This window comes from Sander vitreus, chromosome 10 (assembly GCF_031162955.1).
Source record: "Sander vitreus isolate 19-12246 chromosome 10, sanVit1, whole genome shotgun sequence".
Taxonomy (NCBI): domain Eukaryota; kingdom Metazoa; phylum Chordata; class Actinopteri; order Perciformes; family Percidae; genus Sander; species Sander vitreus.
The window spans coordinates 11,275,457-11,563,814 of record NC_135864.1 but is presented as its reverse complement, the minus strand read 5'-3'; the positions used below and the strand labels follow the sequence as shown (position 1 = coordinate 11,563,814).

At 40.2% G+C, this 288,358-nt stretch overlaps 4 protein-coding genes across 5 annotated transcripts; 1 reads left to right on the top strand and 3 right to left on the bottom strand.

Moving 5' to 3' along the window:
• The first annotated feature begins 55,028 nt into the window (after positions 1 to 55,028).
• Positions 55,029 to 239,386, top strand: LOC144524170 (ecto-NOX disulfide-thiol exchanger 2-like). The gene is made up of 16 exons (XM_078260239.1): positions 55,029 to 55,196; positions 57,421 to 57,483; positions 106,318 to 106,464; positions 153,636 to 153,767; positions 187,127 to 187,282; positions 196,236 to 196,442; positions 201,248 to 201,481; positions 204,431 to 204,643; positions 209,510 to 209,616; positions 214,404 to 214,524; positions 220,127 to 220,314; positions 226,943 to 227,083; positions 229,327 to 229,383; positions 230,193 to 230,298; positions 236,620 to 236,705; positions 238,694 to 239,386. Exons 1-16 carry the CDS (start codon positions 55,175 to 55,177, stop codon positions 238,823 to 238,825), a joined length of 2,112 nt encoding a protein of 703 aa, XP_078116365.1. The 5' UTR covers positions 55,029 to 55,174; the 3' UTR covers positions 238,826 to 239,386.
• Positions 115,241 to 118,828, bottom strand: LOC144524167 (zinc-binding protein A33-like). The gene is made up of 2 exons (XM_078260235.1): positions 118,730 to 118,828; positions 115,241 to 118,580 (listed from the first exon to the last, which is right to left on the bottom strand). The coding sequence occupies exon 2, from the start codon at positions 118,576 to 118,578 to the stop codon at positions 116,947 to 116,949; it is 1,632 nt and encodes a 543-aa protein (XP_078116361.1). The 5' UTR covers positions 118,579 to 118,580; positions 118,730 to 118,828; the 3' UTR covers positions 115,241 to 116,946.
• Positions 163,755 to 165,893, bottom strand: LOC144524169 (uncharacterized). 2 transcript variants are annotated; one of them, XM_078260237.1, is made up of 2 exons: positions 165,803 to 165,893; positions 163,755 to 165,639 (listed from the first exon to the last, which is right to left on the bottom strand). In XM_078260237.1, the coding sequence occupies exon 2, from the start codon at positions 165,407 to 165,409 to the stop codon at positions 164,168 to 164,170; it is 1,242 nt and encodes a 413-aa protein (XP_078116363.1). In that variant the 5' UTR covers positions 165,410 to 165,639; positions 165,803 to 165,893; the 3' UTR covers positions 163,755 to 164,167. The 2 variants fall into 2 exon arrangements, with proteins under 2 accessions (XP_078116363.1, XP_078116364.1); XM_078260238.1 differs by having other exon boundaries at positions 163,755 to 165,636.
• A 441-nt stretch (positions 239,387 to 239,827) lies between the features above and the next one.
• On the bottom strand, positions 239,828 to 262,864 carry LOC144524168 (solute carrier family 4 member 11-like). The gene is made up of 20 exons (XM_078260236.1): positions 262,828 to 262,864; positions 256,753 to 256,803; positions 255,880 to 255,975; positions 255,451 to 255,494; positions 254,934 to 255,153; positions 254,734 to 254,815; positions 254,376 to 254,499; positions 253,773 to 253,982; positions 250,158 to 250,242; positions 249,859 to 249,984; positions 249,642 to 249,755; positions 249,275 to 249,407; positions 248,898 to 248,971; positions 244,759 to 245,038; positions 244,277 to 244,383; positions 243,788 to 243,953; positions 243,491 to 243,664; positions 242,393 to 242,588; positions 241,789 to 241,958; positions 239,828 to 240,978 (listed from the first exon to the last, which is right to left on the bottom strand). Exons 1-20 carry the CDS (start codon positions 262,862 to 262,864, stop codon positions 240,912 to 240,914), a joined length of 2,556 nt encoding a protein of 851 aa, XP_078116362.1. The 3' UTR covers positions 239,828 to 240,911.
• Between the last annotated feature and the right edge of the window lie 25,494 nt (positions 262,865 to 288,358).

Here is a 288,358-nt window from a genome sequence, read left to right as displayed (position 1 = left end):
AAAACTGTTCTGAAATATAGAAATAAATAAATAATAAACTATAGAAATTCTGCGATTAATCGCCATTAAAAAAAATTATCGTTTGACAGCCCTAGACTATATTCATGAATTTTTTGTTAGCTAATCATTAAATGGAAAATAGTTTGTAAATAATAATTAATTATATATAATTAATAAATAATTTGTTCCTTACTTGTTTCTTAGAAGTATTCAGAATGTTGTCTACCTTATAAAACTTTACAGCAGGCATTAAAAAGCCCAAGTCCAATTAAAAAAACCCCAATAACGGCTAAATTAAATTTAGATTAGCCAGTTCCAGGCTGTGTCTGAAATCACTCCCTATTTACTATATCTTGCACTTTAGTTTACATTTTATTCGATTGTCTGAATTCTGAGCACATTACTGTATGTAGTGTGCTCAAAAAGTGTCAATTATATGACATGTAGTGTGAATAAGGGAGTGATTTTGGACACAGTATTAGTGTTCTGGTATCTGGTTAATGACCCCTTTTCATTGAAGACATTTTGACATGTCACAGAAGGAAATGCCCTGGAGTAAATAATACAATTAATAATGGCTGAATTCTTCATTTAGCCATTATTAAGGCTATTAGTAACACCTGAGCTTTAAACTATGAGAAGTATGAGTTAAAGCTGTGAAGAAAGCCTATTGTTAGGTGGTATACTGTGCATACTGTAATGTTATGACCTTTTGTCTAAGCCCCCTTTGACCAAGCCTATTAGAAATGACAGGATAATTAGAGCAATAGAGACAAAATCAGTGAAACAAGAAGAACTTTTATTATACTTCAGACTAAAATTATAATGTGGGGTAATGTGCAAAAAGCTTCTTTTGGCAACCACATTCATACATTTCCATCTGGCATTCTGCAGTACAGGGGATAAGTAATTGATCCATAACATATGTGTTTAGGTGATGTCGATGCAGGCAGTATGTTCCATGCACAGCCCCAGGGTTTATTTACCAGCTAAACAGTTGAAAAGACAGCAGACAACAGGTCCGGCCCAGCTAGTTTCAGCCATGACCTCCAGCAAATACAGTCAAAAGCTCAGATACAGTTAGTTCCTAACTTTTAAAATTATACATCTGCTTCTAACACTACATTTCAAAAAGGTATTTGTGAAATATAATCTTAAATCATAAGTAATCTACACCAACTGGTATCTATTAGTAATGACTTCAAAATGTCAATGTTAAATTATGCAGAACACATGTTGATTTACGTGCTGGCTTTTACTCCTCATTTGTTTAAGTTTGACACACTGTCTAAGCTTTCAAAGATAATCGGGACAGACATATTATCCTCCTTATATCAAGAGACAGAGTTTGGGCTGATCATCCAGTGAGGCATCTAAATTTCATATTTCCCCAATCCTCATTTCAGTCAGTATGATAAGCAAAGACTCAGAGGAGGGGCTTGCGAAATGTCAGAGAATGACAATGAGGCTTTTAAAATTGTGGCCAGCTATCTGGATTATTGTGCAAAAGGAATCGACCTGTTTTTCTCCCCTCTTCGACGGAGGAATGTTGAGACTACAGCAGAGAGATTGACACATCACTGACTGTCATCTGCCTCTCGTCCATAGTTAAAAGGAGGAACATGTGTGGCTGTCATGACCTACAGGACACTCTAAATGTTCACCTCTGTCTGTGTCAACACTGTGTTGCCTGATGCAAACTGAGAAGACATTAGACACAGTTGAATGTCCTTCAGGTCAGTGGCCCAGCATGCCAACAAACAACCCCCCCTGCAGAGAAGGAGACACAAAACATTTGAATGAGGATCAATGGGACACATACTGTCTAGGTTATGTATGCATGCACATTGTTCATCAAGTTGACAGTGTCATTACTGATGCTTTAGTTGCTTTGTCTTTTCTCTGCCCATATAAACCCTGCTCCACCATAGTTACCGTTGCTACACCTGTGAACCTTTCAATTCTTGCGTGACACATATGCAGTTTACAATGATAACGGTGGCAGATTTCCCACTCAAGTAGATCCTTGATTTCAGACTGAGGTCGGCAAATATAGGCTTCTCATTTATAGCCGGCAACTGTTGATTTTTGTCGGCTGAAATGACAACTAATGCTGGCCAATTGCGGAGTGTATCTACAGTACGTCCCCAGGGTTATATGTTCCCCAACTCAATATCTTCTTAATATCACTCATTAGGTTTTTCCCCCAGGTTTAATGTACAATGTATGTTTACCTCGGTCAGTTATGTTGAAATCACCCACCTATAGCTTGTCGTCTGTATTGATGTTATACTCCTTGAAACATAGGCTTTCAAATTTGCGGAACAGACCGTTTTCTTGACTTTAGAGATTGATATTTCCACAGTAGCAGAATGAATTTTCACCATTCAAACTGCATTTGAAATGTCCATCTCCCTTGATTGTTTGCAATTTGAACTGTGAAGATAGCACTTACCAATCTCTTACAATGAGGACCCTGGGAACATAGTGATGACCCCACAGATCAGCTGTACCTATAATTAAGCTAACGTTAGCTCCATGAGGTTGGTGGAACACATGGTCTCTGGCTGACATTTTAATGTTTCTCCCTGACTCTGAGAAAGTCTTAAATATGCACTTGATATACATGACACTATACAGTATACTAAAATACTAAGGCTAAAGCTGCATATCCAAGCCAAAAAGCCTGATCAAGGACCCCAGTGGTTAAAAAGTTACAACTAATTTTGATTGAGACTTCCGTTGTAAACGTGATTAGTGTTTTATGGCCTTATTTTGCCTCCCTTCAAAGCATTTTTCTACCTCTCACCAGCCATGAAGAGCAGTGCTTTCCATGTCTGTCCATTTCCTATATCCTCCTTCATCTGGACCCTAAACCTTTGCTTAGCAATGAACTGCCATGATTGCTCCTGACCTCAGTTACCAGTAGCATAATTGACAGCTGTTGGAGTGAGGACATGGAGTGACACAGTGAATTAGACAGCTGAATCCAATCTGGTCTGACCTTCTGATCAATGCACTGCCATTTGGAGCTGGCGGAGTGAAGACCTGCTCTGTTCACAAACTTTGAAAGGTAACACAGCGAGGTGCTTCTTGGCTGGACTATCAGTACCTTTTATACCCACATCAATTCTTCTTATAGAGGTTTGAAGTCTTCACTTTAACCCGCTGCTTTGGTGCAGCAGAGGCACAAACTGAGATTTGGAGAGGGGCTTTATGTATAGCACTGCACTGTTGAAAGCAGGATGTCTCTTGGCTTCTGCGTATATACTTTAAAATGCAACGGGCCATGCTCCTGGAGGCTACCTACATAACTGGGGTTCCACACAAGAAGCGAAGCATTTGTGTGGCCAGGTTTGCTCAGTTGGTAGAGCAGGCGCACATATATAGAGGTTTACTCCTCGATGCAGCGGCCGCAGGTTCGACTCCGACCTGCGGCCCTTTGCTGCATGTCATTCCCCCTCTCTCTCCCCTTTCATGTCTTCGTCTGTCCTGTGAAATTAAAGGCCTAAAATGCCCCCAAAAAAAAAGAAGCTAAGCATTTGCCAGAGGTTATCATGCTCGGAATAATGAGGAAGCAGCCTGGATTTGCATATTTGTAGGATTATCCAAACAAATCCTTCACCACCCCCTTCAGATATGTTGCCAATATATGCTAACTAAAAGGAAAATGAAAGTGAGCCACACCCTCTTTTTAATCCACTGAAACTACCCCCCCTGCAGTGATTTGTAATATGCTGTTGTTCTCCCTCTCTCTTACTGCTGTACAGTAATAAATAGCTGTGCATATTTCACTGGGCTGTGGAACTGAGTGTTACATTCCCCCCTTTGGCTGTAATTAGTGAGCAGTTGAGTGAGTACTACACAGTTACTTTGGGGGCACGTTGTACTTTTGTTGTTGAGTATAGGGAGGATAATTCTCAGTTGCCATCACTAGGTCTCACTTCTTTGTGTCATAGTCCTAGGATCAGAGCATCATCTCTAATTCAAGGCTGCAGTGCTGAGGACATAGGTGTACTGTACTGATGAGTGACGTGTTTGCTGAAAGGATCTGGTTGATTGATGGTTGCCGTGCTGTTCTTTGTTTTGTACAGGATCATGAAGTGTACTGGGAGGAAATAGTTTTTCAAAGGGTTAGGCTATCTCTGTTCTTATGTTTGTCTACGGGCTGCCTAAAAGTTCCAGCTCTGTCTGGGTGGAGGCCCGTCGGTCTTGCCTTTTGACTGTCTTGACTCCTAAATATACATTTACATACAAATGTACTAATATGACATGGTTAACATTTTTCTGGTTATGTTCAGGGCACTTCTTGAAGGTTAGGGAAAGATCGTTGTCTTAGTCAAAGACGACACAAGACAGGGTGTTGATTTTTCAATATTTAAAGGTGCACATCACCGATTTTACACGTGAAGTTAAATGTACTTGTCATTGGCATTACTACCCAGTTTAATCTGTGGCTCTGTAGGAAACTGTCTAAACTATGAAGAAGAAAAAAAAAGAATCCTGATAATGACATCAGAGTTATCTCAGCAGACTAAAAGTATTTAGCAAACTATGTTATAAACTGGAGCTTGGAGTTTGAAAGATGTGGGCGTTTACCAGGCAGGGTAAGAGAGGACGCTATTAAGTTCTGGAGCTTGATTTATAGTAGGGACTAAATGTCAGGACATTTCTGTCTCCACTGTATTCATTTTGACCATTCTTTTTTAAAGGTATCTCTTGCACACTTCCCAACTTTGTGGAAGTGCAATACTAGTCTGGAGCACTCCCTCAACAAAAAAAACTATCTATATCATTTTCCTAACCAAACTGTTATTGTGGGCTAAAACCAATCACACATATACTAGTGAATAATCATGGTTAGTTTTTTATACATCTTTATCATGTATACACAGAAATCACAAAAAGTCATCGAAATCTATTGGCCAAAATGTGTATGAACCCTGTAGTAAATATAAATGTAATTTAATCGTTTGAATAATTTAATCTTAACTTAATCACCAAAAAGTCTATGGTATTTGACTCCTTTAAAGCTTCATCTTGTAAAATGTTCTTTTATTATTTCCATTTATATATGTCTTCGCATCAAAATAAAACCTCTAGTGATACTGTATGTTGTCATTGCATTATTTCCTCTGCATTAGAAAATTTGTCCCAAAAAACCCTTCTGACAACACGAAACTGAAAAAACAAAATGTCAAAACTGCAATAGAGAAAAAAACAAAACAGACGGTTATGTTGTAAAAATGTCACAGATTATTACTGCAGTTAAATTGAAGGCTTGCTGTGTGTTTCACCACAGTACAGTACATCTAGGCAAAGGTTTCCTCCACTGACAACATTCCTGATGCAACTGCTGCCACCCTTGCAGGATATCATCAGGTACATGAGTCGATGCGATTGCCTCTCAGGATGCTGTAACTGGATCTTATTTCCAAGTGATCCAGCTGAAACTCAGGCAGCACTATCTCCACTAATTTCCCCTGTGCCACGAACCGCACTGCAAATGATGCCAGTCATGCCAAACTGTGTCCTTAAACTCTGCATTACCTTTCATCCCTTCCATAAAAATCTTCCCAGTGTTAATAGATTTTATGCAAACCGTATTCCTGTTGCAATTTGCATTTCATCACCTCACAGATTGGGTCTTTTTTCTTAATTCCTTTTCATATTACCTTCCTGTCCTCACGCACTGTTACTAGTTGCAGATGTTGGGTACTCAGTCTTCCACAATGACCTGTGCTCATTACATCGAACCCACATCAATAAGCTAATAATTCAACCTCTGTCCTGATGGGTGCTGATGTATGTACTAATCATCTTTGTCCTGATGAGGAACCTATTGAACATCAGTAGGCATAATGTATTCATTAATGTAATTGTACAGAAAGTGCAATATGTACAACCTTGAGTATGATCAATTATCACTCAAATCTAATTCATTTTCTCTTTAGTCTATTGAATAACTGATATCGGTTGCATGAGGGGGATATATGTGGCTTGACTGTCATGTTACATTTTTTATTGAACAAGCACTACAGCAAGTTCAATTGGAGTCACTTGACCTTGCACTTTATACTCTGGGAAGTTCCAGTCCAAAACGATGTCTACTCTGAACAATTTTTTGAGTTTTGATTGCTTTTTACACTATTTGATTTATTGGCTACAGAGTATACTGAAACATCATGGAAACATGTTTCTAATGTTTTAGGGTTACTGTGTGATTGTTACTGTGTGAGTTTTGATCAAATGATAAATTTACTGTATATCCTAACACCTCCACATCATAAAAACAAAGCGAAACTGATCGAAATGACAAACTGTTGTCATACAAGTGAACACTAAGCCTTCTTGCTAGACAGGATGTTGATGGACGATTCTGAAAAAATCTCGGATTCCTTTAATGTTCAATGCCAATGTCTTTAAAATTCTTTATTTCTACAGTTGGGAAAATTAGCTTTGTAAGATAAATAAAGAAGTGGATACAGTGTTAAAGCACTAAGGTTTTAACTGTGAATTTAACCTGTGCCCATATTTAACTCTCTGTGTGTCGTCCAATCCTCTACAGGTTTCAACCCTTCACATTGATTCATACAAAAGCAAGTCATCTAACCATCTGATAGGGGATGCCAGTTTAACAAATACACAATAACTTTCAACCTGAGACCGTTGCAAAGTGAGTTAATCAGTATAACAAACCCTTTACAATAATTACCAGGGCTTTTGGACAAATGTATTGATACAAATGCAATAAAATGTAAAAGACACCTGTAGAATTGGTTTGCAGCGTAATTCTAAACCTGTGGAGATATAATGGTATATAATCATTAGTTACTCTTGTGTGTGTGTGTGTGTGTGTGTGTGTGTGTGTGTGTGTGTGTGTGTGTGTGTGTGTCACGGCTCAATGTGTGGTGAAACCCACTTAATCTTGCTCTTTTGCGCTTTTGGTACGGATGGTTATCTGTTCTTGAAATTTTTATACAGTATGTGATTATTTATTTATTTATTCCTGTCCATGTTCGTTATGACAGATTTACCTGTGTACTGTCCAATTGGATTCTGTCATTGGTTTTGGGGGAAGCAGTGTCTCCATTGATGTATTGATGTCCTGTGTTGTGTTTACAATGTTGTTGGCATCTGGTGGTGCTTTTTTTCTGTGTATGTGTTTTAGACATATGTGTTTAGGTATTAAATTAAATTTTCTAAGGGACAGTTCGTTATTTATTTCAGGGGCCACCAGAGGAGTTTTGGGATCTTTAGTCAAAACAGACCTGACCCTCCGCACACCAGCAATACATTTTGGTTGACCCTCCAAAATGATGTGGAAAAAAGGGATGACCCTCTCCAGCAATTCATTGATGCCTTCTGTACTGTTTGCACTTGGCAAAGACATACAGCTAGCCATTGTTTTTTTATAGCCATGACATACGTGACTAAATCTCTGCATTCTCATCTTACGCATCACACTCCTCTGTTATGGTGTGGTGGCCATTTCAGTAGATTTACTCACTAACATTGTTGTGGAAACACAATAAGCATGGAAACTAAATGCATACTTCCTGCATTACTGCATTACTTCAAATACTAAGTTACTCATCTAGTAAACTCTCACATGTTGTGAATGACTTGCCGCTCTTCGTATACAAACGTGAGAAGAATCTCAGAGATCTTCTAGTTCACGCTGACTTTGCGAGATATAAACCAAGGAGAGCTTCGCAAAGATTATTAAGCCCATTACCTACTGGCAACTACCGTTGTGGAGGATGCGCACAGTGCAACAACACCTACTAAAATCTTGTTATTGTGATAATAACAAGATTTTTTCAATTAAGAGGGTCATCACTTGTGCCTCCACTCATGTAGTGTACATTTTAACGTGTCCATGTGGCCTGGTGTATGTAGGTAAGATCATAAGTCAGTTAAAACAACACATGAGCGAACATAAGAGCTCTATTCGCAGAAATGATCGGGATTACCCGGTCGCGGTACACTTTAATGACTATAAGCATGACATCTCATCATTGCACTTTTGTGGCATTGAACAAGTCAGTCTTCCAAAAAGGGGGTGGAACCACGACTTGCTACTAAAAGGACGCGAGGCATATTGGATATTTACTTTGCAGACACTATCGCCAAAAGGCCTTAATGATTAATTTAATCTCAATATCATGTTACGCTAATTTGATGTTTTTTCCTTCTTTTTTCCTTATTAGTTTATCCTCAGGAACTGTTCATTGTACAGGTGCATATGGACTGCTACAATGTAATTTAACCAATGTAATGATCCACTTTTGAATGGACTGTGTCCTCTCTGATTAAGTGTAGAAAAATATTGGGCTAATGACAATGCATTGATTATGAGCCTATAACATAACTGGTCTGATTATCCATTGTTTTTAAATGTACTGAGTGGCATTTTTTCTGCCTTTTCCTGTTCACAGTCCGTGATGGGAGTGCCACTTTGTGAATGAATGACGTCATTCAAGAGCCAGACCTGATTGGTCCTGGTCAGTCAACCAAACTATTTAAGGCTATGGTTGAGGTGAATGTGTGAATTTACCTGATGAAGGTCTAGGACCGAAACGTTGTATTTTTCTAAATAAATTATTGCTTGTGTAATGGTCAGTGTGCGGGACTTTCTCTAAGCTTCTGATCTGCTACTTTTGATCATATCCTACACACCTGCCCGACAAAAGAGGTGTGCAAAAAAAGCTTTCCTACGTAACCATAAATTCCTTATAATTTACATACATGTTCATATGTTGTTGCTTGCAGCATAAATACAGAAAAATGAAAGGAGAAAAAAAGAAATGTAACTACTCGAAGAGGCACAAAGACAATTTAATTGTGGCTGTAAAAAAGATGGAGGTCTGAGGCACCAATCAGTGTGATCTAGGTGTTTTTTTATAGTGTTGTTGTTGTGGGACTGTTCCTGAAAGCCCACCTGTCGCCTCTTCATCCACTCATCCTCCATCCCTGCTGACTGATGCTGCTACCGAGGTGACAGAGACGAGTAGGCCTCTCTGTGATGAGAGAGGTACAGAGAGGCTGTTTGCAACCTCAGCAGGGTGCGCAAGTGCATGGCGCATTGTCATTACTGCTGCAACAGCTCAGGTGGCCATGCTGTGATCATTTAGAAGTCAATCCCCGAGCAGCCAGCAGGGCTAAGTCGTTCCTCTGCGGTTGGTCAATATGGCTTGTCAGTCAACAAACCAATTTAGAGTTGAGGAGCGTGCTCTGACATCATATATCTAAAACCAGAAAATGTTAAGTGACACCTAGTTCTACGAAATGATTGATCACACAAATTCAATTGAAGAAAGATTCAATTTAACAGACATTTTAAGTGCTGTATAAAAACAAGTTATACAGCGTAGTTTCTCCTTTTAGGAATATCAATTAAAAAAAAAATCTTGTTGTCATTTGTCAAAGTGACATTGGTTTGGTAGTAGTGGGGTTCTAATTATTTCTACATATTCAGTTGTAAAAAGAAAAACACTAAATAAGGAAAATTAAAGGAATGGTTTGACGTTTTTGGGAAATATGTACAGTAAGAGTTAGATGTGAAGATTGATACCAGTCTCATAACCCCAAAATGTTGTTTTCACAGATAATTTTTTTGTACAAAATTAACATACAAAAAGATGTGATGAGTGAGCTTACCCTTACAAAAACAGTACTCGCACAAACTACAGGTGTACTGTGTTGATGTATTACTAGGCTAGATGTTTCCTCTAAGCTGAGCCAATTGGCTGCTTACTATAGCTTCACATTTGTTGTATACACATGAGAGTGGTATTCATCTTCTCATCTAACTCTCAGAAAGAAAGCAAATAATTGTATTTCCCAAAATGTCAAACTATTCCTTTAACAATGCAATTAACTGAATGGTAAACCGAGCACTATAAGAAGGTCATTTTGGCAGGGTGACTGTCGAGGATGGCTTCACCTAGAGGGGCTTAGTTAATCTTAGTAAAGCCGATCATCCGTTGATGTTAAAAAAAAAGAAAGAAAAGAGGAGATGTGAGGAATTGGATGTACTGTCCTCTATCAGATCTCTAGAGCCCATTTTGGAGCCTAACACGACACAACATATTACTTCTCTCACATAATATGTGTCACATACACATACAGTGGCATACTCCTTGTAAAAATCAGTTAAGGAATGAGATATTAACTGAGCACGGCTGCAAAACTATGTTTTTTGATGAGGGCTCAATGAAATTGAAATAGCCTTCAATAATGAATTATCGCCATCTTATAGCATGGTTTCACTCCTCTATTTTAGCAGTTCTATATACTAATTGTGATTCATACATGAGATGTGCAAGGTTTCAGCAGTTATACTCAAGAGTTCATAAGAATAAATAATAAAGCACGTGAATTAAAAATGGATCGGATGAAAGTTCATCACTTGCATTTTTGAGTAATAATCTGAAGTGTAAAGCTTCCATCTCTGTGTTTCTCAGTGGGCAAACACTGACCTGTGTCTCCAGTAAGATAAATCACAGAGGCAACAGCTAACAGAAAGAAGCAAGAAACTGAGTGGAGGTCGTGCTTGGCTGATTGCAACATGGAATGTCCAATTGAAATGATTCCCAAAGGCATTTTTTATTATTTATAAATGTAAACAAGCATTACGTTTTTTAAATTAAAAAAAGCACCAGCTTTTTGTGATTAACGGAGTGGATCAAATTGCTGAGAGCTGTTACTGTGATTTTACGACTGCTTCTGTACCATCGGGTGATATCTTGACCACACGAACATGTAAACTGTACGAATCAAAAGAAATTAATAGAAATGGTTGATTTAAAGATAGAAAACTGGCAAACTTGTTTAGAACTGAATGAATGTTATTCAAGCACACCCAAGACACAAACGGTGCATTTTAGCTGCAGAGCAGGGAAATAGGATTTAAGCAGGAAAAAAATATTTTAGATTAAAAACAGTAGAGCACAAATCAAGATTTACACAGTAATGAAAAACAGGATTATAGATTTGTTCAAAAGCTTTTTGCATGTCACATAAGTAACCAGCAGTACAGTCTGTATCTGGTGAAACGGTGTGCAAATACTAAATGCACACTATCAGTTGATGTTTCCATAAGTGCATGTTTGTAGCCCCTTTTGTTCTATCTCAGGGAGGTTTTCCCACTGATTCCCCAAAGTCCTACCTTCAGTCAAAAATTGGCCACCAAAACATCCATCTCTCGCTCACAGGCTTCCTCCTGCACCTCAACTTCCTCCTTATGTGCCAAGATTTCATTGTTGTTGATTTAACGTTTTCATGTTCACGCATTAAGAGATTATTTGTCTACAGCTTCGATAGCTCCTTCAAAGAGCAGAGCCTTTTCCACCACATTTAACTGTATAAACATATAATTAAAAAGTAAATTCTTTGACATGAGTGTCTCTGATTGATCTAATGTAATATATTACTGGTGTTCCTACAAGGCTAGAAATGGGCTTTAATCATCTTGAATAATGCATGAACTCTCCCGAGTCTGAATGACAGGAGGTTTTCCTCTTTTTCCAATTTTGCCAACATCGCACGGATGCTGCAGTAACATCCAGAGAAAACTGAACAGTGTGACATCAAGATATGCTAAAAACAAAGTAATAAAGTATAGTACTGTGTAAAATTTGCTGACAGTGTAAGTGCAAGCTTGAAGTGCTTATTATATAAGATGAGTCTAGAGCGAAGTGCGATCACTATAGGTCCACGGCTCCCTCGAGCTCCATCAGTGGCTGAAGAGAGATAGAGGAGAGCTCGTCATTCAAGACCCAGCCATCCATCTCTCCCTCCCTCCTATCTCTATCTGATTCCGTCTATATCTGCCTCTTTCTGGTTCTCTCTCTTTCTATCTCTTTCTCTCTGCATTGCCAGGCCCTGCCGAGGCCAGAGACAGCCATGTGGATTTGGGGGCTTTGAGCCAAGCAGCCTCCCAGGGAAATTAGCCCGAGCTTGCTGGGCATTTAATGAGGTTCACAATGATTTATCTTGCCGTATGCACAGAAAATAGAATCAGGGGCCTGCATATTGGCTTGTTACTGATTAATTCCACACTCTAATTTCACCCTGGATACATTTCAATATCATATTGACAACGCTGGGATGTCCCATACTTATTGCTTTACAAGGAGGGAAATTAAAGTTCTACTAAATTAAGCACTTGAATTACTGTCTGCGTGTTATTTTGCAGTGGTTTACTCAGTTCTTCTTTTGTTTTGGAGAATTTCAAGGTGAAAAGGTCATCTGTGCCAACCTCAACTCAAATCTCCCTCCCTTTCTGGCTATTTTTCTCATGTAGTCGATGCAGCCTCTCGAACACTGCTTTGACCACATACACAAACATACATGCATGCTGAGTCACACACGACGGTAAGATATTCATCTTATTTGACATTGAGAAGAGAGAGACACACTACTGTCTGTAACTGAGCAGATATTATTTACTGTCAAGATACCACTGGGCATTTATTCCTCAGGACCCTGCATGAGTTGCTGTCAATTTTTAGTTTAGCTGTCAAGTTATTAGTGTTGAACACTTTGAGCTGTCTCTAGGAGCATTTTTATTTCTACCTGTTATCTGGTTCAGCCAGGTGATACCAAGCCTGCTGGCTATCTTCTAGCTACAGATGAAGCCAAGCAGCCAGTCTTGTGTCCAGGGGGAACAATGGATTATCTAGCATCAGGTCTACTCCTTTCCCTTTCAATTTAAAAACCAACAAGTCTATCTACAGATCAGTTCATAACGTGGTACTTCTCCCTCGGCTAGATCTTCTGGTCCGTTTCAATTAGAGTTCCTCTGATTGACCTGAGATTTGAAAAGGACCCTTCTCTTGCGACAAGTCCAAGCCAATATGCCTTTCACAGCAGGAGATGGTGTGTTGACTGAAATTAGAAGTAACCTCTGTTCTGTCATGGGCTGAAATGAAAGCGCCAAGTCACAAAATTAGAAGAATTTCAAGTCATTTTTTTTTAGTTCAAGTCACATATCACAAACACAAACATTTGTCTTTGGAAAAAAGCAAGAGTGGCTCTCTGAAGATTATCTTTTCACTTCATCAGGATTTTGTGCCTTTTCCAATATCCTTTTCTCCAAATCCTCTTTTCTCCTGGGATAAACAGACAGATCTCAGTCTGGTCTGTCCAAATATTCTCTCAAGCTATTGTAAGCAAAATGTTTGAGGTTGATTCTATTTTAGCTCATACCAACAGTGAGTATTGTTACTGTAAGTTCATAAAAAAAGAATCTACTGTAATATATCCAACAGCTCAGCTTTAATGTGTGAATGTGTGAATTTGAATCAGTCTTTCCCCAAGCTCAATAGCAGAGAGACAGACAGTGGTAAATGATGTCATTTACAACTAAACCACCGACAGTGAGTAATGGAGCAACTGCTGGGAAACTATGACTGTATTTGGAGTAATAAAGCTCAGATGAGTGTTATATCTTAAAAGTACCACTTTCTAACAAGTCACTCTAGGGGTTTACAAGTTGTAAGTTTGTTAATAGTTAACAAATAATGTACTTTATGGAACAGTTTGAGAACAACCTTTTGGGTTGCGGGTATGACATTTTATTTGTCTTTTCACCTCCTTAATTCATCATGAAGAACACTAATGAACTGGTTTAACTTGTGACTGTCTGGAAAATATGGAGCAAAATCCATTTATTAACAACTCAACATTATGACTTGATGGCAACCAGCCAACTTTTTTTTTCTTTTTTACAACCTGGCACTCCAAAAGCTCTTCTTGTTCAAATCTATATTGCCTTAGTAAATGATGTATTAACCATTAATATAGGCATTAGTTACAACTTACAAGTCCTTATACTTATAAAAGGGCCTTATTACTCTGGTTCAGATTTAGTTAGGTTTAGGCATAACATGATTTGGTTAGGTTTAAAGGAAAGCTCAGTGTTTGGGTTAAAATGACTACTTGCCCTAACTTAAGGTCAGGGGAGCTTCGTCATCATGCATGGTCACAGTAAGGTTAAGCTTAGGGAACAATTATCACCATGCTTAAAAAAAAAGCAATGTCAAAGCTATAGTGCGTAGTTTCTGTCGCAACCATGAGGAATTCTAAGTAATGACAACAAAACTGTCGGCGCGTCCACATGATATAAGCTTTCTGTGATCGCGAAAAGATCCCACCCCCCCTCCTCCACAAAGTTGCTAGTAGCCAAGGAGGACACGAAGGATTAAAAAAACATGATGCACTCTTCAGAAGAGGTAATTCTCTTCACTTGAGTTTCTGCACGCGAAAGTCGCCGGACGACACAATCTTCTGAAAATAGCCATACTGAGAAATACAGAGAGAGTTCTGTGGAGCTGATAGTCTTAATTAGCTTGGTAGGAACTCATTTGGCAATGGCTTGAATGTAATGGACGTTCATTAATATTAAAAAGTCACGCACTAATGCTTTAACTGACAGTTGGAAACGGGAAACGAACAGTCGTATTCCGTGAAAGAGTATAATGTAAATCCAGTTTTAGGATGGTCCAGCATGAGACTGTCTATAAATACTGCCTCTGCTGTTCTTCCCTATGATCACTGTCCAACACTGAGCCAAAGGGGAAACAGAAACTTTACAAGTGTCCAAGCATCAGGCATTAGACATATCCAATCTGCCAACACTGCATATTCCTCTCCTTTGCACTTGTGCACCTTTGGGACTAGCAGACAAATTCATCCACATGCACGGACACACACAACCTGAATGCATATTTTTATGTTGCACCTGTGAATGTGCGCGCATGCACACACAGATACAAGCCTCCCACCTGTTCTCACTGTGCTCAACAACATTGAGCTCTCTCTCACCTCTCTGCATTACAAATGTGGCTGCCAAAATGTTCCCATAGCCACATTGCTACTTCACTCTGTGCAATATTGCTGGTATTTTGATAATTTTAGCTGAACATATGTTGCTATTTTACTTTTACTTGGCTGTAAAATAGAAAGGTCTCTTTACACCAGCACAAAACTATTGATGTATTATCACAAAGGTTTTATTGATCTTAAGGTTAAGCTCTGTTTTCTCCATTTGGACTTGTGAATGTTGTTGATAGACAGCCAAAGCCAGACAGCTTGACACTATCTAAAACTGCCATGGGTGTCTTGAGAGGTGACAGAAAAGCAAATAGACTAATGTCACCCACCCAGTGAATCTCTCATGTTACACTGGCTGACATTGTCCACTGCAGCAGGCACCTACTCCACTCAATAACTAATTACAATGTATTTAGCCTCCTCTGCCTCCTCCCTACAAACCAGCCTTTCCTCTTTTCAAAGGAGAGCCAAAGGACAGGATGTCTATTAATTAAAAGGCTGACTAATTGTAGCTCCAGCAAATACCTCCCTTTTCTCTCTCTCTCTCTCTCTCTCTCTCTCTCTCTCTCTCTCTCTCTCTGACACATTAAGTAACATAAAGTATGTGTTTGTTTTTTGCAGCAAATGAACTGAAGTACCGATCCTATGCAGCAGGATGTGGTGCTAACACTATTAAAAGGTTGATGGTTAAAATTATTTTTGTAGATTTTGCTTGGATTGAAAAACAAGGAATAGTGTTTTTCTCCTAAATTTACCATCAGAACATAATGTTTCAACTATCCCTTGACATATTACTTTTACTTTGTGCTTTAATATTATATGGTGCCATATACTGTTTCATACACCCGGTTTAAGCATTTGATTTAATGTACTGGGTTATAGGAAAAGACTGTCCTTACCAGACCTCACGTACAAATAATCAAACTTTGGAAATTGGAAGCCACTGTTGGAATCTTGTTTAGTCAACATTGTATTCTTGTAACCATGATCACAATATTTTCCTAACCTTAAGCAAACAGTTTTTTCCCTTAATTTAACCAAACCTCTGTGGTGGCACATCAGAAAAGAGTCATACATGATGATGTTGAATCACTGAACGGTTTTAAATCTCTTCTTTGAGACCCATTTTTATAGACTTTCTTTTATGTAATGTTATCTTTTTCAAAGAACAAAGATTCAGAGGGAGACAGGGATGACATTAAACAGATGTCATTCTTACATGACACAGTAATGTAGACCATTCTGCCATGGGAATGAGACAAACACACATGTAACCACAGTCATGTCACTGTATCTTTCTTTTTGGACAAACAAATGTGAGTGACATGTCAGCCAAATTTCTGTGCATATTAGTTTTAACCAGATATCTATCGAAGATCATGTTCAAACATCATCAATGTCTCCCCGGTGTTTCTGGTAGGAAGGTGACAGCAGATGGAGGAGAACACTGTCACTGGTTTACTCCTCTGGGAAAACCTCATAGGGAAAAAGACGGCAGAAGGTCATGTGAATCTATATTAGATCATTTATTTCCTCACCATGGTAACTTCACAGAGCCCCCCTTAGCCCTCCCTTCTGGATCTCCTTGTCAATGGCACCGAGCATTCCTAGTGCAAATTATTGTCCTGGGTATAAATAGGCTGACAGTCTGGCAGGGCCAGGTGGTCTTATCTGCCAGTCTGCTGTCCTCCTCGCTGCCTGGTGCAGGTGGATGTTTTTTCCACATTCACAGTGACCTCACATTGTCCACAGATGGCACCGTTCCCTGGCAAACTGTCACGATGCAGCTCTTTTGATGAGTAGATGATGTCTAAAACAATTCATTTCCTCTCAAAAAAATTTGTTTTGTAACATGGGCATCAAATGTAATAACTTGATGTCAAAGTTAATACATTTAAAATCAGTTCATACATTGGTTTTGCAATACTATTTTTGAATGAATTCCTTTAAATTAGCATACCTGTGACAATAATTTTATGCAACAACTCAGTGGAGCTCAAAGATTGTTGACAAACCTGACCTTTTAATAGATTTCCTTGCTGATTGTGATCTCACCTATTAGATAGTTTGCAGTCTACGCGTATAAACGACGTTACTCTTCCGGGATTGGTGCGTTGCCGCAGGAAATTCTGCCGGAAGACACTCTTTTCGGCCGGATGTCCATTACCTTCCGCTTTCTTTGTATTGGAATTTATGAAGTTTATGAAGACTATGGTTAACTGCTCCCACAGCTAGCTAGACTATCCACCAAAACAAGTTCCTTCTCGAGGCTATTTTGCAGTGGGACCGGTGCTCCGTCCAACACTTGTGATGATTGGCGATTGTGATTGGTTAAAAGAAATGCCTATAAACCAGAGCACGTATTTCTCCCATCCCAGAGTGCTATGTGCAATAGCCAGACCCTCCTCCGCTGCGCTGGGAGGGTAGGTTTGGCAAAGCGAGACTAGATAGTTTGTAATCTAAAAAGATCACAATGTTGTTAAAAGTACCCTCAATATCTGTTTTGTCGTCCGACGCTACACCTTGAAACCTATTCAATAAGATTAGTTGTTGATTTGCTTTTGTTTGTTTGTCTCCAAAGTGACATTCATTTTTGCCCACATTTGAATTTCTGACAAGCCGTCAATTGAACCACCAATCCTCATGTAATGGGGCAACACCACACTCGAGGTCAGCCGTCCAGATCTTACATGTTTGGTCTACAGGATCATTGATGATGATTTTCTGTTTTTCGCATCACTCAGTAAATCCTTGAAATAGTTGTGTGAAAAGCTCAAAAACAAAGCTGTTGCATGGAACTGAAAGTTCTCATTTGTTTGATTAATACAACTCACAGAAGGCTTGTGTTGGACTTGTTGTATAATTAATGTGAAGGTGGAGCCAACAAACTGACAGCTCAGTGTGTTGCTGCAGGGACGATACATTTGAAATGAGTCTCATGAAAGACGTTGATTAGGATTACTCTACTGTCCCTTCCTCCATCCTGAACTCTAGGGGTTCCCTCTATCGTCCCTCTCTTTTCTCTATCTCACCTCAGTGTCTGTCTGTCTTTCTTTATTACATTAAAGAAAGTTATCTGTTATAACATGCTGTCAACTGGTATTGAGTCTTAAGATATTTTCACAAATTAAAGGGAAAAACCAACATAAAGTGTGTTAGTAAGTTGTTGGGCTACCAAAAACATCAGAACAGCTTCAAGTCACTGTACCTCTAGTGGAGTGATGAACACCATTCAGGCCATAGCATGATTCACATTCACATCATTTTCATACTCATTAAACCATTTTAGTGACCCCTTTTGCCCTGTGTGGAAGCATCTGAATTTGTTATCTTTCTTTATTTACTCATTCAGTTGCTGGTGCACATCTGCACCAAATATACCTGAATTTAAAATAACATTTAGGTAAGTGAGCACAGCTTTGAAGCAACATTATTGATATATATTTTTTAAAACTCTTAGGGGCAGTGGAACAAGCTGAATACAACACATTATCACTGTATAAAGCAAATAGTATAAAGCAAGTTGCATATTTACACATTCAGCAGACAAAGCACCATTGTCATTTATTTGGAGTTGTGTTTCTGATCATCTGATGAATGCAAGTCCAATATTCACTCTCCTTTTAGCACCAACTCTTGACGGAAATATCCGGTTCAATTAGGATTATCTTAAATAATCTGATATGTTATATATTTATGTAAAACATAGTCACAGTAACCCTCGCAACTATACCTACAATGCCAAATGTGCAGAAATGTTACAGAAAGTTTTGGGGCTGATCAACGAATTGACTTTTGGTAGCTGCTGTCTAAAACTAATAGGATTTTTAGACTCAATACTAAACTAAATTACTTGGTAACATGCCTTTTTTTCATTGTGCCTCCATGAATTTTAAATTCCTTTGTCCTCACTCCCCCCCCCCCTTCCTCTGCCATCTGTGTACCTGTTTACTTGCTAACTTCCATTTCTCCTCTCACGTCATCCTTTATCTTCTCCAGTCATGTAGGCCCACTTGTCACCATTCGACATGTTGATGTCTAATGGTTGTGGGACTATTTACTAAGACGTCTGCAGCAAACAGGAAGCCTGGCGGGCTGCAGTAAGAACAGAGGGAGGGTTTATCTCGGAAGGCAGGCCTTCCCTCCATCACCATGCCAATAGAAACAGCTTCACAGAGCCCGGCGCCAGATAAGGCCCCCAGGCAGCTAGACCCCACTCACTACAATGGAGGGGACAGACCAGAGAGAGTATGTGACCCACAGTCTTTTCCAGTTCTCGCCCTCCTGCTAAATCGTTCTCAATTCCACCAAAGACCCGAGCTATTTGACAAAGTGTTGAGATATTCATTAATATAAGATTATGCAGTGGTGGAAAACATATTGATCAGATTTCTTAATATGGATTGTTTGTGTCCTCTGTGGATGAACATCATAGAACTTACTTATTTACGAACCAAAGAGGTTGAATGAATGTGTTCAGTAACCTATGTTACCTCTAATGGCCCTGACACACCAACCCGATAATCGGCCGTCGGACAGTGCGGCGAGATCAGTGACTCGAGTCTGTTCGGTGTGGCCTGACTTGCTGGGTCGGTGGGCGGGCAGTCGGACTCACTCCACCAATCTGATAGGTGGAGTGCTAACCTAGAAATAACGAGTGGGATGAGTGACGAATGCCTCTCAAAATCTGATGAAAATCTTTTAAACTGACCGTTGTCGATCTGAAATGAAGACAGATTCAGCAACTGTATGGACTATTTCTCGCTTAAAATGTTTTCAGAAACACTTTTCAGTGAACTATTTTCGTAAAATACGAGATTGTGTTTCGAACAAGCCGCCATTACTATCGGCTGGAAAAGCCAGACCCACGTGACGCGTTGTCATTTCCGGTTTTCATTTTTTGTATTACGGCTTGCGCACGCACAGAACGTACGCTCAAGACGGCATTGCTTCAGTGTGTTCCAAGGCACTTTTTGGACCTCGGGGAGCAGACTGATCAAACTGACTGCCTTTTCTGCCAACGGTCAGCCGTCGGGTTGGTGTGTCAGGGGCTTAAGGGAGTAAGATTTTGACAGGTTACTGATTAAGTTAAACAATTCCCAAATATCTTTATTCACTGAGCACATAACACACAAGAGAGATTGAACTTCAACTTCATGTGAATTGTATTTTGACCTTTAACCATTGGGTTCTCGGTGCTTTAAATGAATGAGATATTAATTAAATAATTAATTAATTCAATTAAAATGCAAAAAATATAGCTCATTGTTTTGGTTTTATGGTCCACAACTTTACTGTTTTGGTTCTCACTGCTCTTATCAACCTTGTTTTTAGACATAGAAGGCTGTTTTTAGTGAATCATTTAGTGTAGTGCATCGTACAGAATACATGTACTAGAATTTTGCTTCGCCAAATACAATACTGTTCACTGGCAACATTTTTTGTTTTTTGCAATCCAGGAAGCGTGACATCCAGAGACAACAGAGACCAAGCTGTCGGAACATAATTTTTAGGAGTTGACAAAAAAAATCACTATCATCCTTTGAATGTTGTCATGTACTATCGGCCTATATCTTTTTTATTATGTAACATACAGTAGATCATTTCTGTAAAAGATCTTCCAATCATCTGAATTTCACTATTTCTACAGGCTCCTTGTTGAACATACTGTATTTCAAAGAAGAAAGCAAGTTGTTGCAATCTTTGCTGCGAGTCCCTTATGTGTGTACAAGGTCCTACTCAAGGTTACTCTGAGAAGCTCCAACGCCAGTTTTCAGCGAACGACTCTGCGCCTGTCTGGAAAGGACTTAGGCAGATCACCACCTATAAGCCTAAAACCCACCACTCCTTCAATGACCGACACCTAGCCAACGACCTGAACGAGTTCTACTGTCGATTTAAAAGACAAAAGGACAGTCCTGACACCATCCCCCACGACACCTCCCTACAGTTACAGCCACTGTGCTTCACCTCCACCTCCCCCACCTCAGCAGGGTCCTGGGCCTCCCCACCAATGCCCTCCATAAAGGTCCCCCCCTCCACCCTCCCATCCACCTCAGTGACGACTCTCTCCATCCATGAGAGGGACGTCAACAGACTCTTTAGGCGACAGAACCCCAGGAAAGCTGCTGGAACGGATGCTGTCTCCCCATCCAGCTTGAAGCACTTTGCTGATCAGCTGTCTCCAGTGTTCACAGACATTTTTAACACCTCACTGGAGACATGCCACGTGCCAGCCTGTTTCAAGACCTCAACCATAATCTCTGTCCCCAAGAAGCCAAGGACCACAGGACTTAATGACTTCAGACCCGTCGCCCTGACCTCTGTGGTTATGAAGTCCTTTGAGCGCCTTGTGCTTTCACACCTCAAAGACATCACCGACCCCCTCCTGGACCCCCTGCAGTTTGCCTACAGAGCCAATAGGTCTGTAGACGATGCAGTCAACCTGGCCCTCCACTACATCCTCCGGCACCTGGACTCCGCAGGAACCTATGCCAGGATCCTGTTTGTGTACTTCAGCTCTGCCTTTAACACTATCATCCCGGCTCTGCTCCAGGAGAAACTCTCCCAGCTAGGCATGCCTGACTCCACCTGCAAGTGGATCACTGACTTCCTGTCTGACAGGAAGCAGCATGTGAAGCTGGGGAAACACGTTTCTGACTCACAGACCATCAGCACCGGATCCCCTCAGGGCTGTATTCTTTCCCCCCTGCTCTTCTCCCTGTACACCAACAGCTGCACCTCCAGTCACCAGTCCACAAGCTTCTGAAGTTTGCGGACGACACCTCCCTCATCGGACTCATCTCTGATGTTGACAAGTCCGCCTACAGGTGGGTGGCTGACCACCTGGTGACCTGGTGCAAGCAAAACAATCTAGAGCTCAACGCTCTAAAGACAGTGGAGATGGTTGTGGACTTCAGGAAGAACCAAGCCCCATCTGCCCCCATCACCCTCTGTGGCTCCACAATTGACACTGTGGAGTCTTTCCGCTTCCTGGGAACTACCATCTCCCAAGATCTCAAGTGGGAGCTGAACATCAGCTCCCTCGTGAAGAAAGCACAACACAGGATGTACTTCCTGCGGCAGCTGAAGAAATTCAACCTGCCAAAGACAATGATGGTGCACTTCTACACAGCCATCATTGAGTCCATCCTCACATCCTCCATCACCATCTGGTACGCTGCTAGCACAGCCAAGGACAAGGGCAGACTTCAGCATGTCATTCGGTCAGTAGAGAAGGTGATTGGCTGCAATCTGCCACCGCTCCAGGACCTATACGCCACCAGGACTCTGAAGTGTGCGGGAAAGATTGTGGCCGACCCCTCCCAACCCGGACACAAACTCTTTGAGACACTCCCTTCTGGCAGGAGGCTGAGGTCCATAAGGACCTCAACCACACGCCACATGAACAGTTTTTTCCCCTCCGCCACTAGCCTTATTAACAAGGCCCGGAAACCACCCTGACTCTCCACCCCTGGCTCTTCATGCCACTGTTCTCTCTCTGCTGTAATGCTCTTTGCTCTTTATTTTTTATTTATATCTTTATTTATTCTTTATTTTTAACTTAATACATACTGTGTAAATATACTTATACTTATATTGTTTGTACCTATACTTATATTGTTTAATATTCCATCTAGAGAATGTGTGACGTGCACCAACAACACCAAAACAAATTCCTTGTATGTGTTAAAAAACGTACTTGGCAACAAAACCCTTTCTGAATCTGATTTTGATTCTATGGGAAATAACTGCATTCAGTTTGTTCTGTGTTTGGCCAACCATGTCAGGCAGTTATACCACAGAGGGCCTGAATTCCTCAGGGCCAATCCAGTCTGTCACCATGAATGTAAAGACAGGCTTTATCTTCTAAGACCTAAATATGACAATGAATAATGTAGGCAGGAAGAGCAAGTATTGAAGAGGGATCAAAGGGGCGTAACTTTTTCCATACCTCTTTGATATTAAGTCAGTGGTAGGATGTCACTGAATCATCAAATTGGATTTACTGCTATAATCTTAAAGTAGAATACAGTAATCAAAAAATCAACAAGAAAAAACCCCATGAGCTCTGAGATTTCAAACACATGATGGATGACGCCTGTAGCAGATTCATAATATAAAAGAAGCTGTTACAGCATAAAACATACAGCCAAAGACAAAAGGCTTTTCTGCGGGAAATTCATTCGGTTTGGGTCACCTCTGAAACCTTCCGTTTGAATTCTGTGCTGATAATGAAGGGAAACAAAAGAGGTTGTTAGAAATGGGATTCACTGTATTTCTTGCTTGTTATTTGTTGTGTGTGTCAGCATATACGCGGTGTGCTTGTCTGGCAAGAAATTAACTTAGTCACAGAGGTCTGGGACAATAGCAGGCAGGAATTGCTGATACAATTGCAGCACCTCGGCAACGGTAAAGCCATTTCGCTCCAGCAGACCACTTAATAGCTTTGGCTGATGCAGAGTTTGGAAATCCATCAGTCAATTGGGCCAGACTAAGATGAGAAGCCTGCTCAGCTACACAAACAGTGGGGGAGGAAACAATAGACTAGTCCTCATCATGATTTCAGGTCATTCAATGTCAGGACCTCTCTTTCAAAATTTGATTTCTGAGGTTGCACGAAACAGATTGCAGCAGAATCCTTACACTTTGCATAAATTAGCACTAACTCTGTAATTCACAGTTTGTGCTGCTATCACATTGGAATATGTGATAACAGCACATATTTGCTAAGCTTTGTGACATTGTGGGAGAAGAGGCTGACCATTTCTGTGAGTTAACATTGCAATTTGTTCTGAAGACTAAGAACACGTAGCTTTATAAAGTAGTTTTACAGCAAATTAGTACAATACTTCCATTAAAGTTTAGGGGCTTGAAAGAGACAGAATTTATGTGAAATGTGAAATGGCCCAAATCCTGTTTGGGTCAAGCTCCATATTCACCTGATCTTACACTTCCCACAATGCAACTTGATAGAGCTCATCATTACACTGCATTCACGCATGTCGGCAGAATGGGTAGAAAAATGCTGCATTCATGTGGTCTTGAAATAATTGAAAGAATGTGTTTCCGACTGGGAAAATTCACATGAACGACCCGACCCCTCTTGTTGGAACAACTCGGCGAAGATTTTGGTTCAGGACGTGCCGAGTTGACGTCATATTACGCAGAAATATGGCAGATGAAAGTAAATGTTTGGTTGATGGTAAGACACTTTTTATTAATTCATGTGTTGGGCTGTAACTGTTAGTTGCTGTCCATGTAAAGTGACCTGGAATAGTTCGAAAAGTTATTTGTTTATTTATTTATTAGCATTAACCCTGATAAAAAGTCAGGTAAAGCAATATTTCAGTGGTTTTAGGACAAGCAACAAGTCTGGGACAAAATCCCTGATATAAAGCTTCATACTGAAAATAAATACTGGAAACAGCTATTAAAGTGTTATTTGAAAAGAGGAATACATTGTTTATATCTGGTTTTAACTTATTAACTGTTATTTAATTGCTGCAAATATGTAAGAGTATAACGCAACCACTTTAGGCTGCTTAAATGATGTTTCTTCAAGACTAGCAGAGGGAATAACAGCAACTATTGGTGCATTCATGTGCTCCTCGGATGGTCCCATTTCCTGAGTTGGGAAGTCTTCCGACATTTTTCATGAGCTTCAAGTTGTTAAATTAGCTGAATGATTATGTAAGCGTTAATATTGGATTTTATTTAGCTGCTAGCCGCAATTGTTTTGTTGTAAATTTGTTGACACCTCTGTAGTTCTTTTTCACCAAGTAGAAGAAATTCCCAGTATCTCAAACTCGGCTGCTCGTGATTACGGCCTTTACGATATGACCTGACCGCGGCAACAGACCACCCCTACCTGGTGAAGACACTTATCTTTCACTCCAAGACTCTTAGACCCTTTTGACACTTTGGGATCTCCACTAGAATTTAAATTTAAGTTATATGGGTTTTGATGCACCTGAGTTTGTAACAAGGTGCCAGTGGGGTTTCAAGAGGCTAAAGGATATCTTCAGTCATTTCATATGACCTTTTGACCTTCTGCATGAACCCGTGCCGCTCCAGGACCACTGCAGTGCCGGGACGTGGACACCTGTTGTTCCTTCTGCTGACAGAGCTACTGCCTGAGGGTGTGCATTTTATTTTGTTTTTGTGAAAGTGTGTCTCCGTCTGTGTGAGAGCATTTTGTGCTGATGCAGGAAGAAATTCATATTGCACGAGGGAGAGCAGGATCTGTGTTATTGTATCCTGCTGGTATTGAGTTATGTCTGAGTAGTCTGTCATGTCAACATGTTGCAAATATAGGTTATTATCTTGTCAGGATATAGATACCACAGACATGCAAAAAACATCTTAATGTTTACCCAAATGACAAATGACTTTCTTTGCTTCCATTCATAACATGTTGAGAGTGCAGTTTTTGTTGCACAACTAAAGACGGCCATAACTCTGTGAATTTAGTGTTACTTTGTGAAATAAGGAATCTTCATACTATTGTTGTGTAATAAAGAAATAAATTAATGTTTTCAGTAGAAAATCAGTATCATCAGCACAAACAGTAAATCTAACATGAATAAAATTAAAAAGGAAAATCTACAATATAATACTTGGAGGCATATTTCAGTGCCATCTGCACAATCACATTTTGAAACCACTCATTTCACGAAGTAAAAACAAACCAGTCCCAATGTCAGTCAAAATAAGTTTCAGATGTGCAGCAGTTAAGATACAGCTTTGCCTCTTTCAGTTGGCAGGAATCGGTTATTAGTCATGCTTTGTCTTTTAAACTGGCAATTGAATGCAGGCGTTTTGAGGTTTTTCAAATTTATTGTGAGGTTACTGGAGGCCGGGGAACTTCGAAGTCTGAATAACAGACTTTACATGTCATTCTGCATATTCCAAGTCATGAATGTTTTGTTCTTTGGCCCAGTCTTCAACATTTTTGCAAAAAATATGAAAAAAAGTGTTGCCTCTGCTTTAAGATTCAACATGTCAATAATTGCTTTGGTTTGAGTTTCTGGATGGAGGCTCCCATCTGTTACTCTATATCCCTGACGTTCCACTCCCAGGATTGCTCCATTGCCGCCGGATATTCCGCTGTTTTTGGCCGGATGTCCGTTACCTTCCGTTTTCTTTGTGTTGGAATTTTAAAGTCTGGTCGATTTATGAGGTTAACTGCTCCTCAGATCTCTGCAGGGTAAATCCAGACAGCTAGCTAGACTATCTGTCCAATCTGAGTTTTCTGTTGCACGACTAAAACAACTTTTGCACGTACACGTTCCACCAAAACAAGTTCCTTCCAGAGGCTATTTTGCAGCGGTGCTGTGGCTCTGCCCGCTGCTAAGCGCCACCTATGACGATGATGTGATTGGTTTAAAGAAATGCCAAAAAAACAGAGCACGTTTTTCTCCCATCCTGGACTTTTGTGTGGACTAGCCAGACCCTCCTCTGCAGCGCTGTGGAGGAAGGTCTGTAGATGCAATTCAGTAAAATAACACCGCTTGGTGTGATGCCACAGATTGTATGCAGGTTTCAGTTGTACTGATATTCAGTGAATTTAAGAATTGTCTGAGAGTCAAATATCAAGGGAGGTCACAGAGATGCTGACTAAATGAAGATGATATGGTCTTTTGATGGTAAGCAGAGTGGAAAGTGCCTTTTGCATGTGTTACAAATGATACTTTCTATTATATACTGTGTGCAAAAAGACCAAATATAGTATACTGAAAGTGATTTCTGCATCAAAGATCATATTGTTCCAACAAGACATCTTTGTTTTTTCAAGTTTTTCTGTAAAACAGGAAAAGATCCAAGTAACAGAAAATTGCAGGTCAGTTTCATTAACCTTTTATGTAGGTATGGCGAGAATGATAAAACAAAGATTAACATATTATTTCAAGACTAAAAAGTCGTATACAGCAATATCAAGGTAGCCTGACGTCGTCATACTCAGATTCTAGTCAGAATCTGAGTCTGATACTGTTCTATTGGGCTGTGATTATGAGGTGTGTTTCAACCGAACCAGGAAAGAAAATGCCTCTGCACTCAATTGGATAGACCTACAACCAATCAGAGCAACGGAACGCAATTCAACTGTCAACAGAACTCAGACGGTGTATCGTCTCCATAGCACGGTCCGCTCTTCCTAACTTCCAACTTTTAGACTTTTTTTGTAGCTGAATATATCATTTGTTTTGTGTAAATATGAACGTGGATAACGTTAGTGATAGTGAGGTGCTTGCTACAGTTGCATTTCTAGTGATGACTCAGCAAAAACACGTTTTATTTCTCTGACTCACGGCTTTGTTCTAACGCTTCTCTAGCTCGCTCCACCATATAACGTTACCGTGCTTTCGGGCGGTCGTTGAGCCTCCGTCTAAAACTCTGCCATTTCGACCAGCTGTTTGTAACATAAAAATAAAAATAAAATGGATTATGGATCATTTCATTTCTATAGTTTATAGCTGACTTTACCAGCTGACTTCTCTGTCTCTTACGTTCTAAAATCAGCCTCTGTGACTTGAACAGCTGAGTCGCAGCGACACCATCAGCTGGTTTGAGTTGAGCTGAGACGGGCCGGTTGAGGATTTCAAAATGAATGCGCTGTCGATATCTTCTATAACAGAGGTGATGGCGGAATCTACACATCTCAATTCTCCAGCGGAAGCCACCTTTGTTGTAAACGAATTCAACCAAGGGCTCTTTGGTGACGTGGTTGATTACGTTACTGTTGATCACCTGTCCATCATCGTATAAAGCCCGCCTTGACAATTTGATTGGTCCGAACAGCTCTGGTTCGAGCATAGTTGCTCCACAATGGATCAAGTCCAGACCGAACTTCCCGACCTCAAATGTTGTGGGCGGGGCTATGTTTGGCTGGCATCCAGGCTAATATCAAGGCATTTCAGAAGAGAAACATGTCCTGTTTATCCTGCAGTACTGTATGTTCAGATAACAAAAAAGGAGAGCTAAGGTAAACAGAGAAAAAGACTTTGACATTTTTAGAAATATGCTTCCTTGCAGATTGTTAGATGAGAAGATTGATACCACTCTCATGTCTGTACAGTAAATATGTAGCTGGAGCTTGTAGCCGGCTAGCTAAGCTTAGATGGAAACAGGAGGAAACAGCTAGCCTGTGTGTTCGCTTAATACCAATTAAATAATTTTATTTATTTATTAACTATTTCTTAGCTGGGACCAGTAACTTCCTAGAATCTCTGCTGGTTGACTCAGATTGTGAACATAGTGCCACATTTAGCAGCTAAAGATGCAGATATTTCCCTCAGGAGTTGGTGGAGACCAAAACAGAACACCAACGAAAGAGAATAATCGACTTACTTTCTTTGGGTAGCCAGAAACACAACTCCAAAATGAATGCTAATGTTGCTTTGTGTCAGGTGGATGTGTTATTGGCTATTATATATATTATATATATATATATAACTATTGCAAACACATTCTGTGTTTCAACCTTATAAGGTGATAATGTTGTCATGTTGTGTTTACAGCCGATTGCACCACCCACCCAGCTATTCTGACACACACACTTCAGTGCAAAGGGTCAGAGGGTGGCACTTACGCACCTAAAGCAGTTTGTTAACCACCATAAAAAAGACAGCAGAAGTGGCCGGGTTGGTTCAGTGGGTAGAGCAGGTGCACATATACTGTCAAGTCTCTTCTGATTTTTGTGCAGATTCCCCACTTGAAAGGGATTTGATGCATCCACCCCGGAATAAAGAGGCTTATGCCTCGACGCAGAGGTCCAGGGTTCAAATCTGACCTGTGACGATTTCCTGCATGTCTTCACCCCCTCTCTCTCCCCTTTCTCACCTAGCTGTCCTGTCAAATAAAGGCGGAAAAGCCCAAAAATAATCTTAAAAAAAAAAAAAAAACAGCAGAGAAGAAAAAGAACAACATTTATTGTAAAGCTTTTTTCATTGGTTGTTAGGGAATAGGATTGTGCCCAGGTGTAAATTGTGAAAAGAGTTCGCCACAGAGAACTATGACTTCTAACGGTCCCCATTGTTAGAAGTTTTTTATTTAAGAGTTGTAGCCATCTTTTTATTGTTTAAAATGAATTACTTTCCAAAGACTGAGCTAATAATTTCAAGCATGGAGGAGCTCCATGTTGAGAACAGGTGTTCATGACTGTTGAGTTAACTGAGTTGATTTAAAGAGCCTGTTCCTTATTTACAAATCCAGCAGCCAATGTAAATTGTGTCCACACATGCCCAGTTGCCCTGAAGTTCCCTCATGCAACTTGCTAGAGTTCCAACTTTCCAATACCACTGCATGGTTCAGGGTTAGTACCAAGTCTATTTTTATGCTTGTACCAGTGGTTGATGCCAATCTAGCCACTGATCTCAAATTCACTTCTGGCAGAGAGTCTGCAGTTTGAAAAAAATTTAACCATCAGCAAATAATTTCTTCCTATTTTTATTTGTCCGGCTTGTCAGTAAGCAGACAGGCAGACAGATAAATTGACTCTCCCACAATAGATTCATCATGTCACTCCCAATCATATACTAAAACCAATGTGTTTCCAGTAGGTCTCTGGGTAACCTTGGTGTCAACAGTACAAAGTGAACGCTTGGTATTGCAACATATTGCCACCAATAACGTTAATGTTCTCAGGTTGAGCAATCTTCCTTGATGATGGTGCTGGGCAATATGAGAGAATTGGTATTCATTGTGTCCATTTCAAACAATGAATTATTTATGGGGTGCTTGAAGCTACTGCTGGGGTGGTGTGGAGATGAATGACTGCAGCACAGTAAAGTGGTGAGAGGAGAATCACAAGAATGTTAAAGGCAAAAAACACGTTATCTCTTATTCTAATGGCAGCAGTGTTGAACAAAGAATGGAACAATTCCGACGTCAATAATGGCTTAGGGTCATCTCTATTACTGTTCTTGTTAAATGATGTTGGCCAGATTAATATATTTATCAGCATCAGATATTTTAGTGCGATATAGTATGTGTGTCTTAAGCTGTAAGATAATCTAAAAAACTATACAACACTGATTTTACCAATGTAACTTTTACATTTGTAATTGTTTTGTGACCACATACAACATTTCTTTTATTTTGTGAGATAAGTTGTACGCAGTTATCTTACTAAAAGATACAGTGCATTTGTGCCTAAAAGCTACAAACCCAATATCCTTACATTGCCATACCCGACACATTAAAACTGAGCAAAAGCAAGGCTGAAAGAGTTTCTAGGCTCTCATCAGGCAGCTTGCACCGCAGGTTAGAAGCCCTGATAGTGATGCCAGCAACGCGTTACTTAGTAACACGTTACTCTAATCTGACCACTTTTTTCAGTAACGAGTAATCTAACGCGTTACTATTTCCAAATCAGTAATCAGATTAAAGTTACTTATCCAAGTCACTGTGCGTTACTATTTTTGTCATTTTCCTTAGTAAAAATATAGATTTTTTGCTTTCTTCTTGAGTCTCGGGGAGTGAAGTCACGTATGCGACAAGTCACGTTTTCAGCATGAGGACAGGTCACGTGTACCACGCAGCGACACAAACGTAAACAACAATGGAGGGAGGAGAGAGATGGAAATACAGTCACTATTTTGAGTTTGTGTCAGCTAAAGACGGCAATATTAAGGTTCGTTGTACACTCTGTGCTGGTGGCGACAAAGTGCTATCTAGCTACAAAAACACTATGTCAAATTTGAAGAAACATTTGGAGTTGCAGCACTGCAGTCGAACTTACAGAGCAAGTCCCACCAGGTGGTGCGAAGCAGAGAGCGGAAATGCTGCCCTTAAACACGGTTGACTCGCTCTCTTTCGTGCCATAATAAACAAGATCCCTACTACTGGCCATGCCGAGCTGCCTCACAGTAAACCGGTTGTCATTTTTATGTTGAGGCTGTGGGGGTGTTGTCGGCAGTTGCTGAATGTAACTGATAAAGTAACTTGTAATTTAACTTCGTTACTTTTAAAATCAAGTAATCTGTAAAGTAACTAAGTTACTTTTTCAAAGTAACTGTGGCAACACTGCTGATAGATTACCGGCCCACAGAGAGAAGCGATCTCACATGATTGGCCACTCGTGTGTCTTTCATGTAACACTGGTCATTCACATCCATGGTCTTTGGCTGACCGGTCCACAGACAGGAGAGAGATCACATGATTGGATCACTGGTTTGTCTCTCATCTGAACATTGGCCAATCACATCCTACTATTGCCCTCTTCCAACCTACCATAGAGAGAGAGAGAGCACATTAAAGTCCTGCCCCACCGGAGGTGAAAAAAAGTGCCGGTAGCTAGCCAAGGGGGTAAACGAGCCTCCACAAAGCGTACCTCCTATGGAGCCATTTTGATGCTATCAAGCCATCACCTGCCGTCAGCATTCCATTGACTGCCATTCATTTTGGCGTCACTTTGACAGCGAAATATAACTTTACATCTGAAGCGTTTAAAGACTCTATTTGCCCATTGTTTATTTCTAAAGAAACATGATAATGTATAAAAGGCTCCATTACCTTGTATCTCACGTTATGGCTCCGTAGCAGGCGTTTTTGTAAAAATAGGCTAATGATTGTGTCATAACCACGCAACTTACTGTTGCATAGTAGACAAATTACCATACAGGCAGGAGAAGCTCACAGGCAGTTTCGATTTACATTCTAAATGAGACAAAGCTTAGTGAAGTGGCTGTACGCTGCTCTACATCGAAGTTGGAAAACCGAAACTTCTGCAGAAATATAAAAGAGTACAAACGCGTCACATCTGCCGCAGCATGTTGACAGCAGAGCGCATCCATAAACCTGAAGCTGTGCAGCTTTTTACAGCGAGAGTGGACACTAAATGACACACAGGTCTGCTTCAGAGCTCTGTGTGTTTAAGTCTGAACCATGGACTGGAAACGTCACGTCACAGGAACTTCAAACTAAATCATTAGTATTGCGCTCCTAAACTTTATGTTAATGGAATCAATGTATTAGACTGATTTGGCTATGATTCCTCCGAAAATTAAACCTTTCACAGAGCTTTCTTCACGTAAAGACGGTTGCTAGGTGATAGCAACAAATACAGCATGGTCGGACTCCGCACATAGCTGCCTGTTCTATTCGCCTCGGAAAAATAAACTGGACAAAGTTACAATCAAGGGGGTAAGCTTCTCCTCACAACGCATAGATCCTATGATGCTAACAAGCACTCACCCCCCGTTAGCATCCCATTGACTGCCATTCATTTTGACGTCACTTTGACAGCGAATAACTTTACATCTGAAGCATTTAAAGACTTTATTTTTCCATTGTTTATTTCTAAAGAAACACGACAATGTATAAAAGGCTCCATTACCTTGTATCTCACGTTATGGCTCCATAGTAGACATTTTTGTAAAAATAGGCTAACAATCGTGTCATAACCACGGGACTTACTGTCGCATAGTAGAGGAATTACCATATAGTACAGGAGAAGCTCGCGGGCATTAGCTGTTTAATTACTAATGTTAACTAGCATTTTAGTTAGCAATAATTAGCCTGTGCCTATGTTATCTCCTTACATATACCTACGCTCTCCGTCTCTGCAATATTTGGATTGAAAGACTTACAACTTTGAGACAGGTTGCTCACGTCACATTTACATCGTCTCTCTCAGTTGAAGGCTGCGCAGTAACGCTCAGCGCTCACCGGAAAAGTGCTTCTAATATCCTTCACTGGTCTCCGTCCAGAGCAACGGGATCTGTTGGTCCATTCTATATACAGTCTATGGTTACAATTCTACCATGAGTTCTACACACACAAACAATGCAAGAACTGCGAGTGCGTTGGAAAATATGTGCCATTCTGGGGCTTTTTTCATTCTATTATAGGCTACTTATTTTTGTCAAAAAATAAATAAATAAAAAAATTTAAAAAAAAAAGAGAGAGAGAGAGAGAGCGAGAGATCCAGAGCTATTCATAAAACATTTGGGGCTGTAGCCCCGGCAAAATCAGCTGAAGCCGCCCCTGCTGGTGAGTCAAGCAAATCTACCAGCCACTTGCATATTTTAAATATATATTTATAGTTTAAATGGTGCTAATTTTTAACCCTGCTGGTAGCTATGTACATGTGTTGAAGGGGACTGCAAGGATGGTTGATGTCCGGCGGATTGTGGTGGGCGGGTCTGGATCTCAAAAGTCTAGGGCTGATTTTTTATTCCAGTCCAGCCTGAAGTTAGTCTGAAACCTCTTATTTCCTGTTTCCTTTTTTCTGCCATAGACCAAAATGCCTCTGAAATCGATTGGATAGACCTTTTAATAAATCAAAGCATTGAAACTTTTGACAGTCCGCAGCTCCACAAGTTGTTAGTCATCTTCTCAAACACGCCCCATATTAGATAAACGGTTCTAACTTGCCCGACCTGGGTCTGGTCGGCTGGAAATCTGTCTAAACGGGAGGGGGACCAGGCGTATCTGCCAGAGCAAATAAAACATGAGTGTGCAGATTCCTGTGGTTCCCAGGCTCAACTTAAGACTGTACTGACTTGAATATAAAAGTTTATTTTCTGTAAATTAAAGAAATGTATTCACAACAGCAGACGTCCCATTTGTATGGAGAGCAAGGATTGGCTCCTGTGTTACAGATTGAGCCTGAGATAGTTTGCACAGTAGCCTTTATGTTGCTAGGCTAGTGTCTAGTATGTCTGTTGAATGAACTGTGAATGTCAGCCAGCCTCAAAGTGTTTCTACAGTTAATGATTCATCTTAAATGTTTTGCTGCCATGTAGAACATAAATTCCTAATAATTCTCTAACACTATATCCTGCCACAATGTATTGTCGGTGTATCGGAGCAGACTAAATGCTACACCATAGACAAGATAGTAGAACCCGAGTGAGTCTTAAAGAGTCCATTATCTGTCATAACATTTAGAATTCAGAATGCCACACTGCTTAACTTTAAAAGTGGCTTTAAAGTTGAAGACTTCGTGATGAGAATAAACAAATGTATTTGAGGTAACATCCACAACTCTAATGTAAGAGCAGGATAAAGCAGCTAGCCTTAATGCAGTAAGCATGGTGTCAGTCCTGAATGATGATTCTCATTAAATCCACGTGACCTTTTTCTCCACAAAGAGGATTTATAAATATAGTCTGCCTAACTCATTTTTCAGTTAACATATTAATTGGGTATTTATCCAAAAGCAGGTACAGTATATGAAAAGGGAGTGGGGCGATGTTCGTTTTGTATTCATGGTTTCTTGTTTGGGAGCTAAAATGGTAAGTATGGCACAAAGCTTGGCCATTGGGAACTTTGCATGCATTGGAGGTATCTCATAAATATTGAGTCAATTCGATATTGTTTAAGGTCCCCCAAGAAACATCATGTAATAGCCTTGATTTCTTTTTTTTTTTCAAACCTGAGAGCATAAAACCTCTCGAACCATAACTTTCACTGAACATATGTTCCTAACTAGCCTCCCTTTGGGTTTTCTCCTTCAATTTTAGGAATAGACCAAACTGCAATGTCTTTTAGATAATCCTCCAGTGTGTCCCCAGACTTAGTTTTGAGCCTTGACTGCAGAATAACTAGAGCTTTGTCTGAAAATCTCAAGAGAGCCGAAAGAAGCAGTGTTTGCTGAAAACCGAACTTCACTTCCCTCTCACCTCGCTATGAAAATAGGTCCGTTGTTGTTCTCACTGACAGCTTGATACCGTTTTATATTTTATGAGTTTCAGAAAAAACTTCAGGGATTTTCTGCATTTCCCAAAAATATTTGACAGCTCTGAGTAAACAGGCATGGATATGTTGAAAACACCTTAACAAGTTAATTGGGTGCAAGAACAAGAGAGGAGAATATTTTTGTCGGTAAAAGTAATAGTTCAGTTCATGAAGAAATTGCTGCCTCTTTAATGGCAGATTTCTCTCCGTAAGCTTGTGAGTGGGAAGTGGTTAGCTTTGAAAGAAGCCTTGCTCACACTCAGCGACACACTCTGACAATGTTTTATTTATTTTTGACATTTATTGATTTTCTGAATAGCTTGCTTTGCAATTCAATTCCATTGTCACTGTGCTGCAGATAACTTGATGTAAGGTGATATCTTCATTTGAAGTAATGAGGAAAATAAATCTCAACAAAGAATCCGTGGCTATTTTTAAGCTTTACTTTGCCTTCTTTCCTCGTCATTCCTACTCGGTATTGTCACTCTTTTGGATCAGGACTGTGTTCTGTCAGTGCCGGAGTCTGTGGCATAATTGGCAGGCACAGGTGTGAGCAGTTAACATGATTCAGTATCAACAGCCGGCTGCTTGCAGCTCTCTGCTATCCACTGCCCAAAGTAGCATCTATTGTGGTGGAACCCGGCGAACAATCGCTCACTTGGTAATGTCGATTTATCAAAGTAGTCGCAGCCCCTGATGCACCTCCTTGCAACAATATTATTGACTTACACTGCCAGTTAGATGGGAAGTAGGTTTTTGTGCGTAATAAAAGTAGGTAATGATTCATGTGCCATTTTTCCATTACATGGTACCTGCTCGACTCGCCTCGACTCTACTCGCCTTCGTTTTTCCATTATGAAAAAAAGTACCTGGTACGAGCTAACAGGTACTTTTTTTAGAATCACCTCCGTCGAGGTTCCAAGCAAGCTGAGGCAATACCAAAAGGTGACGTGAAAACCTGCAGACTACTGATTGGTCGGAGAGAATCGTCATTAATCACTGCGTCATCATTGCTAGCGACAGACGGGGGTGTCCTGAACAAACCCGACATTTTTAAATAGTTTAGCCAGCGGTGTTTTTTTTTTTGCTTCCTCCAGCTTCTTTTGAAACTAAATTTGTTTCAACCCCCCCTTCGACGTTCTGCGTGTGTGTGTCGCGTTAGGTCACGGCAGTTTCCTGCAGCGTCGCTATGACGACCAGCCATGCTCGCCTCACGCATGAGGCGGTACTAAATCTGCAATGTGAAGAACGGTCAATGACTGAGAAGGCTAATTGCTTATCAAACTGATGGCAGTATTCAGGTAGGAATCCTGAATGAAAGAACACATTTAGAACTGGTTAAAGGAACATTCCCCATTGACTCTCTTGACTCTGATATCAAGACAGAAAGGTCCTTCACTTTTGTGCAAATTCTGTTGGCAAGTGTTGTCTTTAATAGTAATGCTGTGATGCTGTATGAAGAGGAATCCGCTGACACTGATCTCGATTATGAAAAGGTTTATTACAATCAAAGATTCAGCATCAGTTTTACAAGCTTCTGCAGGAGCTCGGAGAGGCGACCAACCCAATCTTCAAATATTGTCGCTCTCCTGTTCTGCTGTTAAAACATGGTATTTTTCTGTGCATTTTGTAACCTAAAGTGGGGGTGTGAGTATATACTTGGAGTAGGGAACTGACCAATCGATGCCTTTTATCTGGCATAACTCCAAAAAAGGACTCTTCTGTCTTGGGAGGGCCCTCTGCTCATGTTAACAGTTTCCAGATGTTTTCAATAAAAGTGGGGTAAAGTGCATGCATCTCCTTATACCAAATCTTAAGTCAAAGTTTATAGAAAGTTACAGAATGTTCATATACTACACAAGGAACTACCTGTACACAAAAAAAGATAATATTTAACGTTTTATTGTTTCTGAGCAATCAAACTGAAACTCTGCACCGTGGATACTTATGGTCCTAAAGCTGCCAAGCAGTGCTTCATTCTTCCTTACTACTTCAACGCTGTTGTCAGGAATGATTTAAACTGTTTTGGCAGTTTCGTTTTTCTTCTTAAGTTTGTAACATTTATTTATTTCCTGCTCTTTTTGTAAGAGAAAGTAAGGCAGGTGCTGCCAAATTGCATCCTTTTCTGTGATGCTCTGTGATGTATGTTTATGTGAAAATGAGAAAAGGCTTGGCATGATTTCCCTATCTTACCTACTTGAAATGGATACAAAGAGAACATGTGGCTGTAGACTGTTAAACAAGGTGCACTGGCTCCCAGCACTCTCATAAATAACATTGGGAAAGCTCTTTTCCAAGCCTGACTTCAGGGGAGCTGTTTGGGCAAGCACGCAGCGTTCTGCTGCCAAGGCAACGACTGCCACCTGTCTCTGTAGCACAAAATATTAACTCTATCTTGACAAATTACCACAAGGGGTTTGGTTATTTTAAATCACATATTCATTTTTTTTTTATATTCCTCATGAAATATTATTGACATGATCTGGAGATGATCTAGAAAATTATGTAATTTACGTGTATCCTAAGACGACTAGAATTATTTTCTCATGAATGCCAACTTAAATGCCTCACAATAATGATTTACAAAACATTTCACAAAGATCACCTGTTTCAGATAAAAATCATCTTGTCAAGCATGAGTTATTTGTAAATTAAATGAGTTACAGATGGACATGACATGTTCAGTTGAGCAGCTATGGTGCTACTCAAGTATTCTTTTATGAATCTTGCTCCCTTAGCCAACACTTTTCAAACAAACACATTTCTTGTGGGACTCTGTTCTTCCTCTTTGTGTTACTTAGCATGTAAATGAGGAGTCAGTTTTCACTTTGGAATGATTTTCTGCTTATAAACAATGAGATTCCTACCCATTAAAGGAACACGCCGGCTTATTAGGACTTTAGCTTATTCACCGTAACCCCCAGAGTAAGACAAGTCGATACATACCCTTCTCGTGTCTGTGCGTGTTGTAACGCTGTCTGACGGTTCCACCGGTAGCTTAGCCTAGCACAGAACCTGCAGGTAACTGGTTCCAACTAGCTGCTCCGAATAAGTGACAAAATAACGCCAACATGTTCCTATTTACACGTGATTTGTAGAGTCACAGCGTGTACAAAAAACAACGTAACATGAGACACAGCCATCTTCTAACCGTAAACAAACCGGGAACTGTATTCTCAGAAAGGCTTGCTGCAAAGCAAATCACTCCGCCCAAGTAGCAGAAGTAGCAGAGCTTCGCCTTTCTGAGAATATAGATCCCAGTTTGATTACGGTTAGAAGATGGCTGTGTCTCATGTTACGTTGTTTTTTGTACATGATGTGACTCTACAAATCACAACATGTAAATAGGAACATGTTGGCATATTTTTTTGTCACTTATTCGGAGCAGTAGGCTAGTTGGAACCAGTTACCTGCAGGTTTTGTGCTAGGCTAAGCTACCGGTGGAACCGTCAGACAGCGTTACAACACGTACCGACACGAGAAGGGTATGTATCGACTTGTCTTACTCTGGGGGTTATGGTGAATAAGCTAAAGTCCCAATAAGTCGGCGTGTTCCTTTAAATACTGCAGTCGCTGTTGTCAAATCCAGATTTGTTTCCTCAAACCAACTCAGCCTTTGTTATTCTGTTTCTGATGGGATCCATTTGTTATGTCTGGGCATCTGCTTTGCAGCGTGGAGCCTCTGTCAGCTTCCAAGCAGACGTCTGCTTCTGGCACTGGCTTGTTGGTTCCTTGAGCGAATGAAAGCATGACAGTGCCTGTCATGTCTTAAATGTGTCAGCGGGGACTCATTAACTAAACAAATCTGTGCCATCACCCTGCAATCCAAAAAGAGTTCCAACCGCAGTGAGCAAGAGGAATTGTAAACAAAAGACCAACTGGTCTCACAAACAGCCCTTCTCTAAAGATAGATTAAAAATCACCTTCTTCACCTTTTTATTTTGGCGAAGTAAGAGTTGATCACTTTCCAGATGCTAGATGTGATGTGAGTGTCCACCGAGGAAAACAGCAACTTAACTTTGGGTACATTTACACATACACTGTTTGGCTCAGTTCAAAATAATTCAGTTGTGTTCCCCCCCTTTTGGTTTAATTCCTTTAATTTAACTGGTATTAAAGCTTTCAAACTATAGTACTATGGGGCTAATTAAACAACCAGACCATAACCATCTGAAAGCGTGGGTCTGAATTCAAAAGTTTAACCACTATTAAATGATATAGGGAACTGTTAGGGAAGCAATCTTGTGAGTGATCTGTATAATTAGTCAATGTATTCATGCCAGATCATTTGGTATATATATATATATATATATATATATATATATATATATATATATATATATATATATATAAATTTCAAAATGTGAGTGCAGGGATGACCAAAACTGTTGAGTGAATGAGATACCTGTTAGCCCATATGACTTAGATTCATTCCTTCTGGTTTGTTTAAAGGCCTATGTAAGATTTAGCCCCTCTAATCAGTTGTGGAAAGTAACTAAGTTAATTTACTCAAGTACTGTACTTGAGTACAATACTTGAGGTTCATGTACTTTAGTAATTCAGAGGCAAATATTGTTTGTTGTACTTTTTACTCCATTACTTATATTTTTCTAAAATACCACTAGAAGGGCACTCAGAGACCGCAGACCTCATCCAAGTCATGCCCAGTTGGGAACTGTTTTTTCCGAGTATACGGACTCCATATGAATCCAGCACCCTCTCGCCAAAAAATACTTTGTGTATCTGCCCCGTGATTTGGATTTGCTCCAAAATGTAATGGGCTCCTCCTTGGCTCTTCTGCCAAGTGTCATTAAAATGGGGCCAGTACTTTGTCAATAACCCTGCTGACCAACAAACCAACAAACACACAAACTGAACCTAAAATTTAACCTCCTTGGCAGAAATAGTAAACCCATGCTTTCATTTGAATAACTGTTCAAATTATCCAATATTGCATAGAAAATAAACCCTTTTTTTTTTAGCAGGAATTTGCTTTCTTGCTCACTTCTATCATAATCATATACTACTGTTTATCCTAATACAAAACAATTTGGTAAGGAGAGAAGACATCAGAGATGAACATTTTGTACAAACATGCTTTTCCACTACCTATAATAATCCTCTGCACTCAGGAGGAAGTAAATAAGAAGTTCCTTCTTACTTCCCAGTGAAAAGGATGAGGTAATTCATCACACAGATAAGCATGCAGACTGAGGCACCACTACAGAAAAGAAAAGGAACCAGAGTTTAGCTTGAAGTGAAGTATGGATTAGTTCTGGTAAAGTTAGTATAATTTATCCAATGGCGGGGAGCCGCTGCGGAGTAAGTTGCTTTGCGCCTCACTGCGCTGCTGCTTTCCTGCTGTTCAACCAGGCAAGATGAATGGACTGTGGCGTGGTGTTGTATCTCCCTCCTCCGTTACAGCGTGCATATTTTGACATTGTCTGGTCACTTTGTGTTCATGGAGGGGGTCCTCTGATCAGTGCTTGAAACAGATTCCTAGCTTCTGCACTTTAATATTCATGACTCATCTGGGATTCATCTGTGTGATTACATGGAATGATTGAAGAGAGGGGGAGAAAAAAAATTGTGCACTCTCCACAATTCAATGACGCTGCGCTAAGCTAAACACTAAAGGGGGGAAAGTTGCCGATTTTCAACACTTCTGAAGTGAGTCATCCATTGGAGATTTACCGGAGGCTAAACGCGGACTTCCGGATACTGCCGCCATTCATCTGCATGTACGACAGTACAGAAAATCTGCAAACTTTTATTTGTTTGTATTTGCCCCACTTTTATGTATGTGCTTAAATCTGAGCATGCACTCTTTAGCCAGAGACAGATTACAGACAAAACCATGCTGGAATGTGCTTTTCCTATACCCCATACCATTACTTGTTACTTCAGGCTTGTTAGAAGTCCTTTAAAGGAATGCTTGTACATAAGACGGAATGAAAAATCTCTGTGGCATACTGTATATACAGTATATACGAAGAAAACTGGCAGTTTGGCTGTGATGAATGGATGCTGCTGTTTTTGTTTTATGTGGGCTTCTTTCATCCTGCACTGTCTTTAGTAAAGTGCCTTTGCATTTGCCAATTTAGCATGGAGAACTGTGATTTACAGAAGATTGCCCATGCAGCTTTGTATTGTTTTCATCCCCTTTTCCACATAATTGAAGCTGCTGTGAACGGTTGTGTCCGAGGATAACATGCCTTTAACAAAACCTTTCAAACATCATCTTGTGTGTTTGGATTCCAAAGAACTCCAGCATCCTCCTGAATTGTGCTCATACTTTAGATGTCACAGTATCAACAGCTCAGCACATGTATAGCAACCAAACAGATGAAGGACATGCCAATACTGTAACAACTGAACTGTATAACTGTAATCTGAACACAAATAGGCCTATCTGTAGTAGTTGCATATGACAACAGAAAAGACTGCAGCTCACTGAGGAATGCTAAGGCTTCTGTAAATGGACGGCTACAGTGAAGATAATGTGTTATGTGAGCAACTTGTGCATTACCACCAACAGTAAGAACAACAAATGTGTACAATTTTACGCGTATGTAAAAGTGGACCTTATATAATAAGCATAACATTAGGTTAACAGCAGATATCTGCAATATTATCTGAATTATGGCATCCCAGTTTTTAAAATAAGCTGAAAAAAACTTATATTTTAGGTCATTTTCCAACACCACTGACGGATAGCTGACTTCAATAACTTTATAATCCACAAATCGCAACAAGCACTGTTTTCTTTAATTGCAATGTGTTGACTACCATAACTAAACTTAGCAGAAAAAGTAAGGAAATTTGTGTTTGAGATTATTTCTCTGTGGTAACAATGCTTTTTGGCAATAAATCTTATACCGTTGGAAAGCCTGTTTAGTTCCCTTTCAAATGGTGCCCCATTTGTAAGGAATGCATTTGTGGGATGAGCAGCAGCGCTGAGTATGTGGGTTGCGGCCATGAAAAATTTGCCAAATCTTCTCTGCCATTGCCAAAACAGGTTATTTTGCTGTTGCTACTGACACTTGTTTTGAAATTCTGGTTGGCAGCACCTGTGAGCATGGGCCCATCTACTGTAAGTACAGCTACAGTCAGTAAGTGTCTGCTCCAAGAATCGGCATGCCGCGTTTGACTGATCTGGATAGGGCCCTTGTGATAGGGCAACTTCAAGCTGGTGTTCCGCAAAACCAAGTTGCGGCATTATTTGGAGTGAGCTCTAGTACCATCTCCAAACTGAAGGCCAAGTTCCATATAACTGGGGATGTCAAAGACAGGCCGCGAAGTGGGCGTCCCAAGAAGACTGCACCCCAAGAAGACCATTTCCTCACCCTGTCAGCACTTAGGTGCCGTAGGCTGTCTTCTACAGATTTGCAGTCAAGGTTTGCAGGACGATATGGCTGACGACTCTCTGCCCAGACAATCCGGAACAGACTGCACGCAGCCAATCTCTGACCTCATAGGGCTGCCAGGATTCCTGCCATGACTGCCTTTCACAGTCAGGCCCATTTGTGCTGGTGTCAGCAACACGTGCACTGGAACCTGAACATGTGGAGGAACGTTATGTTCAGTGATGAGTCTAGATTCTGCCTACGGCAGTTGGATCATAGGGTCAAAGTGTGGAGAAGACGCAGAGAATGCTATGCTGATTGCTGCACCGATAGAGTAACACCTTTTGGTGGAGGCAGTGTGATGGTGTGGGGCGGCATCTCCCTCACTGGAAAAACGAGGCTTGTCATCATTGGAGGTAATCTCAATGCAGAGAGATATAGAGATGAGATTCTGCAACCAGTGGCAATCCCATATCTCCACAGTCTGGGACCAAACTCTATCCTCCAAGATGACAACGCTCGCCCCCACAGGGTGGGGTTTATCAGAGACTACCTCCAGAATGTGGGAGTGGAGAGGATGGAATGGCCTGCCAGCAGTCCTGACCTCAACCCCATTAAACACTTGTGGGATCAGTTTGGGCGTGCTGTTTGTGCCAGAGTGACCAACACAACCACGTTGGCTGACTTGCAACAAATGCTGGTTGAAGAATGGGATGTCATCCCACAGCAGTGTATGACCAGGCTGGTGACAAGCGTGAGGAGGAGGTGCCAGGCTGTTGTGGCTGTGTATGGTTCTTCCATACGCTACTGAGGCTCCTGTATGTGAAATGAATAAATTGTTAAATTGCCAATATGTCTTGTTTCTTCAAACTTCAATCATCCAATCCACCAAACACCAAACGAGTCAATGGCAGAATAAGCTGTTTGGCATTGGCAGAGAACATTTGACAAATTTTTCATGGGCGCAACCCACATACTCTGCGCTGCTGCTCATCCCACAAATGCATGTTCCTTACAAATAGGGCACCATTTGAAAGGGAACTAAACAGGCTTTCCAACGATATAAGACGTATTGCCAAAAAGCATTGTTACCACAGAGAAATAATCTACCAAACACAAATTTCCTTACTTTTTGTGCTATGTTTATGTGCTACTCTGGGCCAACATCATAGAACACCTTGTAGAAGTTGCCAAACTAGTTAATGTAATGTTTTTATCGCAATGTCACAAGGCTTCCCAGATACGTGTTGACTATCTTCCACTATGATGCCCATCACGGGATAAAATGTCACGACAGATGCTCAGTTTTGTTCCCAAAACCACACGGGTACCGGCCATTGTTAGACTGATATCATGCAATCTCGGTATTATCCTTCATTACCTTTGTGTGTCTAGCTAGCATCTCTTCCACTGCCCAGTTTAAATGTGTTTCTTTGGCAAAGATTGCCTCCTATACCTCCTAAAAACAATAATAGACTGTACTGAAGGGCATGCAAGGGTGCATGTCAGAGGTTGTAACCAAGTTATTAGAGCGTAAAATTACAGAACTGGTAGAGAATCTGAACATCAAGCAACAAACAGGAAGTCAGACTTTCATATTTGTAATATACAAGTAATTGTACAGCTGCCTAAAAATTCATCAGAAAATCCTTTATTCCACTATAAATGTTTCCCCCTTTTAAGAGAAGTGGTTTACATTTTTTCTATTATAATTAAAAAGCTCATGGGTCCTCCTCTTAACTGAAACAAAAGCATTAAAGTCCTCTCTTCTCCCACGATGATCAGATTTTTGCAGTTCCCTCTCATTAAATTAAATGGGCTCTGGCGCAATATGTTTCTCAGAGCAACAGAAACAGTGAAATGCTTTGATGTTTCCTCATGATATGTCTAGCAATGAAAAAACTCTGGGAAGACACTGTCAATCTCACTGCTTATACTTTTGACCAGTTACTCACACAAAGGAAACTTGTTTGGAGTCAGGACTTTGACAACACTGCTTGTGTTCCTGCCTTGTTGGCCATTATTCACCGTGACAACTAAGCTACATGTAATGAACAACTTTGGCCTTGTGTTGGAGCTGAGGCTAGGCCTGTCCTAATTTGAGATAAAGATAGGTTATTGATCAATGGTCCTAAACCCTTAGCTTTCTGCCTGGATTTCTGGTATGCAACAAATGCGATGGGCAGGGTGCTGAGCTTGTGAGTAGAAAGGCAGAGAGAACGAGGACGCTGTGGATAAATTGGAAAGGTCTGTTGGTCAGCCGAAGCAAAAAGTTAAGTATTTTTACACATTTAAGATTGCTGTGCTTTACAAAGCAACATTACAAAAGGGATCAAGGGGAGGTAAATAGAAAGATTAAGACTCTCAGTTAGTTACATTTGAATCACAGAGGTAAGCATTTACCTGCCAATGCATGAAAAACCTAATCCTAATTCATTAAAGCTTTAGTGTGTAACTTTTTGATATTAATAAACGTCCGTTACATTCAAGCCATTGCCAAATGAGTTGCTACAAAGCTATTTAAGACTATCAGCTCCACACAACTCTTTCTGTATTTCTCAGTATCGCTATGTTCAGAAGATTGTGTCGTCTGGTGACTTTCCCACGCAGGAGTGAAGATAATTACCTCTTCTGAAGAATCCATCATGTTTTTTTTAATCCTCCGTGTGTCGTCCTTAGCTGATAGCAACTGCATCGAGGAGGGGTGGGGGCGCGTGCACGAACACGTAAGGCTTGTATCATGTGGACGCAACGACAGTGTTGTTGTCATTACTTAGAATTCCTCATGGGGGCGACAGAAACTACACACTATAGCTTTAAAGGAAAAAAAACAGGGATAATTCCATGCTAGCAACTCTAGATACACACAGCGGTGATTTGAACTAAGGTCTAATGTCAGAAAGCTACTATGCTCACAATGGCAATGCTAACATGCTGATGATTAGCAGGTACAGTATAATATTTACCAGGTTAACCATATTAGTTTATTATGTAACATGGTCATATTTTCAAATTAGTTGATTGGATTGTTTTAGTAGATATTTTTTGCAGATATTTAGCAATAGTAAAATGCATCTTATTTATTATTTCCTATTTATGTAGGCCTTTATGTACATCATTCTTGTAATTCTGTATTTACCTCTCTCTGACTTTTAACTTAAAGTTTAACTTGACTTTTTCTCTGCATCATCACCAAGTCCAATGCCTGTGTACATTGTACATTTGGCGAATAAAGCGATTCTGATTTTGATTTAGTCATAAACAAAAGTTTTGGACAAATTCAGTTTTTGAACTTTTGATTTTTAATGCTTAACGCTTAATGCTTAGGGAAAGTCGAAAGTCAGGGGATCACTAAACCATGAATGTGTGTTCAAAATATTGCGGCACTCCATCTAATAGCTGTTGGGATATGTCACTAGAGCAAAGCGGTGGATCGACCATACCTGCAAAACAAAAAGGAACTAAAAATCATTTTCAGAACTTAATTCAATAAATTAATTCTTCGCCTTAATCAAGACTCATCAACTAAAGATGGAATCTACCAGATTAAAAAAACCAAAAGCCAAAGAACGTAAATGCCATTCATCAATCAGATTGCATTGTTTTCTTACTGTGAGGTCACATTTGATTGACGGGCAACATCTCACTGTACAATAAACTCAATAGTTTTACTGAAAACAAAAAAGCACTTCTGATGAGACATCAGTCTTCTTTGGCTGTTGAAATGGCAGAGACAACTTCCTTCTCGTACAGGAGAACAGTGCTTTAGAATGTGTCATTTCTTAAAGTAGGATGTGATTTCTCGTATGAGGATAGTGGTAGGAGCTTTGTAAAACTTGTGACCATTTATTGTGTGCTGGAATATACTAGCAGCAAATTAATAACGCAAATTATAATAACTGTGAAAATCTAGTAATTGTGGACATCACAAGACCCACAGGGTTCTTCATGCTAATCACACTCTCCTTTCAATCTGCTGGTAGCTTTTTCATGTCTTCCAGGTCATTTTTACCGTTTGAATGCTAATTATAAAGTCACAGATCTCTCCCAGGCCTTGGAGCTTCCTCTGGCTTACTTGAGCTTCTGCAGCACTCAGCAAAAAGGTTGAACTTGGCGGTGCAGTAGATGAAATAAAAAAAAAAATCCTTTCTTTTTCTTTTGACTGGTTAAGACAAAACGATGACCCTTTTTAACCACTTGTCTCTGTGTCCTTGATCTAGTGGCTGTGTAGATAAATTGGTATTCCAGGGTTATTATATCTTGGAGATGGGTTCAAGAGGAAGCTAAAGAGACACAAGAAGAGTGTGTATGGTTGTATATGTGTGTGTTTACCGCTTGGGGGTTAGGTTCCACCACACCAGAGGCAGGGTCTCCAAAGACCCGTGGATAGTCCAGATTTTACAGCACAAAGAGGATTAAGCTGGTAACATTTCTGCTTCACACCTGATAACGGTGTCACTATCCCCTGTGAGGAGGTCTTTCCTTAGATCTGAGAAGAGCTGCTTCTCATCTGTGTTAACCCCCAGAGCTCCATCTCCCCATACCATTCCTCCGTCTGACTCCATATCTTGTAGAGCTTTAATCAGTTTTTCTAGGTAGACTATGTAGGACCTGCTGATGCATCTGTGTGTCCATCTAAAACAAACTGCTGATGTGGGTTCATCAAAATGTACCAACTCCATGCCTCCTCTGTGACTCTGAGACTCAGATAAAAGTGACAGCCCTTTGCATTTTGATAAAGACAGCTATGTAATTACATGCAATCTTTTTTTTGAAGGCCAGCAGTCCAGAGATCAAAAACTGAAAGCATAAGCTGGGACTGTCTTTACTTTATTGCTCCACAACTGCAGCCTTTTAGAAGTGTTTTGGAAAGTTACAGGGTGTTAAGAGCGTGAACTTTCACTTGGAAAAACATATGACATGCTCCGGAACAAAAGCATACTCACATGCGTGGCCACAGCAGAGATTGCAAGAGAGAGGGGGAGATGGTGAGAGACAAAAAAGGCAGAGAGAGAGAGGGGATGAGAATTATTTGGTGAGAGAGGGGGGCGGAAATAAAGATCAAACGCGAAGTGGTGATAAAACAGGGATAGATAAAGGGAGAATCAAACGAAGAGTTCCTTGAGAGTGATTACAGCACATGCCAACTGATGATGTTGATTTATTTTAGCTACATTTAGCCTGATCTGATTTGATATCTGTCATCTCTTTTTAGTCAGCTCTGATCCCTCCCATCCTTCACCCCTCTCCCCCTTATCCTCACCCTTCTGTAGATGAGCTTTTTCATTCGCCACCAAACTCAACTGCCTCTTTCTAATGGATTCTGGCTTGTGTGAGCGTGACGTCATCCACTGCCCTCTCTCTGTCTGTCGACTAATTGGACCCTGTCCTCTCTGTGACCTTCAGGGACTCAGACATAATTAAAGCAGAGAAACAGGAAGTGTCAAGTTCAGGGCTGCTAACCACACCCTCTTAATTGGTGAGAGTGAGAGGTAGAGGGCAGGGCAGAGGGTTGCAGGATCGGTCGGATTTGGATGCCTCGTGGTTTCCTCTATCAGTTGTGACTGGCACTTGAATGTTGCGTGTGAAAGAAAGTGATGGTAATGAACCTGGAGTGTGTCTGATGCATAATTAACAGAGAATGAGCATGCTGAACCACAAGCAAAGAGATGATGTGGGTTTAGATTAGTTCATGTTCAGGAGGGTTATATTTGTGCACATTTAAAGGATAATTCCATTTTATTAAAACAGAATGTCTTATTTTCATAGTTTTGGCCATTATTTCTATCAGTTATGATAACATTGTATACTCAATAAAAGGCCCTGATTTTTACATTACATGTCACTTAGCTGACTTACAATTGCTACATATGTCAGAGGCCACACACCTCTGGAGCAACTAGGGGTTAAGTGTCTCGCTCAGGGACACATTGGTTGATGTATCACAGTGGGAATTGAACCCAGATCTCCCACACCAAAGGAATGTGTCATATCCACTGCGCCATCACCACCCACTTTATTGTTATGGGCTATACTCTTGAACAAACGATTTTCTGCCAAAGTTAGAAAAGTCTTTGTTATTTTACATTACTGTAGCAACTTCTGTCTGCGCCGTTTTGTGTGCGCTCTTCTCACTGGTTTAAAGCTGAAAAAAGCTGATGCCATATCAGGATTATGCAACATTTGGTTCAGAAACTGATGACTTTTGTTTTTGGCTTTTTGCTAAAATTGCCAGCCACACTCACTGTCCTTATAAAGCAGATTACCTTTGGTTATAAGCAGCCCCACAATCATGCAGGTTATAAACAAGCCAACAGATTAGCCAGATGATTTATTTGGTAGTAAAACCAAAAGTAAGCACATCAGAAATGTCACTAATAATCTTTCATTGCAAACAAAAACTGTGTCAAACCCTCGATTTGAAAGAAACGTGAGTCAACTTGAGTCCCTCCATACCAAATGGAAGAACTCATGTCGGTACAACACATAACAACACGATGCCTTTATAAATGCAGATAGCGACAGTGGAGAGCTGACAGTTGACAGTTTAGGTCATACTTTTATTGTTTACCTTGTTATGAACCAGAATTACCCTTTAAACACAAGTATTCTCGCCTGATCTCTTTGGCTAACATGCCAGGTTATTTTTTTCAGCCTTAAACTTAGCATGGATAACACTGGATCTGTCAGCCTTGTGGTAATGTTGTCAAAGGGCCAATGTATGTGATGGTTATCTGCACAGATGGCACATTTGGGGCCAGATATCATGACCAGCTAGCTGCACAACACAGCTGCCAAAATGCAATAGAGTACCCACTCACTGTCATGGACCTGTTGTGTTGTAGAACAGGATCCTTGTGGCATTTTAATGGGAATTGGTCCCCCTTGTGATGAAAACAAATCATTTAGCCTGCCCTCATCGCTATATTGATGATGTTTTACGTTCAAGTGACCTCCAGACAGAGTGATGGTTTGAGGCCCTTGCCGTTGACAGGGACTCAGCGACAGAGAGAGGTTAAGTCTGTTATTATGTGCCCTGCATGAAACCCTTGCATCAATATTCATGCTGTTGGGAAACCCTCTAGAGACCAACTGGCCTCTGTGTGGATTTAATCCAATTTACTGAATGCTGCCACTGACAAAACGCCAATCTCTTTCCTCCCCCTAAATAAGTGACCTCAACACAAGGTTCCTGGAATATAAAACACCTCAGCCACACTTTCTCTTTCTTGTTATCACTTTTTTTTATTTTCCCCCAGTACATTGCATCACTCAAACTGGTATTTGCCAACCCGTTCACTAGAATAGGGGGGTGCTCGGTTAATGAGGTGTGGCTGTGATGGGCTGGACAATCGCCTCAACCTTCCCCGTCCAAATGATCACTTGGTAATCGCTAATGAACAGGAAGGTATGTAGAGGAGTCAGAGAACAGACAATGGGAAATAATGAGAATAATGATGATGAGGCCTGAAGGGCAGATAACACAAAGAGACAGAATAGAGAGTGTGAGAGAAAATAGGAAAGATGACCATAAAACTGGTTGTTTTTACGTAAAATACCATACCTTCAGTGGGCCAGAATCTTGAAACCCCTCATGTGATTGGAAAGAGTATTAAAGTACATCATGCTACACTATTTACATTGCAAGGTGCTATATATGGCATCACACATTTCTTACTAAATACAGAAGCATAGAACGTACGTTTTCTGCTCAGAAAAGGATGTGAAAAGGATGTGAAGACCCTGCGAAAGGAGTGGAACCCAACTATGATTTAAAGCTTGCGCTGTGTGTCTGCACAACATTCAGAGAGGATATCTACAAATCCAAGATCTTCAACTTTAATATATATTTCCATTTTCAAAATCAGGTTATCTTTTATAATTAATCGGTTGTGACAATGGTGAGAGCACACCGAGAGTGTTTGATAAAGAGAGTTGTATATCAACGGGTTGCTTCTGTGTAACAGAGTAAGTTTCCTTTTAATAATGAGAGTTTCCTATCTTAATTAAATTTAAAATCAGAATAAGGTTTATTACCAAGTAGGTTTTCATTTGTCTTGGTGTTTGGTGCATACTATTGACATATGAAGGGGAATAAAAATAAAGGCATTTAGATGCAGGAATGACCTGCTAATCCGTTAATTGTGCCTTTATGTTGGAATGAGCAGGGTCAAAGTCATGCCTCTTTGACTGAAGAAATGGCTACTGTGACGTTTTCTGTGATGGTAAAGATTTTTTCTCATTTCTAAAAGAAGTGAAAATGTTCTGACAGGAATTATTTTGATTTATTACACCACCACTTTCAAGCTACCCAGTTCACTTTGCCACAGAGGACTGTGGTGTTCTTAATGCACAGTGCAATCTATAAAAGCTACTGAAGGTCCTCTGTTAGGTATTATGTCAAATTAGCATTTGATTAAATGAATTTTCTGACTAAGCAAACCATGGAGAGCAAACCATAGTCTGAAAATTGAAGAGATGCAAACATCATCCCCCAGGGACATGCAAATAGAATAAGAAAGCACATACTGGCTTTTATTCATTTCTATTGGGTGACAAAGGAAATTGAATTCACTCTGGAAACCATTAAGATTATTTATGACTGCCGTCTTCAGAGGAAACATGATGGTAAAAGAAAGCCCCGTTTGGCTGTACATTTCTGCGCGACCACTAAAGGCCAACGCAGCCAACGCATGAAGCACATCTTGCACACACAGCAGATGATTTTAAATCTCTTTTTCTTCTTGTTTAGTATAAAAATAGATTGTCTTCAGAGCACCATACAGAAAAGACGACTGTGATCTGCTTAGCGCATGCATTCAACCACTGTGTGAGTCAAGGCAGCCAAATCCCAACTGGCCTTGCTCAGTGACATCAGCATCAAATTATCAATACCGCTGTTTAAATTTGGCACTTTCAACACTTTTACAGCACGCTGCTTAATTGATATCTCACTTACATTAAAGCACAGAGACAATGCTGGCAGTGGTGGAAAATGATATGTATATTTACTCAATCATCCATTATCCAGTAATCACAGTTCATGTTGAGTGGGGGGACACAGTCCAAGTGTGGGGTATGTATGTGTGGGGGGAGGGGGGACTTTGATCATCTCCTTGCGCTCCTCTTTGATTGGTTGAGTGTTTTAGAGTGAGGAACAAATGAGTGCTTGTACTGTTGTATTGTACAATGTACTATAATGTATTATAAAACACTCACAGGTGCCATTTTTTTCTACATTACTTCTAATTCCTTTTTTGGTAAAGACCCTAACGACTTGGTTTCATGTCTTTAATATTTCTCAAAAAATGTAATATTCATGACTAAATAAGCAACAAAGGTAAAGTTCAGAAGAAAACATTCTTACTGATAATGCAACACTGAAAAACGCAGCTATTGCGCTTTACCCATTAGAAGCTGATTTAGGAATGCAATTACCTTTTTGTAAATTTCTTAAAGTGCTCATATTATGCTTTTTCCCTTTCCTTTATTGTGTTATTTATCTTTTTTGTGCATGTTATAGGTTTACAAAGTGAAAAAGCCCAAAGTCCACCCCAAAGGGACTTACCATCTTTCAGAGACAACACTGTTCTGGGGAGCTTATTCCCCGGAGTCCTTATGTTTTTTTTCACCCAGCATGTTTCCTTGGATTAAGGTGGCACCAAAATCATGGTTGCAGCTATCACCGTGGTCCTGCTGCACGCTCTGCTATGGCCTGTTACACCCTGCTCAATCTGCGGTGCCCTGCAATGCCCTGCTACGTCCTGCTACGCCCTGCTATGCTCTGCTGTACCCTGCTACGTCCGGCTACGCCCTGCTATGCTCTGCTGTACCCTGCTACGTCCTGTAACTCCCTGCAGTGCCTTGCTATGCCATGAACTACAACAACTACTATTTCTAGTCATAGTTCCTTTATCTTTATTGTGACTAGTATTGCCACTATTCATCACACCCCCAACCGGCACCTTCAGACACCGCCTACCAAAAGCCTGGGTCTGTCCGAGGTTTCTTCCTAAAAGAGAGTTCTTCCTCGCTTGTTGGGTCCTTGTATATTATAGAGTGTGGTCTAGACCTACTAGATCTGTAAAGTGTCTTGAAATAACTCTTGTTATGATTCAATACTATAAAAATGTAATTGTTCACAAACTGCTCCATTGTAGTCCAGCCTTTATTTCCGTGACGAACGTGTGTCACTTTGTAACACACATTATAATGCTTGCCTAGCTGTTATCATGGACAATGCACATTAATCAACATTTCTGTAAATGCGCCAGTGTTAGCCAGTCAGCTAATTTTCATCTGTAGTCCTAGTTACCTAGCATGCATGTCTTTATGGTGGGAGGAAACTGGAGCACCTGAAGGAAACACAGGGAGAACACGCAAACTCCACACAGACAGGCCCTGCCCGGACTGGGGATTGAACTCTGCCCAGACCAGTGATTGAACTCTGCAGTGCCAACTTGCTGTGAGGCAGGAGTGCTACCAACTGAGCCACTGTGCATGCCCTCATATTTTGCAACTGACTAGCTAGCAGTGCTTATCTAGGTACTGCGCATGTGCGACTCCCAACAAAGATGGTACAGAGGTGAGATGTTTCACTCTGTAGCTAAAACAGAGAGCTCAACACACAGGGTGAAAAGAGGAGCTGCAGCAATGTGTTTTTTGAAAATTAAACCATGTAAACCTATTCTAGTACAACCTTTAAATACAATTATGAACCCGAAAATGAGTATAATATGAGCACTTTAATAAAGGCCCTTACCTCATATGCGTACACTTATCTCCTACAAATTTCAACTGCTCTTCATTAGCTCTTTGAAGCCCAAAAGATTCTGAGCCAGCACGGTCTACTAGTTGATCTAAACATTAAATTTACAAACATGAAAAGGTCAACAAGTTCTAATACAGCTTAGAAAAATACCAGTTAAGCCCTGTTCTTATTTTATTTTACCCTTTATGCACTGTGTATAGCACACAAAAGGGCTATGGTAAAGCATAGACTTTTAATGTATTCATACATCAGGTCTTTTTTTTTTTTTTACTTTAATGTATTTTATATGCAGTGTTGCTCTGACATATAATCAGACTGGCTCTAAACATATCATTTCCATATCCAGAAAATGGATGTGCAGATAGAGAAATCAACATTAGTGCTCCGTGAACAGCGTATGCCTCATTTGTTTTCGCAATTACGTCAAAGTTGTTTCAAAATCAATGCTGAGAACACTTTGCTGGGAATGATGGATGCCTTGTGTGCCTAATTATTTTCCACTTTAGGATATGTCTGGCATTCTTTTTATCTCTGACCTTTTTTGTAGTTCCAGGGTGAAGAGACAGCATTTCAAAATCATTTTTCAATGAGACATTTGTGTCATCACTTTGGAACAAAACACCATTTCAGACCGGGTAAAGAGAAAACTGCGGGTCATACGTTGCCCAAGCAGTCATCTAACTTTTTACTTTGAAAGGCTTTCACATTATGTCACCCACCCTGCAGGGTTTGTAAATGGTGTGTAATTTGGCAGGGCACATATCAACCAACACAACCCCTTCACTGCCTTCAGAAATATAACTATCACCCCCGCCAAAACAACTTTGATCTGAGAATAATTGTCAGACTAAATTGCTGTTCCTTTCCTGCTGCTATTTTGGTGATGGAACAATCCACAAAAGCTTCTCCCAAAAACCAAAACTGATGGTGCATAATGGCCACAAGCAAATATACAGTACATGCAATGGGACACTGAGGAAAGATGATGTTAAACTAACTGGAAGGAGATAACATATTTGGTTAACATGTGTTGCTCAGGTGCTCAGAGAACCGTTTCCCACGTCTCAGTGATATTAGGCAAAGAGCCAGCCAGACGTTGATGGTGGAGCACAGGGACAGTTTGGGTGCAGGAGGAGCACTTTCACCAGCCAGAATCTGACTTCAATGGAGGCTGTAATGTTAATCATGTGAAATAAAAATCCTCAACGTAGGAAAGTGTAAACTTTAAGTTCAGATACCAAAATACCAAGTAGACAAAAGGTAACATAATGAACACATATTCACCTATTGAAAATACAGTTTTCATGGCCCCCATTCCTCATGCTTCACAAACATAGATGCCTACATCTCCTCCAATCTTGGTCTGAACTAGGTTAATGAGTGCTAATGAGGACAGAGACAAACAACCCAATTATCCTATGTACCATAGTGTCTTCAGACTATGTCTTGCAAATTATCACACCCTTAGAAAACACAATAAATATTATTTTCTTCAGAAAAATAGTAACTGATGTATTTTCTCTATATTTATGTCAGATATTTAGGGACTCTGTGATTTTTTTTTCCAGTTTTATTGTTTGATGGCATTAAGTATGGTCTCTTCTTAAGTAGTAGTTAGTAGTTAATGTGAAATTCTTCCACTTACTAGCTTTTTCAGGAGATTTCTACCACATGACAACTGGGTATACGCCATCCACTGAGGAATACTGTGAGGTGTGTCTGAAAGCTCCAGAAAAACCTCGTGAGTGGACCTTGAGTCAAACAACTTTTACTCATTGCCAATTTTTGAGGAACATTTCAAATTTTGAATTATTTGTTTGTTTATTAGGGCTACTGTGATCTTTTGGGTCTGGTGTTCACAGACGACTGCTGTTATCCGTTTTCCGGTGTTCATTCAGTCTCTCTCTCTCACACACACACACACACACACACACACACACACAGTTTTAGTCATTGTATTCATTAAAGCCTATCAAGTGTGAAGAACTGCACTCTGCAATTCACTTCACTCCATGGTACATTGCACCCATGGGAATATTTACACCTACTACAATCTGCAACACAGGAAATGATGTGCATCTGCCTTCAATTTAAAAGTACAGTCTATTTAAAGATGAAGAAAAGTAAGTAAGCATTCAAGTCAGGTTAATATAGCGGAACTCCCTGAAGAAACAATGCTTGTTGTAGTTATTAACAAACCCCTATTGTCATTTACGCTTCAAAATCAGATAAGCGTGTTGCAGTCTGAATAAAACGCAGTGGGATTTGTTTTGAAAGTAACAACCGGAAATTATTTTATACCGTTTGCCAACTTGACAGTAGGCTAGCATAGAGCATGCTGTGACTGTTGGGGCAGGTGACAACCACTCATCGTTGGCTGGCAGACGTTCGGTACAGTACGAGAGCAGCGTCTTTTCTACCGCAGCGCAACGTAACAGCCGAGAAAAGTCCCCGATTTGAAGGATTTATTTCAGACTGAAAGACTTTATCTTCGGTGGGATTGTTTAATCTTAAAAATCAGCGACAGAGGACAATGTTTCTCCTGCAGTACACCGGTAGGCTGGTCTAACTAACCTCACAGCATCACACGTTAACGTTACACAGAAAGATACATTGTAGCCTATTTCTATGTCGATATCCGGTAAATACTGACTTTATAGAAACTTCGTCGCTTTATATGGCATTTTTCCTCTGTTCCCCGGGAAGGAACCCAACAGTTTATTTTGTTATAACGTGACGGTTGTATTTTAGCAAGCATTGTAATAAAATTTCTGTTTCATAAATAATTTATTGTTGTAAAGTTGGACAGTATCCGTTGTTGCACTGTTGTTCTCAATAATCTCTTAATTCAGCGCACTTAAAATCATCCCTATTGACTATAATATTAGCCTACAATACTGACATTTCTACAGTCATTTACCATGTGTTTTAATAAATCTTGAGTAGCCAAACACCACCTTACCCTGACTTAATTCGTGATATTTAAAATGCGATTTTTCTCTGGTAAAGGCTATATTTAAACTTGCTCCATGAACCCTCTAAAACTTTATGACAGGATTAGTTTACTAATGAAATCCATCCTGCTCATTTGACTTTATAATGTCGATTCCCTTATCTCTTTTCACATCCTGTGAGCAACCGGGGAACATGGGGAAGTGTGAACTGTTGAAAAACCATTTGATTTGGCTTGGATATGGATAAATAAGTTAACTTTATCAGACTCTCCAGCCACAAATCTGATAGGCGTGCATGGCTGAGTGATCCCCAGCTTTCCCTTTTTTTTTTGGGACACTCCAATTTCTTGAAAACAAGTATCCTACAAGATAATTCTTTCACTACGTAGGCTAGCAATGGGCATTGAGAAACAATTATTTCTGGGGAGGAACACTGTTGGCCTCCAGAGCACACTTTGGAAACTACTGAGCTCAGCATTTAGATGCCTGCTGGATTAAAGTAATCTAGGTTTTAAGTGGAGTGCCACTGACTTTGTATTTTCCTTGCATTTATTTTCTAATTTCTTTGTAATCCTTTAACTGTAGTCAAATTAAAGAGTTTACCACGGTCACTGAGCAATTGGAGAATCATACAATCCAAAAACACTTTGCTCACCGTTTAAGCTGCCTCCAGTTTATTTAGCTATGATTCATTAAGTACTTACTCCATGTCTCTTACAGCCAGTCTAATGATGGATAAGTGTTCATAATTTTATGATTATTTCCCCCAGTAACTAGCAAGCGTAAGTGTTGAGAATAGTATGCAAGCAAACATTTTCTGAGGGAAAAGCTCTGTACACACAGCTGTGCAGTTAAGTCAGTCATCCTGCTGACCTGTTGTATGCTATGCTGTATTTTTACAAGATTATATTTTTAGGGCTTTTATTGCCTTCATTAGAGCAGCTGAAGAATGACAGGACAGAGGGGAGAGAGAGGGGATTACAGGGGTTGGATTTGATCCCAGGCCACTGCCAAAGACTGAGCCTACATGGGGCTCTACCAGGTGAGCTAGAGGTCGCCCCTTTGATACTGTATTTAGCAGATACATGTTTCATTATGATAAGGATGATAAGTTCTACTAAGCCTGGGGAAACAATATAGTGTCTTCTGTGGCTCTGGGGGAGCTTTGTCAAATCAGGGATAGCTCACCTTTGGCTTGGACTGGAGACTATGTTTTTATCAGAAAGCCTGCATTACTAACTGGGGGAATGGAGTATGAAAGACACTGTCCTTTACCAGGCAGGTAGCGTGTTATGAAAATATGCTACCGATTGCATTATGGGAAATGTATGATCCAGTATCTGTACTAACGACTAAAAGTCGGGCTATATCGGCCTATGCTGCTTTGATTTAGATCTTTTTATGTGTCTTTTGCAAGTCATCCAACTTTAGAGGTGCACTACTACATTGGTGGAGTAGCTGTTTAATTGTGTAGTCTATAAAGTGTCAGAAAATGGTGGAAAAGGCCCAGCCCCCATGGTGACAATTGTCTGACAAACTGTCCAGAACCCAAAGATGTTCACTATAATATCAAACAAAGAAAAGAAGTCATTTATTTGGGCATATTTTTTTTATTTTTTATTGTTGCCTATTAATTTTCTGTAGATTGGCTACAAGATTAATTGACTAATCATTTTAGCTACATTCAGATTGAAAAATAAATGCTGAATACATCAAAGCAAAGTTGTGTTTAACTTCAACCCTGTCATCAGTTCACATCAGGGAAAAGCAGTTCAAGTAATTTCTAAAACCGTTGTCTTATGTTAATGTTTCCTGACTCCTCTAGCGATGGAACAAAGTCTTCCCCACTCCCCAGAATGTGATGGGCGACATCCTGGCATCCATCACTGTAAGTGGAGGCTGAGTGGCCTCAGGAGTGACCATGGTTGAGTTAAGGTCTATCATTCCCTGTGACAGCCATTTACCTCCACCCTGCACCGATCCTCTCTCTGATCAATGAGCAGGACATTGTTGAATTGCCTTTAGAAGGGAGGGGTTTACAGAAATACAGAGAGAGAGCGAGAGATTGAAAGAGAGAGAGAGAGAGAGAGAGAGAGAGAGAGAGAGAGACAAACTACTGGATCTGCTTTGTTTTGCTTTTGCAGTGGCCCCAGGATAATGGTGCTAGTATAGCTAAATTGAAGCACAACTGAAGCAGAGTGAGATATTGTAGTGTGGAGAGAGATGTCAGCTTTAAGTAAATCTCACTTTTAAATGAGTAAAACGTAAGCTCAGTTTTGCTAACAATTCAGCAGTAAGTGTGCATCTAGTAAAACATGGCTATGAGGAAAAGAGGCAGCACAATGAAATGTGAAAATATGAGTCAGAGATAAAGGAAGCTCCCCTTCTGTGAGTACCGCTGGCAATATCACTTTTTGAGAATGGAGGATTCAGGAGAGTGCGCCGCTGAAAGGCAGAGAGTCTTTCTGTGGGCCAGTCTATGAGGAGTTTTGCCAGTGCTGTTATCAAGAGCCAAAGGGTGAAGCTAAATAAATGATGCTTTCAGATGGTGTGCTTTAGACCGTATTACTTTTTCTTATGGTCTCCAATGAGTTTCTTAAAGACACAGATAAGCCACGTCTTGTCACTGTGTATGACTATTGTAGCAATTTGTTTGTTTTAGCTTCAACATAGTAGAGCTGGTATAAAGATGTGTTCAAGATCTCTGTCAAATTACCCCCCCCCCCCCACACACACACACACACACACACACACACACACACACACTCTGAGTTTCATGTGGGGCATTCGTACGGGATAAGCGAAACCTGCTTTTACTCGAATTTACTAACATATCTGTACCTGAGAGTTGGGTACCTGGAAGCGTGCGGAGGACGGCCAGGACGAGGCTGCTGCACCGCACTTAGGTCAGGGTTCCGTATCTTTTGGGGCCAGGTCAGGGAGAGGTTACCAAAGGCGCATACCCTTTCCCTGCCATGATGGCACCCACACAGCATCACAGTCAGCCCTCGGACGAAGCCGTGTGGAGCGTTTTGACTCGGCGACAGAGGTCTCCGGTCGAGCAGTGGTCCAGAGTAGGTTGGCCATGAAAGGCGGCGTCTGCAGCCCCCCGCAATCCCATATCCGTCTTCGCAAGAGGGATAAAAAGGCGCACAGGAAACAAAAACCTTGAAAAAATGACCCCGCCAAATCCCAGACATGTCGATTCACACGGGACTAATATTATCACAGAACCTCAGTGTTTGGCGAAATATGGTAGGTCGTTTGCAGGGGAATTTTAACTTGACAAATTACGGACATGGCCAATTTGCACGCGATTAAGATCACAGACAACCTCTATGATTATTACAAATGACTAGAGGTCACCAGGTAATAAATCCCATGTGAATAGGGCTTTGGTCAACCTGAAATGTTGACTGGTGTATGGTCACCATACGGTTATTGCTTTTCTCTTACTTTCTATTACTTTCTATGCTCTCTCAGTGGGTTTCCCCCTCAAGGCGGAGGGTAATTATTTAAAGCAGTATCTGAGGAATACTGTATCTCAGAACCTTCATCAAATTTGCTTCTCGAGAATACATTTTCATAATGCATTTTATACATGTGAAGCCAGCATTGATACATGCAGTTTGAACCCCTTTTGCATCCAAAGACATACTTCTCTTTTGAGCAGGCAACCTGACAAGGAGCTTATGAGAGTCCCTAAACAGCTTCTTATCCAAGTCTTCGTTTCAGAAAGACAATGATAGATGTGCCTTCCTGCAAAAACAGGTGAAAGAAAACATGTTTATTTTGGTTGAGGCAGTAAAGCATGTTCATGGCTTGTTTGGCACTAAATGAGTTTTTAATCTTCACTCTGCACCACTTGTATTTGCGCACCTCATGCACGTCTGTTGTTACACCCACAAAAGCAATTGTTTGGAAAATTGTGTTTTTTTTTTTTTCAACTTGTAGGGTAGTGTAATGTCCTTGTTACACTGAGAGAGACACGTTTACATCATAATTTGGTGCATAATGTTGCTTTTCCACAAGTACTACCACTGCAGTAAACAGCTGTGCTATTGAGCGCTGTCATTGTGCATTCACACTGCTGGCAACATTGTTGATGGGTTGCTCTTTCCTGGCTGACTGTGGGCGGTGTGAGAGGCTTTGATTGCATCTATGTTGTGGTCTCATGTAGTTTCAAAGTTTTCAACAAGTACTGTAAATCATGTAGTTGTCCTTGTTTTCGCTTTAACCCACATGGTACATTGTGGTAGGGTGCCATAGATAATGGTGCTAATTAGTTTGGAAATTAACTGACATGCTCAATTATTAATGAAGGCAAGTTGGCAACCGTTCTCTAGACATTGTATTGTAGTCATTGCCACCTGTATTCTTGCAGTCTAGAAATAACGGGCTAGCAGAAAGCTGTAGGAAAGCGCTGTAATCAACTTCATGAAAAAAGTCACCACAGAAGGAAGCACAGACATCTGCTGATTGCAGATACACATTTAAAAGGTAGCTGTGGACAAGATTTCTGGGCTAACACGCTGATTTTGACCAGGTTTCTGAGCTCTGCCTAATCATGTGAAGGCAATGTAACTGCCACCATCACAAAGTCTCAAAATGTAACCAATTATAATGAATGAATGGAGCTTTTTTACTTTGTACTAGTTGAGCATGTGGAAGCCTTTTTTTTTTTTAGCCTGTCTAAAGCCTTTTTAAGGATGCTATGAAAAAGAATAATGTCTATACTTCACCAATTGTCACGCTTTCCCAGTGGAAATTATATGCAAATATGGAGACACTAAAGTAAATAGACGCAATATATTATGCTGCAGCAATTGCTTTTGTGAAGTGTGATTTGACAGTCCTTTGGAGCATCAATAAATGGTAGAATAGTTTTTATTTGGACAAACTGGGAATTCTTCCACTCCCCAGAAATTTAAAACATCGTCTTTTATTGACTGGCAAGTTATTTATCAAACGACTGAATAAGTAAGAATAAATAATGAAAGCAATAATGAAAAGTGAAATATTCAGATGAATAGCTCTGAGGGGCCGTACAATACAACAACAGTTGTTGCTACCCCAGTGTATTATAATTAGAGAAATTGCTGCATGGGTAGAATTGTAAATGTTTAAATTCATTCCCACTGTGGATCTTAATGCTGTTTTAATACTTTTCTGTATTTCCAAATTACATTTAACAGTTCTAATAAATGTTACCCTTTGTAAAACATGTTCATTTTGAATTGTTGCTGTACTGGACTGCATCATATTAAAAGGTGTATGCAGTATTTTCTTTTACATACTGTATACAGCAGAGCAAAGATATTATAAAGTCATATAAATAATATAATGCAGTTCAGTATAGCCCTTTTTCACAGCAGACATTTTGACTTGTCTTAGTAGGAAAAGCACAGCTGAAATTGATAACCTTAATGATAGCTCAGTTCCATCAAGTGTCCCAGTAAGCTATTTCAGTGAGTCAGCATGAACAATACCAGGGCCTCTCCTAAGTGGAATGCAGCCATCATTAATGGTTTTGAATACGCCTGTGCTTTTCCTTCTATGACATGGCAACATGTCTGCTGTGAAAAAGGTCTATAGCAAAACTATAACAGTACCATAAAAATAAATCAGCACCTTTGTGACACATTTTGCTCAGTGTATTTTCTCAGTTTTCAGCTCTTCTCAATCTATAATCAAAAAGCCAGTATAGAAAACCTGAGGAAATTACAAAGCTTGAAAGAGATATTGCAAATCTTCATCTGTTTGCTTGATGTTTCTGACAGTATGGGTATGTAAGATTTCCTTGCAGCTTTTATACCTCTAAATCACTGTCCACCTCTTTCCTCCAAATTATTTAAAATTGGGATGTCATCTTACTATAAAAAATAGCTATATCTGTGAAAAATGGCACCAGAAATGTTGGCACAAAAATGGCAACAAGGTTGGATTAGATTGTTGTAGCTGTACAGGTTGTAAAGTCAATAGGCCTGCACGATATTGGAAAAAACTTACATTGCGATATTTTTTTTCCCTGTGATATATATTGCGATATGAAAAAAGACTAATTTTTACAAGAGGACATAAATAGCCCTATTTAGAAATACTAAATCATTCTCAACTACTGAGGTGATTTTGTAGAGGAGTGCATCTACAAAGAAAATAAAAATGAAAATTTTCTTATGTGAACCAGTTTTTGTTGAACTTTAATGCTTTACGAAAACCAAAGCAAGTAAGCGCTGTGATTACTCTTCTGAAGGGATTTTGGAGAGGGAAATTAGGAAGAAATACACTGGTTGACTGACATGACACCATTGCAGAGGGTGAGGCTGCAGCTCTGTTCCCCCCGTGACTGAAGCTTACACACACACACACACACACACACACACACACAAACACACAACACACACGGTGGATGCAGGAGAAAAAGGAGATGAGACGACACGATGACCTAAATTGAGGACAGCTACGCTCGTTATTATAAGTGCAATGATAAGTTAAAGTCAGTACTTTATCAAACCGTATGAATGTGTGTCCCAGGCCAGGATAGGAAAATAACTAGCAATGTAAAGATCAACAAGCCACTGACACATATGTTCAAATTTGATTCATTCAATAAATTATTATTTTTTGTCTTAAATCCACCAGCCATTTTCATATTATACCAACATTTATAGCATCCTGAGCCTTTTTGGTAAGATTACTAGGAAATCTCAGCCCAGAGTAATTTTATTCTCCCCAAAACAAGTTTCCTTTTTATTTTTAAAAAACTAAAAAAAAAAAAAAAAAATCGCAACTTTCACTGTCTCCTGCAACTTCATTGCAGCAAACGTACAAAAGACATTGCATCTTTTATCACATTTTTTTTTACAAAAGCTCCTGCGAAATCAGGCATTTTGGGACGCAACAATCTATAAAAAAGGCTGTGAAATCCTGGAGGGAGTGGTATACAAACAAGCATATGGCAAGTTGAAGGTCATCTGCAGGACTGTGTGTGTGTGTGTGTGTGTGTGTGTGTGTGTTTGTGTTTCAGTTTCTTTATAAAAGGGACAATGTGCAATTAAAACATGAATGTGAACATTTAATGCATTGCACCAGAGTTAGCCTTTGGCTAATTTACATCTGCAGTCCCTCGAAAAACACAAATACAACATTTTAAAAATTGAAACATCGCTTAATGAGTAAAAAAAACAAACATGTAACAAATAACAATATTTTACATTTCATATCTCACACACACACACACACACACACACACACACAGTCAGCCGCGTTCGAGAGACAAGCAATACCAACAGTTGTGAGGAATGATTAACTAACAGTTACTGTTTGTATTTTATGGTCTGCAGTATTGATTTTTTTTAGATTAGCTTTGAAGCTACTAAACAAACCACAGCTTTTTACATTGTCCGGGATAGTATTCCATTGGTTAAGGGCTTTGAAAGAGAAAGCTGCCTGCCCAAAGGCTGAAGAACGAAAGGGTACATTGCAGTTATGTATGGAAGCTATTCTAGTAGACCTTACAGAACCAGCCGCACAGTAAGTGACAAATTTGCACAAACAGGTAGGAGCCAAGCCATTTCGGATTTTGTAGACTGTACACAAATGAAACACTCTAAAATGTTCAAAAGTAAGTAAATTGTTTGTATAGTATCCCACAATGGTGATACCTTTAATGGCTTTTTGTCGAATACTTTCAAAACCTGTTTGTACAAGGATTCTAAGGACTTTATTGTTGTTGGACTTGCCTGCCCCCAACAGGTAATACAGTATGAAATGTGCGAGAAAATGAGAGCATGGAGAAATGTCTTTGCAGCCTCTGTAGAAAGAGAAGATCTAATCTGTCTAAAATTTGCCATGTATTTAATAATATTAGTCATTTTCTAAATATGTTTTTTGAAATTGAGATTTGAGTCCAGTACAACACCTAGATATTTAAATTCAGTGACAGTCTCAATTTGTTCACCCTTAATACACATGTTTACATCTGCAGTGTGAAGCTTGGTTTTGGAAAAGAACATGCCTTTTGTTTTGCTTACTTTTAAGGTGAGGCAAGATTGATCTAGCCATTCGACCACTCCATCCAGGGCACTAGCTAGTTTCTCAGCTGCCAGCTGATCTGATTTAGCATGTGTATATAGAACAGTGTCGTCGGCGTATAGTTGTACCTCTACTCCATGACAATACTGTGGAAGGTCATTGATGTAAAGACTAAAAAGTAAAAAGTGTGTGTGTGTGTGTGTGTGTGGAAGCTCCGCTCTCTGTCAACATGCAGAGAGGACATAAGCTTGTGCTTACGCGCTCTCAGGTACCAACATTTGGCACCATTTGGTTTTACGTGAATATCGGTAATACCGACGTGATTCGGTCGGTACAGGGTTCGGTACCCAACCCTAACTCCATGGTGCCTTCAGGTACACGTCATTAAACTAATGGTGCATTCAATCATGGTGCATCCCTGTAGAAAAAAAAGGTTTAAATCGAAAATGTAATCAAATTGTGACCTTAAAGTTGCGAGTCAAATCGTGAATCGTGGAATTGAAGAATCGTGACACCCTTAGTATGCAAACAATCCCTTTGGAGTTTGAAGTGTTCTGATTCAAAATAGTGATAGAAGACAGAATAGAAAAGGCAACTTTATGACAAGAACACATTGGAGTTTGGTAAAAAAAAAAAAAAAAAGGGGAAAGGTGGAAATAGAGATATGAGTAGATGGAAGAAGCTGGATGCAGGTTTAGACTCTTCAACAGGGAGCAGCTCTGTGATTACACCTCAGGAGATTTTTCATTTCTGTTCTCACATATCATCTTGAGAAAGAAGCCCTCATTCTGCTACATCAATATCAGGATTCATCTCAGCCTGTCAGTATAGGCCTCTGTGTGGCTGTTGAGAAAAATGTGAAAACCTGAACTACAATGCAGGACATCTATTCCCCCCCCCCATCTCTGCCCTTTTAAGTAAAGGAGGTGCGGGTAAAACTGTTGTGGTCAGTGGAGCAGCAAGACTGCAAAAAATATTACTGTGACTATCGCCATCACTGCACAGTGGCCTCTTTCAAGGCACAAAGTGATGCTGAGATTTTTCTGTGATTCTGGCATTTTTCTCTTTCGGGCAATGCCAGGATAAACAATTGGAAATAGCACAACACAGGCTATGATGGATTACTTTAAGGATGAAGCACACAATGTCAGATTGTGCTTGTGTCCACTGCTACTGCTGCTGCTGTGCAGTGGGTGGAGACTGCTGTATACGTGAGACCATATGGGCTACTTTAAACTGGAAATAAAACAAATAGTGAAATTTACTTCACACTATTGTTGAGTAAAGCCTAACAGATATAGGACCTTTTTAAGGTTGATACATCATTGATATTTGAGAGTTTATAAACTCTAATAACACTATTTTGGACTATATATATATATATAAAATTTTTTTTCCATGAACAAACAAACATTTTTGACAAAGATCCCTTTCAGTACTCTTTGATGGAGGAACCTTGTAATGACAACACTATACTGTAAGGTACCTCAAACAGTTGAGCTAATATCGAGATGATTTATTGATCAATAATATATTGTTATATATATTATTGTTATAACTTTTTCAACCCAAAAGACACTTTGGTGTGTTAAAGACAGTTTGTTGGCTTCCTATCCTCTCAGCACCTTGGCTGGAACAGAGGTTGGAGTTGGTGTGAATCGAACGGATTGACATTTACTTGCTGCTGATGTCTCTGGTCTAAAGTGACACATAGTACAATCGGAATTCCCCACTAGCTATATGTAATAGTACAGCCACACAAGTGCCACTGTATTAGATTGTTATACTCCGTTTTAGGGTGATATTGCCTCAGTGAAGTGCTTGAACAAAAAGTAACAGGATATCCTTTACATGTAGTTATTATACTTCCCTGTTAGTGTGCTTGATGTGTGTCAAAGCGTATTTTTTGGCACAACCACTAGACCAAAGTCAGAAATTTACAAATCCAACACTCGGTGCGCAATATCATATCGTGATAATGGCAATATTCCAACTCCTTGTTGTAATTGTATGTTCTTGGAATTAATAATTAAACATTGTTTAGTAATTTGTCATCAAGAATATCATTATCGCAGATATACCCTGAACTATCGTGATATTATTATATTTTTTTCAACCCTTGTCCTACACATAAGGGGCATCATTCTTCTGTATTCATTATAGATTTTAATAATAGATACAATAATGATAGATTTTTGTATTGTATTACTTTTATATATTATCCAAAGCGACAGTTATGTCAAACTAGTGAATATTTCTTGCAGAATGTAATAGTTCCAGTTCAGTTCAGTTAGCCAGAATATTTCCAATCCCCTTAATTCATGAAAAACACATTATTGGCCAGTAAGGTTACTAAGAATCACTCGACTCCTCTCTTATACTGTTTAATGCATTTACTGACAATGTTGTTTAAATAACATGCCTTATCCTGAAGACTTGATATGTTAAACATTTTCCCTGGAGAGACAATGGTGGAACACGGAGGCTGTGGTTCAATGGTTTGGCCCAGGAAAAAGCAGCTTCCACTGAGATTGCTTGTCTGAAAAGCAACCATGTCTCCAACATAATAGACATAGGATGCCTCTAGGGGCGGCTTGAGAATGAACAGGGACATGAACACTTGCATGATTCAAAAATAGCTTGAACATTAAAAAACAAACCATAATGCCAAGAGGATACAGACATTTGAACCAAACATATTATCAATAGTCTGGCTAAAGCCCTCTGGGTGCTAGGTGCTTCTTGTCTTTCGGGGCAGTCTGACATTGAATTGTCTTGCATTGCCAGACAGGCATCTCCACGGCACTGTGTTAGCACTGGAGTAAGGTCTGGCTAAACCCAATCTACATTTTATGATATACGAAAAAAACTCTAGCTTGTTTGCATTTCTTTAAACCAGTCACAATTGTTGGGTGGCGCTAAGCTTTGGACGTAGCGACAGCATCGCTGCCAAATAGTCTTGGGAAGGAACCTGTTTTGGTGGAATGTTTGCGTGCAGGGAGGCAAGCTCTGAAATGGCTAATTCTCCGGAAAAGAAAACAATACAATAAACGAAAACAATAACGTGAGCTATTTAAATAAACTGGATACATGGTCAACTGTAATTTGCTCTTACCAGTGTAGCGTCATATGTAACGTATGTTTCTGATTATTCTTATACGATGGAGAACTGGCCAGCAGCATTTTTTCGTCCGTTTCCTTATCTTGCCCTGCGTAATAAGCTTTATTCATAACTGGTGGGCAAACATGCTAGCACGTTCCTGATAGATCTATGCCAGTTACAATCATTCACCAAAAGAACCAAGCAGGCCTGCCTTGTTGCACGATCTAAATTTTCTTTAAAACCCCTTTTCAGTGTGTAGCTTGGAGGTGGTTGTTGTTTCCTGTAGTGGAGGGATTTTAAGAGCGGTAACACACAGCCGGATGTCAGGCTTTATCCTGACAATGTACGTCCATTGCCAGACTAGGTATTGAATGAATAATATCTCTATACATTTCACTGAATGAGAGTGGATTTTTATGTTCCTCCTGGAAGTCAAATCATAATGGATTGTTTGTGGAATCAGAGCTACTCCAGATTTAATTATTTTAAAATTAATAAAATATGATGGAATCTCATGGCGGCTTGGTAATTTTCCATTCACCTAAGGGGTCTTTTCGGGGAATCATATATTGGAATTCGTGCCCTGTTTGCTGTAAACATTCTCACTCTGACAGACCCCCACTATGCACACCCTTTCATAAACGCAGTAAATGTCTATCTCATATATCGTACAGAGCGGCGATGAAGGACTCACTGTGTGAACTCAAAAGAAGCCCTGTACCTGAGTGTTTACCGCACAGAGCTTGGCCAGAGTCAGACTTCTGCTGTTTTGATAACTTTGTGGATTTTTGTGCATTTCAGCACATTTCACTGACCAAAAGTTGTTCAGTTGCTTTTTTTTTAAAGTCTTCTTGTTAAATGGATTGTGGTCAGCATTTACAAGGAAGTGATACATCACTGGTGTAACATTTCAAGAGGAAAACAGCTTTCATTTGAGTTGTTAATGCATTGCTCTGTCTGTTTCTGACCAGTAAAATACACCTTAAAGTCAGCAGTATGCCTATATATCAGTCAATCAGGAACGCAATTTCTCCTGTCCATATTCTTATTTTCGCTTTGTATTATTTCTTACACACTCTAATTTGCTTGCTCTCTTGGTTAATCATCACAAAATGAGGAGTTGTTTTTCAGTTGTTTGCTTCTGTGGCAGTGCTTATTTATACTGGTAGTGTTTGCTCGGTCCTATATCTCTGTTTATGATCATTCTTTCTCTTAGATTTTGTTTTATCGGGGAGATCACATAGTACACATAAAAACTATAATTTCAAAGAGTGGTTTGGTACACGTTTAGCAGTCTATTACACTCAAGTCTGTAATACTCAGGGTTTCCACCAGGAAATTGGTGAGCGGAGGTGTTAAGTGGTGACAGCCACTGATACAACAGAAAGATACAACATCCTTTAAACTAACTTCTACTCCATGCAGACTCAGTTGGATAAAACACGTGTCCAATCGGTGATTATAAAACTAACTTCAGCTTTGTGTCTGGCCTGCAGTGCAGTGGTGAGTTTTTTTTCCTCACATATCAGCACCTTGTGACTTTTTGAAACTTTTTTTTCCAGATTTTTACAATTTTTGTCCAAGGACAGTTGTGTCATGCCTCCTTCACGGATTACCGTCCTGTAGTATACGTATATAGTAGACTTGCTAGCAATGCTACAGAAAAGTTGCCTACTGACAGTTGACATGGAAAAATAGTCTTTAATTCAATTGCTCTTTAATGTTTTATGTAAACCGTTTTGAATTGCCTTGAAATGTGCTAGAAATAGTTGCCTTGCCTTGCCCTACAACCTCAGCCTGGCAGCCTGTGACCAGGGCAGTACAAAGTTAACTGCACCGAGGTCTCGCTATTATATTATATTGCAACAACTGCTGTCTGCATAAAGTTTTAAAAACGGTAACCACAATTTGCAATGTTTTACCGGCATGGCCGTGACTCAATTTGACTTAAACAAGCTGCCGAGGCGATGTTGTTCGCTCAGTCTGCACCGCACCTCTGCGTGTGTGTCAGAGTTGAGACCTGCTTTCTGTGAAACATGCAGAGAGGACAGAGAAGCTCACGCCTACACGCTCTCAGGTACCGAAATTTGGCACCGCTTGATTTAACGTGAATTGTTCCACGGTTGCACCGACGTAATTCTGCACTTGTGTACTGATATCGCGAGACAACTTTTCACCTTGACGAGAAATATCTTTACGTTTTAATATAGTGCCTCTATTTATTACCATATAAAATAAAAATAAAAAACATGCCTTTACGATATTCAGCATTTTTGTTAAGGACAGATTACACATGCACATTATGAGATGACCCATTGGTCAACAGAGCAGTAGTGCCCTCTACTGGCATAAGAAAATTAGGAGTAGCCCTCTTTTCCTCGTACAGAGTCATCTTACAATTAAGTTTTCCTTTTTTGTGTCTGCAACCGCAAACTAAAGTGAGTAGTCAGTTTTGGCTACATTTCTTTTGATTTTGTAAACATTTTTAGCTCGAAAAAACATCGTTATCATCGAGATTGTTTCATTGTCCAGCCCTACTTCCCAGTAACTCCAAAAGTGTTCCACTGTGATAATACCGATTATAACATTAAGATGGAAGCAACAACATCAGCTCCTATGGTTCCTGTCAGGGCTCATTTATTCACCTCTCATGCCTATGTGAGTCCTTGTAGCCTTCTCGCCATGTGAATCCTCATTTACATTCACATCCCTCCTCTGCATGTGGCTGTGCATCCAAACACCTTCCTGGTGGGGTTTGCTGTCTGCGTTTCACTGCACCCTTCATTGATTTGGCCTCGTCTGTGAGCTGAGGAGACCTCCACCTGGGTCAGCCCAAACTGAATCCCTCTTTAGGCTGCAGGCTACAGGTCTCAAACAGTTCAGATGCCCCCTCTGATTATTTTCTGAGCCTGAGGAAATATAAATAAAATGAAATTACTCTCTTACTGTGTGTGGAGAAACTGTCAATGTCTTCCTCTGTGCACTTGGCCTTTTGGCAAGTCCTTCACAAGCTCAGCAGGAAATAAGATGAAGAAAACAACAACATCAAAGTCTTGACATCATTTGGCACTGTTACAAATAAGTCAAACTATGATACAAATGCAGCACACTGTTTCTATATTGGACCAGGATTTAATTGGATGAATTATGCCAAACTGAAATAGAGCTAAACATAATCTATTCAACGTTTTCCAGAGGCAAAAGGAAAGCTTATGAACAATGACACACACACACACACACACACACACACACACACACACACACACACACACAGTAGGACTCTGTCCTTTCCCTCCTTTTGTCCTACACTCAGGTTTTTTTCTCCTTTTTATTTCACCACATTGAGAATTTTACATCAAACTGACCTGAAAATGGCCTCCTGCAGGTGACAGACGCCCATGGGATCTGAGTCATCATAGCTGCATAGCCTGCATTTCATTTAACCAGTGAGTCCCTTCGATGGATGTGCTATCCTTATGTCTTTTAGTGTGACAATGTTAAGTGACTGGAATACTAGAATATAGTTTGCTTCTCAATTTTTACTGTTTCTTTAAAAGTCTCTCCAAGCAGACCTTGGAGTCCTTGCTCCCTATGGAGCATCACAGCTTCAGTGGACAGCTTCCACCGTGCTGCAGCTCCGGTGGAGATTATCTCCCTGTCAGCAGCCTGTCTCTTTCCCAGATGTCAACTGATGCCAACTGTTGTGTACCTTCAGTTTGCACACCCACAGTGCTGTCAGCAAACGCTCATCTCACCATTTTCATAGCCACTGATTTTAGCATACTATCACATGCCAAACTCCACTGCATATATTTCTGCACCTCAGTGTTCGGGCCATGAATGCAGGAAGGTGTGAATGTGTTTAATGACCTTTTAATGTAAGTCCCATCTGTTGCAATTTAATATGAATAAATTCCATTGTTCATTTAGAAATAAATAAATAATTAAAGAGAACAGTCCATAGATGAGAAGATGGGAGCCACCACACTTTTTTCAGCCATGCCAGTGGCTCTGTGAGGCTGAACTTTGGCTAAATGTCGACATTCTAACATACTCACAATGGCATGAAGAAGAAGAAGGCATGATGTTTACCATGTTCACCATCTTAGTTTAGCATGTTAGCATGCTAACAATTGGTAGTTAGTATGACACTCAAAAGTACAGCGAATATATAGCTGATGGGAATGTTGTTAGTTCTGCCGGTATGTAGTCACAAACCAAAGTATTGACTTTATGATGGTGCCACATGGAAAGTCAGAGGATCTCCAGAGTGATTCCAGTTCATCCTAAGGGGGACACGAATGTGTGTACCAAATTTCATTGCAACCCAGCCAATACTTGTCGAGACATTTCACTTAAAACCACAAATGTCAGCTTCACAGTGGTGCAAGAGGAAAAGACGGGCTCTCCGACGTCAGTAGGCTTCATCCTCTGGGGTCCATGGATGTCTGTACAAATTTTGTGTCAATCCATCGAGTAGCTGTTGAGATATTTCACAGGAAAACTTTAACCTGCTGGTGGCGCTACAGTAAAAGTCAGTATCACCAAAGTCAGTGGGGTTCATCCTCAGGGCACATTGAATGTCAAAATGTCATAGCTATGCATAAGATGAGATAAGATACGCCTTTTGTCTTGGGGATCCGATTGTTGCTGAGATATTTCCGTCCGGATAAAAATGGACTGACTGACAGACTGGGATTGCTATCTCTCAAGACGTACAGCTAGCATGGCTAGAGCATCTACACAGTTCTATGTTAAATGCGCATGTTGTGTTGTGCTTGTAATGACTTTCTTATAGCTTCCATACTGTACTTTCTGTTTTTCATGTCAGAATGGCACTTTTGTCCTCATGATAAATGTATTTGATGGAGTAATGTGCAATATCTGAAAGGTGATGCTATAAAGTTATTTTAACTATCCGTCCCGGATGCTGTGAAAGCTGAATCTTTGTTGACAGATGCCAGCAGCAGCTGAGTTACGTCATGGTACTGAACACACCCATTACAGAGAGGAATCTAATTGGATTCACAAATCAGCTGACAGCTCCAGGTTTATAGTGGCATTGGGCTTTATGGGTAATATTTCAGGGACTGTTGTGCAGTTTGTCAGAGGTAGTTTGTAGGGAACCGGCACAGGAGAGAGCACCAGGGAGACATCAGCATTTATTTCTTACCTTTTGTGAGCTTTTACTGAGCAAAAACCACTGTTGAGCAATGAGTCACTGTGATATCACTCAGCACCAATGAACTGAAGCCCAGCATCATTGACTGGAATGATATGTGCTTTTGAAGGCAATTAAACCTTTGGCTTATTTTCTGAAATGAAGACCAGGTAAGTCATTTCTGATGGGTTTTTACCAAATCCTCTTGAATCAAAGTGCATTCAAAACTGCATTAACTGACTAATTTCTTTGGATCAAATAAAAAATATGCCACAGGATCTCATAAGTCATTTGCCCCTCTTCTCGTTGTACTGCGCAACAACAACAACAAGCGCTGGCCACTGTAGAGGTCGACCGATATGGGTTTTCTCTGGCCGATGCCGATCTTTAGAAATCAGGGTCAGCCGATGGCCGATAAATGCTGCCGATTTATTTTGGCCGATATGTGCTTGTTTTATATAATAGAAACATTTATTGAACACTTCACCAATCTACACTTGTATACTTCAATTAAAAATGTATAATGTAAAAACATACTGTATATTGTATAAATAATGTATGAAAAATATAAACGAAAGGTAAGAAGAAAATAAACTTTGTCAAATAAACTTTTCAATGAAAAAATAAAGTTTAGTGCACTTAGCAGCATTTATTAAACTTCTGAGAATACAAATCTGCAAGCTTCACAGAAAGTGACATGTTATTAATCTCAACACTATTTCCTCCTAACTCCTGTTGAATCAAATCAGACTAGGGCTCTCTAAAGTCAATTCTTGTTCACCTTGTTTGTTAGATCATTGTTCATTCAGTGTTTTATCTGTGTTTTGGGGACCCTACTGTTACATGTCCTGAAGCACTCATTAGGATCTTATCTGAGCAGATTTCTGTCATTCAAACAACCCTTAGTTGTAATTTAAAACTCGTCCAGCAAATTTAATAAAATTAAGGGTTTTATTTGTGCTTGAGTCCATAGATGCAGTTAATGGATACAGGCACGGAGAACTGAAGGCTCTGTTAGCAACGATTAGTGCCGTTAGCGGTTAGCTCCGTTAGCGGTTAGCTCCAGTTAGCTCCGTTATAGGAGTGGATGAAACTGCCACGGACAGGGGTAACAACCAGACTTTGATAAATGACATTCGGGGCGCTTCCACAGCGGTGTGGCCGCGGTGTTTTGTACGGTTTTATTAGTACAGTTAATCCCAAGGCAAGAACACCAGCAACATGCTACTACTAACGGTAGCATCTGGGCCTGAAGTGACTGTGCGAGACACACAGAAGAATTCACGAGGGGAGGGGCTGGAGGCAGCTGGTCTGGGTGCGCTGTAAAAAATTTGCCTATTCATGTTTTTAACACTAGGCTGCCCGCAGATGCGCCTGCCTATTAATCGGCTTGATATACTGGGATATTGGCCGATGCCGATTATGTAAAAAAAATACCAGCCGGCCGATTAATCGGTCGACCTCTAGGCCACTGACAAGGACTAAGCTAGGAGGATGAAAGACATTGAGTGGAATGTCATCCACAGAGTTGTACTTCATAAAAACTGAGGCCATCTGAACTGAATGGAGAGGTCAGAGCACATGGCCGGGCACAGTATGAGATGACCCCTTTATCACTCCATTTCTGTCTTGTGCTCTTTATTATGGCAGAGTGAGCAGGCTTTTCTTTCTGCAAGAGAAATACTGGTATTGCATATCCTTGTTCACAGGAGAAAACAATGTGAACAGTAGCCAAAGAGTCTTGCTGCATCTTTTCAGATTTCCCTCCTTATCCTTTGTCTCTCTGTGCTGCTGACACCGGTCCAAACAAGAGCCACCAAGGCGGGAAAGAATGAGGATTAATTGTTTTTTGCAGGTACAGAGGGCAATACTAGTGGTCTGCTTTATCGGGCCCCCATTGAGATTCCATATGCTAGATGAAATCTGTTCCCTTTCTCCCGACGAGTTGGCTTGAGGGTGTTGGTCTGCACTCTGGACTGAAAAAGAGATCCAGAAGAGTATGCTGTGGCTCGCCTGTCAGCAGAACGGGCATCCAAATCCAGAAATCACACCATCCACTTGGCCTAAATGAAATCTGGAAACATCTAAATACAGTAGTAGATTACAGTGTTGTTGAAGACATCAGCCCTTGGTGTCAGTGGAACCTTTCCTTCAAGAACTTATTTTGCTATCTAAAGAGACTTATTATGAAGCTAGATTATACGAAAAGGTATAAAGCAGTTTCAGTTCAAGATATCTGTATGCCTGAATGTATGAAGGCCTTAAGGGCACTGCTTTGCTTACCTGGTCAACTTTCTACTGTGTTTTCAATTTTTTTTCTATTTCTCCTTGTCCTTGCGGTGAAGATTGGTTTGTGACAGTTTCAAGATAAATGGCTTATGCCCCATGGAACATATTTTATTTTGCTATGTCCAGTATATCATGCCAATAAATCAACAGTATGTGTGTAACCTCCCCGACGGATGCCAGCACAGCTCGGGGTGTGCCAGATTTGGTCAACAGTTGAATGATAAATTCCCTTTCTGAAGGCCACAGGAATATGTGGGTGTTGCCGGGCTGATTTATTAAATACAAAACAGATTGTGAGTGGAGGAGTTTAGTTACTGATGGGGTTGAGAACGATATCTGCCGTTCCCGCTGGCAGATATGGAGTGGGTGATGTCACTGTAGGTGTTCACAGGATCGTCTGATTGGATGAAGTGTTGAAGGCGATGCAAATACAGCAGGATACAAACAGCAACCAAATTGCTCCCTCCAGAGGGATTTGTACTTTAAGCAAAAGCATTTCGCCTCCATAAACAGACTCAAACAATCTCCTTATTCATACTAATCTCTGCATACTTATTTCTCTTTATCAGTTTTATAACAGCATTGAGCACAGGCTTGAATCTCATTTTTCAGTGATGCCTATTTATGTGTCCTTGCCAACAGTAATTCAGTTCTTAATGTTAAAATCAGAGCAGAGGATTCATACACTTAATTGGATATCAACTTAATAGATGGTACAAACATAATTGGATGATTTGGACGCTCTGCTATAGTCCTGACACATTTTTACTCAGTCAATAACATATTTAAAGCTGCAGATTGTTTCAGTTCAGCTCGATCATATAACACTGTCCCTTGCATTCACATCAAAGATCTCATTATTGAAACTCTACTTCTGTCTCTGCACGACATCTGCTACATGGGACTATCATATACAAGGTATAGCAAAGAAAGAAGAAAAAAAAAAAAAAAATCAAAATAAAGCACACAATTGGCCGCTGCAATGCGGAGCCGGTGCTGCCCACGTGAATGTGTATAGATCTACTCTATGAATGTGAAAAAAACAGTGGTGTGCAAGCTTTGCCAAGATATTTTTTTCTGAGATAAGAAAGTTTGCAAGTTTTCACAAAGTGGTGGATGATAATGGGGAAACAAAGAGCCCAGTAGTGTGTACATTGAGAGAGAGAGAGAGAGAGAGAGAGAGAGAGAGAGAGAGAGAGAGAGAGAGAGAGAGAGAGAGAGAGAGAGAGAAGCCTAATTGTTGGTGGGAAAAGGCAGAGCACGGTTTGCCAATTCACACGCATTTTTACTCTCAACCTAATATTGCAGCTTTCGGTTACTCCCTATGGTACATCAGTATTATACACACAGCTACTACTTACATTCAATAAGCTTAGTGTACACACACACACACACAGAGTCCTGCAGATGACCTTCAACTTGCCATATGCTTGTTTGTATACTGTAATGACTGTATTGGAAAGCAAACTGCTGAGATTGTGACAGCTTCACATCAATCACCTACAGTAGGAATAAATGTTTGTGTCTCCTGTTTTGATAAGTTAAATGTAGTGGACCCCTAAATGCATGTCTCTCCATCTTTTAGCGTTCTAAATTTAGGAAGGAGGAAGAGGAAGGAAAGAGAAGGTGTGAAAGGATGAATAAAATATATAGCATACTTAGTGGTGTACTCCATACCATATGCTCACACGCTGATTGTGAACTCCCACTTAGCAATCCAGCCAATACATGTAGCTGGCAGTGTCACAGAGCTCATGGTTGTCCTTGCTTGTCCTATGGATGGATAGTTAGACATTTTGGGAAATCCGCTTATTTACCTTCTTGTTAAGAGTTAGATGAAAAGACAGACAGAGGCTAGTTGTTTCCCCTCGATTCTAGTTGTGCTAAGCTAAGCTAAATGACTGCTGGTGGTATCTTTATATTACTGTACAGACAGACGATTGGTATCATTTGTTGTCATCTAACTCACAAGAAAGCGAATAAGTGTATTTCCCAAAGCATCAAACTATTCCTTTAAAGTTAGTTGCATGGGTCATATCAATTTCATCATTGCAGACTATTTTCAAGACTGACTCATTTGTCGTGTTTTATGACTTTAATGACAAAGATGTATTAGTTTTAGATATTAAATGATTTAGCAGGTGATTGTCCAAAAGCTAGAAAATGGGATTCTTGTGGTGTAATTTTTAAATAACTAGCCTACATTTAAAGTTTTGAGCCGCCATATAAAATCCTGCCCGCCATGTTTATTTATCATCATCACCATTTATAGTATATAAGCCTGAGCCGTATCTAAACTTTACATGAAGAAATGAAACCAAAAAGGAACAGAGCTCCAAAGGGGCAAACTATTGAACATGTGGATAATAAGGAGGGTTACCTCCAGAGCAGCGGTGTTTAGAGACCAGTAGAACCACAGTGATTTATTACATTACTGATATAAATCATGTTTGCTATGTTTTCAGGTCATTTGCCCACTTTGGCTGTAAAATGAGGGCTTCTAACAAATAGAACGTAGCTGACATTAATTGTAGGTATCAATAATGAAGGAAATGTACTGTAGTTTATTAAATGTAATGAAATAATTTCATAGACTTTCTGACAGTGATTGATTATTTTTATTTTACTTTCCTTGCTGACCTGAGGAGAGAGTAATTGAATGACACACCATCATATCAATAGAATGAATGCCTTCTGTGCCTTAATTCTGTGGCAATGTGCCTTAAAGGCAGCAATAACCCCTATCATTTACACTTGTGTACACTATCTAGAGGTTTCTTTCTGCAGTCCTTTTTTTTGCATGGCTGCAGACATTCTCAATTATATGGTGTTTTATTAATGTCCATATTTATTAACATAACTTGTAATAACTACCTTTTTTTTCTTTTCTTGATAGAGCAACATGAACGTGCGTAATTTACTGAGGCCACATAGTTTTGCCAAATTGGAAACCAGCCATCACCTTTTGGATGCCAGAGTTGACAGAATTTATATAAATATTTGAACTGGTGGTAATTATGATTTGGTGTTATTAAACTACATATTTCAGTAATTAAAGTGATCAGGAATGGTTTCACCCAGGCTTAACAAAAAGATTTTGTTCTCACACACACACACACACACACACACACACACACACACACACACACACACACGGACCGTTCATACTTTACAAGATTACATACCATCGAGGACAAAGAAGTGTATCTGCTTTCCCATATACTGCTGTTATATACTGCATTAGGGTAAATTATTATTATACAATTATTTATTTATTTATAGAATATTTACATTGTCGCAGAAAAGCAGCTTTTGCGCAGGGCTTGTCGTATTAGATATATTCCTTATTGTCCTTTACCAAGGAAATTTGTTGCCACTGTCTGTACAGGGCCTCACATAAATACATTGTACATCACAAGACGATAACATGAGAGACATCAGATACATACAGAACCTACACACATCATATTTATCTGTGTATTTTGTTGAGTGCAGCTATGGTAGAGGGAACAAAACTCCTCCCATAGCATCCCCGTTTCCAGGCCAGGGACCGGTATCTACGGAAGCAGTGTAATGAAATGGGTTGAGGGGGTGCCTAGGGGTCATGTTATAAGCTCTGTGTATCATGGTTTTGCTGTGGGGTATATGTGGTTTGTTGTGACAGCTCTGCACTGGTGCACCGAGCCGAACTGGGGTGCGCCCAAAGATAAAATTTGATCAACTTGACCTGAGCTGTGTTGACCATTGTGGGCCAATCGATGTTGACCACCGCTTGAACTATAAGGTAGACAAATAGCATTGCTGCTAAGTTGGTGCTGCTTAGTACAATGCCACTGGGGTTTTAAGAGGGGTAAATACTACATTGACCAACGTGCATTGCATATTGCAACCCTTGCTGTGTGAATATGCCTTTAGTTTGTTAGTTTTGTTACATCTAGGTGCTTTTGATTCACAGATGCTGAATACGTTTAGGTGAAAAAAGGGACTTATTCCATAAGTAAAGCAGTTAATAAGCACGCTAACATGTCAAAATAAGATGATGAACATGCTAAACATCAGCATGTTAGCATTGCCATTGAGCATGTTAGCATGCTAATTTTAGCATTCAGCTTAAAGCATCACAGAGCCAGTAGCATGGCTGTTGACTCTTCTCTGGTTTGGTCCACCAACTGCTGTTTTGTGCACTTTCACCCATCTTGTTTTTGCTGCAAGGGGCGATCTACAGTTGGGCAATAAATGTCTGCAGGTTAAGCACTGTGACGTTTGAAGATTTTTTTTCAAGTCTAAGTTTACCTTTAGAGAATATTACAATGCCATCACTGTATTGTTTGCAACAGTCTCCAGAACAGTCACACCTCTCAGTTGATTGCTTGGTTGTACTAAATGCAGTTATTTCCTCAAATTGGTCAATTTTGGACATGTTTTGACATGACAGTAATAATTAAATATGGGAATAAATGTTGTAGCTTCATGAGACATGCCTAACTAATTAAAAAGTCAGGCCTCCAGGCAGAAGATTCTGGCACATGGCTTGTTGTTTTCTCTCATCCTATCACTCTGTAAGACCAGCTAATTAATGGTGGTGTGGCAGGGGAGCCCACAGCCAATAATAGAAAGGATTCTGCTTGTTTACCCAACTTGCTCTTTGTCCTGTACTTTCTTAATGAGGATGTGGCAAGGGCAAGCCGTCACCATAGTTATCAGACATTTGGGGGCTGTGGCATCTGTCAGGAGCTCCTTATGTCCAATCACACAGCTCTAGAGAGGAGTAATGATAATTAACTAAATATGATTGCATGCAGGAAGTATCTCTGTGGGCCAACAGCTGAAGAGTAATGACATAAATACTCTACATTAGGATTGGCTTTGATATTGTACTATAATTACATTTTCATTATTGGTTTGTTTCAGCCACAATTAAATGGAAAAAAGGCAACAATGAATAATAGTTTTGAATACATAGTTGATATTTATGTTTTAGAGAAGTACACACAGATTTGACAGTGTTTGCCATCAAAGTAAAACCCCAGGATGTCAATGTTTTATTCAGTCAAATTGATATAGCTGTTCATTCAGTACTTGTTTGTTGTTAAAGTGAGGACCTTGTTTCCAGACTGCCATCGACTCCTCCAGTCAGACATGTAGCCTGCAGGTAAACAGACCAGTGCTGAGACGAGAGATGTGCCCAATCCATGGCAGACTTGCTCCTGTAGGGAGTTTGCTGTTCAAATCCCACCGCAGAGCTACTATCTGGCAAAAGCCTTTGAAGAGATGAGCTGTCAGATGCTTAGAAAGTCTCATATTAACCCTGAACACATCTGAAAGAGGAGACTTGCTCAGACCTTTGAAACTTAACAATATGAGGACGAGAAAGGGGGCATTAATCCACTGTATTCACATTACAAGTGAATTACAGCTATATCAGAGCATAATAATTGCGCGGTGGGCTTCCTGTCTCAATCTGTAACCAACAGGAAAAATATATGTGGAGAAAGAATCCCTCCTCCCCACCTCAGTGGTCACCACTTAAGGCGTTTTTATGGCGTACCACCGCAGACCCCTCTGCGGTGGTACGCCATAAAAACGCCATAAAAACGCCCTTTCCCCTGACTCATTTCCTGGTTCTCCTTCTCCATAAACAACATGAAATCAATGAGAGGGTTAACTTTTCCTGCTACAGATTTCACACCTTGGTAATAAAACACAGGGGAGACACTTTGTTTTGACTCTAGAGTCGGTACTTGCTCCGAAAGCTAATCACTGTCACTCTCTCACTTCTTCCTCGCTCTAACACACTCCCCACACACACACACACACACATACACACACACACACACACACACGCCGGCTCGACGCACACACCAGCACACAAGTATAAACATCAGGCCACTTAACGTAGGCTACACTGAAAGCTCTGCGTGGAGCCTGCGCAGAACCATAAAACAGCCTTAAGATAACCTCGGGTACGGTTATTTTGCCTGTGGTTCTCCAGTGGAGTTGCTCATTGGGCAACAATAGGAGAGAGTAATTGCTTATGGCTTGATTTTTTTCTGATGATTCTTCCATTCAAGTACAGCTCTCAGATAAGTAATGTCTTTAATGCATTTTGAAAAAAATGATGGCTTTTGAATGTCAAACATGTTAAGATTTATTTAGTTTAAATGTTTCATTATTTAATGAAGTATGCCTTTCATTTTATACACATTCGCAAGGTTTGGGAGTTTTGAGATGTGGCGAACCACGTCATCTAAACTTCTTTTGCTGATTAATCCAATGCATTATGCTCATGCTTTATCAATTGTTAGTTTTATATATTTGAAACTGGAAGCAAAAACTGAGCTTACAGGATGTAGACGGTATTCTGGCTATGCAGGCTGAATAAGACCGTGACTGTGGAAGATTGTTTAGGAAAAATACTAATTTCTTAGCGAGTACTTATATATATGTATTTGACAAAGTTAGCCTCTGTAATCATTGAACCATTAATAATTCACCTATCCATCCAGAATAACTTTGTAACTTTTCTGCTGCTTCTTCTGATTTTCTGTCTTGCAACTTGCTCTGCTCCTAGTTGAAAAATCAGAATATTTTTTTTTTGTGGAAATCTATAACAACCAAAACTGATGAGAACATCTATGTAATGGGCTCCCTGGGTCTCTGCAGCAGGATGTTGTGGGCTGTGCAAAGTCAGGTGGCCTTCAGATCTTAAGATGATAGCACAAATAATAGTCAGACACTTTTTCCGTGCTTTCTTGTAGCTTGTGCCTAGCAGCAACTTCTCATCAGTCGTCTTTGATTCTTTGATGCTGGTCAGAAGACCTCGCACTGCACCACCTCTGGCGTTGGCTTGATTTGACTGGCTCATCAAGGGAGCGTTGTTGGAGAGAAAAAGAGTCTGTAAAGCAAGTGAGCTCAAACCTGACAAGGCTCAATGCCATCTCCTTATTTAGATGGCTTTTTGTCACTGTTAATTAACTTGCTTTCTTGCTGCAGTGCCACTGCAAAATAAAGAAGCATGGGTTTGATGCCAACTGCTGCTTTTCTATTCTTTGCTCACGACAGCCTGAAGGGCCCAAAGCACTTTTCCAACTGAAGTCACTCAAATGAACAGTTTCAGAAAAAACCAGGTCAATGTACTATGACTGCCTCTAAGGAGCTGAAACAACAAGATGCTGTTTTTCCCTCTCAGTCCAGTGTTAAGCAAACAAATTAGAAGATTTTACAAACTTAGACATATGAAACATTTTGCTTTGACTTTATTCGGTAACAGTAAACTTACCATCCCTTGCTATGCCACTATGTAGAGTGTTTCATATATGCTCTTTGTCATGTGTGTTGGCAGAGCTCCTTTCCTTTTGTGTTCAATATTTCCTTTCACTTTGACGATATTAACTACGTGAAAATGAATAGTCAAGCTGGCGAAAAACTGCTGGTTCATTGGCCCATGCCATGAATCATTTAGCTCCCAGCATCTTCATTTAATTAGTTTTAAATGGTTTTTTTTTCTCCTACTGTTAACAAATCTGTTATGCCACCCACGTCAGATTATCGTGGTGGAATACTAGCATTGCACCAGAAAAGCCAACAAGAAAAAATACAGTGAAACACCATTCAGTTGAATAGTCCTGACTCCGTATAAGAAGTACACTATATCACAGAGGACATGTTGTCCTCTACATAGGGGTGTGAAAAGTGGGGATCAGGTGGCTGAGGTGTCGTATGAGCAGTGACTACGTTTACATGCACATAATATTCCGAAAAAGACGATATTCCGACTAAGCTGTTTTCTTGGCTAATGAAAGTGAATATTCCACTAGTATTCCCCTTTACATGTAGCCGTGCAAAATATGATTTTTTCAGAGTTTACCAGCGGTGGCGGACTTGTTGGACCGTGTAAACGCAGCGTCCCTCCTTCATTCTTTCAACCAGCTTCTTGAAAAGGTTGTTGTAGTGATGTGTGCGCATATCCAAAAACCTGTTGATATCAGAGTCTTTGATAATGTTTAAAAGTAGTCGTGTTTCTCCTTCTTATTAGTGGGTGGTTTGTGTACAGGAACCATAGCAATGCACAGAGCTGACCATAAGCCGTAAACAGGCAAGAGGCCGTAAACTGCGGTTAAAAACCCTGATTGAGACGCATATTCTGAATGCGCTGTATACATGTCCAATGAATGCCTCTAAAACCTGAATAATACTGGAATATCCCACACGTCTTTATCGGAAAGTGCTATTCGGAAAAAAGGCCTTTTTCGGAATATCCAACCAGAATATTTGCTGTTTACGTGACCCATTTCAAAACATTCGGAATATTGTCATATTCGGAATAATAGTGGAATATTGGTGTGCATGTAAACATACTCACTGAATGCTCTGGGATTAATCCCAGACTGTTGGGCTTGTCCCCTCTCATTTTTTACTGCCTCAATTCTTTTGTTCTCTTTGGCATTTCTCGCGTCCACATGTGGTTCTGTCTCCTACGGCATGCAGCTCTAAGGTGGATGGAGGCTATGGTTTATAATGGCCATAAAATGGCACAGAGGGCACCAATGGAGGGCTTTCCCATGAATCACGGCTACATTCATTTGCATTGACCATCATAACTCTTACAGAGCCATTTCAGAGCTTTGCTACAGGGAATGAGCTGGAAGGTTCTTTATATTACAGTTCAGAGGATCAATTCCCTGTTGAAGTTCTCCGAAGAACTCTCCACAAATATACATCTGTGACTCTGGCTTTTCCTGAAATTCAGATCTTTCTCTTTTTAAGGGTGTTGTCTTATTTTACTTTTTTATTTTTTTATTTTTACCAACATATTAATGCAGTTAGTTCAGTCCTTTGTCAAATAATCATCTTGCATAATTCACATGTCCCTGGGAGATCTATTCTGACTGAAAAGAGGTTAAGCTGCTTAAGCTCTCTTTTTATATCAACACTCTTCTATTATTATAGTTTGGATAAAATGAGAAATAGGCCCCAAGTAATCCTGAGAATAATTAAAACTCCACAGCTCATGTTCCTGGGTTGAAGTTTTAAGATGCCAAGTGCAGACTATTTTCATTAACATATTACTGTAAATTATGTTTTAATGACAAATTGTATTATTACAAAGAGATGCCTCTGTATGTGGTACAAGGATTAGATCCAAATACTGTTTGGGCGTTTTCATTTAGTTCAGTGTAAAAGTTCCTCTGCTTGTTTTGACAATGTCACAGAAAATCCATTCTAGTATATCAGGAGGTATTATCCACAAAACAATTGTTTTGTGCTGTAGAAGTTAGGATTAATCATGAGACAAATATGAGATGCACAGATCTGATTTAGCTGGATTGGTCGCGCAGATACTGACCTGGTTTAAGGGAACTCCAACAATTTTTACTAGGGATGCACCGAATCCAGGATTTGGCCGAATATTGGGCTTTTTGATGGGGTTCGGTTTCTGCCGAACCTTAGAATTTTTTTCCACCGAACCGAACCCCACGCTTGCTCTACGCGCGCTATGCTGGATTGACGTAATGACGCTGCCGTTGATTACGGGAAGGTGTTTACGTAGGTGGACCGTTCAATGCAGTAGGCTGTGAGAATGTGAAAATGGAACTCGTAAGCAGATAAAGTGTTGTTTGGCAGTACTTTCAGTCAAAAGAAGGCGATTCAAGTCGAGCTACATGTTCATTTTCCAATGCTGATTTGTCTTGTGATGGCAAGGACCCTAAACAATACACAACATCGCTGCTGTTAAAACATTTGCGTATGAAACATCTGAAAGAATATGAGTTGTGCATGAAGGAATCTACAGACAGCAGCCAAAATGCAGTCACAGCTAAAAACTTGTGTTAACCAGACGACCATTACCAGCTTTTACAGTTAAAATAAAATTTAAAATACACTGCTGTGGACGTTGTGTACTTCATCAATGTGTTTACTGGTTAATGGACTGAGGATGGGAGTAGGATTCGGTATTTGGATTCGGCAGAATCTTAACCAGTGGATTCGGTATTCGGCCAAACCCCAAAAATCTGTATTCGGTGCATCCCTAATTTTTACACATCTGTTTACAGGGAGTACTGCTGCATATGTGAAAAAAAAGTTGTACAGTGCCTTTTGTGGCTTTTCAGTTGGGGCTGTAGACTAGGAGTTTCAAAATGGAAACCTGAGGTTGTGTAGTAATAAAGAAGTGAGTTTACAGACCTCTGTAGCCGTCTCCTCATACTGTATCTTCTTGAAGATTGAGGCTCAGTACCACTACTAGCATAACACAACTGAATCTCCGACTGAACTGTTGGCAATTGAGTTGTTGGTAGTTGCCAGGTTTTGATAAGCAGAAGAATGCATGGAATAGAAAAGACTTACACTGCATTGACTTTGATCATTTTTGTTAAACTGTCCATTGCAAGTCTGCCAGTGTTATAGTACAATCCTACATCTGTGTACTACTCTTTTAGGTGGATCGGCATTGGCCACTGCATGACGGATCCACATTAAATGCAGTTTTTTTTGTCAATATCATTAATTTAAGTTACAGCAATCCCTGGCCTCTTACAGTTGCATCTTACATACACATAATTGGCAGATATCAGAACAGGTATCAGAAGAGGAAAAAGTGGAATGTGTGACATTATATATAGTATAATATAGTAATGATGTGTTGCAGATATACAAACATTTTCCCTCATGGGCATCTCAGTAGTTTTCACTCTAATTTGACTAGATGTATTCATCCTTGTCTAATATACAAACCAAATGCATTGTTTACCTCAGAAAGCCTTTGAAAATCCTGCTTTAATATTTAATTGTTTACATTCATTTGCCACTGAAAACACCTTCATATTCACTCTGTAAATACAGTAGTACCTCAAACCACCACCTTAAATGACAGGCAGCAGTCACTTTTGATTCAGGGAATCCAATTTCATTTTTCTTTAGGTACACTGCTAGTGTTTGTGACATCTTCATGTTTTTTGTAGTTTGCAAATGCTTCATATTTAGTAATTGTGGTCTTAGGTCTTTGGGAGAACACATACGTCTGTTGTAGATGACTGTGATTCCACCGTTACCCTTTGCAGTTTTAGTGGCCGCAGATCAAATCAACAAGGAGGTGGGCCTGTAATGTAGACAGGGTGAAGGGTCTTCTTTGGGTCAATACACAGAAATAGCCCACGCTATTTTCCAGCTGCTGTCAGACAGGTGGGTTACAAGGAGGGGAGTGAGGTATTTGGAAGGCTGAACATGTCTGGGTGTCAGTAGGGTCAGTCGCTCCATAATAAAATGTCCTTGCTAATCTCTCTGCAATGTCTCCACAAATCAGTAGCACTGCACTGATGTCCATTGTCACAGTTCCACAGCATGTAGGTGTTAGGGATGGCTGGAGAAAATGCGGACCCAAAATGCAGAGGCGGAAACAGACTACCAAAATAAGATAAAACACACCAACCTATAACAGGGACAGATCCCAGATGTCCAAAAACAGAAACAACCCAGGGAGGGTGGAGGGGGCCCGGAGGAGGGACGACCCAAACAGTCAAAATAAATCAACCCCGGAGGGGTGAGGGAAGGCACCAGAGTCACACGGGGCTAGGGAAATGGAGGACAGCAGGACCCAGGGAACTGGCGACAGAGGGCTCTGGGGCACAGGGAACAGCAAGCACTGGGGCACAGGGAATGGAGAGCACTGAGGCACAGGGAACAGAGAGCACTGGGGCACAGGGAACAGAGAGCACTGAGGCACAGGGAACGGAGAGCACTGAGGCACAGGGAACAGAGAGCACTGAGTCACAGGGAACGGAGAGCACTGGGGCACAGGGAATGGAGAGCACTGAGGCACAGGGAACGGAGAGCACTGGGGCACAGGGAACGGAGAGCACTGAGGCACAGGGAACAGAGAGCACTGGGGCACTCGGGACAGGAAACAGAGAGGGGCCACTCGGGACATGGAGGCCTCAGCAACAGGGGACAGAGAGGCCTGGGCACCAAGGTGCTGCGGCCAGCTAGTCCAGGGCTGCGGACAGCAGTGAAGGCGGAACCCCTTGGGCGGCCGAACAGGCCATCGAGGACCTTCAGGAGGTCGAGCAGGACGGCGAAGATCCTCAGGCGGCCGAACAGGTCGGCGAAGGTAGAGCCCCTCAGGCGGCTGAACAGGACGTCGAGGACTCAGAGGCGGCCGTCGGCGAAGGCGAAACCCCTCTGGAGGCCGACCGTGATGGCGAAACCCCTCTGGAGGCCGACCGTGATGGCGAAACCCCTCTGGAGGCCGACCGTGAAGGTGAAATCCTGCTGGAGGCCGACCGTGAAGGTGAAATCCCCCTGGAGGCCGGTGGCGAAGGCAGAATCCTTCTGGAGGCCGACGGCGTGGAAGTGGAGCTGCACGTCGGCCCAGGGTCAGGAGAGCTGCACGTCAGCACGGGAACAAAAGGGTTGCATGTCAGCTCGGGAATAGAAAGGTTGTACGTCAGCTTGGGAACAGAAGGGTTGCACGTCAGCTCGGGAACACTGTTAACACTGGTCAGCTCAGGCTCTGGCTCGCTGGACAGCACGGGCTCGAGGCCGCTGGACAGCGAGGACTCTGGGCTGAAGAGAGGGTGATGCAGGGCATGGCGTCGGGAGCCATGTTGTCTTCTTCCCCGTCTCCGGCCCCAACGGTTCCCAGGGAATATAGCTAGGCGAGTTCCCTCAAAGGATTGCTTGCAGTTGAGGGTGCCTACAGAGTGGTTTGCCGTAGAGCAAAGAAGGCGAACTGGACTGTTGTCTTCCAGCTTGAAGGCTGGCAGCTTTGGCCTCCTCCGACCGTCTAGCACACTTAGCAAAATATTGAAAAACAGTCAAGAAAGTCTCTGGCTCTCCTCCAGGTGTAGAACTGACAGGACTAGGCGTAGGCTGGGTGACTGACATGAAACCTGTGGTCAAACTGCTAGCAGGTGGAGGAGTAGGAGTGGAAACAAATGTTTTAAACCAGTCAGGAATTGAGTCATTAAGCCAGGGCGTTTCTGACACCTTAACACGAGCAAATGACAAAATTGACTCCCTCTGGTAATCACAGTCAGCCTCCTTCCACATGGTTTTTAGCTCAATCAGGTCACAAATTAGCTCACAAACTTCATCAGACAAAGACTATACATGTTCCATTTTTCCAAGTCCGCACGGAAGCAGCAAACATCAGGGAAAGAGGAAAAAACAAAAAAAAGCAAAAACAGTGAACCCACCGGAAAACGAAGCCTCTCTGCTGGGTCCAAGTGGTCGGATCATTCTGTTAGGGATGGCTGGAGAAAATGCGGACCCAAAATGCAGAGGCGGAAACAGACTACCAAAATAAGATAAAACACACCAACCCATAACAATAGGGCTTTGGAGACTTGTTTATTGTCAAACTATTGGGCTGGTTTCTCCATTATTAAATAGATTCTAATAAATGTTTTGCCCACAGTCTACAATTTGTATAAACTATATCCTTGAGCTGAAATATTAAACTGAATACCACTTGACTTACATAAAACAGTTTTTCAACTCTGAGTCCTGGGCCCACAATAGAGTTTGAAGAACTAACCTTGATGACAGCTATTATCATTTCAGACAGTTCAATCACAGGGTGGGAACCCCACAATTGAGTATGGGGATATTGAAGGTGCAAAATATCGGTGTTGCAAGGTCCTTTGTAATGTTAGCTAAATTAGCTCCGACTGGCTTGGTTGCTTTTTCCTCAGCCGTTAAATTGTCATCTATAGACAGTCTGATTAGCCTTCTGCTTTACTGCAGTAATGGTGTCTGTGACCGGGTCATTTCCTGTCTTGAAAGGTTGATTCTTTTCTTGCCAACCTGTGAATGTGGCTATCAATTCAAATGCCATTTGTCTGACTGGTGGTAAAATTGTAATAGATTTCCACAGTGAGGTCTGTTTTAAGAGTATGCCCGTGTTATTCATCTTCATCATCTTTTCCAAAAGCAAGACATAGTGCAAACAGCTAAGAATTCAAGCTTAAGTAGTCTCCACAGGTGTGTTTTTGTGCTACCATATTGCATTTCAGCTATTCATTTGCTCCAACGAGACAAAATGACAACAGGAGGAAATGGGGAATACCAAAGGAAGCACCCACTTCAAAAGTCAGTCAAAAGGTGTTGAGAAGAATCCAAATTCATCATCTGTTTGTTTGTGAGAGGTATTCAATAGAGCGAGACAGGGAGCCTGTGTTGTTGTTTTTTTTACCTCATTTAAGCCCAAAAAGTATAGACTGAGGATTACTTTGGCCTGTTGTCAGAACAAGCACTCTGAAACTGATGCAATGTGTAGTCTGTCCGTCCCCCAGCCTGTAGCCTCCACTGTCCAACTGACATACTGTAGGTTCTTTGTGGTGAGTGATTGGAATGTAAAAATTGATAATAGAAAATCTTAGGACAAAGTGGACGACTACTCAGCAAGGAAGCCGTCTGTTTGTCCTGCAGCAGTTCTGATTCACTGTACAACACGCCACTTGGTTTATTTCTCTGTGTTTACAGAGCTACTTTAATAATGATTAATGATGACTTGCCCTCTGTTCTTAGCTGTCATGAAATGACTCACTGCTTTGCGTTAGCATGTATTCCTGAAAATCCAGGGCATCGGAATAAATCGAATAAATGATTGTGATTCTTATTTTGTCCACACGTGACAAGTGGACTGAGCTGCACTCACCACTGATTTGGTTACCGAGACACGGATGAGGTCAAAGGTAATACATCATATCACTTACTGTATAAACAAGAGCTGTTGAATGAATGCTGAATGAAAGCCATTAATGTTTAAATTGCAGGATTATTATGTCAGGAAACTCAGACGTTTCTCTTAATTCATCAAACGGATTGGGGCTTAAACTAATGAGTCTTTTCATTATCTATTAACCTACCGATTATTTTCTCAATTAACCAATTCATTGTTTGGTAAGACATCAGAAAACAAGTTAACAATGTCCATCACAATTTCCTAGAGCCCAAGCCGACACCTTTAGGCATCTAGATTTGCCCGAACACAGTCCAATATCCAAAGATACAGTCCAATATCCAAAGATATTCAGTGTACAGTCGCATAAGAGAAAAACATTTTCCATTTTTGGAAAAAGTAACTATAATGTTATTAATTGATTATCAGAATACCAACTAATCACTTTATTGAATTATTGTTTCCGTTCTAAAAAAAAAAGTAGTGTGAATTGTTGGTTTGCATTTTATTTAAATATTGTTTTTTTTATTTTCTAAGTCACAATATGAAGTTGTCATCATATTGTAAAGTCAAGTGATTGTGTAAAATAATAACACCCCCGAATTTGAAATGTTGTAGCATCCCTTTAGGTTTGCAGAGCGAAAAACTCATAGAGAATGACAAGCAGCCATCTGGATATCCTTCTCCCCAAGATTATTCACTAACTGCATACTGGAATAGCTTTAAAGGAGAAAGCCTCTTCTTTTGAAAGACGGCTTTTGGCACTTAAGCTCTCCCTTGTGTCACCGCTCGGGGGTTATAATTCATTTGGATTCAGATTCCATCATAAGTAATCATAACACTCGTATGGAAAAAAGAACGTAAGCTTATTGTGCTTCCTGATTGAAGAGAAATGCCATGAATGGTCCAGAGAGGGAGAAATGCTAAAGAGGGGGATTATTACTTTGGGGAAGGCAAACAACAACAGTAAAAGTGCTCTTGGCATGCTGCAGGGTGGGCCAGTCAAGCTCACATAGTACTGGACTGTTTGGCAGTTTTGGCTGCTGTCGAAATGTTATGCTTTCTGGCCTGGAAAGACTTTTCCCTCATGCACACAGAACCGGTCTCGTACCATAAAAACAATAACAAACTGAGCATTACACATATTTAGAAATTACTTCTGCAGTACGCAAATGCCAAAAATATATTGCAATTACATGGTTTGTCCACCCGGGTGTGCTGATAAACGCATTATCCAACTGTAACATTTCTAAAATTATTACATATCTTGGTCACAAATCTTTAGTAACCAAATTTAAGAGACCCTTGTCCAAAATGTCTGTATAATTTATATGTTTATTAGAGCTGAAACAATTAGTCAATTAATTTTTAGTTAATTAGTCAGTTAAAATGGCAAACACTCAATTCCAGCTTCTCAAATGTTTCAAGTCTTCCTAACTGGATATCTTTGGTTTTTGGACTGTTGGTTGGCGAATGTGAATAGTTTGGGCTTTGGGAAATTTGGATGAGTATCTATTTCTTAAGTCCTGGCGTTTATGTAAAGAGAATAAATGTATCGTTATTAAATTTTTAAAAGTCTCAAATATTGATATCGGTATTGGCCTCAAAAAGCCATCACCATTCAGGCTGTCGTGCTGAGATTGCTAAGTCTATTACAGTATTAAGATATTGTGTAGATCTCGATTAACATGGAAAAAAAAGTTGTATGAGGCTAGCAGAAGAATAAGAAAGCTGTCAATCAAGCAAGATGTATACACTAGCCCACTCTGCCCTGAGAAGAGGCGTCATCAGCCAAAACAGCTCAGTTATGCATGTGGAGGGGCTTTAACGTAACATAATGGGATTTGTCCATATCACTGGTGTATTTAGTATGATGGCTATCTTAGTGAAACTATATGGAAATTCTATATATATTTCTGGAAAATGATGGATGGATAAACTTTCATGTGAGTATAAGAATTTTGATTATAGTTTACATTTATATTGATGGCTTTTAGATGTTCAAAATGGCATGGATGCTATATGGCTGATGTGACAGAAACTGATGCAACAGAAAACAGTGGACTCGGCAAAAAAGGCAGAAACAAGAGGAAAACTCAGAGGTAGTGTTACATGTTTGGTAGGTAATATGAGAGCCACATGGTAATTCTAGTATTTTGTGCTTGCTTAGTGGATATTTGACATCTTTGGGTGACATTTTTGCTTTACTGTATGCTGAATAGGAGATCATTATGAATAAGGTAGTCTCGCATTGCCAGACCTACCTCCACAGCGCTGCGGAGGAGGGTTTGGCTAGTCCACACAGCATTCCGGGACAGGAGAAAAACGTGCTCTGGTTTATTGTCATTTCTTTAAACCAATCACAATCGTCTTCGGCGGCGCTAAGCACCGGACGGAGCAACAGTGCCTCTGCAAAATAGCCTCAAGAAGGAACTTGTTGTGGTAGAACATGGTAGCATGGTAGCCCGGTGGGCCTCACAGCAAGAAGGTTCTGGGTTCGAATCCAAGTCGTTCCGGGCCTTTCTGTGTGGAGTTTGCATGTTCTCCCCATGTTTGCGTGGGTTTCCTCCGGGTGCTCCGGTTTCCTCCACCATCAAAAAACATGTACTAGGTTCTCCAGTCAGTGCCCTTGATCAAGGCTGGCACTGGCTCAGATCTGGAGTTGGTCCCCGGGCGCTGTAAATGGCTGCCCACTGCTCCCTTGAGGGATGCAGAGAATGAATTTTGCTACATGTATGTGACAATAAAGTACCTTTAAAAAATGTTTACATTTAAAGGTTGTTTTAGTCGTGCAACAGAAAACTTAGATTTGACAGATTGTCTAGCAAGCTGTCTGGATTTATCCTGCAGATATCTGAGGAGCAGTTAACCATAGTCTTAGGAGTTAGGAACAAAGGAGTTTAAAATGCCAACACAAAGAAAGCGGAAGGTGACGGACATCCGGCCGAAATGAGGGACATCCGGCGGAATTTGGAGCATATTTTAAAAGCGTGGGCTTTTAAACAGAAGTGATGCACAGTATGTTCCACTTAGAAATAGATTTTTATTCTAATATGTTGTTCTATGGTAAATTGCCAGAACACCTGTTGTCCAATTACCAATGTGTCAGTAGGGGTCTGGCACCTTTCCATCATGAAGTGGCCATAACTTCTGTCTCGGTCTATACTCCGCTCGCTCTGTTATTATGAGTTGGAGACTGAAATAATTGAGTGTTGCAAAGCACCGTGGCAGTAAAGAAGCAATATTCCATCAGCAGTATTTGCATTCAATGAAGACAAATCTGATAAGAAATACATTGTGGATATTCACACTTTGACTTCGTCTTGACTAAGAACCTCATGCGAGAAGGCAATTCTGACATACTCATCCCAGATTTGCTTCTTTTGTCTTCCGCTACACAGGATATTACAAGCAATTGTTGCACCCGACGGTCACTTTTGGGTCCGGACATCATTGAGCTGATATTGTCTGTATTTGGTATGATGTGTACACTCACACACCTCAGACTATGCACTGACCTCTCTCACCTTACCAGCGCTGAGGCCCTTTGGAGCCAATTTACAGTCCGAGCCTCTCATTAACAAACCCTCCTGAACCAAAAAAACACATTGACTTCAATGAGACGTACCCTCCAACAGACTGCAAACGGCTTCACCCACTATTAAACCAACAGCTGAGCTTTTTAACAGCCATTATCATAACAGCATCTGTGTAACGCTGACATGACATGCTGTAATAATGATACAGCGCCTATCCATAAAACCAAGGTCCCCTTGTACCTCAGACTAATCGACGCTGTCATGGCCAGAGAGGTATGACCATATTCTTTATTATAGGATAAAAACAGGAGAGAGAGCAGATGGGAAATTCTGTTTCAGACCAGGCTTAGACTTTACAGGACCTTTGGGACTCTAGAGCTGCGCAGGGCTCTGAGAGGGTTCAGCCTTTTGATTTTATTACCCCCTACTGTGAGCTGCACTTACATTAATTAAACCAGGCCTTTTGGCCACATTCAAAGGGCAGACGTCTGTGCACAGTTACACACGTATGCAGACTTGTGTGCAGTGTGTGTGTGTTTTCCTCTTGACACACACACACACACACACACACACACACACACACACACACACACACACACAAACACACATAGATCATCAAATCTACTGATTTTAACATGACCATATCTGCTGCCATGTTATCTTTGAGTGCACATCCACAATCATGTGTGCAAAATGCAGCAGAGGGTTGGGCCTTTGACAGTAGGAAACAGATTACATGGCAAACCAAAGATGTATTAGTAGAGTTTAATGGAATAGAGATGAGTGGATGGAGGATTTAAATAAATTAACCTTCAGTGGATTCCCAGAGGCCCGGGGGAATGACAGAAGCCGGCTGAGGAGGAATTTTCTCCTTGTCACCGATGTAATGAATACTGATGACATGATTCTGGCCTGAATGCACTATGTTCTTGTTCAAGTAAACATGAGTTTGTGTGGATGGACAGGAGGTGCTGGGATGAATAGGAAATTGAAAATAGATTAAATGGACGTTGATATTTTCAGGATGGTATGTAGCATTATCTACATTGTTGTCGGTGTGTGTGCATTTGTACGTACATCATATACTATGATAAAAGCAGAGCATGTGGCAAAGTTGTGCAACTAGAGGTGTTATCGAGGTGGAGTCATTATGAATTCACAACAAAAGCTTGTTAAAATAGGCACAGTGTGTCCAGAGCATATGACGTAAGCCATTTGAAAACCTGCATAATGGTAAAATATCAAACAAAGTGACCTTATAAATGTAAAATGTCAGTGGGGATGTGGTATAACTCCTGTGAGTAGCCAAAAATAGTTTTTTATCTGGGTAATACTGAAAGTTAAAATGATATGCTCTGAATATGACACATGGCAATGTTTTGTAAAAGAAGCCTCATTTTTAAATGTCACTCTCTCAGCTGGGAATATATTACATTTTGCCAAATCCTAACAGTAAAACGAAGGTTTCCATTTCTTAGCAGTCCTTATTGTTGAATCATTGGATCAAACTACTAGGTATCTATTTTCAGTTTCTTGTTGGTAGGATAATGCCTCATTCCTGTCTCATTTGTGTTAAATATCACCACAGTGCAGAACAGTGAGGCTCTATGTTATATTGTCAATGACAACCGTAGCCATTCAGCATTTTCTAGATTTGCCTCCCCTCTTTACTTCTGCTAAAGCTGTATAAATGAGGCCGTTTCACACCAGCAATCTCATTCACACAGCTTCTGCTGTCTCAATAAATGACCTGATACCATAATATTCTGCAACCGACCTTTTTGTACAAAAATGTTAAACAGTCCAAGGCTCAGTTTGTCTCCTAAGTCATCACTACTGGCATAGAAGATGTGCGGCTCTTTCACTGTTGCATGCACAAGTGCATGTGGCTGAGTGTGATACAGACGCAACAAAAAGAGTGTGTAGGCATGTGTTTGTGTTTATGTATGCCTGTGTGCATTTGTGTAGCTCCGTTTGCTTGGTTGCATGCTCAAGTGTGTTTATGTATTTGTGTATGACAGTGACTGTGTGTGTAATGTCTCTTGCTGTGTGTGTATAACAGCTGACAGCTGGCGCAACTGAGATCTTCAGTTTTTCTGCATTCAGATCACTGTGGAAAGAGTCAAACTGAACAACAGCATCTGGTTACGGTGTCACCATGAAAAACCTACTCAGCATAGCCAATTCTATAAGCATTCATGGCACCATGCTCACTTTTCAGCCTGGCACTGTATTCAGCAAACCTTAACACCTATTGGAAAAGTATGTCAATATGTAGGGCTGGGTATCGTTCAAAAATATTCAATACCGATACCAACACCGTGACTTTGATACCGGTTCCTAAACTATACTTTTTTCTATACCAATTTCATAAAACAAAAATAAATTATAACATTACACATTATGGCACAAATCTTTGTATTTATTTTTAAGTTCCTACTACGTGAGCCCAGTCTCTGTGTGTAACCTAGAGTTTTCCCTGCATGCCTCTACAACGTGTAACGTTAGACAGCCAATCATAGACATTAATAGATCTTGGGAGAAGCATGCTGCATGCTTATTGGCTCGCTGACCCTGGTGAGATTTACTCCTTAGGTATATAAATTGGGTATTGGATGACAAGGCATTTTTCGATTCTCAATACTTTAGAGGCAATTTGGTCGGTAAGTATTGAATTTGGTACCCAGCCCTATCAATATACTGTTATTCTATATATTAAATCACGTTAAGGCTGATTACATTTAAGGGCCAGTTGGGGTGTCCTGGTGGCCTTGAATTCAGGACACTGGTCATGTGGTGGCACCATCCCGGTTTGTGGATTCTGTCAAGTGACCTTTGTTGCCTGTCATTACTCTATTTTACTCTGCACTCATTTCTTGTCACCTCTATACTGTCCTCTGTCTAATACATGGATAAGTGTTTTCAAATAGTTTGCATGGAAACTTAAAGCGGCATTAATTGCTTTTTTGGCCACTTTGGGGCAGCTTAAACGAGCTGTAGACACAATACTGGCATATTATCACCTATTAATGAGATTTTGGTAACATACAGTTTGAGTAATTTTTCTGTCCATCTAAATAATGTTAAGTCCAGTATTCACTCTTGTTTTTAGCTCTGACTCCTAAAGAAAGTATCTGGCACTTTAGCTGCCAGATGGCCTCCTGCTGCTGGACCCAATGCTGATGAGAACATTGAGAGTGAACCAAAACTGTACAGTTGCGGGCCATAACACCTGAAGAAAAGAGGTTGATTATTGATGATTGTATGTGAGTTTGTCACTACAATCTACCCTTTCACATTACACATAGTCATTTGGTCCATTGCTAATATAAGAAAATTGATTGTCGCAAGTTTCACTTTGACAAATTATGGACTGAGTAGGTTTTAGAAAATCTCTTTTCTGCTGTTTCCCTGAGGGAATAATAGGGAACTGTATGTTTAAATGGGTTGAGTACATTGTGCCACTTGGTTTATGGGCACAGCATATATATGCAATAATGATGAAGGTCAAAAAATTGCCTGCAGAAGCTGTACTACTAATCTCAAAGTCAGCTCATTTCACCAGATCATAAACTCTACTTTCTTTTCCATAGTCACTGGTATAAATCTCTACCAAAAGTAAAAAAAAAGACAGGCAGGTTTATCATTGGCACTTTTTTATCTTTTACACTTTTCACTGTACTTAGCTGTAACTCCTTTCCACCTCCTATTTGTGGTTATTTATTAGATAAGATTAAACTTTATTGTCATTGTGCAGTGTACAAGTACAAAGACAACAAAATGCATGTTTGCGTCCAACCAGAAGTGCAAAAAAAAAAAGAAGCAGAAAAGTGCAATGCAATATTCAAGTATAGACAGGTGGTGCATAGGCAGGACAAGAAATATATTGCAGTGTGCAGAATAAATATGTAATGTGAACAATGTATGAACAACATGTACAGATATGTGCAATGTAGTAGCAGTGACATTATACTAGTAGTAAGAATAATATAGATATAGATATATGGGTAACTCTTTACTTGAAGGTATCGACATAATCATGACATGACACTGTCATAACTATGACATGACACTGCCATGAAAGATGTCTTTGTAATGACAACTTGACATTACCATGGGATGTCTTTGTCAAAACCGAATGACACTTAATGACAGAAATCATAAACGTTTATGACTTGTTTATAACGTTTATGACACGTTCATGACAGTGTCATGTCACGATTATGTCGATACCTTCAAGTAAAGTGTTACCGATATATGCATTGTATTAACAGAATATATAATAAGAAAAAGAAAAACATGTCTTTGTTTGCTGAATGTAGGTGCCTTTCATATCTTCACCAGAGGCAGATGTTGTGTGGGCAGATTGAGAAGCTATTGATGTTCTTTCACATGTCCTCATTGTTCATGGCACTTAGTAGCTCGCTGCGCTGCAATCGACTGGATGAAGGCTGTCCATCTGGTGGTGTTTGTACATCTGGAGCTGAAACGTCAAACTGACAATCATTAGAGGTGTTTTTTAAGACACCGACCTCGGCTGTCTGATGACCTCAGAGAACATAAATAAATGAAGCACAATAGAAACTCTTTTTTTTTTTTCTCTTGCCAGGAACTCTACTTTGTTTCAGAAGTGCAGTTTGTTTTGTTGCCAGGTCATTACTGTGCTTTTTAAAGGTAAGGGACACATCTTTAGAAAGGGGTCCGAGATAATAACAAGGTGTTTGTTTACTTCCTACCACTATATTCATTTCCACCCTTATTGTTTCTGCTGCTAAAAATACTCAGGCACCAAGTGAAAAGCCAGGTTAATATCCTTATGAGGATGCTTCACATGCCCAGTGTGCCAAACCAGCTATTGCTAAGCCGAATCAGTCAGGCACATTGTTTATTCGACTGTTGGGGTCATCTGTCACTCAGCATAGTCTGCTAGTTTTACAGCTAGCTTGATTGTACAGCCAAGCATTTGTGACCTTCACTAATCTTGTTGACCCGGACAGTCCAGGCTATGAATAGAGCAATGACTTGTTCCAGCGATTGACTTATCTATTAGTTACTCTTCTCACCTTCAAACTCTCAGAGGTCTTATGACTGAGTTTCATGGGCAAAGTCCCAGATATGGGAACATAGCTGCTGGTGGTGGCAGGAAGCTAATCTTGGAGCTTTCACCATGCATGCATGACGCAACCAGAAATGTGTCACTTTTGACCAATTGCAGCCAACCTGGAAATGGATTATGAGCCAGTAGATTTATGTGAGTGGTTGCACTGCACTCTGAACCCTCAACTGTGACCGAATGTGACTTATGACAGATATAATGTTTGTAAAAGGCATGACTGTCATTGGCTCTGTCACCCTCTGCCTGAATGTCTTTGTTCAGTGGGCAGGAAGCAGCTAATTCAAGTGATGACAGAAAGGTCACAGATGGCTGAGTTTCCTTTCAGCCTCTCTGTGAAAGGTTATGACCCCTCAGATGAACTTATTGCAAATAATAGCCTTCAGACAATTTGCTGATAGAAGGTGACCTGAAAGGTGTTAATTTATTGCCCTTTTTGTAATATAGGGCTGAAATAAAGCATTATGTTCCAGTAGTTAGTGTCTAAAGGTGATATTCTGTTATGTCCCTTTTGTGAATTTCAAATGTGCATGTCTATCTCTAAAGACATACACATAAATGAATTACTGCTGAAAATGTGTTGTATCTGTACTAGCAACTATATTGTATCCATCAAAGCACTAAAGAAGAAGAAGCACTAAGACACATCTACTCATCCTCCATTTCTTCTGTAGCATAAAGGGACTACAACTTTTTGTTGTGCAAACTTGTGTTGTACAATGACAATACGTGAATATTGAACCTTGAACCATCATTTCATTGTCAGCAAGTAGACTCAAGATCATAATGGGTTCTGTCTCAGAGCAGTTTTCATAATGTTGAAGTATGAGCACAGACTGGTTGATAATATGCGAGGACATGGGTTCTGTATTAAAAAATCAGTTATGAAGAAAAAGAAATCAAATTCACTCAATGACGTACATGTTATGTCTTTGCATGTACATTTATCTTCTTCAGATGGATGAACACAGTAATCTACATGTTTTTTTATTTTTTCATGGCTGGCTACACACTCTCTCTCTCTCTCTCTCTCTCTCTCTCTCTCTCTCTCTCTCTCTCTCTCTCTCTCTCTCGGACACAGACTTCCAGATGCAAAAGTTCACCTGCAAATGTGTGACAACTGGCTTATATTTTCATACCAAGATTCAGCAATCTATGTATTTACACAGATAATTTACTCCAAAAGAAAGCAGACCAATGCTGCAGTAGAGAACATGGTGCAATGTAGAACTAGAACTGCAAGCAGTTATGACGGGGTCCAAGCCTCCATTGCCAGTCGCCCCTGACGCCCCATTGAGCTGCGCCAGTCGCCCCCGATGACCCGGGGAGCTGCGCCAAAGCAAAGCGTTACGTGGGGAGGCAAACGTTGGTGAATATCGAGAGGTTTGATCCGCAAGGTCTGCGGTACTCTGGCGTTGCAAATATCTCATTAACATTGATTGAGTAGAAGGGCCGAAACTGGTCTACGTTAGATACAGCGCCCCCTAATGGCCGATCTTCGCCAAATTTGGTACAGAGCCTCAGAGCAGCATGCCGAATGAGCATCACATCTACAGTTTTATATATTTGTAGTCATCAAGTGCAAAAATAAACATATTGAACATTAGAACTCATATTAAGGACAAACTATTTACATTTCTTACATACAGTGTATCAATCTTGGATGTAACAGTATGGATTAATTGCACAAAGACGCTCCACAGACGCACGTTGGTAAATAAGGGAATGAATTTGCGCTCCCGGGGGCGGTTCAGCAAAAAGAGGAGGCGTGTTCAGGCGCAAACGTTCCCTGGTGCTATTTTGCAGTTTCAGAAAACAATTCCGCCACAGACCAGGAAAAACCTAGTCTAAAGTCAGTGGCGCGTTATTCAGATGCTATTTTAGGGGCGCATGCTTGGCCATAATGTAGCGTGTGCACAACACGCATACACTTTGCTTCTCTCATCTACACGGACGTAGCAATTCCCATTTTTGCAAACCATACATAATTACAAGGAAAGATATTACTGAAAATGCGCTTCAGGTGTTTGGATAGGTCACGAGGCACTTTACAGTACAGTCCTCAAAAGGTTGCAGCATTCTTTGTGGCTTGTTGTGTTTTACACAACATTTCCATGAATCATGGATGTGTTGACATCAATGAGGAAATGGAGAACTTAAGGAGACGTGATGTTGAACTATGGCGGGATTGGACACTTGATGGTCTGGGAGTGGCAATGCGCAATGTGCTCTTGGTGGAGCGGGTGGACGGAGATGGAGTGGGGGGAGGAGAAAGGGGCACAACAGGAGCAGGTGGTGCGTTTGGAGGCCTACGCTGCATGGCTGCAGTAATCCTCTCCAGACTTGAGGAGATGCGCCCAAGAGGCCGCAGCAACATCGGCACCCGGCCAAGACGGGCATTTATGACTTTGATGATGCTCTGATTGGTAATTTTCACGTTACGCCCAAACCACACCTAGCTACTTCAGACCAACCCATTTTAGATTTGCGCTAGGCGCAAGACTCATTATCTTGCCAGTATAATAGCAACAGCGCACGAGATCCGTCCACAAAGCTACTTGCGTTTCACGTTTGACACTTGCATTTCAGATCGTTAAAATAGGGCCCTGTATGTTTCTATTAGTTATAATTATAAAGTTATTAAGTTATGAATCAGAAGTGCCGTTTGGCTTCGTATACAACGCGCTCGACCTCAGAAGGAGGAAAAAGGGCCCAAACTGGTCTACGTTGACTTTAGCGCCCCCTAATGGCCGATCTTTACCAAATTCGCTACAGAGCCTCAGAGCTGCACGCCGAACAAGCATCACAAGTTTTGTGTTGATAGCATTTACTGTGGCAGAGATATTGCAATTGCAAATTTCCCATTAAAATGCATTGAGTTATTGGCCAAAACAAATAAACATTGATTATAGCGCCCCCTTATGGCCAATCTTCGGCAATTTTGGTACAGAGCATTGTAGTGGGATGTTGAACAATGTATTTGCTGATAACATTTAATTTGGCCGAGATACAAACCTGAATTATTTAAATTAAGAGGCTACAATAATCTACACAGCTGGCATGCCTATTATGGTGAAATATGCTTCCACAGCATAGTTTTGCGTCCGAGGTCTCTGTACGACCTCGAACTTGCCTGTACAGCTCTGGGAGATCGCTGACGGCCAAAATCAACCTCTCGTCCATGTCCATGTTTTTTTCAGACACTTGAATGCACGTCACAGTGCACCGCGGCCGCTCTTGCGCGTGCCGCGGTCAAAGTTGAACCATGTTGAACTTTGACCGCGGCACGCGCAAGAGCGGCCAGCCGCAAAATTCAGACCAGTTCTTGCGCGCGCAAGCCATTGACAATAATGGGTTTCATAGCGCAGCGCTTCCGTTTGCGCGTACAATGTGAACGGCCCCTGAGACAGGTGGTCATGTGACGTAACGGTAGTCCAATGGGGGGGTTGTTATGGGAAGTGAGGCTCTCCCGTGTGTAGAAAAGTACCGTAAGCGGTGTGCATCACACAGTGATGCACATGCTTTTCCACGGGTAGTGAAGCTACATTAGTCAGTGTTTTATGTTCGCTGCAAAGACAAACTAAATCACGTAATCATGACATATCCCGGCCATTTTTCACCGCAGAAAGCTGCTACTAGCCAGGCTAAAGCTAAAGAAACAAGGCGTCTGTCCCAACTAACGTTATGGTTCGGAGCTGCAACGCTGGAAACGTAACACTAATCTACAACAGCAGTCTGTTTCTGATATAACGTAATTTACACTGATTTAAGTGCTCTTGGATATACAGTTTGTTGCAAGAGTGTGACATGCAGGCTCTGCATGCACAGCAAACCAACAATCATGATCAATTTTAATCAATTTATCAAACAACCAATGCAGGCCCCGCTAGTCGACCACAGCCTGACATTTAGTGGAAGCAACATGCATGCATTATTAATATTCACTTTAGCCTGGATTGATATTATGTGTATACAATGGTGTCATGTCAGTCAACCAGTGTATTTCTTCCTAATTTCCCTCTCCAAAATCACTTCAGAAGAGTAATCACAGCGCTTACTTGCTTCAGTTTTTGTAAAGCATTAAAGTTCAACAAAGACAGGTTCACATAAGAAAATTTCCTTTTTCATTTTTATTTTCTTTGTAGATGCACTCCCCTACAAAATCACTCCAGTAGTTGAGAATGATTTAGTATTTCTAAATAGGGCTATTTATGTCCTCTTGTAAAAATGTGTTCATATCGCAATATATATCGCAGGGGGAAAAAATATCGCAATGTAAGTTTTTTTCAATATCGTGCAGGCCTATGAGAGACTGCACCTCTAAACTCGCGGCCATTGTACTCTGCAAGGAAAAGCCTTCAGACTTCCCACTCTGGGTTGGGAGGGAGTTGCTTCCCTACGTAAATGAGTTTTAATATCTCGGGGTGTTGTTCATGAGTGAAGGTAAGATGTTGTGTGAGATCGACAGGTGGGTTGGTTCGAATTGTATAGGACTGTCTTGTGTACAGAGAGCTAAGCCTGAAGCCAAAATTCTCAATTTACTAGGCCTTCAGGATGCCTCTCTTTGGAGGTTTTCCAGACATGTCCAGCTGGGCAGTGGCCCCGGGGCAGACCCAGAGCATGCTGGAGGGATTACATATCCTGTCTGGCCTTGGGGTCCCCCAGGAGCAGCTGGCTAGAGGAAAGCATGTCTGGGCTACCTTTCTTATTCTGCTAACACCATGACCCAGATAAGTGGTTGAAAATGGATGGCTTGTAACTAGGGCTGTCAAACGATTAATTTTTTTGAATCGTGATTAATCGCTGAAGTTCTATAGTTAATCGCGATTAATCGCATATTTTATCACATGATTAAAATTCTCTTATTTTGCATTTCAGAACAGAACATATTAGTACAGAAGTACATATTAACAATCAAAAGCAATTTTTACCAGTGTATCTTGATTGGGAATCAAATAAATGCAAAGAAAGTTACTTTATGAACTTGATTTTAAGATTTGTAATTATTTATTTACTGTAAACAAAAGAAAAATGTGTGAATCTGTCATTATTGCACAATTCCTCCAAGTACCTAACTAAAAAACTAAAAATCCCTATCCTTACTAGAGTCAATATAGTGTTTAGTAACTCCTAAATAATGTTGATTACTCACTGACGTCCAGTGATCACCGGTTAATGAGCAGCTCATTTCTGCACAAGTCCGTGTTAACACAGCCCATCTCCACTCTTACCCGGCGACAGAGAAACAGGCTGGATAGTCCGGTACGCTGTTGTTTCTACAACAACAAAAACACAACAGTCTCTGAACTCACGTTGGGAGTTTCGTTGAAGTTGGATGTAGTCCAGTTTTTGTCTAATGAGCGGACACTTGCAAACAGGATTGATGGAACAGGTGGCCGGCTAGCGTTAGCTTTCCACCTAGCTAGGTTATACTCCAGCCCCCGTTCGCGTTTCACCGCTGAGGATGTCCCCCCGTGACCACCCGCTCCGGCTGCTGCCTGTTACGGCCGCTGCAGCTGCTCGCTCCGGCCGCCACAGCTGCTGCTGCTCGCTCCGGCTGCTGCCCGCTCCGGCCACCGCTGCTGCCCGCTGGTCAAACTAACCTGTACGGCGGGCCACAGCAACCTCTTATTTCCGAACATTCATCTCTCCCCCGGCCCCCGAGGGCCGGTGGTCTAGTATCACGTTAACTGTACTGCTATGCTTAGCTCCATAGGTGGTAGCTCAAGCTTGACGTGCTTTGGTGATATTTTAATTCGGCTTTACACAATGTGCATATGGCTTTCGACTTGTCTACGAGCCGTCCGGGAGTTTTGGAAAATAAAAAGCGCCATTCAGGATTTCATTGCTTGATGATAAGTAACGGTGCTGCAAAGGGTCAAAATCATAGCCTGTTAGGCACGGCGCAAAGCCGAGTGAAGTGTAAAATAAATTAATAAATGCTGGCATGCGATTAATGCGATTTAAAAAAAATAATTTATAAATGAATCGCATCGCGTCGGCCCTTAATCGCATCGCGATTAACGCGTTAACACTGACAGCCCTACTTGTAACTAAAAAATTATCAATATAGTTGCAGTAATGTTATGTAGATTGAATAATCGATTATTCAACTACTTCTTTCAGCTTTAGTGCTTATAGGTACATAATATTATATAATATATTACATTGTCACTTGTACTTGAACGCTGCCTTTTAATACATATTTTTGCTCTGCCTCCCTGCTGTTTCTAGATTAAAGCACCACTTCTCTTAGGCAATGGTTAGAATGGAAATACCTGCAAAGATGAAGGTGTTCCGTTGATTTCTTCATTTTCTAATAATTGGTGTGTTTATGCGCTATAAGAGAAGTCAAGTGATACAGCTGCGATTGTGTTTATCGAGTGATGATCATTTTGGCATGAAATTGTGCCTGTGTTTCTGCCTGCCGAGAACACCTTTTTATCGCAAATGCAAAAAAATTAATGTTTTCTTTGTTTCGTGGCTATAATTAAGGGAAGCACACATAGATATTCTTCAATTCACTCAAATGACTTTTCGTGAGTTTTTCATATCTCATTTTGATAGAAGTTTTACAGCTGAAATGATTAAACGTCAAACGTCAAGTCTATCAACAGAAAAATGTATTAGCAACATTTATGAGAAGACTACAAGCTTGAAAATGAAAAATAAAAACTAGGGGTGTGGAGTTAGATTACCAGACCTCTGTAGCCTGAGCTTCATCTCTGCTTTGGGTTTGAGGCTACATTATTGGCTACTTGCATTACACACCTAAATCTCCAACTGAACTGTCAGTGGTCAAGTGGCATTGTGGGTTATGTAGGCGCCAGCGTTTGACAACAAAGAAGAATGCATTGAATAAGGAAGATAATATCTGTGGTTCTGCTGCATCAATTTCCATTCCTTTTTTTTTAACTGTCCAATGTGAGCTTGACAATGTTACAGGAGTGAAATGCTTAATCGGTGCAGTACTCTTAATTGTTCATTAAAAGTGCTTTTTCAAGCAAAAATGCCAAACACTCCCTACTTCCAGCTTCTCAGTTGTGAAGATTTGCTGCTTGTATGATTGTTAAATGAGTATCTTCGGGTTTGCCTTTTTAATCACTTTAGTATAGAAAAAAGCAAATCAACATCATCTATAGGTAACACAAAACGGTAAAGAAAACACATTTTAATGTAGCGTCAAAGTTGTTGTCGAAATGTGACCTGACCTGACCAGTACATGCAGAAAACATGGACTGTCTCCCAGACATGAACACTTTTCTCTCAGGAGAAGCTTGGCAGGACTCGCATTTAGCCCATTAGGAAACTGCCTTTTGCTTTTAAAGTGGACTGAAGGAGCTGAGTGCCCAGTATTGAACCTTGCTCCTACTCCACCTGGAGTTTACTTATATATTTATCCCACTAAAAGTATATTTTGTTCCAGACCCCTTTCCAGATCATTTTGCTCTGTGACAACATTATGCTTGTGTATTCGATTGGACGAATACAGGTGTAAATGCATGCAATATTAGTTAAGGATGAATTATTATCTGGATTTCAAGGAAAATGTTGCCACATTTGCAGGATAAATATAAATGTAGCGCATCACAGTTCAAAATAAATGAGAAAGCATTTAAACTCTTGGATTTTGTGTCCAGATTGTTCTTTTGTTTCCCATTGCGAAGATGACACTAGGTACTGGATACCAGTTAAAGCTCTAAATGTGCCTTTGTTTAAAATAAACAGGACAATATCCAAGTTTGATAACTGAAATATGTGGGGTGGGGTGTCTCATCCCCCCCGTAAGTGTTCAATAAAGCTGACCTGAGAGAAGATTCACTCATCATCATATAGATCTTTTCTATTCAGTTGAAAAACAGACATGCAGAAACAGGTGTGAATTAGGAGTTGATATGTATTTCAGTATGGGACTGGTGTCTTCCAAGCCCTCAGAATTATTGTTGAAACAAGCAAACAATAGCTGATTTAGACTGTATTTGATTGGGTTTGGACATAACATCATTATTGTTGTGACTTTTTCCCAAGAATATAACTTTAATTATTGCTCTATTTTGTGTCAGACTATTGAGTCTGTTAAAGGAACAGAATAATGAGAAAATGAGTAGGTGAAAATGTAAGTATTTATATAAAAGAATACGGCTCAGAACCATTAGGCAGATTTGGTTGATTTGCATTAAAGCCCAGGCTCTTTTATATTTTGATGAGTCAGATTGTGTGTGCGTGTGTGTGGACAGTCTGCCCACATTAATAACACATTTGAGGTAAGATCTAGAAACTCACGCCAGCATCTCTGTATATTAAAGGGATTCAGAGCCTCCTTGGTGATTTGTAGTTGTTCTTTTTTCTTTGTTAAAAAAAATATAGGGATCAAAAGTCATCATGAAAAAGAAAAAATGTTTTGTTATGTGTGTTACTGTACATAGCATATCAGACCATTAGCAAAAATTAACAATACTGAAAGTCTTTTGGCTCAGAAGAGTCTTCAAAATTATTTTTTTCAAAAGAAAGACATTTTCCAGTTTCCAGTTAATGATTTCTTGTAACAAAGCAACCACTCCGTTGCAGTCAATCTAGTTTGCAAGGTTACACAGCCTGTTTCGAGAAAAATGAACAACAATATTGATCAGACAGCACTGTAAAATCCCTGCAGATATGGTAAAATAATGGTTATTTTGTACTATGGGAATGTGAAATATATACCCATTTAACACTTCTCAAAGATACATTTTGCTGTGTGTGACCACAGCTGATTACACATGGCTGTTTTGTCTCATCTAACGTGGTTCTTGTTTTCTTTTAGGGCTCAGCGCTCTGCCCTTTGACCCCACGGCCAGCAACGACCCTATCCACTTCAGTAGCTCTAATGGGCCGCTGGTAACGGAGTGTCCTTCCCTGGAAAACACTACTGAAAACAGCAAGAAGAGGAAAAGAACCAGTTTGCCTCCAGGTACTGAGAATATTACCTCACTACAGTAACATCATGACACTAAAGAACAAAGAAAGAAACCGTCATCTGTGGCTTTTCACTTGTGCTACACAGGCCCTACCTGGAATTACAGTGGCTCACTTTGTCTGGTTGGATGCTTCCTGATGGAATGTAATTTAAATGCTACCAGCATCAAATAACTGCTGGTGAGAGATAAACTATAATCCTGTTATTTTGAGACAGTCTGAAAGAGGTAGCCTTGTTTGGTCTTTGCAGTTTTTGATTAGCTTGCTGTAGCCTGCAGCTCTGCTTGTCTGGCCTGTTTGGAGGTCACACGGCTAAAAACAGGAAGCTGCACGGCAGAGATTTCACATCCGCCTGCCTCTCACACACACTGACCTGTTATATACGAAATACTGTGGTGATGTCCCTGTGTGTGTGTGTGTGTGTGTGTGTGTGTGTGTGTGCGTGTGTGCTATGTGCAAATGCTAACCCAATGAGCCTAATTTTAATCGGGGCCAGTGTGCTATCTAATTAAAGAAGGGCTTTCTAATTAATTGCATTTTAAGGAGTAGAAAGAAAAGGGCCCTTAAGAGAGAGAGGTGTTGCTCCATGTTTTCATCTGTCGGGGTGACACTAATTGGTCTGGATTTACAATCTGGCAGTGATACCCAGGGCCTCCAAATAAACTAATATCAGTACTTGCAGTGAACAGCTAACTCACTTGTGGTGCTCATAGTTAAACGTGGCCTGTGGAACCTTGCACAAGCAGGCTAAATAGCTAATTTTTCTCTTGCCAAAGACAGTCGCCAGCACTTCCCTCAAAGATCTGTGTGTGCTTTGTGCTGTTATAGATTTAATTCCCAGAGGTAGAGATAAGGTAGTCTTCACCAGGGGAGAATCTGCACAAGACCCGTCTTTCTTTCAGTCTCACGACTGGCTAGTGTTACCAATAATGTAAGGTAAATAATGGTTCTCCCCAGTCAACAACAGTGTTGACCTTGCGAGTGCCATCCCTTTAAATCTCGGAAAAACAAAGGTTTGCTATTTTAGGCAGCTGGGATTGCTTTTCAATTCAAATACATATCTTGTTTCTCCATAATCATAGTAAAGAGCTACTGAATACAATATCTACAATATATTGCTACACCTGTCCAGAGTGTACCATGCATCCACCTGCATCTTAGAGTTGTTTATTATAGTACAACAAAGCACAAAGCAAAACAAGACAGTTACATGTTCCTCCACAGTTGATTACATGATTACATTTTCCTCCACTCTTCAATAAATTACATGAAGTAGTTTTTTTTTAAGTAGTTTGTGTGCTCCACTGTAAATCTCCACTTAGGAAACCTGCGTTAGGGATATATAGCATTTTCGTTGAAGCTGGAGCTACTGCAACGGAGTATATAGCAGGACTTTGTACCGTGAAAAATAATAAATCAAATAACCAGTAAAGGCTTCTAAGCCAAATATTACACAACCGGACATGTACCAGCAGTAAAGTGACCTGAATTTGGGGAGAAATGACTAGCATTGGCCGAGATTACAGCTATGTCGCATTACCATGTAGCTAATAGTTAGCAGTATGCTAACGTTAGGTTGTAGTGGAACGAAGCAGCACTACCGTCAAAAATCACAGATAAAGGCTTCTGAACCACACACTACCCAATCGGACATGTTTCAGCAGTAATGCGACCCAGAATTGGGGAGAATTTAACAACAATGGCAGCCAAGATGACATTGTTTACTGCCGTTAGCCATGTAGCTACTTTAGTTAGCACTTGACACTAATAGAATATAGAAGCAATTTCTACAGTCAAAAATCACAACTTAAGGCTTTTAAACCAAATACTACTAACAGAAAATGTTTCAGGAGTAATGTGACCTGGAATTGGGGAGAATGTAATGACACTGGCAGCCAAGGTGACATTGTTTACTGCCGTTAGCATGTAGTTACATGGGACAATGTTAACACCGCAGTGACTTGGAAAAAAAACACTCCAATCCTGCCTACTTGGAGCAGATGACCAATCATAGAGCTTAGAGTTACATAACACTTAGCAGTAAGTAAAAAAAAAAAGATGAAACCGGAGTGTTTAGAATAGTTGGAAATCTGAACGTTTTAACTCACAGTAAGGTGACCAGATTTCTGAGACAAAATCCGGGGACATTTTCAGCCCAGAAGCGTAAATACTCACAAACAGGTAATGTTTTTATCTTTTATAAACTTAAAACGGGGACACTGCCCCAGGACCCCCTAGGGGGGTCCATGGGCATGTTCCCCTGTAAGAAGATTTTGTATATTTTAACGTTTAAATGCATCAATCTGGTGCACTTTGAAAAGAAATTCAGAGGTTGATTATTCTTATCTATGGATGGAAATATTTGAAAAACTATTTTCACTTCAGAATTTTAACCATGCACACACAGGTGGAATAATTTTTTCTTCATATTTTTGCATTAATGTCACTAGGAAGCATAGCAGTAGAAATATATATTCATATTTGTAAGTGGGATATATATAAGTAAGTGCGATTGTCTGGAATCTGGCAATATAATAACCATTATGGTGGGATACACTTGCTAAGCAATTTACAAAAATGTCTGTGCTGACATAAATAGTTTACATGAGAATAAATTATAATTTTGGCCCAAAGTTGGAGACCATGTAGAAATTTTGTTGCAAAAACCGGATTACCCGGGAACCGCTTGTTGTACTACCGATGCATGTGTTGAGGGAAGAGTTTGTGAGATATTTCACAGAGCGAGAGTAATGGGTGTGCAGAGATTTATGCAGAATGCAAATATAATAACATTTCATGTAAGTTCAATGTTACTTTTCTCGCAAACCATTTGTCACAGCAACTGGCCCTAATATCATTGGAAAGCTTAGATTCTGGTTGAGGTGGTTGTGCCAGACTCACGCCTTTGGCTGAGTCTCTATCTGTCAGAGGGAGAGCAGGTGTGCTGTTGTGAAGAAGTTGGTAATTTCATGGCGCAGATTAACACTTTTGCATGCACTATATCCTGTGTTCTCATTAGGGGCTGAATCCCCCTAAAGGTCTGATCCTAGAATTGCCCCTGCTGCTACTTCATACTTGTACTCCATTACACCTCAGAGGGAAATGTTGTAATGTTTACTGCACTACATTTATCTGACAGCTTTTGCTTTGTTGCTTCACGCTGGGCTTGTTTCTGCAACAGCTCATTGAGTATCGGATACAATTAAAACTATTGAGGAAATATTTTCCTTTGACATTGGTCCAGTATTAAACGAGATCGCTGCAGTCGGCAACGGCGAAACAAGCTACAATGTAAGTTAATAGGACAATTGTCCAGCTTGTATTTACGTTCATAAAAGTGCTCGTTTTGCCACTGATAGGCTCAAATTAATATTTTAAGAGTCCAACAACATTATGGAAAGGATTTCTAAGGAGGTCGACCTTTCTGTTAAAGAGTAAGATCCTTTTTTTTAAACATAAAAAGTCAGCGAAATTGCGTTCGCTAAACCCACCAGACTCCATGTAAATAAACAGTAATTTTAGCATCGTAAAATATGGGCACATGCACGTGTAGGATGCGCGTTTTGGTAATGTTTTCTTTCTTTTATTCCAATTTCGGGTCTGTCAGTCACAGTGAAAACCAGGGACATTTCCCAGGACAGCTCCAGCCGGGGACAGGTCACCGAAACCGGGGACTGTCCCCGGAAGCCTCCGTTTTTATAACTTTCACTTTGTTTTTTAAAGTATTCTCTCCTTCCAACATTCCGTCCCTGCAGAAACATTCATTTTGAGTGGATGTACACCTGCCGCAAGAAATCCAGTGAAAATGACTAAAGAAAAGGTGCAGCAGGTGCATTTATAAAAGCGACCTCTGCGTGCGTGCGTGCATGCGTGTGAGAGAGTGGTCTGCTTAGATTAAAGCCTGTCAGAAAGCCTTAAGATCAAAGCCCTTGTGGAGCACAAATCTGATCTGTCACTGGAAAAGCCACCCAGTTTTTTTCTTTCCATCATAGAGATAGAGAGCAAAATAACTCATCCATTATTTTTCTGTCAGTTAGTCAAGTTATGAACACTAATATAATAAAGGTGACATTAAAGCAGGATACATGTGCTACTATAATGATGACATCTCTTGCTGCAGTTCCTCTGTATTTACTCACAGCTTTGAGGAAAAACAATGACAAGGACAAAAAGTTCCAACATTGTCAAAGAAATGGATTTTATGTCCATTTAAAAAAAAAAAAAATAACAACCATCCTACTGCAAATACCGAGTAGTGCATTAGTTTTATGTTGGAATTTCATACATTATGTGATCATCCTGTACTCTTCAAGCCTGTTTACGCGTTGCATGCAAAGTAACTGGATGACTTAGATTCACAATTGAAGATTTCTGAGACATCTAACATTCAATTTTAAGGCAAAATCTACATACTATTTTGATTGCAATTAAAAGGCTGGTAGTGCAGTGGTAAGCACTGTCCAAAGACATGCAGGTTAGGGAAAGTCTTGACTCTAAATTGCCAGGTGTGAATGTCTCTGTGTTGGTCTCTTCGTGTCAGCCCTGTGATTGACTGGTGACTCTTGACCAATGTCAGTTCAACCGGCTCCAAACCCATGCAACCCTGTAAAGGATACGTGGTTACATAATAATGGATGGATGTTATAAGGCTGCAATTATAGCTAATTTCTGCCATTCTGCCAAATAATAATAACGGTTATTTGTATGTTTAGCTGCTTGTAGTGGCATGTCTATAGAGATGGCAATGCTGGTGTATAAATCAGTTGGTCATTTGGTTCACCACTTTGGTCCGGACTGAAATTACTCAAAAACTTGATTGATTTTCATGAATTTTTATAGAGACATTCGTGGTTCTCAGACATTGTATCAAAATAGTGACCCCCTTAACTTTTCATCTAGCACCACCATCAGGTCAAAAATGCAAATGTGTCCATGTAGGTGAACCAAAAGAGTCGTTCATAGTGATGGTCAAATGAAGCTTCGCGAACCACTGTCTTTATTTTCTGAGCTCACTAGATGGCGCTCTCTGTTCAAAGAAAAAGGTTAAAGGAATGGCAGTTCAGTGTGTTTTCAACCCTTTGTTGAACAGAGAGTGCCATCTAGTGAGCTCAGAAAATAAAGACAGTGGTTCACGAAGCTTCATTTGACCATCACTAGTCGTTCATGAGTTAGTTCGCTAGAGGCGGGCGGGTCAACGTCATGAACAGTGTAACTTAAAAGAACCGCTCTTCTCATCACTAGTTGGCGTGCTCAATTTAGGATTCAGCCCAAAGCACAGCTGTGCCTAAGAACAGCCTTACAGAGCTGCTACCATGGCTGTACTGTAGACTCTTGTCTTAAATATGACAAAAATCAAGTAGGCCAGATTTCAGCTGGTATTATTTATAATTGCACAGTACTAAATGTAATTAAAACACCATAATAAAACACTAACCTACAAGAATGTGGCTGAAGTGCTGTTAAATTGGTGAATTGGTTGGTTCCGTGACATATTATTAATTTATTCACATGCCAGTTGCAGTTCTTCCTTTTTTACACAGCATGATTCCCTTGTTGCGCTTACAGATACCACTTACACTGGGAGGTTTCTCTAAAACTGGTGTGGCACTGGTGGGTGCCGATCCTTGTAGGCAATGTATCAGGGCTTGTCTCTTTTTAACATGCAGTATCCCTATACCCTGTGGTCTGCACTAGACCTTTGCCAGTGCTGTCGTGCTGCTACCAGGTCACTACTGCAGCTTTCAAATTGAACTGCTCCCAAAAGTTCAATGATTTCTAGTGTTTTCACTGCCTGATTCTGCTTTTCTCTCTTTTTCCTTTTCCCTACGCTCCATTTTTAACTAGTAAGGTCAATACACAGCATCAGCATCAGCCTTGTTTGCTATATAATACTTCCTCAGATAAAACAAAGCTTTGAAGCAAAGAATTTGAATAGAGGATTTGTATTATTTGAATAACTCCAGTTTCTTGAGTAATCATTTCAGCCCTATACTGTTACATTATCCACATGTTGTTGCACAGCATGTAGAACCTGTGTAGAGAACACAGCAGTAGCTGGAAAGCTAATAATAGCCTGGTAACAACTGAATTCTACAGAGCATTGTTCCATCAGGCTAATGACTATGGCCCAGAAATGGCAGATCAATGATTACAGATGATTAGTGTTTCCCTGTGTCGGCTATGACTCCACTGTCTATCAGTTGTAGCCGCTTGCTTACTTAAAGTCACTCCCTGAAGGACTGGTAGCTAAATGATGGAGGTCTGCAACAGCTGGTGCTGTGGATTTACTTGCTTAGAGGGTGTAAATCTGTTTGGCTCCAGGTCGTCTTCAGCTTCAGTCAGGTCCTCCAGCCCTCTGAGGACGACTGATGGAGCACCGACTCATTAGCAGCCATGTGGATTTAGTCTCGTTAAGGGACCCTAATGGATAGATTTATCTCATTACATTTGGCACTTCATTAGATACACATACTGTAGGACAAAGGCATGTGGTCCTTTGGACACACACACACACACGATGTACTTGTATTTTTCACAAACTGTCATTCATTAAGCCGGTGTAATTACGCAGACCAATGTACTCAGAGACTGTATTTATGATCTAACACAGTGAGACAAACATCCAAACATCCTGTTTGGAAAAACTAAAACAGACATGTAGTTTATCATACCTTCTCTAGACTGACAGGTCCCCGAATTCTCCACACCAGGAGTCATTTGAGCTAAAGTAGTTATACAATTCATCCTGACTTAAATATCAATTCAATAGTAGTCAAAACATTTTATTAAAACCACAAATGACTAACCTCATGGTAGCTCTAAAGGAAATGTCAGACACTCACCAAAGTCATTAGGATTTACCCACTAAGAACCATGTATATATCTGCACCAAACTACATAGCAATCCAATAGTTATAATTCAGTTTGGACCAAGTGGTGGGCTGACGACTGACATTTATATTCCTAGAGCCACGCTAGTATCAAGTTATCCCTTCTGCATATGTCATGCTTATCTTCAAGGATGAAATCAATCTAACCTAATACTGTAGGTTTTACCAGACTGCATGAACTTGCATGACATGCACTGTAATGAAATCATATCTACAGCAGCTGAATAAAGATATATTTAATAGGTGTACATTAATCCCAACCACACACCACCAATTGTTATTATATTTTAGAGTAGAAGAGTGAGAATATATTTTTGAATTATTAATATGAAATAGCTGGAAAGTGACTTATGTAGGTACAGTGCATGCTTTATAGAAAGCTTTGCGTCGATGGGTTGGTGACTCAAACACATTATCATCCTTTCAGTTGCCAGCTCTTTGGGGTTCATTTTCACAGAAGTTAAACTCTACATTATTCACTCCTCCACATCTCCTCACCAGCGTCTCTTTACAGCAGACGCTGTAAAGAGAGAGTGTCTGCTGCTATTTCACAGCAGTCCATGATGGTCCTCTCTTTGCAGATCTGTTGTGATTAAACAAAAGCATGTGAGCAGAATGGGCAGTTAAAAGGCTGCTGGCGTGTTGTAGGAGTATGGCTTCACTCATTGAGTGGATCAATAGCACTTACATCTGATATGCTCTTGGTTAGTTTCACAAATCAACAGCTGTCTTATTGCACTCGAAGCAGTACAGTGCACACTCCAGGACTGTGCTTTTAATTTGAAAATGTTGCTTGACAGAAACCTTAGACTGGTGAATTTCTTGACAAGGACCTTATATAATGAGACTGATTCCATGACAGTATTAAACTTGAGCACATTTGAAATGCAGTAGAGCTACTATATTTAAGACAAGGCAAGGCAACTTTATTATCGCACATTTCAGCTACAAGGTAATTCAACTAATAATTTTATTTTTTTTAATTTTATTTATAATTTAACTAGTAATTTTATGCTTTACATAAAAAATTAAAAAGCAATTAAAATAAATTAAAACATTCTTTAAAGAGAATAGAAAATAAAATCAAGCTAAAACAGAATATGATGAACTAAAAAAATAAGTTACAGTGCAGTTTAATAAATAAATATGACTTAATTTAATAAAAGGCAGCGTCAAACAGAAAAGTCTCATACTTTTACTCCACTGCATTTATTCCACATACTGGTTACTTTGCAGTTTCAGGTTTTTCATACAAAACAGGTTTATAAAACCTGATGCGTTGTTATAGGTTAAAGCTCCAAACAGAGTATAAATAGTAGTTTCACCTTCACCAGCTACACCCTCAAAATATTTTTACTCAAGTGACATTTTTTGAAACATTTTGACATATCAATATTGCTATTTTATTTCCCTGAAATATCTAAATACCCTGTTACCATTAGCAGTAAAACAAAGCTGTGTTTGCATAACATTAACACAAGCTGTCTATTTATGCAACACATGCACCACCACCATGTTTCTATTCCCATTTTGCAGATAACCTGTTTTCACTTGAACATGGCATGCAATTATCTGTGTCAAATCATTAAAAGTTCATTCCCCTGTTTGTGAAAGGCAGAATTACCATCATTTTTCAAACCACACTGGGAGAGAAACATAATGGATTGTTTTGCGAGTGGTGGCTACACAATTGCTAAATGTATGTTGTGGGAATCTCAGGCTGTCAAGAGAGTCTCTAATTTGTGTTTAATGTGACAGATGCACTTTGATTGCATATTGAAGTAATTCAGCATTTGGTTTCTTTATCTGCTGGCAGGATTTCTTGGATTGTCGTGTTTATCAAGTGTGTGGTCCAGATAAGATAACTCAAGGAGAGTACTGTTTGCAAATCAGTAAATCATTTTTATTATTTTTCCCCATCATTGCATTTCAGTCTAACACAAAGTGAACATCAGATACTTTTCAGTATATCCAACACACATACATACAGTATACAGACCATTATCAATAAAAAAAAAGTGAAATGTCAGAAAACAGAGAATGGCCATCCCAGTCTCTCATGCCTCAAAGTGACATCCTCAAAAACGATTTGTTTCCAACCAACAGTTTAAAGGTCAAATACATTTAATTTACAGTGAAGATAAAATGGCAGCAAATCTTCACACTGGAGAATTTTGTCGATTCATTTTCTAATAAATTAATTGACTAATCGTTTTAGCATTATTACAGATTATTCATTTATTTCTACAGTACATCATGTGTATAAATGGTCCTGGTATTTAAAAACTTGAAACCAGTAAACCATTCCAGTTTTGGTGGGTTTTTTTCCCTTTCTTTTTGTTCATCTGAATTTTCACATTGATCTTTGATTTGACGGTTATTTATCTTCCTCACTTAACGCAAAAAATGAATGATCATCAAAGGAAAACGGTTGATTGTTATTAACAGACATTATGGAGATACAGTATTCCAACAGCTCTACACACTCATTTGCCCAGTGTGTGATCCCTCGGCTCTGGCATCTTAATGATACAACAATTCAGTTGGAAAATCTGACTGGCTCTCCTAAAGCGACTTCACTGTATGTCCAGATGAGATTATAACAACCTCATTTAACAGACAACCAGCATCATGACAATAACAACAACTAGTCCTGCATATACAAACAACACAATACTTTGTTTGTCAGTGCCCTTTATCAGCAGGACATCAATAGTTTGTGACTTTCAAAATCATTACAAATCACTGTTAAATCAGTTTTATGATTTGGCAACACTATAGTTTGGTTTCGGTAGAGATGATGGTTAAGGTTAAAATAATCACTTGCTGACACATCTGATGCTATTCTTGTTGGCAAAACAGCATCCAAAAAAACAATATACACATGACTCTAAAAAAAAATTAACATAACAGAATTAGATGTTGCCCATCTACAAACAAATTATTAATTGGCTCTGCTCAATCGGAACAGTTGCTTAAGTCTCTCTTCACCAGACATATTTGCATACTATTTTAACTTAATAGTTTCTGTATGCTGTTAATACCAGGACGCTGATTTGTTTTCTATTGCAGGTTGTGTTGTGAGGGTCACCTTGGGACATGCTGTCCTGTATCCCATGTAGGTCAAAGAGTATTTTGTGAAGACAGTAATACTTATTTCAACCTGCTAAAGGTGTCATAAATAAACAGTTCTGAAATATGGCACTTCAAGAAGCACAAACAAGTGCTATAAAATATGTTTAAATGCTACGTCACCCATCTTTGGTCTGTTGGCAGGCAAGAGTAGCTTTAAAGTATCGAAATAAATGGCCAGCTCATAAAGATTTCTTTCTGTAACCGTGTGTGTGTGTGTGTGTGTGTGTGTGTGTGTGTGTGTGTGTGTGTGTTCAGTTGGAGATCTACAGCTGTTTGTGTGACAGGAGACACACAGTTCTGGCATTGATGGATGGGGGAAACCAAATGACACACAGGATTTCCACAGATAAAAACATTTCAACGCTCTGCTATTGTGTGATCTCTCTCCAAGTCCCTCGCCCTGTCTCTTTTTCTTTCACAAATCCAGAAAACAGAACATGAGCTCAGCCGGTTTATTTGACAAGAGTGATGATCAAGGGGGCTGAATTTTTGTCACCGTCATTAGCACAGGGGCTGAAGAACGGAAAGAGCTTCTCGGTGAAATTACATCCGGTGAAGGAGAAGATGCAAGCCCTGGCGTCCACGTCATAGAAGGAAACTTGACCCCCCTCATAATCAACAAACACCCCAACCTTTTGAGGCATCTCCCTCACATTAAGATTAATGGCAGGGCCGGCATTGGCAGTTAACTCAACTCCGTTTCTCAGCCATATAGTCCAGTATCCATTCTTGGGGCTTAATCTTATATCCCCCTTCCTGTTGATGGACTGGTTTGCAACTCCTAAATCCCAGTTTGTTTTGTCTTTAACCTGGACCTCATAGTAGAACTTTCCGAAGGAGAAACCCTCCTTTGCAAGAACATTAAGGACATGTTCAAACCTCTCTGGTTTGTTTGGGAGATTCCTCTTTCTGTCTTCATGTGTGACTCGTTTCCCATCCGAAGAAATCTTGAGAAGAGGGTTTGCTGTGTCAGGATCCAGAGTCACATCCACAGCATGTCGCTTCAGTTCTTTCAAGTCGGGATCACAAAGCATCCGTACTTCTCTCCTCACTGTTGTCTCCAGCATGGCCATGGCTCCTTGCACAGTAAACTCATCATTGGTAAGAGTCAAATCAGACCAGTCCTTAACGTGGGGCGAAGCGATGGTAATTGACAGGACATTCTCAAGGAACATCAAGGCATCGTCGGTAAGTGAGACCTGATTAAGCTGCAAGCTTTTTTGCTTTATTTTCAAAATTTCTCCCTCCAGTTCTTTAATGAAGCCTTTGGTTTCTGTTTCAATTTTTTTCTGCTTCGTCTCAATTACCTCAGTTAGCTCAGCTTGGCTTCTCTTAATATAGTCCACCACAGAAGTCATCACATGCACGTTGTATGACAGCGCCTTTGCTGCATTATTCCTGCTAGCGTCCACTGAGTGTTGGATCTCGTGAATTTTCTGCTGACGCGCCTGGATCATCTGATCCATGCTTTTCTTCTCTATTCCCAGCTGGGTCTTTCTCATTTGTGCCTCCTCCTCCAGACTCACCATCTTATGGGTTTTATGGTCACTGTTTTTACAGGACTCGCATGCAAACATTTGGTCCACCGTGCAAAACAGCTCAAAAGGCTTGTCATGTGCCTTGCACATCCTGCTCTCTAGGTTCTCAACCGGTTGGATTAGCTTGTGTTTTTTCATGGCTGAAATTCTCTGATGAGGCTCCAGATGTGTGTCACAGAAAGACATGAAACACACTAAGCAGGACTTGAGGGCTGTGAGCTTTGCCCCTGTGCACATATCACAGAGCACGTTTCCGTTTCCTGCTTTTTCAGGGGGACCACAAGATCTTTCTTCAATCGATTTCTTGACCTTTGCAGCCATCCCAGCAATGAAAGTGTTAACCCGAAGCATTGGCCTGGTGTAGAAGTTCTCTTTACACAGTGGACATTGCATTACAGTATCGTTAGTGGCCCAGTAGTCTGTGATGCAATCAAGACAGAAGTTGTGCCCACAGGGAATTGACACCGGTTTAGTGAACACATCCAGACAGATGGAACAAAGAAAATTGTCCTCAGCAATTAGACTACTAGCAGCAGCAGAAGCCATGTCTAGAAAATATAAGGTGAAATATTAGTTTAAAAGTTAGACATTAATAGATCTGTAGTGACTGTTTTTTTACTGCTCTGTTTGAAATTACTGAAATAAACTAGTTTAACACTAAAGACCAGACTGCAAACATAACAAATTGCAACTTTACCTGGAGTATGTAGGTCTAAATCTTTTTTAGATCTGTAAAGGAAAGTAAAAACATGCGGCTCTTTTCCTCTAAGTTTCTCTTTCAGCAGTGACGTCAGAGTGCCAGTCTCCTCCCATTTCCTTATCTAACTGGAACAAGTTAACCCATTACAGGCTGCAATTCACTACTTTTTGTCTTTTTGATCCATTAGAGCTTAGTTAAAGGTATACAATGTGTCCCCAATCTTGACTTCAAAGGCTTGTATACAGCTATATGAGCAGTGATTTCTCTCAGGTGTGCATTATTCATATTATTCTTTGAACTCAGTTACTTTCTTGTTGATGTATTTACAATGTTAGTGCTTCAAAAATCCCTTTCATGTACAGTATTATGCACAAATGAGATGAAAGCTCTGAGAAAGCACAACATGCTAAATTCTAAATGGGTTTGTGAGCATGCATGTGTGTGCATTTGCATCACATGAGAGTGCTTGGTGAAGGCATCTGCATTATAAACTGTAAATGCTCTCGTCCTGTACACTCGTCTCTGAGGAAACAAGGGCTTTGTCACAGCTGAAATAATCTGTGTAGGTTGCGTATAGTATCTGTGCATTTGCAGCACTCATGTATGATTGACTGTATTTCTATTGCTGCATATGGGTTTATCCACAAACTGCGCTTTGCAGGAATGCAGGTGTGAGCATGTGAAAATGGGCTGATGGTTGGGAAAAAAGTGATACATTGTACTTAAGCTTTCAGTGACACAAATAATTAGCCTTCATGCAGATTGGTTTGTCAGTTACACTGGTTATTTGTCTGTTTAAATATGTGTATGTGGGCGTATGCTGTATGCATCATTTATCAGTGTTTTAGTGCTCCATTATTCAACATGTTGTGTATTTGCTGGAGTCTTTACTGTGGAAATGTGAATAGCTGGTGCAGCCTACGCCAGGCGTTAATTAATTCAGTGACTGGCAGTATCAAGACAGACTTTGAAAATCCAATCATACCACACTTTGATATATATATATATATATATATATATATATATATATATATATGCTCAGTACTTTTGAATTATGTATATTTACTGTTTATGTGCTCAGGAAAAAAGCTCCCCAATGTGATCTGAAAATGACAGGCCACCACTGATCAGAGCTCTCTTGAGCCACATCTTATCCAAGCCTCACCTCAATGTCTTGTCTGCCATAAAACATTCAAATGACATTTGGATCGGATGGGGATTCCCTTTGATCCTGGACTGTGTGGAACTCCAGGACCCGAGCCTTTCTTCTCCTCCGCACGATCCACTGGTTCATGGAAAGATAAGAGGGAGTCAGGGCTTTTTCTCCTCCCATGATTTTACTTCTTCTCACTCCTTCCTTCATTCAACCAGAGCTTTCTCCCTCTCGTCATCTCTGTTCTCTGGCCTGTCGGCTTCCACTTGTAGCTGCTCCTTTCACCTTGAATACATGAATAAGAGATTAGAGGAGCTCAAAATGCCAGAGACACAGACCTTCCTTTATTAGAATTGAATGCCTCCTGCTAGGTGTCTGCTCAGTTTTAAACTGAGTGTGATTCTACAGTAAAGCCTGGTCTCTGTAGCACATGCTCTAGCCTAAGAGATACAGAACAGTGGTGGGCTACAGGCTAAACTGTGTCACTGGATAACATCACCATCATTGACAAAATAACATTATTATTATTATTATTATTATAATAATAACTATTATTAATATTATTATAAGCTATAGGGCTAAAAGTATGTGTTTACACCTTGTCTACCTGCTGAGGTTCTCATCTCAATTAAAGCTGGCCCGTTAAAGTTCTGTTCACATTCAGTGTTACTCACCATACCCATGTATCCTTGAGGTCCATCAAACATTTGTAGTGCATTTCCATCCTAATCTAACATTTACAATTGGATTTTACATCCAACATTGTTAACATTCATGTTTACTTGCTAGCAGACGTCTTCTCCCCTGCCTTTGCTCATGCATCACTCCATATCTTGGTGTGTTACTGCCACCCATTAATCATTAGAATTGTGTGAAACCATAAGTAGGACTCGGTATCAACTCACTCACGTGCACATGCGTGCATTAGCATCCTCACGCATGCACATGAGATAAACAAAACAAAGACCCACTTGTAGAAAAACAGCTCCATAGGTCCAAAACTCCACATGGAACCTTTAAGAAAATCCTAATCCTTCAAGTATATTTTAAAGTGGCTTTTTCCCTTATTGTATTATATATCTTTTTTGTACATGTTATAGGTTTACAAAGTGAAAAAGCCAAAAGTCCATCACAAAGTGACAAACACTCGTCACTTTGTAACACATGTTGTAATGCTCGCCTAGCTGCTAGCGTGGCACGCCCTCATACTCTGCAACTGACTAGCTAGCAGTGCTTACCTAGGTACTGCGCATGTGCGACTCTGCACAAAGATGGAATAGAAGTGAGATGCCTCACTCCCTTGCTAAAACAGAGAGCTCAACACACAGGGTGAAAAGAGGAGCTGCAGCAATGTGCAGTAAACAAAATATGTTTTTTTTTTTTACTTATTCTGGTACAACCATCGAAATACAATTATGAACCTGAAAATGAGCATAATATGAGCACTTTAATACAATACTCACATGTTGTATGTTCATTAAGAGTTATTGCTTTCTGTAATCATTCCTCTTTTCCACTCTGCCTGTGAAGTGATAACTTTTTAGAGCGACTACACTGTAACAAAAACTTTCTCCTATGCAAAAGTGCAATCAGAAGTTCTGTTGAAGCTAATTTAAGACCTCAGCAGTCAGTCAAATTTCAAGTTGGTGTCTACATCATGTGTTGGTTTATAGCCAGTGTTTTGTTACGGGGCAACAAATTTGCATGTGACATATCCCTCTGCCAAAGCTTAGCTAGGCAACACTGTCAGTGGAAACAAAAAGACAGACTTTTGTCCTAAGATGTCTGTAAGTTTGGTAAGAGTATCCACTCAATTTGGCTGACACTGGCTGCTAAAACTTTGTTTTTGCCAAAATTCAGAATACATTTTTGCACGAAAAAAAGACTCTTTTATCTCCCATTTTTTACAGTGTAGTTCTGATGCAAAGGTATCGCTACATGGCCAGTGTGACAGGAGGAATGATTACAGCATTCAACAACTCTTTCAATGTACACATGGCAAGTTTTATATCACGGTATTCAAGTCCAAAACTCAAGGTATTCAATTTACTAAAGTGTAAGTCAAGGAAAAGCACATAAAGGTTTCTTACAATCAAAATGGTTATAGATATTTTTTTTTCATTTGACTAATGGATTAATAGATAACATAGGGTGCATTGACTTTGTGGCAACAGATTGGACAAACCATTTCCTGTTTCAACATGACGACACGCCTGGGCACTAGGTAAGGTCCATAAAGAAATATGTTTTCCGTTTGTTGTGAAACAATTGGACTGGCCCCCACATAAATGTATACATGTGTCTATTTGTTGTTCTGGTTAATACCCTAGATATTAGCAATAGTTAAATGGAGAAAATCAAATATCACAATATTTTTGACCAAATACCTCAATGTTGATATTGCGTCGATATTGTAGGGTTGGCATTTGGTGCTTTCACAAAATATTTACACAATGAGAGTTTTGATAAATAATCATCGGAAATGTGTGCTGTATATAATGACTACGTAGATAAAGGAAAACAATAGAACAGCTAGAACAGTCTGGTAGGTTCAGAAAATTACATCACTTTACTGTAATGCAGCCTTTAAAACCAGGAAAAGACAACACTTGTCATATTACGATGATGATATCATGATATCCAAAATTTAAGACAATATCTAGCCTCATATATCGACATAGATATAATATTGATATATTGCCCAGCCCTAGCAATAGTGCTGCCATGTGTGGAAGCATTTCAACCGCGCAGATGAATGACAGTCCTAATTGGCAACAATTGTGCTTTTGAATCCAAAAGCAATGGAGCTCACATTGAAATTCATAGTCATAATAACATCACTTGTAATCTAGCTGAAGAAACACACACAACCATCAAAGGGAGAAATATAAGATGCCAGATTTTATCTGTGGGCTGTGTGTAGGGCAGCCATGCTCTACAGTGTTGTGAGGGAGAAAGAGGAGACACGCTCACCTCCATCATCCTAGTTTGTTTGCTACTTGGTCAGGGCAGAGAGTTGTGTTATTGCCAACCCCCAGACACAACAGTTCTGGAGGGAAGATAAATAATTAGTCATGAGATGAGTTTCTCCCTTCATCCATCAGCCCAGGGAACATAGGAGAACTGAAGCCAAATCAGAGTCCTCTCCCTCCAGTGTTTTTGCTCCCCAGACACTCAGCTTTAGATTTCCCACCTTGATAGGACGACTTTGAAATGCTCAAAAACTTGTGAGGACGACCTCATATTTGTCAGGGTGTTTGCGGATTAAAAGCATTTATTTTTTTCGTGGCTCTTATTAAAAACAGTGCTTTTATCATTGTAAAGAGGGAGCAGAGATACTACTTCACCTCTTCATCGAAATTGTCTAGCAAAGTAGAAACACTGAATCTGAGTTGCAAGTCAATTCAAAGCCCATTCATCATGCCATTAAAATCTTCAACTGTAACACTACATCTTATCTCTACCCAGATTCTTTCTCATCTTCTCTAGTAATTCGGCAGTGTGTAGAAGAAGATTCTTAGGCTTTGTGAAGTCAAATGAGGAATGATTAAATGTGGGACACTAGCAGTTGAGAAGTTATTTAAAGTTCATTAAGTGACACATTAAAACTAAATAGAAAATGAAAACTGTATTGCCATTTGATAGACACCCCGTGAAAAACCTGTCGCTAGAGAAAACTCTTTAAGAACTGAATGTTTTGTGAATTGTGTCGGTGAAACTCTGCTGCATAGAAATCAAACCGGACATTTTCTTGAACCCTGAGTGGTGCCTGGTAGCCTGACAAGCCAGACCCACATCAAGATGTTGGGTCTGGAAACTCACCATTGGCAGGGCTCAATCCGAGGGGTGGGATAAACAGTTGTCTTTTAAATTCCCTCTGCACGCAATAGGATAGCGCTACAACCAACCAGAGCAACGCTAGTTGATAGATTAAACTTTTGCAGTATCCGGTCGGCAAAACTCCAAACACATCTTCCTTTTTTAAGAATTACTTCAGTGCCATTCTTTGTTCTTTTCTCAAAGAAAAGATTAACTCCAAGTCTTCCAGAGTCGCTGCCAAAGCCGATTCGAAAGACCGCCGTTTGCCAGCAGCAGCAGCCATCTTCTTTGTTTTCAAGTAGCAGGGAATTCATGCGGAACTGCCGTAACTCTGCCGTCATTATGTTAAGCCTGCCCACCGACTCTATACACAATGTGACTAGCCCGGCTAAAGTTTGGCTTTTCCAGCTTGCAAGACGACAGAGAGTTGCTAGACCCCCTGGCTGCAAATTACATTTGCTGCCGATAGGATACGTCTAGATTTTTAGGCTATAGGTGCCTGGAGATTTCAAGGATCAAAAAGCTTATTTCCAAATGTAAAGGCTGTTGAGCTATTTTATCTATGCTCTTATTCATTAGACGTGCTACTGTTGGATTTATACCACTATCTGAGATGGCCTCCAAACACCAGAGGAGTTAGTTTGTCTGATAGGCTGCTTCAACTGTTGAATTATTAATTTGTGCTATTTGCCAAAGTCAGTTTCTGTGACTGACAATGTAACATGGATTGAATGATTGAAGACTCCATAAGGTAAAATATTTCTGATGTTACAGAGGTCAAAAACCCCTGTTAGTTTGCTGGTTGTGGAGCCGTGGACAGCTAAAAACAATAGGTTTTTGTTCAATTGTAGAGCATTTGAAATGCATATTACATGATGTAAATAATGTGAATGTTGCCTTCTGTGATGGTAGCACTTGTTAAACACCCCTGGAGGACATATAGAGGTTTAGGAAACTATAAGATTTTCATCTAACCAAACCCCATTTTTGATACTATTTGCCTTCACAGGATTGAGGAATTAACAGAAAATAAAGCATGTCCAGCATCACTTTTTTATTTTTATGTATGTAATTGATAACAGTGTCAGAGACCAGAGTAAAGATTTAATTTTCCAGTAAGAACTGTGGGTAAGATGGATACTAGCAGTGTTTGCTTCTCTGTCACATTCTCATCACTTCTATGCTTTTACCCTAGCGAGCTACTACTTGATCTCCCATTTTAAACCGGTGCTCCTTTCCTCATTTTGCAGCTACTAAAACCCTCTCTTTCTTTTTTTCTCACCCCATCTTCAGCCACATTTAATGACTCTGAGCTGCAGCCTTTGCTTGGCTGTCACACAGGGGCTTTTAACAAGGTCCTGCACTCCTTTTGCTCTTTCCTCCTCATTCTACGATGCTGAAGCCACTTTGCCCTCTTCCCTCCTGTAATTTCGCTTTTCTCTGAGGTTAAAATGTACAGCTGCTGGACTAGGGGTAGAAACGGGAAGTGGTTAGTGCCTTGTTGCCTTTTATCAAACAGGAGCCTGCACGTTTCTCAGCCACCTACCAGGCATTGATAAAGACAGATATTTCCGATTTGGTTTTGGCTCAACGCCCAGGCATGCATGAATGAGAATCTTATATTTTAGTTCATTCCTGAATAAAAAAAAGTGTATGTCTCTCAAAAAGCACGTGTGTGCTTTACAATACACATAATTAAAATGATCTGCAACAATATTGATAAATAATTAATCCTTTCATAATTTTGTAATTTTTCAAGTAAAAATTACAAAAGTTTACAGGTTCCAGCTTCTGAAATGTGAATTTGATTTGATGTTCATGTTTTCCATGATAGTGAATGGAATCTCTTTGGGTTTTGGACCTTTTCAAATGTTTTTGGACATTGTCGACTTGCATCCTGGGAAATTGCAACATGCATTTTCTTTTCATTTTCATGCAGAATCATCGACAACAGTCCTAGCAACAGTATGTCCTTTATGGATCGATGAGTGGAATATTTTAAACTGAGGTATGTCTCAGTTAATACGGGATGGAATGAGTTCATGTGTTTATAGATGAATGGAGATCTGATGTCCTTGGGCTTATATTTGTATCCATAACGAACAAAGAAATTAAAGCCAACTAAATCACCTCAGGCTCCGTGCATTTCAATTACAGACAGTATAAAAGAGTTATTGATCCATAGCAGAGGAGACACACAGAGAGGCAGAGAGATTTTTAAATACTCATCAGTCGTCACACTCCTATAAGGTTTGGTAAATCCGTTCTTTAATAGATTTTTAGGAGGAGGCAAATGCCGGCGAGCTTCAGCAGACAAGTTCAAAGTAGTGGTGTGCTAGTGTGAAATACATTCTGTTGTGTATTCCCCTGTACTGTTTCTCTCTCTACAGTGTTCTCCTAGAAAGCCCCAGTGGGTTCTGGCGTTCCATCATCTTTAAGCTGCAGTAAAAAGCAGGGAGGGGCCGCTGCTCAGGTTCATTCCGTGTTCCACCTGACCATGATTAATGTGAGAAAGGCAAGGTTCACACCTAAACCACAGATCTTCCCCATCTCACTCCTTCCCACAGCCTTCAGCCCCTCTCTCAAATGGTTTAGCAGTGGGATCCAATATGTTCAGCCAGCTATGCAGCTCCAGAGGTCAACTAGCCATCTCCCAGATGTCCTGTGAGACCCTCTAGTTCCATGCATTGACTTCTGAGCGGGCCCACCGAGCACAGGCCCAGGGGCCCAAAGGGTTTCCATAATTTCTTGTTGGAAATGAACAACTACAAAGACGCACAAAAGGACTACAAAGAGATGCAGAAAGACTACAAAGAGACACAAAAAGATTACAAAGATGCAAAACAATCACATGCAACACAACCACAAAGAAATGCAAAATGACTAAAGCGAGTCTCTAAATGACCACAAACTTTTTGTCTCTCTTTTTTCTTTCTTGTACTGTCTTCCGTGTGTGCCATCTGTCTCTCCTCCGTGTCTCCACAGACGGTGTTTGTGAAATATGGGGGAGATCACAGAGGATTTCTATCTATCTGACCCCGGCGTGCCCTTCATCTTCCTCTCACAGCTTGATCTATCACACACACACATGCTTTTTATTGTTGTTTGACAGCCGGCTCTTGGCCCATGGCTCTACTTGTCTCTCTCTGCCCCTCTCATTATTACTGTGAGCCTCCCTATGTTGGGAAGAAGCCAACATATTTGCATATCCTCTTTACATTCTTTTTGTCGTCGTCTGTAAAACCACGCTCAACCTCAAAGCCCTTATTCTTGTGATATAGGAGCTCTATGATCAGGTAAGGGTTATTCATAAAATAAATTGTTTAAGACACTACAATCTTCTACTTAATATTTATTGTCTTAAATGGCTTTCACCAAACTAAATTGCAACACCTTACAAAGGCAGTATTTCGATGCTGATGTTTTAAAAGACAAATGGATTTAAATCAAAGACATTCTGCCTCTCCCATGATGCTTATTTTGGCTGTTACTGTCACTATCTCTCCTTGACCCTTCACAACAACAGACATCCACTGTGCTGAGAAAATGTAATCATCTGCTTGACGAACTGTGGCAGAATTAAATTCCTCCAAAAGAAAAGGTGCAGCATCTCCTCCCTTTCACTCTCTCTTGCTCTCTGATCTTTTGCCAAACAAGTGACAATGACAACTTTTATATTTATTTTTAACGACTTCCTCATCTTGTTCAAACACTGAACATAATGTACGGGTCTCTGGTTTGATTGTTTTAGAGAAAAACTTTTTTGCAACAGAGACAATTGTTATATATTGTTATGCAGAAACCAGTTGAGATGAGTTAATTTATTTAGTAAAAATGAATCTTAGAGGACCACAAGATATGTTATTTGGCCCTGGAAACCCTCAATAGGAAGTGTACTAATTACAGTCAACTAATGTACATCGTCCTGCATACAGCAGATAGAAAATGGTCAAAGTGTACATTCCTCTCTTCTGCTAATCTGTCGGGCAATTTGGCAGTGACAAGAAGTCTTGTCTCTTTGAAGTGTCAGTATAAATTCATTATGAGGGCCACAGGGTATTGTAGCATAGTGATGTTTGTATCAACACAGCAGTCACTTTGTTACCAGCCTTTTAACATTCCCATGCTACAGCTTATGGGTTTCCTTTCCCCTCAGGTCTTTGTATAACAAGGAAGGGTTGTTCATTTAATCTGAACTCAATACAGCAAATGATTAGACACGTAACTCTACTTATGGGCTGGTGTACTGGTACAGTATTGACTGGGGCTTAACATGCAACAAGGCAGACTATCTATTTAAAGTAAATCTCATGAATTGGTGAGGTGAGGCTATTGTGGCATCGATGACCTACCTTATGTTGTAGAGATTCTTGTTATATACTGTACTAGTCATTTGCAACAGGAGATACATCATCAGACTAATGAGAAAACCTTAACGTACTCCTTGTTGACGGTAAACATTTCTGCAAAATGTTCAAGGACAACGTATTTCATTTGCTTTCCTACAATATCCACTAAAGCATGATTCAACTTTTTGTTATGGTTCTTTGATTACTCACAGCACTTAGTTAAAGGGGACATATCATACAAAAACTCACCTTTTCATTGCTTGTCCACATACATTTAGGTATCTGAAGTGCCTACCAACCCACAAACTGTGAGATAAGACTACCCAATCAACCCAGTAAATATTTTTGTGGGCTGCCCAGATAAAAAAAAACATGGAATTCAACAAGCCATTCATATACTGTATGTGTGGTATGTCACATGCAGGCTCACTAGAATATACTGCTCCCCATCTGAGTATATCCCCCACAGCTTGAGATCTACCTTTGCAAAGGTGTGCCACATTTTTCTTGCAAGCCAGAGCAGACTGGGCTTTTTAGAAGGGGGCGTTAAAGAGACAGGCACTAAAACAGAGCATTTTAGACAGAGGGTGAATACAGGTATAGTCAGACAGACAGTATGAGAAAAATAATGTGTTAGTTGGACATTTAAGCATGTGAACATGTTCTTGTAGAAACCCAAAACACAAGTATGAACCTGAAAATGAACATATGTCTCCTTAAGATAAAAGAAAGATTGTGATCTTGGTTTAATGCAGAAAGTCAACGGTGACTTGAATCACACAAGACACATTTAGTTTATTAACCAAAGTTAATAACCAAAACCATGATCTTTCTCTTTTGTTGTATAAACCTACCCACACAAGGGAGTCAGGATGTCAACTCCAGCTTCCGTTGTCACAGTCCTTTGTAACGATCACCCACCCCGACCACCTTCCCTTCCATGGAATACAAAAACGTAGCAAAAAAAAAACACTTGCAGTGAATAAACATATCTTGTTTCTTGTACAAGTTGTGAGGACAGTGATGCAGACAATGTACATATTAAGCCCACATTTCCTCCAGATTGACTGTTCATTCACTTTTAGGGGCTTAACATCACCTGATTAATTACCCATAGATCAACAATCTGGCTGTTGGATGATCCGATATATTCCTGGCATGTTATGTTATTGTTATTGGTTGGTTGTTTTACAGTTTGGGCAGTTCTACGGTCCAGTTTCTCCATATGACTGCTTGTTTTAATATTATTGCAGTATAATTTGACATGTTAATGGCTACTGTAGTCTTGATTAAGACTATGATAAAAAAAATAACTGTACTTTGCTGCAACCTTTGCTTCACACGCACAGCGGAAACACATTCCCATATGTTTTGTTTATTTCTTTGTATTCATTTAAGAGTAACATGTATTCATAAAACTGTATTGCATCTATGTGCAGATGCTATAAGTCCTGTTAGTAAGTGAAATAGAACAGAAGAATACTTCGCACTTATTTCATGAGACAGGTACGCTGTGTCAGTGCTATAGAAAGGTCTCGAAGCACCCATTATCATTCTGCTATAGCAAGAAAAAAGCACCGGAAGCAGCGACGGTGCCCTTGCAAAATAAATAGCTATGATAGGGGTAGGGGAGGAGAATGCTGGCCAAAATAGCCGACCAATGGCAAGCTTATTCCCAGTCACATCTGGTGAATCAGACTATGCACGTAGAAAAGGGATGAATAGGTCAAAAGTTGCCATCAAACTCCTGCACACTGTCTATCTAACATTTTGATGCTAGACCTACATCAGGCAAAAGTAAAAACTAAGTGAGAAGTTACAGACTTCAGCTTCCCTCGGGGGTCCAAATATTTTGGTTGGAGGGACAGATTTGTCCCACAGGCCACTGTTTCCCCTGTACTTGCCTCCAGCCACTGGCTCCCTGTCAGTTTTAGAGTTTATTTCAACACTTTACTATTGTATATTTGCCAGTCCTTCCAGAAAAATGCGTTTTTTTGTGATTGTTGCGGGCAAAAATCCTTGATTATGCGGCACGTTTTCTTAAAAAACGCGATGAAATATACGGGATATTTATGCAATTTTATGCGAGGAAATTGCAGGGACTTGCAATAATTGCGGGAACTTGCAAAAACTGCAGTTTGATGAAAAAGAGAAAAAAAGTGATTCCCCCAACACCCTGTTCTCACTAGGCTACTACCTTAATGTAAAGTCATTTCTTATTACTTCCTATGATATGCTTTGCGCGGTCTTTTGTGCTTATTTTTGTTGGCAAATGAGACTGATTTGCGGGCTTCATCATGTCTTCATCGCTGGGTTTGCAGCTTTTCGATGATGTTCACGTCACGTAATTACATCACTTCATAACATTCAATTCAATTCAGTTTTATTTATAGTATCAAATCATAACAAGAGTTATCTCGAGACACTTTACAGATAGAGTAGGACTAGACCACACTATAATTTATATATATATATATATATATATATATATATATATATATATATATATATATAAATAAATGTGGGAATGCCATGCAATGGGGAAATTGCAACAGGGGGAAATGGCTGCTCTTGTGTGACGTAAACGCAACAATTTTCAACTTTCTGCTAAGATATCTGTGACTTTTTTTTAACGAAAATGCGGGGATTATGAAATCATGCAAGCCCCGCATATTTTGCACAGAAATCGGCAATTTATGCGGCGAAAGTGCGGCATATTTGAAAAAATGCGGCCCCCGCATAAATATGCGGACTTTGGCTGATTATGCATTGAATTATGCGATCGCATAATCGCGTTTTTCTGGAGGGACTGATTTGCCTATAAAGCATTTCATGGATTGGCTTTCTCTTACCTATTCAACTTTTTAATTTGCTATACCACATCTAGGCCACTCATTTCCTCTGACCAGTCACTTCTGGTCGTCCCTCGGGCGCAGCGAAAGCTAAGGGGCGACCCCGCCTTCTCAATTGCGGGCCGAGTCAATGGAACAAACTGCCATACCTTATCAGATCTGCCCCCTCTACTGAGTTGTTTAAAGCACACACAGACACACACAGTCTCTTTTCACAGACTTTGAAGGTACTTAAATTGCCATCACCAATTGGCCTTCATTGATCTTATCTTGATCTCTGCCTGGGTATAGGGGATTAATATGTATATGTTATAAATTATTTTGTTGTATGCTGTTGACCTGTTATTCTGCCTATGGTTGCAAAGTACTTTGGTCAGCTCATGTTGTTTAAATGTGCTATATATAAATTTGACCTGACTTGACTTGTTTGCCTGCCACTGCTTTACATCTTGTGATATTCTTGTCTCTGAACTCCTCATCTCTCCATCAATGTCTTGTCTTGCTGCACGGATTTCAGTCAGAGCTCCAGTCAACCCACCAGAAGATGAAAGGTCAACCATTAAAACAATAACAACCTTGATTCTGATAGGTTTCATGGATAAAGCATCTGACCATAGCTACTTACCTCATGACTCTTACTGCTGCCCTTTGAGCATCCAGGTGGTGTATAACTGAGTGTTGCATGAATGATGATAATGGACTGGTGAGATGGATGGACTGGTACTCTCTGATAGGCCGACTAGAGGTGTAGCCCGTGTTTTTTTTTTTTTTTTATCTTGTAGAAGCGTCTGTGTTTAGGTCAGGCTGTCGAGTTTCTCCATCAAGTTTGATGACACGTGACAGTCCGTGACATGACTGTCTCTGCTGATGAACACTTGTGTGTGACCATGTGTGCTGCTGTTGCCTTCAGGGAACATAAAGTGCCACTCACTCTTTCTGTCCAACCTTGGTTTGTCAACGTAGCGTGCAAGAGGAATGGACACCTTTTGGCAGCTGCTTTAAAATAATCTTCGTGTTTAAAAGTGAACACTGCCAATTAGCAATCCTCTGCTTTTATAAATTCGAAAAAAACAAGTTAAAATCTGCAATAACCCAAAAGTAATGCTCAGGCTGGGCATAGCTGCAATGGGAGTTTTGGATCAAGTGGCAGCACCACTGGGAGTTAAAGGTTGTTGGTCTTGTGTTTGTATGTCTGTTTTGAAGGGGGGGTGATCCAGAGGACAGCACTGCATTTTACTTTTACTTTTTTAGGAATCCTTGTAAGCTACCAGGAAAAAAAGAATACTAAAAAGTCCAACTGAAATCACATTTAGACATTTCTTTTTGCTGTCAAAAATAATGTCAACACCTTTTTCAAATGTGTTTTTACTGGGTTTTTTTATTATTGAAAAGAAGTAATAAATATATAAGGGTCTTTGGGTCGGTATCTGAGTTTGATTGACAGCAGCTTGCAGGCTGAGCTCCAGAAGTGGCGGCAAGGGAGCAAGACACAAAGTAAACAAACTTGCGCTGTAGCTTACAAGCAATGGATAGAAGATGTGTTGTTAGTGCTATCGAAGAGTAAGGACCAGACCAGCATCTTACTGGACCAAGTGACATTTGCACTTATGTTTACATACAGTTCACCAGCAAATTACGTTGTACTGCATTTTTCTCTTGTGAATGTTTGTTTGGTCGCTCAGTCAACAAGCTGTAGAAGACAACAAAAAATGCAATTTAATTTCACTTGGACTTTAAACCAGCATCCTTTTTTAAGAAGCAGATTATTTTATTGTTTGTAAGTTTTATTTCACAAAATAAAACCTCAGCTATAATCTATGGAAGATTCTTTAAACGTGAGGATCTGTGCTGTTGAATTGCGTGGTTTCTTCTCTTTCACAAATAAATAGAAACACTGCTGCTATTTAAATAGTGAGCAAATCTTGCAATATTTTTATTTATCAAGTATAATGAAGGTTCAGAAATATTCACAGCTATTTATAAGGTTTATTGCAACAGAGATTAGCATGTTTGAAGGCAGCCTACACCTTCAACCACCCCAGTCACAACATCTCATCATCTGCCGTTACTGTGACGATGGATTCAGAGTTGCCTGAATGGAGATGCATGGCAAGATAAGAGCTCTGGTTGGTTCACTTTACCTATGAGGTGCTGTCATATTCTCACACAGCGTTTTCCTGGCTTCTTTTTATTTGCTGATTTATATGCTGTAATAATTGGGTGCTGAAGCAGCAGTCAGATAATCACAGCTAACCTAAACAGGAAAAATATAAACGTCAAATGCTTCTTCTTTTTTGATTAGCGTTCAAGTTATGAAAAAGCCTCATAATAGCAAGAGACCTTTACTTTTGCCTACATGTGGCTACTTAAATCCTCGGTGTCCATGTCATTATATTATGTTTTTATTGTGGCCTTTGGGCACTGGGCTATTTCCCAGGGAATCATCCCTTTACGTTTCTCCACCTGGCTGCCTGCCTTAACCAGACTGTTTCTTCCTTGAAATGGTCATTATATTTTACTGTGTTTCAGTGGTGAATTTATGGATTTAGATATCTGACGAAAATGGGTTTAAATTTTGTGTTTAGACTAAAACATATGCAAAGAGGGTTTTTGTTGCCTTCACAATAACACAGTTTCTGTCTTGTTGTAATCTCTTTTTCTACACAAAGAAACTTTGCACCAAGGCTTACTTTGTGAAAGCTCATTGGTTGAAAAAGGTGACCAGATAATGAGTTAATTGGTCTTGAGAAAGAGCTACAATTTCTTTTATTGGTAAATGGATTGCGGAGGAGCCATTAGCTGGAAGACAGATCGATTACATGGCAACACCCTCTGCAGTCCACAGTACCTAACTGATGAAGGTGTCTGTAAAATGCATAGATCTATCTTTTACATGCTTTATGTGGATTGGGATGCAGTTCCATCACTACTCATTGAGCCACCACCCATCATGTGTTAACACATATGTAGGAGCTTTGTGTATGCCAGCTCCTTTATGGGGCTCCAGTGGACTCTCATTTTGTAGTGAATCAATATCTTAGGCAAGATCCCATTTCTCTTGTCTGTTTTTGTCTTTCCCTGCCAACTCCTGGGAACTGGAAAATCCAGGGATAGACACCGCATTTGTGGTGAATGGATCAAATAGACATTCAGTCTGTGGTGTTGTGATGTTTCCTTGTAAAGTTGCACAGTGAAACATGATGAACACCAAAGTCAAAGTAACTTCTCCCAAGGTCTTGCACATGCTTTCAACATCAATCAGCATTGATACCTTCAAGTTTGACATTAAAGGATGGGCAATACTTCAGCTGATTTCACTTCTCCAAGGTATCTTGCCTTTCTCCACTGACAACTGATAAAAGATGATTTATATTGCTCTCACCGTTGATGAAGCAATATCATGCCAAATTGGTTGAGGCTTTTCACAAGGAATTTTCTGACTTTAATTATGCAGAGTCTGACTTTGTGGATACCCCAACGAGAACCCCAATGACATTGACAAAAAAAATGGGCTCATTTTTTGTGCTCACAGTTAAAGCGTGATGCAGGGCTGAGGATTTAACTATGTCCCAACTGAAATCCCCTAACTATGTTCAAGCCAGTCAGGAATATAGCCCTGTCTTGCCTTGATCATGTTATGCGTCATGTGCCCGATGGGAAAAATACTTAGTTCACTTTTCTAGCTCCATAGACGTGGTAGATTCACTGTATGTCTCATGGACACTGAAACAGAATTGGTACTTGCTGAGGCAGTGTCTTGAACCTTGTTTCTACATCCGTAGGACAGTGTTTCTACTCTCTAAGCCACCCTGCTGACAAAGGGTTAGAGTTACAAGAAACACAAGCGTAATTTGCTGCACAAAAAATGAAAATTGCTGGTTCTACAGAAGTTCAACTGAACATGTCTGAACTTTTGTTTTCTAGCCTGCCTTAACTTGTCAGCTCAGTCTATTCTTTCAGTTTGTCTGGAGAAATAAGAGACAGAAGGTCTTTCTCTCCACAGTTAGACTCTTGCAAGAGCATATCAGCAACCACTGAACCATAAATGTGCATGCACATTCATAACAGGTTTCTCACCCTTGAAGAAAAAGTTTCTTGCCTTTTTGTAACTAAGCTTTGTAGCATCTGGATGTGTAGTTCTTTCTTTCTCTTGTTGGCTGATGTTAGCTGTGTGTTGTCATTTGTGTTGCTTTATTTTTATGCTCATACTTCATTGCAATACATCACTCAAATACTGCAGGCAAGATGCCCTAATGTCAAGCATATGTGCAAAGAAAGAAGTGATGGATAACTGCTTGAAATTGAGACAATTAGTGTGGTGACATTTTCTCATAAAAACGCATTATGGGTATGTGCTGCAGTAAAGAGGATTGAGAGCAACAACTGCAAGTGTGAGAGAGGATTTCAAGCATTCTGCGGACTCATTAAGTGGATTGATTTTATTAGTTTTTTTCCATGAGCTACTTTCAAGTCATTTGTGTCATTCATGTAATTGGTAGTATGCATAATATAAGTATTTACCAATAGAATATCAGTTTTGGCCAGTGACTGTAAATACAAGAACTTAAAAGGTCTAGAGCTGATTTTAGGTGTGACATTTGTGTTGTGTTGATTTCGATCAACTGCCTAACACCATTGCATATATGACATGAAAAATCTTACCTGGAAGATTTAAATTTGAGAGCATGAATGTTTTCCAGCCAACTCTCACATCTCACAGTTGGATGCCTAATAAGCCTCAGAATTTGAGTCTTGCACCTTAAATGCAGTTCATTTCGGCAAGATTATAAGGCTAACAGATGTCTGGAAAGATATGGAAATGTATTTAAAGAAGATGTGTCAAAGGGATGCACCGAATGTTCAGCAACGACATGATACGGCCGAAATTAGCAAAAAAAGCACTTTTGGTGTTCGGCCGAATACATTTTACCGAACAATTAAGTTTTTTATGACGTGATCAAATAGCAACCAGCGTAGAATGAATGCTTTTGATTGATTTTATAACTAAGATTATGGGTTATACACTTATTCCTCCTTGTTTTATATATTGTGTTCTCTGTTTCGTCTATCTCCCAATTCACCTTCTTGCAATTTCTTACTTTTGTTTTGAAAAGTGCTCTACAAATTTAGCAAGTTTACAAGTTTAGTTTGCTCAGTTAAGTAATTAAAGTTTGCTAGTAAAGTTGTGTGCAATTTGGAGGAGAGAGTGAAAAGAGAGACAATAAATGCTGCTTAGCCCCCGTATCGCCATTTGTTCTGGAATGAACTATTAACAGTCATTCATCTTGATGACAGATGGGAGTTGGTATTTAGTGATGGAATAGTCTCACTGATAGAGAGATGGATGGAGTGAAGAGCATTAATGTTATATTTGGCCCTGATCTTATGGCACATTTGGCTTTCCCTGCAGCAGTGTGGTGTATAGTTTGGGATTGTGTTCATAAATATAATTAGCTTCAAGTTCACAGCTGAAGGCCATGCATCAAGTCTCCATAGACTTAACTTACCAACTGGAAAACAAAAACCTTTCTAGCAATAGTAACGTACACTTCAGGAAGCACCAATGATGCAGCACTGGGAGGTGCACTGCCACATCCACTTCGTTGCTTGTGCATAGTGTGTGATTTTGCTGTGTGCCGAACATGTATGTAACACGTCCATTGGGTACTTCCATGCACGTTTAATTTGCCCCTTTTAGAGACTTGCTGCAGTTTATTTTCAGACACAAGAGTGAGGGAGCCATAATTGCCAGACCTTTAAAAGCACTAGTCTCTTCTGAATCAAATAACATATGACTTTGAAGAGAAGTCTTCAAAGGGAAGCCAGGGAGTGAGTGAGTGAGTGAGTGAGTGAGTGAGTGAGTGAGAGAGAGAGAGAGAGAGAGAGAACAAAGAGAGAGGAGGGAAACAAAGAGAGAGGGTATAGATAAATATCTCTGACCATACGCCCACATCACAGCAACTGCTCCTCTCCCCAGACACCCACTTAGAAGGAGGAGAGGACCTTTACTGGGACTTTACTCAATGTGGAGCCTTTTGATTAATTTCGGCCATTGTGTGCCACATCAAAGTTCAGGCATATTTTGAAATGAGGTGTAAGCAGCAAGAGTTTCCCAATTGACTCTTTCTTCTATTCAATAGCCCTAAAATAGGCTGAAGAGACATTTGTAATAATGTCTTTGTCTTCTTTTTTTGTAACTTAGAAATCAATGTGAATGTGTTGCTCTGACTAAGGTAATGTATCTCTGTCCATATCTCACATATGCAGTAGTCCCACAACTCATTATATCCTTTTTGTATTTAAGTAGGAAAACACAGCACTGGAGCCTTAAACATGTTTGGGAATACCCTCCTTTCAATTCCACAGAAACATAAGTGAGAAATAATTTCACGTTTTAATTCATTTTTCTTCTTTTCACTTGTAAAATTCAGAATGTGTTACAAGTGGGGCTTTGGCCATTCTTCCCATCTGTTCTGCTGTTATGTCTCCCACATTACCCAGAATCAACAGCTTATTCAGTGTTTTTGTCCTTTTGTTGTTCCCTCCAAAGAATTGTATTTGTCTGAGTGACAAGACGGAGGCAGAGTTTTTTCTCCGTTGCACATCTCTGAGGGATTGTTTTGACTGTCAGCCCTTTATGGCAGATTTTTTGACAGCTGTTGTTCTTTTGACTTTATTGACTTATTTACTTTATTGTGCCTGTTAAGTTTTTTTTGTTCTTTTCAGGCTTGTTTTTTTTCTTCCATAAGGGTTTTTTTCTTTTTCTGCCTGAATCCATTTTGTCTTCATGACTGACTGGCTGTTGAGCAGGAGGGCTAAATGTCATTGAATGCATCGTCCAGCACACATCACACCGCTCTGAAGAATCCTCAAGTCAAATTCTGACTCACTGTATAATAGATGAGCCATATGAATTGCATGAGGGGAACCTTTAAGCTGCTGTCTTTAATTGATGTATAATTTCTCCACACACAGCTTGAGATTTGGAGCGCATATAGTTCAATTTACATGATTTAATGTGTATTTTGTTTTATTAATGTAAAATATAGCCATGCCTCCTGCTGTCATTCTGCTTCTGAATATTTCACCCTGATTATGAACACACAACAGGAACTTTTTCCAATTACTTTTTCTATGGGAGGGTTTTCTAGTCATTGCTATAGTAATTACCTGTGTGCCTATCGTTGTTCATCCAATATCTTCTCATACTGAGCTGTGACATATTTAATAGGTATAATCAAACCAATTTTTATTGCTCCCTTGCAAGATTAGATTAGTATTTGATGTACCATATGCTTACAGCCCATTCTTGATGAAATGAGTTGGAGTCTTTCATTGACCCTAAATAAATCCATATTTGCTTGTCCATCATCTTTATATCAGGAAAATGAAAGGAAAACAAAGGGAGAAGCCTTCCTGGAGTGTTAAAGGCAATTCAAACAAACTAAATTAGGCATAAAATAAGGTTGTGTGTGTGTTTCCGTGTCTATGGATGTCTGATTTAATGATTGATGACTCTATGGAGACAATGCTGTAAGGTACTATATTTGGGTGATGTGTAACCATTGACAACCATGTTTGTTTCCAGGGTGTGTTGCTCAGAGAAACACACACTCGCACACATCTGCAAACATGCAATCACTGCCAGAGACCGACAGAGCCACCATGGCTAGTCAGCAGGAACAGCTATAATCTCAGTTGGTCTAAAGGGAGCTGGAGGACAGGAGGGGAAATGAGATTTGAACGACAGGAGCAGGAATTGGCTGTCTTTGCTAACCAGCCTGCTCTTCCTGTTCCTGCTGCCATCCTGTCAGGATGGATGCTGACCAGCTCCGGGACCTCAGAGCTCCTCCACTTAATTACCAAACACCTCTGTGACCCGATAATCATGTACAAGCTTGTGAATACGCCACTGTGTGTGCAGACATCTACTTGACTGCTTCTCTTGCACGCTCTCTCAGCAGCCATAGTGAGAGTATTTAAAAGGTACTGGCCAGCTGTGATTTAGCCAATGCAGACACCTCCGGAAGGCAGTACAGTAGAGATGCAAACCTGATTGTGTGCAGAATTAACAGTGGTGGAAAGTAATGAAGTACATTAACTCAAGTAATGTACTTGATGTACAGTTTTGAGGTACTTTTACTCCACTACATGTCAGAAGGAAATACTGTACTTTTTATTCCACTTCATTTATTTGACATTTAGTTACGTTTTACATAAACAGTATATGATGGCCTTGAATTATATACTCTTCTACCCAGTAGTATACAAAATATCTAAAACTGGCTCCACATTGACAAACTACAACTTTAAAATGTTCTTACATGTATTTTTAGTGATAAAAACAGAATAATATAGCCTACTTAGCCAATTTGAAAGTAGCAATTCTGCATAATAAGTACTTTTACATGTGATACTTTAAGTAGCCTACAGAAATATTATCAGAAAAATGTTTGCTGATAATACTTCTGTATTAACATTTCAAAAACAGGACTTTTAGTAATGGTTTTTGACATCAATGTATAAGTACCTTTATTTAAGTAAAGGAAATGAGTACTTCTTCCACCACTGGAAATAAATTGGTCTGCGCTATCAGTGTATAGTATCAAAATGAAATAATCAAAATCCTAAGCACATCTGCTGTCTACTTCTTCCCACTGTGAAATTGCACCCTGTTGTGCTCAACCCATGTCTTGAGGTTAAGCACCTCTCTTAACACCCTGTACCTTCTTCTCCCCTTCGTGATTCACACCTTTTACCTGCATTCACCAAACCAGCTGGTTTCAAATAAAGAAAGAGCACTAAGCTTAATGTTTGTCCACTCAGCTTTTACACTTGGCTACTCCGTTTTCTTTTTATCAAATATTATTGATGATAAAAACTCATACTGCACTCAGGGGCCATTGTTCTGTCACCAACAGTTGCTTTCAGTTCAATTCTTTTGCCATAGCAACCACAGCTGACAATTCCATAACCATAATTTCACAGATGTAAACATAAACATTCTAAATGGACTCAAGTTGATTTCCTGTTGCAGTGAATTGATGATATATTTAGATCATTACATCACATTGAAAGTAATGCGGCTCAATCATAGGATGTTTTCACAAAAGACCATACATCATATTATAAACTAAGATACCCTCTCAAACACACACACACATACACACATACCCATCTATACCACTAATTTTCTTGTAATAGTAAATATGACAGACAGACATTTTTTTTTTTTTTTTATGCTAGCACTTTTGGTTTTCACTTGGACAGTGTAGCATCTAATGTGGACATGTTGCGTACAAACAACCATCCAGTCCAAATACCATTCGGAAAGTGCATTTGAACATTCGTATTAGGGCTGTCAGCATTAACGCGTTTATCGCGATGCGATTAAGGGCCGAGCATAATGTGTTAATTTTTTTTAATTGTATTAATCACATGCTGCCATTTATTCATTTATTTTCACTTCACTCGGCTTTGCGTCGTGCCTAACAGGCTACTATTTTGCCATACTTCCTCGTAACACATCCTGCTGCTGCAGGAATAGCAACGCGGATTTCGGTGCCTCATTCTGGTGCCACTGATATGCCTGCACTTCTCTCTGGTGCTCTGAAACAGACGTTACAGGCAACAGAAACATTGCTGCACGTGACGCTAGTTAACACTACACTCGACAGCAGCTAACGTTAGCCTACTGCTAGCTAGTAGCTGGATAAAACACGGTTACAATGCTGACAGCTAACGCTAAACGGTGTAAAGTGTGACTGTATTTCACTGTAGAGGATTCCGACACTTAAATGCCCTTTTCCCCATCTGGTGGTTGTTTTTGTCATTCAACAGCTATTTACTAGTGAAATAAGATATTGTTATAGTGATTATATTATTATTAAACATTTAATTTTGACGATATGGCCTTAGCAATAAACAAGCTGTTCTTTAATGTCACCAACTGTTTAGTTCCCTTTTTTTTTTTTTTTTTTACTTTCTTAAAAAGTATCGGTTAAGGCACCGGTACCGTTTTTTAAAAGTACCGTTTTTTAAAAGTACCGCTTTAGCACCGGTATCCAAACCAAACAATACCCAACCCTAATATTGAATCTAGATTCAAATGTGTGACTAGATTAAATATATAATAAACAAATACAAATCTTAAACTCAAGTTCATAAAGTCACTTTCTTTGCATTCATTTGATTCCCAATCAAGATACACTGGTAAGAATTGCTTTCCATTGTTAATATGTACTAAAAACTGTTCTGAAATGCAAAATAATAGAATTTTAATCATGTGATAAAACATGCGATTAACTATAGAAATTCAACGATTAATCGCGATTAAGAAAATGTAATCGTTTGACAGCCCTAATTCGGATATAACGTATAAGTCCGTATCTCCTCTGTGCTGTATTTAATACTTTCAGTGGCATTTGGCAACTGCAGAACAGACCAAAAACTTGTAACTCTTCTCATTCAGACAAGCTCACAGTTCAAGCTGTTTGCTGGTAAAACATTCACATAATTTTAGAGGAGCTGTTTAGAAATCTACTACTTCAAGTAGGAAAGCTTTCCAAAGTTGGCTTTGTTTAGTGTACACCATGTTCATGAATGGCATCAACTGACAGGAAGTTAACAAGGGGCCAGGCTGTTGCCTAGCAATGGAATTCCATTGAAAAGGTCCAATTTGGAGTGGACGTCACAGTTACGTCACAGTATTTTGATTTGATTTATTATTTGCAAAAGAAAACAAAACAAATTAAAACACAAACAATCAGAATTTACCAAAGACCAAAAAAAAAAAAAGCATAAGTATAAGAAGGAGCAGGCGAAAGCATACAGCCTATTAGGTCCTGCACCTACTTCACAATATCATATTATTACAAAACATATATATGCAAATACAGCATACAATCTTTCAGGTCTTACAATAACTTACAACAATATACAACAATACCTTCACATTACAATTCCATTGCTATGTTTCAGTCTATTCCTTTCTGTATTGGTCAAGTATTGATTTCTTTAATCTGATATTAAGGCTCTGTTTGATGTCATTGTTCAGTCCATTCCATAAGGTTGCCCCACAAACTAAAACACACATACTTTTAAAAGCAGTTCGCACAAGAGGTTTTTAAACATACATTGTCCTCTTAGATGATATCCCCCGTCTCTATCATTAAACATTGCAAGTATGTTACATGGTACATTTTTTTCTTTAACTTTAAACATAAATTGTGCAGTTTTGAATTTAACAATGTCCATAAATTTCAGCAAATGTGAATTCAAAAACAGATGACTAGTGTTATTATCCTGATTTCTCTTTTATGCAATGTGCAAATATTTTGTAAGGTGCTTTTGTAGGTATTTCTCCACACTTCCACACAATATAACATCATCAAAGTCATCCCCGCAACAAAAAATGTGTGTCATCAGCAAAAACAGTACATTTTAGTACATTTGATATTTTACAAATGTCATTTAGGTAGAGGATGAACAGTTTTGGTTGTTGCGCATGCATTATGGTGGCAGAAAAACAGCCAAAACATTGATGAATATACTGTTTATCACAATACATTCAATGTTTTTTTCAGGGACGTCCTTCTAATAATACATCAATAGGGATAGCTGACTAGTTACTTAGCTTTAATGCTAAGTTTTAATGCTACACTGGTTTTAGAAGATGAGCCAAAACAGCCGACTGGTGAACTGTGGCAGTGCTAGCTCCAGAGACGGATAAGCTAAAGTTAGTCAGTTTTTCTGATAAAAATCAAGCTGCTAGCTGTCTGATGCTAATGTATTGCTATACAACATTCTGAGTAACTGTTAATTTACTGTTGGATTAACTTTTTACACTTTTACTTTTGTGGACTCTGTGTAATAGATTAATCACTATGTTGTTCTTTTGGACTTAATGTTGATCTTTCACTGCTGATTAATGGCCAACTCCTGTCTTCAACCATTTATTGGAAGTGTATTTAGCTCTCTGCATAGCTGTGAACATTTACACATAGTGAGGGCAGAAGAGATACATAAATGTATCCACTCAAATAGTTTAGGGTGACCATTTAATGTTAGCTTGTGGGTAATGAAGATCCTTTAAATGCTACTTCAGTGTACACGAAAATATATATATGTCCAACACTCAAGTACTAGAGAATTATAATATAAAGGTGGTTTATTTTTTACTTACTTTAATTACTTAATTCAACCAGTAAAAGTTTGCCTGGACATGCCTACTCTTGGTTCCTTTAAGTTTATGCTGCACACTTTCACACTGAGCAGCCAAGTCTTCCACCTTTGGGCCTGAAGCAGCTCCACTGCAGCAGCCGGCGATAAAGTTACCTTCATCAAGGCCTAATCGATGGTATTTGAGGAAGGTGAGAGTATTAGTTGTTTTGTCTCTCCTCCCACATTTTTCCCTGTTGACCTAGAAATTCAATGAAGTTGCTTTCAGTCACAAGTCCACTTCTCTAATCTCTAGACTCCTGCTGCCCAGACATGCTTTTTTGTCAGCCCCAACAAATTCTCTACATAGCATGTTATCCCCCTCACTGCAGTACTGCCCACATGCAATCTTGTTTATTTCTTGTGGTTATAGAGCGGGCTAAGCAGGTTGTGTTGTCAGAGCAGAAACTGACTCAGGCTGGGCCACAGGCATCCTTGAAAATGAAAAATTATTTTTGGCAGTAAAAAATATGGAAAATAAATTGTCAAAACCTGAAGAAGTCCCAAAACACAGCTGCTTACAGGTTGCTGAATTACTTTTTTAGAAGTTTTGTTTTTTATTTATTACTCCGTTTATTAAAATAAAAGACATTTGTGTCTGCGGCATATTCACAATTTCGTAGGTGGTGTCTCCAGACTCACTTGTTTTTCTAGCTGGATTCCTGAAGGTATTAGCCTGAGTGGTTTTACTCATCAAAGACAAAACAGAGAATGAACATAGCAGAATTACCTGTTCCCCAGTGTTCACATTGCCTGAAGTTGTGTTTTTCCCCATTTAAGCTGGTGAGGGAACATAAACCCTGTAAGCCATGGCAGGTTTTGTGTTCCAAAGCAGCGTCTATTATCATCCTTTTTAATAATTGTGTGTTGGTTCTGTTGGAAATTCAGTGGTAGAAAGTGAGTCACCATTGCCGTTTAACTTAATGTAATATATTTGTATGTATGCACTGTATGCTGAGAAATCAAGTATGGTATATCTGCCTATGAGTACTTTTGTGAACCATTGACTGGCTGTGGAGGATTAAGATAAAACTGGCTGGTTTACAGGCTGAACGTTCACTTTGATTGAAAGAACACGGAGTAGCTCACAGGCAGAATACATGGTCAGTGATGTGGCAACTTTGGAGGTTGTTTGGATCATAAGACCAATCAGTATCTTCCTGTGTTTGATTATTCATCAGTAAACATCCTGCCCCTTCTGTCGATGCCGCTGCCTCAGTAATGGATGCTTTTATTAAGGCTGATTAGATTAATTGTGGGGGATGAAGACACATTTGCTGGCAGACACTCAAGGGTAGAAGGAGAAATTATCAATCAATCATGTCCATCTCTAACCTCATAATGCACTGCTGATTGTTTGAAGTGCAGAGCTGGTGGAGACTTATATTGATGTAAGAGAACTCAGGCTTTTCTCTCCCTGTGTCTATTCTCTCTCTCTCTCTCTCTCTCTCTCTCTCTCTCTCTCTCTCTCTCTGTCTCTGGCTCTCTCTCTCTCTGCCCCCTGAAAACACAAAGCAAGAAGAGAATTTGTGTTCCACTCATCTAAAAATTGACCTTTGATATATAGAAAAGGGAATTGTTTACAACCACAAAAGGGTATGCCTTAGGAAGTCTTTCTCCTTGTATGTCTGCCTTTCTAACAACTCTCATTTAGAAAGAAAAGTTTAATGTAATATAAATGAAACCAGAACCGGAACTTGCATAATGTATTTTTGTCATCTAAAAAGAACAGACAAGATAGATTATTTACAAGTAGAAGAAAATTCTGAAAATTCAAGTTCAGAAAATTACGTGGCAGAATTTTTGTTCACACAGAAATATGTGGTCAACACAGATCCCGATTTTGTAGTTTTTACGTTTTTGAGCAGATGCATTACAGTTAGTTTAATGCATTACACAACTGATGTGCATGTTGTGCCGGCAGATGCAATCCCTGTTACAGTAATAATAAGTCTGGTGGTTGTGGTGCTACCTACACTCCATACTGTACATGACACAGTCAGACTCAGTCAATAATCTTCAACTCATATTGCAACAAAACCACTAGTTGGGGTTTCACTTGGAGGAGTAGGATTTCACTCTTTTTCACAAATTTTTTTTCTTCTTGTGCTTATGCAAACCCAAGCTCTATATATACTGATAGATTGTAGGTCTTACACAACACAGCTCTAATTAGTTGACCCCCGCTGGTTTTATTGTGCTGTAAGTAACAGATCAAAGCAGTGGGGAAGGAAAGATATAAAACATGAATAATTTGTGTCTGTGTTCGTGCACCAGGGAAGAAGGTGGGGTGTTTGATTGATGAGCATACATGTATATTGAAAATTGTGTAAGAGCAGCTGTGTGTTTACTTTCCTGTGTGTGTGCGTGCAGTAATATGTTAAACAAATTACTGTGTTCTTATGCAGCTATTTAACAGTTTGTGGGAAACTTAATGCCATCACAAAATGTTCATTAACAACGTTTTTCAGTTACTTTTTCTTATAGAAAAACGTCCTGGGCTGCATTATGTTTGCCCAAAAGCTACTGTAAATGCAAAATGTTTAATGAGATTGGTGTGAGAGTTCAATCTTTCATTACAGTTGTTTTCACATGGACACACTCCACTCTGACTCCGGTTGAATTTGTGATGGATTGCTCCCGTTGATGATTCGAGTTTTGTGCTGATGTAGTTTTACTTGCTTGGTTGTGCTGATGTTGTCTGTAGGTGAGGAGGATGTATAAAGACACACACGCACACACACTCTCAGTAAGGTCAAAAAGCCATCCACTACTAAAGGCAGTTTTGCAATCCGTGCATTTTATTGTGCCTGCTATGTGTTTTCATGATTAAGGATTCCTCCTAAGGGTTTCTCTTTCCATGTAAATGATCAAATGTCACCTTACCTCAACTAACTAATACTGCATAAAGTTCTTCACCCCCACTACCCCAATTATGTGAACTCAAACAAATTCTCTTATACACATTTTCTTTTAGAATATGTATATAGTGAATTATGTGACATATTGTGCAATTTCCTCTGCTTATTTGGGGTGGGAATGAGGTGTTTTATTTATTTGTATTTAAAAAAAAAAATTAGCTTATTCATAGAGTAATGCAGTTCTATGTATTTCAAACAGATAGAGCCAAGACAGATATTGCCTGTTATTTATTTATTTATTTATTATACTGTACTTCTGTCATCAGCTTCCCTCTTTGTTTCTCTCTTCCTATCTCAGTCAAACTTCTCCCTCTTTTCCGCCTCTGGCTTTACGATAGTGGTTTGCTATTGAAAGCTTGTTCATTGTTAACAAAATGGTCCCCAACTTCTCACTCTCGATAGGGAGGTTTACAGCCAATAGGCCTTAAAATGGCTTCATTTCCCATCAGCCTCACTCCCCTGAGGGAGCGTTTAGTGGAGCTAAAGGCCAATCAGGAGAGTCCGGGGGATCAGTAAAGCCTTAGTCTGAAATCAATCCTCAGAGTTCACGAGCTCATGACTCTGGGGCACAGGGGGAATCACCTTCCCATCAAATTAATTTTAACCAGACAGAGTCTGTTCAGAAGGACCTGTCAATATCAATTATTATAAAAGGATACATGACATAATAAACTTCAAAGTCCAAAATATTGCAGACACCTTGTCAAAAGCCATAATCCTGCATGCATGTTTTAAATGTGCCAATCACAAGAGAAGCAGACCGATGAAAGAAGGCTTTTTATCTGTTGAACTGTGAGCTGCAGCTTCATTGAAGAGCAGTTTAAGTTCAAACACTCTGTGAGCATGCAGACGCAAGATTAAAAAAAGGAATACTGAACCTTAAAGTTCCTACCTGTTGCTTAAACTGTATATTTAATAATTAATGCACCCTCTGCTGGCTGCTGGCTACCACAGTGCAAAGAAAATGTCAGTGGATTGAAAGCAATTAGCTGTGGGGCCAAGTTGACAGAAAGCCCTGTTTAGCAGAAAGGGTACACTCTAAAATGGAAAGGAAATGTTATGATCAGAGGCAGAGAAATCAAATGTTATATACTGCAGGAAAATCCTTTACCACTTCAGGCCATCCTCAAAAACACTCACTGAATTGTTGCACTTATTTTATTTTCAAAACAATATTTACTGTGTAATGTTGATAGTAGGCTTAAATACTGCTGACTTGGCTCACAAGATCAGCGAATTCAAACAAGAAGACTCAGCTCATGAGTTGAAATTTTACATATCTGACACGAAATGTATGTCATAGAAATTCACACATGACCAGCACGGAAGAATTTGTTCTTGCCTTATTAAATATGCAATGTAACTTGTGTTGTGATATCAGTCTGTTGTCTTTAGAGAAGTGGCCATGGTTAGCTGATTGACAGACAAAACGGGAGGAGGAATGTAGTCTGGATCAACAGAAGTATATTTCCAGGATAATTGCCTGATATTCTGTGCGTGGCTAACACGCCGGATATCCCTCACCTTCCGCTCTCTGTGTGTTGCTGTTCTCAAACTCTGTTTGCTTCTAGAAATAACAACAAACTTTGAGCTAGCACGTTACAAGCTGAAAATGGCAAGTTTTGAGGAGAATTTGGATTTTGTGCAATTCCCCAGTCAAGCAACACTGCCTTAAGTTACATCAACTTGGCGACAGCAAGAAGATGATTAGCTTAGCTTAGCATAAAGAGCGGAACAGACTGTATTACTCCCACTGAGTTTTCACATTAATTAACACAACATTATTTTCCGGTCTCTCAATGACTTTTTCGTTGTCTGAGTTAATCTGAATTAATCATTCATGACTCACAGAAATAATTCCGTAGAACAGCATGGTACTGCATGTTAAATTGGACAAACCAAACTCAAATAGTGGCAACCAGCTGAGACTCATATGAAAAATGTCCCAGATGCCTCTCACTTTATGCATTTCGACTCATTATCAGTATCTATAAGACTTTGTCTTCACCTTGACCCTGTTATAACAATCTCCTCTTGAATCACCAGCTTAAAAGTAAGGGGCTTTCAACCGTAACTCCGTTAATGAGACACATAGCTTCATAGAATGAAGATGGCTCTTTGGGTGAATTGGTTTTGCACATTACTGACTGGGACTGTCTCTTGTTTCTGACAGTTGATGTAGGATTTGAGCAGGGCTGTAGTACTTGAGTCTGGTCTTGAGACCGTTTTTCTATGGTCTCGGACTTGCAGGTATTTGGACTCGGACTTGTCTCAGTCTCGGCCACTGGTCTTGCCAAATATGGCTTTTGGTCTTGACCGACTTTATTATGTTTATAATAATATTGGAGGGAAAGTGAAACACAGCTTGGGCGGGGATGTTCGGCTTTTCACAAGTTTATACAGCTAGCTAACGCTACGCCGACGTTTGCTAACGTTAGCGCAACAGCGTTAGCCTAGCCTGCTAGGTAAATATTACGACTGCCTTCGGAGTTTCCTATATCTGCGTCCACGTTGTCAATATAAGACCTGTGGCGTTAGTTCTCCTTTTGTACCATAATTTTATTGAATGAAATGTTAAGCTTTGCTCCTACAAAATGGGTGGGTTTTTGTTATGTTACACACAAAGCTAACTGGCTATAGTTAGCCTGTACGTATGCTAGCGGACATTAGTTAACGTTGCCGACCCAGCCAGCAACTTTGGCAGTAGAGTTTCGGCGAGCTAACCACGACAGTATTGTCGCCCACGATCAATCTCTGCTGCTAAAAGCAGTCAACCTGCATTGATGTTTGAAATGGAGACACACATATCGTGCCTTTTGAAGGATACAACGGTGTACAAATGCTTGTACTGTTGAGTATACTGTGAAAAATGGTTCGTATGATTTTCTCAGCTAATCATAATATGTAAAAAGAATTATTTTGCTCCAGCTCCTTGAGTGCAATCTGTGTGTGTCCCAACCTGCTCCTTCCCTAACAACTTCCTGATGGATTTATTTTAAAATTCTGCACATTGTCTCAAATAAAAAGAACATATGTTAAATTACACTCTGTTCATTGTTGTTTAACCAAACTTTAATGTTTTCTGAAAATACATTCTTTCCTATTAACCCACGTCCAAATAACAATATAATACAATATTTTTTTAGGGAAGGCATAAACCAACCATAGGGGTACACTCTGTAATACTGGTCACTTCTTTTCTACACTACATCTGGAGTGAAGCTATATTATATTGTCATTCAGTTGCCCAAATGCTCAGTACTAGTACCTAGCAGTGGTAATAGTAGTGGATTGGTGTTTGTATCAGTTCTAACACTGCTATTATGAGGTATGACCATATGTCATTCTGTTTTCTTTAGATTATATGATATCAAGGGGAATGGCTATACTTACAAATCCTGGAGGTTGTGACACTGTTTTTGCTTTTATATACACAAATAACCCAAAATGATTGTCTTGATACTGTCATGCATAAGACTTTTTTATTTCTGTCCTGGACTCGGTCTTGTCTTGGACTCAAACCTCTTTGGACTCGGTCTTGACTTGGTCTCGACTAGTCCTGGTCTTGGAATTGTCTTGGACTCGACAAAGGTGGTCTTGACTACAGCCCTGGATTTGAGCATGATGAAATGAAAAGCAAATATCTGACAGATCAAATAACATCAAATAGATGCGGATACACTCTTTTAGAGATGACTGTGCTGGTGTAATATTAAATTGTTTACAGTCTATGTTTATGTTTGTTGTCTATGTTTGTCTCTATTGTATTGAGATGCACATGGTTTTGGTGCAGTTTGTGCAATTTTACCTGATTTGTTCTTTCTATAGATACAAAAGGGCAGCTGTTCTCCATCAATAGTTAACTGATCAGCAAAGATCTCTCATAAAAAGTAATTGAGTTGTGCAAAATACAGCTACCAAATCTTAAAGCAACTAGAGAAATGGATCCAATTACTTTGTGCATCAGTGACATTGAAACCATCATGTTTGAGTGCTTCAAATGAGATATTTAGGCAAAAGGAATGATTCATGAGGTCCATTCGAAAATGATTTGAACAAGTAGAGTGCCACCATGTGAGGAAAGTTTATACACCAATACAGAGAGTAGGCCATCTTTAAAAAGAAATGCAAATTTCATTTCAGAGAAAGAGCTTCTTATATATTTTCTGAGGGCATACATAAAACAGTAATTTACTTGTGTTCTTTTATTAATTGTACATTGGGGCACAGAGATGGTTAACACCACATTTGTGTAAACTCAGACCATGACCAAAAATAAGTTTGATAAATAATCTTAGCTCAAGGTCCACTTACTAGCTTTTGTTAACTTTTAACCATAGCTTCTTCAGCAGATTAAGTTTGCTCATTTTGTCATGGAGACACCTCAGTATAGCCTTGTTTCCATTCACCTACTTCTATGCACATTTTGAAGTATGTCATTAAAAAAGCTAGATGGAAACATCAACATTCAATTAGACTTACTCAATTTGTGCAATAAAGTTTTTACGTTTGCTTGAAGGGTTTTTGCCTTTGTCGAAAAACAAGTTGATTGATATTAAAACGCCTTTGCCAAATAAGTTCTGACGAACATTTAACTCACATGGCTGATCAGCTGTTTCTGTTGTCGGTGTCTTCATGGACATTCCCAGAACGTGTATTTGTCTCCGGACAGCATAAAACATAGCCAATACTAGCTTTCATGAAAGAACAATTAAAACCTGCCCAACTGAACCAAATTCCTGAAGAGCTCTCTCCATTTTGTCTCGTAAATGGGTTGGCCAATTAGGTGACTTGTTTTGTTTCTGGTTAGCAACCTCTACTTCTTCGACTCTGTTTACTGGCGGATTACAGTCATGCGTAGCCTATAGCGCCACCTTCTGTTGAATCTACGTTGTAGCCTAGATTATTCGCTCCAAACCAGTTGATGGATTCACACCTAATTTGTAGAGATGCACCGATTGACCGGAATTGGCTGATTTTCACGTCATCGGCCATGACCGGCGACCTGCCGGTCAGACTGAAATATGCCAATTTTATACCGGTCAAATGCACTCGGGCGCCGCATGCATGATTTACATCGCGCAACAGCAACATCACACGTGCAGGGTTTTCGCTGTATACATGTAGCAGCGGCGCACTGCCTCTCAATCAGCTCAAGTCATAATTATACACGGCTCGAATAGTCAGCTGCTCTCTCCCCCTCACGCTGTATAAACGTTACTGTTTAAATTTATTCAATTTATATAACTAATGTGTTTTTTTTATACAGTAGCTCAATTTAAAGAATGTAATGAAGGATATGTAGTTTAAGATTGATGGCTTGATATGTAAACATTTTGTACTATAGTGGTGCCAACTAAGTTGACCTACTAATGGCTTATGTGATTGCAAATACAAACCAAGAGTGCATAGTCATCTTGCTAACACATTATTCAATTACTGAAGATGGTTGTCAACTAGTCACTTTACAATCACTCAGGCTTAGTGTAGGTGTTACTGCCAACATTTGCTGGCATTTGATGCCATTATTGGCATGTGTATTTGGCAACTTAGCCAGCTCTGAGCACCTTATTGCTGACAAATGGTACAAACCTCGTGATGATTGATTCATCATTTTCATCTAATGGGTAACTGATGCTTTTCTTGCTTTGTATTCAAAAGTAGCAGCCCCCTCAAATGCACCACACTACGCTCTGACTAACTCTGAGCTGGCACGCAATCTTGTTTGTTAAAAAAGACGTAAGAAAGTGGAGAGTGGGCAGATCGCAGAGGAAGGATAACAGTGTCACAAGGTGAGAAATAGTAGTCAGGAAACTATTTCTGGGCACATGCCCAACTGGGCCAATTTCTGACCTCTTTTCCAGTCTAAATCAGCGTTCTACTGCCAGTCTATTGTTAAACCCTGCATTAGTTTTCATTTGGACTCCTATCACTCCCTGTGTTGTAAACCTGCATCACAGCGATCATGGATGTGTAGTAAAGCTTAATGTTTTACCACTCCTCTCCTCCCACTGTATTATCTCTCCTCTGAGTGTACTGCCACCCAGTCAGCAGGACAGCTAATAGGGTTGTAAGCAGTTAACAGGCCTGTGAAGCTCCTGTCGGGAACATTAACATTGCGACACCACAGCAATCAGTGCGTTATCGGACCTCTCCATGGCAACATAGAGTGGGTCTGAGCAGGGACGCTGTTGTTGTGTTAGCGGAATTTTTAGAAGAATATTAATAAGCAGAATGAAAGGCAATGTAAAACAGTCCTGTTGCTATATGACAAGCATGCTGATACTGATAGTTTCGCTTTTGTCAAAGCCTATACTATTGCCTATAAGGCTATCAAATGCAAAGCTGCTAGTTAATTACAGCCTTAATCATAACAATTACATATAAGTAGTCAAGCTGTTGGGGTCCTTGAAATGTTTATATCAGTTACATCATAATTACACTATCATGTTTATGTCCTGTGGAAAACATATTGCTGCTTTGTTTGTAAACATCTCTCCAGCATATTTGAAGAAAAGCAGCACAAGAAGCTTCTTGGTGGTGTTCTGTCAGTGGGAGAGTGAATTTGCCAGGGACCGCACACACACACTGTGAGTAGAATTAAACCAGCAGTTGGGAAAAACTTTTTTAAGGTGTAAAATTCCATTGCTGTTCAGTGCTGGTTTGGGTTACCACAGTTAAACTAAGTGTCAGGAAAAAGAGGGACAGGCTTGTGGCTCAGCCAGCAGCCGCTGCAGCTTGGTAATTTACAGGTCTGAGCAGGAGCTCAACCAGCAAGAGTTGTAAGAGTACTTAGAGCTGTGATATGAACTACAGATCAGGAGAATGAGCTGCCGGTGAATGTATGATGTGTTCTTGTTGACTTTACTGCAGGGTTTTTATCTATGGGGATCTGAATTTGCTTTTCTATGCAAGACTTAGGATTTGGCAGAAAACCACAAGCCTGAGGTTTTGTGTGGCAGCTGATGTGTATTGTTAGTGGTAGGTTGGAGAATTGTCAGTGTTTTATGCCTCAGATAAAATGTCTGCATTTATACTTTGCTTTGAGGCAATGTTATATGTACACTGCTTTATGCCTTTGTGTATTGTGTGTCAAGTTTAACTTTGGTCAGGTCTTGTATTTATTAAACGAAATAATTCCACTACTGTAAAAGGTCAATTCAGAAGTTGAAAGTGTGAGGAATATAATTCCATTCATTATTAAAAGTATCAGCAAAAACATGTAATTTATTTATTATACATTTTTAAGGTTTCTTTAACTTATTAAAAGAAAGAAAGAAAATTAACTCTCTCTCTCTCTCTCTCTGATAGAAAGAGACAGGCTGAGTGGGGAAAACTGTGGTAATTGTAGTGTGTGTGTGTGTGTGTGGATAACATTGGCGCTGAAATAAAAGTAGCTACGCTGCTATACGTGATGCTTATGCGCCCAGTGTGTTTTGGCTGTTAGACTGAAAGCAGGGTGACAGAATTCCTTTAACCCATCTAAATCAATGCACCTTTTTTTTTGGGGGGGGGGAAACTCGAATAACGAGCCGAAAAGGGAATTTTAAATCTCACTCTTTCTTTCCTCTTGTGTGTCTCTCTCTCCAGTTGCAAACCATAACATGACCATGGCTTCTAACTCCATGACAATGCCCATGTCAGACCCCAACGCCTGGGCAACAGCCATGAGCAACCTGGGCATGCCTCCGATAAGCATGACTGGACAGCAGCCCATGCCAGGTACCACAGAAAACATGCTACATGCTGCCAAACAGATCACACCGTCCCGCACGGAAATGCATTGTGTTGTACAGGGAATATATTGATGTGGGAATTTCTATCCCACAGCTCATAAAAAATGAACTTGTTAGACTTAAGTTGACACTTTTTGTGGTTGGAAGATACACTTTAAGTGAGGTATAGCTGCCTACATGTTTAGAGGGGGGAGAAACAGCCACCTAAAGGTTACAGAACCTTTTTTGGTTGTTCTTGAATCCACAGACTGGCTAGAACAAAATGTGTGTAGGAGGACGCATGAGTAACAGTGTTTCCGCCCCCTCCGCTGCCCTTGAGCAAGTCGTTGAGCATCAGCACGGGAGAAGTTGTTCTCATCGCACTGGGCAGCTCCCGATGCGTCAATGTTTGAATGTGTAGAGCTTCCCCTCCTCTGCATCTACTCCCCCAGGCAATTATAATGAATAATATGCTGTTAGCTCATTTTCTTGGTTAAGTAAAGGTTTGGAAATGGCAAATGTGTCCAAAGGATGATGACGTGTGTATGCTTTTATACGTACCTGTGGGGCCCGTGGGGGCTGTAAATCATCCTTGTCTGACTGTACACAGGAGTTCCACGAGTCACTGAAAAGTAAGTAACCCTCATCCAGCCCCCATGGGGTTGACTAGGTTCATCCTGATTGGCTGAGCACATAAATGCACATTTTAGTATAGGTGAAAGATTTATGCAATTTTTGAAATTATTAGATTTTTTTGCCCAGAGTTTGATAGATGGATAGATAGATATCCTTTATTTATATTGAACATGGTAACATACAATTACATTTGGAGAGTTCTTATGTTCAGTGAACGACAGTTTTAACAATAAAAACAAAACAAGACATCACATACATTCAGGACGTAAGATTTAAATAAATAGATAAATAAAATATAAGAATTGCACATGAGAGGGGGTCAGTGATGGGATAAAATAGCAATGCATTTCATATTTAAATGATTTTCCATGTTGCCAGGTAATGTTATTTGCAGGAATTAGGAGTTCTGATGGCCCAGGGGAAGAAACTGTTTTGTAGTCTGTTTGTCTCTTTATGCACCCGTACCAGCTGCCAGAGGGCAGGACGTTGAACAGGTGCTGACTGGGGTGGGAAGGGTCTTTAATTATATCCCTTGCCCTGCTGAGACAGAGAGCTGGAGATGTCTTCTAGATGAGAGGATCTACACCTCTCACATGTCTATACAGCAGCCGGTTATCTTTGCTTAGCATAAAGACTGAAAGCAGGAAGAAACCGAGCTAGCCTGGCTCTGTCCTAAGGTAACAAAATCCACCTACTAGCATCTCTAATGGCCACTGCGGAACCATTTGTTGGCCAAGCGCAATGATTTGAGGACAAGGACAAGACTCACTGATCGCACCAAAGAAATCTTGCACATAACCCCCTGTAAAAACCAGAAATTGTCTTTTATACACTTTGGTTTTTGTGCGATTAAACAAAGTATAAAATAACAGCTTGCTTGGCTAACTTTGGAGGCACTTGTAGGCAGATTTTGTTACCTGTGGACTGAGCCGGGCTAGCTGTTTCCCCGTTTCCAGTCTTTATGCTAAGCTAAGCTAAGCAGTTAAGCTAGAGCTTCATATCTAATAGACAGATATGAGAGTGGTATCTCATCTAACTCTCTGCAAGTAAAAGAATTATCTTACATCCCAACATGTCAAACTGTTCCAATGGGAGACATATCAGAGGGCTCAGCCTATGTACTTAGAAATAGAGTTATGTATAACTAGTGCCTACCATCAGGTCACATTTGGTTAGCAGCTGATAATGTGCCAGCATGTAGTGCGTGTGTGTTGGCATATCAAATCTGCCAAGTTTACAACAGAGGGGTTTAAGAGTAGATAATGTTTCTTCATGCTGATCCCTTCTGTATAACTTAGCTCGCTTAAATGCAAGATATACTGTATAAACACATCAACATCCCATAATCCCTCTAAGGCCTGGTTTCTTAAACTACGGGTCACAACCCCAACTGAGGCATGAGCAGACTTCTTTTGTTGAAGAGTATGACTCAGCGGGTACCGCTATGCCCTGAAAACACTAATGCACAGTTACTGTGTTATCATACAAACACAGTCAACAATAAAAGAAATTATTTGTACAGAAACCATAAACTTAAGTACAGAAGATGGACATTTAGGCTATGTTCTTCTCCACAGACAGTTTTGGTCTCACCATGAACAGGCAAGCATAAACAGCCCACTTTACTGAAATAAGAATATAGTTCCCCTGGCTAATTAACATAGTGTAATGTTGTGTTTGATATAAAAAATAAAAAAACAGGCTGTTTAGACTAACAACAGTTCAGTTCATAACTGGGTGTTGATTGGTACACCACACTAAAAAAAGTGCTGAATTCCTCTGATGCATTTTCACAGCATTTAATTTAGAGGAGCTGGTGCTGTCTGCCAATCAGGAATAGTGTTTTGTGTGAGAAAGTTCACTCTCAAATTGCTTTAATAAACTACACCTTTAACTCATCTACATTAATTTGCTCACAAGGAGTGTAACGTTTATTCTGAGCCACATTTGAAAGGATATTTTTTAATGGACAATCATATCTGAACAATAAGAGACAGAGTACACTATGTTAAAGCTCAAGTCTCATAACTATACTTTATTAACTTTCTACAGTACGTCATGTACAAAGAGTCAAAAATTCCCATGGACAAGAGTAGCAGTAAAGTAGTAGTCATTAAAGGTCACCCCAGAGGAAAGAATTTTGAACCCCAGGCTAAAGCTTAAACTATACTTTTTGCATAGCTGTCCACGAGGGTCTGAGACATGTAAGCTTAGTCATCTGTGCATAAGTCTACATGCGGCCATAAAATGAATGAATGCACCAACTGTAAATGTGAGAAAACGTCCCCTCATGTGGATACTTAATGTATTATAATTAGGTATAATAATTATTAATACGGGTAATGATTAGCAAAGAACGCTGTTCAAAGACGCAGAACCTTGTGGATTCAACATGGAAACTTGCTGCTACATCTCTTTTTTTGACAACTCATGAGCATAATGAACACATGTAACCAATCAGAGCACTGTGCCATTATTTTGTCCTTAAGAGAGCACACACCATCTCAGCCAACATGAGACTTATAACACTTCATTAAAATTACTCTCAGAACACTGGATACATATTTTAAAGCTTGCGAGCTTTAAGATTAATGAAGCATTGGCCTGTGTGCACATCTGTTTATTATTTTACAATGTCATTACAAACTAAGAGAGTACTTCATTGTTAAGTATTCTGCATTGAGAACATTACAGTCAGTCTTACCAATTCCCCTTTCCATTTGTAACATAAGGTTAGGCTCCACTGTTTCGCTCTCCCTCTGATTAGTCATTTCTCTGGAGTTTTTTTTCTTACCTTATTTGTGGAACTTAGCACATGCTTTTTATTTGTGTTCACTTCACATACATGCATATGATTGTCATTTGAATCCATATTTACAAATATGGGTGTTGAATTTGCTGCCCTTTACTACCACAGTTCACTTATTTCATTTCATTTGTGGTATTTACTGCTTTCACACTCAGAACAGCCTCTGCCAGCTCTCCTCTCACGAGTATCATAAACATTACCGACAGAGTGGGAGCTTTCCCTGATGGAGAGGGAGGGAAACACTCTCTTGCCCACACATCAAGAGGGAGAAGTGTATCGAGGGATTTAATCTGTGTGGCAAAGAATGGATAAGGTCTTAGTTGTGGTAATATATCTTCATTAAAGTCGTTTTGCTGAAGCAGTTTCTGAATGGTGGTGTAGAGAAGACAGAGGGGAGGAGGGTCGGGTGAAGGGGACAGCTGTGGCTCCCCCCATGGATCATCTGGAAAAGCAGCTGGTGCTTCCCTAGCTTTGCCTCTTCCTCCCTCCTCCCTCCTTCCTATTCCCCGTCCCTCCCTCTCTCTCCCTCGCCAGCCCAAATTAACCAACATCTTCATTAATGTCTCATTACAGCTGAGTCAGCTGCTGCAACCCACAGCCACATTAGAGCACATGCTGTTCATCGGGTTTTTAGAGAGCTGAGAGCTTTCACGGTTTCAGCCTTCACTCGGTTGCACTGAAAAACCCAAACGGTACATGCAATAAAGTGGGTCATGCTACCAACTGAGTACATATGAATTCAAGGAAATTACAAAATAAAACCTATAGACTTCAATCTTAATCCTTAAAATCTAAATTTTATATCATGTGTTTTCACTTATATTAAGGACTTGAATTAAGCTCTCCTTTAAACACCTTCCGTTAAAAAGTACCATAATCGTTTCGTCATTTTGTGACAGCATTGGTAATTTTTTTTACATGATGCATATCTCTATTATAATCTCCATGCTCATAAGGAAATCAGGTACTTTTGTCTCAGACAGAGCTCAGTATTATCCATCTGCAGACAGACAGATGGACACTTGTCAGACAGGATGAAATCATTCTTTTTGAAGGACTCCTATCAGTTCTTTTTCTTTGACTCCACTCCTACCATCTCTGTCTGTCGCTTTCCCTTTAACCATTTATGAAGCGTAAATCTAGGGTCAATCAAAGTGGACTGCTAAGTGCATTCTGAGTTATGACTGTGCGTCTACTATCCCTGTTCTGCCTGCACTTAAACAGGCAGCTGAAAGGATGCCTCTGAGCAGTAAACATGACCTCTGCTGAACTTCATCCATAATCCATAGGTTCAGTAGACTTTGGCAGGCGATGCACCTACACATTTATAGTCTGTTAGCCCTGAACCTCTTACACTTTTTGAGCCACTCTGAACATACTCAGCACATGCATTCCTTCCCCCATGAGCCTCCCACACACACACACACACACACACACACACACACACAAAGCATAGAGCAGAACTTGACGCAAGCTATAAAAGAAAGATGCAAACACACACTAAGTCACTTGTCATGTTTTACGTCTTTGATTTAATGCAGATGACTATCAACTCTCCATCACGACTAAAAGAATCCTGCTCTGTGTTGGCTCTAAACTACAGAAAACCTGACAGGTCTCCATTACTTTCCAACTGAACAGTGTGTGTGTGATTTATTTGAAGGTTATTCATACTTTTTAAATGAATACTCCAACATTTGGAAAATAGGCCTGTTTGTTGTCATGTTTGGATTTAGGTGAGAATTATCAGTATCGTCTTTAGGGGTTCAGTACAAAGAGATGTTCTAAGTTTAGGTTTAGACACAGATGCCAAATAAGTTAATAGAGGGAAAAATACAGCTCCAAATGTTCTTGTTGACATGTTGTATCTTGTCTGGTTTTAAACCCCGTCATAGCACTGAAACCTCCCTTTTAAGAGTTTTTAATGACCTAATCTTAACTGTTGATTCAGGAGTCCCCACCATCCTGATACTCTTAGACCTCACCGCTGCCTTCGACACTGTTGACCACTCAATCCTCTTGTCACGCTTGGGACAGTGTGAAGGAATTCAAAGTACTGTACTGGTTCCAATCATACCTCACAGATAGGAGCTTCTCTGTCCACCTTGGCGATTACTGTTCCGAGACGGCCCCATTAACCTGCGGTGTCCCTCAAGGCCCTATCCTATTATCATTATTAGAGATGCACCGATTGACCGGCTGGTGACCAGAATTGGCTGGTGACATATGCCGATTTTATGCCGGTCAACTGCTGTAAATAAATAACATTGTAAAGGCTACCATACACAATGTATAGGAATTATATATTGGCTAGCAAATAATAACAATAAACCCACTATTAATTACATTATCTTAATGCAGTGTAACTACTGGAGCATGTAAATAACGCACATAAAATACAAACGTGAGCAAGGGCGTTCAACAATCGCCACTATATCGAATCAACAGCCACGTGCAACTAGCTAGCAGGTGAAGAACACAAACAACGAAATCACCAGCTAACAATGAACTGACAACATAAGTTATACGACTTACAGTTCTCAAGGAGGCGCACACACAATCTCCACTTGCTAGATATCCTCCGGACTGCGAGTCTCTTTTTTTCCTTTCTCTCATTTTTCCGCCAGGTGACGCGCATTCGCGCTCGCAGTGTGAAGCGCGTGTCCGCGCTATTCTCCGACATGCACTCTTAACAATCACTGCTTATAGACGGTTTAGTTTGCTGAATACATAATTTTTTTGTTGGATATTGGATGTGAAAAGAAGGAAATGGTTCTTCCATAACCAGGAGTAATTTATATAGCTCTATTTTATAGTGACCGATTATCTGTTAAAAAAAAAATTCTATGCAAAATGTGAAATGTTCTATTAAAGAAAAGATAGAAAATAAATATTTGTGTCCTGTAAAGTGGTTAGAAAAATGAAATCGGAATCGGCTAAAATCAGTATTGGCAGGTCAAACTCAATGAAAAATCGGAAATGGCTTAGAAAATTGTAATCGGTGCGTCTCTACTCATTATATATGCTGCCCTTGGCGTCCATATTTGAAAAACATGAGGCCTTTAAATCTTAAACCTAAAATCTAAAATCTAAAACTAGGGCTCGTGGCAGCCCCTGCTTGATCGTCTAAATGACATTAAAAGATGGATGAGCCTAAACTTCCTCAACAGAGACAAAACCGAGGTTACATCACGATCTGGTTGATGTCGGCAACCTAGGCCCACTAGCGCCTAATATTTGCTCCACTGTAAAGAGTCTTGGTGTCAGGCGCCCGGATGGCTCAGTTGGTAAAGCGCAGTGTTGGGAGTAACGCGTTACAAAAGTAACGCAATTACAGTAATGTATTCCTTTTTGCTGTAACGCAGTAATGTAACACATTACTAATTACATTTCGGTAATATTATACTCGTTACAATCTCAGTAACGCGAGTTACAACGCATTTTAACGCAACATTTAGTGGTGCATTGTTTTTTTAAGAATTCACCAACACAGGAAAAAAAAAAAAAAGCTGTGACTGTTATTTCCTGTTGCTGTATTCGATGGTTGAGATGACTGCAGAGACAGATTTTGGATATTATTTTCAGGAGTTATTACCCCACTAACACAGAATGTTTAGGGAACGTTGGGGAACGTTAGTTTCTGGTTCCCTAAAGGTTAGTTCAAACCAGACCAAAAACTAACGTTTAGGGAATGTTCCCTCAGGGTTATAACATTCCCTAAACATTAAGGGAACCAACCAACTGAAACGTTCTCCTGTGGTTGCACTGTACCTCCACACAATATTCCCATTTGGTTGTTTTTGGTTGTTTTTGGTTGTTCTGAGTGCGGTTTTGAAAATGTTTATTTAAACCAGCTCCATTTACTCATCATTTTTTTGAAGTAGCATATAAAAGGTTTGCAGTCACTTGATTTAGATTCACTCAAAAATTATTGGTCTTATGAAATCTAAGTAAGATAAACAACATAGCAAGAGAATATATTTATTTTTAGTCTGATAACAATTTTGTTAAAAACAATACTTGTGTGCTTGATTTCGTTTTTTTAACTGTATTATGTGAAAATACTTAAAACAAGCATCTACCAATAGAACGATTTTCACAACTAAGAAAATTCACTTCTTTTATTTTACATTTCACTTCTAACAAGTGGCTCAGTTCAGTGTACAAATCCAACCGTTACACCCCCACGCCAGTAGGGGGAAGACAGTGCCTCTGCTTTCAGGTGACCAATTCAAGTCCTGTCCTGACTTCCGTATACAACACCGGTATACACACCTGGCGAACATGGCAGACAAAAGATCAGTTCGTTTGGTCCCAAATTCGAACTGAAATACTGCCACTGACTAAAACATATGCTGACTACACTTCACCGACGGTGTTATAACGCAAGGTAGGACGAAGATACCAAGAAAGCCATTGTCGGCTGTCAACAGTAAAGACTTTCCTCCGCTCAAGACTGCTAGCCTGAATGCTAACGCGGGAAACAAGTTAGCTTTCTACAGCTAGCTATGCTGCGAGCGCTGCTAGCCCCGTAGTATGGATACATTAAAGTTGGCCACAGAGACTGAGCCTTCCCTCGGTGATGTTTTAACCACCATAAGGAACCTGGACAACAAGGTGAGAGATTTTGGTAAACAACTTAAAGAAAGCTCCGACATGGTTGCCAGCATTATACAGCAACAGTGGAGCTACGTTAATGTAATATATTATGTGTCCCTAAGAGATGTGGGTTTAGGGTTTAACACTTATCTTACGATACATCCGAGGGCTGTATGCTGTAAAGCCTGTAACGTGGATGAGAGATCAAGCCATGGATGTATTAAGAGAAGCTCTATTCATGAAACTGCAGGCTAACCTAGCACGTCTTAATGATTACACCTCCTTGGTTATCTAAATACATCCATCGTTTATTTAGATAATCATGGTAAGACCTTAAGTACAGACTATGTATTATTATTTACACTTCAAATATTCTTTTTGCAATCAGTACAAATTGTATGGTCTTTTATTTCAGATGAATCCATTCCACAAGCAAGAAAGCATTTCAGGACGGAGCGTGTGTCCGGAAGCCCTGTCCGTAAGTTAACATTTATGCATGCATTTAAGAAACCAGAGTCATATTTCCTACCATGGAACTACTGACACTCAACCTGGTGCATATCACGTGACTGTTCTGATGTGTTTGTCCCTTCCTGCCCCTTTTCAGGTCAGCAGATGCTACTGCCTCCACCACCTGCAAGTGTTTTTTTTATTTATTTTTTTAGCGACTGTCTAATGTAACAGCATAGGTTCATCTTTTGCAATGGCATGTGCAAGAAACCTACCATAAATGAACTGACCAATATTCATATCAACTTTCTTTTTCGATGAGTCAACACCACACAGGAAACCAGCCGGTCGCCCAGAGCTGGATGGGTCTATTGTAACACAAGCTCGGCCTGTCACTTCATCTTGGGACCCAGTTGAAGGTACAGTGGCTTTGAATTTTCCAATTTCATGACAAGGAACTTGAGAGTAACTTAACCTTTTTGTTGTTGTAAACAGCAGAACTCATCACACAGAGGGAGGTGACTCATCACACAGAGAGGTAAAAAGACTCACTTAAGTTGTTCACATATGAAAGTATATAATGTATAACAACTAAAACCATTCTTTCCATCTGTGTGTATTCGTGTCACAGAAATGCTTGTTACTAACATAGCTCCGGGGAGCTTATTCCCCGGAGTCCTTATGTTTTTTTTCCGCCCAGCATCATCATCTTGGATCATGATGGCACCTACATCATGGTGGCAGCTGTCGCCGTGGTTCTGCCCTACGTCCTGCTGTGCCCTATTACACCCTGCTACGCACTGCAATGCCTGGCTTCGACTTGCTATGTCCGGCCAACGCCCTGCCACACCCTGTTACGCCCTGCTGTGCTCTACGACACCATGAACTATTATAACTATTACAATATCTTTATTGTGACTATTATTGCCATTGTTCATCATACCCCCAACCGGCACCGTCAGACACCGCCTACCAAGAGCCTGGGTCTGTCTGAGGTTTCTTCCTAAAAGGGAGTTTTTCCTTGCCACTGTCACACCTACGCATTCATGCATGCTCTTGGGGGAATCACTGGAATTGTTGGGTCCTTGTAAATTATAGTGTGGTCTAGACCTACTCTATCTGTAAAGTGTCCTGAGATAATTCCTGTTATGATTTGACACTATAAATAAATTGAATTGAAATTGAATTAATTATTCCATAGCCATGAGGACATCCATTACCCGCATGGCACAGCGGATGGACACATTTGAGGAAAAGATGGATGAGCTGCTCATGCTCTTAACACTAGAAGTGCCGGGATTCCATAACTACTAGAACTGCCGTGAGCGGTCATTTTGACCGCCAGATTTAAAACTCTATAATCTCTCATGGTAAATACCTAATTGTGATATTAATGCATGTATTATGTTAGGATATCTTTAGAAAAACAAAATAACATCAAAATGTACATTGTAACGAGTTTAATTATACATTTGAGTAGTAGGCCTATAGGCTACATGTTTCAATACTTCATATCATGGCATAGTAAACCATAATTACTTCATAGGCTACATTCATATCCAAAAAATATGGTATGGAAATTCTTTCAACATAACTCATAACAAGCAAATAACATATAAAAGTAGCTAATTTGAACATGTACCCTAAGCTAACCTGGCACTGCCTGTGGTGCGCAGCGCTGCTCGGATCGTGCGCCGCTGCCCTTTTTTCCGCCATAAACTCCGCTCTCAGTTCAGCATGAACTTCCTCCGGGCAATTTTACTGCTGGTGCACTATAAATTCACATTTTTTTATACATTAAGATTATATTTTTTAAACACATTTCTACCACAAATGACACAGAAAATAGGCTAATCGAAAAAGCTGGAACCGAGTTGAAAACAAAAAGAGCCAACGAACCATGAAACAATTAATTACAAATACATGTGTAAGCCTACATTTGGTTTTTTAAACACAGTCAACACAGGTGACATCTCTTCTTTTGACACAATTGCCACAGACGGGTTTTGCGGCATGTGCTGCAGGTGTCTATTGTCTTGTTCTGATTGCAGCTCCTCCTCACCTGGCACTGCCTGCGTTTTTGTGCCTGTTGCGGTGGTAGCTGTCGCTGCTGACCGGGACCGTGCGCTGTTGCCCTTTTCCCCTCCATAAACTCGGCTCTCAGCTCCTCTGCCAACTGCAGCAAAAACTTCCTTCTTGAAATCTTGCTGCCATCTTTGTGTACCGCCTTTCACGGAGTACGCCTTCGCCATCTGATCCAACACATCTACGCCATATTTGGTGTTATAAGTCACAGACTCAGGTTTTGCCTTCGGCCCATCTGTTATCCCCACGCTTGTGTGCACTGAGGTCAGAATGCACACATTTTTTCTCAGCGTTCCCTGGTAAATTGTCAGTGTCGCATTAGCACATTTCAGCACCTTTGTGCTGAACAGCTCTGCCTGCTCTTTTACAGAGGGAGGCAACTCACGTTTGGCTTTGCCCAGGGTGCCAACCAGGCTGGTCTTTTTGGCCTGTAAGGCAGTGGCTAGCTTTAGGGAGGTGAAGAAATTATCAGTCGTAATGTTTCTTCCCTTCCCCAGAAATGGCTCCGCCAGTTTCAGCACCACACTCTCTCCCACTAGCTGACCTTTGCTCCGCGTCTCCTCTTCACCCAGATACGGAGCCCCATTCAGCATATATTTGGACTGCACAGCCACAGCCAGCCAAAATTTGATGCCGAATTTATCAGGCTTGTTCCCCGTGTACTGAATAAATTTGCACCAGGCCTTGGTGGGGAACAGCTGCTCATCAATCATAATGTCAGCACCAGGCTTGTAACAAGCTATGCTGTTCTGCACAAACTTGTTCCAGGTTGCCGACACCAGGGCAAACTTGTCATCCTGCAGATGAATGCGTCTGGTTTCTTTCTTATCGAACCGCAGGAATTTCATGATCTCTCTAAATCTGTTTCTGGCCATTGTTTCTGTAAAAAAGGGCAAGCCCCATTTATCTGACCACAGACTGTCCACATCGATGTGTTTTGCACCCTGTGCCCCGCGGACATAGAGCAGGGCTATAAATGCTTTTAGTTCAGCCACTGTCAGGTCCCAGGAGCTGTCACCATGGTGCCGATGGGCCTCAGCCACAGTGCAGTCCCTGATGTGCTTCACCATGCCGTTATCGAAAAGACACACAAAGGCCGTGAGCGCATCTTCAATGTTGCACTTTGCGTGCGCTGTGGGGCCAGCAGCTTCCGTCAGGACGTTTTGGCTCTGCTTTCTCCCTGTACGTTCAGTCAGCTGAAGCACCGTCCACTACGTCCCATCCTTCCCCATTTCCACAGCCGCCTCCGGCCGTGATGACTCAGGCGGGCTGTATTCAGTTGGCTCGAGGGGTAGGCCTACTGGTTCGGGAAGGCCAAAAACAACAATAACTAATAGACTAATGATAATAATAATAATGATAGCCTACAATTGCAAATGTGACCAGAATAGCTATGCAGCGGAACTCACCGGGAACATCAGCCGTGACCTGCTCACCTGGAACATCATCCGTGACCGGCTCACCGGGAACATCAGCCGTGACCGGCTCACCGGGAACATCAGCCGTGACCGGCTCAACGCCGTCAAAGGGACCATCAAGCGTAACCGGTTCCGAAGTCTTGTTGGCCTACTCTCTGATGATGAAGTGTTGGACCTGTCATTCACCCAGGAATGATCGCTGTCACTTTCCTCCTCCGACTCCGATAGAGCCCCAGCATCAGAATCATCACTTCCCATGTTCTGAAGCATCTCCAAGGCCATTTCAACAGTCATATTCCTCTTCATTCGGTCATTCATTCTGGACATTTTTACTACAAACTTGTTTCTAAATAGGCTATAAAAAGCAGTGTAGGCTACTGTAATCAAATAGGCTACCGGTAAATACAAATAGGCTAGGTGACGCTAGTGACATTTCTCTAACAGAGACAATGATAGTTACTAAGCAACCAAGATGCATCTTCAACCACGCGAAAAATTACATAAAGATAACTGCGAAAACCCTTGTGGTCAATATGACCTTGTATGGCCAAAATAGGTTAAATTGATCATATTTTCTTTGCCTTTTGTGTAATTTATTTTAAAAATATTTTAAATGAAAATACAGACACTTTTAGGAAAAGTCAGGTACCAGCAGGATTGAATTTTTTTTATTCAGCAAAGTTATTGCACTTATAAATTCCAAAACGGTCAAAATTATCGTCATGGCAGTTCTAGTGTCAAGGAGCTCCCAGTCACCTCCCTCTGCTCTAGTCGATGACGTGTTGCTGTCGCCCTGCTCGACAGTCACCGAGCTGCAGGAGTTCGACAGGAGTCTCGGTCAACAGGAGAGGAGGAACAAAATGGTAATTAAGTGGCTCTACCCTGCCCTAAGATAACACTATATAATTGCATAAATTCAAATATTATAACTGAACTGACTTCTCTTACAAAATGATATTGTACAAGCTCTCCACTTTGTTCTACATGTGTAATTTGTATTTCTATAAGTTTTACAGCCACTTTTCCTGACAACTTTTGGAGGTTCGACCGGAGGTACTGCCATCCGTCGCATGCTACGGCAAGTGCCAACCAATGACGTTGTAAAACCGTATAGCCTGCGGGGCAGAAAGGCAAAGAAGGCCTTCCAGGACCTGACAATCTGCAGAGTTATAACAGGCAGGTGTTATTTTATTGTTCACATCAGTATTGTGCTTATTTTGGCTGATAAAAGATTTTAATTTGACTTGTAACTTTGCTTCTACTTGCTACTCTAGCGGCCTCCCAGAAAAACTTCCCCGCCTGACTGCAGCAGACACGGAGGACCCCACGGTGCTCCCCCCCTCACAATATCCAACAGCCCAGTGTCAAAAGTGGACTCATTCAAGTTTCTGGGCTCCATCATTTCCCAGGACTTGAAGTGGGAGTCTAACATCCTTAAAAAGGCTCAGCAGAGGATGTACTTCCTACAGCAACTCTGGAAGCATGGCCTACCACAAGAGCTATTGGCCATCTTCTACACTGCTGCTATCCTCCTGCCTCCTCCCCTCTGGCAGGCGCTACAGATCTCTGCACACAAAAACAACCAGACACAAGAACAGCTTCTTTCCCACTGCCATCACTCTCCTGAACTGCTGATAAGTGGGGTCATCCCCACTTTGGCCATTCACCTACACATTACATACTTTATCATTCCAGTATGCATTTTGCACACTACATTTATACAATATATTGTGTTAATGTGCCTATATGTATGTTGTCTCTATTGTACAGCATGTGTCTATATGGCCAATAAAACTGATTCTGATTCTTATATAAATATATATTTATTTTTAATTTTTTGGTACCATGGTTATTGAAGTTGTTTTAAAGGTTAAGGGAATGTAAAAAATAACGTTAGGGGAACGTTCCATAAACTTTAAGAGAACGTTCTCTAAAGGTCACAACGGTAGGGGAACAGTAGGGGAACGTTCTCTAAAGGTTGCAATGGTAGGGGAGCGTTAGGGGAACGTTCTCTAAAGGTTGCAATGTTAGGGGAACGTTCTCTAAAGGTTACAACGGTAGGGGAACGTTCTCTAAAGGTTACAACAGTAAGGGAACGTTCTCTAAAGGCTGCAACGTTAGGCGAACGTTCTGGGAACGTTCTGAGAACGGTCGATGTAACCAAAAACTAACGTTCCCTAAACGCCAGGAAAACTTTCCATGAGAACCAAAAACGAACGTTACCAGAACGTTCTGGGAACCAAAAATTGTTACCTGGGTACGCTGCGTTGAAGTGAGCTGTCCTGTTTCTGTTCCCGTGGTCAGAGCCAGAACCAGAACCAGAGACGGTATGGACCGCATGTCCCAACAGGTGACGGTACGTCAGCGCGGACAGCAGTGTGTCCGAGCGGCTAACAGGTAGAAACATGTCGAGAATTAATGTTGAGGCTTGCTATACGTAAGTATCATTGCATTTTATTAGCCGTGGAGAGTATGCCTTTAGTGGAATGGCTTCGAATGACGACCAAAAACGCTTGTCTTACTGTGACCATTTACTGTTCAATATGTTGCAGTTTTACAAACAAGAAAGTGAACAACTTAAGCCTGACATGTTGCATCTCAGTAAGCTAGCAAGAGTACACAACAGACAACTTCCGTGTAGCCTACTTCAAAGTAAAGGCACATCGTGTGACGGTTAGCAGTAAAACTAAATTACTGTTAAATAAGGTTGTGTACCTTTTCACAAATCAGCTGTAAATCAAGTACTGTAAATAATGTAAATAGTCAGTTTTAATCACACTATAATTGAACATTTCCTTTAGAGTGTTTGAAACTAAACAACATGAATTTCTTATTCAAGTGCTATAAACAAACATTTTAACGTACTTTTAATTGAGTAATTTTCATGTTCTACTAGTTGCCTATTGCAGTGTTTTTCAACCTTTTTTGAGCCACGGCACATTTTTTACATTAAAAAAATCCCGCGGCACACCACCAACCAAAAATGTTACAAAATGACACATTGTAGCCTAATAAAATGAGACTCTGCATTTTTCCTTTTTAAAAATGTATCCATCGATGTTGCAGGCTTAAATCGATGATCTCGGCCCTACTGCTTACATCCTGTCACTGGCACCAGGTGGCAGTAATTCTATCGTCTTAAATCAACAAGGTAATTATTGCGCTATACTGCCACCTACTGACATAGAATAGTATTTAATTTCTCTGCCAGTCATCACATTGCAGGCACAGATGCGCAACAATGGCAAATTATTTGCAGTAACTCAATAAAAAAATTTGTTGGACCAATTAAGTAAAATCTGATAATTTCCCATGGCACACAGGACGATCTCTCACGGCACACAAGTGTGCCCAGCACAGTGGTTGAAAATCACTGGCCTATTGTACGTTTTACTTATCTTTTTTTTATAGCTTTAGTTACATATTTATATTAATTGCATATTTATATTAATTATACAAAATATGAATAATCTATGATGTATTAAAGTGGATAAAGAGGAGACTTTATTGATCCGGTGGTGAAATTCACAAGCTAGCTGCTAAATCAAACTTCCCCTGTTATTATGGTGAAAGTAAAAATAATGCAAAAGTAGTGTAACGCATTACAATTCAGAGACAGTAATATTGTTATATAACTAATTACTCTCAAATGACATTAACTAGTAATCTATAATGTATGACATTTTGGAAGTAACTTGCCCAACACTGGTAAAGCGGGCGCCCATACAGTGGGGAGAACAAGTATTTGATACACTGCCAATTTTGCAGGTTTTCCCACTTTCAAAGCATGTAGAAGTCTATAATTTTTATCATCGGTACTCTTCAACTGTGAGTGACGGAATCTAAAACAAAAATCCAGAAAATCACATTGTATGATTTTTAAGTAATTCATTTGCATTTTATTGCATGACATAAGTATATGATACATCAGAAAAGCAGAACTTAATATTTGGTACAGAAACCTTTGTTTACAATTACAGAGATCATACGTTTCCTGTAGTTCTTGACCAGGTTTGCACACACTGCAGCAGGATTTTGGCCCACTCCTCCATACAGACCTTCTCCAGATCCTTCAGGTTTCGGGGCTGTCGCTGGGCAATACGACTCCCTCCAAAGATTTTCTATTGGGTTCAGATCTGGAGACTGGCTAGGCCACTCCAGGACCTTGAGATGCTTCTTACGGAGCCACTCCTTAGTTGCCCTGGCTGTGTGTTTCGGGTCGTCGACTTGGGGTTGTACTCATCCTTCTTCTTCTTCCAAAGTTTGGACCAAAAAGCTCTATTTTTGTCTCATCAGACCACATGACCTTCTCCCATTCCTCCTCTGGATCATCCAGATGGTCATTGGCAAACATCAGACGGGCCTGGACATGCGCTGGCTTGACCAGGGGGACCTTGCGTGCGCTGCAGGATTTTAATCCATGACGGCGTAGTGTGTTACTAATAGTTTTCTTTGAGACTGTGGTCCCAGCTCTCTTCAGGTCATTGACCAGGTCCTGCCGTGTAGTTCTGGGCTGATCCCTCACCTTCCTCTTGATCATTGATGCCGCACAAGGTGAGATCTTGCATGGAGCCCCAGACAGAGGGAGATTGACCGTCATCTTGAACTTCTTCCATTTTCTAATAATTGCACAAACAGTTGTTGCCTTCTCACCAAGCTGCTTGCCTATCCTGTAGCCCATCCCAGCCTTGTGCAGGTCTACAATTTTATCACTGATGTCCTTAGACAGCTCTCTGGTCTTGGCCATTGTGGAGAGGTTGGAGTCTGTTTGATTGAGTGTGTGGACAGGTGTCTTTTATACAGGTAACAAGTTCAAACAGGTGCAGTTAATACAGGTAATGAGTGGAGAACAGGAGGGCTTCTTAAAGAAAAACAACAGGTCTGTGAGAGCCGGAATTCTTACTGGTTGGTAGGTGATCAAATACTTATGTCATGCAATAAAATGCTAATTAATTATTTAAAAATCATACAATGTGATTTTCTGGATTTTTGTTTTAGATTCCGTCTCTCACAGTTGAAGTGTACCTATGATAAAAAATTACAAACCTCTACATGCTTTGTAAGTAGGAAAACCTGCAAAATCGGCAGTGTATCAAATACTTGTTCTCCCCACTGCAGGTTTACTCCTCAACGCAGCGGGCCCGGGTTCGACTCCGACCTGCGGCCTTTTGCTGCATGTCATAACCCTCTCTCTCCCTTTTCATTTCTTCAGCTGTTCTGTCAGTAAAGGCCTAAAAATGGCCAAAAAATAAGAAGTCTTGGTGTCTATTTCGACAACGCCTTTAAATTTGAGAAGCATTTCATACCATTTCATATTAAAAAGGCCCCTACTCTCGAACACTTCAGATCACTGTTAAAAACACATCTTTTTTCTTTGGCCTTTCCTTCCAATTAGGGAAAGCTATTATTACCTTTTATTCATTATTTTTCTTTGTGATGTACTCTGTTTTCAATTGTTGTATTATTGTTGTTTTTACCTTGTAGAGCCCTTTGGTCAACCCAGTTGCCTTTAAACGTGCTATATAGATACATTGACATTGGCATTGACATTGTTAGTGAGTAAGCTAGCCATCATTACATCAAAGATAGAGGTCCTCAAGGATCCTTTTTTTTAAGCTGATCCGAAAGAGACCCAAGGAAAGAAAGAGATGAATTAAGTACCCCAGACCCAAAATGTGGGCAACCTGAACAGACCGAAAAAAAAACAGACAAGACCAACACTGACAATAGTGTGATGCTTTACCAATTAAGGAGCAGCCACTATTAAAAAGAGCAGGAAAACATCCTCTGATGAGTATGACACTGCACATTCACACACAGACATGTGATCCGTGGCAATAGAACAGCATCCTACCTGACCCAATTAGACGTGATATAATGTCAACATGGCCTGACACGTATTCATGGTTGGGTCTTGGGCAGTCCCTCCAGGATTTCGCGGCCTTTTTTTGAGATTGTTGCAGCCAAAAATTGCCTGATTTTGCGGGAGCTTTTGTAAAAAGTTGCAATGTCTTTTGTATTTTTGTTGCAATGAAGTTGCGAGAGACAGTGAAAGTTGCAAAAAAAGTTGTGATTTTTTTTATTTTTTATGTATAGTTCTTTAAAAATAAAAAGGAAACTTGTTTTGGGGAGAATAAAACTACTCTGGGCTGAGTTTTACTTGTAACTGTTACACTTAGGACAGAACGGACCCAAATGCAGAACATCAAGTTAGACGAACACGAACCGATGTAAAAAGTCGCGGAGGACGTTGTTAATGAGAGCTTGGAAAACAGCGGGGGCGTTTGTGAGACTGAAAGGCATTACCAAGTATTCATAGTGTCCTAATGGAGTATAAGTTGATTTTCCACTTGTCCCCCTCCTGGATACGCACAAGATGGTAGGCATTTCTGAGATCAAGTTTAGTAAAAATGGTGGACCGGGAGAGGGACTCAAAAACGGAGTCCATGAGGGGAAGCGGATACTTGTTTTTTATGGTAATGGTGTTGAGCCCCCGGTAATCAATGCACGGGCGAAGGGTCTTATCCTTCTTGGTCACAAAAAAAAAAAAAACAGCGCCTAGCGGGGACAAGGAGGGACGAATGATACCGGCTGCTAACGAGTCCTTGATGTATTGCTCCATAGCCTCTCTCTCCGGACGCAACAGGTTAAACAGACGGCTGGACAGGAGGGGAGCGTCCGGGAGGAGGGCTAGGAGCAATCGTAAGGGCGGTGGGGGGGTAAGGACAGGGCCTGGTCTTTACTGAATACTTGGGCCAGGTCATGGTACTCAGAGGGAATGAGAGTCAGATCAGGGGGAGCAGGAGGAGTGTGAATTTGAGGTGACTTACTGGGGGCTCGAGCGGATAATAGACATGATGCGTGGCAGTGAGTACTCCAATTTCTGATCTTCCCCCGCGCCCAGTCCACGTTGGGGTTGTGCAGAATGAGCCAGTGGAGACCTAGAACGACAGTCAAAACACCCTCCTCATCTCCTCCACGAAGGAGGAGTACGAGGAGAGGAGGTGAGGCTGCCCCTCACTCACGGAGGTGTACCAAGCGAGGGCACGGTCGCGGAGCAACCCGGCGACGAAACATACCTTGTTGCAAGTCGCACCAAATTCACGGTGATTTGTTGAATTTGCGTGAATTGTTGCGATCGCGACATTGCGATTGGTTTCTAGGAACCAAGTAGACCTATTAAGACCTCTCATCCAAGATACTCTTTGATTTGTTGAGAGAAGAGCTGGATCGATATATCACCACAAAGCCCTCCATAACCAGGCCCCCTCCTATCTCACCGACCTACTGCACCACCACACTTCCTACAGCCTCCGCTCCTCTGATGCCAACCTCCTGTCTCTACCACTGAGGACCTGGGGCGACAGAGCCTTCCCCATAGCTGCCCCCTCAATCTGGAACTCTCTCTCCAAATACATCCAAGACTGCACCAATCCGTCCACGTTCAAATCACAAGTCAAAACTCACCTTTTTAGAACTGCTTTTAATGTTTGATTAATGTGTTATTTATATATATATATATATAGTTAGACTTCTGCTCACATTGAAGGTGGGAAGAGTTATGCTGGAGTTATGTGACGTCGCCATGAACTAATAATGTCATTTGTTCCGCTCTGGCAGGTGCTAAAACACTTGCGAGAGTGAGGGAGGTGTCAATCAATCTAAATCTGTACACGCCCACACAGTCTTGAGAAAACCTCTAATCAGGCACAATAATTAACACCTGTGTTGGTGTACCATGACTGTACAGGGCCTTTAAACCCAACAACATTGGCTAGACTTTTGAGAAGCTGCATGCAACCAGTGGGTGAAGTAAATACCTCCAATACTGTAGCTAACTGCAAATTATACCACAATGTGTCATTATTGTATTTCTTCACATCTGTACATATGACAGCTTTGGAGTTGTTGAAAGCCTAGTTCTAGGCTGTGCTAAACAAATGTTGGATGTATCTATAATGAACATACAGAGATGAAATTGATATTGATCTGCTGGTGAGAAAACAAACAAATGTCAGTTTTCCTTTGATTTAGGAGTCCCTGCATTTCATCCTCATGATTTAATCAGAGCTGTCCAAAAAGCTGCTACAAAAGACTGCGCACTTTGTTGATTCTGCTTTTAGATAAGTGCTGTGTAAATGAAGATATTTATTATTAAAATATCACTGGTGTGGACAGACAATATGACACTGAATAAAGTGCTTCAAAAGTAAAAAAAAAAAGAAAAAAAAAAAGGCTTATTTTGATTTAATTCTACATTTTACATGAGTAATTTGTCATTCTGTAGCCATCTTTAGAATTAAACTGTTTTCAGTGAAGCAGCAGGAGGCAGGGATGGGATCAGTTTGTTTGTTTGTTTGTCCATACATACTTTAATTAAACTTTTTTTGTCAGTGGTCAACAACTGAAGGTCAAAATAAAGCATCATATTTTTCACTTATTGGTGCAGGAAGGAACTGAATTATTTGTTTGTATCTTTGTGTTTTACCTCATAAACCGTTTAGGCCTGTGACATCATAAGCAAATGCAAAACAAAACTGTATAACAAAACCTCCAAGTACGCACAAAGGCAGACCTATACATTAGCATTGTTTTTATCAGAATTCTATAGTAAATCTCAATCATTGTAGAACTGGGCGCATGTGCACAAGCCTCCACTTCTACACTTACGGAATAAATAAATATAAGTTGGACACATGCTTAATCGCCTGATTTCATATCAGTACTTCTGCCCGCACCGCTCGTCTTTAGACATCAATGGAGGGGAAAAAAACTGCAAAGAAGTGCAATTTTACCAATTGTGCCACTTAGGCAAACTTCTCTAAGAATGCCAAAGCAGCTGTCATTCATTATGTGTGACAATTACATACATATGATATACCATTATGAAATGTCAGAAAGATAATCAGTTGAGTTTATAATGCTCATATCAAAGCAAACTTTACAAAGTGCTGCACATTGAAGAATAAAAGAAGAAAAATGCATTAACACAGGAAAATAAAAGGATGCCTACAATAAAAGATCATAGTCAGGTTTATGTGGCATACATATTTTTAATACATCTGGCCCCTGGTATTTATCAGCTATGATTTTCCAACACCTCAACCTATCTTTAAGGCTGAAAAACTTGAAACAACAAATATGCCTCTCTATTTTTGTACTTAAACACTTTAAACATCCGGTTATTTGTAGTTTATTTATGTGGGATGGCACGTTTAGCTTCAACTGAATTCCTCCCTCATTTTTTTAAATTAAATTACAGAATTGTAATTGAAAACCATTGACCCAGGTATCTTTTTTTTAACAAATTTACCATTAGAACTATTAGATAAGTTATCATAACTGTTCTTTTCTTTTCTTTATCTTACAGTATATAAACTACTATTACTTTTAAAGGTCCAATATGTAATATATTTACTGTAATAAATCCAAAAATGACCTAATGCTTCATCAGATATTAAGGAAACATGCTAAGTTGAAATACCAGCTTTTCTGACAACAATGCTAATGCCAGTATTTTTTCCTTTTGAAATTTCCGTTCCGTGACGGAATTTCTGTTTGTGTTTTGGCCTATGTGTTGTTATCAACTGCCCAGTTTGACAGCCAGGCTGCCAGATATACCTGTAAAAACATAAAACCAGCGCGCTACAGCTGTAACGTTAGTACAGCCATGAAAGCAGCAAACAAACAAACGGGATCAACAGAGATATATTCTACCTAAAAAAAACCTGCATGTTTCTAACAGTTGCGTGACCAGAGACTTAACAAACCTGTCTGGGTAAATATTGGAGATGTATTTGAAAGATGGAGACAGCTTAGAGCCCAAAAAGACACAGAGTTGGCTAATTTCCTCCTGAACAGGTAATTATATAGCTAGAGTACCCAAGTTGCTTACTTGCAAAAACATTTGAGACACAGCCAGTAAAGTGATCCCGACTGGTCCTGGCTAACGCCACCATGCTAACCCTGCTAACTGCTAACGTTACCAGAGGACCAGGCAAGTGGGCCACGGCTGTTTATAACGTTGTAGCCTGTTCAGCGGCCGTAGCCGACAATGGTGAGTTATTTTAAGCCAAGAGAGGGGGGCTGTAAATCAGGAAGAGGAGACTATGAGTTTGCAGTGTGTTTAGCGATTGTTGCCGTAATTCTAAGCCAATAAAGTGTGTTCAGTCGGGTGGAGAGGACAGCAAGGTAGTGTTATTTTTTAAGCAGTTTCTACTGTAGCTAATTCTAAGCCGAGGAAGTGTGCCTCTCCGTCGGATGGAGAGGACGGCGAGGTTGTTGTGTTTTTAGCGGTTCCTACCGTAATTCTAAGCCTAGGAAGTGCGTCTGTGCGTTAGGTGGAGAGGACAGCAAGGTTGTTGTGTTTTTAGCGGTTCTTACTGTAATTCTAAGGCAAAAAAGTGTGTTTGTCAGTTGGGTACAGAGCTCCGCGTGAGCACGGCCTTTTATGACTGTCAATATAGCCAGAATCTAACGTTAGCTACTCTGCTGTGCTGTGAAGTAATGTCTGGCTGTGTGAGACAAGCGTCTAGCAACATAGTTGTGGATAATGCGGTCTCAGCCTGGCAACCTCCGTGAACTTTGAGTCTGGGGAGGAGGGAGCGGGGGAAACAACTCTCTCCAGTATTTTGAATTTGTACTGCAGTAACTATTTTAAACACTAGCTGTCAGTATTACATATAGCTCCTTTAAGTCAGAGGTTGTGTGAGATAGATTGACTCCTTGTGGCCAGGTACTATTTTGTCAGCATGGATTAATGTTATTGAATTCAGTCAGGTAAACTTATATTAAGTTTGAGTTGGGTTGACCATAAAGATGAGAGAAGTCTGTTGATCTCAATATAATAGATACCTTTATGGTTAGGGTTAGTGAATGGAGGTTGTGTACGTTGGCACAGTGATATTATTGGGATATTGAATGGATGTTGTTATATCACTGACTCATACACCCACACTGTGATGACAGCAGAGTGCCATGTAATAGCCAGAAAAATGGTTTTCCTCCATCTCTCCCCTCTCTGTCAAATATGATTACGTCTTGCTTGCTATTTCGGTGTCTCTCTCTCTCTCTCTCTCTCTCTCTCTCTCTCTCTGACCTCACAACCTTACAATCTACCACTTATTATAACAGACACAGAGATACACTCATCTCTATATCTGGCTGGATCGATTCACTCTGGCAGCTATGTCTAAGATACTTAATTTCAGGAATTTAATTGAGTTTTTTTCAAGAGTTTTCAAGACACTTTAGGACTCATAACTCTAACTCTAAAGAAAGATTATGGCAGGTTTTTTACTTATTTTTGTACAGATTACATTCATGTATTCCTCTGTCCCCAGTTCAACCTTGCCAACAATGTATTGTCTTAACCATCAACAATGCCACAAACTGGCCACAAATATGACTTTGTCTGTAAAGTTGTGTAAAAGTTTTACTTCTTGGTCACTTAATATTGACAACTACTTTTTGTGTGGATGAATTGAAAAAGTAAAACACAAGTCGTTGTTTTCAGTTGTTAATTAATGCACCAGTATTAAGGGTGAAAAATAGAACAATACAAATTGAATGTCAACTTTGTTGGATGTTAGTGTGAATCTACTAGCCTGGGAAAACCCTGACGAACTTCCGACAAATTTGAGATTTGCTCTGCAAGTCAGTCTGGCCAAGAGCCCATTCAAGTCCATTTCCAATTTTTCCAAATCGAGGCACCTATCACAACCGTTGAGGCGGGCTTTACACGATGACGATAGCGCAGCGACGGCAAGCAGCTATTTGTTTACATTCAACATAACGGCCACCAAAGCGCAGCAACCCATTGATACCGCTGTAGCTGCTACATCACCCGGATCATTGGTCAGATTGGTTGAAGGACTAGCCAATTGCGCCTAGAGGCATTTGAGCGGTGTCCGTTGGTGACATCCCTTTGGAAATGGTCTGTGAATGAAGCCTGCCCAGACCCACTCTTAGTTACAACTGAGAAGGGTCTGGTGTCAACCAGGCTATGAATCTACGCTTCCAAATCAACTAAGGGCATTTTCATATTATGGTAGGATTGATTCATGCAGTGCAGTGAATACAATTACACTTTTTCGCCAGGCCGCTCAGCTTTAACATTGTAATGTTGTTCCTTACCCGAGTACACTTGCACTGTTGCGTTACGGGACATTTGTTTATGTTGTCGCTACAATGTAGAAAAGAGCGCCATCGCAAGATCCCAAGCCCATAGAATGAAGTCTACCTAGACATTATGCTATTGTTTATATTTTTAAGTTGAAGTTATAAGTGAAGCTCATTGTACATCTGCAGGACCAGAGAGGACATGTTACAAATAAAATGCACAGCTTTGCGTTAGGTGGTTCTTCACCTCTGCGTCATCCATTACAGTCATGGAACGTACAACTTGTCGAGTATTATCCCTTTCTCAAGCCTCATTTGGACTATTTCTCAAGTGGAGGTGTGGGGATTGTGTATTTACCTGTGCTGGTCAGTCACTTTAATCCTGTTTGGAGCGCGTGTGTGGGTGATTTTTCACACACCCCATAATTACAGCCACAATTATGTATTGTTTTTCGGTGAAGCTGCTCGTCCTCCTGTAATTTAAATCCTGCTCAGAGCCACATCCCTGTATTTTAAAGTGGATCTCTGAGTTTATCTCCTTGGCAATAGCTGCCTGTCCTGATAGTCCTGTTGGCCTTCTTCCTGCACCGCTGGGTGAAGAGGTCATCAATGGATGGCAGATCTGTACTGGTGATGTGCTGAGCAGTTTTCACCACTGTCTGTAATGCTTTCCGGTGAAAATTATGGAAACATGTTAACATCAACATATAGCCTATATGGGAACCAATATGACGATGTAAAAAAAATGAAAGCCATTCTTGTAATTTTGGAACCAGAATCTGCGCAGTAGTGATCGGTCGGTGGATGCACGGTACCAAAGTCCCGCCCATACACCCACCCGACCAATCGCGAGCCAATCTCAGCTGTCAATCATGACGTTTCACCCTGTTTATATAGCATCAAATAACTAATTAAAACAAAACCTGTCAGAAAAATTAACACTTCAACAAACATCAGCGTGATCAAAACTACTTTAAATGACAGAAACCATCTTTGGGAAAAATGTGTTTGACGTTTACTTTTATTTTTTTAGTTTGGCTCATGTCCCACCCATTAACATGGAGTGGCGGGATTTATGACCTATTCTGCAGCCAGCCACCAGGGAGCGATCAAGATGTTTTGGCTTTACTTATACAGTCAATGCATCAACCCTGGTCAGTCCTGGCTAGTCCTGCAGAAGGTCTATTACAGACCACATCCTGTATCTCTGCGATGTGTAAAATGTCCAGAACGGCAAGTTAAATTACCAAGGACCATAGTGAATATTTCATTCTCCACCTCCCACTCTCAAATGTTAATCTTGTCCAAACGAAACTTTAAACCAAAACAGCTGGAAGTGGAACTTTGCCAGTTGGGGTTGCTAGTATCAACAGAATGTTTAACTGAAACCAACTGCCGGTGGTAGAACATTGTAGTGTGAATGAATTAAAACCGTCAACTAATTAGTAATTATTTACCCTGGATGTCCATTATTTAAAAAAGCGGGGTTGTTAAACAATATGCTTTGCTGGCAGCTTTAAGCCTAAACCCAATTTGATTTCATGCCTCATAACACTTATTTTCTTGGAGCCTTTTGTTTTCTTATGCAGCCCATTCATAGGTATCACCACTGTAATTAGCTTTTCTCTATCAGTAATATACAAAACATCAAACAAGCATTGAAATGTTTTTAATGTGGCTTTTCGGAATACCCTTATATATTGTGTAGTCCTGTTCAGTATATCCTTATTAACTTGCGGGGTAAAGTACTGTCCATTTATGTGATGTAGTCACTCCAGACATGAAATTCAGTGCTCACTTGCCCTATTGGGAGGTCAGAGTCAGCTGGAGAGGATTAACTGTTTTTCATGCTGCAGTTTTTAGTATGTAACCACCAGCCGCTTTTAGTATATAATGAATAGAATGTATCTACATTAGTATTCACTGCAAAATGGCAATTCTGTTATCTTACAGATAACAGAATTTCATATTTTTACAGCATATTTTTGAATGAACAAAAAGCCTTTCATCATAGGTACACTTCAACTATGAGAGACAAAATAAGAAAAAAAATCCAGAAAATCACATTGTAGGAATTTTAATGAATTTATTTGCAAATTCCTCAGGAAAATAAGTATCTGGTCACCTACAAACAAGCAAGATTTCTGTCTCTCACAGACCTGTAACTTTTTCTTTAAGAGGCTCCTCTGTCCTCCACTCGTTACCTGTATTGATGGCACATGTTTGAACTTGTTATCAGTATAAAAGACACCTGTCCACAACCTCAAACAGTCACACTCCAAACTCCACTATGGCCAAGACCAAAGAGCTGTCAAAGGACACCAGAAACAAAATTGTAGACCTACACCAGGCTGGGAAGACTGAATCTGCAATAGGTAAGCAGCTTGGTGCGAAGAAATCAACTGTGGGAGAAATTATAAGAAAATGGAAGACATACAAGACCACTAATAATCTCCCTCGATCCGGGGCTCCACGCAAGATCTCACCCCGTGGGGTCAAAATGATCACAACAACGGTGAGCAAAAATCCCAGAACCACACGGGGAGACCTAGTGAATGACCTGCAGAGAGCTGGGACCAAAGTAACAAAGGCTACCATCAGTAACACACTACGCCGCCAGGGACTCAAGTCCTGCAGTGCCAGACGTGTCCCCCTGCTTAAGCCAGTACATGTCCAGGCCCGTCTGGAGTTTTCTAGAGAGCATTTGGATGATCCAGAAGAGGACTGGGAGAATGTCATATGGTCAGATGAAACCAAAATAGAACTTTTTGATAAAAACTCAACTTTTCGTGTTTGGAGGGGAAAAAATGCTGAGTTGCATCCAAAGAACACCATACCTACTGTGAAGCATGGGGGTGGAAACATCATGATTTGGGGCTGTTTTTCTGCAAAGGGACCAGGACGACTGATCCGTGTAAAGGAAAGAATGAATGGGGCCATGTATCATGAGATTTTGAGTGAAAACCTCCTTCCATCAGCAAGGGCATTGAAGATGAAACGTGGCTGGGTCTTTCAGCATGACAATGATCCCAAACACACCGCCCGGGCAACGAAGGAGTGGCTTCGTAAGAAGCATTTCAAGGTCCTGGAGTGGCCTAGCCAGTCTCCAGATCTCAACCCCATAGAAAATCTTTGGAGAGAGTTGAAAGTCCGTGTTTCCCAGCGACAGCCCCAAAACATAACTGCTCTAGAGGAGATCTGCATGGAGGAATGGGCCAAAATACCAGCAACAGTGTGTGAAAACCTTGTGAAGACTTACAGAAAACGTTTGACCTCTGTCATTACCAAAAAGGGTATATAACAAAGTATTGAGATGAACTTTTGTTATTGACCAAATACTTATTTTCCACCATAATTTGCAAATAAATTCATTAAAAATCCTACAATGTGATTTTCTGGATTTATTTTTCTCATTTTGTCTCTCATAGTTGAAGTGTACCTATGATGAAAATTACAGGCCTCTCTCATCTTTTTAAGTGGGAGAACTTGCACAATTGGTGGCTGACTAAATACTTTTTTTCCCCACTGTATATCTGTCACAATACAGAAAATCAATTGAAGAATTATTTGTATTTAATAGAGACTGATGGGGTTTTGAGAGATATCTGGCGGAGATTAGGAGCGAAATGGAGATGCAGATGGGGGGACAGTTGGCAGGTTGAGTAAAAGGCCAAGTTCCAGGAGGCTTAGGCCTGTCTCTTCATCAGAAAATATTACCCATATTACCCAGCATGCCTCACAGCGGCTTTCTGTGTCCCCCCTGTCCGCCACCATAGCTGACTCTGCTGAGAGGGAACATTGACTGTGGAAATCACAGTTTGAGGAGGAAGAAAGGGGAGGGGAGGTTGTGTCAAGCGGGAAAAGGGAGTACAACAACGATAGCCAGGAGTTTATTTAACATATTTTTTTATGTTTTAAATTGAATTTCATGTCTGTGCTTCTTACACACATGCAGTCTGAAATGCAGTTACTGTACATTTAACAAACATCCGGGAAAGATTTTACTGTACATTTGGAAAAAAAGCACCAAGATGGGGGTGTACCGTTTGTGTAAATGTTTTAGAACAGCGGCATGTACAGTAATGAAGAAGCACACAAAGAAATGGATTTAAAAAAGACAGAGTCAAACCGTGCGCGAGAGGAAAAAGAGATCAGAGATAAACAGACAGAGACTGCCAGCCTTGTGTGGGCGGTCGGAGAACTAGAAGGTTTCTCTTGATGTTTTTGTTTAAGGGCACTTTCATGATCTCTGAGACTCTGAGGAGTTTCACAGTACAGACCCCTTTTGCACTGAAACCACTCAAACACTCAGTCAACGCGCCCTTAGTGATGAAACATAAAACATGGCTTCCGGGCTGAAGCGCCATTGTTGCCATAGTGATGAGAGTGCCGGAGCAGCTGAAAATCCCCTGGAAGAAGAGAAAGTAAATAATATCTTATCACGCACGTCTCTGCTGCTGCTGCTCTCTGCACATGCACATGCTCTTACAGACTTCTAAGCGCACACTGTTGGTGTGTAGATGCATGGATGTAGAAAAATAGGATTGACTGTTCAGGTGAATGCTGTAAAATGGACTTAGGCATCGTGGTAATGATGGCAAAGTGTGAGTACTTGAATGAAGGAGTTATCACTTACTGTATTAAAAGTTTTTTTTGTCATGTTACAAGAATGCTTTGATCATTGCAAAAGTGGAAGGCTGCTAAGATAAGGCTGGTGGTAGTGTTATTAGTTTTATAGGTGTTTGGTCATCAACCAAAGTATTGGATGAACTTAAACTATTAAACTTATAACCTGATGATGGTGCTACAGTAGATGGAAAGTGAAGGGATCACTAAAGGTACAACATCCCAAGGGGAACATCAATGTTTGTCGAAACAGTTCACTTAAAACCACAAATGTCAACCTCATGGTGACGCTATGTGAAAAGTGAGGGGATTACCCTCAAGTCATTAGAGTTTATTCTCTGGGGACCATGAATGTCTGTATCAAATTTCATGTCAATCCATCAATTAGTTGTTGAGATATGGTTATTGAAACTGTGCTCTGCCAGTGAAAAGACGGAAACATAAAATGCTGATTTTGCAAAGTGAGCTTAAGGTAGATATGTGTTTTAGCACTAGCATTATGCTAGCTCGACAGTTTATTTTTGCGTCATTTCATCTTGTTTTACAATTGAATGGTTTGTAAACCTTGGTCGTAGCAACAGTCACATTGTTGTATTTTGGTCTTGATATATGAAAAAATCAGAAACTGTCAAAAATTTGACGCAGCCCGTCTCTGGTTGAACAAACCTCTAAATCAGCTATTGTTGGAGTTGTCTCACAGTCTCAGTTTTCAACTTTGGAGTGAGAGTCAACAACCGCACAGTATAAAGGTTCTACAAGAAAGGGAGACATTTTCTACTTTTAAAAAAAAAAAGTGAGTCAAGCCTGAACTGTCTCAGGGCTGTTTCATTCAGGTGCATGGAGAAATGTATTTCTTTGTCTTCTATTATGGATTTTGATTGTATGATTTGACAGAGTGATTGCTGACTGTTAAAAGACACAAGCCTCAGCTCTTTGATTCTGATGGATTTAGACTAAAACATGACATTTTGCTTGATGGTTCATACTGCTGAATCTTTTTTCTTTCTGTTGAACTCCACAGCTGCTCTGCGGGAGATGTGTTTGATTTTCTCTTCTGAAACAAGAAAAACAACACCAACCACCAACATATGCCCAGAAATCCAATCTGCTTCACCGCCACATAATTTAACAGTTTTAGATTAAATTCTGGGGCAATTTTACTGATAATTCTTGTACCATGTCCTATTTTAGTCTTGTTTATAATTGTCATATTGGCACATCAGTGAACTTTTCAGGTTTTTTCATTGGATTAAGGTGTTAAAGAAAATAGGTGATATTTGTTTTAAAGATGTGCCACAACAAACACACTATGGGGCTTCATTTGAGATAAGTCGGCCATGCTTCTAATCAGATTAGTTCTTACTAAAAATACAAACTTAATTTGCCCTCCATCAACATTTAAGTTGTGAACACAACAGAACAAACAAACAGTATTTCCTGCTGTATTTATGCTTGTGTAAAGGAATATGCTTGGAGTCTGATGGGATTACCATGGCAAGCAAATGGAGCAGAACAGATAAACAAAGTAACAATACAGAAATGTGCAGGTGTAGAAGAAGCCTATACACGCTGAGTTACTCAGCCCTGAGCAGGCAGATCATGTCTGTTGAAATAAGTGTGCTGACCTGAGTTCAGAGTGCTAGAAGAAGTGAGAAGCCGGGATGTTACCCTGGAGACTACTTTTTGTCTGATCTTGATGTTTCCTGGGTCAGACAGAGCCTTATTTAATCCTTTGTACAGAAAGTACGACAAGTTACAGAAAACCAGGCACACTGACACAGACTGGATCACAAATTTAACAGAATAAATACATTAATGATAATCATTTGTATGAATAAATGACATACATAGACACGGCGCACAGGTGAATACGTTCATATACACAACAGTTCTTCATGCTCAGTTTATAAATGCTGCTCATATCTCACATTTCCAGACGACTGGTCATATCCATTCAGGATGTAACCCATATCCCCCACCAGTATGAAATGTCAGTGATGGTGAAAAGTAATGCGTGCACAGAGTAACAATAACGTCCACATCAATTTTCTTACCCACTCTTCTCCCCACTTGGTTTCAGTACCTTTATGTGATGGAAGTTTTGGCTGCATTGAGGCTTCAACTTTTTTTTTTCTATTGTTGCATCTTTAGTGCTAACTCCCAGCCTTGCCAAACTGCAATGGCCAACAAGTAGTACAGCAGCATCAAATTGATGACGTAAGACTGACTCCTCGTCATGGTAGTCAGATCTGAGTATGCAGAGCAGACAGGTCTGATTTTTTTTTTTACCCCTATTCAGAAGCCAGATTCTTAACTAAAAAAGAGACCATGCAACAGAAATCTATTAATTTATATATAAGTAATACTGTTTTACTGATTAGAAAACATCAACGCATATTGAGAGGAAATAAATCTGAGTTTTGAACAATTTTAACTGCGCTGTGAATGTAGCCTAGTCATAAAATGTCCAAATTCAAATGTTCAGTGAACAGTATTCTCTACAGCTGCCTTCAAAGTCCGTCAAAAGATTGCTTTTTTCTGTATCATTGTCACACGAACAGTGCTATAAACCTTTAGAATCCCAGTATTAAACTAATATTAATTAGAATAGGGTAATGGAAAAGATGGGGAGAGTGATGCAGACCATTGCCAAGGGCAGAGTAGTGCGACGCAGATGCTCTCAGTTCCGGCGCCGAATGTTAGCGAAGTTAGCTAAACGACTCGTGAAGCAGATGCTGGCACTGCTTCCCCTAATGACGTCCAGTTTGTATGTCACTTTGCCATGCAGAGGAGGAATAACTTATTATCAGGAGAAAAGCTTTCTATCTCTGTGACTGTGAGCAAGTCCGATATTTTCACATCACAGATGATGCAAGGACCTAAAAACATGAGACCTAAATGTGAGACAAAACAGTGCTCTGGACTTTACTGTAATTAGGCAAAGGACATGAATAATATAGTATTTTTCTAAATTCTCGGTAAGGTGCATATATGAAGAAACAGATTTGTCCCAAACTGGCGTCTCATGGGGTGTCACAGTCACGTAGTAAACCTCAACCTCCACAGTAATAAACTGGTGACTCAGAGCCGACTTAGAACATTTTGAACAGGGCACAGCCCTAGTGTTCTTATTCATCAATGCTGAACATTTTCCAACCATGCAGCAGTGTTGTAGATTATTGAATTTTCTCAACTTGAAAGCAGCCATTAGTTTCATTTCATTTCAGTATGGGATGAAAATCAACTTGCTTAAGTTATAAGTTACTTATTAGAGTAAAGTGCAGTAAAGTAGCCTAAGTAAATCTGGTTCCTTTTTTTCTCAGTTACCTCACATATTTCATATATATATATATTGCTATGCAGCAGCCAGCTATTGTTTTTATACCTTCTACAGATAAGAATACAATTAACAACATCTGCGACCCCCCAAGACAGAAACAGAGATACAGTTTTAATGAGAACAGTACCCTCCTGGTGTGCCGTAATAATAATTGGATCCAATTTTATGGCTGTTTTTCTTTTACTGCTTCTCTTCCTCCGTGTTATCCATCTTCCTCTCCTCCACCTTACAAGAATAATCATTCATCGCTCTGCCATCGAAGCAGTGTTTTCATGATCGGCTGCCTCCTCTCCCTCTGTCACGTGGCCAAAGATGGATGTCGAGGTCATCAACAGGAGACAGAGAAAGCCAAGCGAGCCAACACAGTATCGCAGCTCTTCCTCTTTATAGTGTTTAGTTCAGCAGCATTGTGTCACTCATGAGTGAGTGAGTGAGTGAGTGAGTGTCACTCACTTTTTCCATCCCTCCCACTACTCTACTGCATAATCAAACTAGATTCCTTTTTCTCTGTTGACTGCTCCAGAAAAAGAAAACCTCCATGCTAGTCCTCTTGAGTGAACATTGCATCTGTGTTTTGTTGTGCTTTCAATTCAGTTTTGTCTCAGTCGAGTTTTAGTTACTCATGGGGATGAAGTCTGGGTATGCAAGGCATTGCATACACACACATGCACACAATGACATCCTTTCTCTGCCGCTGTCTGCTGCAGGTGCAGTGGAGACTCATGGGAAGGGGAAATGTATTTCCATATCAAAAATAGCTGGGAATGTGTGCAAGAGTAGGAATGTGTGTTTGTGTGTGCCCAGGTGCAGTCTAAATCAGTACCTGTGAATATAGTGTCTCTGTTTTTTTCTCAAATGTCTTTGTGATGTTACAGGTCATCATTCAAAGACTAAAGAGGAGGAGAGTGGGGAGATAGAGAGCGAGAGAGAGAGAGAGCGAGAGAGAGAATGACAATAAGTAAAAATAGTTTAAATATTCATGTTTTTTGTCAGATGATTTATGCATGAGTGGCTGATATATTCAGCAGTTATTTATAAACTGCTTGTGTGTCACCACTGTTGACAGAAGTGTTGCTCCGTGTTCATGGAGGAAGTACACAATGTAACAAACATGAAAACAGCCAGTGCTCAAATTATGTCAAATGATGTTACAGTAAAGGTTAGCTGTGACTGAATAGCAGTTAGGAAACAAAAGCAAATTTCTTAATGTGTGTCACTGCTTCCCCAGCAGCTGCTGTGTTTCTTGCCATGTATTCTCATCCATATTTCTCTCCTGACTCCAGATTTTGACCCCAGTCTCGGGCTGATGAGTGGCATTACCCCGCTAAATCCCATGATGCCCGGCCTGGGCATGGCGCCCCTGCCCCTCTCTCAGGATGCAACAGTTGTCAGGGAGATCATCCACTGCAAGAGCTGCACGCTGTTTCCTCCCAACCCCAGTAAGTCTCATAGTAAGTCCTCGCTGTTGTAACAGAAATAAGCAGCACAGAAACGCTGCAGGCTGACCCGTCGTCAGTGAGCCTGGGGTATATTTTATTTATTGATGCAGTGCATTATCTATGACTTCTCTCACACTCGGGCTCTGGATAGACACATATGCACCACTCAGCCAGATATTGTGTTACAACAAAGAAGAAGTGAGTATTCTTCCTTAATGTCACCTTTAGTACCTCTATCTAGCAGAGCGTAGCTGATTTGCATTCATCAGGAAGGAGGGGAGGGAGGGACGGGGGGATTAAAGTAGGTGTTGAGGTGTGTGTGTGCATGCGGGCGTGCAATTGTGTGATGACTGTGAATCTATAATTGGAGGAGTGACCTCTGTGAACACATAACACAGTGCTGCTGTCTTCAATATGTCTGGCCAAAGAGGTGATGGACTCTGTCCTCCTCTTAGCTCAACTCACCCTTATTGCTGTATCTCTTTTCTAATCTCTCTTCACTTGCTCGCTCTACTGTACCATATACATATATAGCTCTCCCTCTCGCTCTTTTCTTTCATATACTGCATCTCCTCTTCTCCAAACCTCGTGTTTAAGGGGTCAAATCCACGTAATTAATTGATCACCTTTTAGTCTTCCAGCCTACTACTTATAGGTCTCTGTAAAAGGTCTCTGTCAGGCTCTGACTGTTACATATGTATATGTCAAAACACACACTCACTTTTTCACATACATGCCTGGACAAATGCACATATACAGTATGGACATATTTACAATGACATGTTTGTGCATCAGGATCTGAAATGAATGGGGGCTTGTGGTAATCTGACACGCCAGATGGTTTGTTACACAGAACCATATAAGAAGCCGTCACTGGAAACTGTTTGGAAAAAGTGCAAGCACAAAAAATACTTGGCAGGTGATTGGATAAACCATCTGTGTATCACGGCTTTTGTTTTTCAACAAACAGTTGCGGCCGTCACACGGCACCTTAACCACGCCCGTAGATGCCAGTAGCTCCTCGCCGGACGCTGATCGGTTCGGTAGGCTGGTAGTTCAGACACAAACGCATTACTTGATAACTGACAAGATGGATTTCTGTGTGATATGTGATCCCGTGATTCTCGAGTAATCTTGTGATATCGGGAGGTGCCGTACAAGGTAAGGCTTGTGGCTTGCAAAAAGTCTCTGCTTTCATAATTAAATTGTTAAATTGCCATTATTACTTATAGCTACAGTACTGTCCCCTGTGGGCCACTATAGATGATTCATGGTAATTGGGTTAATCTTTCCACTCTCTTCTGAAGGAATAAAAGGAGAACTTTTCTTATTATTGCAAAAAGCAAGCGAGCTCTCCGTCTGAACCAGGAGAAAATGTGTTGACTGTACGAAATAGCAGGTCAAGAAAAGTTAAACAGCCAATATTATATAAAACTGAGCAACAGAGGAGTGGAATAGGAACTGAACACCATTCCTATTATAATACTATAGTGGTGTTTCTAAGATGGCTCCCACTGGGGACATTGCCTCTGTGACAACAAGTCCAGTCCCCTTTCATAAATTGCCACTGCAATGTATAACCCAAGATGCAGCGCAAATATATTATTTCGTATTTCAATAGCAAAGCACCTAAATAGGATTAGATGATATGACACTATATGCTGTGAGAAGATTTCTCTATACCATTTATACTAAAGTTAATTTACCTTTAATGTCTCTGGTTTTATGGGGCCATTGTGGGAAATGTTGCAAAGACATTAACAGGACTGCCTGATGGCGTCATGCTAGTTTGCATCAATGCGATGGAGTCCCTTGATTTGTCAGGTGTCTAATTTACATCCCCCATCTAGTTATTATCTGTATGGAAACTTATCATCTTACAGTATATTCATGTTTTGCATACATTCATGTATAAATTCAAAGTGGGAAATCTTCCAAATAATTCAAGGTCTTATTGTAAAACTAATTCACTCCTACTCAACCAGACAGTTATCTAATCTTCATCCAAGCTTCTTAAAAGCAGGTTTATTTTCAACCAGATATAAACTATGGAACTATCTTTCTCATTTGCCTCAAATGACATTGTGAATAAAGCCCTACAGAACATATTCTAATCACTATTTCATAATCTTGTTTTTTTTTTTTTTTTTACATATTTTTTAGGTCATCATTTCATTTTTTGAACATCTGTTTGTTTCACCAATATGGTGGATTAAACTGAAAAAATAACCCCCTGAACATAAAACATTTCCTTCACACAGGCGTTCCATAAATAATTAAATGTGATCCTAGTGTTCTCTCCCTCTGGGAGGAAACTTTCTTCCTTCCGTTAGATAAAACTGTCTGTCTGGAGGCCTTTTCAAGGCAGCCTTACACGTCAGATGACGAACACATCAATTTCAACCTAGTATGACCTAGGGTTACATTATTTTACTGTTAGCACTTGGCATTTTCTTTCCTTTTTGTCGAATCGAAGTTAGCCTTGCTCTTAAGTCTATAAGAATCATGTTACTGAAATATAGTTATTGTGGAGTCTTTTTTATTGTGTATATGACAAAATGCATAAAATAAACAGCCAAGAATCTAAAGAGATTTTAAAAGAAAGAATCATAACCAGATTCATACTGTATGCAGATCAGTGGGTACAGATGGCATGTACACTGCTAAGGTTAAGTACTCCATCTCCAATGGGCCTCTTATAAACACAAAATATAAGCACTCATGCTACTTGTAAAGCACTTTGGATAAAAAAAGAAAAATCTCTGACTTTAACCCTTCACTCCATCTTCTCTACAACAGCATCTTCACACATCTTTGACATGCCTGCCACATTTTCATTCTCGCTCACCTTTCTTTCAGATCATGTCTCGTATTTTTCATTTCCTTTCCTTTATGCCATCTTTAAGGCAAGAAGTGAGCCATAGACAAGTTGGGACACAACAGTTGAAAAGTTAGTCTTCAGAGGAAGCCAATTTACTCCCATTATGAAAAAAAAAAAACATTTTCCCCCCACAATGAAAGGCGTCACTGTTGCCTTCTACAATACACCAAGAGGGTGTCAAAAACTGTCCTTTGAACACAATCAGATGACATACCTCCGTAGCAGACATGTTGAGGAGAAAGAAGGTAAAGTGGTGTCCAAATAACAGCATTTCAGGCTAGGAATTCAACGCAGCAATTTATTTTAACAGATGTGAAGACATTCACCCAGAACCGAGCGGATGCCATTGAGGAGATTTCTTGGCTCACTGGTAGGTTTCCTCTGTAATTGAAGCCTCTGGGATTCTTCTAAGGGGGTCACAGCATGATAAAGCTCCACCACAGGGGACCACACGTGGGGTCACAATAAATATCTGACATGCTCTTTCTTTAAAAAAAAAAATTCTTTTAATGAGTATCATACAGTTTTTGTATACAGTATGATGTGTGTGTGGGGGAACAAATATATATATATATATATATATATAACAGGAAGAAAAAGATTGCTTTCAATAGTGTGTTTTTCTCTCTTCTTGTACTGTGTGTGATGTTAGAGGTTGATTGTGAGTCAGTGCTCTATTTCCTAAGGTATTTGTTATCAGCGTCCAGCAGGCAATAGCAGTGAGTGCTTGTATATGTGATGAGGATAGAGGGCAGCAGGTAGCATATGGCAGCTATCACAGGAAGCAGGACCCCCCAGCTATTTCACCTCAAACATTACTGAGGTGGAGTAATTACCCATCACAAATTCCTTGAGACCAAAGCGACATCCTCAGTTTGCTTGTTGTGTCCAACACACAAATATATACAATTTAAGCACATATACCAGTAAAAATCAGAAAATCTCATCACAGTTATTTGGCTTTCATGACTTCAACGATTGATGACATTGTTGTTGTTTGACTTGTTTATTAATCATAAACGATTGGACTGCATAAATGCACAATAGTTGATTTGTCTTGACAGTGATATGAATTATATTTTTTATAGTTAATACAATTACTGTATATTTGTAAAGGCACACTCTGTCAATAAGCATCTTGTCCAGTTGCCCAAGTTTTTGTTGCTATACAGGGTTTGGAGTTCTCATAGAAAAACTTGAAAAAGATTTGATTACATTTTGTCTCTGTCTTCTTTTTCTTCTTCTTCATGACTCCTATACACCACAAACACAAATCCATCTTGGTCTCTGGCCCTTTTTTGCTGAAGACATACATTTCATTTATTGCTTCAGGGAGTTACTTTGTGAGTGTCTTTAATGGTCATCAGTTCCTGCAGCTCTTCTTTTTCCAACACTTTTTCATCGATGTCAGGCTTGTCTGTTTGTAATTACCCTCAAGTAAAAGACCAAAGATGCCCTTCAGAACCATTCTGTCTACGTGCTTACATTTCTAAAAAGTGCTCAGTATGGATTTCATCCTTCTTTCAAAGCCAAACATTTGGTAATGCAGTCACATCTCTATTGTGTGTGGGGAAAAAATGTTAGTTTTTAAGAGCAGGCTTTTCTGAATCAAGGATGTCAGCTAAATGTCAGATTGTTACCTTGTTGTCCTTTTATATTGTCCTCTTCGCTCATCAGCGAAATGTCAGGAATTGCAATTTAATGCTGAATCGTGCAATGAAGCGCAGTATGTTTTAGCTGACTGCAAAGTAAATGCCAGGAAACTATCACCTTGGTGCTGTCCTAGCATTGGTGTGTGTGTGCGTGTGTGTGTGTGTGTGTGCGTGTGCGTGTGTGTGTGTGTTCTGGCTTTGAGTATGCGAGTGAGAGAGCAGCCGTGAGTATGTGCATGTTCCAGTTTTAATGCCATCATCATCGCCAAGGTCAGGGGACAGCGGCATTTGGGCCATGTGCCAGAGCAATCTGTGACATGAGGAGGACAAATCCATAAAGTACCTTTGAAGTATTTTACCATAACTATGCTACAGGCTCTCCAGCACTAAAGCTACAGGACTGGAAAATGGCTCCTCTTTGGCCCATAATTTAAAATTTCATGTTCAACCTTTTGAATACTGAATGAAAAGTACTCTGTATTTTTTATAATATAATCTAATTTTGGACATGATTGATGGAAAGACGTATTATTTAAGCCACAGCTTTATAGTCATGGGAAAGTGGTTTCAGCAGCTCAAAGTGTTCATGAATGAGTCCTACATTTCAGCTCTGCTTGAGGTACTTTTCACATAACTACTGGCTCCAATTTGTACTGTGTGTCGGACAGCAAATGTCACTATATTTTTGATTGCTGCTGTGAGGTCAGGATATTATTTCTGGTGTTATATTATGCCTACAACATTTGGCTACAATTTATTTGAATATTTACATGAGGGACATTTGGTCAGGTTGCTTTCACAGCTGTAGCTCAGTTCACTGAACCAGACTATAATAACCTCTGCTCTTTTTTTTTTTTTTTTTTAACTTTGGACCACTCTTCAGTTGCTAGTTTATTAGGCACACCTAGCTAAAACTACTGCGGCCTAATACAATACCCTGCAATAAGTTATATCTTCAGGATGGTTATAATGTACATTTTTGTTGAAATTTTTTTAGAGAGGTGTTAATTCAACTTTATGGTAATGTTTGAGGTTGCAGTTTGTGTTACTGTTGAATTGTGTTATACTGAGAGTTTTTTTCTAATATTATATAACCATAGTGACACCAAACTTGAGTTATGCTTTATACCATCTTTTCTAGGTTAGATAACAGTGCAAACTTTAAAGCCAAGATGGCCCAGACGGTTTAGCACCAATCAATTTCCTAGTTTCCCTTGTGCAGACTCAACGAGTCACTCATATCATCCATGGAAAGCCGGATCTTTCTGAGATTAGATCAGTCAACATTTATCTTTGTTCAGTCAGTAACGTCCTTCATGCTTCAAACGATCGACACAAAAGGATCAACCTCTCTCCGGCCAGACGGATTCGATTTTCATGCTAGGGATGGCGTGATGTGATTATTTCTGTAATATGAAAATTATTCAAGCATATTGTTCCATGTCATCCCTTATCATGCTATATTTTCATCATTGTATGGTCATAGAGAAATCTTTCCACTACTCTACATCTCATCATTGCCCTTTTAATGGGTAGCTTACTTTACTGAACCGCTGGCTCGTTATTGCAGTGAGCAGGGACTTGGTTGTGTTGATAATTGGCCTTCTTTCTTACCTGCTGAGAGGTTAACCTTCACCCTACTGGAACAGACACTGCAATATTGTCTAGGAAAATATAGACAGGTATTTGTGTCAAGATGTTTGACAATAGGGACTTAGCACTCCACATGTTGCAGGTGATTAGAGATGATTAGAGAGCCTGCTGGGTTTCTATTAAGTTCAGATTTGGAGTCCACTAGCTTAGTTAATAGCCAGCCAGGGTATTCTTTACAGTGCACACTTCCAGACTGACACTGCAATGAGGCGGGGCATTCTACAGTCGCCTCCTCTGGGTGGCCTCCGTGCCTGCGTCGGTTTCCAGCGGGATGTTGGGGAGCTATGGTGTCCTTTTGAAGAGACTTGACTGGATCCTGGAGTGCGGGTGCCATTCAAATGGTGACTACTTTTCTGTGTGCCGATCTGATGGCCACATTCTACTTTATAATGAATCATGCACAAGTTGAAAGAGCTGATGGGATTACATTTCACTGGAATTGTACCTCGTACGTTGTACATCGTCCTTCGAATTTAAGTGACAAATAAAAATGTATTGACTGATTGTTTTTACAACATTGAGACTGTCTCCCTCCCCCACCATATTACTCATAAGTTGTCTTTACCTGGATCACCACCCCACACCATCGCATGCACAGGTCACCAAAACGTTCCACTAATAATGTAACTATTACAGCCTATACAATGTTCTTGGCCCTCTGCTTTTCTCTCTTTATAATTAACCTCTTGGCCAAATAATACGCAGTCATTTAAAGCTTTAGTGCGTAACTTTTTGATATTAATGAATGTCCGTTACATTCAAGCCATTGCCAAATGAGTTGCTACAACGTTAATTAAGCTCCACACAACTCCATCTGTATTTCTCAGTATGGCTATGTTCAGAAGATTGTGGCGTCCGGTGACATTCCTGTGCAGAAGCTCGAGTGAAAATAATTACCTCTTCTGAAGAGTCCATCATGTGTTTTTAATCCTCCATGTCCTCCTTGCGTACTAGCAACTGCGTAGAGGAGGGGTTGTAACATTTTGTTGTCAGGCCTGCTGCGTGCCGGTACTAAAAGTATTTAAATGGTTCAGAATTTTGCCGCAAGAATTTTAGCTAAATCTAGAAAACTTGACCATATTACACCAGTTTTACCTTTTCTTCATTGGCTCCCTACCCATATCAGATCAGACTTTAAGGTGCTTCTGATGACCTGCAACATTCTAGGAAAAGGAGGTTGTGTGGCTCAGGTCCTATTTGTTTGGCGGCACTTTAAAGTTCCCTTACATCCTCCCAGATTAATATCTTTATTATATCTTTAATATTGTTATCCTAATTGTCCATATGATAGTTTTACTTTTTTTGTTTATTCTTTATAGTCAACATCTATTGCATGTGTTTCTGTCCGTCCTGGGAGAGGGATCCCTCCTCAGTTGCTCTTCCTGGTTTCTTCCATTTTTTCCCCATAAGAGGATTTCTTTTTTTCTTTTTTTTTTTTTCTTATCAAGGGTCTAAGAAAGACAGAGAATGTTGTATGCTGTGTAGATTCTAAAGCCCCTTCAGGCAAATGTGATTCATGCTAGTGGGCTACGTAAATAAAATTGACTTGAATGTCTATAACAACTTTTTTCGTTTAGTTTGATTTTCTTGGTTTCTCACATCAGATTTCTCTGCCTCAAATCATGTCGTTAGAAGGTAGGAAAAGATGTGGAACTAAATTAGCATTTTCAGAGAAAGAATTTTCATCATCCGGTTTTCATTTGTATAATGTGGCTTAAATATAGTCATTTTGAAGTACTTAGTTTGATGCATATGATGGCCATGTTAAAGTGTTACAGTAGCCTATGTATAATGGGCACGTGTTTCTTGCAGGCTGAGAAAGAGAAAAGACATTAATTATAGGGTAATTTTAAAGCACTCAGTTTGATGCATTTGATGGCCATGTTACAGTGTTACTGTACTGTATATATAATGAACACGTGTTCCGGACTGGCTGAGGGAGAGAAGAGACATTCATGATTACCTTTGCCTTTTCAGCCTCATACTAAAAGTTTTTATATGTTTTCATATATGTATGACTGTTTTCAGTCTTTTTCCCTTTTGAATCCAGCTATTTTAGGGTTTACATTGAACTAGAAAAGGCAAACAAGTGCTCGCTGCTAAAAGTTTGCAGTTGAAACATTGAAGCAGTTAAAACAGTTTGACTGTAAGCACTAAATTTGATTACACTTTACTTGAAGGTATCTACATAAGAGTGATGTGACACTGTCATGAACGTGTCATAAAACATTATAAATAAGTCATAAACATTTATGACATAACGCTTCTTTTAGTAAGTGTCATTCGGTTTTGTCATGACAAGTTATGGTTATGGTTAGGGTTAGGGTTCATGTAGAAAACTTATGTAGAAAACTTCAAGTAAAGTGTTTCCCTACATTTTTTTATTTGTTGCTGGTTCAATTGATGGAAGCAAAATTTAAAATCATGTCACAACCTTTGAAGGCAGATTGACGACCCCATGAAATACAGGCCAAAGAGAAAATAATTGACTTATTGGAAAGCACTGCTAAGCAAACCCAGCACACTCAGCTGGACTGAATCTATACAGTATGGCATTACTCAGAATAACCCTGAAATATCCTAATGTATTTTGATATCTTTCATTATTAAAACTGTTGTTGTAGCTTCAATAATTAAGTGCCAATCAATCAACTATAACCTGAATTCTTTTGATGAATTTCCTGCTACATTTATGCTGTGTGGACTACAATTTCACCTTCAATTGAAATAATATTGTCTCTTGTCTTTCCTTCTCCATGTTTGGCAGATCTTCCGCCTCCGGCAACAAGGGAACGCCCTCCTGGGTGTAAGACGGTATTTGTCGGCGGTTTGCCTGAGAACGCAACTGAGCAGCTCATCGTGGAGGTCTTTGGACAGTGTGGGGATATTGCTGCTATCAGAAGGAGCAAGAAAAACTTCTGCCATATCCGATTTGCTGAAGAGTTTACTGTGGACAAGGCTCTCCTCCTCTCTGGTAAGATAATTTCACTCTAAAACCAGTGGCCCCAGTTTCTAAGTACTTATTTAATGAGGTAAATAATGGTATATTTGATTATGTCTTTTTAGAGAAGGAATGTTTTTCATCTGGTTAGCCATCTGCACACATATAGTTTGCTGCTTTTATGCACAATCCTCACTGCTCTGTAACGGAAATCCCAACAAACGTCCAACCTTGTTTTTAGGTATGTATTGGTTTACGTTGGGCTTAAAGGTCAGAGGATAACAGCTTTCTTTCTTACCCGCCTGGACAATATTAAATCTGTAGGGACCGCTTGTATTGTCAGTCCACTGCTATCAGTGCCCCGGCACTCCTTCACCTCAGGTGGAGGAAGAATGATGAGCTGTTAACCTTTACTTTGATGGAAATGAAAGGGCTAATATCCATCATTCAGCACTACAATTCTCCAGCCTCACACATTCTCTCGGGACCATTTGACAGATGGATAAATAGATAGGTGGATGGATGGACAGATAGATGGAAGGTTTGCGGCACTCCATACAAACTGGACTTTGGAAGTGAACACTTGATATGTAGTTGAGGAACAAAAGAGTCAAGCAGTTATCCAGCTATTATATCAGTCATTATCCTTTTTTAATTTATAAATAAGCACATTTATCATTTGTGCATCTCTTGTCATATATGTGGAAATTACTGACCATGCCAACTGGCAGCTGCAGTTTTGTCTTTCTCTTCTGTTCAGTGTTACCTCATATACAGTATTTTATGATCCTAATATGTTTTTGTTCTGCACTCGGGGCATCAGTCCTCCATTGTGTAAATGGAGTGAGTTAGCTGCAATTGAACAAGTCATAATCCTTTTGTACCCTTTATTGCAAATGTAAAAGATTCTCTTTCAACAGATGTTCAGTTGAATTAGGGCAGTGATGGTGTAAAGGTCACAGAAACATGGCTGTGACTGTGACATTCATTGAAAAAAAGTGCTTGCCTCTCCCTAATTACCACCAGCGAGGTATGCATGTGTGTAACTTTTATGAGCTGGGCTTATACTTGATTTAAAGTGTTAATGACCAACCTGCTGTAGATAGCCAATTAAACCTATTGTTACTACCACAGCAGCACTTAACAGATGTATCATACGTGATCAGGCCATCTCATGCTTTAATTATATTCCCCATGAGACAAGGTGAATTAGAGTTTAACTGGATGTAACTCAAGTTCTACGCATAGTGCACCGTCGCTCAGTTTCACAGAGTAAATGGAAAAAAGTAAACAGTTACTCTGTGAAACAGAGCGATGGTGCACTATGCGTAGAACTCGAGTTACATCCAGTTTAACTCTAAATCACCTTGTCTCGATACAGAAAATGAGAGTGCTCTTGTGTAATTGCTCTATTTACATTCTTTTATTTTCTGTTATGGAGAACAGCGTTCACAGCGGGGACGGTTTTGCTGGATGTGTTACTGAGAAGGAGACGACTCCTAAACAATCTCCATCAGAAACTTGAAGGAGGTGTTTGTGTGACAGCTAACTTACTGACATACTCACCAGGCCTTTCTGTTATTTTTCTACAGCCCTCTCCTTTTTCCACCTGGCTTTACATGTTCAATAAATAGAGTCATAAAGGCTTGGCATAAGCAGAATCCTTTTGCTCAAGTTGAAACTTGCATGGATCCATCTTCACCCCAATTTGTCAGAACTTTCCAGAGTGGTTTGTACAGCTTCTAAAATTTGCATTGCTTTCAGTCTGAACACACCGTTTTGTATTGAATAATACAGTCAGGTCATCGACACAATCAACACAATTCTAATCTTTTTGGCTCTATACACCACCACAATGGAGTTGAAATGAAACGAACAAGATGTGCTTTAACTGCAGACTTTCAGCTTTAATTTGAGGGTATTTACATCCAAATCAGGTGAACGGTGTAGGAATTACAACAGTTTGTATATGTGCCTCCCACTTTTTAAGGGACCAAAAGTAATGGGACAGATTAACAATCATAAATCAAACTTTCACTTTTTAATACTTGGTTGCAAATCCTTTGCATTCAATTACAGCCTGAAGTCTGGAATGCATAGACATCACCAGACGCTGGGTTTCATCCCTGGTGATGCTCTGCCAGGCCTCTACTGCAACTGTCTTCAGTTCCTGCTTGTTCTTGGGGCATTTTCCCTTCACTTTTGTCTTCAGCAAGTGAAATGCATGCTCAATCGGATTCAGGTCAGGTGATTGACTTGGCCATTGCGTAACATTCCACTTCTTTCCAAAAAAAACTCTTTGGTTGCTTTCGCAGTATGCTTCGGGTCATTGTGCATCTGCACTGTGAAGCGCCTTCCAATGAGTTCTGAAGCATTTGGCTGAATATGAGCAGATAATATTGCCCGAAACACTTTCATCAGCAATTCATCCTGCTGCTTTTGTCAGCAGTCACATCATCAATAAATACAAGAGAACCAGTTCCATTGGCAGCCATACATGCCCACGCCATGACACTACCACCACCATACTTCACTGATGAGGTGGTATGCTTTGGATCATGAGCAGTTCCTTTCCTTCTCCATACTCTTCTCTTCCCATCACTCTGGTACAAGTTGATCTTTGTCTCATCTGTCCATAGGATGTTGTTCCAGAAATGTGAAGGCTTTTTTTAGATGTTGTAATTGTAATTGTTGGTGTAATCTGGCCTTCCTGTTTTTGAGGCTCACCAATGGTTTACATATTGTAGTGAACCCTCTGTATTCACTCTGGTGAAGTCTTCTCTTGATTGTTGACTTTGACACACATACACCTACCTCCTGGAGAGTGTTCTTGATCTGGCCAACTGTTGTGAAGGGTGTTTTCTTCACCAGGGAAAGTATTCTTCGGTCATCCACCACAGTTGTTTTCCGTGGTCTTCCGGGTCTTTTGGTGTTGCTGAGCTCACCGGTGCGTTCTTTCTTTTTAAGAATGTTCCAAACAGTTGATTTAGCCACAACTAATGTTTTTGCTATCTCTCTGATGGGTTTGTTTAGATTTTTCAGCCTAATGATGGCTTGCTTCACTGATAGTGACAGCTCTTTGGATCTCATATTGAGAGTTGACAGCAACATATTCCAAATGCAAATAGCACACTTGAAATGAACTCTGGACCTTTTATCTGCTCCTTGTAAATGGGATACTGACGGAATAACACACACCTGGCCATGGAACAGCTGAGCAGCCAATTGTCCCATTACTTTTGGTCCCTTAAAAAGTGGGAGGCACATATGCAAACTGTTGTAATTCCTACACCGTTCACCTGATTTGGATGTAAATACCCTCAAATTAAAGCTGAAAGTCTGCAGTTAAAGCACATCTTGTTCATTTCATTTCAACTCCATTGTGGTGGTGTATAGAGCCAAAAAGATTAGAATTGTGTCGATGTCCCAATATTTATGGACCTGACTGTAACTGTTTCTCGCCCTACAACCACATATGCATGCAGTCAGAATCACAGTCATTATTATTCTGCAGCCAATGAATCCCTGATGTCAAAGTATATATAATATATCAGTTACTAAGACTTTACTAGACTTCCAGCCTTTTTTTATTATATGATTTTATCTCCATCTAGCAGCTTCTCCTGCACAGGTGCCTTAAATCTCTATATGTGAATTGCAGACCATATATTCACAATATAATTCACAAATTTCACAAAGCTAATTTAAAAGACCAGCCACTGCAATAACACCCTCTGCATTATTTAATGTGTGTGTGTATGTGTGATTGGGTGGGTGTGTCTGTGTGTGATTTCATCTACCTCTTCTCTACGGTAAGACTGGAGATATATATTAGCCAGATGACAGACCTGTATAGCTTTGTCATAAATACTACTTTCCGTAACACTCTGCCCTCTTCTCCCGAAACCCTTACACTCACAGCAGCCTCGACACACTGAGGTCTCCCTTTATGAAATATTAAAGCAAACCGAGAGCCTTAAGCAGGGAGAGTAGACTCGAGAAACAACCCCAAACTCACACTCATATCTTTCTTCTGCTCACACCAACGTCCAACTTTATCTCGACCCTTCCCCGAAGAGAGTGTACGTTCATGTGTTTTTTTGAGGAAAGGTTGGCCAAGGGCTTTCTGAGCTTTCTCTTCTAGTCTGTGAGTTCACACTGTACTGTAAACACCCCATCCTCTCACAGATCATTCAGACCAATCAATTAACAAAACGAGTGTGATTGCTCTTCACACCCACACTCAGGCAGTGGAATGAGCTTTGAGTGTCAGGTGGGAGGCAGTGAGGTGATCCAGGTCTATCGCTGTAATTAGTGTTTCACACTTGTGGACGTACATAATTAATATCTCAAGTGACTCTCTCAGCTTTTGTCTGTCTACGTATTGGTCTATACACCTGGAGTCTAGCTGCAGTAACAGGACAAATGGTGAGAAGAAAGAGGATGTATAGATCAGGTTGTTCCTTTCAATCTGAAAGAAAATGAGGACAAGTTGATCAATTTAATTTACACACGTGCTTCTGTGTGTGTGTGTGTGTGTGTGTGTGTGTGTGTGTGTGTGTTTGTGTAAATGTAACCTTTTGTCTTCCTATCTGTGTATATCTGCCTGTGTTTGCTTGTTATTCTGTCTGTGCCTATCTCTGTCTATTTACTGTACATCTGAAGCCGAGTAGGTGTTGATAAAAATTGATATGTCACCCCCGTTGCCACACTCATCCAATCAATAAAATGTCTCAGCTATCTTCCATGTCCTGTTTTCTCTCTATCTCTACAGTACATCCTTTCCCCAGACCTCAACTTTGCCTTAGTTCTCTAAAAACCTCTCTTTCTCTCCACAGGTTACCGTATTCGTTTGGGCTCCAGCACAGACAAAAAAGACTCCGGCCGTCTCCACGTGGACTTTGCCCAGGCCAGAGACGACCTCTATGAGTGGGAGTGTCGCCAGCGCATGTTGGCCAGAGAGGAGAGGCACCGGCGCAAGGTAGAGGAGGATCGCCTCCGGCCGCCCTCCCCTCCTCCCATCGTCCACTACTCAGAGCACGAGTGCAGCGAGCTGGGAGACAAGATCAAAGGTTGGTCAATGGTAGACAAACATGTCAGTCAGTCGATCTAGATCAATTAAGAGGGTGAATGTTATAAATAGTATACCTGATAAACATTAGCATGTTTGCATTATCATTGTAAGCATGTTAGGATGCAGAGATCACCATTTAGCTCGAAGCGCTGCTGTGCCTATGTACAGACTCACAGAGCCACTAGCATGGCTGTAGACTGGTGTTTTAGCTGTGTTTTTCCAGTATCTGTCTCATGCACGTCTGACTGAACAGTTCAGGCTTCTGTTTTAAACAATCCAGCTGTCTAAACCCATCTGTTTTCTTCTTATTATGTGTCTAACAACAGCGATTGTGTATTGGGCTGTGTAGAGCGCTGCCAAAATGCAGATGACCTACACTCAATACTGTGGATGAATGCATCTTGTGTAGATGGAGCATAATCGTATAATCAACTAATCCATTAAGCTATAATTAAAGTAACTTAAATATTAACACTTAATATATACCAGTTCAAAATGTAACCTGGTGCAGAACATTCAAATATAGACTATAAATGAAGGGATGAAAATGTGTTTAAGTTAATTCTAACTTTATTTAGATCCAGCAGAGACAGTAATCTAAACACACATCACATTATATTGAGTGTTCCTTTTAGTGTCTGCAGACTTTTTATCATTTGAGTGTCTGCATCCTACTGAGAATTTAAAGTGACTTGATACCTTTTAATCATATTCCTTGACTGCAAGGAGCTGTACTTTAAGTTGAAATATTGAAATGCCTTGTGTGGTTGAGTATAGTTTCCATCAGTGGAGCACATTTACGTAGAGGGTGGGCTGAAGGGGCTTCTGGGATGTGAGAATAACTTGTTGAGCCATTTAAATTCTTAATGTAATCAAACATCTGTGGCAAGATATTCCTTGTTGATCCCCAGTGACATTCCTGTTCTCCTTACCCTCCCCTTTTTACTGTAATATTAAAGTGAGGAAAGCACTTGACCTAAAATAGCTCAAGAGCTCCACTAGATCCAGAGTGTTGATAATTTTTTGGTGGGTAGATGCCTTGCCTTTTTATTCATGTCTGCTAATTGACCACTTAACAACCACCATTGATGAGGAAGGAAAGGTCAATGCTTGTCATTTTCTAGTCATTGGACCAACTGTTATTTATATTGTTCCATTCACATTTTGGAATCTGAATAAAGAAAAAAGCATGGCAGAACAAAATTAATTGAGAAAAGTCAGTGGATGATTTCACAGGAAAATTATATTTTTGCTGAAATGCAGAACCATTTACTGGAATGTTTCACAGATTTAGTCTTTTTCTCGTTTACCGAGCTTCTTTGGGGTTGTTTAGTCAATGGCACACGCAGCAATATAGTATCTCATAAAATTGTTTTGTTCTGGATCGTTTTCTGCAGGTTTATTATCACTCACTATCCCATCTCTTTCTTGTCAGAATAGCTCTGACTTATGCATAAAGAGAAAAATGTTGAGAGACAGTGAAGCAAGTTTTCTAATGGAGTATTTATTTTGGATAAACCAAGGTAATACATCATTAATTTGTGTATTTATACTCAGGTAATGCCTCAGCTTAAGGCCCATTAAGTGAAAATCTAAATCTGTGTGGCCTCTGGCCATTGTCAGTGTTCGAATGCCACTACTATTCCTCCAGATTGTCTATTAATAATACCGCAGCAGGGAGCCATGTATTATGAACTTAGAGTCTGCCTATAAACAAACAGGAACACCTCAGGGATTTATGAGATAACACCTTGATTCAATATCTATTGCTGTGATAGATCATCATTCATGCACGCTGTGTGTGTGTGTGTGTGTGTGTGTGTGTGTGTGTGTGTGTGTGTGTGTGTGTGTGTGTGACATAAAGAAATTGAGAGCATCTTCAGAACCTGGCTGAAATAAATATAAACCTCCCCAGCTGCTCAATCTGTAAAGATGCTTAGTAATGTTTATGTGTGTGTGTGTGTGTGTGTGTGTGTGTGTGTGTGTGTGTGTGTGTGTGTGTGTGTGTGTTGTGGAGGTCTAAGGCATTCTGTTGTATACTGACATCTGTGTGTGGGAGCATATTGTCTCCAATGCTCCTCTGACTTGTAAGCAGCCCAGCGAGGCAGCAGAGGACAGGACAACCACAGTGGAATAACAACAATAGAAATCAATAAAGTATCCTGACATCATCTGATTATTCACCAGACAAAGAAGGAGTACTGCTAAACAACCTGAGCTTTGTAAACAGAAGCTAAACCTGTGCTCAACATTTCTGTAGACATTTGGCAAGGGTTGTTTACCAAAGATATTTATAGGAAAGACAGGAGCTGATTGATTTCACCCTGACACTGTTCTTCTTATTTAACCTCCTGATCTTTTATGTTCACTGTATAGATGTGATATTTTTTCTCCTCAATCTTTATTTAATCCGCTCTGTTCCTTTTATCCCGAAATGACAGCAAGTTCTTGAAGTTATTTTCATCTCATCATCTTCATGTCCTCATTCTTTCTTCCCAAACAGCTGAGATGATTTTTGCTACTTGCCTTCTTTTGTGAAATCATTTTGTTGTGTGCGTACATTGTGAAATATGTTCCTTATTCGGGTTGTTGTTAACTTGTTGCCTCCTGCATGTCTCTGATCATCAAATGGTTCCAGAGTAAATTTGGCCAGGCAGCTTTTGCTCTTTACGTCTGTCCCTTTCTGACCAGAGTAAACTTTAGTTTAATTAGTTGGCAGGGGCTGTTTTGTTATTGTACTTCTGTGTTATTGATATTTACCACTTTTTTTACTTTCTGCTTTCCTTCTATCTTGGTCAAATGACAGAGTTTGTGAAGGCAGCACTTTTTATATAGACTTGTTTCCCTTTCACTTTTGCCCAGATGACAGTCAGTATACTGAGGGAAATGTTCTAATATTGACCCAGACTCTTGCTCTCTCCACCTCGTCTCCTCCCTTCTTCCCCAGATGACAATAAGTTTCCTGAAGCAGTGCGTGTGCTCTCGACCTGGCTGGAACGAGGTGAAGTCAACCGCAGGAACGCCAACAACTTCTACTCCATGATCCAGTCATCCAACAGCCACATCCGCCGGCTGATGAGCGAGAAAAGTCAGCATGAGAAGGAGGTGGAAGAGGCCAAAGACAAGTTCAAGACCGCAATGGCCATCATATTGACTCAATGTGAGTCCACTCACACAGTGCATGCATATGTAGTTTCAGGATAGCACAGGTCAGAAGCTTCATGTTTATCGTACAATTCATTTACCATACTTGTATAATATACCTTTGTAGAACATGTATTATATCTCAAATGTTTTTAACTTTTCACATATTTAAATGTAACGCAGCATAGACACGACAATGCACTTCATATTCACATTCTCTTCTGCAGCTCCCACACACATTTACCAGCAAACAATTAATTTTCTTTAAACAAAAAAAAAGCATTATCTTAAGTTTTCTTTGTAAACCTTATAAAACACTGTTAATAAACAACATTTAGAAAAAAGATATCGTGAAAACAGCGGTATATACAGTATTTTATGAATACTATAGATACTGTATGTATAAAAAAATATATATAAAAGACAGATGAATATAAACACACCATAACATGACATTTGGATGAAGGGATTTTTAAGAAGTGATTTCAAAGTTGCACATATTTTTTGTTTAAATCAATCTAAAACTCACAGTTCAGTGTGCAGTTAAGAAGGCAACAATGGTTGTTTTGGGTGAACAGCTTCACAGCGATATTTATTACTCGGCAGGAGACCAGTTGTCTAGTTGAGTCATGAGTACTGGGAGTTCTAATTTTCAAACTGTTAAAAAAAAAGAGCAAATAATTTAAAATCGCAAAAAGAACCAAATGCAATTATTGCACAACAAGGCAAAATTGTGTCTTAACATAGAAACAGGAAATTACCAGTGGGTTTACAGGTTAAGGAGCATGTGGGCTGATTGAGTGTGTCCCATTCAATCACACATACATGCACTCGGTAACCAATTTATCCTATGTCACAGCCCCCGGAGAATAGCGCACCGTTCTACAGAATTTACCATTCAGTTATTGCTATACCTGGGTAACAGATGCAATTGACCACACTGCGCTGCAGTAATTCCCATGACACTCTGCAGTCGGCCGTTTTATCACAGGTCACCGCTCTGTACACGGCATATCAAATACCCAGCGAGAAATACCATGACATAAATAAGCTGTAACCCACACATACACTTACCAACATACTCTCTCTCTCTCTCTCTCTCTCTCTCTCTCTCTCTCTCTCACACACACACACACACACACACACACACACACACACACACACACACACAAAGCAAGCAATAGTTTACATTAATGATAATACAATACTATTTTTTTTGCAGGACACATGTTCCAGGACAAACTGGTAAAGGCTTACTAAGACAAAAATAAACTTGAGGCAAATTGTATTCCTTCTGATGAAGTAAGATAAATTGTTGCTACTGTTGCTATCTCCAGCCATAGCAAAGGTATACTGGCTGTTTATGACCATTACAGACTAGAGAAATAATATTTAGCAATGAATCATTCATTTCTTAAAGACAGTGCTTACATAGCCTGTTTCTAGATTTCCAAACCTGACTTTACGTGTCAGATTTATTCAGTGATTCATTTAGGTCAGGTGTTGTGGCCACTGACAGCTGTTTGTTTTAGTAGGCAGGATTAAGAATAGGGGCGTCATCTTCCTAGATAGCTAGATAGCTCTTTTTCTCTCTGTCAGTCTCCTTCACTCTTTTTCGTCCTGTATTCCTCTTTCATTAAAGGCCATCTACATCCAACACAATAATCCATACAAACACTTATTTCTATGCATGAGTTTTTCTTTCGCTCGCCGTAGTTCCAGCCATGCAAATGCCAACACTGAGATTGGTCTCCCATGAGGCATTGTTGTATTCACCACCTGTGAACAAAAGACACATCCATATTTACCAGGCTCTGCTTTTGTCAAAGGCTGACATCCAAGGGCACATTATCATTTTCACATTATCACTTCTGTCACCTTGAATAGAATTACCTTCATCGAAAAGCTCTTGACATTGTCGCTGTTTTAATTTTAATTTTTTTTATTTTAATTTTTAATTAGTCAATTTATTGATCAGCTTTGAAAATGTGACATAGCCATGGCGCAACCAAAAAGCAGCCACATCCAGTAAACAACCGGGGTTGCATACTATTGTGTAATTTACTGAATATATTCATACCCTGTGTAGCGGTCATTGCACCCTGTGTTGCAGAGACTTGCTTTGTGCAGATGTTGCACACCTTCCTTAGAATGTGTTATGGACCACCTACATCACACAATCTTAACAGGTGGGCTGAGTTGGATTCACATTATTACTTGGTTACAGCATTTCCTGCACCAAAATCACAGCAGGCAAGCATTATCCATCAAAGGAGTTCTATATATTGGCACCACTATTAGGCTGTCCCAGACCTGTCAATGCTTCTGAGGCATTCCTCCATTTGATAAAGTGCTGACTTCCTATTTTGCACCTGTTCTGCTAACTGGTCAGGGAACAGTTTAAGCAGGGAAAATGAAAAACCTGACCAGAAGTATTACTACTACCACAGGTTGTGTCGTGGCCTTAACCGCAGCTAGTTTCTGACATGTCTTGCTAAGCTTGACTGCCTTCTATCAAAAACATAGGGGAGGTCTCCTGTGTGCTTCTCTCTCACCAGAGGGATTGTTTGACGATTTAGTGCATCCAGAGAGGAGTAGGAAACGCCCAGTTAAAGCATCCTCTTCCTCTGTTGTCTGTTTTCCACCCATCCTTCTGCTTTGGAAGAAAGGGTGCTCTGTGTTGGGCCGCCAAGACCAAGGCATATCTCACCAGTAGGGTCAGGTGCTAGTACTGTATAAATACACTGGATTCTGCAATTTATTTAATTTGTTGCAGTTGGAATTTTGTTAATTTTGCCAAAGTTTTGGCCGCTTAAAGTTCTAAAATGAAAATGTTTTAATTGATGTCTTCTCCAGCTGACATAGTGTTTGCTAGCCTCTTAACAACTAGCCAAGAGTCATAGTAAAGTAGTTTTGTATTGTAAATTGTAATTTATAAAATTAACCATTTTCCTGAGCAAATCCTCCTTGTGTTCTCTTATCCTACTTGCTAATTCATTTGTTGGGGATTAGTTCCAGGCTTTGTACATAGTGTATGTACTCAGCAATTGATTAGTCTATCCTTGTACATAAAAATATCTTAGGATTTGTTGATTAAATGAAAGCATTTAAAACTTGTATTTTAACTTGATTCCAACATTGGTTTATGTTGCTTCTAAAGCTTAACAACCTCCTATCATTTTCATTTTGTTTTCAGCTGGCGCAGACACAGATATCCTCATGCTGTCAAAACATGTAAAATAGACAATATTATTGTACAAATGCAGTAATATTAATACTGTACTGGTCCATCATTCCCCATTGACCAATGAAACTGAATTAATCTGGGAATACATTTATTATTAATACTTTAAAACATGTTTGAAGGCGGACTTTAAATGTCCACGCCCATGTCTTATGACATGATTCGTCCGTCTGATCTGAGATACATTTTCTCCTTTGAGCAAACAACAATCGATGTGGGCTGTTTCCTGCCTTAAGGCATACAATACCTATCTAATGCACATTTGCCTCTGTGAGTATTGTTACAGTGAAGAGATGACTTGATGATGATGATACTTCACATGGCTCCCAACTGCAATATCATTTAATATTTGGCTGGTAAACATTTAGTACATTGTGTCATAAATCTCAAATGACTCTCAAACAACAAGATTTCCTAAAAACCCTGTTGCTTTGTGTCACACAGAGAATTTTACTACTTTGGTTACTAGTTTTCTCCTTTGCCTTAGGGAAGATAAGTAACGTGTTTTGTTGTTCTTTTAATTTGCTTTTGAGTCAACCTACCATCTGCAAGTGCGAGAAACTCTGTAAGCTTTCATGTAATTTGTCTTCAAAGAACAACATTCTTGTTCGAATCAGTCTCTCTTTAGACTATAGAACTGCAAATTCAGACTGATACAAAATGTAAAATACAGTTTCGGGGCCAGTAGATGCTGCTAATGTTTTCATTTATGGTCTCATCAAGTTCCAGTACACAATGTTTAGAAATTAGCGTGAAAATGATTTGGTAATGCTTCAAACAATACAGTATATCCCAGTATATCTTCCAATAAAACAGTTTCAATTTCAAGGACAGTAGCCAGTTTTAGCTCTCAGCATTTTTTTCTAAACAATTACAGGGATCTTTCATGGGCCCTACTATTAGAACCAATTTTTCAAGAAAACAATAATTTCCAATAATCACACAATTTTTAAGATAAGTGCAGTGTAGAAATCTGTTGGACAGAGTATTAATTATCGGTGTGTGCAGGCCAATTGTTGGGGAGAATTCGATGTCTTTATATCTGAAGATGGTACAGAACCACAACACAGTGATACATGTTTGCTTCTCTTCTCCTTGCAATACTTCACTCGTCAATGAATTATATAACATTAAACTTTGAAGAACCGAAGAATCCTGCACAGGGTTTCTTCACAGTCAAGAGTTCTTGATCATATGCACCAATGTGTGAATTTTGCTGTAATATTATAAAAAGCACACACAACAGTTTCTGATTTTATGCCATGACATGTGGTCTTTATTGATGGTGTCAAGTAAGTTTAAAATCACACTATTACTACTATTAGTACTTAAATTAGTTTGAATAAATAAATAATGACAACGTATTGTCAATTTTTGACACAGGTTTAAAACATATACATGTAGATACTGTGGACATACAGTTACATTTCAGTACAGGCAAACAAACAACAAACAAAGTCCTCAGCAAACAAATCTTTCAAAATTGTTGTAAATGATTTAAATAAGGATTCCCATGTTCAAAAATGAGTAGAAAGAAGTTTAGAAAACTGACCAGCTGACTTTATTGTTTCTCTTTCGCTCTTTCTTGCTCTTTATTTTTCCCTTTCTCTGCATCTACACATTTCCTCCTCACAACAGTTGAACAGATTGTGTCTGTATTCCAAGCTGCTTCCAAACAAAAGGCATGGGACCATTTCTCCAAAGCTCAGCGGAAGAACCTGGACATATGGCGCACGCAGGTTGAGGTTGGTATTTCAATTTTCCTTCATTTTTTACATTTGTATATATATATATATATATATATATATATATATATATATATATATATATATATATATATATATATGTGTGTGTATATATATATATATATATATATATATATATGTGTGTGTGTATATATATATATAATCTAGCTTAAAAATCTGAAAAGGTAAAGGTTTTACACAAAAGTTCATTATCAACCATTGTTTATTCTAGACCTGCAAAGAATAATCCATTAGTTGTCAACTATTACATTAATTGCCATTTATTTTGATTAATCAGTTGGAATCTTTTTTTCTTTTTTTTTATGAAAAACAAATAAAGATTCTCTGATTCCAGCTTCTTAAATGTGAATATTTTGTGAATGTTTTCCTTTAATAGAGGTGAGACAACAGCACACTTAAGAGAAGCAGGGAAAATGCCAGGCTGTAGAGAGCAATTAATAATACTTTCTATAGAATTTATAAAGCAATGAAAGACAGATTTAAACAGTTTGGTAGGGATGGAATCAAGAGAACAAGTGCTAGGCTTTAGGCGCTGAATAACTTCCTCTAGGTCTTTGAAGACAGGTGAGAACGTTGACATTGAGCTTGTGACAGTAAATTCCGGTGAGGGTGGAGCTGGGCTAGATTGATTGCTGCAATAGATTGTTATATTATCTCTAATATGAGACAGTTTATATTGGGAAAATACAGCTAATTTAGAGGGCTTTGTCAATTGAAGAGAATAGAAATGAGAAATGATTGTGATTATTGTTAATTGATTTCACATCTGCGTTATAACAATAGAGTGCATTTTTGTAAATTTCAAAATCAACGTGCAATTAGTTTTTTATCCATTTCTGTTCAGCTCGCTTTTTTTGTCATTTTTACTTTTTCACTGCTTCTCCAAGGTGCTTTTGGTGGTCCACGTATGTTTATAGTTTTGACAGGAGCAACCTGATCAATGATTTGAGACATAACATTTGTGAAATTGTTAACCGTGGCATCGCATGACAGCAGGGTGGGTAGTGTATGGTTTTTAATTATAGTAACCACATTTACGCTTAATATTAACTTCCGGGGCACCTGGAAAGCTCACATTACATGTTACATTAAATTATTACAATACATGTCATTTAGCTGACACCTTTATCCAAAGCGACTTCCAATTAAGTGCTTTCAACCCTGAAGGTGCAAACTCCAGACAACAAGTAGTAAGTGCAAGTACATTAGCTTTAAATAAGCTAAACTACAAAGAGCCATATGAAGGTGCAGCTTGTTTTTGTTTTTTTATCCGAGGTGCAGTCGGAAGAGATGTGTTTTTAGCCTCACTAGGGCGTGCGCCCATATACAGAGGCTCAGTCCTCGACGCAGCGGCCACGGGCTCTCCTCTCTCGATCTCTCTCCCCTTTCCTGTCTAAAGCAGTCCTGTCAGAAAATAAAGACCTAAAAATGCCAAAAAATTATCTTCAAGGCTTAATGTGGCTGATTGGACCTCTTCTCTTGTGGGTGTGGTTAGACTGATTGATTGACATCTTCCTGAGTCTACTGTAAGGAGCCCTGATAGGGCAGGACAAATAAGAAGAAAGAATTTGTGACCTAATAAGTTCCCATCTAAGCTCTGACCAACATTCAACATGAGCAGAGTCTAGCCCGCCAGAATAACTGTGGGTGTTTAGAGGCTTTAACCCTCATGTTGTCCTCGGGTCAAATTTGACCCGTTTAAAAAAAAAATTGATATGAGAAAGTATGGGATGTCAAAATAAGTGCAGAAAACGTAAAAAAAAACAAAAAAAACACACACACAACAAAACGATGAAAAAAAACCCGTCAAAAACACCGGAAGCAAGCGTCAAATACTTTGGAAAAAAAGGCGACAAAGTGACCAGAACGTTTCAAAAAAGCGACTAAAACATTGAGATAGAGACAACAAAAGTGTTTTTTTTATATATATATATATATATATATATATATATGAACATGTGACCTGGATCAGGATATCTCATATGGATAGGAAAGATTTAAGGTAACGAAAGGTGTAAATGAAATCACATCGCATTGCAGGCATAATCAAGCTAACGAGAACATTTATTAATAACAGGTGTAAACTGAAAGGCCCCATGATCAGATGACATTATCCAGATAACAGACTGCATGTTATAGGTTGCTTTGATGCCTCTCTGCTGCTTTAAACTTTCTCACCATTTGCTGCCTGCTGTCATGGATAGACCACATGTTTGCATGTTTTGTTTGGCCCAGAAATGAGGTTATCCAATCGGAATTTTTTCAGAAACTGACAGGATTTTTTTTTTTTTTTGCATTATTATTTACTGTCAGACAAATGCCACATCAATTATGGTGAAGATTTGTGTTTAATGGAGCCTGTTTTGTATTTAATAGAGAGTTCAGCATTAGGCGTAGATCTGATGGGGGAAGTTTTGATCTGCTAAAAGTCTCTTAATGCCTGAGTGTAGAAAGTGTTGAGTAAGGGGTGTAATCAACAACCAGATAATCAAAAACCAGATATAACACACAAACACACACACACACACACACACACACACACACACACACACACACACACACACATACAGTTTCATGCACTCACAGAAACACTGCGTATAATATGTTATATCCACAGACAGAAAATGCACATCATTGCAAATGAAGCTTGTAGTATCAAAAAGAGAATAGCATTTATTCTGCTTGGTCCCCTGCAGAACTATGAAAATGCTAATACGTTTCCAGAAATAGATCTATGACATTAACAAGCATTCAGAACCGCTGCTGGGAGCTGTCCACATTAGAGTGTTGATACATTAATCACACTTTCCACTTTAACCCACGAATATTGATTTGCTGTTAGGCGGAGCACCATGCCTCTACATATTGTTGTTAACTACCCAGTGTAATGACAGTAACCTTTGCATCAAAGGTTTAATAGTGCAGGGTGAGTGTATGTTCAGATCCCCATGTTTGTTACCACTGCTGTTGAAAAGCCTCTTGTGTTCAACATAAGTGTAAATGAGCTCCTGAATTATTCTCAGTGCCTCAGTCAACCTGGGTATTGTTTCCATCACTGTATCTGTAATAAGACAAACTGCTTCACCATCTGGACATCAGACAGATTGCAGCAAACTACAGCTCTAACTCTAAATCGCAATCTCATGGATGACACAATTTATACTTGATGTTTTTTTAGTTGCCTAAATTTAAGCAAATCAAAATCCAAAATCCAATCTTAAACGCTGACTTTTGCATTTAGCCAAAGTGAGCCTAAGTGATACCATCCTCCTAGGAAAAAGGCAGAATCAGTAGTTTCAGCAAATCCATAGAAACAACATATGTTTAAGTTCAATTTCAAGGGACAAGCCCCTCCAGTGGCCATAAGAATTATAACTCTTTTCCATCTGAAGCAAAGGAGGAAGTTGTGTGACATTGTAATAGGTCCACAGATGGAGGACTTTAATATGGCAGACCGCTATTCGTCTCCTGTTTCAGTAAATGTGTTTTTTTTAACCATAAACCCGGTTGTAGTTATGTTCAAATGGTTATTATTGTACCCATAACAACGAAGGTCCCCTGATCTTAACAAAATAGTTATTTCAACAGCAATTATTTCATTCTTTAACATTTTCACTGTTTTAAATGCCACACACGCTCTTTAAAATAGGATGCATATTTCCAAATGGATGATATTATTTTGAAAACATTTGTATGTTTGGTGAAAGACTTTATCATTAAGTTGGTGGTTTTCAATGCATTAAGTCTTAATGTATTGAAAACCATGGGGAATCAGTTTTTCGTTTGAGTGTAGAGGCTTCTGCTGCGGAGGAAATCATCTGCACAGACAAAATGTCACGTCCCTTCCTGCTCTCACTAAGGTGAAGCCTGTTATGTCACTTGAGGGACAACAGTTTTCCCTTGCCTTTGACATGGCACAGGAAATTGAAGTGGACAAATTGAAAAGATGTTTTAGGAATACAAATGTAAAGCTGTAACCACCATTGCAGTTATTGCATTTTTTTTTTTTGTGTGTTGTTATTCTACCCTTGCGTTTGCTCAGAAAATGTCTGATTGTAATGTTTCTTTCAGTAGTTGTATGTAACAGACATTACAAAGGTTGTTTTTTATAATGTTTTATTCATACTACTATGAAGTATTCTAGTATGGCATTTGAGGGGGTTCTTGGTGTAAACAACAAGATGTCAGATTATAGTCCTTTTTAATTCTTTAGTTCTTTAACATGCTCAATAGCCTGTTGTTAATCCTGTTGTCTTTTATCTGTTTTATACTTTCACACTGCAATAATAAGGGAAAAAAGGCCTTGTGCCCTCCAATGTGATAATAGAACACATTGGAGCTTTGTGTGTGTGTGTGTGTTTGTGTGTGTGTCTATGTGTGCGTTTTTATCAGGCAATAATAGTCATATATAATAATAATAATAAGAGGTCAACAGGACAATATGATCTCTCTTCAGGTCAAACTGTACCAGGTTTACTGTGTCCAGAGTCAAGGTTGAAGTATTTTCACATTATTTCAAATGATTTTATCATGATCTACTGAATAAACACTGCAGGCTTTCATCATTTTTTTTACTCCTTGGTAGCTCAAATGCGAGTTCCAGGGGATGGCACGTTTCACTGATGTCACTTTAAACCTCTGACAAACGCAGCATAAGCGTGTATGCGTGTAGGATGCTGTCATCATGGCTGTGTGATTTTGCATTGGTTTGCAGTTTATTGCAGATATTTACTTGCTTCTGAAGCATGCTTCTTTGTGTTTTGCAGAAGATTAGAAACATGCACAACGAGCAGCTGATAGGCATCAGGGGAGAAGAGGAGATGGAGATGTCTGATGATGACATGGAGGATTCCACCGGTACCAACAGCAAAGACTTTGAGGACTCAGGTAAAAAATAATTGGGCTGACACTAAACAGTGTACAGGTGCTAAATGATGCGGGCACTTTGCCACAAAGGATACTGTCGCACACTATGGGTTCTGGCTAAAAGTTGAGTATAATTTATACAACAACAAAAACTTGGATACACAGAATTGCAGCAAAAATAACTGTTTCTGGTTGATTAGAGATGGCAAAACAACTGCTCACACAACAGAATTAATTTGGCTGCTGTGGATACATTGGCCAATCATTTAATCGGCCTCAGCTGCATTTCAAGTTTTTTGCTGTGGACAAAAATGGCCTGGTAAATGGAGGTAAATGTTTGACACACACCATCATTTGATTCCCCTCTCTGGAGCACAGTATTGGTCTCTTGCAATTTTTCAATGTGTAAAGTAAGTAATGCCGGGGAATGTAGGAAATCACAGTATTGTAGTTGTAGATGGTCAATCTAATTGGTTCTACAAAAAATGACATTAAAACTGTTTGTCACAAAAGAGCCCCTGGAAAACACAAAACAAATCATTGAATCTAAAATCACACACAAACACAGAGAGAGAGAGAGAGAGAGAGAGAGAGAGAGAGAGAGAGAGAGAGAGAGAGAGAGAGAATCTGAGCCTGCATTACCTCTGGGAAGATCCTGTAATCTCATATTAGAAATACAATAAGAGATGTTAAAAAAGATGTGCAGAAACAGGAAATAGAGCTAATCTTTGGAAATCTCTTTTGTGAAAGAAAGTAGCACCCTTAAGGCTCCATATTGGGATTATTATTACTGCAGTGACTCTGCACTGATGAATCTGATATGAGACCAACAAAAACAAGAAAAGTGAAATAACGCTACCATTGCTGAAGCTTCCTTTAATGAAAATATTTCACATTGGGGGCGTCCTTTGTGGAATTTGATACATTATGTAGCTGGGTGTACTGTATAGTAGACAAGGTGAACACATAAGCACAAGGAAGGTGAAAAGGAAATCTCATATCTCAAGTTATGGCTGAGGGTTTTCTGTCACAGCACAGAGATTAACGGGGAAATACACTGTTATTCCCCCAGTGTGGAGCGTATGTGTGTGCATGCATGCCTACAGGTACATGTGTTTGTCAGTGTTGATAACATTCAGAGCACACACAGGGGACATTTGACAGAATCTGGCTAAACTGCTGACTTTCTTTGGGCAGCAAGTTAATAACACTTGATAATCAATACTCTCTTCACCCCATCTCTGCCTCAGTGAATACTGCTGGGAGAAAGCACACATTTACACCAAGCTGGGGTCTCCATATCCATCTTTGTGTTATCAAAAATTGGTAATTTAATTATGTTTCCAAACATAGCTTAAGAAGAATAAAAATGAAATGAAAATATTTCTTGACAAAAAAACCATGTGTCATAGCGACCACTTAAAGCCCTTTTGACACTACAGGCACCATTCACCCCATTCACACACACATTCATACACTGGTGGCCAAGGCTGCCATACCATGTGCCACCTGCTCATCAGCTAAACATGCAATCATGCACATTCACACAACGATGGAACAGCCAATAGGAGCAATTATCGCAGACCTTGCGATTGGTAGACGACAGCTCAACCTCCTGAGCCACAGCTCCCCATATATATATATATATATATATATATATATATATGTATATGTGAGAGTATCAAACACTGATATCTTAATGTGATCCACATGTTAATCATACAGGTGAAATTAAACACAATTCAGGATATTGTTACCGTCTAATCTACATCATCATTTCAGCAGCATTCTGGATGAAATATTAGACATCCTATTATTGGGTGTCTTTCTGATTTATTTGACTGACAGTCATTGCAACAGCAGGCTCACATTGAAAATAATTTGATTAATAACAGGGAGTGTGAATGATGTTCTAACATCTCTCTCCACACTATTTCAAGTAATGAGCTATGGAAGTGTAGATTTTACTGTTCAATTTATTGCAGTGCTGAAAGAAAGAATAAACCTCATTCACACAACCTTTCTCAAATTGTCTTTGTGTCACTTTTGTTCTGGTGGAAATTGCCCTCAGAATAGCCTAAGGTTCATGGAATATGCATTTATCTGTTAATTAATTCATGTAGATCTTCGCTGATTTTGATTCACGCCCTGACAAACCAACAGGTGGTCTGCAGATTTAAGAGCTGTGTGAAAACAGAAAATAAAAATTATTGGAAAGTAGAAAAACCTTAATATGTAAAAGCATTGTAAAAATGTTACTGATGCTGTTATTGGCATCAGCGATAAAATCATACCGTACTATGTAAGAAGAAAAAAAGCAGTTTGACTTGAAGTTACCTTCCGCGATGAAATGTAAAAAGTGCACAGGTCGACATCTCTCAAGCTCTATGCCATATGGATGAATAGATTCTGAGAAAGACTGTGTTGTCACCAGGCAGTTGATTTGATTAAAGCAGCAGATGGAAAGCTCAGACTGTTGCTAATATAATAGTGTTGTTTCAAACCGTAGCTCCCGACTAAAGCTTCAATGCACCATTATACTCCATCAGAACTTCTAATCAGACTAGACAGTTAAACAGCTTCAGAAACCCCCAATATCTCCATACAGTATATAAACAGTTTTTCCTTCCAACACCTCATACAAGCTAGTTCTTTCTGAGCATAACCCTGCCCTAATATCCACCATGTCCACGGGTATCCACCAGCACACAGATGCATGATGATGTTTGCTCCTGAGGGGTCTGAGGCTTCAGCAGTGTTTTAACTCGGGAGCTACTGTATGTGACAATAGTTAAAATGTCCCTGCGTCCATCTCCTGGGAGTTTCAGTAGATGGTAAACTACAAACATTGACACATGCATGATTATGCCTAAACAAAACTAACTGCACTATGGACGAAGTAAATTGGATTAACTACACAATGTTGCCCTGAGGCAATGAATTAAAAAAAAAAAAAAAATTCACAGTTTTAGTATATAAATAAAAACTAAATAAGTATCTAAACAGTCAAACATACTTCTTTACATATCTATGCACATGAACGTATAGTTTTATATAAAGTTATTTCAATTTAAACATGTTAAAAAGTGATATTTATCTTACCAATATGCGGCGATGTCTCCTATTCAATTTTTCAATTTTTATTTATAATATCAAATCATAACAAGAGTTATCTCGAGACACTTTACAGATAGAGTAGGTCTAGACCACACTATAATTTACAAAGACCCAACAATTCCAGTAATTCCCCCAAGAGCATGCATTAGCAGTGGCCAATGCGACAGTGGCGAGGAAAAACTCCCTTTTTAGGAAGAAACCTCGGACAGACCCAGGCTCCTGGTAGGCGGTGTCTGACGGTGCCGGTTGGGGATGTGCTGAACAGTGGCAATAATAGTCACAAAGATAGTGGAACAGTGATTACAAATGGTAGTCCTAGTAGTTCATGTCATAACAGGGCACTGAAGGGCATTACAGGATGTAGCATGGCACAGCACAGCATGGGTGGACGTAGCAAGACGCAGACACTTGGCAGGATGCAGCCGGACACTGCAGGGCATTGCAGAGCGTTGGACCACAGTGACAGCTCCAACCAAGATCGTGGTGCCACCCTAATCCAAGGGAATATTCTGGGCGGGAACAGAAACATAAGGACTCCGGGGAGTAAACTCCCCAGAGCTAGGTTAGTAACAAGCATTTCTGGGACAAGGATGCACACAAATGGAAACAAATGGAAAGAGAGAGGAGAGAGCAGCTCAGTGTGTCACAGGAAGGAAGGAACTTCCCCCGTAGTCTAGAACTATAATAGCATAACTAAGAGAGGCAGGCTAAAGAGAGGTGCCTGGTCGGACTAGAACTCTCCCCAACCGGATCGGGCTGTACTGGCCTGCCTCCCTCTACTCGCTCCCTAAGTATAAGCTTTATCAAAGAGGAGTGTTTTCAGTTTATTCTTAAATATGGTGATGGTGTCTGACCCCCGAACCCAGATCAGGAGCTGGTTCCACAGGAGAGGAGCTTGATCGCTGAAGGCTCTGGCTCCCATCCTACTTTTAGAGACTCTAGGAACCACGAGAAGCTCTGAATTCTGGGAGCGTAGTGATCTAGTGGGACAATAAGGTACTATGAGCTCTTCAAGATATGTAGGTAGCTGGAGAGTCCTAAGGAATTTATTTGGGCATCCTGATAGTAAGGAATTACTGTAATCCAGCCTGGAAGTAACAAATGCATGGACTAGTTTTTCAGCATCGTTTTGGAACAGAATATTCCTAATTTTGGCAATGTTACGAAGATGAAAAAAGGCTTATCTTGAGGTTTGTTTTAGATGGACATTGAGTGATAAATCCTGATCAAAAATAACTCCTAGATTTCTAACAGTATGTGGCGATGCTTCCGGAAAGGACTGCTCCACCCCCAAACAAAAGACCACACCCACTTCAACCCATCATTTCATTGGCTACAGATATATCTGGTGATATAATTTTTTTAAATTAACTTGATTTTTTTTAAAGGGCCAGTGTGAACAAAAATGTAGTTTGTTGCCTGAGGGCAACGTTATGCAGTAAAAGGGTTAACTTCCATTCAGTCAGAGGGTAAGGTCACCAATGCAACATGGATCTTGAAATAATAGATATTAAAAGATTGCCTGAAGCAGACATGATTATTAATAGTTTAGTAGCCAGAAATGATTAAGGGTAAACTATTCTAATTTACACATTAGAACCTACAAATTGTTTGAGCCAACCCGTTACCTATTGTAGAATATTATTCTGGAGTGTGCATCATATTAGACTTTAAGGCTGTGTTGTGAGTGTACTGAAAAAATCTTATTTGGGGCATTTATTAAAATAGCATTAATATAGCTGTGGATTTCAGATCAAAATCAATAAATCGGCTTTGTTCTGCTTTCAGTCACACTAAGGTCAGTGTGATTTAAATTTCTTCTGGAAATTCAGGGAAAAAAAGAACAGGAAAAAGGAAAATCCTATTGAAGTCAAAAGCCTGTTTAGAGATAAAAGGCATTTTTCAAAAGGGATTGTATTTTAGTGCCTGCATGGGAACATAATGTCTTAAACGCTCATACTCTGCATTTGGTTCACAAATGTAAAAGGAGGAGGATGATTCTTTGTCTAAAAGTCTCCGGGGGTTCTTCTTTTCCTGTTATTGAGATTAAACAGAATTAATTTTGCGGCAGCGTTTTGAAAAATGTCATGGTACTTTTTTAATGCTTCTGTATGAGGTAAAATAATAAAGACATATGATAATGTTATTTACAGTATTGAGTCGGTGAAAATGTGTGTATTATGTAAGGTTGACAGATGCTTCAATTTGGCTTTTACCACTGGACTATTTGTGAAAATAAATCTCACAAGTCAGGTATATTTTTTTAGTGAAAGTACTGGCATTTATGCGTTTATAACTAGAGTTTGGAATATCAAGAATCAGTTACAGAATCAAGAAACGGTAATAGGCAAATGTGTTTGCATTTCTTGTTGATGCCGGAATTGGAAACCTAGGGGGAGAGAACCATAGCGTTTGGCATTTAGACAGAAACTAGACTGAATAAATCCTTTCCATATGCCATCTAATAATGTGTCATTGTGTGTTTGTGTACCAAATGAATCTGTAGGTGTTTCCCAAGCAGAAGCCTTGAAGGAGGAGAACGACTCTCTGCGCTGCCAGCTGGACGCCTACAGGAACGAGGTGGAGCTACTCAAACAGGAACAAGGCAAGAACCAACCAATCAGTAGTGAGGAGGACAACACACACTCTCAGCAGCTCAGCTTCCTGCAGCAGGCTCTGCAAGGCATGCAGAAGGTAAGGTCTACTGTAGTATAGACACATACTGTACGATGATGCCTGAACATCAGGAAGAAGTTAGGAAAAAACAATAATGAATGCAGAGACATAAAGATAATGCAAATCTGCCTCTAAAAGTATTTGGTCTGCTATGATACAACTGCAGTTAAGCATTGGAAGTAGACTTGTTTTTATAGTTTGTATTACATCATATCATCTCAGTAGATGTATCCTGTGATTCAAGTTTAGACCACTAAACAGATGACTTCAGTCAGTTGTTTTGACACGTGTGATACCATTTAAAATGAGCAGTATATTATTGGGTAATATGAAACCAAATAGAATAAATGTCAGTATCTTAAACAAAATCAAAATATTCATAACCTCTACTCTGCAAGAAATACCCACCTGAATAAGCAGTTTAGTATTGCCGTTGAGTCTTTTTTTCTTAAAATCCCTCAAATACCATTTGTTTCCCGTGTAGCATTTTCTGTTTTAAGATTTTTTTTTGCTACCAGAATAATAAGACCTCACCCGACTATTATTGAATTGCATTGAAAACAGGTGAAATGTCCTTACTCACGCATACTTGGAAATGATTTCCTTATCAGGAAAAGAAGAAACAAGACAGCAAAACAAAAGCCCAATGTCAGTCACGCAAGAGGTACCTCGACAGGACTTCAGCACGAGTTTAACGTTTATTGCTGTTAAAGCAGCTTTAATCTTGGCATTCTTGTAATGTCCTTGATATTGCAAACTTGCAGACTTTTTTTTTTTAAATGTAAGAGCAGCTTTGGCTTATCACAGCTGATAGTAATCAGGGATTCAATCAAAGATCAGACTGTATTTCACGGCTCAGAGAAATTGCAGGTCATCTTCAGGGCTTTGACATAGCAAGATTACCTGAATGTACATAAACAAGGCAATCGTTTGAGAAGTCCATGTTTATCTACTTTGTTGCATTTGTCAGTGAGCAGTAACACTAGTATTAAAGCAGTTCACATTAAGAAGAAAACGACCTCTTGAGGCTTTCTGTCCAGCAGTGGGAAGGATATGTATCTGTTATGGAAAAGTTTAGATTAGATTAACCTGAAAAATGTTTAAATAAGGAAGAAAATGTTCCCTTTGCAGGCAGTTCTAAAGTTAAGTTAGTCAAGTTGGATATAAAATATTTCACTGGTCAGAATTTAAGTAACAGAAGGCAACTAAACTTTTAACATTGTGATGCCACCACTGTGTTTTTGTTAACTTTGTGTTTTTGCAAGGAACCTTTCAGGCAAGTGGAGTATTTGTGCTAATGGTACACACCTGGCTTGGCTGGTTAAAGGCCCTGCATACCCACACAGGGGTTTTCACTTATTCTGTCTGATTAGACCTCTGCTCAGGTAGATACAGGGCTGAGACATGCACGCCATGTACCAATTAGGATGATAAAGGCGTTAATTGTCCTGACTCCTGCCCTAACAGATGCAACAACAAGAGAGAAGCTAAGCTCTGATCAGGTAGATTAAGTAAAAGAAAGCACCTGTGTGGGTGGAAAATTACTGTGTAGGAGCCTTAAGGCTGGTACAGAACATTAAAGATTTAGGGATTTAAGATGAGTTAAACCCACATTGTCCAAAACATGCCATGTAGGTTCCGACATTTGATTGTTCAGTTTTTAGAATGTGGTGTTAATTGTTTCCGTTAATTGTCTAGTTCCAGTTTCTTCAATGTGTGCTTTTCTCTGTTTTATATCAACTGATTCAATTGGAACAAACTGTTGGTTTTATTTTGTCATAAAGTATGTTAGTACATTCAATATCTTTTGACTTTAGACTGTTATTTGGACAAAACAAGGCATTTGAATATATTGGCTTGGGCTCTTGGAGATTGTGATGGGTATTTCTCACTCACGGCTTTTGAGACAAAACAATTAGTTTAATAATTGAGAAAATAATCAATTGATAATAAAAGCAATTCTCATATGCAGCCCTAGTGTTGATGCATGCTTGATTTTTGCCTCTATGTGTTGTTTTTATTTTTTAGCTAGCATTTTATACATTTCATAACTCCCACATTACTAATATATCCCGGCCTCCCCGTGCTTATAGCTACATTTATGCTTTCATTTTAAGGTGCAATCTGTAATGTTGCTTAATTAGTATTGTTAATTGTTATATTAGTCTGTACAATACAACATTCTGCTGTATTGCTTCGTTTTCTTTACTGTAGTTGAATTTGAGGGAAAGTACGTATTGCTTCTTTAATACTAAATTATTTTCAGCATTATCTGATCCAATGTTTGGTAGCTGCAGGCATATGTTTGTGGATGGGTTGGGATGTGATGTGTTGTTTTTTTGATTGAACAATAGAGTTTGGCATTTAGACAGAAATTAGTGGTTAAAATGATAGAAAAGAAAGGTATCCTAGGGATCAGCATTGAGAACCACAGCGTTAGGCTATATTTAATAGAATATTACCCTCAGGAACATTTAGTAATCCACATTAAAAAAAGAAAACATTTCCTTAGGCGGAAATCCACTTTTCTGATCACCTGCTGTGTTGTCAAATAGCCCCAGCTTGCAGTTCTTCCTTAAGCGAGATGTCATAGAAAATATTTTCAAGGCAGCGGAGGAGCTTTTCTGAACTTCCATCTCGTTTGACAAAGTGCTGTAATCACCTTTTATGAAATTTGTCTCCAGCACATAAATGAAAACATCACCATGGATAATTTGAACTTTTTGCTCCTGAAATTGTTATTGTTCCTTCAAAAGCCTGAAGTATTATCAGCAGATGCATGTATCCTGTAGGAGAGAGTTGATGTCCACCTTGAAACCTAATAAACATTTGTCTGCTTGAGCCTTTTTCCACACATGACAGAATTTCACATTTCTTTATCTAAATGATGCCAAACGCAAAAACATTTTAAAGATTACATTTCCCTATGAAAGGTTGACTGTTGTTTTTCCAATGCTACACATTTCCACATACATGTTCATACACATCAGCAAGCTGCACAGTGCGAACACAATCTTCTGTTCATCATGTGGAGATTTGCCTCTGGTGCTTGCCAATAGTCTAATCAGCACCAAGTCTTAATTATTACAAATTATGCACTAGTTCTGCAGTCAGTGTTTTGAGTCAAGCCTCTAAATTAATGTTCTGCTTTTGGGATTACATCTAATAATGTGTTAAGTAGTAACCTCTTTCGATCAGGTTCACACCACGCTTTAATTTACAAGTCACTCTTCTGCATGAAGGAAATGTTAATGTAAGATATAAACACGCTACTTGATAAGATGTTTGTTTGGATTATGATCTGACCTCAGCAGCCAAGTGTCACTGTCAATTTATGCAAATGATTGTCCTTATTGAGAAAAAATCCTCCCATTGGATGTAAGGACTCAATTTCATCTGACGCTAAAGACACAATATATCTTAATCTTAATATGTCATCAGGAAATTGTTAAGTGTGTGTTGTTACCTGCATTCTGTCTGCATCATGATAGGAAATTGGATAAGTAGTTGGGCAGGGTTGACAACATCAAATGTCAGCTTCTGTTCTTCAGTTCACAAACACCTGCTGCACACATTACATTTACACCAACCTGAGATTCAGGCTGCACAATCAACAAAATCACAAGGTTCAATTAATATTCCAGTTCCAACATGTGCTGTTACATTAGATAGATAGATAGATAGATAGATAGATAGATAGATAGATAGATAGATACTTTATTGATCCCCAAGGGGAAATTCAAGGTCCCAGTAGTTTAAAGACATCACACACAACATACACATACATCATAAACAGGATGATAAAATAACAAATCCACATGAATAATATGGACAATAAAATAAAAGGATACTAAATAAAAAATCCACATGAATGTACTAAGGGATGTATATGCATGAGACGCTTGCAATGACAGGGCAGAGACTGACCCTGTGATTCAATATGCATGGTAAGGTGCTCTATGAGAGTGTGTGTCATGGTGGTAGTGCAAATAAGTCCAATAGTGCAAGGATAAAGTCTAGAGACCAGCATTAAATATGGACAATATAAGAGAATAATGTAGACATAGTAATATAAAAATTATAGCAGTGCAAGTATAACGTTTTTAAAAAGACAGCATTAAATATGGGCATTATAAGGGAATAAAGTAGACCGTAGGATAAACACAAATCATCCATCTTCATCCGCTTATCCGGGGTCGGGTCGCGGGGGTAGCAGCTCCAGCAGGGGACCCCAAACTTCCCTTTCCCGGGCCACATTAACCAGCTCCGACTGGGGGATCCCGAGGCGTTCCCAGGCCAGGTTAGAGATATAATCCCTCCACCTAGTCCTGGGTCTCCCCCGAGGCCTCCTCCCAGCTGGACGTGCCTGGAACGCCTCCCTAGGGAGGCGTCCAGGGGGCATCCTTACCAGATGCCCGAACCACCTCAACTGGCTCCTTTCGACGCAAAGGAGCAGCAGCTCTACTCCGAGCTCCTCACGGATAACTGAGCTTCTCACCCTATCTCTAAGGGAGACGCCAGCTACCCTCCTGAGGAAACCCATTTCGGCCGCTTGTACCCTGGATCTTGTTCTTTCGGTCATGACCCAGCCTTCATGACCATAGGTGAGGGTAGGAACAAAAACTGACCGGTAGATTGAGAGCTTTGCCTTCTGGCTCAGCTCTCTTTTCGTCACAACGGTGCGATAAATTGAATGTAATACCGCACCTGCTGTGCCGATTCTCCGACCAATCTCCCGCTCCATTGTCCCCTCACTCGCGAACAAGACCCCAAGGTACTTGAACTCCTTCACTTGGGGTAAGGACTCATTCCCTACCTGGAGAAGGCACTCCATCGGTTTCCTGCTGAGAACCATGGCCTCCGATTTAGAGGTGCTGATCCTCATCCCAGCCGCTTCACACTCGGCTGCGAACCGATCCAGTGAGTGCTGAAGGTCACAGGCCGATGATGCCATCAGGACCACATCATCTGCAAAAAGCAGCGATGAGATCCCCAGCCCACCGAACTGCAGCCCCTCTCCACCCCGACTACGCCTCGATATCCTGTCCATAAATACTACAAACAGGATTGGTGACAAAGCGCAGCCCTGGCGGAGGCCAACTCTCACCTGAAACGAGTCCGACTTACTGCCGAGAACCCGGACACAGCTCTCGCTTTGGTCGTACAGAGATTGGATGGCCCTGAGAAGGGACCCCCTCACCCCGTACTCCCGCAGCACCTCCCACAGTATCTCCCGGGGCACCCGGTCATACGCCTTCTCCAGATCCACAAAACACATGTAGACTGGTTGGGCATACTCCCAGGCTCCCTCCAGGATCCTTGCGAGAGTAAAGATCTGGTCCGTTGTTCCACGACCAGGACGGAATCCGCATTGTTCCTCTTCAACCTGAGATTTGACTATCGACCGAACCCTCCTTTCCAGCACCTTGGAGTAGACTTTACCGGGGAGGCTGAGAAGTGTGATACCCCTGTAATTGGCCCACACAAATCAACAGTCAATATTAGAGGTTTGATAGGGTTACAGTCATTGTTCAAGTATTAAGTTAGACCTCAGTCCATATTACACATTAACATGCAAAGTGCAATATGTTCCTTTACCTGATAAAATTTCCAAATACAGACGTTAATACCAGGTTTTAAATTGATTACATCGGGCTCATTTTATAGTTCCAGTTTCTGCTTGTTAGCCAGTCATCCTGTTAACATATATTAATAATATGTACAGTAATATATTCTGTATGAATTATCCATCCATCCATCTTCGTCCGTTTATCCGGTATCAGGTCACGGGGGGAGCAGCTCCAGCTGTATGAATAAGTCAAATCAAATTGTTTGTTCAGATAACTTAGCTGATACTCCTCAAGCTACAAAGGGTTTCCTGTGACACAGAAACCTACATTTCAAAAGAAACCTGCCTTAAGAGATTGTTCAAATTAACTTCAGATGTTGTGAGACTTGATCATTTTAATATGTAAAGAACTTTGGAACTGCCTCAGTGCATGAGTTGTGCAATGTATATACAGTATATATAAACTTTTTTTTTTGCATTGCCTTCCCTTTTTCAATACTGGTACTTTCACCAGTTTTTACTTGACCACCATCATTGTGCCAGATATGATTACTAGATTTGTGCTATTTGCCAACCACCTTCTTATCTGTACTGCAAAGTGTATACCACAAATAAAACATGATGCAGACAGAGCACCGACCACAATTTGCATAATGTAAAAATATTATGGTGTGATTGGATCATTCATTATATAGACAACATTAGCAGACAACATATTTTTAATACTTGGTATGAATGATGTCTCAGATATGCGGATGAGCTCATCATGTGCAGGTCTGACTAGCTGAATCTCTCACCGGCTTCCTGTCTCCAGACCGGTGCTCAGTTTTCACCCCACTTGACACACACTGCACAGCACCACTGTAACTGATGAATTGTTCAGCATCACATTAAATAAAGAAGCTGATGAGGGAGTGCTTATTTTGAATTTCTCCCAAAGAATTTTACCTTTTGATTTTCTGGAGTTAATGTTGAGACCCTGCATCAGATTAATGTATCTGTCAAAGGTCAGCAGTTGTGAAACGTGGCTAACATGAACATTAATGGCTAACCAATTTTTTTTTTCTTTACGTTTAGCAACTGCTGAGAATGAGGGATGAGTTGAAGGAGCGAGAGGCAGAGCTTGAGAAGAGTATAGAGGAAAAACAGCAGCTGAAGAACCAAATCCATGACCTCAAGTCAGGACTGCACAACCTGAAGACCACACACACACTACAGGTCAGAATAAAACAAACACACACACACACACACACACACACACACACACACACACACACACACACACACACATGCACACATGCTAAGTCAAGGGAAAACGTGTTTATGTTTGGGTAAATGGTAATTATTTTATAATTATTTTATTTTATAATTGTTAAAAAAAAAAAAAAAGCAGGCCTCATTTGTGGTCTAGTTTGAAAGAATTTACTTCGTAATGGTAAAATTATTCAACACACCACAGGCTTCATTTTAGTGAAGATTTTGGTCCATTTGAATTGGTGTCTAATGATTTTCCCTGAATCAACCCAGCACAGTAGATGAAAGATGGAACTCCTCCCCAGGGGCGTAGCACAACATTCTAGATCCTGTACACAGGCATCCTCTGTGGGCCCCTCCCCACACCACAGCTATTCATTCCAGTATCTTTGTGGGCCCCCTTCTCACATGAAGGCCGTGTAAACTCCCCTTTTTCCCCCCAGTCCGACGCCCTTGCTAAAGGCACTAATAGTGAACAAGCCATCAAGATCTTTTGTACTAACCATGACTTTACAAATATGGAAATTAAAAAAGGTTTGTTCTATATATTTCATTGTATTTTAGGAAAAAAAACAGTAGTCCCATGTGCCTAAAGATGATTAAGAAATGGCTATATCTCAGAAACTACAAGGATCACAATGAAGTATTTGGTATCTATGAACTCATAACAAGTTCAATATCAATGATTTACATATGTATATAGTACAAAACAAATATTGAAGACATAAAATAAACACAATGTAGTGTTTTCCTAATTTTTCGAAAATCCTGACTTTAACTATTGATAAGCATATTATTTTAAATTTTTCATGTGAATTAAATACTTGCCGGAATTATGTCCGTACCAGGTTCCAAGACTTTAGACCAATCAGAACACATATTGTAGCATTTTTTCTTATCATCTAAATATAGTCTTTGGGAATAAGTGGGTATGTCCTACTCTGTACATATCTTGGTCACAATTCCTTAACAAGCACATATAATGGATTTTATCAGAAATGTTCTCTCTGTAAAAATGTAGCTCTTACTACATCAGTTTACCTTTGCTAAACCACTGATTCTTGCTCTTGCTTAATAGCACTGGATCTTCTATTAGGTCACTGTGACCTGACCTATCTCATCATGCAATGCAGGAAAATACTCCCTATCATCAATATTAGTCCCTGTTGAAACATAAAGGCGATTGGAGCAGCACAGTATTAGAATACCAACAACAACAAAGCAAGGCTAGGACAGGGATATAATAAAGTATGCCAGTTTTTACTTACATGTGTGGAATTATTTACTGAAACCTCTCCTTCATATTATTTCACCATCTGGTAGAGGATAATTTAATGCAACAAGCGCAATAAAACGGTTTCCTCCTGGCACACATTAGGTGGAGAAATGCTTTAACATATATACACTAAGACATACAATACATTATACCAGCACATTGTATGTGGCCTCAGCTCCTCTACCACACACACACACACACACGCACGCACGCACGCACACACACACACACACACACACACACACACACACACACACACACAAAACAGTTCAGTTCAGTGTTTACATGGGATGGTAGATTACATATTCATTCACCGTGTGCATTCAGCATCGTAGCTGTCAGCACTGTATTATTTTCATAATACTGTGTATCTGTTTTATAAAGCAGTTACCATATTTGTCCATAAATCTACTCTTAAGATGTCATCTTTCATCATACACCTGTCTGTCAGCACTGTTGTCATTTTATCACCACCTTCAGCCATGTAAGAGAAGATACTTTAATCATTTTAAACTGTATGTCAGTGTGCCATCATAAACAGTGTGTTTCTATTCAAATTAATTTACTGTAGAAGGTTTTCTCTGAGTGAATGTGTTCTGTGCTGTGGATGCAACTTGGATTAAATAAATAAGTGACTTTCCACGCAGAGCAGAGGACCATATATTGAGGTTTTTATTATTGGAGGTGTAGCCATATACTCATATAAACTATTTGACTTTTCTTTATCCGACTTTGTCTCCAAAACTTGAACAGAAAAGGTCACTCTGAAACTAGGCTTTGTTCGTGCTGCTGCTGCTGCTGCTGTTCATGTGTATGTATGTGTCTGGGAGAGTCGGAGAGGACTGGAGAGTGAGTTTTGGTGTGTCGGATTGCATTAGTGGGGGACTTGTTTCTCATTGACGTTTCCTCTCATTTTTCTAATTGACTCTAGCTGGAGACGTTAAAGGAAGATGACAGAGGGAGCGAACAGAGTGCTAATCAAGTCAGTGTAAGTGGGAAAAAAACTAAGCTCCCACTACTCCATGCTAAATATTTTTCTTCCCCTTATTTTTTTGTATTTATTTCGCCTCCTATAACTCTTCCACTGACATGACATATCATTACAGGCCAATCTTCACAGGGAGTGTAGGCTAATTGTCATTAAATCACCCAGACACAACTGGGTTAGAAAATGAAGGGCCAGCATACAGTGCACATATAGGGTAAATGAACACACTCATACTACAATACATACTTGCACACCCTCTCACATTAGACAAGAACTTGAAGACAAGGCCACTGCGTTCTGATTAGACTTGACTCTAAAGGGCAAGCCACCTTCCATCGCCACAATTCTCATTTTAGAAACTTCACTAGACGCACATAAATGTATTTCCTGCCACACACGCAGATCCACATTTCCTCTTCTATCCTCAGATCTGTGTATGAGGCTGTCACAGGCTCACAGGAACAACAGATTGATCATTAGCATGATAGCATCGTAGCATTTCCTCCTCCTCTCTCTTCCACTCTTATTTGTTTTTCCCTTTTGTCAGAACATTAGCTGCTGGCTTTGTTTTTTCGCTCCTTCTTCTTGTGCTCATTATCTTGTCCTTTTTTATGGATTATTTTTTGTTTATTTCTTATTTTCCATTTGCTTACAGTGCAACACTCTTATTTGCATGCTTGCTAAAACACCCTCAAATATTTGACTCTTCCTATCCCGAGCCCTGTTTAGATTATTCAGCAGCATTGGTGTTAAATTGAGGTGCTATGTGGGTCTTTCAACAGTGTTTTGTGACCTCTGTCTTTCCTCAGGATGTAACAGCATCATCAGTGGTGTCCTGCAGTCAGGACAAGGAAGGTCTTCCAGAGAAGAATCGTCCTAGTCCTGTACAATCCGAGAGGGATGCACTGCTAATCGGTATGCTGCCTTACTGTATCTCCATGGCATTACTGCATTTACAAAACAACAATACAATTGTTCAAGGGGGTGGAAAAGTGTCTTTTTGACCACACATCCACAATGAAGCCTAAACCATATAAAACATCAATTACATGAAAAGCTGCCTGCGCACACATTTATCTTAACATTACAAGTTTCTGTTACAAACATGTACCTGTTGAGGGACACATGAATATTAGGAATAGAATTAAAGTATAAACATCCTGACGGATAGTTTCCATCTTTTATTCACTCAGTTTGAGATCTTCAACTGTGGCTATATAGTTGTTTTATAGTCATATAAAAAATGGATAATATTGGATGTATTCCAAGTGCAATCCGCTGTTTAAGCTGTTTTTGCCATGTTAGCGGCTTGGCTCTGGGGATGGCAATGTCAGTGAGTCAGTCCTCTGCTTTGGTGTAGATTGAAATATCTCAACAACTATCAGATAGATTGCCATGAAGTTTCGTACAGTTATTTATGGTGCCCAAAGAGTTAATCCCAATGACTTTAGTGATTCCCTGAATTTTCCTCTAGCGCTATCTTCAGGTCAAACATTTTACTTTGTGTAATACTTTCTTATAAACCAATAACCTGCTAAACTAGTTAGAGTTCTATCAGCTCCAGTTTTACATTAATAAGCAAATGTTAGTGTGCTAACTTGCTAAACTAATATAGTTAACATTGTGAATGGTCATCAGCAAATCATCAGCATGTTAGCAATGTCATTGTGAGAATGTTAGCATCCTGACATTAGCACCACAATATTAATTCAGTAGCCTACAGCCTTACAGAGCTGCTAGCATATCTGACCTATACAAAACCTGCTCTACAGTATTTTATGTCTTATGCTTCATATGTCTATGCTGTTTTTAATATGTTAATCTGTTCTTTATGATGATGGCTCTCTGATATTGTTAAAAAAATAATAATTTAACACGTTATTTGAATTTGAAAATTGAGCTAAACAAATTTAATTTGGCAATTGTGCCACCAAAACACTTACAGGAAGTGTACAAAATAACAGCCTCAAAAATGGTGGTCTCAACAGAAATGTAACATTATAGTTTTACAAAGGGAGTACACACACTACATAGCTGTTGAACCTATATTTTATTGTAATGTGTTCCATTTTTCTTATCATGTATCGCTTTTATAACATAACCCCAACATGCACCACCGATGCCACCTCTACAGCAGTTGTATTTCTGCTTCTGTTGCTTTGATGTAATAATTATGCATAATTACATAGCCGTTAGAGCGAGAGAGGAAAAAGATATGAAGAGAGAAAGAGCTCAATTTACTCATTAGATTACATAATACAATGTGACTTCATGATAATGGGAAATATGGCCAACATCTATCTCCCTTGTGTGTAATATACTACATTATTTATAGAAGTAAACAAAGCCTCATCCTATTTTGCTGCCTGTTTTCCGGTGTGCTTCATTTTCACATGTTAATTGTCGAGGACATCCGTTGGCTCAAAGCATGAATGATAAAACTTGTCTTGTTAGTAAGTAAAAAGGAAATGCAAATTATGCTAGAGTTTAACAAATAATAAAGCCTACTATATGTCTCTATTTGGGTCCAATTCTACCTTTCTTCCAGTGCCAGAAATACCTGCATCTACTGTGTCATAGCAGGTAGTTAGATAGTCAATGGTGCGTGTCCTCTGTGCATGCCCACTCTGGCTGTTTGCTGAGAAAGAGGTGGGCCACAGTTAAAGATCCTGGCACCTTTTTATGTCAGAATCACTCCTCTTGACATCTTGTTTGATGCTGAGTTGAAGTGAGCACCGCAGGAAAGAAAAGGGACACTTGACTTCTGAAGGAAAATGTTTCATCAGGGTTGAATCTCTTTGCCTTTTCTCTCCTTCCACACAGTAAATGTAGATGAACACAGTTGCATAATCTTTGAACTGTTTCCTTCATGCCTTCATGAAAAATGAGAAGCAAAAGTATACTAGATGAAAGGACGAGCTGTGTTTTTTTTTTTTATTTTTTTTTTTAAATAAGAATGAAACACCTATTGTGCTTCTGAAAACACCATCAAAATCATCTGTTAAATTATAATTCTGTTTTATTACAACTTGGGTCTCATTTTTGTAGATTTGGCGATCATTTTTACCCTGTTACACGATTTCACCAAGTTAACGGAGTCAAAACTAGGATTTTAGAAGTACTGAGGTCAAGAGTCCAAATTCTCCCAGCTGAACCGCAACCTAAGACATTATTCTCTGGCCACCAACCAAACTCTGTAAAATGTTCATAGTATTAAAATAAAATGCAAAATATCACAATTTCATTTGATCTCCCTACATTATGGTCTAAATGTTCTTTAACAACCTTCTGTACAATGTCAGGTAGGAGGAGATATCCCTTTAATATTAATTTATCTAGTTTTCTGCCTGAAAACATTACATTTTTAATAAGTTTAAATAATAAAATCCGCCCTCAAATTCCCATAATTATTATTGTGGACACCACTCCTCAATGGTAGCTATGATCCTGCACTTTAATTGCTGAGATGTGGGAATGCTGCAATATTGCTAAAAAAAAAAGACATCAGGCTTCGAGCAACCGATATGACTCAGCTAAAAGTTGAAATAATTATTATATATTTTTTAAGATATTACAGGCATACCGCATTTTTGCAGCAATTTCCATAAACTTGGCGCGGTCTGTGTTTCCTTATCACTCCCTGTTACAACCCCAACAAGATAATGATTTTTGATTAAAGTAGGTCATCAATCCACTCCGTCATCACCATCTTTTAGCATTCAGCAGTACATCAAATCTGTGTGTTATTTAGTATGGAATCACAATAAAACCGAGCAAAAAAAGTTGTTTGGTTTTTCTGATATTTCTATCTCTCTCTCTCTCTCTCTCTGTCGTTTCCCAAACCATATCAATGCTTACTGTGTGTTGAGAAAACAAACAGAGAGACATCACACTTGACATGTACATGATTTGTTTCCAGATCTCATCAGTTACATACAATGTTGGTCAAAACAAAAAAATAAGCATAAGTTGCAATAAATTGGGAACTATCCCTCAATTTCATCTTGTTGTTCTGTATAGAACGTAAAAACTTTAGCCTAGCTCACATGCTTTGCCTGCCATACATGCAGACACACATACAGTATTGAGGTCAGATCATCTGGAGACCCACCATCCAAATCTCAGCTGAAGTTTTGGGGTCTTCTATCGGCCTCGTGGTGCTCTAACGACAAGCTGTGGTGAAGGATTATCTCTCTCCTAGCCCTATCAGAGAGTCAAGAGCATATGGTTTGGTTGAGGTTGTGGAGCGTTTCAGTAGCACATGGCTTTGATGAAAGATAACGGCATCAAAGCCGTCATCAAACGCTCTTTCTAATCTGGAGCCGCAATATACAAGAGGTTCTTAACAGTGTTGGGAGTCTGACAAAAAAAGCCACTTGATGCATCCTCGCTTGTTTTTCAGTCAGTCAAGAACAGAAAGAATAACATAAGTTTAAAATTTGTTATTGTAAGATGCACAACAATTACAGAAGCAGTCATTGTCACTTCCAATTTTGGGTCTCAGGCTCTCTCCAACAATGCTAATTAGATTTGTCACAGAAAATCGCAAGTAAAAAAAACAAAATGAGAATCTAAGACATAAGATGTTAAATAGTGCAAGTTATAGAGATCAATATAACTGAAAATATGAAATAAGGTAATATACATTTGTGTAAGACAGTAATGGCAAATTAATAAACTAGGGGTAGGAATCATAGGGTACCTTACGATACACAATACATGGCTTACGATACGGATAATATCTCGATACAGCCATTCTGCAATAATCAATATATTGCTAAACAATCCTATGAAGATAGTGAGTACAGTGATGGATTGGTAGCTGGAGAGGTGCCAGTTCACCTCCTGGGCACTGCCAAGGTGCTCTTGAGCAAGGCACCGAACCCCCAACTGCTCGGGGCGCCTGTCCATCGACAGCTGCAGCCCCCTAACTCTGACATCTCTCCATTTGTGCATGAATAGGTACTGTGTGTAATGTGTGTTCTAACAACAGAGTGAAAACATTGTAATTTCCCTTGCGGGATTAATAAAGTATAAATTATTATTAATTATTCAGTTATTCATGTCTATTATTGCTCATACTTATTATTATTCCGCCTGTTCTTTGTCCCGCTTCTAGTCACGGAGTGTTGCCAACAGGTGCACACAAAATACATCAAAACGTGTGTAATGACAGGGAATGGTGTGATATGTATTTTCAAAGAGATTTGCCACACGGTTTTCATGAAATCAGCAAAAAACAGCACAAAATTTCCCCATAGACTTGAATGGGAAATCTTTGTGAAATCGCTTAACATCACTGAAAACAACCCCTCTTTGGTGCCATGTTGTATCGTCCAGTTTTCAGACCGTTTCAGAGTTTCCAGTGCGTGTGTATGGGGCCGGAATCTTCATAGTTAGAGTGGAGGACAGAGTGGGGAACTGCAGTATGATTCTCTGAATTTTTTTCCAAACAAATTGCTCTCTCCCCTACAGTTTTCACTCTTCATACATCATTGCTGGTCAAAATGTAGGAAATGTTGTGCCGGTCGCAGACATGTAACTATGGAATCCATCGGACGTAAACTTTTTGCTCTGTTCATACCAACTGCCGATAGAAACAATGAAAAAAAAATGATTTTGCGGGTTCACTGTCTAGTGACATGTTTGACTGCCTCCCTCACCTTAGCAACAAGTTCTTACACACACACCTCCTAGGCTCCTATCATAAAGACTCTTTACTGTAGGCCGTGTTGTCCTCTATTTACAGGACATGTCAAACAGCAGAGCAAAGGTAGCTCAGATCAGCTGTTACTAATGATATTAACTATAGGGGGGGGCATCTTGCGGCATCTAGCTCAGCCAGTGAGAGCGTTCGCCCCATGTTAGCTGAGTCCTTTGCAGTGGCGTGGGTTCGAATCCAACCTGCTACCCTTTGCTGCATGTCATTCCCCATCTCTCTCCCCCTTTCATGTCTATCCACTGTCACTTCATAATAAAAGAGAAAAGCCCCAAAAAATAGTTTCTAAAATTTTTTTTTTTTAAAACCACCAGACTCTGTGTGAATAAACAGTAATTTTAGCATTGTAAAACACACACCATTCAAAGTTGACAGAAACCAAACAAAACTATGAAAAGCCGTTTTTTATCTTCTCTACACTTTTCCAACCATCACAACTCTAGTGTTGGTTGAAATAAACACATAGTTTACTGATTTACATGTGAAAATATGTTGGCTCTATACACACTAAAAGTACTGTTTTTAGTCTGGTGGGTTTAGCACCAGCTACTTTATAGCTGTTTCTGGTAAACAGAAAGGTCTTAAATAGGTTTTAAAAAGGTTAAGGGTTAAGACACTTAACACCGTTAAAACAAAACTTTATGTATTTAAAATGTAAGCAAAACTTGGGTATTATATATATATATATATATATATATATTGTATTGCTAAGGCTCGCGTCGCTTAACCCACCAGACTTCATGTAAATAAACAGTACTTTAAGCATCCTAAACCCACCAGGCTCCATGTAAATAATCAGTACTTTAAGCATCCTAAACCCACCAGACTCCATCTAAATAATCAGTACTTTAAGCATCCTAAACCCACCAGACTCCATGTAAATAATCAGCACTTTAACCTTTCTGTAAGTGGTACTACGCTGTACTCTGGTCTTGACCTGTATGCATTTGTGGTGTCTTGTAAGCCCATCCATCCATTCCCTATTGCTATTGTTAAACAATTGTATTCTCTCTCTCTCAGTGACAGTGTGACCTATGTACGTCAATACAGCTACTGCTATTAATACTTAGCTAGTGTTATTCGGATGTGCACCAAGTAGTAGGCACACTGTCAAAATTTCTTCCGGAATTTTCTAGTTATTATTTTATATATATATATATATATATATATATATATATATATATATATATATATATATATATATATATATATATATATATTCAGAGGGGAAAACAGTTGTAACATGTATGTAAAAGTATATAAAGATAAAGTGACAGTTTTATGGTAAAGTGACATGCAATGAGCTCAGAGCTCAAAAGTCAAATGGCCTGTGGGGTGACGCTGTTCCTGAGCCTGGTTGTGTGGGATAAACTGATTTTCAGTAGTATTTTGCCGTGGTTTAAAGTCATGTTTGACATGGAACAGAAACTTAAAGGTTGAAGCTTCGTGACAAGGTATGTCTTTGCATTTTGACAGTTTAATTAACATGTCTGCGTGACCCATTTGTTCTACCTCAGGGATCATTTCAACCTTCCTGCACGTCCACCCGTTTGGAGCCAGCATTGAGTACATCTGTTCCTACCTGCAGCGTTTGGACACCAAGGTAACAGACACACACACACACACACACACACACACACACACACACACACACACACACACACACACACACACACACACACACACACACACACACACACACACACACACACATATATATATCCTAGACATGGTGACACAGATTAAATTTCCCTGCAGGGCTGACATATGGGCCTGCTGTATGCCAGGGTCCTGCTGTGCAATTTTAGTCTCCTGGCATGCAAACACGCCTGAAGTGCAGACGAAAGCCTTCAATTACTCTGAGATTTTTTGCCTTTATTTATCTCAGTAAAGGGTGGTGAACACACACGTCAATTTAAAGCTGCACTGCTTCACACTCCTACTGTATACATGTTACCTACCAGGGGTGTATGAAAACAAATAGGCTAAAAACACAGAGATGTAGGTTTAAGTTGAATACTCAGACATTCAGTGACACGTTCCTTTTCATAATTCTTTACCAGATTAGTGGTTGAGTGCAGAACAAAGGGATTGTTTCAGAAATGCATGCAAATGCACATGTTGGCTTATTTAAAAAACAATATGTTAAAGAACCCTGTCAGCTATTATGGCGTGTTTTTTTGTCAATAGGGTTCTTGTTTTCTTTTCATGGACCAACACTCATCTGAGCCTATTACACATCCTCCAGTTTTTAAACAAAGTCATGCAATATGTGATTCTGACATGTATTTTTTTTCACCAATCTCCTGTAACCTTTCCAACAAAAACATTAATAGCTGCACAGTTCCAAATTAAACTGTAGACTTTATTTCTTCTTTCTTTTGTGGTTAAAATAAAAATAATCTTTTATTATATTTCATTAATTCAGTTACATGGTTAAGATATTATGTTATTTTGTTGGCAGCTTAATTTATACATATAAAGGGGACATCCATTATCTGTAACAGCTGAGTAAATCGACAGTTGTTGCAGCAGGGTGGCAGGTTTATCCCACCAGGTTTTTTCTCCTGATGCAGGACGAAGCACCGCTGCCCTTCCCTGTGGTCAAAATCTTGTTTGTCTCGACCTTTTAGGCCTTAGCTGCTCCTTCCTCGTTAATAGCGTAAAACCTCAATATATAGCCAGTTTTTTCTTTGCAAAACTTTTCTAATTTGATCACAAATCCCCCCATGCACAACCTATTGATGAATATATTCATGTTCTGTGTCCGTCTGCTGCTGCCTGCCTCAGCCAGGTTAGGCTCTTTGTCAGCCTGATGTCTCTGAACAAAGCGCCATGTTTGAGCTGATTCCTGGGTTATAACTGAGCTGAGCTTTGTCGTCACAATTCCACCAAGACCGTTCTTGATTTCTAAACGGGCTCTGATTACCTACTGCTACTCATTCTCGCTGCATCTGACTGGCACCTTTATGATCATTCTGTTGGATCTGATTGGTCTCCTGCCCTCTTATACATTTTACAAACAAATTGATGTAAAATATTACCTTAAACCGTCACATGTATGTGCAGGTGTACCTGTGTGTTTTGTATGTGTTTGCTTTATACATGATTATGTTGCGTGTTTGAGATTTTGTTAAAGTCTATGGGCGGCTGTTTGCCTGTGTATCTGTTCCTTTAACACTGACTCTGCACAACAAGCAGCCCACAGTTTTGTCAATACCTCGACTGGATACTCCAACAACAAGCCCAATCCTCCTGGCTTATCTTCTGGCTCCACACTCACACGGCTCCATTGTCTGTGATGTCACACCACTCCTATCTCCATGATGGACCTTAATGCATCCTGACATCAGCACAGGGCTCAAACAATCTAGTTATTAATGCAAGGCAGTGTGGGTCATCTACAGCAGCTCTCACAGTGAACTTGTGTCTCTACTGTCACCTGTCTGATTCACCTCATCCGACCAGGGTGGTGTATGGTGTGAGCCAGCGTAAATCTTTTCATGAAACTCATAATGTCTTGATGCTTGCCCTTTTCATCTATTGTGTGTGTGTGTGTGTGTGTGTGTGTGTGTTTCTGCGTTTCTGCAGATCAACACCAGTGAGGTGGAGGCTCTTCTTTCTCGGCTGCCCTGCACCTTCAGACAGGAGCTGACTGGTGTCGGAGCCAGTTTGGAGAAACGCTGGAACTTCTGTGGCTTTCAGGGCATCAAGAGCACGTAAGATTCTGCCGGTGACACTTCTGGGACATGGAAGAGACGACATGCAGACAAGGCAACAAAGGTACATGGAGGACACTCTAGAAATGTGGAGGAAGCCCACAACTAATGGAGACGCTGGACCCCGCCTGCACAGACAAGAGCACAAATTATACAGCGCAGATCTCAGATCAGGAAGGGGTGTTCTGTGTAGGTGGCAGAAAGATAAATAAACAGGTTTTTGTGATGGCATTATTAATTGGCGGCATCTCTATGGTGACAAAGAGGTGGATGTATCTCTATGGTGACAGTTGCGTCATGTCTCAGTTTCTCCCTTTTTTTTTTTTTAATCGTGGGATTCAACTAAAAGTCCCTCAACAGAGGCAATCTCAACAGAGTCGTGGGAATGGTGGTATTTTTTATACTTGAGCCCACAGTTGACTCATCGTACTGGCAGACCTGGACTAAAGGGCTACACAGGAAGGTCATCAGGGTCTACTTTCAACCTCAAAACTCTCTGACTTCCTTTTTTGCCTCCTCTTGATTTTGTACAATCATGTGAAATAAATTCTTATATTTCCCTCTACTTTGTGTGTAGGTTATTGAAAGTACACACGAGACGGATGCAGCAATCAGGTTGATTGATTTTTTTTTTTTATGCCAGTGATTTAATCATTATAAATCAAGAACAGAATACATATTCACTCTCAGATGACATTAACACAGTGCCTTCCAGGTCTGGTTCATTTTACAAAGGCAGACTTTTTAATTCCAAATATGTAATGTGAATTACAACAAATTCTTTTTTTCTGCTGCGTTCATGATTATGGTTTCAGCCGCATAGCCACAGATAAGTGTGCTCACTGCTTCATTGTAGCACAATGTGAAAAGGAGCTTCCTTTTGTTTGTCAGAAGGCTCAAACTGTTGCGTGTTTTTCTTTTTTGCAAATACTGTTTATTCCGTGCACTCAGAACAGACAGTTAATACATGTCTGAAAAACATTCATTATGAAGTAGTTGATGCATTAATGGTGGAATAACAGTTTTAGGCACATCAAAGGCATAAAAATGCATTTAAAATTAGGGCGTCAGGTGTTTTTTTGGGCTTCAAAAAGTGTCTTTACAGGAAATAACAGATGAAATTAAATAATGCAACAAAACATCTAAAGTGGTAGATTTTGGGAAACTGCTCATGCTTTATGTCTGTCCAAGTCATTATCCCAGTTTCTTATTCTTATACTGAATACTTGATATGAATCTGCCTCATTTTGTCTGTAAAGTACTGGCAAGTATACATCTATCATTGGCCAAGCCTGATCTCAAACCATCCTGAAGATGAGCTTCTACTGCCATCTATTGGAGACATTTAACAGTCAGAACTGTATAACTGTTGTCAGTCCCTCTCAGCTTAATAAAGGATGGCATTGTGCTGATGCTGTGAGTGATGATATTTGAGAAGGTGTCTTTCTGTTACCTACGGTATCAATGATTGGTGGTGCATGTTAAGTATTTTGCTTTTAATATGGAGTAGGTTTAGCATGATGGCAAATGTTCATTCAGTTTCTTTAAAGGGCTTTATTTGTGTAACAAAAATGATTTAATCCAAACATTACAATGCACAGAACAAATGACCTTTATAGTAACATACCTCATAATGTCACATGTCTTATCTTAATTAAAATAGCAGTTTCTCACATATAAACAACTGTAACAAAGATCTTGTGATACCTGGCTTTAGTGTGATTAAAATGTCATCATTGTGAGGTAATACTTACACTAACACTCTGCATGTTTTCAAGTGTGAGAAATTCCTTTTCACTTTGTTAAATGATTCTGGATTTTTGACAGTGGTAAAACACTGAAATACCCTCATCCACATCACACTTTAATCCAAGTAGGACACAGACTAAGCAGCAGAACATGTTGCTTAAATTAAATGATGATGAACATGTTTTAAATATTACAAAGATGCCTGACATTAACTCAGCCAGTTACCAGCTCAACACAGATGTGTGTGTTTGTAAAAAGGAGCAAAACAGAAGAAATTGAGTTCTGAGTCTGTTCCCCTTCCTACCGAAGAAAACTAATCCTTTCATATGGTGTGCTCTGTTCTACATGTGCTGAGCGTCCATGATATCCAGATACTTGGCGTCGATTACTCGGGGAAGCAGACTGGTCCTAAAATAAAACAGAGAGATGCTGTACAGTTACGTGTGTTGTATGGAAATAGTATCTAAAGGTAGAAATCCTTCAGACCCAAACATTCATTCTGACAATTTTGTGCATTACAACAGTCTTTTAAACACCACACCCCCAGTTTGTAAGGCTTTGTGTTAAAAAATTAGTCTCCAAGCCCAAGCTAAGATAACCCCGATGATATCCCCTGAGTTATTATCTTAGACTTTAGAAAGCTCCATCCAGAGCCACAGAAGACTTTATCCAACTGTTTTTAGTAAACTGATCTTCATGTGTAAAATCAGTGGAACATGAATCTTAGAGGCATTACCATCAACCACCTGCATTTATGTCAAACTGTAGAGACTTTCAAACATCAAAATGTCATTTATGAAATGTATTTGTGTCAAAATGACATAAACATCTTTTCCTATTCTATTTTTAATGGAAACGCTTCCAACACGCTTGCGTGTCGTGTGAAAAATAGGCGTCAGTTCAATAAAAACGGACACGCCACGCAGCTGACACACTCACGCCACGCATCCAGTGTGTAGCCGGCCTAAGCATACACACTGCTAAAACAATGTGGCCACCTCCAAATGTGGTCTGAACAATCAGATCTTAATGCATCCTGAGTGCGTTCACACTTGTACTTAAAGCTGTGTACTTGTGATTGGATCACTCAGGAGAGATGTTAATACCAGGTCTGAATGGGGCCTTAGCATAATGACAACTCTATGCAGACATTGTAGCACTGTGTTGGTTTGCATGGTCCTACTCAGCCCCCTGTTGGCCCCTGTTGGGTCATCTTACCTGACAGGGACCAGCAATATCATCAGAAGGGGGAAGACCATCTTCATGTAGGGCAGAGGATACATCCCAAAAGCACACAGGATGATCAGCTGGATCATCTGCACTGCTGTGAAGTAGTGCACCTTCCTCTGAGGCACACGGCGGATGTAGTGTGTGGGAGGATAGGAGGTCTAGACAGAGAAGTTCAAGTATGATGTGGTTCAAAAGCTTTTAAATGACATTTTGCTTCATGTTTTGCTAATGTAAAGGTAGACTGACTAATACCCATTACAGTTGTAAAGCCAATATTTCTATGTGACAATACACATGTTGTTGCAGCATGAATGACAAATTAAGTGGGAAAAGGCGCCAATTTCCCCTACGTGAATGTTAATTTTTGCTTGAATTAATTTGGATTTATACGGCAGCCTATTGCTGCCACCATGGTCTCATTTTTTACCATTTTTTACCATTTAAACTTTTTCCACCCACTGAATACTTGGATATCAAACTTTTTCAAACAACCACTGGGTGCCATTTGGGGCAGCCACCGTGTGAAGTTTAATAGATAAACAAGAAAGACAAACAGACCAACTAATCAAACCACAGTGTCCTTCCTGCTCACCTGTTCTTTAAGCAGCAGGGCCATGCGGTCCACCATCTGGTTCCCATCAAGCGAAGTGCCTGCGATGTAGAGGAAAAGGCCGTAGAGGACGGGCTTAGGGATCCACTGCAGAGGAATGGGCAGCATGAACGCAGACAGGCCGATCAGGATGTTAGCTACCAACGAGGTCAGACGAGTCTCCTTCACACTGACAATACTGTTTGACACAAAGGCAGAGTAAAGCACTTCAAATATGTTGTTAAATATAATCACAGGTTATGGCCCTAGTGTGGACATGATTGTCAACCAAAGAGTGATTTTGACTTTAGGGGCCCTAAACAGGTGAAAGTATGCAGTATTTCACAAGAAAAAACAGATCAGAAATTAGTCTTAATTTTGCGTAAGAGAAATGTCTGTTTTTCTTTCTTATCTCTTTTGTAACCCTCAGGTCCCGATCCTCAGGTTGAGAACCACTGTCATCAAGGATTTATTAACATGTTTTTTTTTGCTAAATGAAACTGATTTACCTTGAATATGTTAAGTAAAACTGGAATTACAAGTTAATTTCCAATCTGCTTGCAGTTTCTGACCAAACATAATGATTGTTAACATTGCCCAAATCTGACCAGCTGGTCAACCTATATATTTCTCCTTTTTTTAATATGTTTTATTGTATTTTCTTTTAACTATTTTCATTACTGGATAAACATTACACCCAGATACACACACTGGATGCATGGCGTGAGTGTGCCAGCTGCGTGCCGTGTCCGTTTTTATTTCGGCTTCCATGTTAACAGGTTAGAGCTTACACACTGCCTGCGTGACACGTACGTCTCAGGCGCAGCTCGAGCCACACCGAAAACGTGTGCATTTATTTATATTTCTAAACAGACTCAAGATCAACATAAATGTTTGACAATTAGTTTTGAAATTAATAAAGCCGACTATGTTTTTTAATATATGTTTACTTCACTAAATGATTAGTTATTTTGGTCAGTATTTGAACACTACTGTTACAAAGCCTCCAAACAAACGACTTAAAGGAAGCTGGTGTTTTCAGCCTGGATGTCTTTCGAAGCGCCACTTTTTCGTTTTTGTCCTTGTTTTAACTTTACTCACGTCGTGTAGAGCTGTCCGTTCTCTACGTGCTGTTCCACTTTGGCCAGCTGACGGGCGTGCAGGGAGGAATGTGGGAAGGCAGCGTGCATCCAAGGCAACCCCAGACAGGACATGAGGATGTTGATGAAGCCAGTCAGCATTAAGTCCCAGTGGAACGCTGTGCCTTTGAGCAACCTAGTGCAGACATTCAAACACACAGTGTGTCAAGTAGTAGTAGAAGAAGAAGATACAATGTAATGTAAAATGTGTGTGTTACAACACATGTTAATGTCTTTCCAAGGTTAATCGGGGTCTTACTTGTGTTGTGGTACATGTGTGAGTGAGATGACGATGTTCTGGTCGATGAAGATGAGCAATGCGAGGAGGAAACCCAGACCGACTGCGCTCAGTATGTTCATTCCTGACAGCTTTTCAAAGGTAGGGAAGTTGAAGATAGGGCCATCGTGGACACTTAGCATAGGAACTAATAGAATAGAAAACATAACATTGAATAACACACATTTGTAAGGTGAAACAATGGCAACAGTACATAATAAAAGAAATGCCTGAATGGTGAACTTTGCTGCTCGTAAGCTTTGTTTTATAAAAAACATTCAACACAGTGTCTTTGACCCACATCGATTTAGAACCCACGCTGGGTTGAAAGCTCTCGGAAAGCAAATATTTTTCCTTTCTTTCCACCTCCAACAGAGGATTTATGAACAGTTTAAGCACAACCGAGGTTGTGACTTTAAGTCTCAAGGGTACTCTTCTGTCAGTTCTTTTGTGTGATAGATCTGTACTCACGCTGTATGTCAAGGAAAAGGTAGGAGCCAATGAAGGAGAATATCAGAACAGAGATCGGCAAAGCGCAGTCTGACACCACCTCTCTGATTTTGTAATTCAGATATGGGCTGTGGGGGGAAAAGAAGCACACACACAACATTTAGCAACTCTGATGTAATATATTTTACAAGTGTTACTTCTGTATGTACCGTAGTTACTCTCTTAGCTTGAAAAGTAAGCCATGTCACGTAGTGAAAGTTGGGAGGGGAAAGAAAAATAACATCCCAGGAGTCAGACATGGAAATACACACTTTTATCTACCTCATGTATTACATTATTACACCTGAAGAGTGAAAATGATTGCAGATGATTTGTTACCTTCTGCCTGACTCCTGGGATGTAAATTGTCTTTTTCTGGATCTCCCAACTTTATATACTTGTGCCACTTCTTGCTGTATATATTTTTAAATAATTTGACAAAATCATCCAGTAAGTGAACATACCCCCTCTTAATGATGTAGAGGGCGTAACCCAGCCACAAAGTCCCCAACATAAGCAGCAGACAGAGGATGGGCCTTTCTCGTGTTGTCAACACCAGAGCCTTGGGCAGGAAGACTGACGCATGTCCTTCTGCGTGTCCCATCAGTGACACAGTCTCATTATGATGCTCGGGCATGTTTCCTGTCTGGTTCTGCATCTTCTCTAAAATCTCATTAATCTGCTGAAGCACCAACGTGCTGTTTGTGGTCGCCAGTGTGGGCCCATGGTAGAAGTGCCGGAAAACTAGGAAGTGAGGGAGAAAGAAGAAAGGGATGAAAAGATAATTTACTTACTACTTACTAATATCTTTATGTAAAAATACACCTGTGCAATTTAACATTTGTTCAGTATTAGAAGAAAAAAAAGCCCCGTTTTGGATCTCAGCAAAAAATATAAAATGCTGATGTAGAGAATATAAAAAAGTACACTTTATGTCTATTTCACACTGAGCGTCTTCATACATAATGTACCACGTTATTAATATAATTTTAGTATTCATTTTCTGTATATTTCAAGCCATTCAAGCAGTGCATTGTAGTCAAGCTTTGTTCACTTTTGATGTAGTTTAGTAGCAACAGCCTGAGGCATAAAGAGGGGGAAAAAACTCTAAAGAATTTATCGTGCTCATCCATTTATTTTTGTGACAAACATTTTAGAAAAAGATATAAACAGAAGCTGTGTGAAATTTACATTATAGGGTTGTCTGTTTTCCACGGCTCCCCTAAGGGGGCATGAGCAAAAAAAAATCTAAAGTTTAGTTTCATGTGAGCACATGAAAGTTTCACGTGAGCACATGAAAGTTTCGTGTGAGCATGCAAAACTTTTGTGTGAGCACATGAAGGCCGTATATTGACGTAGCCTGGGCCATGACAGTGACAGCTAGAGAAATGACTACAGTACAGGAGTTAGTTACACTATAGGCTATTTTAATCTAGGTCTTCATTATAAGGACATTGCTGCTTTGCTTGCAAGTCGTCACCATTATATTGTTTCGATACGACATTTAAAACGGATTTGAAAGTCTTGTAATCTGTTCCGTAGCAAGGGATACAGCGATTTGGATCGGGCAATTACTTTTATTTATGAACAGTTACAAACATCTGGCCAACTCCACGGATATAGGTGGATGTACACAAAATGTAAGGAGAATGGATTAAACATAAGTAAAGAAGATGTTAATTCTTTGATTAATTCTACGAGAAAAGGGGTGTTGAACGGGACATTCTAAAACGCTTAACGTGAAAAAGCTTAACGCGGTTTAATGTACCTAAACAATGATGAATGTTTACCAAATTTCTCTCTCATAACCACTGAAAACTGTCAAAAAATCGATCCAAACGTCCAATTATTATGGACGTTATCTGACATTAGCTAAGGATTTCCACTGGATGCGGAACGTCTGCGGACCGGCTGCGGAATGGCTCCGTGCTCCTCCGTCCATCAATACCCACTAGGTCCGGATTTGTTGCGGCACGTCTGCGGCCATGACTGACAGCTGTAGTCACGAGGACCGACAATATCTCGCGAATTCACGTAGAATAGAACCACAAAACCAACAACAGTTTGTTTCCATCCAGAGGAGTAGAGGGGAAACAACTCTGTGCTGTGTTTTCAAGGTGTAGTGCAGGGAAATATGATCCGCTGTGAGCACGGTGTATTTTATTTTGTATATTAACCGGATTTTTATTTTGTTTCTGTGCTCGACTTCCTGTCCCGCACTCTCTGCCGTGTGCTGAATTGCTGCGGAGCTCTCCGGCGTCCGGCAAAAATAGAAGCTCTGCGTATCTGCTCCGGAGGGCTGCGGACAGCCGGAGCTGGGACGCAGTCGGAACGCAGCCGTTCCGCAGTCAGTGAAAAATACACACATTGACTTTAATGGAAACCTAAAGACTCCGCCGACGTTCCGGAGCGGATCCGCAGCCGTTATGCATCCAGTGAAAATTGCCGGTAAGCGTTTCTGCTTCATTAGAGCCCATTGTAAGGAAAAAGCTTAACGTGGTTTAATGTACCTAAACAACGATCAATGATCCCCAAATTTCTCTCTCATGTTGCTCCTCATAACCACTGAAAACTGTCAAAAAAATCGAATGCATTGGTGCGGTCTCTAGCTCACCCAGTAAGAGCGTTTGCCCCATGTTGGCTGAGTCCTGTAGCGACGTGTTATCTCGAATCTGACCTGCTGCCCTTTGCTGGGTGTCATCCCTTTCATGTTTATCCACTTTCAAATAAAGGGAAAAGCCCCAAAAAAATAATTATTATTTATAAGTCCAATTATTTTGGACGTTATCTGACATAAAGCGTTTCTGCTTCACATTTTCAACAGGGCAGCGAAGCGGCTGTGGGTTGACTCTCCACGGTAGTGATGGTCAAATGAAGCTTTGCGAACCACTGTCTTTATTTTCTGAGCCACTAGATGGCGCTCTCTGTTCAAAGAAAAAGGGTTTTCAACCCTTTGTTGAACATAGAGCGCCATCTAGTTAGCTCAGAAAATAAAGACAGTGGTTCTCGAAGCTTCATTTGACCATCACTATTCCATGGTTCTCATGGGCTTTATAAGTTTTAGAATGTCCCTGTTGAACTCACAGTGAGGGGGGGCATGAATTTCAAAACTCCGCACCAAAATGATTTATTATTTTTATTCAGGTCTGTCATGTAAACCCAAAAATACAAATTAAAAAAACATTAAAATCATGAACTCAAGCGTCATTATGAAACACATAAAACAAACACAAAGTGTTGGTCTACAGTTGTGCTGTTATAGTTATATGTAGTTTGCTGCTAGCATGCAGCCTGACGTCTGACTCCCCCCCCCGTTTGAAATACCAAACTCCTTCCTACATACATTGCAAAACGCTTTGTTTGCATCACGTAAAACTGCAGTAATCCAGGGGTATTTCCCTACCCAGTCCTCCCGGTACCTGCAGAGACGTTTTTGCTTTTTTAGCTACATTTCATCGGGTCCCGGGACACCAGCCTGAGCCTCCATTTCAACAATGAATGAATGACTGAATGAATGAATGAATGAAAAATAGCAATGCGTGTTATCAAAATTCGCGACTAATGTTCTATCACACTATAACTATGACTTTGCTCTAATTTTCGGGACAATTAGGGGAGGATTCGGGATTCGGGACAACTGCTTGGAGTTCCGAATTTTTCGGGACTTCTGGTCACCCTAGTAGACTCTTATGACAAATTGAAGCCTTTGGCATCTATAAACTCATCTTTAGCCACCATCCTTTCTAACCGGAGTTCTTTGCTGCAGTGCTGCTGACTGTGGCACTGGCACTGTTCATAACAGCAAGAAATGGGTTTCAAAGTGGAATCAATATGCAGGACGTTTAGAAATCTCCCTACAGTTTGGAAAGATGGCTATGCTGCATTCAAAACATGTTTAATAATAATAATAATTACTTTTATTTATATAGCGCCTTTCATGAAACCCAAGGACACTTTACAGAATTACTGTGGCTAAGCTAAAGGAGGTTGTAGGCTGTGGTAAACAGGTGGTGTTTCAGGAGTTTTTTTTAAAATGTCCAGGGATGTAGCATTTCAGATATCTGGAGGGAGGGTGTTCCAGAGGGATGGGGCTGCAACACTAAAGGCTCTGTCTCCGAAGGTACAGAGTCTGGTGTGGGGAATGGAGAGCAAGCCAGTGTTTGAGGACCGCAGGTTTCGGGGTGGGGTGTATAGATGGAGGAGGTGGAGAGGTACTGTGGGGCCAGGGCATGGAGGGATTTGTAGGTGAGAAGGAGGATTTTATATGCGATGCAGGACTTAATTGGGAGCCAGTGAAGTTGGATGCTGCCAGGTCATGGTGTGGGTGAGGACCCTGGCAGCAGAGTTTTGGACATTCTGGAGCCTGTCTAGGGTTTTGCTAGGGACCCCAGACAGGACTCCATTGCAGTAGTCCAAACGGTATGTTATGAAAGCATGAATGAGGTTTTCTGCCACGGAGTCAGAGAGTGATGGCCCGAGTCTGGAGATCTTTTTGAGATGAAAAAAGGCTGATTTGGTCATGGATTTGATGTGAGTATGGAAAGAGAGGGTGGAGTCCAAGATTACACCAAGTTTAATGTAGTCTGACCTTGTCTTGACTTACTTTTGACGGTGCCTTTCACTGCATCCCCGACAAATGCTATGGAGATGAACAATGCAATGACTTCTTCTGTCGAGCTGGGAGATTTTAAAAAAAAAGTTAAAAAAAGAAGCATGGTGTGACCATTCATGTTTTATCTAAATAAAACACAGACACAGTCATAACAGTCCGTTCAAGGCAAAATGATGGCCCTGATACCGAGAGTGCACATTAAACATAACTAATAATTACGGTTGAAAACAGAAAGTCATAACAGATGCGTCTTCTCTTATCAGTGACCTGACCTCAGTGCACGGCCAAATGGTTAGATACATATATTACAAGTATTGGGCTTCTGTCTGTGATATGTCATAGTAACAAATCTGTTATTGTGTTTTTACCGTTTAAAGAGTTTCATAAACAGGCTGACATTGAATAAGCCTCCGAGGATGAGGAACAGACTGTTCCATAAACCGATGCAGGCGTAGAAAGCATCAAAGTCAAGCTCGTAGTCGTCGCAGATTCCCCTGATGACTAAAAACATACATAAAGACACAAACATACATTTTATTGCATTAAATTAATAACAAGTCTGGTAACCTGGCTACCAACTTGGCTGTTTGAAGCTGCCTAACATCTGGCATCAACCTCGAGTTGCAACACATTTGCTGCATGTGATATACTGTACGGAGTTGTTCTGTTCCTTTTTGTTGTTGATGTACTCTACAGATTAATTCCCCTGTCTAAGCAGTAGGACACCATACGTACCGCATATGAAGATGGCCAGTGGTGCAGTGGTCAGTGGAATGACGAGTGGTGAGCCAGCAAACAAAGAGTAGATCACTCCTCCAATGCTCTGGCCAACAATAGTCTTCTGAACATCTGTCAAAAAACAAAACTTCAATACTTTTTTATGCTTCAGATTAAATAGCTAATAACAATATGAAATGTTGCAGATTAAGACAACAAAGACAGGAGTCCATACCTATCTCTCCTCTTGTGCTTTCGTCATTCAATGAGCCAAAGGCGATAGCAGGCAGTAGAATGGCAATGTAGAGGAAAATAGCAGTGGTAGTGTACTTCAGCAGACAGCGGTCCTTCCCAGTTATGCCTTGATGGATTATTTAAAGACTTAATAAAGACATAACAGCCAAAGCAACCACAATGTAAAGATATCTTCAAAGTGTAAGATTTTTGAAGAAGACATTTCATGATTTTGTAGCAGTAGCAGTTAAGTTAAATATATCACACTAAGGAAGAAGTATTACAAGAATATATTAATACCATCTGTGAAGTCTGAGGGGTAGAGGGGGAGTCGGCGACGGAGGTCATCATAAACACCTTTACCGACTTTAAAGAACTCTTTGCACTGTGAAGAATGACATGACATCATTTAGTCATTTAGACAGGACACTTCAGTTAGTGTGAAGAACTGCAAGCGACACATGCTGTTGAATAGTAGAGTCATCTAATAGGACCATAGAATTAAAGACGACTTCTGTTCTCTGTGCACTGAAATTTGCATGTATATGCTAAAGGCTCCACTATACATTCTGGTCTTGATTTTCATAAAGCATTCAAAATTGTGGAAAAAAAACATCATATTCACTTTTTAGCACTAAAAAGCACTTTTATGGCACTAAGTTGGAAAATTACACTATGTTTCAAAACACGAAAAAAGTACAAGTAACAGCATGAATACGTTTTGAGTCATACATCCATCGGTTTGAAGGCTTATTAGATGCCAAAACACTGCACAGTGGTCTATAATACTATTAAAAAGGATTTTATAACTCTGGAAAGTTATTACAAAGACAATCATTTCACCAAGTAATCTAACAGGAATCTCACTGGTTGAAAGTAAGTACATTTACTCAAGTACTGTACTAGTAAGTACAGATTTATTATTTTCGTTTCATGCCACTTTATACCTCATTACATTTCAGAGGGAAATTTGGCACTTTTTACCCCACTACATTCATCTGACAGCTTTAGTTACTAGTTACAAATTAAGATTTGTGCAGAAAATGAATTACCAACTATTTTGATTGTTAAAGCAAATCATTTATTGTGACAATTTGCTGCTTTTCCTTTTAATGAAAGCCTATAATAGTGGGACATTATTCTGCATTGAGTACTTTTACTTTTAATACTTTAAATACATTTTCCTGAATATACTTAAATACTTTTACTTAAAGTGTCTATATGTAACTTTCAGTTTGTGTTGATTCTAGCGGCCACTTTGGACTAAAGTGGTAGTCTTTTTACCACACCTGCTGTCGTAAAGGTCTTTTCTTTTACGGTGCTGTATTGCCCACTGTAGATTACCAAAGGGCTAAGCCTCTCCTAGGAACGCGTAGCTCCTACGGCGACATTTTGATGCTACCAAGCCATCACCTCCCATTAGCATTCCATTGACTGCCATTCATTTTGGCGCCACTTTGACAGCGAATAACTTTACATCTGAAGCGTTTAAAGACTCTATTTGTCCATTGTTTATTTCTAAAGAAACACAACAATGTATAAAAGGCTCCATTACCTTATATCTCACGTTATGGCTCTGTAGCAGACGTTTTTGTAAAAATAGGCTAACGATTGTGTCATAACCACGCAACTTACTGTCACATAGTAGAGGAATTACCATATAGTACAGGAGAAGCTCGCAGGCAGTTTCGACTTACATTCACTGTTTAAGTTTAATTACTAATGTTAACTAGCATTTTAGTTAGCAATAATTAGCCTGTGCCTATGTTATCTCCTTACATATACCTACGCTCTCCGTCTCTGCAAGTTTCGGAATGATTGAGATTTCTCTTGGCACAGCTACCAGAAGACTTACAACTTTCAGACAGGTTGCTCACGTCACATTTACGTCGTCTCTCTCAGTTGGAGGCTGCGCAGTAACGCTCAGCCATCACAGGAAAAGTGCAACGGGATCTGTTGGTCTATTTTATATATGTCTATGTAGATTACTGAGTTAGCATTACTGGGAGGTCATATAGTCGCAATGAATGTTTTGCTCAGACAGAAAATCATTCATTTACAATAAGAGAATACGTTACAGGTGCATTGTTGCATTTCAAGTTTTGCACACGGTAACTTAGCCTACTTTGGATGTCTCGTGAGCTAAACCAGGTAACGTTATCACTGTCACAAGCCAAAGCATTAAGAGACTGTCGTAGCAACCAACGTAGTAATAACTTATATAGCGCAATTCATGAAACCAACGGACGCTTTACACAAATACAGGGGGACAAGGGAAAAGAAAATAGTAGGCCAACACAAACACGGACTAAAAGGAATAAAACGTCTGCACTAAATGGAATTAGGACGTCATTTAATGTTGGCTACTGGCGTACAACCAAATCGTGCATTGTAAAGTTATTTATCACATACCTGAGGGTCAATTCAGGGGACATTTTTGAATCATTTACAATCCTGTAATTGTTTCCATCTGTTGAAAGCCTGACCGAGATTGACTCGCGTTTTTGCCCGTCTTCTTTCACTTTCCTTTTTAGCTTTTAGTTGTACTTTGTTTAATTTCATTCTTTTCTGTGATAGTCCGGCCCCAGTATCAGCAATTACTACAGCAGATAACTTCTAAAATAAAATGTAAATACAATTAGGCCTGTATAAAGAAATCTCCTGCTACCTTTGACTGGATACAATAACACAGGCTTTTCCGGTGTTACACCGAAATCTGTGACCCTTCAGAAACGTGTACAAGTTACATATAGTCACTTTAAGTAACATTTTCAATGCAGGAATTTTACTTGTAAGTAAATAAGAGTATTTCACAGTATGGTATTAAATAAAGAATCTGAATATTTCCTCCACTGAGGAATGTGCACTTTCATGTATTTGTTTGGCCAGAGGAGCTTTTTTGCTGCGCCGAGACCCTTGCTGTGCTGACACAGTGGTCCCATTATAATGATTGGACGACACCTCCAATCCCCACAGTGCTAATGGTGGTCTGAACACAACATTAAAAAAATCCTCTGACTGACTTTTGTGAGTGAGAGAAGATGGTACAGAGGAAATTCATTTGAAAATACCTTAATTTTAATGCATTTGCTGACTGGATATTAGGTCTTTTGAATGAACGTAATAAATAATGAATTTCTTTCACATTTGTGGAGAAACGTAGCTGACATCCGGTATAATATATCAAACATACTGGCACACCTGAGGGTCCATCATTGTATGTTTTTGTATTATACAACTTTGCAATTGCATAACAGGTTAAAAGGGTGGTTTAGCAGCAATAACCTACATTTAAATGCTGTTTTGAAACCATTCAGGACATCAGGTGTAGCCACAATCTGTTGTTTATTTTGGTCTTTTCTCTCTAGGCAGTATCTGGGTGTTCCCCTCTCTCCACCCTCCTGCTGAGGGCACACATTTCCTCTTAATTTTAACACTGGACATAATGAAATACTTGGAGCTGCACACATTCTGCCGTCAGAGCCATGGCAGACTTGGCAGCTTTTTCAGTTTGTTGCCCAGCTGCTTCTCGTTCCTCGGGCCTGGCTGATAAAGTGTGGAAACAGGATAATCAAATAATCTGGCTCAACTACTTTACTGCATCACATCCTTATATGCCTGGATGGAGTGGGAAAACACGAGGGTGGTCTCCACATGTTGTGGAGAGAAACTAACAGTCTGTAGAGAATATAAATGTTGGTTTTACAAGAAACAACCCCTTGTTAGGGAGAGTTATGTTTACATATTGTTGTATATTCGTTTTTTTTAAGGTTTGTGCTTTTTGGCATCATTATTCTACAGTTATACAACATACTCAACTCACGCTAGTCATATGGCCACTGCTGCACTGACTAAAGCACAGAGCCAATATGTCACTGTTTGTTTTATATCTCCTACTTTGCTCTTCTTTCACACCTGAAGTGGTTTCCCCCTACGTGGATCTGAGTCCTCCACTTCCTCTACGACCGGCTTCTTTGTGTCTATGGAGAGTTGCTGTCGCTGGTAGACCAGCTCCTGTTTGAACTCTTCCTGGGTCTTGACCTCCAAAAGCTTCTGTCTGAAGGAAATGTCGGAGAACATCGTGGCAAATGTTCTACTGAGTTCGATGGCCGTCTTGGTGCTTTTCTGAAACGGATGATATGAAAGTTAAACAGATTCTGACTGTTCTGTCAATTTATTTGCAAATAATGGTTATTTTGTTATTGATTATTATTTTCTATGTTAATTATTTGTTCTATAAAATGTCAGAGAATACTGAAAAGGAGCTCAAGGGGATATCTGCAAATTGCTTGTTTGTCCGATAAACAGTCCACAATCCAAAGGTCACCAGTTTACTATCATTGAAGGCTCAGAAAACCAACAAATATTCACATTTCTTAAAGTAAAGTAAAAAATATACACATTTCTTCCATAAAATTAAGCAACTACTAGATTGTCAAAATAGTTGCTGTAAGCTTCCAAATTGTTAAAAAAAAATACAGAGAGTTTTGAATATAAGAACTGACAATTGGCTCTTACTGTTCGAGGAGGGGCCAGGATGAGGATGACATAGCGGGCCTCGCAGCAGTTGCCTCCCCAGTTGTGGGGCCTCTCCAGACGGGCGATGCAGACATGACGTCTCTGCAGGCTCCTCACATTGGAGCTGAATTGATAGAAAAATTTATTTGGATCAGTGGTGTATAAATGATTGATTGTGCAGCATACTGTATTGACAGGTCTAAATTAGAATGAATAAAATGACTTTCCCATGAAAAGATTTTTTGTTGTACAGTCGAATAAACTCAGCAACTAAACAGAAATTTCCCCTACTGAGCTGGAGGCTGGAATTAGTCAAAATAGCACCCTTTCACATAAGTATTATTGTAGATGAACTCACAGAACACAAAGCCAGGACTGCTGGTAACATACGCCAGTGGAAGTAGCAGTCACCCCCTGAATGGTCTCTGACAGAAGGTGAACTGTGGGAGCATTAAATATTTCAATGAACAAGCAAAAAAAAAGCTTTAACGCTGTTATGTCAAGCATCCTCTGAAGCAAACACTTCATCTCAAAATGCTTCTAATATCTTTGGCTCACCATTACGCTCCTTCCCTCCTGTGTCCGTGAACAGCGAGTTCATGACCTTGTCCACATCATAGCTGCCGTGGCCGTCCTCTACCACATGAGTTAACATTCGCCTCAGGACCTCGTCCAGAGTGGCAGCTTTCTCATCCAAAAGGATGCTTGCCTGGGCCAGGAAGCTGTCCAGGTCTCTGTGGGCACGCACTTCCTCCTGGAAGTTCATTGGCTTCACATTCTAGTGCGAGCCAAAAACAAGGTGCATTTGATTGATGGTGATATAATGTCATAGTGAAACTAGGTGAAAGGTTCATTTTCTGATTTTGCAAGCACACACAATGCAAGTAACACTGCTTTCAGATTTAGTTCTCAGTTAGTTTAAAACATCAAGCGTGAGTTGTTAGACATTTGGCGATTTTAGCTTTATAATTAGACAGTTGGAAAAACAATCTGTAAAATGCTGCTTTTCTGCAGTAATTCTGCAGTAATGATTATGACAGAACACAGAGAAGCGGATTGGAAAAGCACATCTTACTTTTCTTGTTGTATTCAAAAGCCCAAGCCCAGGATAATCAGGATCTGCAAATAAAAGCCACAGAAATCTAAACTTGACATTCTTGACCTCCAACCTCTTATCTTTGATCTGATCCCCACTACAAATCGTTTCTTCATATTCTTAGAAATAACTAAAACATATCTCTTGTATTAGTAGTTTGTTATGGCTCGGGGAACCAGAGCTGGAACACATGATTTCCTAATTGCAGAGGCTGCAAATTATTCTCATACAATGAAAGTCACACGAGTAGGATACAATGTAATAGTACAGCTCTGCAATGAGCTATTAATCTGTATTGAATGTTGAATGATTGAGACATTTGTTCTCCCTAACCTTCATTTATTCATTTATTATTATAACAAATCACACCACAGACTAAACATGTTATACTTTTTTAAACATACACACCTGAAACACTGATCTGGATCTGGTTGTCATAGATGTGGTCCTTGCGAGTGACGGGTGAAACTTGCCCACAATCCTCTTGTTCCCCATCCTGCAGCTCTGTGGATAAACAATAAATGGTCACAGTCAAAAATCAACCAAGTCTCCATTTACATACAGTTCTGTAATTTCAAGTGAGCCAGAGTTTCTAGTCAGAATTATTGTTTTTTTGCTGCAGTACTTTGTTCACATTCACTTTACAATTGAATAATGATAAAGACCACTTCATAGATTAACGTACAGTGAGATAGAACTGTTCTTTGTATTAAGGTTACAAGGTTAAGATGCAATGCCAGCCACATTAACAGTAGATTTTCCCTCCCATCCCTCTGCCACCTGTTGACAACTTAACAGCAAGAGGGAGAAAGAGAGACCCAATAAAAATTTTGATCGCAAGTTTTTATAAGGGAAGAAAGAAACGGCCACAGAATTACAGAATTAACCTTAACCCTTCATGAGCAAAGTTTTGAGCTATGATTATTCCCACTTCCAGTCATTGACTCAGCGATCGTCTGCCTCGTTATTTACCCATTAATTAACCTCCCCACACACCAGCGAGGGGACTGGCTGTGCTCACCAGCATGTGAAATGGGTCATCAGTGAGCAGCGAGAAGTATTGGCATTAGCATAAATAACTGTTGCAATAAATGCAAAAACGAAAAACGAAAAAAAAAGAAAAACGAATGTATTGCCCCTCGTATGCTCAAGGGGAAAACCAGAATAATGTCCTCTGTGCTTGCAGAGCAGACCATATCACGTACATAAAAGAACAGGACCCATGCATGCTGAGAAAAGCAATCAGAGTACATAATAATATGTATTACTCCAGCTACGCACCCATTTCTTGGAAAACATGTCCATTCTTGGACGGCCAGGTGGCTGGAACTTCTGTAGGAGAAAAAAAAAAAGTTATATGCACAATTTCATGTTTAATTTTTTATTATAAAGCATTTAAAATTATAATAGTTCATTATTGTTTTATAGACCACATTATAAACAACAGCATTATATGCAACAATATCATTTAGCCGCCTAATGAATGTAAGTCCAACATTCACTATCTTGCAGCTCTGTTTTTGGTCTCCACCAACTACTGAAGGAAAAATCTGTCTCATTAGCTGCTGAATGCTCCACTATGTTCACCAGCTATAGTCACTAACTTTGTCAGTCAGCTTTTTGTTGCTGGGCAGGTAGCATACAATGGGTTTATCAGAGCTTTTAAGCCGAAAACAGCTGTCTGCTGCAAACAAGATTGGTGAGAGCGGTGAAAGTGAAGCAAAACCATAACCTTGCAAACCAAAATAATGAGCAGAAACATGCTAAAAGCTCCAGAAAGCTCAGGGGAAACTGCAGTGTCACTATGAGCCACACCTTTCAGATTAAAAGTAGTCATTTGATGCGTTGTTGGTATAAAGATATTGATCATTCAGCCAATTGAATGGACGTCATCAGTTGTTATCACTACCACAGACATGACGCGGTAGGGCCCTACTCTACCTCCTAGTTGGCTAAGTGATCGTTATCATCCATTGGTAAGCTTGATCACCCATCTGCACCAGTGTTAGATGCTCACAGCAACTGGTGGTGGATGGGTCAAACAAACCTTGGAGACTGGTGTTCGTATCCTGTGTGACACCAAAAGTCAATGTTGACTTTTTTTTAAATTACGTAGTTAACTTTCTCATGTAACGTTCCTTACAAAACATTCTTAACTAACTTGAAAGTAATTATTTTAACTCAAACCACAATCTCTTTGCTAAATCTAACCAACGGGTTACCAGTGGATTATTTAATTATTTAGCTTTAATTTTGTGATTTAATGCAGAATCCATAACTTTTTTCACCTTCATCATCTTCCATACTATACAATGTGACCCCAGTGTTGCAGTAACTATTGCGGACACTGAGGTCAGGCTTTAACAGCATTTAGGCCATCATGGAGGGCAATTAAATTTACAGAAAATGTAATGATATAATTTCATGGTATGCAGAATAAATCAAAAATAGAAAGTCAAAAATTATAAGAGAATTTCTTTTGTATGTCTGGTCAAATGTTTTTGTGGATTGCAGGGGGACATGGACTCATTATATTACATTGTTTTAATATATATTTCATGTTCTTAGTAGAAATAAGGGGAGAGAGAGATTGGGAACGCAATGCAACAAAAATCTTGGTTCATAATCAGGGCCTAGGCCACCAAGGCACACTAACACCATGACATCTTATATAATAAAACCCCAACGAAAGCTATCCTTGCATACCTGTTATGTCTGACACTGACACAAACTGACCAGAACATGATGATAAAACTGTGAAACTGGACTCTATGTTGACTGACACAGTTTGACCCTTTTGTGTCTGACCTGTGTGCCACAGTAGCTCTCACTTCACAAGCGACAAACACAGTCGGCACCAGCAGGCATCATCCTCTCCAGCTCCTCCCATCGCACACACGGACAGATTCTGTGCACAGAAACTAAAAAATCTGAGCTTGTTGAATCATTATTGCCAGTGTGACACACATTCGGTCAGACCATGATGACCTTTAAAGTTATTATATGATACAAAATGATGAAGATAGAAAGTGGATGTCAGTTATGAAGATGTTATTAATAAGGACAGGGAAAAAACGGCACATGCTGAGACACTGAAAAAAGAGACCCCTTCACTCTCGTTTGCAAGACAAATGTGTGTCTGATGTTTGCACAGGCGCTCATGTGTATATATATATATATGACCTGTATAGCTGTACAGGTGAGCTTTTCCTTGCCTGAGGCAGAGACTGGCTCCGGGGGGGGGGGGCTCCCGAGCAAGGCTATATCTCAAAGCAGATTAGACAGAACATTCCCAGGCCTCCTCCACTTCACAGGAGTCTGCACAGACTACAGGGTGCCTCACAGCTTATGCAATGAGCTGTTTGTACCACAGGATATGTGGAGGATGATTTAGTCTGTCTGATTGAGGACTTTACTGTCTTGGTCAAGTTCATTGTAGTCTTGCATTGCCAGACCTATGTACGTTCAAAAGTTGTTTTAGTCATGCAACAGAAAACTCAGATTAGACAGATAGCTAGCTGTCTTGTTTTTACACTGCAGAGATCTGAAGAGCAGTTAACCATAGTCCTCATAAATTGACCAAAGTTTAAAATGCCAACACAAAAACAGTGGAAGGTAACAGGACATCCGAAAAGAGTGACATCCCGGGGAATTGCCGAGAGCAATCCTGGAAGTGGAACGTCATGGATATAGACTAAGTTCATTGTAAATAGGCTCCACTAAATCTTATCATCATGATCAACAATAGATAATGACTACCACTAAACAATAACTTCGCACACTTTTCTCATCAGTTCCAACAGTGAAATTGGTGTTAAGACATGAATGGCATTTGTGCTTAAAAACTAAGAAGTGTAGGAAATATCACCTTTTTTTCTCTCTGTCCATCACTGTTCAATCAGTACAGACTGCTGCAAAAGTTAGTCAGAGAAGATATATTGCAGTCTTTCTGCAGGCATGTAGGTTACGATGATTCATGCTTATGGGTTTCCTGTTGGCTGGCTGGGCGACTTCCTCACGCTTACTGTGCTGTCTAGTGACATCAACAGTGACGTTACTCTTTCAAATAGTCTTCTGACCCTGTTTGTAAACTAGGTTTTTATGATATTTTGTGATATACATTTTTTTCTCCAAGTTCTAAACCTGTATGACCTTCCATATGACAAATATATGTTTAAAAATCATTTGTAGGTGTTTTTATTTCAAAATCCCTGCTTTCTCTCCCTGTAACATTCAAATATTTCAGAAAATTCATATTAGTATACAGGATTTCAGTATACCCTCTTACAAAAGCGTGAGGATACACAATGATGATTGACACTTCATAAAATCACTGTGTTGCAAGTTACTTATAGGTACAATCAAGGGCGTAGGTTTTGTTTTAAACACAGTTGCTTGGCGGTCATTCTCTTTGCAAATTGCAAAAGAGATTTAATTGCAATTAAATGTGACTCACCAAAGGAGATAGAAAACGAAAAAGAAGTTAAACTTCTGAATGACAGGCTTACCAAAAATCTTAGTGTTTTGGTAAGCCTGCCTCTGAAGCTACTGCTGCTTCGAGTGACACTGCAGCAGACGTTAACGTTACAGAAACTACAGAAAATGAGCCAGACGAGGCTGGTAACGTTACAAAATACGTACGGGGTTGTCCCTCTGGGACGGGCAAGTATAAAGCTAGGAGGGAAAAAAAATGTTTATACTCAGTACAAAAACATAGACTACACCACTGTATACAGTAATTTAATGTGATTTGGGGAGTAGCTAACTCCACCCATCATATAAAACAGCTCTTTTTGAGTTGTAGTAGCGAGTAAAGTAGTCTTGCTTTGCCAGATCCTCCTCCAAAGCGTGATGGAGGAGAGTCTGGCTACTCCACATAGCATTTGGGGATGGGAGGAAAACGTGCTCTAGTTTATTGGCATTTCCTTAAATCAATCACAATTGTCTGAGGCGGTGCTAAACACCGGAGAAAAGCTGCGGTGCTGCTGTAAAATAGGCTCGGAAGGAACTTGATTTGGTGGAATGTGTACGTTTAAAAGTTGTTTTAGTCATGCAACAGAAAACTCAGATTGGACAGATAGTCTAGCTAGCTGTCTGGATTTGCCTTGCAGAGATCTGAGAAAAGATTAACCACAGTCCTCATAAATCAAACGGAGTTTAAAATGCCAACACAAAGGAAGCCCAAGGCAACGGATAGCCCGCCTAAATGAGTGAAATCTGGCGGATTTTCCGGGGGCAACGGATCAATCCCGGAAGTGTAACGTCAAGGATATAGACGAGCAAAGCGATACAATGGGTCAAAGGTATTTGTTTGGATCTCAGTAGTAGGCATGGTTGTGCTTTCATTTATTGACTTCTCCCTCATCATCCTCCTCTTGATCTGACAACTCAGATGAGGAAGATGTTGTTAGAGGCCAACAGTATTACTCTCTTCAAATGTCTCCACATTACAGCGGAATATTTTGGAAATATACCACATTACTCAAGATAAAGACACCCTGCCCCTGACTGCTGTTTCCCAAGAATTTAAAAACTGAACTTTATTTTCAACCACTAGTTCATCCATTCTTTTTTTTTATCTAAAAGTGTTTATCTTCTAACTCTGACAAACCAGACCACCACTCGGTTAATCTCTATCTCACTGGACAAACAAGGCTGACTTAAAGCCTAAGGCATCTTTTATTAATCCCTGCCACCCTGCTATCTGTGTGCAGAGGAGGTCCTTGAGCAGTAGGAAACAGAAGAATCCTTGTTGAGTCTCTGGGAACAAGAGCTACAAAGCTGAGAACTGAACTGTACAAGGTCAAACCATCAAGACAGAAGGGACACAGCGTTTGAAAATGTACATGATCGTTGCAGCTTTCATTTTTTTATGTGTTTTTTATTTTAATATGGAGCTCTGCTTGTCAATTTCTGTGCTTTGCAGTAAAACATATCTGTGCCATGTTATAAAAGATGTAAGACTCTTTTGTTAAAGCTTAATCAATCTAGTCAGCGTTTGGTGTGGGCAGCTGTACCATGAACAGTGTGTACTCAGTAGGTTACAATGTACACACTCATATATTGAAATAAAGCAAATAACAGGAAAGAGGAACTACAGCTCATTCCACTTCAACATCTCAAAGGCCGACAATAAGAACAACCAGATGTTTGGTTATCCAGCAAAATGGATATGACCACTGGACCAACAGTAATCATAGCCACACAAGTTCACGTCACTAACCAAAATATACATCCAAAGGTGTTATCTTCTCACTTAGACTTTAAACATGTTTGTGTGGCATTAATGCTCTGGGAACTGAAGTGTTTTAAATAGCCAACTCTTGTTAATAACATTCAGTTTTTGGTGGACGACATTAAACCTGCATAACGGTTCAAGTCTGAAGATAACAGTAGTAAAGGATGGGGCTGCTCTAGGTTTGATACAACTTCTATAGTAATCCCAATCGCATCATATTACCATCAACTTCAAGCAGAAAGTGTCACCTGTGACATTTTTCTGCTAGATAATCTTCCTAATCCTTGACCTGAGAAAGTACAAGTACCTATTAACTCATTAATGGCACTGAACAGAAAATACATTCATACTCATATATATAGTGTGTTGTAGAGCTGTAGCTACTTTTTTATAGCTTAATCTGCCAATTGTCTTCTTAATTAATTTATAAATTGTTTGGTCTGTAAAATGTCAAGAAATAGTGAAGAATTCTTAACAAGGTTATATACGTATAAGCCACTGGCTTCGTCCGACCAACAGCTCAAACATTTTCAGTTTGCTATCGTGAGTTAAGAAAAGCAGCATGACATGATAAAAGAAAAAGCATTATGTAGCAAACTGGGATAGTGGAATATATGACTCTCATGTTCCCACTTAATACAACAACAGAAAGTTTAACCAAATAAGTATTTTAAAATCAATTTAATGTACTTTTCTAGAACGATTCAAAAGGTGTTCAAATAGATGCTAAAAGTTATTTGCAGGTCTGCTGTAAAAACCTTACATGATAGACAAGTATGCCGTTTATTTCCATATTGTAAACATTGACCCATATCCTTTTGGGCAATAAAAGCATCTTGCTCATATTCTGTGCTTTTAACATCAAGAATACAAAGACATAAATATTTTAAATAGCACCAAGAGAAGAAGGCAAATAAAAGATAATAAAAGTGTTATGCGATAATTGTACTTCTAAAGATGAAAACCTGCACTTTATATGCTATAAAAAACAGTAGATGTTATCAGCACACATACACACACATATACTGTAGAGAGGGTTCCTCCACGTGTTTGTCACAGTTGGCTTAGGTTGCACCATGAAAGACCTTGTCACCCCACTTCACCCCTGCAAAACTTACCATATGGCACAAAATGGAGGACCTTTTTGGCTTCCATGTTCTCCAGGTTTTTTTGGTAAGATGCTTTCCAAAGGTCAACACATCATCCTTCTCTCTGCTTCTAAATACTCTGCACTCACCGGTGATCTTTTCTCAATATCTTTCACACACACACACACACACACACACACACACACACACACACACACACACACACACACACACACGTATGCTAAGGTAAAACCACCTCCCTGCCCCTCCTCCAGAACATTTGTTGAAGGAGTAACTGGGAGGGCCGTAGAGAGGGTGAGAGGTGTGTTTTTTTTCTTCTTTTCTCTGCTGGGTCCTTGTGCCTATGAGATATACTTATATATATATAGTTTGAAAAGTGGAGGGGACACAAAAAGGGTGTCTGAGAGTCCTGAGGCAAAAATTTGTTTTTGATTTGAATCCCATTTCTTGCATCTCTACATACATAGGAATGGTGATACGAAATCCTTATGATACTTACGGTGGCCCTGAAGTGCAAATCACAACAGCAAATAGAAAAACGCAACAGCAAATCATAAAACACAACGGAAAATAGGAAAACACAACGGCAAATAGGAAAACACGACCGCAAATAGGAAAACATGACGGCAAATAGGAAAACACAACGGCAAATATGAAAACACGACAGCAAATAGGAAAACACAACGGCAAATAGGAAAACACAACGGCAAATATGAAAACACGACAGCAAATAGGAAAACACGACAGCAAATCAGGAGGGTCCGTCCTCTACTAGATAGGCCCTACCTTTTCCGGTAGAAGTTAATGCCGTTGTGTTTTCATATTTGTTCAAGTGTTTTCATATTTGCTGTCGTGTTTTCATGTTTGCTGTCGTGTTTTCCTATTTGCTGTCGTGTTTTCATATTTGCTGTCGTGTTTTCCTATTTGCTGTCGTGTTTTCATATTTGCTGTCGTGTTTTCCTATTTGCTGTCGTGTTTTCATATTTGCTGTCGTGTTTTCCTATTTGCTGTCGTGTTTTCATATTTGCTGTCGTGTTTTCCTATTTCCTGCTGTGTTTTCCTATTTGCCGTTGTGTTTTCATATTTGCCGTTGTGTTTTATGATTTGTTGAAGTGTTTTCATATTTGCTGTAGTGTTTTCCTATTTGCTGTCGTGTTTTCCTATTTGCCGTTGTGTTTTCCTATTTGCCGTTGTGTTTTATGATTTGCTGTTGCGTTTTTCTATTTGCTGTTGTGATTTGCACTTCAGGGCCACCGTATATACTTCAGTTTATCACAATGACAAATTCTGAACGGCAAATATGAAAACACGACCGCAAATAGGAAAACATGACGGCAAATAGGAAAACACAACGGCAAATATGAAAACACAACAGTAAATAGGAAAACACGACAGCAAATAGGAAAACACGACAGCAAATATGAAAACACGACAGCAAACATGAAAACACGACAGCAAATAGGAAAACACGACAGCAAATATGAGAAAAGCACGACTAGGATAGGCCCCTACCTTTTCCGGTAGAAGTTAATGCTGTTGTGTTTTCATATTTGTTCAAGTGTTTTCATATTTGCTGTCGTGTTTTCATATTTGCTGTCGTGTTTTCATGTTTGCTGTCGTGTTTTCCTATTTGCTGTCGTGTTTTCATATTTGCTGTCGTGTTTTCCTATTTGCTTTCGTGTTTTCATATTTGCTGTCGTGTTTTCCTATTTGCTTTCGTGTTTTCATATTTTCTGTCGTGTTTTCTTATTTGCTGTCGTGTTTTCCTATTTCCTGCTGTGTTTTCCTATTTGCCGTTGTGTTTTCATATTTGCCGTTGTGTTTTATGATTTGTTGAAGTGTTTTCATATTTGCTGTAGTGTTTTCCTATTTGCTGTCGTGTTTTCCTATTTGCCGTTGTGTTTTCCTATTTGCCGTTGTGTTTTATGATTTGCTGTTGCGTTTTTCTATTTGCTGTTGTGATTTGCACTTCAGGGCCACCGTATATACTTCAGTTTATCACAATGACAAATTCTTCCAGAAAGAATAGTACTAAACTATGAAGAAGTCTTACTCTCTTTTATTTGTTTTTTATCAAACGAATTTGAAAATGGGGGGGCACAAACGTGATTTTGAAAAGTGGGGGGGACATGTCCCCAGTGGAAATTACATATATATATATAAGTAGCTTAAAATAAATGAATAAGTAAATAGAGATTGGCGTTTTTGTATAAAATATTTCTTGCTTTTGTTCTCCTGCTTTTACTTTATATTGTTTTTGCCGTGCTGCTACCCTTAACAGATGGCAGTATACACATAATAGAGAATTCATAATTAGCTCCATGATTTGTTGTGAGTACAGTGATCAGTTAGGTGCCATGCATGATTCATTAAGTAAGTGGTTAGTATCCCTGTCTCTCCCCTTTCATGTCTTCAGCTGTCCTGTACAAATAAAGGCCTAGAATACCCAAAAAATAATATAAAAAACGTAAGTGGTCAGTATACAGGTTTAAAGATGTCTAAACAATAAACATGCTCCTTCACACAATATGTCTATATCAGTCTATTGTGTCTTATCATTACCTACTATATATGTATTGATTCAGACAATTTTAGTAACAAATTCATTGCCATGGTAAAATGTTAATATAAGCAAAATAGAGGAAGAAAGACCTTGCAAGAGTATATTACTTTCTGCAGGGAAATTATTTTGCATTCAAAACAAATAGTTCTTATATAAACAATAACTTTCTTCTTGTTGTATGCTTCCATTGAATTCCTAATTGTATGATGTAATTACTCACATTATAGACCTGCTTGTTATTTTTCTGGAAGTTACAAGCCTTGTAAAACTTTACAGGCTCTGTTTAACTTACATCAAAGGCAGTTACAGGGCACACCTTAGGTGCTCAGTACATTTTTATTTCACACAGGGCAGCATAAATTTTGATGGGTGGGTGGATGCAAACAAAATAAACCAAGTCTCCAGTTAGGAAAAGTTCTTACATGTTGAGTATAGGGGTAAGAGAATTGGAACACGGTGTTAAACTTTCAAAACAATCATTACTTGGCCCAAGGCAAAACAAGGCAAACAACAAATAAGTGTGGGCAAGACTTTTCCCTTTAATGGCATAAGATGGCAGCAGAGTCCATTGTTCAAAAACATGTATAGTCAGAATCTGACTCATTTGAGGATTTGTGTTAAGAAGAAACTGTGTTTTCCATGTTGTATGCTCACTTTAAAGGTAACATACCTCGGAGTCTAAGCGGGGTTGAAGCGGATTTTCTTGGTGAAAGAGGCCACCTAAAAGCTAGACAATAAAACTGAACGTTACTGATATAGTTCTCACTCTAAAGTGCTGTGGTGTTTGGTTTGTCCAAGTAAGTTGTACTTGATGATTGCAAATGTTTTACAGCTGATTATAGACCTACACTCATGGAAATGCTCAAATGTCTGTCATCTGAAACAGGGTCGTAGCTACCACTGAGGTCATGTCCTCTGTGTATTGGGGGTGTGAAGGATTTTTCCAACCTGTTGCAAACTAACTGAACCAACTAAAGTTAACTAGATTTAGCAGCCAACATTTAGGTGGAATTTGCATGTGGAAATAGTCTTCCAGCATACTAATCACAAACTAAATGTAGGCCTCAGCTCCAGTATGTCCTGCATGTCTAAATTTCTGTAATAAAATAAAAAATTGGATCTTTATTTTACATATATTATGATATAACTGTTTTCATATACATACTTTACCTACTAACCTGCATATTGATGATTCTACATGTAACACAGCTGCTGATCTCTTTTCATTTTATTCAGCATGTTACTGGACCCACACACATTAAGGGTCACACCCTGGACCTTGTCTTCTCTCTTGGTCTAGACATAGTAAATGCATGTGTGGAAGATGTACATGTGAGTGATCATAGCTGTGTGTTTTTCAACATTAACTTTCCTCGAGATCCTCCGCCCCTGAGGATTAGGGCCCAAAGGCGGATTATTAATCAAGATGCTTCTGAGAAGTTCTCTGCCCTGTTCGACCCATGTTCACTGATGGAATGCAGTGATGTAGATGTGTTTATCAAGTCTTTTAATGGTCAGTGTTTATCAATTTTAGATAAAGTATCACCAGTTAAAGCTAGCATTCTCTCCCATAAAAAACCTTGTCCTTGGATTGATGAAGCAATATGTTTTTAGGAGAAATTGTAGAAAAGTGGAACGTCTTTGGAAATCTTCTAAACTTGAGGTTCATAGGCTTCACCTTAAAGAACTAAGGGTTACCTTAAATGAGATGCTGAGAAAAGCAAGAACTTGCTTCTTTTCTCAGCTTATATCCTCAAATAAGCACAATCCCAGAATCTTATTTGACACCATTAATGAAATAGTTTCTCCTTCTGGCCCTCAAGCAACTGTGTCATCAAAATCTGACTGTAATGAATTCCTCCACTTCTTTGTAAATAAGATCAGAGCTGTTAGGGCAAACATCTCACCATCACTTTCTCAGATCTCTGCCGGTGACTTGTCTCCTGCTCATTGTTGGTCCACTTTTATACCTGTGACATTACATGACATCACCTCTGTGCTACATACTTTGAAACCCTCATCTTGTCCTATGGATGTTGTCCCTACTGTGCTATTTGTACAAGCTTTTGACTCCATTGGCCCCTGTACTGTTGAGATGCTTAATACTTCACTTTTAACTGGTGTCGTCCCCAGTTTTTTTAAACATGCTGTTGTTAAGCCAGCGACATATCTTACCATCTGTATGCGGATGATATCCAACTGTACTGCTCGTTTAAGGAAACTGAGTTCTATAAACTGTCTTCTTTAATCAACTGCTTGACCAGTATCAAGCAGTGGTTATGTGACAATTTTTTGCTTCTGAATTCAGATAAAACAGAAACACTGATTATCGCCCCTGAAGGTAAAATCCCTCATATAAAGCAGCATTTTGGTGACTTAGGCCCATCTGTCTAGCCGAGCCTCAGGAGCTTAGGTGTTGTTTTTGATTCAGCTTTGTCCTTGGAGCTCCACTCTAAACAATTAGTTAGAAACAGTTTCTTTCAACTGAGGAATATTTCCAAATTAAGAACTTTTGTGACTAAGGGTGAGTTGAAGATGATCATTCATGTTTTCATTTCCTCTCGTTTAGATTACTGCAACAGTCTTTTTACCTGTTTGAGTAAGAAGGAGCTTTACCGTCTCCAGGCTGTTCAGAACTCGGTTGCAAGGCTTTTAACTCACATTAACAAAAGAGCACACATCACGCCTGTTTTAGCAGCACTTCACTGGTTACCAGTCCAGTATAGAATTCAATTTAAAATCCTGGTCCTTACTTTTAGAGCCCTGCATGGTCATGTTCCTACCTACATATCTGACTTGATTCAGCTTCACACTCCCAACCGGAGTCTGAGGTCATTAGGTCAGAGGCTATTAGTGGTTCCTCGCACTCATTTTATAACTAGAGGGGACCGATCTTTCCAGGCAGTGGTGCCTAGGCTGTGGAATGCTTTGCCTCCCTTTCTGCGTTGTGTGAATTCTGTTGAATCTTTTAAAAAGCAACTGAAGACTCTGCTCTTCAAGCAGGCTTTTAGTTAGTCAAGGGTTTCTTATGGTTGTTTGTTATGTTTTCTATTTGTAATTCATTTTCTTGTATTTTAATTAGTTGTACTGTATTACATTTTATTGTGAAGCACTTTGTGATTTTTTATCTGTGAAATGTGCTATATAAATAAACTTTAGTTACTTACTTTATAATACACATTTTAAAATGCCTGATCTTTAAGCTAGGTTAACCATTACTGTATCTGGTTGTCATTCCTCCAACCAAAACCTGGCCTAAAAAACCTTGTCTGTCTCATCCCCTGGCTTCCGCCCTGATTCAAAATGACTACACACTAGAGCAGAACCTTTTAATTTTGTGTAATGTTTTGCCTACCCTTTCAACAAGACATACATATTTTCACAGATCAAAAATCGGATTACAGAGCTTATTCACCGCTTACTATTCTAAATAAAAGACTTGCTGACATCTGAATAGGCTGCACATTACCTTAGATAACTCCTCAACTCCTTGTCCCACTCATACTCAAAAACATGCCCATGCTGTATGTGTTGTGGACTTTGATCGCTGATGTAGCAATACGTCAAACAGTAACCATAGCATCACTAACAAAGACACAAGGAAAACAATGAAATGCTGCTTTAACAAACTAATGACCTGTGGTCAATGGGTTTGTTGCAGTTGATTTTGTGTGTGAATCCTTGAATGACACATTCTTCCCATCTGGTGCTCAAAGCAACAAGCAAAGAACAAACACTAATGATCATTCATAGATACTATTTTGACTCAGGTCTAAATTTGATTCAGCTTTATGGCCCTTACCTTCAGAAGAATGGCCCTTACCTTCAGAAGAATGATTCACATTGACTCCTGACATCTCCTTTGTCTTCTTTCTGGTCTTCATCATAATGGGATTCTTGCACTGCAGCCAAACACCTATTTTACTTTGGATGCGGCGATGAAAGCTCTATATGTAATAGCCCTGAAAAGGGGAGTAGTTGAATGAAAGATGCACGGACACAAACTTTCCTCAGATCATGTGTGTAATGACTGTATAACACAATACAACATACGTAATACATACAATTCTTCTGCTGCATGTCTACAGAACTGAAATATACCGAGCAAACAAATACGGCAATACACAAGAGATACAAAGTACAATTATGCTGATAACCTATAGCACTCACAATTACACCCTTTAACAGTACTTAGTACATTACAGAAATGTATACAGAACATACTATGACACGTACAATGTCTCTGCATGGCTACTAAGGCTGCTCTTTCATCCACAACGTCGCAGTTAGCATTGCTAAAGGCTAATGTGGCTAGCTTACACTTCGTCTTGTAATTCACTTCATTACTTCACAAAGTGTGCGCACATACTGAGTTAAAAACATTCTCCTCAGCACATATACACATTCACATAACACTCTGTTAACCAATAACACATATTATAGAAGACTCATACCTGAAAAGGGGAGTAGTTGAATGAAAGATGCACGGACACAAACTTTCCTCAGATCAGGTGTGTAATGACAGAAGGGAGGAAGCAACGTGCACCGCTACATAGCTCAACAGTTTTATGTTCTACTACAACGCTCTTGTTCACATTGCTGCTGGTGTTGGAATGACATTTTGCACATGAAAAATAAGAAATCACGAACATACGGTACTGTAACTGCTGAAACTGACAATAACAACTATAAACTGTATATACCATTAACATATGAAAATGCCAAAATTACTCAATATGAACCCTCAACTGCTGTTACTCAACTGCTTGCTCTGACTTACTGGTAGACTAATACCCATGACTTTAACTTCTTGCTGTGACTTACTGGTAATCCACATTGCTTTTACTTGTTTCAGTGATTTACTGGTAATACACATTATTCCATCTGTCACATACTTCCCCTCAAAATTAGATGTCCTCAACATCATTACCTCTAATCACAAGTTCAAACATTTTAAAAACACTTTTTACAGACTGGAACTCTTTTGATACATTATGTCTGTCTCAACATAACACAATAGTTACGTTATTGTAACTCCAGATTCTATGAGTATAGGCGTAGGCCTCTAAGCCACGCTATGGGTTTATCCCTTCGTGCATGCGCAGTCGTGAAGATTTTCTTTCCCGCCCTTGCGTACCGCTCGGGCTTCAACTACGTCCGCAAATACTGTATATAAACAGAGCAGACCCGTTGCTCTGCTCCCAACATAAGCTTTTTCTTCAGCTAGTGTAACTGGAGCAGGTGGCCCGGATCTTAGATGGCTACGCCTATACTCATAGAATCTGGAGTTACAATAACGTAACTATCGTTCTATTTCGTATAGGCTTCGCCCTCTAAGCCACGCTATGGGTTAGGGCGAAGCTGATGTAGTCAATGCCACATGCGACCCAGAGCCCACAAGTGGTGGCCTAGCTGGCTGTAAGGCCCAAGCTGAGAGTGCAGGCATGCATGATTGGTGAGGTGATATATGATTGATAATTATGGGATGCCCGAGGTCCGCCCAGCCACCCAGAGTAGGGGGGGGGGGAGGACCCCAGGCAGTACACATGCAGCGGCACATATGATTGTAGGCGTGCATGGTAGTGAGAGAGGATGCATGATAGTGACAAAATATATACATATGTACATAATATATATAGATATATCGCGCTCTCCTCCCGCCACCCGGCAGCAGACAGAACACATACGACGGGGCATCATTCGTCGTTGAGTGAGGATAGGACCGAGTGAGTCAGAGAGGGCTCGGACATATCCCGCAAATAGAAACGGATGAAAGGGCATGGGGATGCCCAAGAGGCCGCTGCGCAGATGTCGGCTACTGACATGCCTCTGAACAGAGCTGTTGATGCCAATAGTTCCCTTGTAGAATGTGCCCGGATGCCCTGGGGGGGCTCTGGCCCCTCCGTGTCATAGGCCTGCGTGATAGCCTCGCGCAGCCAGTGAGACAGATGCTGTTTTGACAGGGCCGCTCCTTGGGAGTGTTCCCTATAGTGAACAAACAGCTGCTGTGTCCGCCTTATGTCCGCCGTGCGTAAAACGTACTGTGATAACGCACGCACCGGGCACAATCGGTGGGAAATTTCCTCTGCGTCGTTGTTATGAGGCGGGGGGAAAAAACCCTGGAGGGAAAAAACCCTCGACCGAAAGGAGTTTGTTAAAATTTTCGGTGTGAAAGAAGGATTAGGCTGTAGGGTGGCTGCGCTCCCGTCCCCTCTAATAGAGAGACAGGACGGCGAAACTGACAGCACGCATAAGTCGCTCACTCGCTTGGCTGACGTCAGGGCAAGGAGAAGCACCGTTTTTAGAGACAGCAACCTGAGAGAGGCTTGTGCCAAGGGCTCGAAAGGAGGCTTCCCCAGAGCTCGAAGCACCAGGGCTAGATCCCATTTGGATGTGAGAGAGCGCACGGCGGGTTTCTGTCGTCTGACCCCTTTCAAAAAATGCTTTACTAGGGGATGCGCAAAAGCCGATCTCTCTCCATAGCCTTCGTGGCAGGATGAAATGGCTGCTGCGTAGGCTTTGACTGTGGACGGAACCCCAGCTGATAATTGGGTTCCCCCAATATGACAGGTCTGACTGCAGAGAAGGAGGGATGGTCAGCATCTCATCAGAACCACCTCTGGATTTTTCTCATGTGGAGAATCCCCAGGGGTACTACCATGTAGCCCGCGGACATCATGCCCAGAAGGCGCATGACGACAGCGCTGACAGACCTTTGCGCGTGGCGTGGTGCGCGACAGGAGAGAGATCAGCACGTCTTGCCTTGGCGTTGACAGCCTGGCCCTCATAACAATCGAGTTTAGCACTACGCCCAGATAAACTATCGATTGTGTGGGAACCAATGAGCTTTTCTGCCAGTTTATGGCGAAACCCAGTGTCTGCAGGTGCTGCAGAACTGCCACAGTGTGCAGCGCCGCCATTTCCCAAGAGGGAGCCAGGATGAGCAAATCGTCCAGATAAAACAGATGACTTTTCTGCAATGGCTGAAGTGCCATCTCCATGCACTTGGAAAAAGTGCAGGGGGCCAGTGAGTAACTGAACGGTAGCCGGTTGTACTGGAAATGAGCCCCTGGAAAAAGAAGCGCAGGAATTTCCTGTGCCAGGGAATGATTTGGATGTGAAAGTATGTGTCTTTCAGATCCACAGATGTAAACCATTCTTGGTGGCGCATTCCAACACATGTCTGATAGTCAGCATGTGGAATGGACGCTCCATGATGCACCGGTTGAACTGGGACAGGTCGAGAATGGGGCGTAACCCGCCTGACTTTTTCGGAGTGAGAAAGTAGCGGGAGTAAAATCCCTCGTTCTCCTCCCCCGGAGGAACGCGGGGAAATTGCTCCTTTTGACAGCAGTTCCCATAGTTCTGACGTCATGGCATCTGATTCTGCCTGGGATGACACAGTTGTCTCCAACACGCCCGAAAGGGAGGCCGGGGGGAGGCGAACTGGAGTGTGAGATATCAGCTTTGACATCCACGAGTCCATGTGTGTCAGCCTGATCCATGCTGCGCTGTGCTCTGAGAGCGGGCGCGCGCATGTCTGTGTGTTGTTCACAGACATGGTTAGCAAGAAGCGCAGAGCCCGTCCCACTGCTGGGAGAGACATGAGTAGATCGTGTCGCCCAGTCCATGGTAGGGCCCTGTCGAAAGGGTAGCGGGTCATCGTCGTCCTCATCCCGCTGGCATAGCTGGGGGGAGGAGGATAACCGAGCAGCGCTAATTGTAGCGGGTGGGCGTTTGCTCCCGCTGTCTGCATAGTGAGAGAGTGGTGGAGCTCCGCGAGTAGCAGTGACCTGGTGTGTGCTTGTGTGGGGAACATCTGTCATGACATCGGCGTAATGTTCAGTGGGAACAAGGGCTGCTCGGTTGAAGGAAAAACTTTAGAAAGACTGAAGTGGCCCTTAAAAGGGCCGTTGTGTTTCCAGTTTTCAACCGTGGAGGGACAGACGTTCCCCGCGCCCTGTCATTGCCACCATCGTCGTTGCTTGCTGGGTGGCTCCGGGGACGGGTTTGACCAGGTGGGAGCCGCCTTCATTGTCCTTCGGCCCTGTGAAACCTGCCGGTCAGGGGCCGGCTGCCGCTGTGGGGGGGCAGGCGGAGGAGCAGAGGTCAAAGCCTGGGAGGGTGCAGCCGCAGCGGAGGCTGTGGGGCATTTCCTATGGCGGTTGGTGGAGCGGTGGCGCTGGTGTTGGGGAGCCGCTTTCCAGGAGCCAAGCCGCCGTAGCCGCTCCGCTTCCTCGGTCACCTGGTGAAGGTAGGGACGTGGCTGTCTGTAAGCGAGGCCCAAATAGTCCATCGGGAGCTAAGGGGCCGTACAGAAGCTCACGTCTGACCTCCGTGGGTAGCTGAGACATGTGGAGCCAGATATTTCGCTGGGCCACAGTCTGCCACACCTGGATCCTCGACAACGCCACCATCGTCGCCGTGGTGAGGGTGAGGATGGTGGTCATGGCTTTGCTGATCTCCGTGGCCAGTTCCGGATTGGTGGCCATGGCGGAGATGGCGGAGGGTAGCAAAGCTATGTTGTTTTGCGCCGCCAAGCCCTGGGCCGCACATTGGTGATATCAGTCAGTAGCCTGGGTGCACACCTGATCCTGGGTGGACGGGGGGGTCGGCTTCCGGTGGCCGAAAGAAGTAGCCTTCGGAAGCAGGATCGACGCCAGGCTCTGCTCCGGGGGGGGACCGAAGGGAAGCCTGCCTCTGTGTCGCCATGAACCCGTGTGAACGGGGCATAGCGAGAGACTGGAGCCCTCAGTTTTCCGGGCTGAGAGAGAGCCTCCTCCACGAATGGCCGAAGCTCTATAAAGCGCGGCTAGAGTGGAGCCCGTTTGGACGCCGGTTCCTGAGAGTAGACGTCACCGCTCAGGAGGCCGCGAGTGGGGGCTGGTAGCTCTGCCGGGAGCGCTATGCCTCTCTGGTCCGCCGCCTTTTTAATGATGTCCGGCAGGTCCAGAAAAAGAGCCCTGGTGGTGGAGGGTGGGGCCACACACGGCAGAAGGGAAGACCGCTGCGGCGGCGCCCCTGGCTGTTCTGGAGACGGGGAGAGCCATAGTGGGAAGGCATCGATCCCTGTCTCGAGTTCCAGTCCTCTCAGCGGGGAGGAAGGAAAACCCGTGAGGGAATCGTCATTCGGGGGAGACGAGTCATCGGACTTGTGCCCGTCGAAGACGCCCTCTTCCAGCGGTTCCAGGGCGTCGACGGTGTCACGTCGGTTTGCCCAGCTGCCGTCCCCCTCTCCGTCGACCTCAAAAGCCAGAAAAGTGTCTGCCTGCCATTGGAGCTCTTTAGATGGTAGGCGGGCGCAGAACGGGCAGAAGGCGTCGGAGGTGAGAGCCTTGCCGGCGTGAGAGGCGCCGAGGCAGGTCTCGCAGCGGGGGTGGAGGTCCGGCGAAAAGATGTAGCCGGTCTCGCAGGAGGGGCAGAAGCGGTCGCCGCTGGAGCCCCTTATGAAGCGCTCTTCATAATCTTCTTCATACTGCTTACTTGAAGAAAAAGTGGGAGCAGAGCAACGGGTCCGCTCTGTTTATATACAGTATTTGCGGACGTAGTTGAAGCCCGAGCGGTATGCAAGGGCGGGAAAGAAAATCTTCATGACTGCGCATGCGCGAAGGGATAAACCTATAGCGTGGTTTAGAGGGCGAAGCCTAAACGAAATAGAACATACTGTATACGTCCAATATCGAAAGAAATGTCTAACGCTTTACAGTACGTCATTTGAATCCACCACAGTCAACTTCTGTAACAAGTCCTCAACTGTGCAATGTTTGTGACATCAGCAGCACTCTGCTGTCTCATGAGTCAATGAGTGCAAGGCAGTTTACAGTGATGTTTCCTCTTCAGTCTCAGGTGCGATGTCATTGTCAGTACCCGATCCATACCGCCTGTAAGATCCAAAAATTAACAATGTCCCTGTGCGATTTGTACCACGCATGTGTTGAAACACTTTACGACCAAACATCACAACTTTTTTTATTAAATCTTTATTATACAATAGTCATAGCTACAAACAATCGAGACAAAACCGTGTAGCGACGTCGTTGTTGTGTTGTTTATGTTAATGTTTTTACTTTTAATACTTCGTCTTGACTAATAACCATAGACTGTCTATTATTAATGCGATGAAGTGTAAACGTACATAAGTGTCCTTTTGAAGACGGGATGACAGCTCTTCCAGCCACCACTGCTGTATACCACTATAGTAGCTACATGCTAACGGCAGTAAACATGTCATCTTAGCTGGCAATGTTGTTAAATTCTCCCCAATTCCGGGTCACATTCCTGCTGAAACATGTCCAATTGTGTAGTGTTTGGTTCAGAATCCTTTATCTGCGATTTTTTGACGTTAGAAAGTGCTGCTTCGTTCCACTACAATCTAACGTTAGCATACTCATAGCTAACTATTGTAGCTGCATGCTCACGTGACATAGCGGAGCATATATAGCTAGCTATATATGTAGCTACGTATGTAGCAGGACTTTGTACCGTAAAAAAATCACCAATAAAGGCTTCTAAACCAAATACTAAACAAATACAAATACAGTAAAGTGACCGGAATTTGGGGTGAAATGTCCAGCATTGAGCTACATAATAGTTTGCTAGGAGTTAGCTGGTCTCTCACAGAGATCTCATTTGTAGCCCTGTTTTTTACCTGATACTTTCATAGAAGTACAAACACATGAAGTGAGAGGTATACACATGCTTAAACTTTATTTAAAGCATGATTAACCTGAAGCAGGACGGAGTCATGACTTAAAACACCAAAGCAAGGCTTCTAGCTCAGGCTAGCTAGCGTTAGCAAATTACCTTCAAAGTTGCAAAGAAATGATGAAAGCCTTTGAAGCCTTTATTTAATTTGCTACATGGTGTTGTTCTGGATGGCCGGACGACCCTCTGTATATCATTAACAGATACTTTAGGCAACTCCAGCAAACACCTTGTAAACTTCATCTCTGCCATCATAATGGTCTACTGTCACTGTCTAATGTTTTCTTCTGGTAACCAGAAATGTCCAAACATCCTTACACCAATGCATGCATAGAGCTGTGAAGTTTGCCGGTGTTCGCGCAAGCGTAGAACTGATCAGGCAGTGTCATAAAACACATTGAGTTTCTGTGCATGCGCTGAATTATGCGCATGCGCATAACGGATTTTACAGGCGGTACGGATCGGGTACTGACAGTCATCCTGGACATCCTGGCTATCTGTTGAGTTATTGTCACTGTGTCCTATCTGAGGCAAGGGCGTAAATCCCAGGGGGGTCGGAGGGGTCAGGACGCCCCCCATCTAAAGTTCGCTATGTTAGTATAATATAATGTAACGTTACCTAGCTTATTTAATAGCTTGTTGGATAAAAATGCACCCACTACAACTAACGTTACCACAGCGATAAGCCTAACGTTATGTGTGTGAACTGATATTAGGGTTAATATTGAAGATCTAGAGTTGTGTTTTGCTGAATATGAAGTTAAGTGGCTGATCAGTTAAATATATATCCTCTGTCCCAGACGAAACCTAATATTTATGTGGAGGACGCAAGATCATTTTATAATTATAATATGACCGCGTGGTGAACCTATGAAACTAACTCATATTTAGACATCTGACGTTAAAGATTTGTGTTGTTGTTGCCCAGATAAAATGACAGAGAAATTAAAATCAAAATCAAAATCCTTTTTCAGTACACCAAAACGCCAAGTAAGTACAATAAGTCCTCATATCAAGACAATTTGGTAACATCTTTATAAGAATGGGGGCTTATGTCACAGGCAAAGGAGACATAAAGAACTGAGGAACAGGGAGACCAGGGACAGTCAGGTATAGAGTCTCAGGTAAGTGTGTTGAGCTTAGTTCATATTTTTGGAGGTGTGTGGCTGTCAGTGTGAGCAGATGAGCTTTACTAGTGGCTCACTAATTTACATTATGATCAGCTAATTTAACAAGTGTACAAAAGCATTGTATTTCTTTTATATGGGGAAATATTTTCAAAATAAGTCATTATGTTTTAAGGTATGTGGCTTGATCGTAAACAACTTAGAAATAAATAAATGGTTTTAAAGAAGAATATTTTTGTCAATTTAGTCAGCTTTTTTATTGAATCAAGAGAAACACTGAAAAGAAGGATAATAGTACAGTCTCCATGCTACACTAATGATAGTATTAAGGTTTTCCTCTGTGTATACATGTCCTCTACGAGTATAATTGTGTCCCCTTCAGAAATTGCTCTTCAGAAATTTTATGTTTATTGTCCCCCCCTACTGTTAGATCAGATTTACGCTTAGCTTAGCTCTGTTGCACGTTCATTTAAGTCTGGTTGAATCACATCAGCTGCCATGACAGGGGTCTCTCTCACTGATCCTAGTGGTTGAGCAAGGATCTGAGGTGACACAAAATAGTAATCCTCATCATCATCATCTTCTTCTGAATCCTCTCTGATTTTATCAGTCACTGCAGTTTTCCTTCTTGGTTTCACAGGTTGACACACTTCAGCTTCCAGAGGTAGGTGATCGCATGGTAAAAGGAGATTTTGATGCAGGATCCTGGTTTTCCCTTTCCCATGTTCAGGTCTCAGCTCATAAATGGGGACATCCTCTCCCACTTGCCAGACTACAGTATGGATGATGTCTTCCCAGTGATTCCTCAATTTACCCGTTCCACCATGTCATGTTTCGGATTAACACACAGTCTCCTGGGTACAACACTGAACTACTCACCTTGGTATCATACATCCTCTTGTTCCGCTGAGCAGATTTGTGTGCATTTTCCCTTGCAATAGCATATGCCTCTTGCATTCCTTGCTTCCACATTTCAACATCGTCACGCTGGCTGCAACTTCCTGCCTCTGTGGGCAAACTGAACAACGTGTCAATGGGTAGTCTTGGAGAACGGCCGTACAATAGGTAAAATGGGGAAAAAGCCTGTCACCTCTGTACGTGTGCAGTTATATGCGAATATGAGCTTATTCAGAGAGTCTTTCCAGTTCATCTTGTCTTTGTCTGTGAGAGTCTTAAGCATCTGCATTAATGTCCGATTAAAGCGTTCTACTTGGCCATTTCCCTGTGGATAGTAAGGGGTAGTCCTCGATCCAGCTACACTGCAGTATTTGCTCAACTGTGAGAAGAGTTGAAACTCACCTCCCTGATCGTGGTGAATGCGTGTTGGAAATCCGAATTTCAGAGCATAATCATTGAATATTTTGTCAGCCACTGTTTTTCCAGATTTTGATGTTGTCGGGTATGCCTGTGCAAAACGCGTAAAATGATCTACAATCACTAGTATATACTCGTATCCGCCTTTGCACTTATCTAGATGGAGGAAGTCTACTGACACAAGCTCAAATGGCTGGGTGGTGACAATGTTTGTAAGAGGGGCCCTTGTCTCACAGCTAGGTTTTTTCTGTTTCAGGCAAGCACAGCTCATTACATATTGCTCTATTTCACGCTGCATGTATGGCCAGAAAAAGCGGTCTCTAATCAGTGATACTGTTCTGTCGCTTGTAGCATGTAGCTCTTTTAGTGCTGTAGCTTTGTGTTTTTCAGGCAATACCAGTTGTTTCCTGTCTTTCTCCATAGGACCCCATTTTCATCTACTTCCAGTTTTTCCCATTCCCGGAGGAGACAACAACTCTGTGCATTGAGTTTTCTCAGTTCATGACGCACAGGTCTCACACCAGACAACTTACACTGCAAAACCGGCCCAATATGTGAGTCGTCTTTCTGATCCTGTTGTATCTGTGCTGGTGTTAATGAGACAACTGAGGTACCGTGAGCATCAAGCAGACTTTTAACAGAGATGGCCATTGACCACGAGGCATTTGACTCTGGCTGTGTTTCTATTGCCTGAGCAGTTGTTCCCACTGCATCATAAGACATTTCTTCTGTGCACTCATGCATCAGTTTTTCAACATTGACCGGCATCCTAGATAAACTCGGCACCAATGTTCTCTTTGCCTGGGCGGTATATGATGGTAAAGCTGAAGTCTGCTAATTCTGCTACCCATCTACTCCCTGTGGCGTTCAACTTAGCAGTGGACAACACATAAGTCAAAAGGTTGTTGTCACTGTAAACTGTAAAAAAGGGGGCATAGTACAAATAGTCACAGAATCTTTCTGTAATTGCCCACTTAAGAGCAAGGAATTCCAGTTTCCCTGAATGGAGATGATCATTTCTTTCTGATGCTGACAGTGTTCGGGAACCGTATGCAATAACACGCAGCTTTCCATCTTGTTTCTGATTACAGCACGGCTCCGAGTCCCTTATTGGATGTGTCTGTGTGAAGTACAAATGGCTGTGAAAATTCAGGGAATGCTAGGACAGGTGGTTGGACCAGTCTATCAGTCGCTCAAGAATTTGTTGGTGTGAGTCTGTCCATTGAATCAGTGTGTGGGATGGGACCCCTTTTGCATTTACTTTTTTACGCAGATTCGTTCCCTCAGGTTGTGGACTTCCCACGTGGGCAGATGCCTTAGTTAGATCATACAGGGGGCTGGCAATGCAAGAAAAGTCTTTTATGTACTGGTGAAAGTAGCTCAACAGTCCCATAATCTGTCTTAACTCACCAACCGTTCTGGGTTTTTTGTCTTTTAAAACTCTGATGGCAGCATTGTCAGCAAATCAATTTTGTTCCCTTCTGCTGATACTATTTTCCCAAGATAACGCATTTCAGCTTTAGTAACTCACATTTGCTTGGTTTTAACTTGATGCCATACTGTCTCAGTCTCAACAATACTGTTCTTACATCACTGACATGGTTTTCAAATGTTTTGCTGAACACGAGGGTTCATCCAAATATGGGACACATATTTTGTCTCGGATTTCTTGCAGGCAGCATTCATGAGCCCGAATGGGATCCTGGCCCATTCATACAGGCCCCAGGGTGTCACGAAAGCTGTCAGGTGCTTGCTGTCTTTCGCCATAAACCCCTGATGGTAGGCTTTTCCCTGATCTAACAGTGATAACATGGTATTTCCTCCAAGGCCATCCATAATATCCTGAACTCTGGGTATTGGCTGTCTGTCAGGGTGGGTCTTGCGATTTAGCTCCCTATAGTCTATGCACAGTCGTAAAGAGCCACATTTCTTTCTTACACAAACAATGGGTGAGGCATAGGATGATTGGGATTTCTCTATCCACCCTTGTGCAATCAAATCTGTTCAATAGTCCTTCATTTCCTCGTATAAGGGCTTAGGGACTGACATGTAGACTCGTGCTACAGGCTCAGGATCTTTCAGTGAGATTTTCAAATGGAGCTTCTCAATACAGCCAATGTCACTATCTGATCTGGAGAAAACGTTTGACTCCTCCCTCAGCATCTCACGAACAACCTTCCTCTGACTTTCATCAAGATGGACGAGATCAATAGGGGGATCCCAGAGCTCTGTACCTGTCTCCTGGTCTTTGGTATGCCGGGCCTGAATGTTGTTTACATCAACAGGTGAGTGAGCTTCCTTAACAGCATTGAGTGGATACACTGATGTGACTGACTGTGCTGTACCGATAACTACTCTTCCTGTTAATATGATGTCATGGTCAGTGGCATTTTGTACACTCAGGATAATGTTTTGTTGGGCCCCTTTCCTCACCTGAACAAGTGTGTCACAAAATTCAAGTCCCTCTGGCCACTGGGGATTGTCATCAGGCTCAAAGACTAATGTGGTGTCTTCTTTAAAGGATTTCCAATGTATCCTACACTTGGACAGCACTATGACTTGGTATACTCATTCTCTGGCAGGCTGTTCTCACTAGGTACTCACTTGTTCACTCACTGCTTTAATGAATGCCTTAGCTGTCCTTAAAGTTAGGGAAAGCCATTTCACAGGTTTGATCAATTTCTCTTCCTGTGTGTCATTTGTCTGGTTTTTCTGGCTGTTAATAATAACACTTTCAATTACATTGAAGCCAATAATTGGGCGGGGCTGTTGGCTGCCTTTCATAACAAGTATGGGGACATGAAACTCTTTAGCACCTGCTGCTAGCTTAAAAGTCACTTCTACCCATCCCACATAAGGCATCTCTGTACCATTAGCTGCCTCAATTTGCAAGGGATCATCTAGATCAACTATCTCTGCTATGTCTCTCAGTCTGATGTCAGGGAAATTGTCAGCTTTCCATACCTCATCAATTGCAGACATCTGTGAGCCAGTATCCCAGAGCACTTGGGTTCTCTTCCCTTGTAGGTAGCAGTTGAGGAGACATTTCTTTCCCACCAGTTCAGTCACTGTCGAACTTTGTCAGGATGTTTCTTTTTTTGTCCGTTGTCATCTTGCATGAATGTGTTTGTTGTGTTTTTGGTTCAGCGGGTGTGAATGGTTTACAGTTTTCTTTATGTTCTGGCCAGTGGTTACTCTTTACATTCTCTGGAACAATAAAGTGCTGTTTTACACATTGAGCATTGTTGAAACTTCTGATGTTTCTCTTGTTCTCCCTTGGGGGCAATCACTCCTCGTTTAAAGGGGTCTCTCTAGAAGCACTGGGTAGTCCTTGGTATCCTTTGCAGCCTGCACGAAAATGTTTGCTACTCCCACATTTGTAGCAATGTTCGCAGTATTCCTCCCCTCGCTGTTGGCACACAAAACATCTTGGTCTGGGACGTGACGTTGGATATCTTTGTGGTGCAAACCCCTGCTGAAACTGGGCTGTTGCTGTCTTTAATCTCGGACCACCAGCAGCTTGATAACCCTGCACTGGTCCACATGGCTGATGGAAAGCTGCAGCACTCTCTCTGTTCCAGGTTGTGAACTGTGGCTGAACATAAGCTGGGTGGTTGGCTGCACTGTAGTCAGTCTCTTTGCTAGCAGGAGGCTACAGCTTTGGCGCGGCTTCTGTCTTATGAATGGACTCTCTGATTTGTGAAATCTCTGCCTTGAGGTCTTTCAACAGTACTATGTCAGCTTTGATTTCTTTTAGGTCTGAAAGGACATCTGGAGGGAGTGTAGCAATGTTTTGTCAAGCTGCACATTTTCTGTCTCCACTTGCATCACTAGACTGGACAGCGTGGACGCCAGTATGTCGCTGTGGTGCAGTCAGTCTCTTTTTATCTTGCCTCTCTTTCTCATTAGCGCATGCCAGATTTAGGCTGCGTCTCATTTCTCTGTCTTACCCCTTCCCCTTACCCCTTCCCCTTAGTTTTGCGCGTTCACGTGAGAGTAAAGGCTGGCCCAATACTCATTTTGGTCGATGGGTAGGGCTAAGGGGAAGGGCTAGATACCCCTTAACGCCAAGCAAGGACGCAAGCTTACTTGAAAAGCAAGGGGTATCCAGATACATTGCGCAACAAGGAAAATGGCTGCCAGATCGACCAGAAAGAAAGCTAGCTTGCTATGCTAACGCTAACACTAAAGTTAACGTTAACGTTAGCTACAACAGTCCCGCATTTCTCTGCCTTGAATGGACTCCATGCATGTCTACAGTGTTAACTAAACTCCATTAGCAGCGAATTTCGTTTGATATCAGTGTATAACACTACTTGCTTTGGAGACATCGATACATGCTTTACATATACCGTCCTGTATCACACAGGGACGCCGGAGGAAACCCAGCTGCTGATCCACTTTCTGGGCTGAAAACGATCAGAAGTTTCTGCATTCATGTTGTAGCCATTCATTATTGTATTGGTACTGTATTATTGTAAACATGTGTAATTCATTCCTGTTCATGCACCTGTACATTGTTGTTGGTTATGATACAGGACACTAATGAAAGAAATGTGGTATGGAGGGAAAGGTTACTGGCCAACAACAGGCATCAGACTGGGGTCTGGAATTTCAGAATAGCTGTAGTTTTTTTGTTTGTGGTCTTGTGTGTCTTTTTTTAGTTTTGTACATTTGAGTGTGTGACATGTAAGTTATGGTTCTAATAGTTGTAATAGTTGTAATAATGTTTACTTTATTGGGCAATAAAGACAGCTTTTTGTTGTTGTATTGGGGTAGGGGTAAGGGGTAGGGGTAAGACAGAGAAATTGGATTCAGCCTTAGCCTCTCTAAGAGCAACTCATCAGAAGTAGTTGGCTGCAACAGGTAAGGCTGGAGATCAGTTTTGATGCTGTCATTTTGTAGGCCGGTGAGTACTGTGTGTATGAACATGCTCTGTACTAGTGCAGGGTCATACTTGATTCCTGTGATGCAAACAATATTTTCTGTCTTAAGTCCATTGCTCTGATTAAAAAGTTCTGTGGAGTCTCTTTATTACCCTGAACTTCTGTGGTCAGCTGTTTATATAGCTCAGTTGCACTCATCTCTTGTTAGTGTGAGCGGAGGATCCTTCTAAGGGTAGGCAGAGACAGATCGCTTTTACCTTCAAGATAGCTCCGCAGCTGCAGCCCGGGTACAATGGCTCTGATAACGGCATATACTATTTCTGATTCAGAGTAACATTTACTGAGACCATTCTCAATTTGACACGCCAAGCTGGAGAAGGTAAGCCTATCCTTTTGTCCAGGTTCATCAATCTGACCTGAGATTTTATAATCTTTTCGCCATTGCGGGCTGTTTGCATGAGCAGGGGCTGTGTGACTTGGTGTAGCTTCATTGTTTACTGTACTCTGTGTTTCTATTAACTCGTTCCTGCATTTCAGTTTCCCTTTGCTGTACCATGAGTTTTAGTTGCTCTAGCTCTTTCTTTAATTTCTCCTGCTCCTCATTATCTTTTGCATTTTCTGATGTGTCATTTTTTCTAGTCTCTTGCAGGGTTTTTATCATGTCCATTAGGCTCAACAGGTCTGACATGCCTTCATCTTCAAGTTCACTTAATTCATCACGTTCAATATACTGGATAATATGGGAAACAAGAGCATTACGAGTTTTTCCAATAATTTTCTCTCGGTTTGTTCCTGACATTTCAAGAAAGTCACATATCTGCATTAACTCATCTGTGGTGAGTTGGAAAAGAGCTCCTTTAACCTCAAAACGCATATTCTCAACCTCTGGATCCATGTTGGCAGGTGAGCTACAAGCAGGACTGTGTTGCCTTTTACAGTAGATTTTGCTGCTCCCTAGTGGACACTCAGGATGCACGCTTCGGGATGCACCTCAGGCTAGGCTTTCACTCCAACCGTGACTGCACTCTCTGCCGCCTGGGTTACATTTACGGGATGATCGATGTGTGGTTTCTTCCTCTGTTTCGGGACACCAACCTCACTTCTTTCATCCCAGCGGTGCCTCCAAATGTAATAGCCCTGAAAAGGGGAGTAGTTGAATGAAAGATGCACGGACACAAACTTTCCTCAGATCGTGTGTAATGACTGTATAACACAATACAACATACGTAATACATACAATTCTTCTGCTGCATGTCTACAGAACTGAAATATACCGAGCAAACAAATACGGCAATACACAAGAGATACAAAGTACAATTATGCTGATAACCTATAGCACTCACAATTACACCCTTTAACAGTACTTAGTTACGGTGGCCGACAGGGGCAAACGCCCTGCAACTTAAGAAAACACATACAAATAGACAAAACACAAGCAGGTTAAGAAAACAACTTCATTAATTTGACAACACATGCGCCCCATTCAGCAAACACGCTGCAAATACATACAACACAACTAGGGATGCACCGATCTGACTTTTTCAGTCCCGATACCGATACCGATGCCTGGGCTTTGTGTATCTGTCGATACCCGATACCGATCCGATACTGTTGTTGAATTAATAATAAACTGTAAACCTTTTCCATCTTATACCTTCCTTCCACCATGTGGAAGAGACTAAAGGCACCAGACTTTCCTAACTAAACATTACTTTCCTAACTAAGACGAAATAACATAGATGTAATGTATTGAATTCTTATTTATTTGTTATTTAAAAAACAACTGTGCATTCAAATCGAAAAAATTATGTAATCAAACTTCTTAAAATAAATTTAAATAAATAACAATAATGGGCCATTATAAGGTTTATAATGGCTATTTCTACTGTCAGGAGTACATAGAATATCACAAAAACATTTTAATGTCATGTTTACTAAAAGCTTTGATTACTAAAGGGTTTGCTTGGCTCATCAACATTATACAATAACGTTATATGAAGGAGAATCCATGAAACAGTTACAGAATCTAAAGAACTTTTTTTCTCCAAACTGCAAAGTAGTAGGGGCACCAAGGCATAGCCTAAAGTAAATTATTTCATATTTATTATATATGCTTGATTCTGATCAACTTAACTTTCTGCATTCCTTTGCTGTAATAAATTAAACAAGTATGTAGATGTTGCCTGTTTCGTCATTTGGGCTGCCTTGTTGAGTGCAGCGGCACTGAGAACATTATATTTCACATAATTGAAGCTCTTTTTTTAAAAATGAAATAGGATTAGTCCAACGAAACGGTTCAATACGAATATGTGTATCGTTACACCCCTAGTAATTAAATAATCTTATTTTGACCTGCAACTTATCTAATAGAGAGAGGAATTAGGTATGGTATTACTTTACCACACATTTACACGGGCAGATAGATAGCGGTTAAGTCTTAGCCTACAGAATAACTCAGCAGGAGCACAGTCTGGCCTAAGTAAACCCCCCCCCCCCCCCATGCAGCTTTGATGTATCTAAAAGCTAATCTAAAAGTCTAAAAAATCCAAAAAAAACTTTAGAGTTTGTAAGTAAGATTTTGCAAGGGAAAGTTTTGCATAGCCTCTGGGCTAAGCCCCCCCTGTCTTTCAATCCTAGTGATGTCCCTGAAGTGCAGTATTTTTGTGGAGAGTCATCTTAATAGCTTCCTCTGAAGGAGGAAATACTATTTACAGGTTGACCTTATTTTGCCTTTTTTCGGAGCCACTGCTGAAGTGTTATATATTAGTTGTGAAGATCAAATCACACCTCTACAGTGAAAAACTAAATCCATGTCCTAAAAATAAATCCAGGGATAGGCCTAGTACTTGCATCAAGCTGGTGTGTCACAATAGTTAATATAATTTTTTTGCAAACTGAATTTCATCACCCCTTTTCACTTTATTTTTGTACAGCCTACCTGTCAGTGTCTTTCTCATAACCATAAGGTACACTTTACTGGCAGAGTCTCTTTGTGCCTTGTCCATGAGTGTTTGTGGTTATATTTAGATAAATGGGTTTCTGATGGTGATTCCGAGTCGACTCACTTGAGCTGAGAATCCTGCTGGTTGGTTGTTAAAACAATATGCTCAACACTTACAAGGAATTTGCCTTGGTGGATGGTGCATACTGTACATATTAATAGGAAATAAACAATATAGATACAAATATGTACAATATAGCTGTTTAATATAGCCTAACTGTTCAATCGGATGAGCTAATTGAATACAAAAAGTTCCCAAAGAGTTGTGATCTTAAGAAAGAAAATGTGTTGTTTTATCTATATATATTTTTGGCAGACACTAAGCAAATTACGTAATAATGACGAATGACAATGACAATGACTATGAATAATATAATTAAAGCTGATTACATAATCATAGAGGGGTTTTCAAATGTGTTGTTTCAGCTTTTATATTTAATGCCAAAATACTTTTAGTTTGCTATTTGGTTTATGGATGTAGGCTTTCTGGTGAGGAAGAGTGTTATGATAGATCACTGGGGCATGGAGATAATAAGCAACAATTAGGTAATCAATGACCCTGATTTCAGTCGACTAGTTTGAACAGGATAATAAACCACAGCAAGATTGAGAAGTGAACTGTTAGATACAGTATTTTTAGTTTGGTATTTATAGTTTAGTTAGTATAGTATAGTTTATTTATAGTTTTTGGTATTTTATTTCTTTAACTGCTCATTGCATAAATGCCAAATATAACACAACGTGGTATCAATCAATCAATCAATTAATCAGACTTTACTTATATAGCACTTTTCATTCATAAAAATGTAGTACAAAGTGCCCCCCTCCCACACACACACACACACACACACACACACACACACACACACACACACACACATATCACAATTGCCGCTCTCTCTACCCAACTACCCCTAAACTAACAGAAATCAGAATCAGAAAGGGTTTTGTTGCCAAGTATGTTTTTTAACACATACAAGGAATTTGTTTTGGTGTTGTTGGTGCACGTCACACATTCTCTAGATGGAATATTAAACAATATAAGTATAGGTATAAACAATATAAGTATAAGTATATGTACACAGTATGTATTAAATTAAAAATAAAGATAGAAATAAAAAGAGCATTACAGCAGAGAGAGAACAGTGGCATGAAGAGCCAGGGGTGGAGTGTCAGGGTGGTTTCCGGGCCTTGTTAATAAGGCTAGTGGCGGAGGGGAAAAAACTGTTCATGTGGCGTGTGGTTGAGGTCCTGATGGACCTCAGCCTCCTGCCAGAGGGGAGTGTCTCAAAGAGTTTGTGCCCGGGGTGGGAGGGATTGGCCACAATTTTTCCAGCACGCTTCAGAGTCCTGGTGGCGTATAGGTCCTGGAGCGGTGGCAGATTGCAGCCAATCACCTTCTCTGCTGACCGAATGACACGCTGCAGTCTGCCCTTGTCCTTGGCAGTGCTAGCAGCGTACCAGATGGTGATGGAGGATGTGAGGATGGACTCAATGATGGCTGTGTAGAAGTGCACCATCATTGTCTTTGGCAGGTTGAATTTCTTCAGCTGTCGCAGGAAGTACATCCTGTGTTGTGCTTTCTTGATGAGGGAGCTGATGTTCAGCTCCCACTTGAGATCTTGGGAGATGGTAGTTCCCAGGAAGCGGCTAGACTCCACAGTGTCAATTGTGGAGCCACAGAGGGTGATGGCGGCTGGTGAGGCTGAGTTCTTCCTGAAGTCCACAACCATCTCCACTGTCTTTAGAGCATTGAGCTCTAGATTGTTTTGCTTGCACCAGGTCACCAGGTGGTCAGCCTCCCACCTGTAGGCGGTTTCGTCTCCATCGGAGATGGTCTGTGAGTCAGAGACGTGTTTCCCCAGCTTCACATGCTGCTTCCTGTCAGACAGGAAGTCAGTGATCCACCTGCAGGTGGAGTCAGGCACGCCTAGCTGGGAGATCT

What these genes read in the sequence shown, in the direction of transcription:
- LOC144524170 (XM_078260239.1), top strand. Translation starts at nt 55,175, where the DNA reads ATGTTTCTCCTGCAGTACACCG. An exon ending in CAAGGCTCTCCTCCTCTCTG is followed by an intron (nt 196,443 to 201,247) that starts GTAAGATAATTT and finishes TTCTCTCCACAG; the next exon opens with GTTACCGTATTCGTTTGGGC. An exon ending in TATGGCGCACGCAGGTTGAG is followed by an intron (nt 209,617 to 214,403) that starts GTTGGTATTTCA and finishes TGTGTTTTGCAG; the next exon opens with AAGATTAGAAACATGCACAA.
- LOC144524167 (XM_078260235.1), bottom strand. Translation starts at nt 118,578, where the DNA reads ATGGCTTCTGCTGCTGCTAGTAGTCTAATTGCTGAGGACAATTTTCTT.
- LOC144524169 (XM_078260237.1), bottom strand. Translation starts at nt 165,409, where the DNA reads ATGGTGAAGCACATCAGGGACTGCACTGTGGCTGAGGCCCATCGGCAC.
- LOC144524168 (XM_078260236.1), bottom strand. Translation starts at nt 262,864, where the DNA reads ATGGAAGCCAAAAAGGTCCTCCATTTTGTGCCATATG. An exon ending in AAGCACAAGAGGAGAGATAG is followed by an intron (nt 249,756 to 249,858) that starts GTATGGACTCCT and finishes GTTTTTTGACAG; the next exon opens with ATGTTCAGAAGACTATTGTT. An exon ending in TTTATGAAACTCTTTAAACG is followed by an intron (nt 248,972 to 249,274) that starts GTAAAAACACAA and finishes AAAATCTCCCAG; the next exon opens with CTCGACAGAAGAAGTCATTG.